Source organism: Eschrichtius robustus, chromosome 7 (genome assembly GCF_028021215.1).
Source record: "Eschrichtius robustus isolate mEscRob2 chromosome 7, mEscRob2.pri, whole genome shotgun sequence".
Classification (NCBI taxonomy): Eukaryota; Metazoa; Chordata; class Mammalia; order Artiodactyla; family Eschrichtiidae; genus Eschrichtius; species Eschrichtius robustus.
In genome coordinates this window covers 2005239-2293596 of record NC_090830.1, presented here as the reverse complement: position 1 = coordinate 2293596, position 288358 = coordinate 2005239, and the positions used below count along the sequence as shown (strand labels likewise).

Below are 288358 nucleotides of genomic sequence, written 5' to 3'. Positions count from 1 at the left end.
CCAGAAAACAATTAACAAAATTGCAATAAGTACATGCCTATCCATAGTGACTTTAAATGTAAATGGACTAAATACTCCAATCAAAACACAGAGTGGCTGAATGGATAAAAAAACAAGACCCACATATATGCTGCTTACAAGAGACTCACTTCAGATGTAAGAACACACACAGACCGAATGTGAAGGAATGGAAAAAGATGTTTCATGAAATGGAAACCAAAAGGAAGCTGATGTAGCTATACTTCTATCAGACAAAATGGGCATTAAAACAAAGACTGTATAAAAGACATAGACATTACATAATGATAAAGGAGTCAATCCAGCAAGAAGATATATGACACTTTTAAATATTTATGCACCCAACCTAGGAGCACCTAAATACATAAAGCAAATATTAATAGACCTAAAGGGGAAAACTGACAACAATACCATAATAGTAGTGGACCTTAACCCATATTTTTATTCAACATAGTACTGAAAGTGCTAGCAATTAGGCAGGAAAAAGAAATAAAAGGCATCCATATTGGAAAGGAAGAAGTAAAACTGTCACTATTTGAGGACAACATCATTTTATATATAGAAAACCGTAAAGACTCAAGAAAAAAAAACTGCTAGAACTAGTAAGTGAATTTAAACAAATTCAGTAAAGTTGCAAGGTACAAAAGCAATATACAAAAATAAGTTGCATTTTTAGAGACTAACAACAAACGATCAGAAAAAGAAATTAACAGTCCCCTTACAAAATACCTTTGATTGCATTAAAAGAATAAAATACCTGGGAAAGAACTTAACCAAGGAGGTGAAGGACCTATATACACTCAAAAATATATTAATGAAAGAAATTTTAAAAGACACAAATAAATGGGAAGATATTCTATGTTCATGAACTGGAAGAATTAATATTGTTAAAATGTCCATACTAAATCAAAATTCCAGTGGCATTTTTCACAGAAATAGAACAATCAATCCTGAAATTTGTATGGAAACACAAAAGGTCCCAAATAGCCAAAGCCATTGTGAGAAAGAAGAACAAAGCTGGAGGCATCACACTTCCTAATTTCTAATTATACTACAAAGCTATACTAACCAAAACAGTATGGAATTGGCAAAAAGACAGACATATAGGTCAATGGAACAGAATAGAGAGCCCAGAAATAAACCCATGCCATATGGTCAACTAACTTATGCCAAAGGAAGCAAAAACATACATGGGGAAAGGACAGTTTTTCAACAAATAGTGTGGGGAAAACTGGACAACCACATGCAAAAGAATAAAATTGGACTACCATCTTACACTATACCAAAAAATTATCTCAAAATGGATGAAAGATTTGAATGTGACACCAGAAACCATAAAACGCCTGGAAGAAAGCATAAGCAGTAAGCTCTTGACTGACCTTGGTCTTAACTATATGTATATTTGGATCTGACCCCAGAAGCAATGGAAACAAAAGCAAAAATAAACAAATGGGCTACATCAAACCAAAAATCTTTCTACACAGTGAAGGGAATCATCAACAAAATCAAAATGCAACCTACTGAATGGCAGAAGATATTTGCAAATGATATGTCCGATAAAGGGTTACTAACCAAAATATATAAAGAACTCACACGACTGAATAACAAACAAACAAACAATCTGACTAAAAATGGGCAGAGGATCTGATAAACATTTGTCCAAAGAAGACACACAGATGGCCGACAGGCACATGAAAAGATGCTCAACATTACTAATCATCAGGGAGATGCAAATCGTAACCACAATGAGATATCACCTCACACCTGTCAGAATGGCTGTTTATATTTAAAAAAAAAAAAAAACAAGAGATAACCAGTGTTGGTGAGGATGTGGAAAAAAGGGAACCCTTGTGGACTGTTGGTGGGAATGTAAACTGGTGCAGCCACTGTGGAAAACAGTATGGAGATTCCTCAAAAAATTCAAAATAGATCTACCATATGGACCCAGCAATTCCACTTCTGGCTATTTATCCAAAGAAAATGAAAACACTAACTCAAAAAGATATATTCACCCCTAAGTTCACTGCAGCAGTATTTACAACAGCCAAGAACTGGAAACAACCCAAGTGTCCATTGATGGATGATTGGATAAGGAATTGTATACACACACACATACATACACACACACACATACACACACAATGGAATACTACTCAGCCATAAAAAAGAAAGACATCTTGCCATTTGAGAGAACATGGATGGACCTAGAGAATATTATATTTAGTGAAATAAATCAGAGAAAGACAAATACTGTATGATTTCACTGATATGTGGAATCTAAAAAGTGAAACAAACAAAATGCATAAATAAACAGATTGGTGGTTGCCAGAGGTGAGAGGGTGGTTGGGAGAAATGGGTGAAGGGGATCAAGAGGTACAAACTTCCAGTTATATTAAAATAATTAAGTCATGGGGATATAATGTACAGCATGCTGACTATAGTCAATAATATTTTATTGCAAAATTGAAAACTGCTAAGAAAGTAAATCTTAACAATTCTCATTACAAGAAAAAATTTGTTTCTGAAACTTTGTGTGATGACAGAGGGTAAATAGACTTATTTTGGTGATCATCTCACAGTGTATACAAATGTCAAATTGTTATGTTGTACACTTAAATCTAATATAATGTTCTTTCTCAGTTATACTTAAGTAAAAAAAAAATTTTTTAATGTTCCTTGTAAAAATATGCAAGATATCATTTCCTTCAGAAACCTGTAATAGAAATATTTGCTGTGTGTGTGTGTGTGTGTGTGTGTGTGTGTATATATATATATATATATATAAAGAATACCTACAATTAAATAATAAAAAGACATGCAACACAATTTTTTAAAATTCGATGAAGGTATAGCCACATGCAAAAGAATGAAATTGAACTTCTATCTTACACCACTCACAACAATTAACTAGAAATGGATTAAGTACTTAAATGTAAGGCCTAAAACCATAAAACTCCTAAGAAAACATAAGGGAAAACTCCTTGACATTCGTCTTGGCAATGAAATTTTGGATACAATACCAAAAGCACAAGTAATAAAATAAAAAATCAAGTGTGACTACATCAAAGTTCAAAGCTTCTATACAGCAAAAGAAACAATCAACAAAATGAAAAGGCAACCTATAGAATGGGAGAAAATATTTGCAAGTCATATATCTGATAAGAGGTTAATATCCAAAAATATAAGGAGTGCATACAAATCAATAGCAAAAATCCGAAATAATCTCATTAAAAATCAGGCAAAGGACCTGAGTAGACATTTTTTCACAGAGAACATACAAAGGCCAACAAGTGCAAGAAAATGTACTCAACATCACTAATTATCAGGGAGATGTAATCAAACCCACAGTGAGATATCGCACCTGTTAAAATGGCTATTCTCAAAAAGACGAGATAACAAGTGCTGAGGAAAATTTGGAGAAAAGGGAACTGTTTGCACTGTCGGTGGCAATGTAAATTGGTATAACCACTGTGGAAAACAGTATGGAGGTTCCTCAAAAAGATTAAAAATAGAATTACCATATGATCTTACTTCCTGGTGTATATTCGAAGGACAAGCTATCACTACCTCAAAGAGAAACCTGCACTCCCATGCTCACTCACTGCAGCATTATTCACAATAGCCAAGAAGTGGCAATAACTTGTGTCCATCAAGGGATGAATGGCTGAAGAAAATGTTCCTTATATATATATATATATATGTATACATACATACATATACACATAACATATACCTATATATAATAGAATACATGTGTATTTTATAGTATATACTTACCTATATGTTACCTATATATAATGTATATGATTATCCAGCCATAAAAAATAACAAAATCTTGTCATTTGCAACAACATGGATGGAACTTGAGTGCATTATGCTAAGTGAAATAAGTCAGACAGAGAAAGGCAAATATACTATATGATCTCACTTACATGTGGAATCTAAAAGAGCTGAACGCACAGAAATAGAGAGTAGACTTTTGTTTCTAGGGGCTGGTGGGTGGGGGAAAGGGGGAGATGTGGGTCAAAGGGTACAGATTTGGAGTTAAAAGATGAATAAATTCTGGGGATCTAATGTACAGTACAGTGACTGCAGTTAACAGTACTATGTTGTATACTTGCAGGTTGCTAAGAAAGTAGATTTTAAATGTTCTCATCACCATAACAACAAAAGTTGGTAATTATGTGAGGTGATGGTGATGTGTTAACTAACTTTATTGTGGTAATCATTTTGCGATATATTTGTGTATGGAATCATGTTGTACCCTTTAAACTTACTTCCATGTTATATGTCAATTATATCTCAAAAAAACTAGAAAAATTTTTAACTCAGTGAAGGACTCAGACACTTTAAAAAGGGAGATAAATGTATGGCTAATAAGGATATGATGAAGTATTCAACATCATTAGTCATCAGGAAACTTCAGATTGAAACTTCATTGAGATACCATTTCACACCCACTAAAATGGCTGAAAATTAAAATGACTGGCATAGCAAAAGTTAATAAAAATGTGGAGAAGCAGAAATTTTCATACATGACTGCTGAGAGCATAAAATAGTAAGTATCTTTGGGAAAAGATTAGGTAGTGTCTAAGAGAGTTAAACATACCCTTATCCTATGGCCTAGCAATTCCACTCCCAGCTGTAATCATCAAAGAGAAATGAAAATACATGTTCCAGTGCATCAGCAAAAACTGTATTAGTGAAACCTGCCTTTAGTATGTCTGAGATTGAAACATGTTTTAAAACACTGCATTTTCAAAATAAACTTTAACTTCAAATAAGTATAAATAATTTCCTATCCATTGGGAGATTATTTCTGACTGAGTCATCAAAGTTTTAAAAGACGGAATTTTTCCAAATTTTTTGCAGCATTCATTCCATTCAACCAACATTATTTAATGTCTCCTATATATATCCTATTGTATCAGAGTTCAAGTGATAAAAAAAATTACCAACTTTCACTGCACCCATAACATAGTTGGGCAGATGAACACAAATATCTCATCTAAGGTAGACAGTGATAAATGCTACAATGGAACTAGAACAAATTTGCTATAATAGCTGTGGAAACAGACATTAATTTGTCTGAGAATATAGAGAAATTTTCTTAGACAATCTGGAATTTGAAAACTTCAACAGGCAGATATGGTGACAAAAATAAAAGACAATCACTCAAACCTTTCTCCAAAGTTGTCTTAATTTCTTAAAGCTTTGATCTAATTATGTTAGCAAATATTTAATGAATTCACTGACTAGATATTAAATCAGCAAATATTTACTAAGGACCTAGTATGTCAAATCTGACAACTGACATACTAGGTACTTAGTAAGTACTTATACATCATATTCTTTCCATTACCACTTCAACAACCCCTAGTCCAAGATACCGATGGTCTCCTACCTGGATTGGATGATTTCTTAAGTAACTTCCCCTTCTTTTCTTTTCCTCTGATACATTCTCTTCATAGCAGAATGATCTTTTAAAAACCTACTAGGAACATGTCATAAGGGCTTTAAATAAGATGATGCTTGCTCTTGGAATGTTCTTTCCCTGCTTTTATATGGCTGTATCCTTCTGACACTTCACATTTTACCTAACGTTTACGTCCTCAGTGCATCCTTCTCCTGACAACGCTATCAAATTTGGTCTTGCCAACTCAAAACACATCTTTACTTTAGCACCATTTCCATTTTTAATTTGCACTTAAATATTGGTCGCTTTCTGTATTTTAGGTCTCCCCAGCAAGACTGTCGGCCACTCAAGGACAGGGATTTTGCTTTTTCAGCCATCCAATGCACACCTAGCATCTAGTTTGGAGCCTGTACACAGTAGACATTGAATAAATATTTGCATAATGCTGTATTGTGGACAAAATCAGACATGATCCCTGACTTCAACTAACAGCCTAGTGAGAGAGGCATGTATTAATCAAATAATCACAGAGGTAAATGGAAAATTATAAATTGATAAGTGCTTAAAATAGAGCATGTGACTTTATGAGAACTTATAGTAGAAGGATGAGACTTACCTAGAGGACTCAGGAAAGACTTTCCCAAGAGGAGTGCCACTGAGCTGAGATCTGAAAAGTGAGGAAGAGTTACCAGGAGAGGAGGGGTGAGCAGCTCGTTTCAGTCAATGAGCACGGTTTGTCAAAAAGCTTTGTTGTGAGATTGAATATGATGGATTGGAGCAACAGTCCTCAGCTGGGGGACATATGGCAAAGTCTGGAGGTATATTGAGTTGTCATAACAGAGGAAGGTTGTGCTGCTCGTATCTAGTGGGTAGAGGCCAGAGATGCTGCTATACATCCTGTAAAGACCATGACAACTCTCCACCATAAAGAATTATACAACCAAAATGTCAGTAGTGCCAAAGTTGAGAAACCCTGGGTTAGAGAGTTGCTTCTCAAACATTTTCAATCCAGTAAGAAATATATTTCACCACATAATCCAGTAAACATATGTAAAATAAAAAGCATTTACATAAAATAACATTTACCCTTTTACTTGTGATCTTTATTTTCTGTTCTGTTCTATTTCATGTTTTTTAATGTTGGTCTCAATTCACTAAATTTGTTCCATGACACACTGTAAGTCTCAATCTGCAGGTAGAAAAATTCTGTGTTGAAGGACCTGATAGAAGGTCCAATTGGCTGGAACTCAGAAATCAAGGGGAAGATTGGGAACTAGTAGAAACGGTGAGGCAGGCAGCACTAAGACTCTTCAGGGGCTCACAGGCCACATTAAAGATTTTTGTCTTTTTCTAAAAGTAACAGGAAGACACTGACAGCTTATGAGCAGAGGTATGACATAAATAGGTTTTTACTACAGTATACAGCAGCACTGTCCAACAGAAATACAACGCATGCCACATGTCTAATACTACATTTTCTGGTATCCTCGTCTTCTTAAAAAAGGTAAAAAGAAATGGGTAAAATTAATTTTAATACTATGATTTATGTAACCCAATAGATCATTTCAACCTGCAATCATGATGTATATCACTTGATACTTGTTGTATCACAGAGTTTAACAGTTCCTTAGTTATTGGGTGCTAGTATTTATCAGTATGAAGGCATTAGTCTTTCCTCATCAGCTTTCCCAAGCTTCCTTGGCAAGCAATTTTTTCTTGTTTATATACATACATTTGTGCGTGTGTGTGTGTGTGTGTATGTATTCTGGACTGAAAAATCTATCCATGTTCCACCCATCAAATACAAAAAGGTATTACATTTCTTTTCTTTGTGACGCATTAAAATCAGATGTGAACTTATAGCATGCAGATTTCTTGATCACTCTGGGCTCTGCCTCTGGAGCTGTAGTTCATCTAGCAGTCATCCTACCTCAACAAGAAGGAGCATTAACATGTCCTGAATGATCTTATGATCTTTCCTATTGTTAAATGTTACAGTATAAATTCTTAACAGAAACTTTTGAAATACAATAGGAAACAAAACATCTTTTAAAATTTTGTTTATTGCAGAAATTATACGTTTCTTATATAGAATGCAGATACATTATAGATGTATATACACATATATATGTGTGTGTTTGTGTGTATATATATATATATATATATATGGGAGAGAAATAAAATGGGATGACAATATAAATTGCTCTGAACCCTTCTTTTCCCACTTAACAACAGCTATCACTATCTTGCTACATGAGTAAGGCATTCTTGGGCTTCCCTGGTGGCGCACTGGTTGAGAGTCTGCCTGCCAATTCAGGGGACACGGGTCTGAGCCCTGGTCCGGGAAGATCCCACATGCCACAGAGCAACTAAGCCCGTGTGCCACAACTACTGAGCCTGCGCTCTAGAGCCTGCGAGCCACAGCTACTGAGCCCGCGTGCCTAGAGGCCATGCTCTGCAACAAGAGAAGCCACCGCAATGAGAAGCCGGCGCACCGCAACAAAGAGTAGCCCCTACTCTCTGCAACTAGAGAAAGCCCGCGCACAGCAACGAAGACCCAAAGCAGCCAAAAATAAATAAATAAATAAATAATAAGGCATTCTTTGGCATCTGCAATGTACCTACCAAAGGGCTGAATAAATTCCTCATCCCTGGGATTTCAGATTGCTTACAGCTTTTTTGCTATTGTAAACAATGCTGCAATAAACATTTATGTTAGTGTTTCTGCACTTTTTTTTAGAGAGAGGAGAATTCCCATGTTAAAGGTTATGCAAATGCTAAGGGCCTTAATACGGACAAACTGCTTTTAGAGAGGTTGTGCCGACTTCTGCTGTCCCAGCAGTTTGCAGTGCTAGAGCGCCAAAAGCCACACACCTGTCCAATCAAACTCTTTGCCTTTGCCAGTGTGACAGATGAGAAAATGTCATCTCATCCTCATATTAATCTGCATTTATTTTATTACTAGCAAGTCAAGATGAACTTTTTTCCCATGTATATGTTGGTAATTTGTATTTCCATTCCTTTATTGGTGCATCATTTATTCACGTCCTTCGTCCATTTTCTCTCAGAAAGAGCACCTTTTTCTCATCTATTCATAAATGTTCTTAATTTATTAAGAATATTAACTCTGAATAACATGTATTTTAAATATCTACCAGTTGGTCATAAACTTGGATAAAGGGGTCTTTTGCAATATTGTGGTGTAACTTTCTATGTCTTCAATTCTATCAGTCTTTTTATGTAGGTTCTGAATTAATATCACATGAGCAAGTCATTCCTCATCATAGTTTATATAAACATTCATCAATATTTTCTATTATATTACTTTTATGGTTTCATTTTTTAATATATAATATTTATTCCATATAGGCTTAAGTTTGGTATAAAGTAAGGATACAATTTGATTGTTTATCCAAATGGTTAGTCAGTTAGAACAAAGGTATGATGATTTGTTCACTGACCCGATTTTCCAAATTTATTATATAAAAAAAGTTCCACTCAATGAAGTAACAGAGGATTGGATAAAAGGGGAAGATACTTTAACAGAGAGCTAAAAATAGTAGAAAGATCTCTAAGTATGATACATAGGGCTAGTTTTTCCAAAATTTTGTGTGTTAGGCAATGTATATGCAATTGCCAAAGTCTAGATTAAATATGAAATTAAACCATAAAATAAATTTCCAAAGTTATTTCTTATCTCTCAGTTATAATTTCTAGTTCCATCATCTTTCCTGAAACAACTTTTATGAAGCAGAGGAAATTGATTGGAAAGAAAATTTGCCAGTGTTAAGCTTGAGCAGGTAATTGAGTTTCTAACTTTAATGGTGTTATTAACTTCCTTGAAATATTAATCAAGAAAAGTCGAGCATCAAAATTCTTCTCTTGATAAAGAAGTTCTCATTGTTGCTATTAGTAACTACACAAACTTGAATTAATGGAAACATTTTTAACTTGTCATTATGGAAATTAAAAACAAACAGAGGAAGAGAAAATAATATGATAAGCCTGATACACCTGCCATCCATCTTCACCAATTTTTTAAACTTAGGGCTCTTGTGTTTACTTTAAAGACAACCATCATCACCTTAAAATAATGTAAAACATATTCTTAACACCTTCAAATATTCATCATTCTTCACAGGTCCTCAGTTATTTTCTTCTCCCTTTTAAAATTTTCCCTGCTTGATTTGTGATTCAAATAAAGTGCACACATCACAGTTCTTTCATTTATATCTTGTCTCTTCATGGATTCTCCTTCAACATCCTGGGTTTTTAATCTTCGCAGTATTTTTGTTGTTGTTGTTAAAGAAACAGGCTCTTTTGTCATATAGAATTCCCCCCGAATTTGAATTTTGTTGATTGCATCTCTTTGATGAGATATAGAAGAGAAAGATTCAGATTAAATTTTTTGTGTGTGGCATGGTTATTTTATACGGGGTTTTGTGTATTTCTGTGAGGAGACATAATATCTATTACCTCATTTTTTTTAAGGTTAATAGCCATTGATTATCATTACCAGTTTAATACTGGTAATATTCTAATTCTGCCATTTCTTCATTTATTAGCTGGAATACAGAAATAAAGAGAAATTTGGTTTCATGAAGTTACTGTAAGGTACAGGTCATCCTGGAAAGTCAGGGTAAATATCTGTATCTTAGTTTACTAGTTTTTAAAATAATGAGCTGTTCCCTAACATACGTAAACCATAATTAATTCTGATTTTTAACTATTTGATATTTCAGATGTTTCCATTCCAATGGATTGTCTCATCCTTGTCCAGTGAGAGCTAGTTCAGGTTAACGGTTGAGTCCTTTCAATAGGGCCTCTTTGGCAGGTTCCTTCCTACCTGGTACAAGGTGTGCCAATTTCCCTTGTACATTTCCCAAATCAGATCCAGCATTCAGTCATTTCCATGAAACTCTGGTTTCTTTAGGTGGAAAATGATACTTCAGGATTCCAGTCTGGGTGCTGATGGAACTTAACTAGGTGGACCCTTGTTTCTTGGCTTTTTCAGAGGACCAATCAAGGTAATCTAAGAAATACCTATTCTATTAGTCCTGGCTCAGCTCATTTGATAACCTTTACCAGATATTAAAATACATATTTACAATAACTAAAATATCATATCAGCATAGAGTGGATGGCATAATGGGACATAACAGAAAGTCTGAAAATAGATCCATGTATTTTTAAGAATTTAACACAGCTAAATAGTTTTCAACGTTCATGCAACACATTTTTCTGTACTTTGTGCACTGACACCCCCTAAGGTACTCTGCATCAGCCAAATTTGGGTTTATATACATATGCTACTCACTCTTTTGCTCTAGAGAATAGTCCTAACTCATAGTGTAATAGGAAGAACGAATCTGCCTCCATATTGGATCTGTTTCTATTACTTTAACCTTTGTATTCTGTTGCTTTTGCTACAAGAATGTTGCCTTTAGCCTGAAATGTACAGGATATCCCATTCTCAAGGCTCTGACCTTTAAAGATATAACACTTTTCCATTCATATACAGATAAAAAGTTGCAGAACAGAGAATAGGATTCTTGTTGGAGGTTTACAGGAACATTGAGACCTGACCTACCTGGACAGCTGCAAGAACGAAGGATTACAACACCAAGAAGTTTGCAGCAACGAACACCCTCGCCTCTTTTAATATAAGAGAAGCTGGAATTCTAACTCCGCTAAGATGGTCCTTTGGGACACCAGACCACCGTCTTCTTGGACTGCTGGCTTTCCAAGTGAAGTGCTGTTCCTTGCCCCAGTAACTTGTCTCTTGATTTATTGGCCTGTTGTGCAGCCAGCAGTATGAACTCAGACTCAGTAACAAGAGTATAGTTTGGGGAACATTTTCATCATATTTACCTGTGGAATTTTGGTGTTTGGAATTTTTGTTTGTTTGTTTAATTCCCCTTAGGTGAAAACAGAAACATGGAAGTGCTGATATTAGTGATAATATCGTTAAGATATAATTGTAAATGATCAGTTAAACCCAAAATGTTGCATCCTTATTTTCTACTGCATGTTTACTGGGATTAAGCTCATCAATTGTCTGTTTGGTTATCAAATTAATATAATAAATTAGAGGTAATATAAGGGTCCTTATAAGTAAAAGAGGAAGCAGGAGAATTAGTGTTCGAGTGATACAGCATGAAAAAGACTCAACTGGCCATTGCTGGCTTTGAAGATGGAAGGGGCCATGAGCCAAGGAATGTAAGTAGCCTCTCTAAAAGCTGGAAAAGGAAAGGGAAGGATTCTCCTCTTGGGCCTCCAAAGAGAAAAGAGCGCTGCCCACACCTTGATTGTAATTCAGTGAGACTGCATCAGATTTCTGACCTCTAGAACTGTTATATAATAAATTTTTGTTGTTTTAAGCCAATAAGTTTGTTACATCAGCCATAGAATACTAGTACACCATGGAAGTCTTTTTTTTAAGAATCCCACAAATAATATATTGGGAAACACTGTATTAAATTATGCTTTGAATTTGGATTGAGTTTTTTATTTATTAACAGTGGGTCCCAAAATCTAGCCAAGAATCTAGGTTGACACAAGCAAAACTGTATTACAGTTTTATCCTTAAAATCTTCCTATTGCACAACTATTGCCAGAGGGCCTACTACATGAAAAGCACATTTTATCTCATATGTGCACGTGTGTGAGTGCACACACACATGCACACACACAAAACTAAGTTTTCATATGTTCCCAGTATTCTCTCCTACACTCCACTCACAGAATTCTATGCTCTGAACTTATCTTCAAACTGCTTCTTGCTACCAAATTTACCTTTCTTGTGTTTAATTCATCCACGCACTCAAGAAATGTTTACTGAATACCTACAATGTCATAAAAATGTGCTTCTCATTCCAGAGGTTCAGATAGGTGCCCTATATATTCCCCCCTCCAGTTTGTATGCAATGAGATCATGAGATCAACTGCCTTAGATGCTGACACTATGGAATTGCATTGTATTTCTTGGGTATGTTTTAGTGGGGAAAACATTTGCAAACCCCTCTACGGGCAATTGGGCAACTTTGTAGAGTTTCAGCATAGTACTGACATGGTGAAAAGTTGATGGCTGCCATATTGCGAAAGGATTAAAGACAAGATTGAAAGCAGGAGACTAGTCAGAAGGCTGTAGGAGATATCCAGTGAGAGATGCCTAGGGTGGTGGTAGCAGTGATGAAGTGTGTGGATTCTAGAGAAACTTAGAAGTTAAAACTAACAGAAGTTGGTTGTGGGTGAGAGCAAGCAAAGAGCTGAGGATCACTATAGGCAATGGTATGGATAGTAGTGACAAATACAGATGTGGGGAATGTGGGAGGGGAAGGTATCTTTGTGGAGAAAGATGATGAAGTCAGATGTAGAAGAGGTTACCTGTTTAACTGGAATGGAGAGGTGATCACTAATCAACCCAACATTAATACCATAATGTGTGCCACTGTCTGAAAGAGCTTTTATCACTGGGGTTCAGAAATAATTCTTTGGTCTTTGTCGTTTAACTCAAAGGAATTATAAATAACAAAATTTCAACCAGGATGGAGAGTTTAAGACTAACCTGAAGACAAGGTCAGAGCAGGTATAGAGGTCCTTTTGGAGACAGAAGCAATTTTTGGAGCTCTTCGTGTCATACTCTAGAGCCAGAGACCCACCCCATGTGCTTTGTTGGATGACCCTAGTATATGCTTATCCCCACATATGGACCATAATGTATCCCTGGAAAAAGCAATGACCTGAATTGTGTTTAATGAGCCACATGATTCAGACAAATGCAAAGATTGTTTTCCCTGAGCTATTCTGATTGATCGCATTCTCAGTGCTTTAGTGACTGAAATCTCTCCTTTGATTTTGGTTGTACAGACACTGTCGAAAGGCATCAATGAAGCCTAACCTGGAACGTGTAAGAACGAGTGCTACCCAGGCAGCCCAGGAGAATTAAATACAATGGCAGTCTGGACAAAAGTAAAATTATAAATCTTTCTATCACCCTGATTTCTATTCTGAGAGACTCATCTCAGATTGATCAATGAGGACTTCATGTTGAAAAAGGATGATTTTTGAGCCTTAAATTTTGAAGATTTCTGGAAGGACCTAACACAGGGCTGCTGGGTTTTCCCAAACATAAACTCCCCCTGGGGAAACTGTGGAAGGAAAAGAACTATTGATCTGAGAAAATAACATAAAAACTAAGAGAAATCCCAGGAGAGTGAAGGCTGCTGTGAATTGGCCTGGGAGGAGCTGGGAATCCCCTTAGGAGGAAGGCAGCCTGAGAGCAGCAATGACGTACAGACTGGGGCAGATTTTTAAAGTTCTGCTCTAGTCTCACCTTTCATGGCCTTGGGATAATCACTGCTTCCTCATTTGCATCAGAAATCAACAGTAACCACCAAAGCCCATGGGTGTGGCTATTCTTAGAGCAGCCTTTTGAGGGTGAGGAGCTGATTTAGGTGTAAACTGACCAGTCACCCTTGGATATTCATTGTTCCAGCCTCTTCTCTACCAAACACCAGGGAAGGAAATGTACAGTATAAACCAAAGGGACTGCCACCTCATAGCACTGCTCCCACCTAAGAGTTTAGAAGTGAATGCTAACACAGAGCTATTGCCCAATGGAGTGGAGAAAACTAAATTAATCTGAGAGATCCTGTGGTGCCTGGGACTCTACGACTTACTCCTCTTATCCCTCCTTCTTAACCACTGCCTGACTTTCAGTCCTGCCCTCCCACATCACAGAGTTTTCAAACTGTAGGTGTTGACCTATTAGCGGATGATTAAATCAATATACTGACTAATAACTAGAATTTTTCAATAAAATCAAGTTGACCAGAAATATCAGAGTGCATTGCTCATCATGAAGTAAATATTATTGTAATACGTATAAAATATGTTTACTAATATCATTTTGTAAATATATATCAAATGGGTCATAGATATACAGAAAATATTTCTTACTGTAGAATAAGGTCAAACCCCTTCACGGCTGTTATCCTCAGGGAAGCATGACTTCAGAGAGCTGAGGGACGCAAATTATAAAATAAAGATAATAAACTGAACAATAACTTTATGAAGAAAAACTGTTGGAATAGATAATCCAAATAAGCATAACAAATATTCTTGAATAGAGAATGGAGGATATTGGTAGTGTTATGTAGTACCAAGGAGAAAGAAAAGTTAACAAGGTGAAATACAAGGTGTGAAAAATATGATAGGTGAATATAAAACACCAATTTGTAAAATTAATTAGTGAGCTGAACTATCAGGTTGAGGAACTTTCCCAAAAGGCAGCAGGAAAAGATAATGATGGGATACATAAAGAAAATAAAGATTTCTGGAGAGTAGAAATAGAAGCAAAGGGCTTCCCTGGTGGCACAGTGGTTGAGAGTCTGCCTGCCAATGCAGGGGACACGGGTTCGAGCCCTGGTCTGGGAAGATCCCACATGCCGCAGAGCAGCTAGGCCCGTGAGCCACAATTACTGAGCCTGAGCGTCTGGAGCCTGTGCTCCCAACAAGAGAGGCCACGACAGTGAGAGGCCCGCACACTGCGATGAAGAGTGGCCCCCGCTTGCCACAACTAGAGAAAGCCCTCGCACAGAGACAAAGACCCAACACAGCCATAAATAAATAAATAAATAAATAAAATTAAAAAAAAAAAAAAAGAAATAGAAGCAAAAATTTATAGATAAGAGAAGTACTCGATGGTATGTTTTAAAATACAGAGGAAGAAATATAAAATGATAAAATAAGGAAAATAAATTTGCCCAATTTAAGGAAAGATGAAAATTGAAAAGAGGTCTTTATAGAGCACAAAATAATAGATAAAATCCTATACCTAGGCATATTTTAGTAAAATTTAATAACATCCAAAAAAAATTCTAAAAGCTTCCAAAATGAAAGAGCAAATATATTTTAAAAGAAACAAGAATTACACTGAAGAGAAGCAAGAAGACAATACAGTATTACTTCTAAGCTGTAGAAAGAAAATGTGATTGTAAAATTTCATATTTGCCAATTTGTCATTTAAATCTGATGAGAAAAAAATCCTTGCACTTAACAGACCTCATGAGGTTTGCAAAAGTCTGATTTCAAACCCCTCTAAGGGAAAGTACTCAAACAAAAATAGAGCTAAACCCAGGGGGATAATTGAAGATATTGGGAAATAAATATAGTCAAATCATTTTTTAAATATATTGCTGTCTTAAAAAGTAAGGATAACATAAATAAATATACCTCTAAAACAAGCTGGAGCTAAAATTCCAAAGAAATCAACAAAAGAAGAAACAATACATGAGAGAGTATTTATCTCTTGAAGGGAAGATATAAATGTTCAAGAAATCATTATAAAATGAATAGTTTTTTTAGAAAACTGCAACTTACCAAAAATAACCCCAGCGGAGACAAAGAGTCTAAACAGATCATTTTCCACTGAAGAAATAAAAATAGTAGTTAATGAGATCCAAAAGCACTAGGCACAGAAGATTTCATAGGAGAATTCTACCAGTTCTGCTTTTATGAAACAATTATAACATGATACAAAAACCTGACAAAGATTTCGCCATAAAAAATACAGACTCATCTCATTTATAAATAATGCTGCAGAATTTTAATATAAATTATATATTATCAATCATTAGACTCCAACAGTACATTAAAGCATATGATTAGTATGAGTAAGTAGGGTTAACTCAAGGAATGCATGTGTGTTTCAACATTAGGAAACTGTTAATATAATTCATCATTATAATCAAGTAAAGGAGAAATATAAATCATATCCCCATCTTCATAGACCCAAGAAAGGCACTTGACAAAATTCAATATCCATTCATTTTTAAATCACTCAATAAAATAGGAATTGATGGAGATGTTTTTAACATGGTTTTATCTACCTACCTACCTATATATCTATCCTTCAAAAAGCTGGTATCTTACTTAATAAGGAAACACTAGAGACTGTCCTACAAAAGTCAGGAAAAGAAAAGCCTAGCCACTAATTCCCCTGCTGTTAAACACTGTACTGGAGTTACTGACGAATGCATTTAGACAGGAGTAAAGTATGTACTATGGACTGAATGTTTGTGTCCCCCCAGAATTCAAATGTTGAAACTTTAAACCTTGGTGTGATAAGTTGAAGATGGAGCCTTTGGGAGGTAATTAAATTATGAGGTAATTAAATCTCCTCATAATGGGATTAAAGCTTTTTTAAGAAGAACAAGAGAGATCTTGCTTCCTTGCTCTCTCTCCACCATGCTAGGTCGTAACTGGGAAGAGGGCCTTCACCAGGAACCAAACTGGCTGACACCTTGATCTTGGACTTCTCAGCTTCCAGAACTGTCAGAAATAAGTTTCTACTGTTAAGCCACCCAGTCTATTGCATCTTGTTCTAACAAAGTGAACTGACTAAAAGAGTATCTATAATATGCTACCTTTTATTTAAGAAAGTGGGTGGATACATAATTTTTTAAAGTAGTTAACTGCAAGGGAATGGAGGGAACAGAATGGAAGGTTAGAAATAAGAGCTAGACTCACATAAATATAGCCAAGTGATCTTTCACAAGAAAACAAATGCAATTCAATAGAGGAAGGATACTCTTTTCAATAAATGGTGCCAGAATAATTGGACACCCCTATGCAAAAAGATGAATCCGAACACAGTTCATACTTCCTTTCACATAAATTAACTAAACATAAGTTTTACCATCAGTCAAGCCATTGCTGTGTGTATGTGTGAACATATATATATATATATATATATATATATATATATATATCACATCGTCTTTATCAATTCACCTATCAAATGGACACTTAGGTCACTTCCATGTCTTGGCTACTGTAAATAATGTTGCCATGAATGTGGGAGTACAGATATATTTTGGGGATAGTGATTTTTTTTCCTTCAAATGTTTACCCAGAAGTAGAACTGCTGCATCACGTGGTAGTTCCTCATGTCAGACTTCTATTAATTATTTTTAAAAATCAAATAAAATGAAAGAATTATGTATATCCAGATAGTGGCATTACCACACATAGACACACTGCTTGAAGTGACTTTAAAACACAGTAATTTGACTATACAGTTCTAGTGAATAATTTATAAGGATAAAAGAACTGAAAAATAAAATCTTTCACTATTTTAATAATCATATTGCTGGTGGTAGTACAGGTATTGCTCTTCTGATACTGTTGTGTGTGTAAGGTAGGATCCAGCAAGTAGTCATTATTTGAAAGACTAATTCTATCAGGCCCAGTACTATTGGTAACTTGGATTCTCATAGTAGGAAAGAGAACATACAGATGTAATATAAAAAAGGCTTAGTAAAAAACACAAAACAAAATGCTGTGGTTCTGAATTCGAATAATGGGAATTCATTACATATTCCCAGATTTATCTATGGAAGATACTTAAAAATAATTATCAACCAAGTAGTAATTAATGTGCACACGGAGCACCCAGATTATGGCCTTGAAATAGCATTTTACTCTAAAGAGAAGCAGGGCTCCTTAGAGAAATGACTGATTCAAATTTAAAGCAAGAAATGTACATGATAAGTGTGAATATCACAACAAAAGGAGGGAAGCTGTCAAACACTACTATAATTGTGTCAAAATGATTTAGGAGCCAAATTAAAGAGTTCAAGAATGGAACAATTTGAGCATCAATAATGAAAATAATTTCAATGGGTAGAAACACATCAAATACATTTAAATCCATGAGTCCATGACTTTTTTAGAAAAAAAGAAAAAGGAATGGAAAAAAAATGATTGCTGTTTGAGGAGGCAAGATATTATGGTTAATTTTACGTGTCAACTTGAATGGGCTATGGGGTTCCTGGATATTTGGTCAAACATTTTTCTGGATATGTCTGCGAAGGTGTTTTAGGATGAGATTAACATTTGGATTCGTAGACTGTGTAAAGAGGATTGTCCTTTCTAATCCAATTAGTTGAAGGCCTGAAGAGAACAAAAAGACTGACCCTCCCATGAATAAAAATAAACTTCACCTGCCCGACTGCTGTAATGGGGTGTCAGACTTCTCCTGCCCTTGGAGTGTAACTCACACCGTCAGCTCTCCTGACTCTCAGGCTTCAGACTCAGACTGGAACTACACCTCTGGCTTTCCTGGGTCTCCAGTTTGTCGGCCTATAGATCTTGGGACTTAGCTTCCATATTCATGTGGGCCAATTCCTTAAAATAAATCTCTTATACACACATATACACCCTCAATTGGTTCTGTCTCTCTGAAGAACTTGGACACTGCAGAACCACCATATTTTTTTTTTGAAAGCTTGTACATAAAAATAAAACATTTATCCTGCATTTCTTTTTAATTTTATTTATTTTTATACAGCAGGTTCTTATTAGTTATCTATTTTATGCATATTAGTGTGTATATGTCAATCCCAATCTCCCAATTCATCACACCACCACCCTCCGCTTTCCCCCCTTGGCGTCCGTATGTTTGTTTGCTACATCTGTGTCTCTATTTCTGCCTTGCAAACTGGTTCATCTGTACCATTTTTCTAGATTCCACATATATGTGTTAATGATATTTGTTTTTCTTTCTGACTTACTTCACTCTGTATGACAGTCCCTAGGTACATCCACGTCTCTACAAATGACCCAATTTCATTCCTTTTTATGGCTGAGTAATATTCCACTGTATATATGTTCCACATCTTCTTTATCCATTCATCCGATAAGGGACACTTAGGTTGCTTCCATGTCCTGGCTATTGTAAATAGAGCTGCAATGAACATTTTGGTACATGACTCTTTTTGAACTATGGTTTTCTCAGGGTATATGCCCAGTAGAGGGATTGCTGGGTCGTATGGTAGTTCTATTTTTAGTTTTTTAAGGAACCTCCATACTGTTCTCCATAGTGGCTGTATCAGTTTACCTTCCCACCAACAGTGCAAGAGGGTTCCCTTTTCTCCACATCCTCTCCAGCATTTATTGTTTGTAGATTTTTTGATGATGGCCATTCTGACCAGTGTGACATGGTATCTCATTGTAGTTTTGATTTGCATTTCTCTACTGATTAGTGATGTTGAGCATCCTTTCATGTGTTTGTTGGCAATCTGTATATCTTCTTTGGAGAAATGTCTATTTAGGTCTTCTGCCCATTTTTGGATTGGGTTGTTTGTTTTTTTGATACTGAGCTGCATGAGCTGCTTGTAAATCTTGGAGATTAATCCTTTGTCAGTTGCTTCATTTGCAAATATTTTCTCCTATTCTGAGGGTTTTCTTTTCATCTTGTTTATAGTTTCCTTTGCTGTGCAAAAGCTTTTAAGTTTCATTAGGTCCCATTTATTTTTGTTTTTATTTCCATTACTCTAGGAGGTGGGTCAAAAAAGATCTTTGTGTGATTTATGTCAAAGAGTGTTCTTCCTATGTTTTCCTCTAAGAGTTTTATAGTGTCCAGTCTTACATTTAGGTCTTTAATCCATCTTGAGTTTTTTTGTGTGTATGGTGTTAGGGAGTGTTCTAATTTCATTCTTTTACATGTAGCTGTCCAGTTTTCCCAGCACAACTTATTGAAGAGACTGTCTTTTCTCCATAGTATATCCTTGCCTCCTTTGTCATAGATTAGTTGACCATAGGTATGTGGGTTTATCTCTGGGCTTTCTATCCTGTTCCATTGATCTGTATTTCTGTTTTTGTGCCAGTACCATATTGTCTTGATTACTGTAGCTGTGTAGTATAGTCTGAAGTCAGGGATCCTGATTCCTCCAGCTCCATTTTTTTCCCTCAAGATTGCTTTGGCTATTCGGGGTCTTCTGTGTCTCCATACAAATTTTAAGATTTTTTGTTCCACTTTTGTAAAATGTGCCGTTGGTAATTTGATAGGGATTGCACTGAGTCTGTAGATTGCTTTGGGTAGTATAATCATTTTCACAATATTGATTCTCCCAATCCAAGAACATGGTATATCTCTCCATCTGTTTGTGTCATCTTTGATTTCTTTCATCAGTGTCTTATCGTTTTCTGCAAAGAGGTCTTTTACCTCCTTAGGTAGGTTTAATCCTAGCTATTTTATTCTTTTTGTTGCAATGGTGAATGGGATTGTTTCCTTCATTTCTCTTTCTGATCTTTCGTTGTTAGCATATAGGAATGCAAGAGATTTCTGTGCATTAATTTTGTATCCTGCAACTTTACCAGATTCATTGATTAGCTCTAGTAGTTTTCTGGTGACATCTTTAGGATTATCTATGTATAGTAACATGTCATCTGCAAACAGTGACAGTTTTACTTCTTCTTTTCCAATTTGTATTCCTTTTATTTCTTTTTCTCCTCTGATTGCCGTGGCTAGGACTTCTAAAACTATGTTGAGCAATAGTGGCGAGAGTGGACATCCTCGTCTCGTTCCTGATCTTAGAGGAAATGCTTTCAGTTTTTCACCATTGAGAATGATGTTTGCTGTGGGTTTGTTGTATATGGCCTTTATTATGTTGAGGTAGGTTCCCTCTATGCCCACTTTCTGGAGAGTTTTTATCATAAATGGGTGTTGAATTTTGTCAAAAGCTTTTTCTGCATCTATGGAGATGATCATAAGGTTTTTATTCTTCAATTTGTTAATATGGTGTATCACACTGAGTGATTTGCATATATGAAGAATCCTTGCATCCCTGGGATAAATCCCACTTGATCATGGTGTATGATCCTTTTAATGTGTTGTTGGATTCTGTTTGCTAGTATTTTGTATCCTGCATTTCTACACAAATAGTGTCACTGTGTAACCAAATAGTAGACGAGAAGTTTGTTTTACTTTATGGAAGAACTCCAGCTAAATATGAAGAAAGTAATGATAGAATTAAGTATCATTTTGCAGCCCCTAAATGACTCAGTGGATCTAGGAGTTGATCACCGGAGACAGAGAAAGAAGAATCATGTAGTATATGCCTGCTGATTAAAGAACAAAATACTACCTCTGAAGAAGTCTTAGCAAGACCCTATATCCAAACACCCATTTGCAGGGAATAGATTCATCAGGGAAGCACATTAAATGGCATCACTGGGACACAATCTATAAAATGCCAACTATCAGAAAATCTACAGGACAACCAATATAGCTTTATCAACAAAAGAAAAAAAATGGCACCAAAAAAAAAAAAATAAATAAAACTATGAAAAAGGAACCTGTAGATTGATAATATTTTTAAAGAAAAAATTGCAGTAGGTGGACCTTATTTGTGTTCTAGTTCAAAAAAGAGAATTCTGAAAATAAATGATGACCTGTAAGTTTAAAGTCTTTATATTTGCTGATATAATAATTGTGTTTATTTTTTGAGATTCCTTATCTTTTACTTGCTAAAGTATTTATGGATACAACAATTTAGTATTTGTGATTTTGCTTCAAAATAATACAAGAGGAGGAAAAATGAGTCAGGGGTGGGTAGAGATGAAAAACATGAGCCATTAGCAGATAATTGTGAGGTTGGTGGTGAGTCCAGGGCACTTCGTAAATTTTTTTTTCTGTGTGAGTTTAGTATGTTTTAAAATTTCCATGATCACACATTTTTATTTATATTACTAATGCATGGTAAAGAATACATGTTCTCTGAGCTATTTTTAAAAATAAATCAATAACATTTGTCCAGTGATTTAAAAAAACATGTACTTATAAAAGTGAAAGAGAATAATGGGCAAAAACAGGGATAGAAGTCAAACTTCTTAGATTTGTAGATTTAATGTTGGAGCCATAAAAATATTTTACATGATTGTAAAATAAAATTCAATCAAAAAGAAATCATTAAAACTCTAAAAATGAAAAAAAATGAAGCTAACTCAGTCTCCTGTTGGTGGCATAATCATGAAGAGAAGAGCTATTCCAAATAACTTTAAGACACAGTAATTTCATTTTATACTCTCAGTGGGAAATAATCTGAGAATAAACCATTTTGGTAATTGTATTTTTGGTGGTAGTAATGGTATTATCATTCTACAACTGGTGTATTTGTTATCTGGGATAGAGTAAATGAGTAAGTTTTCTTTTTTTTTTTGTCACTGAGAACTGAAATTTTCAGCATGGGAGAAAATAAATACTGATGTAAATTTAATGAGGATAAGTCAATACCCAGTAGTTCTGAATTTGACTTGGAAGTAACAGTACAAACACATAATGTATTTTGTATTCTAAAAATACATATATTGTGAAGCAATTATACTCCAATAAAGATCTATTTAAAAAAAACAAACTCAAAAAAATAAAAATAAAATCATGGGCTTCCCTGGTGGCGCAGTGGTTAAGAAGCCACCTGCCAGTGCAGGGGACACGGGTTCGAGCCCTGGTCCGGGAAGACCCCACATGCCACGGAGCAACTAAGCCCGCATGCCACAACAACAACAACAAAATACCCATCTTTCTCTGCTCTAGCCATGAAAAGTCCTAGAAACAATGACCAGTATCAACAATGTATTAGATTCCTATTGCTGCTGTAACAAATAACCACAAACTTAGTAGCTTAAATAAGCACAAATTTATTCTCTTACAGTTGTAGAGGTCAGATGTCCAAAATCACTTTAACTGAGCTAAATTCAAAGTGTCAGCATGGTTACTTCCAGAGTCTCTAGGAGAGGAAACGTTTCCTTCTTTTCCCCCCACTTTTTTTCAGACTACCTGTGTAACTAGGTTTTGAGGTTCTTTTTTCCATCATTCCAACCTTTAGCTCTCTTGATCACAACTCCTACTGGTCATCTTGCCTTCTCTTATAAAGACCCTTGTGATTACATTGGATCCAGCGGCATAATTCAGGATAATTTCATCATCTCAAGATCCTTAATCACATCTGCAGAGTTCCTTTTACTACCTAAGAGACTATATTGCAGGTTCTAGGGATTAGGGTATGAATATTTTTGACGGGCTATTATTCAGCCTATTATAGTCTTCTCTCTAACCCCCAAAGATTCATATCCCTCCCATATGCAAAAATACATTCACCCCCATCCCAAGATCACCAAAAGTCTCAACCCATTACAGCATTTCCAAATCCAAAATTTCATCTAAGTCTCATAAGTTCAAGTCAAATATCTCATCATCTATATTAGGTATGGGTGAGACCCTAGGTATGATCCATTTTGTAGAAAAATTCCTCTCCCCTTGTGAACCTGTGAAACTCAAGGGACAAGTCATCCTCTCCCAAAATATAGTAGTGGTACAGGCATTAGATAACAGTCATAGATATTCCCATTTGAAAGGGGAGAAAATGAAAGACAGAAAGGGAGTCATCAGTCCCAAGCAATTTTGAAATCCAACTGGGCAAACTCCTTTAGCTTTCAAGTCCTGGAAATAATCCTCTGTGAGCCACAGCTCTACCCTCCAAACAGCTCTTCCCTAGTCATCATCCTTCCTTCCTTATGAAGGGTAGCATATGTTTGCAACCAAGTAATTTTATCAGCCTGTTTCCTGCTTGTAGAACTTTAGGAGTCCAATAGCTTTCTTTCATTTTGTCCTCTCTCTATCCCATTCAGTCCAAGTTTGTCTCTGGGGTATAACATGCTCAAAAAACATGTGGGTCTTTCCTGTATTTCACGGGGATTCACTAATGTTAGACAACAATGATAGTATCAGTGAGCCTCTCTAATACTCAGATTGTAGTCTTGAAACCATTTCACACCCAGAGACACCAGATTCATTGTAGAAATGGCTAGTGGTTTGGGATAGGAAAGTTTACGAGATTAACATACCAGAAAGCTTATCATACCAAGAAGCAGAGAAGTTACAAACGCCTACTAAATTTAAACCAAAAGGGTTGAGAAGCCAACCTGGTCTAAGATGGGAATATTTGAGCATCAATAAGGATAGTAATGGAAATGTGTTGAAATACATCAAATGTGTTTAAATCCATGAGTCTATAATGATGCCAAAATGAATAAATAAACGAATGAAAGAATAGCAAACAAAACAATACAAAATAAAAATGTCATTGGTCCTTTTTAAACAGATGCTGTTGATCAATTTCATATTTTGAAAACTGGTAAACAAAGTGAAAGAATCAATTTATTCTGCTTTTCCCATGTGATCTGTATCTCAGTTGACAGGCTTCACAAAAACAGACACAGTCAGACACTGTGTATCTCCAAATGAAAATACATACCATCACTTATGAAATTCTTTTTAAAAAACATGTACTTGAATGTAATCCAAACTCCAGATCTATCAATTTACATAAAATAGGAGGTTCAGAAAAACATATTAAGAATACCACAGGGAGTAATCATCAAAATCTAAACTAAAAAAGTCTATGGAAGAGGGACTTCCCTGGTGGTGCAGTGGTTAAAAATCCGCCTGCCAGTGCAGGCGACACAGGTTCAAGCCCTGGTCCGGGAAGATCCCACATGCCATGGAGCAACTAAGCCCATGCGCCACAACTCCTGAGCCTGTGCTCTAGAGCCTGTGAGCCACAACTACTGAAGCCCTCTTGCCTAGAGCCCATGCTCCACAACAAGAGAAGCCTGCACACCACAACAAAGAGTAGCCCCCACTCATCGCAACTAGAGAAAGCCCACGCTCAGCAAAGACGACACAATGCAACCAAAAATAAATAAATAAATAAATTGATTTAAAAAAAAAAGTCTGTGGAACAGATGACCCATTTACTTCAATTAAAAAATGAAGGAGGGAGAGAAACAGGAGGGGCTGATTGTACAGTGTTTGTTATGTTTTAATATGTATTTTTAACAACTGGAGTTCCTATGAAAATGCAGATTCAGATTTGGTAGTTCTCATGTGGAGCCTAAGAGTCTGCTTTTCTGCCTAACTTCCTTGTGATGCTGAATCTGCTACAACTCGGAGGAGCGTGGCCAAAAATATAAGAGACTTATAACCAGTCAAATGCGAGCACATGATTTAGACTCTGATTTAAACATACTGTGAAGAAGAAAATTATAGACAATTAGGAAAATGTGAACACTGAGTATTTGATTACATAAAATAATTATTGGATTCTTTTAGCTCTTGATAATTGCATTGTGGTTATGTTTTTTGAGTTCTTATCTTTTAGAGATAAGTTCTAAAATTTCATGGGTAAAATGACACGAAACCTTGGATTTGCTTCAAAATAATCTTGGGAGTTGCAGTGTGGTGGGCATGAGGATGTTAGAGATACAACAATATTGCCAGTGTGTTGCTAATAGATGAAAGAGGATGGTGGTACATTGGCTTTATTATATCATTTTCTGTTTTTAACTTGATGGAAATTAACATAATAAGAATCTTACAAAAATCATTAAGGATAAGTAAATGTAAGTATTATTTGTACGTTGAGGCAAGCACCATAGAAACAGATAACCAGGTTACTAAATACATTTTTTTAAAAAGAATACATAGGTAGGGGCTTCCCTGGTAGCACAGTGGTTGAGAATCTGCCTGCCAATGCAGGAGACACGGGTTCGAGCCCTGGTCTGGGAAGATCCCACATGCCGCAGAGCAACTAGGCCCGTGAGCCACAACTACTGAGCCTGCACGTCTGGAACCTGTGCTCTGCAACAAAAGAGGCTGTGATAGTGAGAGGCCCGTGCACCGCGACGAAGAGTGGCCCCCGCTAGCCGCAACTAGAGAAAGCCCTTGCACAGAAACGAAGACCCAACACAGCCAAAAATAAATAAATAAATAAATTTTTTTGAAAAAAAAGGTATTAAAACATGTTAGAAATTAGGAACCGAAAAAAAAAAAAAAAAGAATACATAGGTAAAATTTTAAACCAACAAAAGAAAGCCTGATCTGTCCAATGGAAAATAGGAAAGAAAAAAAGTAAAACAAATAGAAATTATTAAATAATAGTATGAAAAGAAATCCTAATATAACACCAATAAACAAGCTTACCAATTAAAGTCAGAGTCTCAATTTTAAAAAAATAACATATTTTCTGTAAGAGACACATTTAAAGCAAAAGGAATCAAAAAGAGTCTAAATAATTGAAAAGTTACACAGAAAATATTACGGACCAGAAGTTGTGATAGCAATCTTAAATCCTGTCAAAATAAAATCAAGTCAAAAATTATCACAGCACTCCCTCTTGCGAGAACACCAGAATCACAACTAGCTGCTGGACAATCATTGACAGGAAGACACTGGAACTCACCAAAAAAGATACCCCACATCCAAAGACAAAGGAGAAGCCACAATGAGACAGCAGGAGGGGTGCAATCAGAGTAAAATCAAATCCCATAACTGGTGGGTGGGTGACTCACAGACTGGCGAACACTTTTACCACAGAAGTCCGCCCACTGGAGTGAAGGTTCTGAGCCCCACGTAAGGCTTCCCAACCTGGGGGTCCGGCAAGGGGAGGAGGAATTCATAGAGAATCAGACTTTGAAGCCTAGTGGGAATTGCATGCAGGACTTCGACAGGGCTGGGGGAAACAGAGACCCCACTCTTGGAGGGCGCACACAAAACAGTGTGCGCATTGGGACCCAGGGGAAGGAGCAGTGACCCCCGGGGAGACTGAACCAGACCTACCTGCTAGTGTTGGAAGGTCTCCGGCAGAGGCGGGAGGGGGTGGCTCTGTTTCAACGTGGGGACAAGGACATTGGCAGCAGAAGTTCTGGGAAGTACTCCTTGGAGTGAGCCCTCCCAGAGTCTGCCATTAACCCCACCAAAGAGCCCAGGTAGGCTCCAGTGTTGGGTTGCCTCAGGCAAAACAACCAACAGGGAGGGAACCCAGCCTCACCCATCAACAGTCAAGTGGATTAAAGTTTTACTGAGCTCTGACCACCACAGCAACAGTCAGCTCTAACCACCACTAGAGCTTCCCATCAAGCCTCTTAGATAGCCTCAACCACCAGAGGGCAGACAGCAGAAGCAAGAAAAACTATAATCCTGCAGCCTGTGGAACAAAAACCACAGTCACAGAAAGATAGACAAGACGAAAAGGCAGAGGGCTATATACCAGATGAAGGAACAAGATAAAACCCCAGAAAAACAACTAAATGAAGTGGAGATAGGCAACCTTCCAGAAAAAGAATTCAGAATAATGATAGTGAAGATGATCCAGAACCTTGGAATAAGAAAGGAGGCAAAGATCGAGAAGATGCAAGAAATGTTTAACAAATACCTAGAAGAATGAAAGAACAAACAAACAGAGATGAACAATACAATAACTGAAATGAAAACTACACTAGAAGGAATCAATAGCAGAATAACTGAGGCAGAAGAACGGATAAGTGACCTGGAAGACAGAATGGTGGAATTCGCTGCTGCTGAACAGACTAAAGAAAAAAGAATGAAAAGAAATGAAGACAGCCTAAGAGACCCCTGGGACAACATCAAACGCAACAACATTCGTATTATAGGGGTTCCAGAAGGAGAAGAGAGAGAGAAAGGACCAGAGAAAATATTTGAAGGGATTATAATCGAAAACTTCCCTAACATGGAAAAGGAAATAGCCACCCAAGTCCAGGAAGCGCAGCGAGTCCCATACAGGATAAACCCAAGGAGAAACACACCGAGACACATAGTAATCAAATTGGCAAAAATTAAAGACAAAGAAAAATTACTGAAAGCAGCAAGGGAAAAACAACAAATAATATACAAGGGAACTCCCATAAGGTTAACAGCTGATTTCTCAGCAGAAACTCTACAAGCCAGAAGGGAGTGGCATGATATACTTAAAGTGATGAAAGGGAAGAACCTACAACCAAGATTACTCTACCCAGCAAGGATCTCATTCAGATGTGATGGAGAAATCAAAAGCTTTACAGACAAGCAAAAGCTAAGAGAATTCAGCACCACCAAACCAGCTCTACGACAAATGCTAAAGGAACTTCTCTAAGTGGGAAACACAAGAGGAGAAAAGGACCTACAAAAACAAACCCAAAACAATTAAGAAAATGGTCATAGGAACATACATATTGATAATTACCTTAAACGCGAATGGATTAAATGCTCCAACCAAAAGACACAGGCTTGCTGAATGGATACAAAGACAAGACCCATATATATGCTGTCTACAAGAGACCCACTTCAGACCTAGGGACACATACAGACTGAAAGTGAGGGGATGGAAAAAGATATTCCATGCAAATGGAAATCAAAAGAAAGCTGGAGTAGCTATACTCATATCAGATAAAACAGACTTTAAAATAAAGAATGTTACAAGAGACAAAGAAGGACACTACATAATGATCAAGGGATCAATCCAAGAAGAAGATATAACAATTATAAATATATATGCACCCAACATAGGAGCACCTCAATACATAAGGCAACTGCTAACAGCTATAAAAGAGGAAACTGACAGTAACACAATAATAGTGGGGGACTTTAACACCTCACTTACACCAATGGACAGATCATCCAAAATGAAAATAAATAAGGAAACAGAAGCTTTAAATGACACAATAGACCAGATAGATTTAATTGATATTTATAGGACATTCCATCCAAAAACAGCAGATTACACTTTCTTCTCAAGTGCACACGGAACATTCTCCAGGATAGATCACATCTTGGGTCACAAATCAAGCCTCAGTAAATTTAAGAAAATTGAAATCATACCAAGCATCTTTTCTGACCACAACGCTATGAGATTAGAAATCAATTACAGGGAAAAAAACACAAACAGATGGAGGCTAAACAATACGTTACTAAATAACCAAGAGATCACTGAAGAAATCAAAGAGGAAATCAAAAAATACCTAGAGACAAATGACAATGAAAACACGACAATCCAAAACCTATGGGATGCAGCAAAAGCAGTTCTAAGAGGGAAGTTTATAGCTATACAAGCCTACCTAAAGAAAGAAGAAAAATCTCAAGTAAACAATCTAACCTTACACCTAAAGGAACTAGAGAAAGAAGAACAAACAAAATCCAAAGTTAGCAGAAGGAAAGAAATCATAAAGATCAGAGCGGAACTAAATGAAATAGAAACTAAGAAAACAATAGCAAAGATCAATAAAACTAAAAGCTGGTTCTTTGAGAAGATAAACAAAATTGATAAGCCATTAGTCAGACTCATCAAGAAAAAGAGGGAGAGGACTCAAATCAATAAAATTAGAAATGAAAAAGGAGAAGTTACAACAGACACTGCAGAAATACAAAACATCCTAAGAGACTACTACAAGCAACTCTATGCCAATAAAATGGACAACCTGGAAGAAATGGACAAATTCTTAGAAAGGTATAACCTTCCAAGACTGAATGAGGAAGAAACAGAAAATATGAACAGACCAATCACAAGTAATGAAATTGAAACTGTGATTAAAAATCTTCCAACAAACAAAAGTCCAGGACCAGATGGCTTCACAGGTGAATTCTATCAAACATTTAGAGAAGAGCTAACACCCATCTTTCTCAAACACTTCCAAAGAATTGCAGAGGAAGGAACACTCCCAAACTCATTCTATGAGGCCACCATCACCCTGATACCAAAACCAGACAAAGATACTACAAAAAAAGAAAATTACAGACCAATATCACTGATGAATATACATGCAAAAATCCTCAACAAAATACTGGCAAACAGAATCCAACAACACATTAAAAGGATCATACACCACGATCAAGTGGGATTTATCCCAGGGATGCAAGGATTCTTCAATATACGCAAATCAATCAATGTGATACACCATATGAACAAATTGAAGAAGAAAAACCTTATGATCATCTCAATAGATGCAGAAAAAGCTTTTGACAAAATTCAACACCATTTATGATAAAAACTCTCCAGAAAGTGGGCATAGAGGGAACCTACCTCAACATAATAAAGGCCATATACGACAAACCCACAGCAAACATCATTCTCAATGGTGAAAAACTGGAAGCATTTCCTCTAAGATCAGGAACGAGACAAGGATGTCCACTCTCACCACTATTATTCAACATAGTTTTGGAAGTCCTAGCCACGGCAATCAGAGAAGAAAAAGAAATAAAAGGAATACAAATTGGAAAAGAAGAAGTAAAACTGTCACTGTTTGCAGATGACATGATACTATACATAGAGAATCCTAAAAATGCCACCAGAAAACTACTAGAGCTAATCAATGAATATGGTAAAGTTGCAGGATACAAAATTAATGCACAGAAATCTCTTGCATTCCTATACACCAATGATGAAAAATCTGAAAGAGAAATTATGGAAACACTCCCATTTACCATTGCAACAGAAAGAATAAAATATCTAGGAATAAACCTACCTAGGGAGACAAAAGACCTGTATGCAGAAAACTATAAGACACTGATGAAAGAAATTAAAGATGATACCAACAGGTGGAGAGATATACCATGTTCTTGGATTGGGAGAATCAATACTGTGAAAATGACTATACTACCCAAAGCAATCTACAGATTCAATGCAATCCCTATCAAATTACCAATGGCATTTTTTTACGGAACTAGAACAAATCATCTTAAAATTTGTATGGAGACACAAAAGACCCCGAATAGCCAAAGCAGTCTTGAGGGAAAAAAACGGAGCTGGAGGAATCAGACTCCCTGACTTCAGACTATACTACAAAGCTACAGTAATCAAGACAATATGGTACTGGCACAAAAACAGAAACATAGATCAATGGAACAAGATAGGAAGCCCAGAGATAAACCCACGCCCGTATGGTCAACTAATCTATGACAAAGGAGGCAAAGATATGCAATGGAGAAAAGACAGTCTCTTCAATAAGTGGTGCTGGGAAAACTGGACAGCTACATGGAAAAGAATGAAATTAGAACACTCCCTAACACCATACACAAAAATAAACTCAAAATGGATTCGAGACCTAAATGTAAGACCAGACGCTATACAACTCTTAGAGGAAAACATAGGAAGAACACTCTTTGACATCAATCACAGCAAGATTTTTTTTGATTCACCTTCTAGAGTAATGGAAATAAAAACAAAAATAAACAAATGGGACCTAATGAAACTTCAAAGCTTTTGCACAGCAAAGGAAACCATAAACAAGACGAAAAGACAACCCTCAGAATGGGAGAAAATATTTGCAAATGAATCAACGGACAAAGGATTAATCTCCAAAATATATAAACAGCTCATTCAGCTCAATATTAAAAAAACAAACAACCCAATCCAAAAATGGGCAGAAGACCTAAATAGACATTTCTCCAAAGAAGACATACAGATGGCCAGGAAGCACATGAAAAGCTGCTCAACATCACTAATTATTAGAGAAATGCAAATGAACACTACAGTGAGGTATCACCTCACACCAGTTAGAATGGGCATCATCAGAAAATCTACAAACAATAAATGCTGGAGAGGGTGTGGAGAAAAGGGAACCCTCTTGCACTGTTGGTGGGAATGTAAATTGATACAGCCACCATGGAGAACAGTATGGAGGTTCCTTAAAAAACTAAAAATAGAATTACCATATGATCCAGCAATCCCACTACTGGGCATATACCCAGAGAAAACCATAATTCAAAAAGACACATGCACCCCAATGTTCATTGCAGCACTATTTACAATAGCCAAGTCATGGAAGCAACCTAAATGCCCATCGACAGACGAATGGATAAAGAAGATGTGGTACATATATACAATGGAATATTACTCAGCCATAAAAAGGAACGAAATTGAGTCATTTCCTGAGACGTGGATAGATCTAGAGACTGTCATACAGAGTGAAGTAAGTCAGAAAGAGAAAAACAAATATCGTATATTAATGCATGTATGTGGAACCTAGAAAAATGGTCCAGATGAGCCGGTTTGCAGGGCAGAAGTTGAGACACAGATGTAGAGAACAGACATAATGACACCAAGGGGGGAAAACTGCGGTGGGGTGGGGATGGTGGTGTGCTGAATTGGGCGATTGGGATTGACATGTATACACTGATGGGTATAAAATTGATGACTAATAAGAACCTGCAGTATAAAAAAATCAAACAAAACAACTAATACTAAACTTTCATTGGGTTATTTGTATGGAAATATGTTAATATGTTTCAGACATTACATGAAATTTCTAAAAATCTTATATGTTCTGGTATAATGTTATAAGTAATAATCCTAGTTATTACTTTAAAATGTATATCTCAGAAATAACTAAATTTCCTTGTCAATTGCATTATTATGAACTTTCATCAAATCTTTAACCGTGGTCATTTTTAAGTCTTGTCATTTACAGACAGTTCTGGGTGTACTGTGATGCTTTTGCAAATATGTTCCTATAAAAGGGTTTCATCTTCAAGGAATTCATGGAAAAGACTCTGACAAGTACAGGTTTCTGGTAACTGACTGTACTGCTGAACTGAATGAATAAGCATTTTCAGAACTCTAATGAAAAACTGATGAACTCATAAAAGTGCTAACAAAAGATCAAGATAAAAAAAATTAATTACATGGGACTGAGTGAACTGATGAGGATGATTATAATTTTTGTGACTTTCTGTTTGAATTAAAAAAAAAAATCCCACAAGGACTCAGAGGCAAAGAATATACAAATCAATTTTCTCTGCAAAGTAAAGGAGCTGTTACAGTGGAGGATTACTGGACTGAATGTCAATATTATGACATAGCATGAGTGTGTTTCGTGTTTGGTAATTGCAATCATTGTTGCTTTTGTTGTGGTCATCCATTTACAATGCTTGGTGTCAGTCTATTTATCTCTTGTAAAAAAATACAGTGTGTGTGTGTGGAAAAAAAATTTATCACAATTCAGTATGATGTAGGTGAAAACAGTAAAGAATATAATCCTAAACATAGCCTCATTATATAAAGTGATAACTGATAGAAAATGAAGATTTTTAATACACCTCTTTTAGAAATTAATAGATAAAGCAGATAAAGAATAAGTAAATGTACAGATTTCTTGATATTCTCTTGATCCATTTAATTGAATAATACAATTTATATGCTTGAGTTGTTAGCTATACAGAAATACCTATACATGAGAGAGAGAATACTATCCTCTATGAAGGCACATGGAACATTTGCATTTATGTTTCTTCTGCAAAGTAAGTCTAACAAATCTAAACAGTCAACATCTTACAGATGTTTTCTGATCATAATGCAATAAAACTAGAAAATACTAAGAAAAACATTGCTAAAAATCAAATTTTAGAAAGCAATATATTACTTCATAACCCTTAGAATAATCAGCAATGAGAAGGGATACTGTAAGGTAAAAAATAAACAGTACATGTCAGCATTAACAATATTTAGAGCTAACACAATATTTAGAGGAAAAAACATAGCTTTAAATACATATATCAGAAAGCAAGAAAGGCTGGGAGCAAATGAGCTAAGTATTTATTTCAAGAGGTTTTGGGGAAAGGCAATAGAGCTAACTCACACACACACACACACAAAAAATAAAATAATAATGGTAAGGACAGAACACATCCCCCAATGGAAAACAGAGAGAGAAAGTAAAAGAGAGAGTGAAAACAGCAGTTACAAAAAAATACAAAGTGAAAAAAAGAAAAATTTTAAAGTGCTATTAAAAAAGCTGTATATGTGTAAATTAGAAAAAAATCTATATAAAAACTGATGAATTTTTGGATACCCTAAAAAAATAGGACATGGAGAGACAAACGAGCATTTTAAAAATTGACATTGTAATCAAAGATACTTCCCTGAACCCACACACGTACAGAGGTAAAGTCTACCAAGCTTTCAGCAACCAAGTAATTCTTACAAGTTGATCCAGACAATTGGAAAAAAAAAAAAAAAAAAAAGATAAATTTGTTTGGCTCACTTTATGAGGCTAGCATAACTTTTTCAAAACAGGAAAAGGAAAAGAGGGGTAAAAAGAGGAGAAAAAAGAAGAAAAGAAAACTTTCAGTGCATGCTACATAAAACATAGTTGTAAATATCCTCCATATAACGTTAGCTATCTCAATTTCACATTGTATTAAAAGAAGACATCATGATCCCAAGAATTCAAATATAATTTTCATCAGAAAATCCATGAATACATTTCTCCAGAAGGAAAAAAAAAAGAAAGAAAAATCATGTCATTACATCAATAGTTTGAGAAAAAGAATTTAGAAACTTCAATGCCTATTCATAATGTTAATACATTAACTCCACTGGAGAAACTTTAGATATGATCCTTTCAGGTTGGGAATATCACACAGATACCCAATTTTACTACTGTTACTTAACAAAGTACTAGAGAACGTGATGAATGTTTTAAAGAAAGAAAAATAAGTAGGAAGCATAAGGATCAGAAGAGTTCCCTCCTGTATTTACTTTCAGACTTTTTAATAATTTTAAAAATGAACAGATTCAAAAATTTTAAAAGTGAACATTCAAGAAAGTTAACTAGATAGAAGATCAACTTATGAAAATCTAAAGCATTATTCATGAATATTTATGTCCATCAAAAACATGTCTAAAAATGTTCATAGAAACTTTACTCTCAATGGACTCAAATCAACCAATCCAATCATCAATAGGAAGATGGAGAAACAAATTGTGGTATATACACTAATATATTACTCAAGAATCAAAAAGAATGAACCATCATAGATAAATCTCAAGGCATAATGTTGAACAAAAGAATGCAGACACAAAGGAGTACATAAGGTAAGGTTCCACTTGTATAAAACTCAGATAAATGGTACAAGACATGAAAGAGACTTTGGAATCCTACAAAGATTTCCTATGTTGACCTCAGCAGTAATTACATGGCGATATACAAAATAAAATTCATCAAGCTATAATATTAAGATTTATACAATTTACTATATGTAATTTATACCCCCATTAAAAAATAAAAAAAAATCAGTAACATTTCTTTAATAAGCAATAATACAAAGTAAAATATAATAAATGAAAGAGGGTATTCATAATACTGCAAAAAATACTATTAAATCTAGGAATTAACAAATAATACACAAGACTTTTAAGAATTTTTTTTTAAATCATAAAAGGACATATAGATTTGAATACATGGAGAGACAGTCCCTATCCCTGGTTGTAAATAATTTACTAATATGAAGATAACCATGTTCCCAGAATTTTTTGAAGAAGATAATAAATTTATTCTATAATTGATATGCAAAACCAAATGTAAGCAAATAGCCAAATAATCTAAAAATGAAAAGGAACGAAAGGGGTTCTTCATCTGTGGAGCTTAGAAGGCACCACTGTGTCCTAGCAAGTAAAAAGGTGAACATACTGAAAAATCAACAACTTTTCTTAGATCTGCAGGACAGGGGAGGACATAGGCAAATTACTGCCCTCAAGATTGGAGAGACAGATAGGCAAATACAGGGAGTCATGGCTTACCAGAGCAGAGACTCACAAGTGGAAACCACCTCAGAAACCAGTGCTGGTAAAGGAAACCTCAACTGTAATTGATGAGTTGCTGGAGGTTCTGTGTACACAACTCTGAAAATTAAAGTCTCCAGGGGGACCCAGTCATATGGAGACTCCCACAATATTTTGAGATTTACCCCCAGGTTCCACAGTAAATGTGGGAGAAAAAGCCCCTTCCCCTCATGCTTCTAGCAGGAAGAGAGGGGAAAAAATGTTTGAAATATGCCAGAGCACTCTGTTCTTCACAAGGCCTGTCCTCAGGGGAAACTAGTTAACTAGGGTCTAACCTGCTAATATCTGAGTATCACAGCCTGACTTGAATGAAGGGAAATACCCAACTCCAGTCTACTCTAGACATCCTGCCCTACCTGGGGGTGGTGGGTGGGGGAAGGGAGAGAAAACTGAGAAACACTTGTGAAATTCAGTCAGATGTGTAGGCTCACTAAAAGACTGAGACTTAATCAGAGAACTATAAAACACTTCCCTTCTCCCCACACTTTACTACCACATTACTAACGATCTATTTATAGCAGTTTCTTTTACCTGGTACACAATGTCCAGCTCTGAAGAAAATATAACAAGGCATACCAGAGGCAAAAACAAACAAACAAAAAACATGATTTAAAGTGACAGACCCGGCATCTGAACAAGACATGGCACAGATGTTGGAATTATCAGACAAGGAGTTTAAAACAACTATGATTAATAGGCTAACAGCCTAATGGATAAAGTACACAACATGCAAGAACAGATAGGAAATGTAAACAGAGAGACAGAAATCCTAAGCAAGAACCAAAATGAAATGCCAGAGATTTAAAACACTGTAACAGAAATGAAGGATACCTTTGATGGGCTTATTAGTAGACTGGACATGGTTGAGAAAATGATCTCAGATAGAATAGAATCCATGAAAACTGAAAAGCAAAAAGAATATGGGGGAAAAAAGAACAGAATATCCAAGGACTGTGAGACAACTACAAAAGGTGTAACATATATATAATGGGAATAACAGAAGGAGAAGGATGAGAAAACGGAACAGAAAAAATATTTGAAACAATAATTACTGAGAATTTCCCCAAATTAATGTCAGACACCAAACCATATATCCAGGAAGCAGAGAGAAAACCAAGCAGGATACATTCCAAAAAAAAAAAAAAAACTGCACCTAGGCATATCATTTTCAAACTAGAGGAAATCAAAGATAAAGAAAAAAAAATTCTGAAAGAAGCCAGAGGGGGAAAAATCTCTTAGTTATGGAGGAACAAAGATAAGAACTACGTTCAACTTTTCCTAAGAAACCATGCAAACAAGAAGAGAGTGGAGAGAGTGAAGTGAAATATTTAAAATATTGAGAGAAAGAAAACCAACCTACTATTATGTACCTTGTAAAATTATGCTTCAAAAATGGAGAAGAATAAAGACTTTCTCAGACCCGCAAAACTTGATGGAATCTGTTGTCAACAGACTGCCATGAAAGAAATGTTAAAGAAGTTCTTTAGTGAAAAGGAAAATAATATAAATCAGCAACTTAAATCTACATAAAGGAAGGAATACCATCAAGGAAGGAACAAATGAAGGCAAAATAAAAACTTTTGCTTTTGTTTTTTTCAATTGACCTAAAAGATAGCAGTTTGTTCAAAATAATGTTTCCAGTAATGTGTGTGTGTATATATATATTTAAATATGTATATTTATGTATGCTTATATATAAGTAAATGGAATGACAACACTGATATGAGAGAAGATGGAGGGATTATGACTATTTTGTTCTTATAAGATACACTACCCATGAAGCAGTATAGTGTTCTCTGAAAGTGGACTTGCATTAGCTGTAAATGTACATTGCAAACTCTAGGTAAGCAATTTTAAAAGTTTAAAAAGGAGTATAACCAATATACTAAGAAAAGAGAATATGAAATCATAAAATTCTCAGTTAAAACCATAAAAGGCTGAAATAAAGTGGAACACAAAAATAGGAGAAAAAAAAACTAAAGACAGCAAGTAGAAAGCAGTAACAAATATGGTAAATATTAATCCAACTATATAAAAAAATCAGTTTGAAAGTCAATGATCTAAATGTACCTTGAAACAGAAAGATTGTTAGAGTAGATCAAAACAAACAAACAAACAAACAAACAAGAACTATACTGTCTACAAGAAATCCACTTTAAGTTTCACTAGGTCCCATTTGTTTATTTTTGTTTTTATTTCCATTTCTCTAGGAGATAGGTCAAAAAGGACCTTGCTGTGATTTATGTCATAGAGTGTTCTGCCTATGCTTTCCTCTAAGAGTTTGATAGTGTCTGGCCTTACATTTAGGTCTTTAATCCATTTTGAGTTTATTTTTGTGTATGGTGTTAGGGAGTGTTCTAATTTCATTCTTTTACATGTAGCTGTCCAGTTTTCCCAGCACCACTTATTGAAGAGGCTGTCTTTTCTCCACTGTATATTCCTGCCTCCTTTATCAAAGATAAGGTGACCATATGTGCATGGGTTTACCTCTGGGCTTTCTAGCCTGTTCCATTGATCTATATTTCTGTTTTTGTGCCACTACCATACTGTCTTGATTACTGTAGCTTTGTAGTATAGTCTGAAGTCAGGGAGCCTGATTCCTCCAGCTCCGTTTTTCTTTCTCTAGGTTGGTTTGGCTATTCGGGGTCTTCTGTGTTTCCATACAAATTGCGAAATTTTTTGTTCTAGTTCTGTGAAAAATGCCAGTAGTTTGATAGAGATTGCATTGAATCTGTAGATTGCTTTGGGTAGTATAGTCATTTTCACAATGTTTATTCTTCCAATCCAAGAACATGGTATATCTCTCCACCTGTTGGTATCATCTTTAATTTCTTTCATCAGTGTCTTATAATTTTCTGCATACAGGTCTTTTGTCTCCTTAGGTTGGTTTATTCCTAGATATTTTATTCTTTTTGTTGCAATGGTAGATGGGAGTGTTTTCTTAATTTCACTTTCAGATTTTTCATCATTAGTGTATAGGAATGCAAGAGATTTCTGTGCATTAATTTTGTATCCTGCTACTTTACCAAATTCATTGATTAGCTCTAGTAGTTTTCTGATAGCATCTTTAGGATTCTCTATGTATAGTATCATGTCATCTGCAAACAATGACAGCTTTACTTCTTCTTTTCCAATTTGGATTCCTTTTATTTCTTTTTCTTCTCTGATTGCTGTGGCTAAAACTTCCAAAACTATGTTGAATAATAGTGGTGAGAGTGGGCAACCTTGTCTTGTTCCTGATCTTAGTGGAAATGGTTTCAGTTTTTCACCATTGAGGACGATGTTGGCTGTGGGTTTGTCATATATGGCCTTTATTATGTTGAGGAAAGTTCCCTCTATGCCTACTTTCTGTAGGGTTTTTATCATAAACGGGTGTTGAATTTTGTCGAAAGCTTTTTCTGCATCTATTGAGACGATCATATGGTTTTTCTCCTTCAATTTGTTAATATGGTGTATCACGTTGATTGATTTGCGTATACTGAAGAATCCTTGCATTCCTGGGATAAACCCCACTTGATCATAGTGTATGATCCTTTTAATGTGCTGTTGGATTCTAATGAAACTTAAAAGCTTTTGCACAGCAAAGGAAACCATAAACAAGACCAAAAGACAACCCTCAGAATGGGAGAAATATTTGCAAATGAAGCAACTGACAAAGGATTAATCTCCAAAACATACAAGCAACTCATGCAGCTCAATATCAAAAAAAGAAACAACCCAATCCAAAAATGGGCAGAAGACCTAAATAGACATTTCTCCAAAGAAGATATACAGATTGCCAACAAACACATGAAAGGATGCTCAACATCACTAATCATTAGAGAAATGCAAATCAAAACTACAATGAGATACCATGTCACACTGGTCAGAATGGCCATCATCAAAAAATCTACAAACAATAAATGTTGGAGAGGGTGTGGAGAAAAGGGAACCCTCTTGCACTGTTGGTGGGAATGTAAGTTGATAACAGCCGCTATGGAGAACAGTATGGAGGTTCCTTAAGAAACTAAAAATAGAACTACCATATGACCCAGCAATCCCACTACTGGGCATATACCCTGAGAAAACCATAATTCAAAAAGAGACATGTACCAAAATGTTCATTGTGGCTCTATTTACAATAGCCAGGACATGGAAGCAACCTAAGTGTCCATCAATAGATGAATGGATAAAGAAGATGTGGAACATATATACAATGGAATATTACTTAGCCATAAAAAGGAACGAAACTGAGTTATTTGTAGTGAGGTGGATGGACCTAGAGACTGTCATACAGAGTGAAGTAAGTCAGAAAGAGAAAAACAAATACCGTAATGCTAACACATATATATGGAATCTATAAAAAAAAAAAAAGAAAAAGAAAATGGTCAGAAGAACCTAGGGGCAAGACAGGAATAAAGGATACTTGAGGATACAGGGAGGGGGAAGGGTAAGCTGGGACAAAGTGAGAGAGTGGCATGGACATATATACACTACCAAACGTAAAATAGATAGCTAGTGGGAAGCAGCCGCATAGCACAGGGAGATAAGCTCGGTGCTTTGTGACCACCTAGAGGGGTGGGATAGGGAGGGTGGGAGGGAGGGAGATGCAAGAGGGAAGAGATATGGGGACATATGTATATGTATAACTGATTCACTTTGTTATAAAGCAGAAACTGACACCATTGTAAAGCAATTATACTCTAATAAAGATGTTTTAAAAAAAAGAAATGCACTTTAAACATAAAGATACATGTAAATTTAATGTATATGGATGGAGGAAAATATAACATACCAGGACTAATCTAAAGAAGCAGGAGTAGCTATGTTCATTTAAGACAGAGTGGACTTCAAAGCAAGAAAATTATCAGGGATAAAGGGAATAGCATAATAATAAAGGAATCAACTCACTAAGAAGACATTACAATCCTTAATGTGTATGCACCTAATAACAGAGCATGAAACTACATGAGGCAAAAATTAGTAGAATTGCAAAAGAAATAGATGAATCTTCTAGTATAATTGGAGACCTCAACACTCATCCCTCAGGAATGGACTGATTCAGCTGGCAGAATATCAGTGAAGTCATAGTTGAACTCAACAACACCGTCAATCAACTGGATATAACATATATAGACTACTTCATCCAACAGCAGCAGAATACATATGCTTCTTAAGCTCACATAGAACATTCGAGATAGACCGCATTCTGGCCCACAAAACACAACAAATTTAAAAGAATAGAAATCATACAATGTCTTCTCTCAGACCACAATGAAATTAAACTAGAAATTAATAATGGAAAGATAAATGGAAAGTCCCACAGTATGTATAGATTAAACAACACACTTCTAAATAACTCATGGGTCAAAGAAGAAATCTCAAGAGAAACTTAGTGATATTTTAAACTAAATGAAAATGGAAAAAAAAATCAAAATTTGTGAGATGCAGTGAAAGCAGTATAGTTAGAGGGAAATTTATAGCCTTGAATGTGTATATTAGAAAAGAAGAAAGCGCTAAAAGTAGTCCTCTAAGTTTTCATCTTAGGAAATTAGAAAAGGAAGAGCAAATTAAATCCAAAGTAAGCAGAAAAAAAAGAATTAGAGCAGAAATCAATGAAATTAAAAACAGGGAATCAATAGAGAAAATCAATAAAACCAAAAGCATGTTCTTTGTAAAGATCAATAAAACCAACAAACCTCTAGCTAACTGTGGTTAGCTAAGAAAGAAAGCGAGAAGACACAAACTACTAATATCAGAAATGAAAGAGGGGCCATCAATACTGATCCTATGGACATTAATGGGATAATAAAGGAATACTATGAACAACTCTGTGCCCACAAATTTGGATAACCTAGATGAAATGGACCAGTTCCTGCAAAGACCCCATTTGCCAAAATTCATACAGAAGAAATAGACAATATGAATAGACCTATATCACTTTAAAAATTAAATCAATAATTAATAACCATTCAAAACAGAAAAGACCAGGCCCAGGTGGATTCACTGGTGAATTCTAACAAACAGTTAAGCAAGAAACTGTACCATTTCTCTACAGTCTCTTTCAGAAGTTCAAAGCAGAGGGAATACTTCTTAACTGACTCTATGACCCTAATACCAAAATTAGACAAAGACATTACAGGAAAAGAAAACTACACACCAACATCTTCATGCATATATATGTGAAAATTTCCAACAAAGTATTAGCAAATTGAATCCAACAGTGTGTAAAAAAGAGTTACACTCTATGTTCAAGTGAGATTTATCCTGGGTATATAAGGCTTATTCAACATTTAAAAATCATTTGACGTCATCCATCACATCAACAGGCTAAAGGAGAAAAATCACAAGTTTATACCAATAGATGCAGAAAAAGCATGTGACAAAATCCAAACACCCGTTCCTAATTAAAAAAACAAAACAAAACACTCTCAGTTAACTAGGAACAGAGGAGAACTTCAACTTGATAAAGAATATCTACAAAAAAACTACAGATAACATTATACTTAATGATGAGATATTGGAAGTTTTCCCTTTCAGATCAGGTACAACTCAAGGATTTCCCCTTTCACCACTTCTTTTCAACATTGTACTGGAAGTTCTAGTTAATGTAGTAAGAAGAAGAAACTAAAGGTATACATATTGGGAAGGAAGAAATAAAATTGTCTTTGTTCACAGATGACATGATCATCTATGTAGAAAATCCAAAAGAATAAAAAAAAAAACTCACAGAACTAAAAAGTTATTAGAGCAAGTTTGTAGGATTCAAGGTTAGTATAAAAAAAAAAAAAAAAAAAAACAAGATAGGAAAGTGAATCACTTTCCAATGAACAGGTGCAATGTGTGCAGGTTGTGTGGACATAAGTTTCACTCCTTTGGGTAAATAACAAGGAGCATGATTGCTGGATCATACGGTAAATGTATGTTTAGTTTTTTTTTTAGAAACTGCCAAACTGTCTTCCGAAGTGGCAATACCGTTTTGCAGTCCCACCAGCAATCAATGAGAGTTCCTTCTACTCCACATCCTTGCCAGCATTTGGTGATTTCAATGTTCTGGTATTGGCCTTTCTAATAGGTGTAGGACGGTAACTCCTTGTTTTAAATTTTATTTCCCTAATGACATATGATGTGAAACATCTTTTCACATGCTTATTTGTGTATCTTCTTTGGAGAAGTGTCTGTTAAGGTATTTGGCCCATTTTAAAATCAGGTTTCTTGTTTTCTTATTGTTAAGTTTTAAGAATTCTTTGTATATTTTGGGTTGCAGTCTTTTATCAGATGTGCCTTTTGAAATACTTTCTGCCAGTCTGTGGCTTGTATATTTAATCTCTTAACAGTGTTTTTTGCAAAGCACAAGTTTTTAATTTTAATGAAGTCTAGCTTATCAGTTATTTCTTTCATGGATTGTGCCTTTGGCGTTATATCTAAAAAGTCATCACCATACACAAAGTTATCTTAGTTTTCTCCTATTTTATCTTCTAGGAGTTTAATAGTTTTGCATTTTATATTTAGCTCTGTGATCCATTTTCAATTAATTTTTGTGACAGGTATAAGGTCTGTGTCTAAATGTATTTTTTGTATGTGGTTGTACAATTGTTCTAACACTATTTTTTGGAAAGATTATCTTTGGTCCATTGTATTGCCTTTGCTCTTTTGTCAAAGATTACTTGACTATATCTATGTGGGTCTATTTCTGAGCTCTCGATTCTCTTCCACTGAACTATTTGTCTGTTCTTTCACCAGTACTACACTGTCTTGGTTACTGTAGCTTTATAGTAAGTCTTGAAGTCAGGTAGTGTCATTCACACAATTTTGTTCTTTTTCTTCAACATTGTTTTGGTTGTTCCGGGTCTTTTGCCTCTTCATATAAACTTTAGAATGAGTTTTTTCAAGATACATAAGATAATTTGCAGGGATTTTTATTGTGATTGCATTGAATGTATAAATCAAGTTGGGAGGAATTGACTCCTTGACAATAGTGAGTCTTTCTATCCATTAACATGAAATATCTCTCTTCTTTGGTGGAATATAACAGAACCCAGAGTCTCTACAACGTATCATTCCCAACTCCCAAGACACAGTTCAAAATTACTTTTAAAAACAAACAGATTAATGCTACCCATTCTCAATAGAAGAGATAATCAATGGAGACCAAACTGGAGCTAAGGTGCTGGAATTATCAAAGAAGGATTTAAGAATATCTATTTTAATTATGCTCAATGATGTAAAGAAAAATATACTCACAATAAATGGAAATGTAGAAATTCTCAGCATAGAAATAGAAACTATAGGAAGAAATTCATGGAAATTCTAGAACTGAAAAATATAGTATTTGAAATAGAATTTCACTAGCTGGCTTAACATCATAATGTAAATGACAGAGAAAGAGCTGATTGGTAAATAGAAATTATTCTATCTGAAAATGAGAAAAAATTAGGGAAAAAAGGAACAGAGCTGTAAGGACCAGCAGGACAAATGCTGCTGGCCTAATGGTCTAATAGATGTGTATTTGTAGTTCCAGAAGGAAAGAGAGAGTGGAACAGAAAAATTAGTTAGAGAAAGAGTTCATACGTAATGCTGGAAAACATCCTTGTGTGTTAAACTAAACCCCCAGAACACAAACCATATGTGGAAGTTGCATACAAACACTGCATTGAGAGTATCACATACAGAAGCATTCAAGGTAATACAATCAGTGAAATGGATGCACCTAGAGATTACTGAATCAAATGTGTCAACATCACAAATGGTCAAGTGAGCATTACAAATAAATGGGGGAAAATACAGTTTATCTAGTAGGTATTGTGGGGGAAACTATCTCACTCTAATTCTCAATCTCTTTATTTGCTGTTTTTATTTATACATAAATTTCAGGCAAAATCAATCACTGATTCATTACAGAGTTGCTTCCCTGAATTCCTTTACATATATATCACCCCTTTCCACCATCACCCTTGGCAAATGAGAGTAACTTTTCAAAACTTTCATCCAACTCATGTGGTACGTTAAGGAAAGAATTTGAGGATCCAGCAGAGATTGGGGCAAATTTAAGACATAAGGCATGCCTGCCTCTCTGCTTCTGAAGCATCCTCAGGAATAGAGAGCTAGGTCTAGAAAGGATTCAGACACCAGTTATCTAATTGCACTCCAGAATATTCCCAAGTGGACCTCCAAACCAAAGGTGCCCTGAAAGCCAAGATCTACATTGGGAAGTTTGAGCTCATTTTTCTTCCTTTCTGAAGCACTCTCTTGGTTTCCCAGGCCATTGCCTGGGTAAAATAAGCTCTTAGCGAGTCTTCCATTTTAATGAGGCCTCTGACCAAATGGAGCTAAAGCTGTACTAGGTTGGCAAGCTTAGGAAATGCCTAAAAGTAAAGGCAGGTACCAGTCTTATTTCATAACCTTCCTCTCTTTCCATGATACTTCCCTCCCTTTGGCCTACGTATGTTTTCCTACCAGACAACAAGTGTACTAAGATTGTTTCTCAACTGCTCAAGGTCCTCTTACTGTGTTAGCCTTTTCACGTTCTCTCTGACACAGCTTAATATGTTTTACTTTTCTCCTCAATCTCTCTCCAAATTAGAGCTCATTTCTCCTCTTGCAGCCACTCTGGGCTCTGCTAGTTACTGGCTAACAGAAGAGAATAAAGGCAGGAATGGCTGATTAGTGATGGCAGAATGTGAAAGCCCTCCCAGATGTTTACATTGTAGCTAAGGCCTTCAGAGTCTTAATCCAAATGAATGAATAATGAGCATATTTCCCGTCCTCTGCAAGAGTTCAGAGAGGAACTGATTTGCCTTGGATGGGAGAGAGCTTCAAGGGCCGAAGTTCAAGGCTCTTACCACCATTTCAAAAGCAGCTTATCTGCTTTTTCCTGCTTTCGTGTTGGGCTTATGAAGAAGATTTAAGAGGGAAAAGAGCATTCTACTGTTTAAATTTTAAAAAGAACAAATCTAAAGAAAACCATTGAGGTAGAGGCTATGGATAGAAACTTCCTGACTATCCCTATAGAATCTCTGTAGACATGAGCCCCACCAGTGCCTCATTCTATGTTAGAAGGTCTGCATTCCCAGCTGCCCCAGAATCAGCAATGGGGGGAGAAGCACTACTTTACACATTGGTCTCAATGTTTCTATTTTTGCAGGTCACTACTGCACAGCTTTTAAATGCCCTTGTAAATGTAAAGCATACACACATACACACACAGAGACCAAATAATCATCTCTATAGCCAGTGTTGATCATTAACATTGTTCCTCAGTAGTATTATAGAATTGTCATTATGACAGAATGGGTTTTTCTTCTTTATCATTTAAAAACATCCCCATCTGCTTACCTGTTTCAAACCCCTTTGCAAGAAAACCTTGCAAAGTTTTATAGACACAGGTTGGACTCCCTAAGCAAAGAATACCGCTGGATGCTTTTATATGTAATGAGAACTCCCAAAATCCACAGTCTTAGAGCAATCCAGGTATCTAAATTACTGATGCATTAAATTCACTCAGGTAATAGAGTAGTAAATAATGCAAACTTTAACACAAACATCATTGGCCAGTTTCTGGTTTTTATAAATTGAAATATATCTTCATAATCAAATTCCTTGGATTTTCCTTTGTACTGTTTCAACTTTATACATATAAATTAAGACCTAAAGCTTATACGTAATTTAATAAACACTTAACGCAGAATGCTTGTCATTAGAAGAAATGTTTGTCATTATATACCCAGCCCCTGTGTTAAGAACAGTAGCCAGAAATATTGTTTTCACCTCCTCAAATGTCGAAGTCAGAGCAGTCTGTGCATATAAGTAATGCTTAGTCTAGTTCAGCTGAAATATAGAAAGAACAAAGTAGAAAAGGAAGGAAGCAAGGAAGGGAGGATGGAAAGGAGAGAAGAAAAAGATTACCCACATTGGATTCCAGTTCTAATCAGCATTTTGGTTTACATTATTTTAAAATCCCCCACTGAGGGGTTTAGCTGAGGATAACTGCAATATTTGAGTCACTAAATCAATTTAAGTCACATTAATGATCTGTAAACTTTAAAACTGTTAGTTTTAGCATTTCTGTAGCATTCCTGATTTCAGTGAACACATTTGTAATCATGAGAACCACTGCCTTGATGCAGAGGCAAAGGGAGCTAGAGATCAGCAGCGGTCACACTACATTATTATCCAATTGTGCTTAATGAAGAGTTCATAGTGAATGGGAATGATAAGAATTCTTGTTTCAGCCTCAATCAATGTTTTGCTTTGCTTAAAAAGTTACTGTAATATTGAGTAAATGTTCTCCTTCAGTAGGAATTATGGAATATAAATATAATCTACTAAGTCAGTGAAGAAAAATCAGCTTGAAACAATTACATAACAATGCTCTTAACTTTTGTTTAATGCTTAGAGATTTTTTTCAGTAATAAAAAGTATGTTTAACTTTAACAGTTAATAAATTGTCATGATTTCATCTGCCCCTCAAATTCTTCTTTGCCTTTTTTTCCTTTTTTCAATTAGTGGCATGACCCCCTATCAATACGTAAATAGTCTCTAGAGACATTGACTATAATTAGTTCATAAATGTATGAATGAAAAAATATAAAAATTATGAGTAACAATAACTATATACATCCATAGGCCATGCTCTGCATTAAGTACCAAGGATTCCTCCATGAATAGGATGTGGCAACTCCCTGGTGGAGCTGAGAGTTTAGAATCCCCACTAAAGACATTCCTATTTCTACCAGTGTTCTTATTAGAGCAAGAGGATGGCAGCTCTTAATTCCTCATATAGCTATTCTGAAAGGATATTTCCCAGGTCCAGCAAACAACTAAATCAGTCCGTGGTCTCTAGTCTCCAGTAAAATGGCCACTGAATTCTGTAGCTTGGAAAGGATGGCTGCCATGTTAATAGTGGCCAGGTCACTTCCCAGGTGTCTTGCTCTTTATCAACATCTTAAATCTTAGCCATCCAAAGTGATACTTAGAAAGAACAAGGGCTAGTCCTTTAATTTTCCCCATTTTATGACCATTGGAAAAAAGTCAAAGATAGGGTTTAGCTGCAGTCAACTTTTAAAAATACATTTTGGTTTGAAGTATAGAAATATGCCATACTTCCAGACATAGCTGAGGAAGAGGTAGAGTTTATGATAAGATGCTTTAGAATGATGGCCAGGTCAAGGACCCAAAAAGTCTCCACACAAAAACTATTAGAACTAATAAATGAATTCAGCAAGGTAGCAGGATACAAGTTTAATATAGAGAAATCTGCTAGATTTCTATATGCTTATAATGAAATATAGAAAGAGAAAAGTAAAAAAAACCCAAAAAACAAAAAACAAAAACGAGAACAGTAAAAAAAAAACCAAAAAACAAAAAACCTGGGAATAACTTAACCAAAGAGGTGAAAGATCTATATGCTGAAAACTCTAAAACATTAATAAAGGAAATTGAAGATGGATCCCCCAAAATGGAAAGATATCCCATGCTCTTGGATTGGAATAAATAATACTGTTAAAATGGCCATACTACCCAAAGCAATCTACAGATTTAATGCAATCCCTATCAAAATACCCATGACATTTTTCACAGAACTAGAACAAATAAATCCCCCAAATTATATGGAACTAAAGATGCTAAAAAAAATAATAAATAAATAAATATAATAAAATTTTCATGCACCCCCCCCCAAAAAAAAATGGAACCACAAAGACCCAGAATTGCCAAAGCAATCCTGAGAAAAAAGAACAAAGCTGGAGGTACAACCCTCCCAGACTTCAGACTATACTATAAAGCAACAGTAATCAAAACAGCATGGTACTGGCACAAAAACAGACACATAGATCTGTGGAACAGAATAGAGATCCCAGAAATAAACCCATGTACCTACAGCCAATTAATCTTCAAAATGAGGCAAGAATACACAATGGAGAAAAGATAGTCTCTTCAACAAATGGTGCTGGGAAAGCTGGACAGCTACATGTAAAACAATGAAATTAGAACATCTGCTCACTGTATACAAAAATAAACTCAAAATGGTTTAAAGATCTAAATGTGAGACATGACACCATAAAACTCCTAGAAGAGAACATAGGCAAAACGTTCTGACATAAATTGTAGAAATATTTTCTTAGATCAGTATCCCAAGGCAAAATAAATAAATGGGACCTAATCAAACTTAAAAGCTTTTGCACAGAAAAAGAAGTGATCAATAAAATGAAAAGACAACCTATGGAATGGGAGAAAATATTCACAAAAGATGTGACCAACAAGGGGTTAATATCCAAATTATGTAAATAGCTCATACAGCTCAAAATCAAAAAACAAACAACCCAATCAAAACATGGGCAGAAGACCTGATTATACATTTTTCCGAAGAAAACATGCTGTAGCTAACAGGCACATGAAAAGATGCTCATTATTGCTAATAATTAGAGAAATGAAAATCAAAACCACAATGAGATGTCACCTCACACCAGTCAGAATGGCCATTATCAAAAATCTACAAATAATAAATGCTAGAGAGGATGCAGAGAAAAGGGAAGTCTCATACACTGTTGATGGGAATGTAAATTGGTGCAACCACTATGGAAAATAGTATGGAGTTTCCTTAGAAAACTAAAAATAGAACTACGATCTGATCCAGCAATCCTACTCCTGGTATATATATCCAGAAAATGAAAGCTCTAATTCAAAAAGATACTTGCACCCCAATGTTCACAGCAGCACTATTTACAATAGCTAAGACATGGAAGCAACCCAAGTGCCCATCAACAAATGATTGCCTTAAGAACCTGTCTTTTCATTTAAGAAGCAGGTATATGGCATTTTCAGGAGGTAGCATGGTCCTCAAGTGAGTTATTGGTATTTTACATCAGCAAAATAACTCAATTTTATAGGTTACAAACAAAAAAAACCTCTCTTTATTCATTTTATTCTTTTAGAATAAAATAAGTACATGCTGCTGTAATAAAATTGCCTTTAACCACTTAACAAGCCTAACCTTGACTCAAGCAGTGAATGCCTGTAAACATAATAAATGAAAAAAGCTAGTATTTTTAGAACATAAAACAGTATCATTTATAACTTGTCAATTGCATATTGTCATCCAGCAAAAATAAAAAGCCTGGTAGAGAATTAAGTTATCTTCATACCTGCAAATGATGGAGGCTATTTTTGTTAAGACTGTCGGAATTTACTAACCACAATTATGACATATAGTCCAAAGAATGCAGTAACCTCCTTATCATGTTAATTAATTGTCCTCTTTTGAAGATCTATTGTGTTGACTCATTGAACAATAATTCAAGTAGAGTGCCCCAGAAAAAAACCACTTGGGCTCCCTCTTTGGAGTCTGGCTGGCGGCTCTGAGCATTGCCAATGGCCCCGACTCTCCCTCACTTTTTGTCCTCATTTAGAGACCTCATCTTCTGCACACAGCTTCATTCCCAGTGGGCTGGAAACAACCTGGGGTTGTATTTTGTTTGGGAGTTGTTTGGCCAGGGCCTTTTGAACAGTAGTGTCCCAATGAAGTACTAGATATTATTTATGTAAGAATTAGCTTTTCTTTTTTTAACAATAATATCCTTTCAGAAATTTCTAACTACTTTGTAACTGCATGACTTAACCTGGTGACAAAAGCAGTTTTTAAAAAGACTACCTTTTCCAAAAAAAAAAAAAAAAAAAAAAGAACCTGTGTTTTATATATACACTGGAATATTACTAAGCCATAAAACAGAATGAAATATTGCCATTTGCAGCAACATGGATAGACCTAGAGAATACTATACTATATGGTATCACTTTTATGTGCAATCTAAAAAATAATACAAATAAATCTATATATAAAACAGGAACAGACTCACAGACATAGAAAACAAACTTACGGTTACCAAAGGGGGAGAGGACAAATTAGGAATATTGGATTAACAGATACAAACTACCATACATAAAATAGATAAGCAACAAGATTTACTGTATAACACAGGGAATTATACTCAATACCCTGTAATAACCTATAATGGAATATAATCTGCAAAACAAACAAACAAATCGTCATTCTGTACACCTGAAACAAACACAATACTGTAAATCAACTATAGTTCAATTTAAAAAAAAGAGTGATGGCCACATAGAATAAGCAATGGTCCCAAGTATGACACAAACCCAAGATTGGACCCAGATATAGAGGCAGTTTCAGTTCCAGCTCTCTTCTGTAATTCCCTATCTTTTCTCTCCTACTCCAGTAAAAGTACTGCATGCAAGTGAAGGTAATGGCATTTATAGAGATGCCGTAGCATCTGCTTTAGTTTACAGCTAAAAGAAAATCCTGTCCATTTCAGTACAATAAATCCTTCTCATTAGCAGATTGTTTGTGATATATTTCACAGGACACATCAGAGTGTGGTGGCACCAAGGTTTAAAACTCTTGGAGTCATACTGCCCAGTGGACATCTGGGTCATCAGTGGCTTTAGGCTGTGTTCAACTTGTAGTAAGTAGCCTGGGTGCCTCACGCAGAAGGCTCTCATTAGAAACGCACCCTAGAGCATGTAGCTCTGGTGACCAGAGGGGAGTGTGCTGCTGGGTCCAATAGGACGTCTCCTACAAAAGGCCAAGTCCCCAAGTTGGGAAATGTAACCAACCTACCAAATACATAGAAATAAATACAGCAAATAAGGCAAAATGAGAAGACAGAGGAATATGTTCCAAAGAAAGGAACAAGATAAATCCCCAGAAGAACAGCTAAGTAAAATAGAGACAAGCAATCTACCTGATAAAGAGTTCAAGGCAATGATCATAAAGATGTTCAAAGAACTTGGGAGAAGATTGGATGAACAGAGTGAGAAGTTAGAAGTATCCAACTGAGAGTTACAGAATACAAAGAAGAGCCAAACAGAGATGCAGAATACAATAACTGAAATTAAAAAATACACTAGAAGGGATGAGCAGTAGATTGCATGATACAAAGGAGCTAGGGAGTATAGTCAGTATTGATTGTGCATAGTTTTTCCCATATGGTTTTACATTCAACAGATAATTCTTTGACCCTCCAATTTGATTTTATCTAAATAAACAATTTCCTTTATGAGAAAAAAAAAAAGAAATGTCTGGAAGGCGATGGGGGCAAGCACCCTGTTAGGAACATGTTACTCTTTTACAGCATGAGTGCTAATAAACTCTTCTCTTCCCTCTTCATGGTTTGAAGCTGTGTTTTCCCTAAGTGATGTCTTCTACTAAATTTACAATTTTTACTCTATCTTTGTATGCACCAACACACAAATACCCCGGTTCACAATATGTACATCCTCAGCGATAATATCCGTGAATCAAGGTTTAGATATGCCCGCTGTATACTTTCTAATACATGCTAACATGTATTCTTACTAAAATCTAAAATGCCCATTGGTGCACCTCCCTAAAACATTTCATCCATCTTACCCCAGAAATGTGAGGATCATTCTTAGAAAAGCAGTTTTAGCGCAATATGGGATCTGTTCCAGTCGAGAAAATGGCATTATAAAAAATTTTGTGATATTTTTAAAATGCAGGTATAACTGATTTTTTTTAACACATGGAAAAACAATCTGTAAAGTGCTAATATGACTCAGTTTGAGCGTCCCAAGAGATTATGGAAAAGCAGCATCTGTCAGATACTTTGCTCAAACTATGATGTCAGGAACATTTTGTCTGAAAAAACTGGCCTTAAGAATTCTCACAATGTATTCACAATAAGTAAACAATCATTAACTTGTGACAACTTTCTTATGAATTTATTATAAGAGAAGCCTGTCGTTTCTTATAATCTATTTTTTTATATATATATAATTCTGGACCATTCTATATGCTGTAACTATTTGTGCATATTCTATTAAACCTTTTTTTTTTTTAATTTTTGTTTATTTATTTATTTATGGCTGCGCTGGGTCTTCGTTTCTGTGCGAGGGCTTTCTCTAGTTGCGGCAAGCGGGGGCCACTCTTCATCGCGGTCTTATAATCTGTTAACACTATGCTAAGTAATATCCTCAAGTAAATCCTTTGGGGGGCGGGGCTCTCTCTCAAGAAGGAGGATCTTCTCCTACTTCCTCAATCCCAACAAACCCACATGTGGAGATGTAGCACATAGTGCACTATCACATGTCCAGCATCATGCTTGCTTTTAGGAAGAGGCCTTCATGGGAGATGCGGTCTTTGGTCTCTCAAGCAACCCTTTAGTCTAGCTGATGAGATGAAGGCTAACATATGTCAGACAAGAGAGAGACAGAAATAGAAGACAGTCTATAACCACGGGCTAAATCATGAGTGAGTCACTGTCAATCAGCACTAAAGGAAAGGGAGATAAAAGGGACCAGAATCCTTCAGAAAGACTTCATGGAACAAATGGAACTCAGGCTGACCCTACGATTGGTCAGAGTCAGAGAAACAAAAAGAAGGAAAGGCACGCCGGAAAAGATAAAACATGAACAAGGATACAGACGCCAGTGGGAGTGAGCTGGTGTTTCCCATGCCCACATGGGGCAACTCTGAGACTGGACTAATTGTTGCTGGGACTGCCATCAGCCCTGTGTTCGTTAAAATACATCATTGCCTAGATAAAAGCAAAAGAGAGTTAGCTTTCACAAAATAAAAACTTGCAGAAAAACTGAATGCATTCCCTTACGGTAAGACAAAGCGTGGAGAATTTCAACTCCAAAAGCAGAATTTTTCCGAGTTGGAGATAATAGGGGAAACAGAATTGGAAGCCAGTCCGTAGCCCTAGGAAGGAGCTTGCCACTACGTGCGGCAGCTACACGTTTTTCCTTTTCTTTGTATTAAGCTACATCTGCACTCACATTTATTTCCTTGGGGATGAGGATCTGTTTCTCATTAGAACCCCCTACTTTATCTTCCTTTTTGGTATCGTTTCTCAATTATTAAATTTTATGCCAATTAATCTTATTAATAAAAGACTCCAGATTCAAATAACATCTTTTTCTTGGGTTTGGGATAGTTCAAGCCGACTAAGACTATAGTGAAATCAATTGCTCCCATGGGTATTAGTGAAGAAATCAGGAAAGGGTGTTATTGCCTGGGAACCCAGTTCATGTTACAGAGACCCTGAGACTGTGATTTTCCAAAGACTTTTTTCAGATGGGCCTTTGTCCTTCAATCTCTGTTGCTGATGAATTGGCTTGCTACAGAATTTTTAACTTCACAGCCAGATGCACTGCCCTGTTCACAAGATACCAAACATCTGGTTGAGAGGAGAAAATATCAGCCCCAAATGGACATTTCCAAACAATCAGGTAAAGTTTACATACGTGTAGAGAAAACATGTGGGATTTGGGGACCATGTTTATTCAAATGACAATCTTCACTGTTAAATTTGAATGGCCCTAGGAAAATGTGTATTCCTATTATTTGTCTATAATTTATCATTACTTTAGAATTACTACCTTGAAGGATGGGAGTTTAGTCTTCAAATTAATGTTAACACTGTACCACAATGCAAATTTTAAAAAGCTTTTCTCGAACAGGTTACCTAATTAGCCTTCTCCCCCCTGAGTGCTAGTGCTACTTTAATATCATTCATACATAAATAGTTCCTCATCCTGGGGGCATAGCCCATGAACAGGCTACATTGCCCAAGCATATACATAGGGGACACTATATCAACGTTTTCAGTTCTGTTAACGTTGGCAGACATCTTGATATCGACCTGAGACACACCCTCTCTCTCCATTAAAAACAGATGCACCCTGACCACTTCAACTTCAAAATAAAAGTGCAGAATCCCTCAGTGAGCTTGTGTGAGTAATACAGTTCAAGGGGAAAAGCTACATTTATGAAGACTTTGGACTAAATTGAGCATAGGCTTCTGGATTCAAACCAACAAGTAAGGCAAAGGAAATAAGGAAAACAGGCCCATTTATTATTACTACGTTTTAGAAAATACCCAACACTCTTTGCTTCAAGATATAAGAACACATTCGATGAGTGATCTTGTTTCATGATGTTGGCAAGGAGCGGGTCCAGCATCCTGATAGGGATCTCAGCAATTGTCTAGGGAACTGTTTTCCTCTTTGGGAAGCCATAAATCTTGCGACTGTTTATCGTGACCTAACAGGACCTCCGTCTGAAGGAATGACAGGCACATGGTGACTCGAATCTCTGAAAGCAGCCTGGGCTGGCTGGTAACGTGTGTTTACACAGAGCTGTCCCAGAGCTGTGGCATGCGACGAGTGTCACGGCCCTGCCGTCCTTGGGCAGCCTAATTGCCTCTCGCTACCTCATACAGTAGGGAAGGGGCCCCTTGCCGGGCCGGGAAAACCCAGAAGGAGGAAGGGAAGAGCTTCTAAGGCGAAGTCTGAAACCAAAGGAATGCAAACAAGAATTCAACCGATTTCCAACGCTTATCATCCATAAACTAGACAAAATCACAAAGCTTGTAGATTCTATTCCGAGAAGATCTTAAAGAAATAAGATGACAACAGGAGGTCGCTACGCTGACAATGACTAACAGATTGAAATAAAAACTGCACACGGTCTGGGATGCGGGCTGCGCGAGAAGCTGTGAGGAATCAGCCCAGAAGAGCTTCCTCCTCGGATGAAGAGCCCCCAGCAGACAGGAAGAGAGAAGGGGCTGGGAGGTGGATGAAAGCTTCCGGAACAAACCATAAAAGTGCGTAACTGGGCCCGCCAACGGCGGCATTAAGGAAAGTAGCTGGAAAATCAATATGGAAAGGAAAAAAATTTTTTAAAGAAGTCTTGAGAAAAATGAAAAACAGCCTCATTAAAACATTTGGAAGTGATTATAAAAACCACCTTGAAATAATCAGTGTTAAACACAGCTTCAGAAAAATGTACTGAGATTTAACTCAATTAACTCTTCCTGTCCTACACCTATGTCAGTTTTCATAGACAAACATTATGCTAAGTATAACCTCCTTCCCACTGTACCAGTTTTAAATAGGAACCATTAATGCAAAGGGGAAGTGACTCAAAATTGGGAGAGATATGAATTAAAGAATCCATGCAAATTAACTGATTTTTTTCTTTAAATCTTGGTTTAGAAACCAAAAGAGAAACCCAAACAACTCCATCATGGTTTTACATAAAGGGAGCTGCTTAAAATAAATGTTTGTAATGAGCTGATGAAGAAAGCATTATTGGATCAGACTCCTCTGATTTATTTGTTAAATGACCCCATTTCCTTGGCCAGAAAACAGATCACAATGGAAGTGAGGCTTGAGAAAACCAGCAACAGGACATGTAGACTTTCTGGCCCTTCCTCTAGCTCCACGGTCCCCTGACCAGGGGTCACTAATGCCCCAGGTCAGACTTCAGGGAGCCCTTGAACCTCAGGAATCCTGGACTAAATTCTGTATGTGTTTACTTATACATTTTTTTTCCTGGGCAAAAGGTCTGTTAACCTTTCATCAGCATCTCAAAAGGAGTTTGTGACTCACAGGTTAAGATAAAGTTCTACAATGAATAAGTGACTGCTTTCACAATGTGACACGGGAGGGCAGTTAGCCCAAGGACCACAACCTAAAAATTCTGCTACCTCTTCCATTAATGCTAAAGAGTACAAAGTTAGAATTTTATTCCTGTTAGCTTACTACTAAGTCTTATTAAAATAAAAATCATATACATCTACATATATGCATACTTATGTACATATACAATGTGTGTGGGTAATATATATATGTAATATGTACATAATGTAGTATTATGTATATTATATATATATATGTGATTTCAAGCATGCCTAGCACCCGGATCTTGGTTCTTAATACCACTCTCCAATAAAAGGAATCAGGGCTCTTTGTAAAAATAGCTGATTCTAGGACTGGTGCATGATGAGCCTAGAGCATTTTGTAGTAACAGGAAATAATGAAGTGCTTAAATAAATACACAAATGTTGGAAGCATGTCAAACTGAAAAGAGCCAGCTGAAAGAGCTCCCAATGACCAAAGCTGGAACAATCTGAGCAAAAAAATAAAATAGTATTGGGCTATAACTCAAAGTATAAAATAAATATCCATGAATCCATACTGACATAAATCAACGACTGAATAAATAAATAAATAAATAAATAAATAAATAGGGAGGAGAGACAAATCTCCTATGCAGAACTCCCATCTTCAAAAGGGGGAGCGTAATTCCCCACTCCTTAGGTGTGAGCTGTGCATTAGTGACTTCTTATCCTAAAAAGTACAGTATGAAAAGAGGAATAAAAAGAGGAACTTTCCAGTAGAGTTCCAGTAGAGAAATCTGACAAACACTTCCTCATCCAGGTGATTAAGGTCAATTTCAATAGTGATAAATCATGTATGTATTAGGTACCCTTGATATGATGTCAAGAAAATGGCACTTTGCCTCTGTGGTCTTCCTCCCCAAAACCTATAACCCCAGTCTAATCATGAGAAAATAACAGATAAATTCCAATAGAGGGGTAGTCTACAAAATACCTTACCCTATACTTATAACTGTCAAGGGCATCAAGAACAAGGAAAGCATGATAATGTCACATCCAAGAGGAGCCTAAGGAGACATAACTACTAAATGTCATGTGGTAGCCGGGATGGGGTCCTGGGACAGAACAAAAGTACATTAGGTAAAAACAAAAGAAATAAAGTGTGGATTTTTTTTTCAGGTGAATTAGAAGGATAAACACCAATATTATGAAACAGGTTGGGGAGGACAGAGTTGGACACAGAAATGGAGAAAGAGGAGAATGAGCCTGTGTGGTATTTTAAAGGAATTCTAACTAAATCTGAAATACTTTATTTCTTTAAAATAATACTAGGCCCACATGTGATGTGTGATGTGAGGTAGGTATACTACTATTGCCATACTATTCTTTTCATTTTTCTGTAAGTTTGAAATTTATAAGGAAAAATAAGTAAACTTTTTTGTCAAAAGCAGGAAGCAGGTAACCGTTTGAGTTGTGAGCTGTCATCTTTGTAGTATGGTTTTCAAACTGAGATTTGCAGTCCTATATTTTTCAGCATTGCCTCAAGAACCACAGCAAAGGTGTAGAAAGCTGAGTGTGCAGAACTCTAGAAAACCTCCTATGCTTCAAACAGAGCTATGTGCTCCTATCTGTTTTATAAAATGAGGTGACTATGTAATAAGTTAGGGTGTTTCCCTTAGAATGGGCACTATTGGTTTTGACAGCATCCCTCAATTTTAGCAGGACATGTGACCACCTGGAATACAAGTCACATTTCCCATGTTCCCTTGCAGATAAGTGAGGTCTTCTGGCCATCTAAGTTCTAGACAGGGGGATGTAAAGAAAGTAACCTTAAAAGGAGAGTCATTATCTTTCTTTCCTTTTGCCTTCCCTCTTGGCTGGAATATGAATTTGATGATTGCAGCTTCCAGCTTTAGTGAACACCCTGGTCTACGAGTTGTCTTTGGGAAAGTAGGAACCACATGATAGAGCAACAAGATAGAACATGAGAAAGAAAGAAATTTGTGTCTGGTTCATGCCATTACTATTTGGTGTTATTTTTTTGTTCCTTGCAACCTAATCTAATTCTAACACCTCTAAAGAAATATCACTTATTTGGATGCACCAAATGAGACATTTGGGACCAAGAGAGGACTTTCTCCAGTATCATGGGCTAGCATGCTGATGTTATAAGAGAAGCTGTTTCAGGATGTGAGCTGTTTCTAAGATAGGAAAACCTTCATCCACCAGCTCCCCAGACACTGGGGGAGGGTCAGCCTCAGGAAAATGGCAATTTCTTGGTAAAGCCGTAAAAACAGGAGCATGGGTGAGCATAGCTCTGCCTAACACTGCGTGAGAGGGGTTTCCTTTTACTCCTCACATCCAGAGCCCACCACCAGCCAAAGATGTCGGTGTGTGTACGTAGGTGTCTGCCTGCTTCCTGCAGTGGACACACACTGCTCCTGTCTCCAGCAGTGACATCTCGCGGCAACAACAGCAATAACAGCAGTGGAGATCTCAGCTCCTGGTAAACACGTTACACTATTTTGGATTTTTTCCCATTTTCCATGTTATGTCATGGACTGAATACACACTTCTACTGTTCTTGGGCTTGTAATGGGAAGGAGGGTCCAAAGCAGGAAAGAAAGACATTTCTATGAGAGCAAGACGGAGCTAGGAATAATTTAATTTGAATATTAAAAGAGAGATTACCTTGTTTTGAACCCCTGGATGGTGAAGTGGGACATATCGGTTACATGGGTAAGATTTCATTTAACATAAGGTTTTGCTGCTAAAGTGAGTTTGAAAAATCACTGCCTATTGTGAATGAAAGGTGAGGATTTTATAGTACACTGCTGAAAACCCGACTTCAAGTTAGACGCACAGGATTTGAATCCCAGCTCTCCACTTTTATGTTCATGGACAACTCATTTAATTTTTCTAAATCTCTACTTTCATCTCCAGAGAGGAACACTGCATCTAGCTTTCCTAGTTATGTGTCAGGATGACATTGTGCACAATGGGTACATGTGTGTAAAACAGTGAAGATGAATCAGCGATCAAATGACTAAAAGTGATTGGCTATGAGTCATGGGTAGAATACAGGTTCCTCAGAGGGACTTCCCTGGTGGTCCAGTGGCTGGGACTCCGTAATCCCAATGCAGGGGGCCCGGGTTCAGTCTTTGGTCAGGGAACTGGATCCCATATGCCACAACTAAGAGTTCACATGCTGCAACTAAAAGATCCCGCATGCCACAGCTGGGACCCGAAGCAGCTAAATAAATATTAAAAAAAAAAAAAAAAAAGATTCCCCAGAGATATCCACATCTTAATCCCAGGAACCTGTGAATATTTCACCTTATGTGGCGAACGGGACTTTATAGATGTGATTAAATTAAGAACCTTGAGAAGGAAAGATTATCTTGGATTATCTAGGTGGGCTCACTCTAATCACAAGGATCCTTATAGGAGTGCCAGCGTCAGAGAGAAATTTGAAGACACCCCATTGCTGGCTTTGAAGATGGAAGAAGGGGTCACAAGCCAAGGAATACAGGTGACCTCAGGTAGCAAGAAAAGGCAAGGAAACGGATTCTCCCCTGGAGCCTCCAGAAGGAAAGCAGCCCTGACAATACTTTGATTTTAGGACTTCTGACCTCCAGAACTCTAAGAAAATGCATTCTTTTTGTTTTAACCCACTATGTGTGTGGTTGTTTGTTATGGCAGCAATAGGAAACTATTATAGTAGTTACATATGAAGTAGCATTTTATGGGAATATTTTGTCAGTTTTCTCCTAATTTTAAAGGAAACACATTCCTATTTTATGAGACAGGAAACTCGAATGAGATTATCAGTTCACTACCAGTACTGAGGAGACTGCATGGATTATGGATCCAGGCAGGTTCAAGACCATAACTAGACACAAATTATTTTGTGAAGCCATCTCCCAGAAGAACGTTCCTCATGCCCTTGAAAGAGAAACTCAGACTTCCTGAAGACAAACGTGTATCTCTGGATACACAAGGCTTTAGCCCAGTCTGTGTCCAAGGAATTGTGTACCAAGCTTCATACCTATTCAATGGTTGGCAAATGACTTTCATCTTGAGTCTCAATTCAAATATTTTTGCTGCCACCCTTGGAGAATTATGTTGAAGAAGATCTTGAGGGAGCCTAATTTCAGTGGGAAAGTGCCCTGAGTCCCAGGGATGAACAACACGGGTACCTGTGTGGAAGGGGAGTCAGGGTGTCCAGTACCTGCCATGTATTTAGCATTCTTGTTCCAGACGCAGTCAATCATTTGCATGGAAATGCATGTATCTTGTAAAGTCAGATGAATACAAGAAAGAAACCAGAAAATTGGCCACGTAAAGCAGACATTTCCCAAAGAAGAAATTCAGGTAAAAATGAAGATTCTGGCAACAGAAGCTCAAACATGGAATTTAACCACTCATTTACACAGATTCTAAAAGGAAGTATGTAAATATATATTTGTGTTATCTAAATGAACATGGCTGATATCTAAATGAGTATACATAGTTGAATGCCACCTATAAATACGCAAATCCATAAACCATGTTGATTAACTTCATATCAACTCTCACCCACCTCTATCTTAGAAATTCCTTGATGGTCACCATTTTGGGGCACATAAGAGGGGAAGGACTAGGAAACCTTGAAAAGAGGATACAGTTTATCACAATTTTTCTCAAGTTCATTTTAACTATCAAGCTCACATGCGACTTCCCATGGGATTAAAAGTTAAGGCGTGGAACAAGACAAATTACCAAGAACAAAAAGGAGGTTTGGTTCTCTTCTCCCGATATTGCTCCTCTGTGGCTGTCCCTGCAGACTGTAATACATGAACGCAATTATGAGGTAGAGCAGGAAACAAGCTGATTTGGGAATCACGTGAAAACTGCAAGTTTAATTGCACTTCTAGTTCAAACCCGCTTTGTGATCTGCACCAGAACGAACTAAGACAGTTTAGAAACATTCTATACTGCTTTATGTATCTCTGATGAGCTGGTGAGACCAAACTAGAGAATCTCTGCAGTATCACTCAAGTTGTTCCTCTGCCCCAGGTGTCTTTCCAGTTTCCATTTGCCTGCAATGTCATACCCACCCTTACGAAGAAAAACAGAAAGCCTAATGAACCCTCAGATATCATCAGTCAGATTAATCTCTTCTTCCATATTCATGGAGTTCTTTAGAATCACACCTATCACTAGATAGAGATTAAATATATATACTATATATTATTTACATATACATTATATATACACATATGTGTGTGTGTGTGTGTGTATGTATGTGTGTGTGTGTGTGTATATATATATATATATCTCCCTCAGGAGACTTAGAAACTCTTAGAAGTCTTTCTATACACCCAGTAAGATTTAGTTCTTAGCACATAGTATACACTCATATCCCTGAAGATGTGTTCAGCCACAGTAATAGAAGCAATCCCCCCAAAATAGCTTAAACAAATTAGGAGTTCCATGTTCTTTACTGAATGAGAAGCCTGGAGGCAAGGAATCCACGGCTGGTGTGACGTCTCACAATGTCACGTGGAACCGAGGCTCGATCCAGCTCTCCACGCTGCCATACTTAGGATGTATTATTCACAGAACTACTTTGTGAATTCAACATGAATGTCCTACATCCAGCACTGCATCCACATCTCAGAAAAGGAGAAGGGTGCAAGCAAAGAGCATGGCCATTTGGGTCAGCCTCTTCCTTAACTTTAGTGAGCTTTACGGGAGTGCAGTCCTGTGATTTATCTTTCTATCGCATTGGATAGGATTATGTCACATGGCTGGCTACCTCTGGTGCAAGCGAAACTGGTAAATGTAATTTCTCAAAGCCATGTACATTGCCAGTCCAAGTGAAACTGGAGATCATTTAGTTATTTAAAAAAGTGGTGGGGGCAGTGGGCAAATAGATGACATACGTGACTAGCAGTGTTGCAGTGTCTACAATGTTATTCAGTAGTTACATATGATCTTAGCCAATCATTCTACCTGCTCTGTTTTAATTAGTATGTGGTTTGAGGACAGTGTTAGCATAGTCCAAAAAAAAAAAAAAAGCTAATATATAACATGTATTTCCTTACACATAATCATTGGAATTATTTCTTTCCCACAGCCTTCATCATTAGAGTCAAATGCCAAGAATTTTTTTTTTAATCTGAGAATTATCTCAAAGAATACAAGAGAGAATTATTCACTGCTGTATGAGTGAGCTCTGAATAGATTTGTTTAAACCATGATAACGAGTTTAAAGATCAGAAATCCTCAATATAGGAGAATTCAGTGGTTAAATAAAAACAGGCTACAAACTGTAATTATTCTCCAAATCACTCTTTTGTCATTTAATTAAATGTGCCCTCAATCACAATTCTCCTCTCTTCAACAGCACTATAAGCTCTCCTGAGGACCCCAACCAAACTCTGTGGTTTGAGTACCAAGAGTGCCTTGCACTCAGTTGGTGTTTAAGGATTGCTTGTTGAGGATTCTGGAAAGTATTTCCCAAAATTACTGTTCTAAGCACTGAACAAATAGGTTGTTAACACACATTAAACTGAAAAGCATTCAGATTTTTGTAAGGGACTAAAGTCCAATGGGAAACCATATAAATGAGGTTAATCTTAGCTGAGAGAAGTATTGCAATCAGGATCCAAAAAAATGATCAGTCTACATCATTTTATCAATTCTTCCCATGCTTCAAACATGCTAACAGTACTGTCTATGTTTTAAAGGAGCTTGCTAGAACACAAAGGGACTTAAGCAATAACCTAATCCAAACCATTTGTTTACAGATGAAGAAACTAAGACTTGGAGAAATCAAGGGGCTTGAAGTAATTTAACTCTTCAGTAGAACAGGTCTCCTGTCTTCTGGGGCTCTTGGTAAAATCAGTGCAGTGAACTGAATATTCCACCTCTACTCAAATGTTTGCTTTGTTCCACATGGCCTAATTGTTTTATGTCAACATGTTTCATCCGCAAGTGAGAAGTGCCTTTCATAAATGCAGCAGTGAGGTATGTATTACCATCTGCCGTTGCTAAACCTTGTCAGTGCCACTCCCCCAGCTTTGAGGAAGCACACTTCTGGGCTCAGTTACCATAATAAAGGAGCCAGATCTGCCTACAGAGGGATAAGGCTTTCAGAACCACTGTGGTAGTGAAAAGATCCTGAGCTACTATATTATCAGCACTTGTGGTTGGAATAATGATGCCACTATAATGTGTGGCAATGGCTAAGATCACTCAAAAGGGCAGAGGCACGTGCTGTAAACACCAAAATTAAATTCAAAGAAAGGGACTCAAGGGCAGTGACAACTACTTGACACATAAGTGCTCCTAAGAGGAAACTAGGAGACATAATGGCATGAGAAGAAAGGAAATACCTTTTCTAACTCAGCCAGTTAGAATGGCATGACAAACTCTGTGTCTGAGCTGTAGTCTCAACACCTTTGAAATGGAGTTGAACAATGCATGTGGCTCTAAGGTCCCCACCAGGTCTAACTTTAAAGTCCATAAGAGGTAAGAACTCCCTTTTACTGCCAAAGGGCTCACTCTATTAACATTTCTTTCTTTATGGGTAAACATGTAAAAAGGCTTATAATCAAGTCACTTTCCTCTTGATGGGCTTTTTTATGCGTTTTCTTACTTTCCAAGAAAAGTGCTGCATTTTACCAAATCTTACAGTTGTAATTCCAAACATGAGCCATGACTGTCTAGATCCATTTGGCCTATTGGACTACTCCCTAAGGTATCGTAAAAAAAAATCCTTGGTTCTTATTCTCGTCTGTTCTTTCATCCAACATTTTTTCTCCTCCAGCATTTTATTTGCTACAGCCAAGCCAGTTGGGCAGAAACTGATTCACAAACCCTCTAATCTGTGAGTCACTGAGGTTTCTGACCAACATACCAAAAACATGGTATTCTGGGTTGTGCTGAAATGAAAACAAGATAATTCCCCAAGCCTATTTAAACTTCTGAAATGATATCGCCATCGCAAAAACCAAATATTTAAATTCTAAAATATTGAGAGATAATAGAGTCATTATTATTAAAGTGAAATAATTTAAGCCTCCTCTTCTTTTGTTTGTTGATTCATTCTTTCTAGTCCATCACTCAGCCTGTGAATCAGACCTCCCAGAATAACCTGATTGGGGCAAATTCAACACATTTTAGTTTAATTTTCTCCAATTCAAACACAACTTGCACAATGAGGTGAGTGTCTAACAATTCAAAGGAGCACACCATTAAATTAAAATTCCTAACTTGATTGTTTGAATCACACTGAGCTAAATTTACATCCTCCATAACACTGTGGGAATTCACGCTGTGGGAGATTTTTCTAGCTACATTTTTTTTAAGCAAACCTTTTGTTTTCTTTTTTAAGGGTGAATTACTTGTCTCTGTACCTTTAACCATAAGAAGAAAGAAATAAAACTGGGCTTTAGGAGAAAACAATGAGGCAATAATTTTGAAATTAAAATACAGCACATGATATATCAATATAATTGTCTTGCGTATGTGAAGATAACTCCGCTTTGATGGTGTTATTTCCCAAGCACGCAAAACCTAATAAAATCCGGAGGGCTGAAGTGATGAGAAATTCAGCGTTAGAGATTATGAAAAACACACATTAAAATAGCCAAACAAAATTACTGAAAAACAATTTTAGTGGCAAATTATTTATCTAAGTAATGTAGGAAGATTTATAGAGATCTCCCAACATTAAACTAAATTACTTAAAACACTGAACTTCTTTGACAAAGGAAAATGTGTTTATATAACTATCTGTTTGACCTTGAGCAAGTCAGTCAACATATCTGTGCCTCAGGTTTCTCCATTCTTTATTATTCATCCTAAAGGAAACTTTTTCTAAAATTTCTATAATTATATTTTTGCGTGAGAAGTTTTTTTCCTTCTCCTTTATTTATCTCATTTCTTCAAACTAGAGTCATTAACTATAAAATAGAAAAGAAAGGTTTGGTAGTGACCAGCTCGCTAGCTGATGTTATAAATACCGAATTGCAACAGAATCAACCACGGAAGCATCTAGAATGATGCTTCAAAGCCTCCCAGCAAGCATGAAGCATCTAAGGACCAAAATCCTTATGATGCTAGCCTTCACTACACAAATAACAGTTTGACCACATATAGGCTTGATTTGACCTTGAGCATGTCATGTAACTGTTCTGTGTCTGTTTCCTTTTCTTCAGCTCTAAAAATGGAGATATGTAATAACACACTCTGTTGCAGAATTGCTGAGAGACTTATATGAGATAATGCTTACATAAAGCCAAGTGCCTGCCATACAATAAAACCTCAAGAAATATTTCCCATTGTTACCATCATCATCATAATTATTACAGATAAGCTATCACCTATGATCACCATTTGGGGAATAAATTTGAATGAACAGAATATTCACTTCAACATAAACATTATAATTTAACATTAATAAGAGACATTTGATAGGAGAAATTCTTCAGCTCTTTCCTTATAAATAGTAAAATGGTCACCCAAATTAGAACTAATTGTCTTATAAGAAAGCAATGCACCTTGATTGCATAGTCATAAAAAAGGAATTTGCAAGATATGGCTCTGTTATGAAGAAAAAGATGAAGGAGAAGGAGGAAGAATTTTCTTTCCACCTCTTGGCATCTGTCCCTAGGTTTTGAATTATCTTCCCAGCAAGTTAGTTCCTTCTATGTATAAACCCACAAATCAGACTTTATAAAAACTCCAAAGGTTTTTGTAAAAAATTTTTTTACAATTTTTGTAACTTCTCCTCTTTTTACTCACCCTCATACACACATACTAGGTTTTACCAGCTCACCTGGAAGTCAGGAAGGTATGGGTCTTCTTGCTGTTTCTGTCAGATGTTGATGTGTTAGACCAGAGAATTCCCCTAGCCTCAACATGCACTGCTAATTCCTAACCCCAAATTATTTTAGTAGATCAGATTTATTTACCTGACATTAATAAGAGAGATAGTTCATAGGTGATTCTAAGTATTAAATAAAATAACAAATTTTTGGCAGATAGTTCAGGCGAGGAAAGTGCTCAGGGTGGAGGAGAGAGAAGAAACCTAGCAAGATGGAGGTTTGTAGGCCATGGCAGCAGGAGGAACAGTGGCCAACAAGAACAGCTGAGAGACTTTTAATGGACCACAGATGCTGTATGTACATGTAAAGACATTTATCATGCAAAAATGCAAATGTAAAATGCTCCCTGCTCTATGTACTGGCTCCATTCTGCACCCACACCCAATTTTTGTACAAATCTTTTACATACTGCATTTTGTGTCGTTAGTCCTCTGATGAGAAACCAAAGTGGAATCTAGTGTAGGGGGTGACAAATCAGTAACAAAAAACTCAGATTTTTTTTAATCAATGGAAGAAAATGATCAGAGTCAGAGAAACCTAGGCCCCCAACACCAAGAACTTTTGGAGAAGTTAAGAAGAGTTCTTGAGTTTCACCCCCATACATGGAATGAGAAGTCAAGTGAATTTTAGGTAGCAAGTACTTACTCAGAATGCTTACGTGCTCAAACATCAGCTATACTATTAGTGATGGTTTTCTTTGCTTTGATTTCAGGTGATTTTAGTAATAACAACAACAATGAAGTCAGTCATAGACTAAGCATGTCACATGCCACTTCCTAAAAGTTGCTGACCTTTTGCATATCCCAAGCATGAAAGAATGAGACAATGCTCTGGTTATTTGCTCTAATATTTGCACTCTATCTTTTCCCCTCATACCGCTTACTAAAATTTGTAACCATATATTTAATTTCATAGCCTACTTGATTGTTTTTCTTTAATCTGGTTAAATTTTGTAGAATAAATATGCCAAACGTCACATATTGCCACATACACAGTAACAAACCTGTTTGTACTACTCAATTTTCCTCTTTGCCAGATACAAAAAGACACCATTTACCCACAATTGAATTAATCTACAGCTTTCTTTACCTTGTCATTTCTCCTGACTATACTCTGGTCACCTTAGGTAGATTCCAAAAATGCTCTAGTCCTAGAAAAGAGAATCACAGGCTTGTACCCAAAAGGGAAACTTCAGCAAATGCTGATAGAGTGGCATGAGACAACTATATTTGATGGAGGGATAAAGGCAAGATTTCATAATCATAAATCTGCATCAACCTCTAAGTAACTGAGTTGGTTACTGAGTTGTTAGGCTTCTTTACTTGCAAGCAACAGAAACCAACTCTGGCTAACTTAGTCACACACTAAAAAGAAAATGGGACAGGGAAATTGTAATTTGCTGGCACATAAAACTGAAAGTTCAGAGTAATGTCTTTGTACTGTTTGATCTAGAGGCTTACATGTTATCATTAGTGTCTGGTTTCTCTCCACCTTCTTGTTCTGCCCTGTTCCATGGTGGTTTCGATATCTGCTCCAAATAGTGACAAGAAGATTACCAGGAACTCTACCTAGGGCTATATCAACTCAGGTTCAGTTCTAATAGAAAAGAGAACATGAATCTCAAAAGCCCTAGAAAGGACTTTGATTGAACTTGATTGACTTGCTTTTGTCCTAACTTGACCAATCACCATGACTAAGAAAAATGAACTATGCTATTATATTAAGCTTAAGTCACAAGTGCACATGAAGGCCAAAACTTAGACTGAGAATGGAAAGGAGGTTGTTCCCTAAAGGAAAGTTAAGAATCTGATACCTGGAAAATAGTGCCTAATAATAACAACAATAATAATAAAGTTAACATTTTAATGGTCTATTTTACTGGTCCAAAGTAATTCCTATGTGCCAAGAATTATTCTATATACTCTATGTATACTAACCCATTTAATCTTCACATTACAGTGTATATGACTATGTCTTATATCACAGATGAAGACGTTTGGCTCATAGCAGTTAAAAGTAACTTGCCCAGAAATAACCAGATAGTACATGACAGATTTGAGATTTAAATGAAGGCAACGTGAAGCCAGAGTATCTTCATAACGATTCTAATACACCAACTGTGCTATGTCTAGGTGGTGGAAAAAAAAGTCAGTTATAATTGTAAATTTTCATAGATTCTAGCTATGTACTTCTGCTCATTGATTTACCCCCAGTCACTAAGGATAATATTTGGCATTAAGAAGCATTTGTTAAATAAACATGTTAATAAGTGAGCAAAAGAATGAATGAATGGTATATGAATCCTGTTGCAATATACCTGAGCAAACTCTAAACTTCAACTAAATAATAAACTCTTGAGGACAGTCATGTCTTATGAGTTTTCTGTGTCCTATCCAAAGGTAAGCACAAGTGTTAAAAACATAAGTTCTTAAAAATAATAATTTCTAATTATTGAAAGCCTACTTTGCACAGTAAATTCTACAGATTAATTAAGTCTTTACAATAGGTGTCCCATTTTACAGATGACAAAAACTGATGCTAAAAAAGTGTCAAGCCATTCTCAAGGTCATATAGCTAGTAATGAAAGAGCTGGTATTAAAACTCTTGTCTGTCTTACCATCATTGATGTTTTTCACAACGTCATTCTCCAATATACTTCTTTCCGAAGAGCTCCAACTTACAAGCGGTCATCTAGAGCAAACAAGCATTTTGTATTTACAAGCTCTCATGTAGGTGGAGCTGTCTGTGCATGTATGAAAGTCCAAAAAATTCATATTCAATATTTAAATTTAAAAAGCAAATTTTTGGAATCATACACTGGTGGGAGGAAGGTGTGTTTTCTTTCATTCCAGTGATAGAAAAAGAAAAGAGGAATTTTTAAGCAGAGAAGAAATAGTCAAACTAATGTGATACTGTGTTGGGAAGGTGAACAAAAGGTTTTGTCAAGTGAGGAGATTCAAAGACAAGCACCCTTTATTGAGAGTGATTTGACCGGCCTTAAGTCTCCTAAATTCAAATCTGGAATCTGCCAAGGGTACTCAAATGTATTCAGCCAGTCAACTGCAATAAAGACAATGAATGGGTTCCAGAACTTTCTGTTACTTAACTCATTGTGAAAAATTTTAGGGTTTTGTTTCTGTATTAGATTACTTGTCTGCTGAATCAAAAGTTCAGAACTAACAGTAAGGAATAAATCAGTAGAGAATGAATGCCTTTCTCCTCAAAAACTCCAGTAATATAAAATTACTAGAGCTAGCTAAGTTGGAATATACTGAATAACTGTATATATTTACACATTACAGATGGTGTGGAATGCTGCCAGTGATACCTTGGGGATAACTTAAACTCTGGCTTTCCTAGGGGCAGAGAGATAAAATAGCCAAAATAGAATCCCTTCAAACTTGAATCAAAGAGACGGAATGAAAATGTAAACTCATTTAAAAACTCGAAGGACTTATCTACCCTAATACAAACCAAGGGAATAACTCAATACCTTTGGAAAAAAAATATTGTTTCTTATCAAATAATCAGAGTAAAAGGTCTTTGGAAAAATAAATAGGCCCACAATGCCACCATACAGATGAAAAATCTGAAACTGTGCATTCAAAGGCAAAGTGGAAAGGAGAAGAGATGAATCAATTTTTTGTATAATTCACATAAACTATTCTCCATTTTAAAGGGGCTGGAGGCCCAGAATTAACCAGATTGGCAATGTTGGTTTAACTCACAGAGCAATTTAGAATTCTATTTTTATTAGAACCAAAAGGAGACTTTAAAAATCTAGTCCAACCAATTCACTGCATAGCTCACACGATCCAGGTTCAAAGGGATTAAACTGCCTGCCCAAGGTCACACCACTAGTCTAACTGTAGAAGAAGAATAAATATCTAGGATGATTAACTCCTAGTCAACTGTTTTTTCCAACACACTATACTTGGCTTGATTTCTGTGTCTTGATTTCTGTGTCTATTATATTTTCTCTGGGCAGCCGCATTTATGAAGATATATCTAAATATAAGCAGAAAACAGAATTTTAGGGAGTTGAATTTAGTTGCAAAAGAAAATGCTAAATCTGAATTTCCCTAAAATGTATTAAGGCAATATTTTATCGTCATTTTCATCAAGATATCTGTTGGACATCTGTGACGCTGATGGCATACTTAAATATTTTACCTTGTTTTCATTCAGGAGTAACTTGGAACTAAGGTTTCCTTAATATTTATCTTGTTTATATAATAATATAACAAATTAATTAATTTAATAGGGTAAAAAATTCTCAAAGTGTATGAATATATATATATATATATATCTCCTCTTTGCTGAGATCATGTTTTTCCTGACTTTTCCATTTATGACCTCATTGTTATTACAGGGTTTCTTGACATGTTTGGAGTGTAATCATTATACATGTTTAATTTCACAAAGATTATGCTCCGGTAAGAAATGTATTTTATTCTTCTTTTCATTGGTATAAAGCTTAAATATTCTTTTCATAAGTCTGACTCCTTGTCATCAGATAATCTATTTTAAATGAATTTTCCTTCTCTTGGTTCCAAAATGCAAATTGAGGCAGGCACTCAAGAAAGATTATTCCCTTGTTTTTAGACCGCCTTTTTCAAAGAAGATGTAGATTTGTCTTGCCACCCATAAGGGCTTTTGAGAACACTAGGTCACTTGTCCTATAAATATTCTGACTAAATGCTGATACTCCAGTTAAGGGAAAGTACCCTATGGTTTGAAATAGAAAGGATAGTCTTCATTTCCTGCTCTAATTTGTAGTTACATGTTCTCTCAGGACAGTGTTGTGTATCACAGAACCCCTGTGACTGGGTCAACAGCTTCATCCAGAAGCTGGACACCCTGGGCAGAATTGTTACTAGTCAAAGGTAAAGGGATTAAGGTTCAGATGCATTTTCAGTGTCAATGTGAAAAGTCCAGTTAATCCCCCAAGATGGCCAGTGTTAATCTTTTAATATTATCTATTGATATATTCTACTGCCTTTAATGGTATCACATTTTGGTTTTTAGGGCTAAAAATTCCTTTCCTCCTAATGAGTCAAGAGACCAGAATTAATAAAACATAGAGTTACACAAATAACAACAATCTCCAAGGAACTGCCAACCCCAGAATCTGACTCTATTCTGGGTTTCTCCAAATAACAGCTCATTAGATCACAAAATACTTTTCACTGGTAAGGGTTCATCTCTCTAAGAAGGTTAATGGAAAGTGGATGGATGGATCCAAGCTGTTTCCAGCATGCCAAACACATCTTTTTGTGTGAATTTAAATGATCTCCAGCATTTCCTCAGACACAGATACAGAGCCACACAACTGCATCCTTAAAAAGTAACTCTAAAAGCTATCATTTAAATTTTCTAATTTAGGCACTTCCACATTAGTGATGGTCTACAAGGATATGGGACTTCTGGACGTGTTGAGTCTCATATGGGACATACAGTCTTCTCCCTACATTTATGCCTCTTACTGAACAGTTAGGGTGCTAGTGGGGTCTTCAATGGAGCAATCAATGGAATAATCACTGTTTGGCCGAAGTCTCAAAAACTTGAGTAAAATAAGAGAAGCAGCTATTTGTTAACTTCATTCATTCATTCATTCATTCAAATATTGATCTGTGCCTGGCCTTTTAAAGTTTCTGATCAGATAAGAACACATGAGGGGAAAAAAACCATTATGTTCAAAGATCTTCACTGACTCTTCTTGTCAAACTCTCAAATCACTGATTTGTAACCTCTTAGAGGGGAAGGGTCACAGACTTCTCAGTGAAATTGTTGAAGCTATGAAACTTCAAAAAAATAAAAACCTAAGTTCAGGCAAACACACAAATTCTTTACATGCTACTTCAAAGGTTTCAGGTGTTCCTAAAATTTACCTAAGGACACATGCTTAAGAACCACTGCTCTAGACCAAAATCCTCCTAATTAATTAGCTGCTTCATGCCCAGTCAGTGCCATACTTCTCCCATCCTCAGCATTCACTTTAACACCGTACACACCAGTGACATAAAACTGTGGGATGAAGACACTAATTTGAGTAACACAGATACACACCAAACCACTTGCTAAATTCGCTACAAGTTCATTGCTCTATTCCTGGACAAAATACACACTCTCAAAAACCATAACCATTCAATAGAAAGAGTAGAAGAGCAGTTTCTCTCTTCATATAGGTTAAACACAAATTTCTAGGTGTCCAAGTAATTTTAAAGGCCTTTAAAGATCATTTTAAAGACAAAGTTACAATTTCAATGACAAATAGTACAATTTTTCTCCAAGAAAGTAAGAAAGAAAAAACATCAACATAAGTATAAGTTGATAAAATCAATGAGTTCTAGATATTTTGCCTAAGACAGCAGATTGTATCCTATTTGGAACCTTTGTTTTCACTCACTTCCCCCATCCAAGCCAGTGGTACAGCTTCTACCCTCATGGCTATGGCCTCGGCCCAGACTATACTCTATGACCCGGAAGTATGGAAAGGATCCCTGGCTGGCAGGTCACTGTTTCTACAGCAGATCAACATCACCTTGCCCCAATCCATGGAGTCGTGGCACAACTTGTCTCTGTCAGATCTCAGCATGCTGATCTCTGAGCTCTATGCTCATGACCTCTAAATCTGGGGAAGGGCATTTGGGGGATCCAGGAATAACAGATGGAGGCAGATTCTGCATGTGAATGATAGCTCTCACCATGCAAAGTCTTCATGTCGAACAATTTCAAAGAAGGAGGAGCATTTTCCTCTAACATATTAAATGTTCCTATATAAAAATCAATTGGCTTTGACAATTTCAATATCCACTAAGTAAATCAAATCTAACATAGGAAGACAAACATCTTGGTGAACATTAAGACATCAGTGAATCATATTTGATGGAAGTAAGGAATTGTGGTTTTTTTGTTTATTTTTTAGGTGTGGTAATAGTGATTTCTTTTTAAAGGAGTACTTACCATTTACAAACATATACTGAAATACTTATGGATGAAATGATGTCTTGGATTTGTTTCAAGTAACCTAGAGAGCAAGGGAATGCTGAACTATGGATGAAACTAGATGGGTCAGAAGTTGGCAAACTATGAGATTCTGCTTGGGGGTTTATTGTACTGTTCTCTAGATTTTTTTACAAAAAAGAAACCACCCAAATGAATAATATGTGGTATGTCCATACAGTGGAATGTTATTTGGCCATAAAAACAGTTAGGTACCAATAAATGTACCACATGGATGACACATGAAAATATTAGGCTAAGTGAAAGAAGCCAGGCACAAAGGACTACATATTGCCTGATTCTGTTTGTACGAAGTGTCCAAGATAGGCAAATCTCCAGAAACAGAAAGTGGCTTAGTGGTTGCCTAAAGCTGGGGAGGATGTGGAGATTTGGGGGTGATGGCTAAGGACTGCAGGATTTCTTTAGGGGGTAGTAAAAATGTTCTAAAATTGATTGCAGTGATGGATGCACAACTCTATGGATAGACGAAAAGCTATTAAATTGTACACTTAATAAAGGAGACATGTGGGGAACAATTTAGAAAATCTGAATATCAGTTATGTGTAAAGAAGTAGCGTTAATTTTGTTAGAGGGGATAATGGCATGATAGATATGTAAAGAAAATCTATTTGTTTATAATAGCATACTGAAATATATAAGGATAAAACATTATGTTGTCTTGGATTTGCTTTAAATCACCCCTCCCCCCAAATAAGTGAAGTAATACGGCAAAATCTACATAGTTGTTATATCAAAGCAATAGGTATATGGGATTCATTATTTTGCAGAAAAAAAGTAGAAAAAAAAGAAATTAATGGGATATGGGGAAAGTAGATATTTTGTACCAGAATGATTATTCCCATGTGAACCTTGCTGTTTTCCACAGAATACTAGTTCCGTGTTAATAATGGTTACTGAAAATGGTATTATATGGTCAAATAAGCTTGAGAAACACTGTTAAGAAAGACTGTAAAACTTTTCAGCATCCTTACTATGTGAAGGTACAAGGTGAGTCTCCAAAACTGAGGATATACTCTGTATCCCAAAAGTATTTTTCCGTGTACATGCTATTTACTAGATAATAAAAACGGCAAGGCGGCAGGATCATTCTGTAAAATATAGCCTATCACTGTTGATAACTGACCTGTCTTTTTGCAAGCATCCTGATCTCACACTAGCACCAGTCCTTCAATCCAGAGGCAGGAAACTAATAACAGGCTAGCTCAATTTTTTCAAATTTCTCAAACTTCCATTTATTTGAAAATTTATTTGTATGGCCCAGAACAAGCTATAGTTCAGACCAGCGGTGCCCCGTCTGAATCATATATTGGATATTGCAGAACTTTAACCCCACCCATTTCCTAAAGTTCTCACTCCATGTGTTCAATAGGAGGACTTGTGATGTTGGAGTACGTGCTTTTGGTTGACCAAGCCAGGGATCCAGGCTTCACAACTCCTGTGCTCCAAGTCACCCCAGTCCTTCAGAGTATAAAGCACATCCCTGGCACAAACAGGTGGACAAATTCAACGTCCATAACCCCCTAGAAATGACATCATCACCTCACGCTAGAAACTATGCTGTCAGTCATGGGGTGAGGACCTTGAAGTACTGTTCTATGAACCACACTTTTGCCTTCAGCTTCCCCGATCTTTTGGTGATGCCCTTAGCATTCAAGCCTGTTTTGAAGCAGCAGCACAGAACTTGAATTGGAAATGAGTTGTCACAATTCTAGATGCTGCTGCAATTCACTCAGCTATAATAAAATACACCTAAAAGATACTGAATCTTAGGTACATTAAAATTTGCTTCAAGGTGATTCCAAGAACGGATATAAATAATTCAACTTTCACATTAAAACCGAGAATCAACTAAACTGATCCTTCATGGGAAATAACTGTTGAGGCCCTCTAGACACACCATTGTGTTACAGGGTTAAAAGTGCCAGGTCTAAAATCAGATGGCATTCAAAGCTCAGCTTCACCATATGTTACCTACAGGACCTGGAACACCTTAATTCACCTTTTGAATCCTCAATGACCCTCCTGAAAAAGGGACTCTAATAGTACCTACTTCTAGAGCTTTTGTGAGGACTAAATGAAACGATAGGGAATGGATAATAGTATGAAGTGTTTAGTACACTGTTTGCACATGGTATGTCTCAATGTTAGCTGTCACTGTTGGTTTTTATATAGATTCCCACATTTATATTATTCAAAAATTACTGTTCTACTAAACACACTTGAGGATAACATTTATTTAAATAAAATCAACTTCTGTCCTCAGTGTCAAGCACAGTATCCCTTATATGGCAGGTGCTCAAAAGTTTATTACTGAAGATGATAATGAATGATTAAAACAGTCTTCTAAGCCTATAGAAAAGTCTTATAGGAGTTTTTGAGCTGGTGGCAGACAGGAAGTCTCTTCTCATCCCACTGAGGATTCGAAGTGCATCCCTCTAAACAGAATTGAACACATTTATCTAAATAAAGGTTAGTATGGGGAATTCCCTGGCGGTGCAGCGGTTAGGACTCGGCACTTTCACTACCCTGGGCCCGGGGGGTCGATCCCTGGTCAGGGAACTAAGATCCTGCAAGCCTCGCGGTGGCACGGCCAAAAAAAAAAAAAGGGGTTAGTATGTTACTGAAAAGAACATCATGACCAAATTCCATACTATACTGGCATCAGAATTTCTTTGAATCTGATTATTATATTAAGCCACATTCCAATGAGCCCAGAGTGTCTTATGGGGAAAATAATTACTCAATTACTAGTAGTTGGCAGATATCCCATTAAAAAAAAAAAGACTTTAAATTTGCCTTTGCATTCCTCATTTCAATACCAGTTAAATCAACAGTGGATTGTGATTAAAATGGAGGCATTTTATGCACTAGCATTTACAGTATCCATTTTCTAAATTACATTCTGTTTGGTCTTGTTTAACAGAAGGTTTAGTTGTTCTTGGTTTTTCCTTTCCACATGAATTACATTTTAAACCTTTTTTTTTCCAGTGAGAAAAGTATTAAAGTTCTACACATGCCCCTAAATGACATATGATCTATGGATGACTTCACTTCTCCTCATTTACAGACTTTACATTCGGAAACTACTTAAATGGAAAAGACTGCTTAAAAACAGACCTCTTTGCTTAAAATGTTCAAAGAACACAGAAGTTGAAGAAGTACAAGTTTGTTTCAAATTCAGAAGCACACAAATAATGATTTGATTTAAAAGTTATGTATTTCAAGAAAAGTCACAATAGAACAGCTTTAATTTGAAGTCATTCTTAGAATTTTGGAACTTCTTTCTGGGTTGGACTTAGACTATAGTGTATAAATAAGAGAAATGGTTTTTTTAAATAAGTTCAAAAATATTTTAGTGGTCAACCATGTAGTATTCAAGCTTGCAGTGGCCTGGGGGAATGAGATCCATGGTTTCTTCCTAGATTTGCCAAATATTGGCTGTATTACTAGCATTGGTCACAAAGTCTCCCAAGGGTTCAGCTTCCTCATCTCTAACACAGGGGATTGGACTAAATGGCCTCTGAAGTCCCCTTCAGTGCTATAACCCTGTGTTGGAACCAAATAGATTATGGGAAAATTAAATCACTGTGATCTGAAAGGAATGTGAAAGAAGTTTTGATAGTAAAATACTCTGAAATACCCAAACCTTATTGGATGAGAATTAGGCTATAATGCAAACAACATCTGGATGTGATTGTTAAAAATCAAATGCAAAAGGGGAATCCAAATTATGTTAGATGTTACACTGACTAACATCAGAACCTTGGGAAAAGAAACAATTTAAAAGAAAAAAACAGACAGAAATGGCCCATAAGAAGAGTGGTTACTATAAACTAGGGTATATTCAAAATAGGGGAAATGACACTGAAGTCAAGGAAACTGACAAAGCCAGGAAGGTACAATACTCCAGCAATATAACCCTTCATGTTGGGCCTAATTGACTTCATAATGTTTTATCCTAAATATAATACAAATTTATGTCTCCATGAAAGTCTAAATGATAGGCATCACCCAGACAAGAGTTCTGTCTTAAAAATGTTAAATTAGATTTACTGCATTTGTCAGCCTGTTAAGCATTTTTATCTACCCTTTCCAGTAAAAACAGTTTTAGTGGTTATGGCTACTAAATGTTCCCAAATTAGATGGGAACATATTCACTGATGGGGTTTAAATATTTGCTAAAATTTTCTTTGTTCTAAGTTGACAAAAATTGAAAATCTCCCTGGGACCATTTTTATCCATGCATCACTCAAAGTTCCCCAACAGCAGAATCTTTTGAGGCATACAGCAAGTCAGAACCCCAGGGCTGTGGAAAACAAAGGTAATAATAAAAATAGTGAAAACAACTACTACTCCTGCCATTTACTGGGAACCTAATATATAAGCCCACCATATACCGAGATGTATTAGGCGGGTGTTATCTCTGTATTAGAGTCGAAGAAACTTAACTGAAGTACAAAGATGTTAAGTAACTTACCTAAATTCATGGCCCTGGTAAGTAGCAGGGCTAGAACTTTAACCCAACTCGAACTTAACATTTAACATTAACATTTTTTAGTCCATGCTCACTCCACTATGCTGTGCGGGCATTGACAGAGGCGGACAGGACATGAAGTCATATACGTATGTAAAATGTGTGTGTTTGTGTGTGTGTGCACATGCCCATAGGCACAAGCCTGTCTCTCTGCAGTGAGAGCCCACTGCTTGAATCAACTTCTTGTAAAGTCCCATGACCCCCAAAGAATTAATTACTCCAGCAGTGAATCCAGCAGCAGATCCTGGCTGGATATTTCACTTGGGGAAAAAAACAAAAAAGAACTACCTGAGAAGTTCCCGTCTAAATTACTTCATGTATGTTACCATCTGCAAACTTCATATGTGCACAGTACTTGAAAATATACACAGCTCTTTTCTCATCCTCAGAGCCTTTCTAGAATCTCCGTTTTTTCACAGGAGGAAACAGGCTCAGAGCAAATACGTATCTCATGTAAGAGCTCCGCACGAGTGAAGGCTGAACTCCCTCCCAGACCACACTTCAGATCTGGTCCTCTTCTTCTGAGCGTGACATCCTGGTGCTGTGCCATCGGGCAAGGCATGCAGGCTCTCAGAGCCTCTGCTCTCTCTCCCTTGATGGGGTCTCCCAAGTTCCCTTTAACTCTAACCTTCTGAATTACTGAGGTCCCTGCCAAATGCTCTAGAAAATATTATAGAATCCAAGGAAGAATTTCCCAACCCTTTCTGCTGCCCACCAAGGAAAGGAAGAACTTGAGTTTCCACTGCAATAATATTTTAATGTGTGGTTTTAAAAAAAATAAAAATAAAAGTAAACTCAATCCCTTTCTCCCTGATTAGAAACAGAGTGATTCTAAAGTAATTGCAAACTACTGTCCCCACCCCAAAAAATACGATTTCCCTTTCCAGGCCACTAAAGGATCCAACTATTCAAGAAAACACTCTTGTTCCTACAATTGTCCACCAAAACGGAATTGCAATATTGGCAGATGCCTAATTTATGAATCTGCTTAGTCTCACATTTCTCTGACCCTTTCCAAAGTATTTGTTATATATCTATATATCCTTCAGGCCTTGTTCAATTTCCAAAAATAGTCAAATATTTCACTACAAAGCTTAAACATGCCAAATATACACAAATCTTATCACAGTTGCTAGCCCAAAAAGAGGGGGAGGGAGGCAATGGGGAGGAATGGAGGGAAGCATACAGAATATATACTGTAGGATTATGGAGTCTTCCTATGTCTTCTGGAGGGAGAGAATGAGAAAAAGAAAGAGAGAAAGGAAGAGACAGAAAGGGAAAATTATTTTCGATAACCTGGAATAGCTGGAGATCACAGCTAACAAGGAAATAAAGCAGGCAAATGATTCCATTGGAAAGATCTCCTTGGAGTTATTCTATTGCCTTTCCCCCACCTATCCTATGGTGCAGCGTGGTGGTACATGCCTTGGGGCAAACGTTCAGGTTTGTGGCCCTACAAAAGCTATGACCATCTGCCTACTTTCCAATTTGTTCTATAGTCAAATTAAACAATTAAATCTCTACGCCCTACTTGTCCCTTGCACATTCCAATAAATCAAACTCCTCCAAAAGCCATTCCAGATTTCCATCTTGGGAAGACAGAGATCAGCTCTTAAGTGGCAAGCCTGTGTCAGGGCTCCCTTGCTTCTCAGCATGTCAGAAACATGAGGAATATCTTTTGGCATAGCATCTACCAATGACCACTGAACATTTTCAATGGGAGGATTTTCAATGGGAGGATTTTGACTCTCAGATTCATGCCTTTTACAGGCTCCTAAATGACTCTCTTTAAGTGAAAAGCAAAGCAGACTAATTTCAATCTTAAACAAATTCTAATTATTATCTCTTAACAGCAGGACTCTCCCTTTAGGCTCTCCCTTGAGGTGATATCTCTAATCTAAGTCATGGTCCCTGCTTCAGCCCCTCACTCAAATACGTCATTCATTTTCCTATATAAACTTCCCTAGGTGCTGTCTCATGTTTCTGGGATGTTTATAAAAACAGATAAAGGAAATGACTCTTCACTTTGTTCTTTTACCCATATGGCATAGATGTGTCTAAGAATGGAAGTCACAGGTCCCATGGGCAGAGAACAGAGGAAGGGAGAGAGAGTGATTTATGATGGTCAAAGTGTGGGATTGTGTGGGAAGATAAGAGAATAAAGCAATCTCTTGCATGAGCCTTGTTCTCAAGGATGATTAAAATTAAACAGCTAATCTTTTCTTCTGCTTGAGTGAAAGACTTGTACTGACACGTGGGTGGAGAGGGAGGCCATTTCTTCTCATAAGCACCCTTGAAATCAAATTAGTCAAAACAAATGTTCATTGAATATTTACTGTGTACAAGACTATTATTAATTTCACCTTCTGGACTTGAACTAGTTCAGATTTACCTAATGTTTACCTAATTTGTGCCTCTCTTCTTATCACTCCTGGATCTTCTAACCTAGAATCTTGCTCAGCTCCTATTTTTCCACTTAATTCTGTGATAATGTAAGATTAAACATTTGCCGTAAGTCATCAAAGCTGTTTCCCCCCATATGTTCATTGGGTAGTTACCGCAGCACATATTTACCAAGCTACACACCACGGTTCCCTGCACACCCCTTTTAACTAGCAAGCTGACCTACTGTGTGGGTCCAGAGCTCTGTGCAAGCCTCAAGGGACATGGGACTCATCTGCTCAAAAGTTTTCTCTCAATGCCCAGGCCTCCACAACTTTCATAACTGTCAACTTCTTAATGGTGAGCCTGGGTCTTGAATTTCACTTCTGTTCTTCACAAGCACGGGGATATTAATAAACCAGCAACCCAGTAGATGTATATTAAATAGACTTGATTCATTCCTCTTCTAGATGTTTTGCTTTCTCAGAAGCTGAGTTCATTTTCTCCCTTTTTTAGCTGGTATATAAAAATGACTTTCGTCTAGCTTCATGGCTGGTATTATCTGAGATTTGTCCAACAAGAATAGCCCAGCTTCACAAGAGAAAAGATAAATCCCTCGGGTTGTGTGTGTGTGTGTGAGTGATATTATTATTAGATAAAAACAAACATATATAATAAACAAGCAAACAGTCAAGAATAAATAAATAACAGTTCTGCGCTGGACTTGGTGAAGAAGACACATTTAAATGGCAGGCAGAGCAACAGTCAGCTCTACCCACCACCAGAGCCTCCCATCAAGCCTCTTAGATAGCCTCAACCACCAGAGGGCAGACAGCAGAAGCAAGAAAAACTACAATCCTGCAGCCTGTGGACCAAAAACCACAGTTACAGAAAGATAGAGAAGATGAAAAGGCAGAGGGCTATGTACCAGATGAAGGAACAAGAAAAAACCCCAGAAAAACAACTAAATGAAGTGGAGATAGGCAACCTTCCAGAAAAAGAATTCAGAATAATGATAGTGAAGATGATCCAGGACCTCAGAATAAGAATGGAGGCAAAGATTGAGAAGATGCAAGAAATGATTAACAAAGACCTAGAAGAATTAAAGAACAAACAAACAGAGATGACCAATACAATAACTGAAATGAAAACTACACTAGAAGGAATCAATAGCAGAATAACTGAGGCAGAAGAACGGATAAGTGACCTGGAAGACAGAATGGTGGAATTCACTGCTGCGGAACAGACTAAAGAAAAAAGAATGATAAGAAATGAAGACAGCCTAAGAGACCTCTGGGACAACATTAAACGCAACAACATTCGCATTATAGGGGTCCCAGAAGGAGAAGAGAGAGAGAAAGGACCAGAGAAAATATTTGAAGAGATTATAGTCGAAAACTTCCCTAACATGGGAAAGGAAATAGCCACCCAAGTCCAGGAAGCGCAGAGAGTCCCATACAGAATAAACCCAAGGAGACACACGCCGAGACACATAGTAATCAAAGTGGCAAAAATTAAAGACAAAGAAAAATTATTGAAAGCAGCAAGGGAAAAACAACAAATAACATACAAGGGAACTCCCATAAGGTTAACAGCTGATTTCTCAGCAGAAACTCTGCAAGCCAGAAGGGAGTGGCATGATATACTTAAAGTGATGAAAGGGAAGAACCTACAACCAAGATTACTCTACCCGGCAAGGATCTCATTTAGATTTGATGGAGAAATCAAAAGCTTTACAGACAAGCAAAAGCTAAGAGAATTCAGCACCACCAAACCAGCTCTACGACAAATGCTAAAGGAACTTCTCTAAGTGGGAAACACAAGAGAAGAAAAGGACCTACAAAAACAAACCCAAAACAATTACGAAAATGGTCATAGGAACATACATATTGATAATTACCTTAAACGTGAATGGATTAAATGCCCCAACCAAAAGACACAGACTGGCTGAATGGATACAAAAACAAGACCCATATATATGCTGTCTACAAGAGACCCACTTCAGACCTAGGGACACATACAGACTGAAAGTGAGGGGCTGGAAAAAGATATTCCATGCAAATGGAAATCAAAAGAAAGCTGGAGTAGCTATACTCATATCAGATAAAATAGACTTTAAAATAAAGAATGTTACAAGAGACAAGGAAGGACACTACATAATGATCCAGGGATCAATCCAAGAAGAAGATATAACAATTATAAATATATATGCACCCAACATAGGAGCACCTCAATACATAAGGCAACTGCTAACAGCTATAAAAGAGGAAATCGACAGTAACACAATAATAGTGGGGGACTTTAACACCTCACTTACACCAATGGACAGATCATCCAAAATGAAAATAAATAAGGAAACAGAAGCTTTAAATGACACAATAGACCAGATAGATTTAATTGATATATATAGGACATTCCATCCAAAAACAGCAGATTACACGTTCTTCTCAAGTGCGCACGGAACATTCTCCAGGATAGATCACATCTTGGGTCACAAATCAAGCCTCAGTGAATTTAAGAAAATTGAAATCATATCAAGCATCTTTTCTGACCACAACGCTATGAGATTAGAAATGAATTACAGGGAAAAAAACGTAAAAAAGACAAACACATGGAGGCTAAACAATACGTTACTAAATAACCAAGAGATCACTGAAGAAATCAAAGAGGAAATAAAAAAATACCTAGAGACAAATGACAATGAAAACACGACGACCCAAAACCTATGGGATGCAGCAAAAGCGGTTCTAAGAGGGAAGTTTATAGCTATACAAGCCTACCTCAAGAAACAAGAAAAATCTCAAGTAAACAATCTAACCTTACACCTAAAGAAACTAGAGAAAGAAGAACAAACAAAACCCAAAGTTAGCAGAAGGAAAGAAATCATAAAGATCAGAGCAGAAATAAATGAAATAGAAACAAAGAAAACAATAGCAAAGATCAATAAAACTAAAAGTTGGTTCTTTGAGAAGATAAACAAAATTGATAAGCCATTAGCCAGACTCATCAAGAAAAAGAGGGAGAGGACTCAAGTCAATAAAATCAGAAATGAAAAAGGAGAAGTTACAACAGACACTGCAGAAATACAAAGCATCCTAAGAGACTACTACAAGCAACTTTATGCCAATAAAATGGACAACCTGGAAGAAATGGACAAATTCTTAGAAAGGTATAACCTTCCAAGACTGAATCAGGAAGAAATAGAAAATATGAACAGACCAATCACAAGTAATGAAATTGAAACTGTGATTAAAAATCTTCCAAAAAACAAAAGTCCAGGACCAGATGGCTTCACAGGTGAAATCTATCAAACATTTAGAGAAGAGCTAACACCCATCCTTCTCAAACTCTTCCAAAAAATTGCAGAGGAAGGAACACTCCCAAACTCATTCTATGAGGCCACCATCACCCTGATACCAAAACCAGACAAAGATACTACAAAAAAAGAAAATTACAGACCAATATCACTGATGAATATACATGCAAAAATCCTCAACAAAATACTAGCAAACAGAATCCAACAACACATTAAAAGGATCATACACCACGATCAAGTGGGATTTATCCCAGGGATGCAAGGATTCTTCAATATACGCAAATCAATCAATGTGACACACCATATTAACAAATTGAAGAATAAAAACCATATGATCATCTCAATAGATGCAGAAAAAGCTTTTGACAAAATTCAACACCCATTTCTGATAAAAACTCTCCAGAAAGTGGGCATAGAGGGAACCTACCTCAACATAATAAAGGCCATATATGACAAACCCACAGCAAACATCATTCTCAATGGTGAAAAACTGAAAGCATTTCCTCTAAGATCAGGAACGAGACAAGGATGTCCACTCTCACCACTATTATTCAACATAGTTCTGGAAGTCCTAGCCACGGCAATCAGAGAAGAAAAAGAAATAAAAGGAATACAAATTGGAAAAGAAGAAGTAAAACTGTCACTGTTTGCGGATGACATGATACTATACATAGAGAATCCTAAAACTGCCACCAGAAAACTGCTAGAGCTAATTAATGAATATGGTAAAGTTGCAGGATACAAAATTAATGCACAGAAATCTCTTGCATTCCTATACACTAATGATGAAAAATCTGAAAGAGAAATTATGGAAACACTCCCATTTACCATTGCAACAAAAAGAATAAAATACTTAGGAATAAACCTACCTAGGGAGACAAAAGACCTGTATGCAGAAAACTATAAGACACTGATGAAAGAAATTAAAGATGATACCAACAGATGGAGAGATATACCATGTTCTTGGATTGGAAGAATCAACATTGTGAAAACATTGTGGGTGGTAGTATACTACCCAAAGCAATCTACAGATTCAATGCAATCCCTATCAAATTACCAATGGCATTTTTTACGGAGCTAGAACAAATCATCCTAAAATTTGTATGGAGACACAAAAGACCCCGAATAGCCAAAGCAGTCTTGAGGCAAAAAAATGGAGCTAGAGGAATCAGACTCCCTGACTTCAGACTATACTACAAAGCTACAGTAATCAAGACAATATGGTACTGGCACAAAAACAGAAACATAGATCAATGGAACAAGATAGAAAGCCCAGAGATTAACCCACACACCTATGGTCAACTAATCTATGACAAAGGAGGCAAAGATATACAATGGAGAAAAGACAGTCTCTTCAATAAGTGGTGCTGGGAAAACTGGACAGCTACATGTAAAAGAATGAAATTAGAATACTCCCTAACACCATACACAAAAATAAACTCAAAATGGATTAGAGACCTAAATATAAGACTGGACACTATAAAACTCTTAGAGGAAAACATAGGAAGAACACTCTTTGACATAAATCACAGCAAGATCTTTTTTGATCCACCTCCTAGAGTAATGGAAATAAAAACAAAAATAAACAAGTGGGACCTAATGAAACTTCAAAGCTTTTGCACAGCAAAGGAAACCATAAACAAGACGAAAAGACAACCCTCAGAATGGGAGAAAATATTTGCAAATGAATCAACGGACAAAGGATTAATCTCCAAAATATATAAACAGCTCATTCAGCTCAATATTAAAAAAACAAACACCCCAATCCAAAAATGGGCAGAAGACCTAAATAGACATTTCTCCAAAGAAGACATACAGACGGCCACGAAGCACATGAAAAGATGCTCAACATCACTAATTATTAGAGAAATGCAAATCAAAACTACAATGAGGTATCACCTCACTCCTGTTAGAATGGGCATCATCAGAAAATCTACAAACAACAAATGCTGGAGAGGGTGTGGAGAAAAGGGAACCCTCTTGCACTGTTGGTGGGAATGTAAATTGATACAGCCACTATGGAGAACAATATGGAGGTTCCTTAAAAAACTAAAAATAGAATTACCATATGATCCAGCAATCCCACTACTGGGCATATACCCAGAGAAAACCGTAATTCAAAAAGACACATGCACCCGAATGTTCATTGCAGCACTATTTACAATAGCCAGGTCATGGAAGCAACCTAAATGCCCATCAGCAGACGAATGGATAAAGAAGAGGTGGTACATATATACAATGGAATATTACTCAGCCATAAAAAGGAACGAAATTGAGTCATTTCCTGAGACGTGGATAGATCTAGAGACTGTCATACAGAGTGAAGTAAGTCAGAAAGAGAAAAACAAATATCGTATATTAATGCATGTATGTGGAACCTAGAAAAATGGTACAGATGAGCCAGTCTGCAGGGCAGAAGTTGAGACACAGATGTAGAGAATGGACATATGGACACCAAGGGGGGAAAACTGCGGTGGGGTGGGGATGGTGGTGTGCTGAATTGGGCGATTGGGATTGACATGTATACACTGATGTGTATAAAATTGATGCCTAATAAGAACCTGCAGTATAAAAAAACAAACAAAACAACTAATACTAAACTTTCATTGGGTTATTTGTATGGAAATATGTTAATATAAATGTTTCCGACATTACATGAAATTTCTAAAAATCTTATATTTGTATTTGTATGGAAATATGTATGGAAATATGTTAATATAAATGTTTCCGACATTACATGACATTTCTAAAAATCTTATATTTGTATTTGTATGGAAATATGTATGGAAATATGTTAATATAAATGTTTCAGACATTACATGAAATTTCTAAAAATCTTATATGTTCTGGTATAATGTTATAAGTAATAATCCTAGTTATTACTTTAAAATGTATATCTCAGAAATAACTAATTTTCTTGTCAACTGCATTATTATGAACTTTCATCAAATCTTTAACCGTGGTCATTTTTAAGTCTTTTGTCATTTACAGACAGTTCTGGGTGTACTCTGATGATTTTGCAAATATGTTCCTATAAAAGGGTTACATCTTCAAGAAATTCATGGAAAAGACTCTGACAAGTACAGGTTTCTGGTAACTGACTGTACTGCCGAACTGAATGAATAAGCATTTTCAGAACTCTAATGAAAAACTGATGAACTCATAAAAGTGCTAACAAAAGATCAAGATGAAAAAAAAAATTAATTACATGGGACTGAGTGAACTGATGAGGATGAGTATAATTTTTGTGACTTTCTGTCTGAATTAAAAAAAAAAAAAATCCCACAAGGACTCAGAGGCAAAGAATATACAAATCAATTTTCACTGCAAAGTAAAGGAGCTGTTACAGTGGAGGATTACTGGACTGAATGTCAATATTATGACATAGTATGAGTGTGTTTCATGTTTGGTAATTGCAATCATTGTTGCTTTTGTTGTGGTCATCCATGTACAATGCTTGGTGTCAGTCTATTTATCTCTTGTAAAAATAAAATACAGTGTGTGTGTGTGAAAAAAAAAAAAAAAAAGAAAAGTGATAGAATATTTAGAAACAAGGAAAGGTTTGAGAATAACTGTAGTTAACTCAGAGAGGACATTATACTTCAAAAGATTCATTCATTTTTTCAAATAGATAATTCATTCACTTACTTTGTTATCTTCCAAGAAAATGTCATTCTTCATTCATCAATATATACTAAATACTTTTTCTTTGATTTATGTAAATTGAACTTTAAGTGTGTGATCACTGAATTAAACAATGTTTCTTATAAGGTTAAAAAATAATAATAATAAATGGCAGGCAGTGGAGCTGCAGGATGGAGAATGAAGAGAGCCAGCGATGGGTGAAAGAAGCTGTACAGGGCACAGCCACTTCCTCCCTCTGAGCCCAATGTGAGCAGAGAGTCGCGGGGAGGGTTCAATGAGATAATAAGTGTAAAGTGTTTGGAAGGGTGCCTAACCCCCAGCAAGTGCTCAGTCAAGGTTATTATTACTATCGGATTTTGTGCGCTCACTATGTGTCTGGCGCTGTGGGAGATGCTGGGGTGCACTGGGAATCAGGCTTCATGGAGTTCAGTGTAATGAGCAAAACAGACGTGGAACAAAATGTACGTAAATGAAAAATTTCAAAATTGGACAGGTCACGTGACAGGATCAACAGAATGCGGAGATTAAAAAGAACGTGCAGGTGCTCCTTTCCATAGAGCAGAAAAAGAAGGTCTGAGGAGGAGACATTTACACTGGTTTGCGGACCTTAGCTAGGAAAGTGCCTTCACCGTGACCTCTTGTGTTCCTTCTCCAAGAAAAGAAAAATGCTGTCTTCCCCTCTCCTTTAATTATACCATCCAAGTTACACATGAGCTCTATTTCCTTAGTTACAATTCCGTATAAACCAAGCAAAGTCCTCAGTTATCCCTGTATTTTTATCTAACTAGTGATTAAGTACTATGGGTTTTGGCATCAGACAGATCTGGGTTGAAATCCCACTTATGAGCTGTGTGCCTTTGGCCATTTTCTGTAAAAATGTGGGAAATAAAATCGCCTACTTCACAAAGATGGAGCTAGATTAAGTGAAATAATTTACGTAATGCCATTATCACAGTTATTGACATAGAGCAAGTGCTCAATAAATAGGGAGTATTTATAATAAAAATTAGACATTTTCGATTATTCAGAAATTTTAAGTGGGTTTATTATTGAACAACCTTGGTGATACCACCTTTTGCATTATTCCTGATTATACTTATTTCACCTTCATCAATCCAAGCTCCTTCAAAAAAAAAAGAAAGCAAGCAAGCTCGAAACTTATATGCATATATATTCCTCAAGTTGCTTAACTATGAACCTAATTTGTGGACATCCTGAGGAGCTACATAGATCTCAATTGTTTGTTTTCTTTATGTGGCTGTCAATCTCCCCAGTATCACCAAGTAGTTGTTGATCACTAGAAAAATCCATGCCATTGTCCACATAAATGCTAACCGTTTCCAAAAACAAAGATTGCAAAAAGCAAGGGAAAAGGGTCATTCTCTCTGCCAACTCCTTTCATGGGAGGACAGCTCAACTTCTTCCAGTTTTGTTAGGATGACAACATACTACTTCTTCTACATCTTTTCTTAAAAAACATGGATAACTATTTGCATAAGAAAGTGGCAGTTCTCACTGTGAGGCATTTGGATTCAAAGCCAACATCCACTCTTGCCGTATTTCCTCACGGTGTGCCTGAGGGTCTTCCCTCCGCTGTTACAGTGCATATAGATTCACCCTCCCACAGTTCCAGACTGTTCTACAATGACTATAATGAGCAAATATGAACTGTTGACAATACTGTCCTGTGCTATTTAATATTTAGAATCCTACTTTGCTGCATCCGCTCACCAAGCCCATGTATACACGTAGGGAGTGTGTATCATTACCTGACCCCAAACAATTTAAACAGTACCCTTCCCAACAAGAGTTGTTTAGCCCTCTGAACTTACCAAGGCTTTTGGGTGTCTACTTGTTTATTCAGCTTCTCAGTTCTGTGGAGTATGGCGGCTGTCACAGTCCCACTTCACAGTTGGAGAGAGACCAAATTCTAGAGAGTTTACAGAATTTCCGAAAGCCACTATCGATAATATTTATTATTTGCACCTCGCTCATTAACAAGCCACCTGAAAGAATTTAGACTAGAAAGGTCTCCTCATTTTGATGAAATATAAAGCAAGTATTTTCAAGAAATGTTCAGTTGGAATATGTGCATGCAAAGCAAAAAAAAAAGCTTATAGCACAACAGTTTAGTCCACAGAACCACTGATTTTTGTCTGGTGTGGACATCCCTTTAGCTTAAAATAGGGAGGTAAAGAAGCTTCGATCACAGGTGTGACCTTCTCCCAGGTGAGTTATATTCTCCAAGGACCAAATCTGTTTCCCTTCTGCAAATTCCCACCCCTGGAGCCCAGTGGGCTGTCCACGTTTCTGATCACAGGAACAACTAGGTGAGACAGTGTGAACACTTCAAAGCAAACTCATAACGACTTCTGGAAGTCTCTTCCAAGTATGTGCCCTTTTGCCTCTTGGCAGTTAAGGGGCAGAACTTTTTAAATACACCAGAAGAGAGAAAATAAAGTTTTTGTTCACAGAAGTCTTCCCTTAAAAATAGTAACTTGTAGTTCTTTTACATCACCATGAAGGAGAGGATATTTTAAAAAATACAATAGAACAGCAAACCACAGCCTGCCATCTGTTTTTTGTAAATAAAGTTTTGTTGGAACCCAACCATGCCCACTGATTTATGGTTTGTCTATGACTTTCATGCTGTAATGGCAGAGACTGTATGGCCCACAAAGCCTAAAATATTTACTATCCGGCCTTTCACAGAAAAAGTTTGCTGACCTCTGGTATATAATGTAGTCCCAAAGTTTGAGGCAGAACAACATCCTGGTTTAAAGCACAGGCTCTGAAGTCAATATTCTGTGTTTAAAGCCTGGTTCTGCTGGTGAGTAACTGAAACCTTGTGCAAAATAATTTAACTTCTCTGGGCCTCAATGTCCTCATCTGTAAAACAAGAAGATTTATAGCATCGACCTCAGAGAAGTGTGGAAAAGATTAATTGAGATAATACATCTAAAAGGTTTTGAATATTGTCTGGCATAAAACATCATTATTAGTATCACATTGGGAACAGCTGTATAAACTGAACTCAAACAGAAAAGCTTCAGCTGAGTTTCAAATGGCACTTAAACATGCTTGTAAGAATTTCTAAGATTCATTGCTCTGTTATACAGAGGGGATCCTCAGCTTATTTCCAGGGACAAGCAATAGGCTGACATAAATGACAGCTTAAGAACACAGCCATTTTATATTCTTCCCTCTCTATCCCCAATCCGTTGCTTTTGATTTCAATAGCTTGTGTCTACATATGTCATATGTTAGTCAGTACCCAGACGTTCAGACTTCAAATTATTTGATCTTCAGACTTGTCATTCTTCATGTTTTTCTTCCTCATCTCATCTCCCTTATGTTTTTCTTCCTGATCTCATCTCCCTTGGATGTCTTCTACTCCCAGCACTCACTCCTTAATACTGATTTCACAGCACCCACAAATTCTAGAGGCTATGGAGGATGCTGGAGAAGGGAACCCTCACACTTCCACTTAAGCCAACAATACTCGAAAGATAATGTGCTAAAATCCTAGTGAGATTATTTAAAATGCAGGACCAACCCCTACAGAGTCTTCTTTCACAGGACTGGGATGATTCTAGAAAACTGCTTTCATAGGAAGCAGAACAGCTGATTCTTACATAGGGTCATATTTTGAAATACACTGGCCTGCTCCTCCTCTTTCCCCTTCTTCATCGAGAGAGCAGCTTTTTGTAGTCAATATATGCATCACCATGTCCTCTTTCTCTCTGAAAAACTGGCTTATGTGTTTGAGGGGTTGGAAAGGGTAGAAGTGGGGTTAATATTTTTATGGGCCTCCATTGGTCCCAAATGGATAGCATGAATGGACTTACTGAAAAGAAAACAGATTTTTATGTCTGCGCGTAGGAACAGTATAGATTTTCTGAGATGCATAATGATGTGTGCCCTGTACCAGAGGGTAAAATTAAGCTCATAAGACTTTTCAGCTGTATTTGATACTTTGGAACATGAGGGTCCTTATAGATCAATTTAAACTATCTGGTTGAACTATCTGCTTTAGAAATTAGAGGACTTTTTTCTGACTTAGCCAGTTTCGATTTGTAACTCCAAGTTTGGGAAAACCATCTCAAGTTAAAGGCTGGTTTTTAAAATCATTCTGTTTACCAGTACAACTCCCCTCTCCCCCTTCTCAGCAATGGAATGAATTACTAGTAATATGCTGAGGGCATACAGCTCTGCCAAGATTTACTTCCTGTTTCTACTTGGGCTGGTTTAGTATTATTTTCCAATGTTCTGAAATTGCATGTCAGAATTTATTTGAAAACATGATGATTTGGAAATGGATATCTTGCTAATTGGAGCATCTGCCTCTAGCTACAGCTCTTTTCTTCTCTTTGTAACATCCAGATTTATAACGATCATCTCACCTTTGCAGGTATTGCAGTATTTAGAAACAATGTTCAACCCCGTTCTGTCTCTGGAATAACATAAAGTCATCTTGGGTTATGCTATTATTCTACTACCTAAGAATTATCTCTATGCTTCCTTCCCTATCGGGTTGGTTTGTTGCCAGAATGATGATTTACGTTTGCTTGCTTCTAGACTGTATTATGCAGTGCTTTCATATACAGACTGATTAGACTCCGCACAGAAAGAAAGGAACACAGTTCAGTTAATCAAGTATGTTACACATCATTCCCTGTTTCCTTAGGCTTCCTCGTGGCTTCCTTTCCTGAGGTGGGATACGGAATCCACACCACCAATGTCAAAACCCTGACAACTCCATTGATGGCTTTTAAGCTTACAGAGCTTCTGTTTCTAGAATTAAAATACCCCTTCTATCTGGCATAGCAAAAGAGCTGCTGATATTTTGATAATTGGAAGTTTTAACCAAACAGCTGTACAAACCACAAATGATTTTGTTTCTACTCTTAGCTTTTATTCAGATGTCATTTAAGTTTCTGCATGGTGTGTGCATACAACATTATCCATATAGAGTTGGGCCCTTCGGATTGCATGGAAAAAAGGAAATACGGTCCTGCAGAAGGAAGGGGCTTCTCACATAGTCTAACATTTCTCCCCATGCAGCCAACCCTTCTCTAGCATCCCTGACCAATAGCCAATTCAGTGTCCCCTTGGTCACCTCCAATGATGAGGGGTTCAGTACTGGAAACATAACTGATCCCACTGTTGAATATTTCTAGTTGCTGATTCCTTCTTCCTTTTCAATAGGCTTCCAAGCTTCCTGTGTGGTGATCTCCACCCTGTAGCCTAGTTTTCTTTTTCTTTTTTTCTAGAGCACTTGCTATCAACTGGATGTTTGTGTCCCTCAAAATTCACATGTTGAAACTCTAATCCCCAACGTGGTGCTATTTGGAGGTGGGGTCTTTGGGAGGTAATTAGGTCATGAGGGTGGAGCCTTCATGATGAGATTAGTGCCCTTATAAGAAGAGAGAGGGGCAATCTTGCTTCCTTTCTCTCTACCAGATGAGGATACAAGGAGATGGTCTTCTGTGAACCAGGAAGAGGGCCTTCACCAAGAACCGCACCATGCTTGCACTCTGGTCTCCGAATCCCAGATTCCAGAATTGTGAGAAATAGATGTCTGTTGTTTAAGCCGCACAGTCTCTGGTATTTGTTACAGCAGCCCAAACTAAGACAGCACTCATGAAGCATTTGATATGGCAACCATTCAAATAAAAAGACAGATATCAAATTTCTCTTAAGCCCTTTCTCCAACGAAGTTTCTTTTGCTATCCCCTTCACATCCATAGTTTTCAAATATTTCACCTTTGTGTTGAAATTTTTAGCAATCACTTCTTTGTCAGTTTCTCTTTCTGCCACTAAGCAGCCCATGTAATTCTGGTAATATTACTTAATCATTTCCTAACTTGTGTTGTAACAAACATGTATACTTTCCTACTCAAAAATGCTAGAATCTAATAAATCCACAGAAGAAACCAACTGCAGAAAAATACTTATCAAACAAAGCACTCTGTACAACTCTATGGGAGAAAAAAGTAAACATATGTATTTACTTCCTAAAAGAATGAACGTACTATTATTTTTTAAAGTTTGAAAAGATAGAATCCAAATGATAATAATTATTCTGACATGAAAATATTGTAGATATGTTTTGTTGCTTTTGCTTATTTGAAACTTCTGATTTTTTCTACAATGAGCCAGCATTATTTAGGCAAGTCTTTTTAAGACAGTCATAAGAAAGACCCTATATTCTTAAAACAATTTGTCAGTTAATAATTATGGCATAGACAACTTCCAAGTGTTTAAACTCTGGGCATTTAAAACCTGGAAATTACATTTCAAAACCATTTAGTGTAAAACAATTACAGTTTTATAATTGACGCAGAATCGTGAGAAATTATCCATGATCCAAAAGTAAAGCCAAGGATTCTGAACAAAGAATTCATTGGAAACATTTGAGCAAAAGCACTGCCTCTGGGTACATTGTTTTAAATTCATTTCTTTGAGAACCTTAATGTGGAAGATACACATACAGTGATGTTAGCCTACGGTAACACACAACAGAAAATGTATTGTTAAACTTGGAATACTTATAAGCATCCTTAGACAAAACTGCCCAAAGTAGCTGCCTAAATTGAGACATCTGGAAAATGAAGGCATTATGTGTTGACCTAGGATAATTTGCTATGATGCTGGTGATTTTCTATTCATTTTCTTCAGTACTTTTCAAAAGACTATTGTATTTAAAAACCAAATTGCTGGCACCATGCAATTTGAAAAAAAAAAAAATCAGGTACACAAATTACTGAAGAAAAATGCTGCCTGTAGTTTCAAGCCAAGTTAGATCCACAGAAAATGTCATGTCAAAATCCTGCAGGGTCATCCTTTAAACATTTGTGGATGAATTTACTACCTTATTACCCAGACCATCCCCACATTACAAAGCAAAGCTGCCTGTGTAATGGAAGCTTATGCAAACATTGATTTCTTGTGGTTAACTTCCAAACGTCTTCAGATTATTCTTGTGCACTTTGAGAGTTTATCTCTTCCCCCAGCAGCAGACAAGCGAGTTAATATAGAATGCTTGTGTGTCCATTTCTGTTGATAAAATGCCGAGACTATCAGTCACTATTAATTCCAAGAGAGTAGGGGCAGGGCAGAGGCCAGGCAAAGCCGAATCCCAACGAAACAGGAAAAAGGATAAGCACTGTTGGATCTCTTTTTGTCGAATAGTTCAGTGGGGCACCACTGATCCTTTAAAATCTGTGTTTGCACTACCTTCAATTACTTGCTGAAAGGAGCACAGATTGGCTTGTACGTGTCATTGTTTGTATAGCACAGAAACATGAATTAAATCTGTCAGTCTTTTGATCTGCATGCCAAGTCAACAGTGTAGTCATTGTAAGTACTTATCAAACAAAAACCAAAAAACTCCTATATTCTGCCATGAAGAAGAGAGAGAACAATTTTTGCCCTTTTGCCTAATTTTATCACTCTTCCTGTTACATTCCTTTTAAAAGTGACATTTATTTGTCAGTAAAAAAACAAATACAAAAAACAAAACCCTCTTGTCAGATACAGTCTTAATTATAGATTTTGAGGTCTGTGAAGGGTTGTGTTACCTCTTTCCATTCCGCACATAACCACACGAGTATTAGAGAGAGAAAGGTAAATAGTAACACAAGGAAAATACTGTTTTGCACTGGTCTTGGTAGGATGCTGTGCAATTTCTTCCCTTAGAACTTTTTATAAAATCAAATACTGTGGTAGCAGACAGAATATAAAACAATCTTTTAGGAGGAAAATGGAGGAGATACTAAGTTCCATGCAAGCTGAAGTTCAACATTAAAAAAAAAAATCATCTACTGGAAAAAATTAAGCTGGTACTCTCCATTTTGTTTAATCACCATATATATATATATATATATATATATATATATATATATATTCTTATTATGTAAAATGCTTCAAGAAAAAGGAAGTTTCTCTCCAAATCATGTCTTTGAAAACTCAAAATTTGAAGACAAAGATTAGAAGCTCCCTAATTTTTTACTTAGCCTGTATTATGGTAATATTAATAGAAAAGAAAATGAGCAAAAAATTTACATTTTAGTAGCCACAAATAATTAGGACATGGATAACATCAACAGTTGAACAATCTCTAAATCTCATTAACTGTTCCTTAGATAACTAATAAGTAGAGGATTCATATCATCCAGCCATTTGTTGTAGAAAGGGATGAGGAAAGCTACAAGGAAGACAAGAAAGGTAGACCAAAGGATCTCAATAATAATTTATATAATCAAACACTGGATACAGAGTAGGTACTTTATGATTGAAAATCATTTTGAATTCCTAACTAATCCTTATCCCCACAAAACAACTTGGAGGTAAACTCATCAGTGTTCAGGGTAGAACGTTAAGTCATTTATCTCTGGAGCTTTGGGGTTACCACCTTTAATGAAAACTACATTTATTTTATTTGATGAGCTTGAAAGAACTCCTCCATCTGACCAACAATTAATATTCAAACCAATGATGTGTTGAAAAATCACTATGACCATAATTGGAAGTCACTGAAAGTTACCTCCTTTAGACTGAGCTGAGAACAAAGATGCTACTGAATGCTATTGTCTTGGGTCTTTTTGTCTGGCTGACCTTACTGTAGATGAAAAATCGGTGACAGCTGTAGCTGTGCATGACACAGAGATCGCTCTCAGTATTCTGTGTAACACACACACTTCAGCTCTCTTTGCTTTGTTTCCAGAGGCGTTTTATTCTCAAGTTTCAAAGCTGAGAGGCAAGAAAAAGTGCCAATTGGAAGTCAAAAACAAAACAGCGAGGAGATATACTTTAATAGAATCATCTGCATTGCTTTGTTAGCAATCTGTGATTCAGACTTTTTTTCTCCATTACTTGAATGAAGTACATCTGAGTCACATAGAGATGTAGTCTCTGAATAGCAAATTGTCATAGAAGGGTGAATAATTTGGGGCCCCCTCATTTCCAGCAAATAAAGTTTCCAAGTAGCCACGGAAGAATTGCAGATTTTGTTTGGACTGGTTCTACTGCCAGCTTCCAGGGTTTAATTATCTATTTAAACCAAATATTTCATCCTTCAAAAGTAGGGCAGAAATGTGTGTATGTGTGTGCACGTGTGTGTGTAGTTGTTTCCTTTCACAAGTAGTTCTGGCCAGAACTTAAAGCAATGTGAATCTGAAAAATAGTCTTTTGTGCTTTTGTCAATCAGCAGTGCCTCAGTTTGAACTTACTTGCTGAACATCATGTACCTGACTTCCCTCATATAAAAACAATAAGTATTAAAAATTCAATCTGACAGATTTGGGCAATGTAAAATTTCAGGGTTCATAATGTATGGACAGTTTTTATTACTAAATTAATACCAATGCGTCAAAGGTGTACTTTTACAAAATGTACTAGTCAGCAGAAAATCAGGGAACTTTGAGTTTGAAAATAAAGGTGATCTTATTTTCTCTGCCTTGGTGGAAGGCCTAACACATAACAGATCCTTCTATATAAGTAACACAGAAAATCTGGCCATTAATTAAGACAGCAGCTGCCATATTTGTGAGACTGCTCTCTAAGCTTCTCCGTCAGCATTACAGTGGTTGATTTAGTAACCAGTCAAGATTCTGGGGAATCTTGCTGCAACATCCCATACTCAAATTTTAGATAGATTGAGGCCCTATAGCTTAGTAGTTATAAATTTGGAATCTGGAGCCAGACCTACCTGAGTTAAAGTTCCAATTCTGTCACTTCCTAGCTGTGTGGCCTTAGGCAAATGACTTTATTCTCTGAACCTGTGTACTCAACCATTAGAAGTGGAAAATAAAAGAGCTTTCCAAGTTTGTTCAAGAGAGCTTTTGAGCTTGCTGGAAGGATTAAGAGAGAGAACTGTTATAAAGCACTGGCAGGTAGTGTGTACTCAGCAGAGGGCAATATTGCATTAAAGGTTGTCAGGTGACCCCCCCCTAGGGAATGTGGTTCATTGACTGATCACAGATTAGTCCTTCACACACACTGAGTGAAACTTCCAGGAGTTCCTAGAAGAAGAAACACAAGCAAGAGTAGGGAGGCAGGGAGAAGAGCCAGAAAGGAAGGAAGTGAAGGTGGAAGAGAACACTCCACTAATCAACTAATGTGATGTTGACTCTGAACCTTTCCACCAAAGTTATCAAATGAAGCTTCAGCTTTTGAATTCTAAACTGTGAAAAGAAGCTATAAAAGTCTCCAGGACATTTTCCCACTTGCCACTCCAGAGATCCTGAGGAAGACTACCAGAATTCTAGTTGTTTTAGAAACACAAAACAGTAATGAGGGAACCACAGCTGGGCAAAGCCTTAGCTCCACAAGGCCTATACACAGTGTAGAATGGTGCAAGAGGCAGCTTCGAGACCGGCTCTGTCCTTGAATGTCACTCATGCCAGCAGGACTTGGCAGCCTCAAGAACACATTACACACGCACACACATTCACACACACAGGCACAAATGCCATTCTGATTTCAGAAATGATTCCAGCACAACCACTTAATTACCTTAAGATGTAAAGCCAAGAATTTGACCCCAAACTAGCACTTAGTACACAAACACTTTAATATCAGTAGTCACCCCAGAAACCCTTTATGCTATTAACACCTAACACCTCACCAAATGGCTTCTCAGAAAAAGTATTATAATTGTAACTAAATATCAGTAAATGTCAAGCCAGTAAGTAACACCTAGTTGTTGAAGCCAAAAACCGATTTCTCTGTCCCTTGCCACATCCAAACTGTTGGCAGTTCTGTTTTCTCTGCTGCAAAATAGATCCCACATCTGGCCATGTTTCATCATCTCTAATTCCTACCATCCTAGTCCAAGCACCACTATGTCTCACCTTGTGTCCCTGTAGCTTCTCTTGCCCCTTGAGAATCCAGACTTTACACAGAAGTCAAAGAAATTGTTTTAAATGTGAATCAGAACGCTTCATCCTGCACTTAATTTCCTCCAGGCTCTTCCCATAGGGAAGACAAGTTGCCCTGCTGTTGAGCTTTCCAAGGTCACATCTTAATCATCTCCCCCAGCCTTTGGTTCCTCCGACGGAACTCCTCTTCCACTTTGGGTCCTTTGCACATTCTGTCCTTTGTGCCTGGAACACTTGACTCCAAACCTTCCCAGGGCTATTTCCTTGACATTATCTAGGTGCCATTTAATTTTCTTATTATTTTTTTAAGTACTTATTAATTTATTTATTTGGTTGTGCTGGGTCTTAGTTGCAGTAGGTGGGCTCCTTAGTTGTGGCCCACCAGCTCCTTAGTTGTGGCACGTGGGCTTAGTTGTGGCATGCTAAATCTTAGTTGCGGCATGCTCTTAGTTGTGGCATGCGTGTGGGATCTAGTTCCCTGACCAGGGATCGAACCCGGGCCCCCTGCATTGGGAGTGTGGAATCTTAACCACTGCACCACAGGGAAGTCCCTAGGTGTCATTTTAAATGACACTTCCTCACAGCATTCTTTGTTGACCACTCAGGGAAAGGGTCGCCCTTCTCACAGTCATCACCACCTAGAAGAACACTGTCTGGCACATATTTTTTTGAATAAGCGTGTGTTGAGTGCTTACTCTGGACAAGTACAATGGTAAGCTCTTTGTATAGGTTATCTTATTTCATACTCCCCAACATTTTGGAGGTGGGTACAACTAGTATCTCCACTTTCACAGAAGGAACATGAGACTGAGATCAGTTAAGTAACTTGCCCAATCAGACAGCAGGTAGATGATGGTACCTGTATTTTAAAAAGTCAAATCTATTGAGACATACTTTATCTATAGTAAAATGTTCCCCTTTTAAGTGTAGAGAGTGAGTTTTGATAAATGCATGTACCTTGTAACCAGCTCCACAATTAACACAGAACATTGCTGTCACCACCAAGGTTCCCTTGCGCCTTTTCCAAGCTAACCCCCAACTAAGCCTGGACCCCAGCAATCAATGATCTGCTTTCTGTCATGACAGATTAGATACCACCTGCACTCCCTGTGACATCTATATTTAAACCCTCATTAAAAGCCATACTTGGCTCCTTTTTTGGCCCTAAAGCCATTTCTGAAATTAACATCTTCTTTGATGCATGACCAGGTGACATTCAGTAGTTTAGATCAAATTACTATGTATTCCAAAAATTTTATAACAAAAGCTAATTGTGAAAACATGAATATAGATGAGTAACAATGAATATAAATAAATGAATAGCCATCATTTTTTAAGGTAAAAAAATACTCAAGGACTCACAAACTAGGTTTTGTCTCTTATTACTTTGGTGACTATAAATTAGTTTCTCACATACCAAGTCTTAGTTTCCCGATGTACATGTAAAAATAGAGATAATTATACCCACACTGCATTAACAGTGAAAAGATTATGAGATCATGTAATTAACACAAAGCACAAGTGCCTGCACCTAGTAGGGCACTGATAACCACAGAGCTCATTACTATTTCTATTCCAGAAGCTAGGCCACACTGCCTTAAATTCTTAGTAGTGTTTGTCTTTTCAAAGTATCACAGTTGCCTTTTGAGACCCAGGCATCTCTGTGAAATAGGTAGAGGAAGAAAAGTATTACTCAGATTGTTCAGATGGAGAAACCAAAGCAAAGAACAGTCAAAGTGACTTGCACAGGCTGCAAATAGTGCTGTTGGCAGAGTCGGGTCAAGAACCCGGGTTTTTCCAAAGACTCTCAGAGTAATTCACGTGCATTATTCATTGCCACTACATTTTTGCTAAGCTGGTAGGAGGAAACTGCCTTCATTGCATTCGGTAAGTGAGGAATGGAAAGCATGAGTGTGCTAAGTGACTTACACAAATTGTAAATGTTAAATAATGACAGGGCAAGGACAAAAACTTCAGCCTGCGGATTTGCCATTTTCTTAGTTCTGAGCTTGCCTATCCCACCAACTTTAAAAGTGGAGCTTTACAAAAACGAATTACCACTAGTCAGCACGTGCAAGAAAAATGGAGAATAAAGAGACAGAAGGGAAATGGAGAAAAAAAAAAAAACTCTGAAGAAATTTGATGGAATAAAGATAAACACTGAAAATGGTTAGAAGTTGTGAATATGGCCCATATGTTCCTTTGGAGCCAGAAATTACCCAGACAAATAGGTGGGAATATATGCCTGCTAGACAGACAATGTACCAGAAATACCCATTTAGGGATATAGTAATCACTGTGTTATCAAGAAATGTGTCTTTGGGATCATGGAGAATATGCTATTTCCAGTCATGCCTCCGAAATTTCATAATTCTTGGTCTGTGGCTGCATAAAATGAGTCATTGGCTTGAACCAGAGCAGGAGACAGACTTGCAATGAAGAAAAAACTTTACTCCCTTTTAGCCAGCTCCTTGCAAAAGAATGTTGTGATAGTTAGTGAAGAAGCACTTTCTAAAATGCGATTATCTGTTTTGGGTATGGAACAATTCTTAATACGTCAATGTTTTAAAGCCGTAGTTTCCAGCAGTGTTTAAAAATTAATAGGGTATGATATTCCATAATTCTTGTGCCCCTTTTCTGAAAACACAGAGTGGGGAGGAGGGATTTGCTGATGTAAGTCATAAGCAATGTAAGCCTTACCTCTTGAATACTTGCTGGCACGGAATTAATTTCACTCCTTACATGCTAACCTACTTTTCTTACCCTTTCAGATAGAGCAGAGTGAAGGCTATACCTTCACCTTTTTGATGGAGATACAGAACTCCGTTCTTTTAGAGATAATTTCTGAGTATTTTAAAGGAGATCTTATTTCCAGGAGAGCTTAATGAATACCACAGGTGTTCATATGTCAAGAACACTTTAAGAACAGTCCTGCCTAGAGGCAGAATAAGAAATCTTAGTGGGAGGTGTTTGAATTATGCTGGAATTCAGAACATGCTTTGACGCACTGTAATATTTTACTTCAGTTCAATCCCATGCCCAACTCTCAAGTAATAAAAAGAGCAAAACAGTACTCCATGTTTCAGATGTGTGGAATGTATGTGTGTATGTGGTTAGGATTGGAGAGAGAATGTCTTCACTGCTTATTGGAGTGACCTCTCAGTGTTGGAGCTCCACAGTTCGATTTTAACAATTGATCTGAGAATAAATAGCTGGGAAAAGATAGACACTCAGCAAAACTTAGAAATCAGCAAGAGTTATCATCAATGGCTTTTTAGGGGACCACAGCCACCTTTCTTCTCCAGTGTGTGACTGTGATTCTCTGGACGCTCAGTTTCCCCTCCTAAGTATGGCACCCCGCCACCACACCCGCCACCGCACCCGCCACAGCACCCCGCCACCGCACCCGCCACCGCACCCGCCACAGCACCCCGCCACCGCACCCCGCCACCGCACCCCGCCACCGCACCCACACAGTGTTGCGTTCCACCCAAGAGCCATATGCCTGAACTCTCCCGAGCTCTTGTCAAAATACTGAACTAGACACTTTCCCCTTCAAGGCAAAATGACATGTGACTGCAAATGCATCTATTGTGACTTGCATAGCGTCTTTTCAGATGTGATTTCGTGCCAATCATTAAAAATAGTGTTCACATACAAATCTGAATTTCGCGGTTTTCTAGAAGAACTGGAAGATCTAAAAATACTGGGCTCACCATCCTGCAACACAACAGTCTCCAAAGCGGCTGCCCCCCTTTTAAGAGGGTGGGCACACTGCCCTTCCCCAAGCTCCCGGAGGTACCCTCCACTTTTTTTTTTTTTTTTTATCTCCCTCCAGTACCCAAGGTACCTATACAAACATATAACATCTATAACAATAGATATAAGAGCATTTTGTTAGGGAAAGTTGGGATTACGCTATGAACATTTCTCTGCAATGTGCTTCTCTCATTTAACAATATACCATAGATGTAGGGAAGATTTATGCTGCTTAAAAACTTGTGACAGTTTCAGAGCGTCCTAGGTAGCCTTTTGCCTCTACATAGAAATTCTGTCTCCACCTAGCATGGCTCACTGGAAAAGCCACGTTATCAAAAGCCTGGGCATTGGCATCAGACACACCTAAATTTGAATCTGTTCTCTGCCACTTACTGGCTCTGTCACCTTGGGCACAGTGCTGACCATATATTGCTAATTAAGGCACAGCAGAACAAGAGCCACTCAAATGTGATACAAGTCCACCTTCAAGTAACTTACCCAAGATTTAGCCATGAGAAAATCTGAAGATAACCTATTTTAACTCTAGCATATATATGAATATTGTGTGATGTTTTATTTTACTTTGAATTTTACCTAGGAAGGGATGACATAATCTTTTTGTTTAGTTATTCTTCAAATCTTAATCATGTCTCATGTATGTGTGTGTGTGTGTTATTATCTTTTCTAAATGAAGCTGATCGCATTTGGGCTCACAGAGGTAACATGAAGCTTGCAGGAGACAAATTTATGGCAAGTTTTCAGTTCCATTCAGGCACACGATAGGTGTTGTAACAGTTTTCCCTCACGCAGCCTCTATTCCTTTCCATTCTGCCCGTTTTCCCCATCCCAGCCCTCAGGGTCTGCCCCCTGACGGCCTCGCTGCATTAACTTTCCTAATCTCCCTCTTTCCTTCCTCCTCATCTCCCTTCTGTTCTCAGTCATTGTCTGCCTTTTTCGTTACCTCATATTCACTGCCAGTTGGAAAGCTCCTTGAAGGCAGGAACTGAGTCACTCCATCCCCAACAGGTAACTTCTACTCACTAACTGAAATACACAGCAAAGAGGACGGTGAGGAAAGAGAGAGACCTTCCAAGTGTAAATGCTGAAGGTGGCTACCATCTTCAGCTGTTGCTGCTCTGGCTCCCATTCCCTCTTTTTTCACCTTGGCTACCTCTGGCTATTTTCTCTTTTAGTCTCCTATATTTTTTAGCTCAGGGGTTGGAGTCCAAGTGTTAAATGCCTCATGAGCACCTTTCTTCTAGTGATTTGGAAGAGTAGATGTCCTCAAGTGTCTCTTAAGGTGACCGAGGGGCCTGGCTGTGGCAATGGGGCAGGAACCCGCCCGCTGGGCTCTGAAGTGTGTGGGGAAAACAAAGGTGTTGCAACTTTTGTTTCTGTCCTAACTCTTCCAACAGCTATCATCTGGCGCTTTTCCCAGTTACCAGTCGTACCATCTGGCGTTTTGGTTTTTGGGTTTTTTTTTTTAAGGGGCCAAAGAGTATTCTCTATGCACTGTTTAAAACAATATATAGCCTTAAACACTCAGTAGGGCACCTCTATAACTTTGTGGTTGCTCAAAATAAAATTAGGTAGATATGCAATGATAAAAGGGATTTTAATACATAAAAAGACTCATTGTCATAATTTGCCTCCTAAAGAGTAACAACCGATGAGCTCTAGCCTCTTTTACCTGAAGTTCTGGCTGTCTTCATTTATTCCATGACACAGGGCCCAAGACCTACGTTACTGCATTACGTTCGCAAAGCTCTCAAGATACCCTTGAGTAAGATTCATCATCTTGTCCTACATTCTCCACACACTCCACTAAAAGCCTAGTGGCAGACTGAAGGGATTGTCAGAAAGCATAAAAGGCAAAATAAAAATTTTATGCTCTTTTAGGCAAGTGAAGATTTTCCCTCTAGCAATTTCTGATATTAATTCGTTAATCCTCACAACCTATCTAGAGGATAGATTTCGGGAATGAACAGCCCTTGTCACCTCAATCGCCTTCAAAACTTGCACCAAACAGAGCGCTGGCTATTTTCCTGGGGGTCTGAGCATCGCCTCAGAACCCAGGAAGAGCTGGGACTCGGACAGACAGGATTCAGAAGAACCTCTACAACTCCCTTCTTGTCCCATCACCAGGGCTAGCAGCTGCACAGGACCCCGTGCTTGGTTTAATGCACTGCTGTTGCCATCTTGATTTTTTTTTTTTCCCAAATGAATATTGATCAAGAAGTCCTGCATTTTCATTCTGCACTGGGTCCCACCAATTATATAGCCAGTCTAGCCTGTCACACATCCTAGGAGAAAAGACATTAGTAGTATAACATTTAGGCCAGGACATGTTTCCTTCATCTCCACACTAATGCCCATAATGAAGGAGTAAAGTCCACATTCTCTGTTTCTCCATCAATACTCTAGTTTTGCTGTGCTTGGTCAAAATTAAATTGGACTATGTGCTTAGAATGTTACCTAAAACTTAAGACTAGATATTTTCCTTCTCAATTGTATTTATGCCACATTTACTTTATGCTTTCTCGATTTGAAATCCTGTTTAATTTACTTTATAGTGTTTTTAATTATTGCCATATAATACCATACCTTCTTAGCATGTGGCATGTCAACAATGTGCAATTTCTAATAGTCAGCATGAAATCATAACTTAGAAAAACATTGCTGAGCTAATTACAGGGACTATCAAAATACATCCACATCTTTTCTGGGCCACAGTCCATATCTGAATCATAATAAGTGTGAAAACGTATACAAATCATTACAAGTTTTCCACATAGTTTCGCTCAGTGTTAGGACCAATCGTGTTTTTTCAGTGATTTGAGTCGACATGCTGGATCATCTCCAGTGAGAATGCTGATTTTAGAAAACAGCTTATTAGAGATTATAAAAATCAAAAGACAGAATTCAATAGCCCTGAAAACGCAAAATGTAAGGAACATTCTTCATGGAACGACTGGAATACACCCATCAACACAATATTATTTTGAAAAACATTTCACCGAAGTCAGAAAGGCAAGAAATGGAAGTAGCCAGGTACCTTAATTTGTATATCTTAATGATACACAAGTTTTAAAAAATCCTACTTAGAAGCCTAAAAATTAGATAGTAAGGAAGTAATTTATGACAAAATAAAGGAGAATTATTTTAATAAGTGTTCACCTAATATTACCTTTATGACACTGGAATTGAGCTGCTACATCAGCGGAATTCTAAGACTGATTTTTCATTACTTTACACAAGACTCATTGTACCTACTATATGCAGGGCATTGGAAGAATCCATTCATGCTCCAAATTTCTTACTCCTTCACATGTTCTTAGGCCTGAATGACTGAGCTCCTAGAAATATATTTTGAAGAACAATGAACCCAGTTCTTTCAAATCTCTAAAGCTATGCCTCTATGAAACTAGATATTAAATTTTGAAATTCAAGGAAGTAGGGTTTAGTTTTTGTATTCTGATAAAAATGGTGTATATATATGCTTGAGTCTAAAAATGAGCTCTAGATATAACTGATTCACTTTGCTGTACACCTGAAACTAACACAACATTGTAAATCAACTATACGTCAATTAAAAAATTGTTTAATAAAAAAAAATAAAAATAAAAGTGAGCTTTAGGGAGTCCATGAACCCCCAAAATTGTACATGAAATTTTGGATGGAGGACCATTTTTCTGGTGTGAGCATTTGTAGTTTTCATCTGATTCTCAGAGAATTCATGATCCCAAGCCCTAACAGACTTCCCATAGTACTGCCTTCTTCTAAGCTACTCAGTCACTATCCTGAGACCTTGGTGCACTTAAAAACCATGAAGCTCAAAATAAGTCAAATTCCTTATTCTGAAAGTTCTCTGAGATTATCTGGTTGTAGCATTTTGTTGTACTTGGCATCATTTGGTTCTATGATTATTTTTCCTATGAGTGAGCTGTATTTTCTCCATGAGGATGCAAATGACTTTGGAGCCATAATTATTTTTAGTCTACTGCAGCTTAGATACATGTTGTATCCTCAGACATTCCTGCAGTGTGATCCACAGTGTTTAGAGGATGTCAGAATTGAGAGCATAAAATTCCTTGATACAGAAAAGAACTTAAACCGAATTTTTTCTATAGAAGAAATTCAGTTACATTTCAATACAAAATAATGCAAATTATTTGTCTTTGGCTTCAAAGTTTCAAACACCACCCTCCAGAGATTCTGCAATGCGCTGTATTTAATATAATTAACCTAAACCTCCTGTCCAACAAGTGATAGTAAACTCTTCCATAGGTCACTGCTTTGGGAGGAAATTGAGAAAATTTGAATAGAAATAAGTGTAATTCTTTAAATATCTCCATGCCGACGTGCTTATATCCGTAACTATTATTTATCTGTACAAAAGCAAAGAATTTGAAGATATATAAAGAACTGTGGTTACATCAACAGTCTATCTCAAACTTGGGACATACCACTAGCTTGGGGAGATGTAGTAAACATGTTGGCCTTCTTCCCATTATCCACTGTCTTTTTCTCTTAGTAACCAGACTCTAATTTCCTTTCGAATATCCTCGTCTCCTCAGCCCAGCAACATTTTCTAATGAGAAGCTGACTCACCCCCAACACCAGACATGGTGCCGACTGGCTAAAACCACTCAGCAAGTCCAATCTGACATAATAACCAGAGCCCAGCAAGTGTCAATGAAACACAAGATCTTTGCTGAGAATTTCTGAAGAATTAAGTTTCCACCCTCTTCTTTGAGAACTACCAGGGAGATCTCTCTTTTATTGCTTAATGTGAATTAGGAAGCTTTCGGTTCCCCAAAGCCGAGCCTTTCTTGGTTGAAGCAGACACTTTGGCAGGCAGAGTGGATAGTCAGAAAGAAAACGGAATCTTTGATAACACTGTTTAATTTCTGAATCAAACGTCACTTGAACTCTAACCTACTTCTGACGCACTAGCAAGTCAGTAAGATACCTTTTGAGTTGTTTTTTTCCTCCATGATACAGATGAGGTCATGAAGTCTATAAATCTAGAAAGCTACAAACAAGCAACATAGTTGAACAGGTTCACAAATTTTGTCTCTAAATACTATTGGTATCACTTTTTCAATAATATAGAGTAAGAAATCTTTTTAGAGGTGGTAATATAGCCTCAGATATCTTTCCTAGATTCAACTGACCAATAAGCATTTATTGAATGATAAATAATGGGATCAATATTTATTGACACCTCAATATGTTCAATAAATAAACAAAAGCTGTTTTTCTTATGAGGAAACAGGCTTAGGTTAAGGTACTTGTCAAACGTCACCAAGTCAGTGGCAGAGTCAGGACTTGAACACATGTCTGCCAGACAGCAAAGCTCATGCTCTGAATCCATCATGTACCCAAACTTCAGTAGCCTTCAGTAATTAACAGAATTACTGCTTACAGGTATTGGGTGGGCCAAAAAGTGCATTAGGTTTAAGTAAAAATAAAAGACACATTTTTCATTTTCACCAAGAACTTTATTGAACAATATATTCACCCTTTTGTTCCACTACCTTCTGCCATTTTTCAGGCAACTTCATAATTCCATCTTCCCAAAACTTTTTATCTTTTTGAGCAAAAAACTGTTCCAGGTGCCTTTTACAGTCTTCCAGGGAACTGAAATTTTTTCCACTAAGAGAATTTTGTAAAGACTGAAATAAATAGAAATCCGAAGGTGCAACGTCTGGTGAATACGGAAGATAAATCAGAACTTCCCAGCTAAGCTGTAACAGTTTTTGCCTTGTCATCAAAGAAACATGCAGTCTTACGTTATCCTGATGGAAGATTATACATTTTCTGTTGACTAATTCTGGACACTTCATCGAGTGCTGCTTTCAGTTGGTCTAATTGGGAGAAGTACTTGTTGGAATTACTTGTTTGGTTTTCTGGAAGGAGCTCATAATAGAGGACTCCCTTCCAATCCCACCATATACACAACACCATCTTCTTTGGAAGAAGACTGGCCTTTGGTGTGGTTGGTGGTGGTTCATTTCACTTGCCCCACGATCTCTTCTGTTCCACATTGTTGTACGTATCCACTTTTCATCACCTGTCACAGTTTGTTTTAAAAACGGAACGTTTTTCATTACATTTCAGTAGAGAATCGCATGCGGAAATACGGTCAAGAAGATTTTTTTTCGCTTAACTTACACGGAACCCAAACATCAAAGCAACTAACATAACCAAGCTGGTGCAAATGATTTTCAGCCCTTGATTTGCATATTTTAAGTATGTCAGCTACCTCTTTTGTGGTATAACGTTGATTGTTCTCAATTATTGTTTCGATTTGATTGCTATCAACTTCAACTGGTCTACCCAACCGTGGAGCATCGTCCAGTGAGAAATCTCCAGCATGAAACTACACAAACCACTTCTGACATGTTCGATCAGTCACAGCACCTTCTCCGTACACTGTACAAATCTTCTTTGTGTTTCAGTTGCGTTTTTACCTTTCTTGAAATAATAAACCATAATATGCCGAAATGTTGCTTTCTTTCTTCCATCTCCAATATTAAAATGGCTACACAAAAATTCACCAATTTTGATGTCTTTCTTAAAATGCATACTGATATGACAGCTGTCATGTACAATCTAACAAAATTGTTTCGAATCAAGTTAAAGACACCTAAGTGCTACTAGAGCCATCTTACAGAAAAAAACAAATGAAACTTTTGGCCCACCCAATAGTTTGCATCCCTATTAGAAATATATGCCTCACTCACAAGGAAAAAAAAAAAAAAAAAAATCAAAGAATCAAATGATACCATAGCACAATAATGGACCTGTAGAATCTCAGAGAATTTTCAGAATCCCATACCCTGAAACAAGTGGCAGCGTGGTACCAAGAAGAGATGTGGCCTAGTTGTAAGAAGTTGAGTAATTCAATTACCTCTGGGTTTCAGGTTCCTCAACTTGCAAATGGCCTGGTAAACTGAAAAATTCTTAAATTCCCTTCCAGCTCGTAAAATCTGGTAAGCCTCATCAGAGGAAGATTTCAGAGAAACTGCATTTTTAGTCTTTAAATATGGAAGTAAACTCATCTATTTTGAATTATAATTAAGTAGATATTCCTTGTATAACTTCATTATAAGGATTCTGAACCATGGTTAAACAATTTCAATCCCCAGAAAATTAGTCCGTGTTATAATAGAATCAAGAAAAATAAGACGGGCTTCCATGTATATAACACTGTTTGGTCTAGCTCTGATTTTTCTTATCAACTGCTGGCTCATTCCGTTATATTACATTATGTAGATCTTTAAAATATGTTACTTATAACACTGGGCATTTTCCTGCCAATAACTTCATGATTTTGAGTTTCCAATAGGAAAATCAGGAAGAAGATGAGTATTCTATGTTAAGTCTCATTATTTTTGTCTTAATACACTGTTTTCCAAATTGGCTCAAGAGCTCTAGGTCAAATTCAGATGTTAAATGGAAACTCTATCCTGATTGACTGCTTTCAAAGCATCAGAGTTGGATAAATATGTCACAGTGTCCCTTTGATGATGATGTTTTGGATGAAATGCTAATATCAAGTCACTAAATTAAGACCTGGTCTAAGGTTTTCAATAATAATACTCCATCTTCCCCAGACACCTACCAGTGTGCATTAAACCAGCAAACCTGTCTACATCTTCCACCCCCAGAGCTGTAGCCCCCCTCTTCCATCAACTCTCAAAATTACTAATGGATGGGTATTACACAGAAGCTCTTTAGAGGAACACAGGCTTTCAGAAGGTAAAAAAAAAATCAGAAATATTTTGCAGCATTACACAGAATGACCCAAACTGACAAATTGACATATAGTATATCAATAAAATATTGCCATAGAGCAATAAATAAGCACAGAAGTCAGTGCATGACTAGAATCCACATGAACAATTTCAAGTCTCTTGGGTCCTATCTAGTGCACAGAAGTCATTTATTAAACGAACCTCCAGCCATGTAAAATCTGATATGTAGCTTTGAAGAGTAAGTTACATCCTGGGAAAGTTAGGCTAATTGAACCCATTTATGGCTCTATTTTTATCAATATAATGAACTTTGCAGAATTTGAAAATGATGCAGGACCTGTGAGACCTCTCTAGTAATTTATAAATTTGGTGTAATTCCTCGCCAAATTTACCCCACAGAGTACCACATAACACAGATATTTATTGAAATAGTCCATAGTAAAAATTGGGTTGATGTGAATAGCATTCAAATATTAAAATAGCATTCAAGAGACCCAGAATTCTGCACCGAATGTAGCACTGCATATTCACTATTAGTACATTAAATGGCAAGTGCCAGTTAATTATTTACATAGCCACTGATAGATCACCTAAAGGCCCGAAAGAATTAAGGCAATTGCCTCGTTTACACTAAGGTCAGACTGGAACTATGAGAACGTGGTCCTCCAGAATTCATTCATTGATGAGAGAGCCACTTGTCACCACTTCTAAAAGAACTAGCTACATTAGTCCTTATTTCCTCCCACTTTCCAGGAACATATTTACTGAAGAAAGTGCATATTAACATTTTTGCATTGACTTGCACCACTCTCCCACAAGAATTTTCTTTCCTACACAGATTGTTCATCTCTGTCTACCAAACATATTTGACCTTTTCCCATCACTAACCATATTTACGTAGTATTTCCTCACCTGGAGCTGTATCTCCTCAACCTTCCCACGTTCGACCCACCCCTTAGATCCAGCTCTGGTCTTGCCATCACCTCCCCTCTTAACCAAGGGCCCTCCCTTTCATTCTGTTATCTTTCTATGTGTGTGGTCCTCTCCACAACTAGTTCGTAAGCAGCTTGTGGAAAGAAACCACCCGTTGCCTCTCTTGGCATCCCCACAGTATGTAAGACTATTTCTTACAACCTGTGCTCACAATTTAGATCCTGGGAGGCTGACTTTGCGGGACAGCATCTTCTTTTTCTGATTAACACTCGATGTGCGATTGGTCCCAGATTTGCTGGACACGCCACTCTATATTTGTTCTGCCACACCACTCGCTGCTTTTCAAATTATATAGGGAGTTGGGAGATGACATCAAGTAGATGCCTTTTTAAAGAAGTTTGGCTATGAAGGAAAGAATCAAACTAAGTCAACTGCTTAAAGAGGCGCTTAGATCAAGGAAAGTATTACGTTTTAGGGACAGGATTTGGAGGGGACTTTAGAGTGTTCACAGATTGCAGAAAAGAGGATGGTGGGGCAAGAGAGACCAAAGTGACACCTCATGGAGCAAAGTCTAGGAAACAGTGAGAGACGATGAGATCAAGGGGAAGAGTTTTATGTCCTTTTTTAAGGATACACATTTGCGTGCTGGAAAAAAAGAAAGGAGGGGCACAGCTAAGTTTTCAAAAACAGCCATTTAGGTGGATGCCCATTTGAAACTTCATGTGTGACGTGAACACGGTCAATAGCCAGCATCATCGCTGGATATTTAGCGTGTGCAGAGCCCTCACCATCTACCAGGCACTGTACCAAAGCACTCACATACATCATCCCGTTCAATTACCACCCGGGCACCTCAGCATGATAACACCATGAAGATATTAAATGCAGCATAAACAACTTCCACTAGGAAACCTTATCCAAAGGGTCATGTTTTTTAACTGAGTTGTAACAGGAATGTCTTGGTGCCACTTATAGGAATTGAAGGGAGGTGTTCACAACACGTCTGCCTCCAGAATACTCCCTCTGACAAAGTTCCCACGAGGCAGTTAGTGGAGTAACTGGCAGTACTTTTCTGGAGTCGTAATAAAGCAAATGATTCAGTCAGCTGATTCTTTCCACTGTGTGATGAACGGAGGCACAGAACATTACACAGATCACCAAATTGCAGCGTGATTAGAGCGAAGCCCGGAAGCCTTAGCCTGAGAGCCTAGAGGACCGTATGTATACCACTGTCCCGAGAAAAACCAGCCTCGCCAGTAAAAATAGTTCATTAGAACAGAGTCCAGAAACAGGGTTTTTTTTTTTTTTCTATTGTTGCTGTTTTGTTTTATTTACTATTTTTCCTTTATTGCACAGGTAAACCAAGCATCATTTTAAATCTTTTTCTTTTTTTTTAAACAAGGTATACATTACTCAGGTAACCCTTTTATATTTTTAAACAATATTATTGAGAAATACTTGTCACAAAGATATCAGTTACCTGGATATCTGTCACTGATGAGTCTCAGTCATATTAAGTATTTATGTTCTGAGATCATAAATTTAAAAAAAATTCCTAATCATTGGGTTAATATACAGAAATGCAGCAAAGCAGAAAGGGTTAATAATAATAATCATCATACCACCAACAATAATAAAAGCTATGGAAACTATGGAATATTTCATAATATACAGAAACAAGTAGAAACAAATTAAATGAAATTTTAAAAGACAGCCTAAAACCAAGAAAGTGTGTCCAACTAAGAAGCATGGCATCTCATCAAGATCACTTTACTCAGAACATCAGTGACCATTCAAACTGCCCTATATTATCCCAAAATGCCAGAGTTTTAAAAAAACAAACCCTAAACGCAAGAGGTTAGTCTCACCTCACACCTCAGACACAACTTCACTTATCAGTGCGCAGGGAATCTTAAAACAAAATCTAAACAAAGAGGGACTTCCCTGGTGGCGCAGTGGTTAAGAATCCGCCTGCCAATGCAGGGGACACGGGTTCGAGCCCTGATCTGGGAAGATCCCACATGCATCGGAGCAACTAAGCCCGTGCGCCACAACTACTGAAGCCCGCGTGCCTAGAGCCTGTGCGCCGCAACAAGAGAAGCCTGTGCACCGCAATAAAGAGTAGCCCCTTCTCACTGCAACTACAGAAAGCCTGCACACAGCAGCAAAGATCCAACGCAGCCAAAAAAAAAAAAAAATCTAATCTAAACAGAGACTGAGACATTAAAACACAGAGAATGAAATATGACTCCTGACAATATCTATAGCATTCCAAAATCCAAAAGAAACAAAGCTAAATTGTGATGAAACTGACTATATATGTATTTGTTGCTTTAACTCGTACAGTAGAAAGATTATGTTACAGCCAGATTTTATTATTCTATTGAATTCGCATAGATTGAGGTATTCTATCTACCTCCTATCAATAAATAACATTAAATGAAGTAGGACTGATTCACAGCTGGCATAAATTTTTTCTGTATTACTATCAATACTTTCCATGGACATTGCTGTCTGATACCAACACACACACCACAATCATAACCGTAAACTGAATGACTGCATACTCGGAATAGGTGGCTGTTAGAAAATGCTCACACTAATTGATAATGACATCATGCTGGTATGCACATTACAATGTAAATGAGGCTTCCAGACTCATTTATGGCTCTTTTATTCAAAGTTTAGTACTCATTACTTTTTTTCATGGTTTAGAAGTTTCTTCTTAAGGCTGTGGGATTACTTATTCCTGCTGATTTTGCCCCTTGGAATTGGACCAAGAGTACCAATTTTTAACTGTATTTTAAAACAGATGCTTACCAGCAATGAAACAGAATTGAAATGTCTAATGGAAACCACATTACTAAAAGAAAACAAGCAAAGAGAAAAACTGATTAACAGATTTACCCAGGCAGCCATTTGGCTTTATTAAAAATTTGAATTCCTCTTTGCGTCAAAAGAGAAGAATAGTTTCCATGCTTTTGTCTGAGTATGTGTGAAGAGAAACCACCCAAATGAACCCTTTTCTTTAATGATGTATGTTGAAAGGTGGCTTAAAATCCATCTCAAACACGTCTGTAAACTTTTAAGTGACTTCTCGGGGTCATATGAAAGATCTAGGAATATGATGCAGAACTCTGAACTTCCCCTGAAGTGTTTGTAAAACTTAGCCAGATTTAGTAAAACCTGGAAAGAAAACAATGCTTGATATAATGCCCAACTTTTCTTTGGCTCCTATTAGAGATGATTCACAGCAAGACCACATGGTTTCCTAATGTCTCAACTCCTTTTTCTAAAAGCTCATGTTTCTAGAGCCTCCATTATTCACCATTCTTTCTCACTAGAAAGTATAGAGGAAAATTAAAGAAATACAGAGTTGGGGCCCTGATGGAGATGTAGAAAATTTTTTCTTTTTCTTTAAGTTACAGAAAGCTGATCAATCACAATATATGGTAGTAACTTTTGAAGTGCAAGAAGGCTTACTTTTGCTGAGTTTTACCCTTAAGAACACTCCTCTATGTTTAAAATAATTACACATTACGTATATAAATCATAGCATGTAATTCACTGCCTAGATATTGTTTACCTATTACACTGTTCATGATGAAGGTGGGAGAAGACTTCATGTGTTTTCAATTTCAAAGAGCTGAATAGGTTTTTTTTTTTAAATTAATAGACCATCTACCAACAATTAATATAATGAAGGAGGAGAAAACACTTTACTACCACAAATAATTTACTGAGATGTAAAATCGGGATCAGGAATGATGGAAACATTAAGAGAAGCAGGCTGTGATGATCTCACCAACTGATATCACTGGAGTCATTTTTCAGTGTACTAGTAATTTGGCAGAGGGATGGTCTGACAGTAGCTCTACATGTTGCTTAGCTGAGAGCTTCCCTTGTAGCATAATACATCACGGAACGGAAAGCATTCAGCTTTGTTTTACAATTCACAATTCAGCCCAGGTGGGCCACTATTACACAATAACTGTGCAGCTGTCAGTATCATTGCCTAAATTGCCCTTCCTTTTTAAAATTTACAGTATAATCTGCTCAACCAATAGATACTAATGTCCAAAAACTCAGCTCTTATTTACCATTTACTCCCTATAAAGGCCCAAAATAACTAACAAATCATTCTCAAAGGAATTCCAATTATGCTGCTTGTTCCCTTAAAGAGTAGAAAGGAGTAAAATGTCAGCATTGTAAGAAATACAGTACTCACAACACCTGCTAACAATACATAGTGTATAAAGCACTTAGCCTGTAATGCGTTTCTGGAAATCACTTCAGAAATTTCCAAACATAATTTTTGGCCTATCTTTCCACCACTGTAAAGACTCTGCCGTATGCTACCGTTTTTATCTGAATTGCACGAGTCTCTGTTCCCGATGTTAACAGGGAGTGTCCTACAGACACATAGGTTATGTCAAATACATAGATTTTTGTCAGTTAATGCTTATAAAAATTAATAGCTTCTGCTGAAACTTTCGGATCCCAATGAAATTGTTCATTTATTTAACTGATCATGTTTGTCTCCATCCAGGAGCTCTTGAGCACATCCAAAGAACTTTGTTCAGTCTGACAAAATGATAAGTAGAACATGTGTTTACTCATTTGTTTTTTAAGACTTTTAAAACATTTTTTTTGGGGGGGGTGTTCTAAGTGCCTTCAGAGAGGACAATAAATTAAACAAATTAGTGAGTGAGAACTGAAATGTCAGACTCAAGTGTAGCCTATGACTTGTTAATAGATAGTAGCTAAAATAACACAGACTACGATTCTGTATATTATACAGGTGAGACTCACTACAAGCTAAAGAAGCTGTTACAGAACCAAAACCTGGGTCCGCTCACCTGCGTGCAGTAAAGTCAATCTACTGACCCCAGGTTGTGGTGAAGCAAAGTGCAGCGTTTATTGCAGGGCCCCAGACTAGGAGTCCGGGACAGCTAATGCTCAAAAAGCCCGAACTCCTGATGGGGTTTCAGCAAACCATTTTTAAAGGCAAGTTGACGGAGGAGAGTCCCAGAGTATGTGATCAGCTCATGCACAATTCTCTGATTCGTTGATGGTGAGGTAACAGGGTGTTGTCACAGGGGTTAACAATATCAATCCTTAGATTCTAGTAGGTCTGGGGGTTATGGTCATCAAGTAGTTAATTCCTTCCATTTGGTGGGGGTTTTAGCATCTGCAAAACAACTCAGGAAAGGTACATCAGGTACTATTGTCTAAGTACTTCAGAGAGAAGCTAAAGCAGAGGATATGGGGGAGGGGTCTGTCCCCGGAAGGCGCCAGAGGGTCCTGCTCAGTTACAATTCCCTCTTATTCTTTGCTACTTCTTAATCCTGAGGGGAAGAGAGGAAACGATCTCTCTAGATCCTTCCTACTGAACTGGGGCAAAGTCAATTTTTCAGGATTAGAGGAGTGAAAATCATTGACTTTCATTTCAAAGAAGTCTTGAGTCCCACGCTTAGCATCAATATTTCGTACTATGAAAATATTACTTCTGTTTTTGATGGCTTTGTCATAGCACCCAGACGGACATTTGAGAATTAGTAGACATATTACAATTAGGATCATGATGATCAAAATGCACCCTTGCAGTATTTCCCAAAGGAATCTTTCTATTCCAGACGGCAACCAGGACAATAAGTTATGATGCAGGTCTTCTCTACAAATATCTTATAACCAAGTAGCCTTTTGAATTATTCTATTTATTTGGTTTTCAATTTCTCCAGGGGTATTAACATATATCTAAAGAATCTAGTGCCTTCTGCTGGGAAACTATAGCTTGAGCTGTCTTGTTTATCACTACTATTCCTAAAGTAAGAGAAAGGTTTCGTGATTACAAAAGGAGACCTTCAGACAGTAAGGTTGCAGTTGGCAGCTGCTAGCATATATTGTTTTGAGAACAGCTAGTGATGTCCTTTAATCTGATACAGTTTGGAAAATTCAAGTTCTCAGCAATACACGAATGTGTATTGGTGGGAATGTAAATTGGTGCAATCACTGTGGAGAACAGTATGGAGGTTTCTCAAAAAACTAAAAATAGAACTACCAGATGACCCAGCAGTACGTATCCCAAAAAACCAAAGACATTAATTCGAAAAGATACATGCACTTATATTCACAGCAGCATTATTTACAATAGCCAAGATATGGAAGCAATCTAAGTGTCCATCAACAGATGAATGGATAAAGATGTGGTGTATATATATATATATATATATATATATATATATATATATATATATATATATATATATATATATATATATATATACACAATGGAGTATTAGCCATAAAAAAGAATGAAATTTTGCCATTTGCAGCAACATAGATGGACTTGGAGGGCATTATGCTAGGTGAAATGTCAGACAAAGACAAATACTATATGATATCACTTATATGTGGAATCTAAAAAATACAACAAACTAGTGAATATAACAAAAAAGAAGCAGACTCACAGATATATAAAACAAACTAGTGGTTACCAGTGGGTGGTGGGGGGGGGGAGGTACAACCAATGCTCCGGCAGTCAGAGATGCAGCCGTGGGACCATGCTTTATCTAAAAGGGAGAACCCCAACTAATGCCCCATCGGAGATGAAGCCAAAATGACTGTCCAAAACGGAAAATCCCAACCAATGCTCTGCCGTAGGCGAAGGCAATGCAACAGGGAAGGATACCGTGGTGTAATCACAAGCGCGACCCATTACTCACCAAAGACGTCTCAAGCGGCCAATGCGAGTGCCTTGTTTTCTTCACCACAGAAGCGCTGTGGGCCGAGGACGCCAGTGTGGCAGCAAGAGCTGGGGACCATCCCTGAGGAAAAGATGCTTAGGTAGCTGCTGGACAGGTCCTGGGAGCCACCACCAGTCAGGGTCAATGTGCCAAGGGGAGACATCCACTCGGGGCCGTGGCCCACTTCGGGTGCCAAAATTATTACCCAACCAAACTTGGGTCCGCTCGCCTGTGCGCAGTAAAACCAATCTACTGGTCCCGGGTTGTAGCGAAGGAAAGCGCAGCGTTTCTGCAGGACTGAGAGCCCGGGACAGCTAATGCTCGAAAAGCTCGAACTTTACCAGCAAGTCACTTTTAAAGGCAAGGTGGGGGAGGAACGCCCCAGGGTACGTGATCAGCTCGTGCGCATCTCTCTGATTGGTTGATGGTGAGGTAACGGGGCGGTGTCACAGGTGTTAACACTATCAGTCCTCAGGATCCCAGTAGGTCTGGGGCTATGGTGCTCCTGGTCATTAAGTAGTTAATTCCCTCCATTTGGTAGGGGTTTTAGTACCTGTAAAACAACTCAGGAGATGTGCATCAGATACTATTACCTAGGTGCTTCAGAGAGGAGCTAAAGCAGAGGGTATGGCCGAGGGGTCTACCCCAGGAAAGTCCCACAGGGTCCTGCTCAGTTACAAAGGCTTCAGCCAATATAGTCTCTCTTAACTAGTCTTTTTGGCAACTTTTGTGGGATTTATCAGAAGGGGAACATGTTTCTCATGAAATTTCTGCAATGTCATGTTTAAAATTAGTTCAGAAACGAATTTACTCCGCCTTGCGCCTTATATGCATCTTCCTTTATTGCTCTCACTGGCCAGCTGGGCTCAATATCTGTTTTCCTACTGAAGTAATGTTTCCCTCTAATATAAGTAGTTCTACTCCAGAGTATTTTACTAAAAAGCCTGTGAACATACCTGACACAGTTTGTGACTATAATCTCAACGAGCAGTTTCTCAGTTTGTGTTATTAGGAAGTTATCTGATCCTGATTCTGTTGTTTTCTGCTTCTCCAATGGTGAGAGGCCCGCGCACCGCGATGGAGAGTGGCCCCCGCTCGCCGCAGCTGGAGGGAGGCCTCGCACAGAAACGAGGACCCAACACAGCCATAAATAAATAATAAATAAATAAATAAATAGATACTCCAGCATCTACCTTAAAAAAAAAAATTAAAAAAACAAAAAAACAGGAGACTGGAAGAGAGGTTTTTAGTTATAAACATACTAGATGGTGTTTTTTGCACCTCTTTGTGGCGTTCATTCTTCAGTGGGGAAAATATTTAAACTCGTGGGAATCTGTTTTTTGCGTGGAAGCACATGATCCTTTGGGGCAGACATGGCTGGCTCTTAGCTCCTCCTAAAATCTGCTTATCAACATCTGCTTGCACAGCACATTCTGTATTTCAGATTCTGAATTCAAGAATGCAAGTGCTCCCCAAACTGATCGCAGAGTATATGGACCCTTTAACTTAAATATGCTTTACCAAATTCTGCCTAATCCCTAAACTAAATGAAGAAAGAGATGCAAGGACCTCACACAACTGGCCACGTCGCCTTTTGGATCTCATCTTTCATAAGCTTCTTGTTTATATATTCAGAGAAACAGTGATAAACTGCCAGAAACAGAGATGTGGCTTTTACTTGGGTAAAAAAATTTAAAATCACATTATTGATTATTTTCATTAACAACACTGAAATGCTTTGAGCTTTCTCTTACAAAAATTTTTGGTGACTAAGCCAATGTTTTAGAAACAGGATTTAGGCAGTGGAAACAAAATATTTTTCGAGGGAAGATACGAGAAATCCTCCATGAAGAATCACAGTAAGTAGTTCCAGGAGCTTTGGGTACAATGGTTTGTGGGTAATGGAACTTCAAAAAAAATTTTTTTTTTAAACTTTGGTTGATTGACAGTTGTTGAAATGGAGTGACAGCTACACGGAGGTTCATTATACTGTTCTCTGTACTGTTGTGTAAGTTTGAAATTTTCCATTAAAAAGTGAAAAATAATGCTGCCTGTTTGTTATGGAAAATTTGCGAAGTACAAATAAGCAAAAAAAAGACAAATCACACAAAGACACCACATATTTCAGTGAACATTCCTCCAGTTCTTTTACTAAATATGTATATAATACATACTATATATATTATACATATATATTAGTATATGTATACAGACAGATACATAAATGAGTATCATGCTGTGTATACCTTTGTGCTGTGCTTTCTTTTTATTAATCATGAACCATTTCTCAAACATGATACTTCATAACCATATAGAATTTCATTTTATGGATCTAACAATTTATGTTTGCCCCATTATTTGACATTATTTTATTTCTCTCCCCAACCCCACGGTTATAAACAATGTTATACCAAAAATTACAGATGAGTTTTTCAGATATTTATGATTATGTCCATAGGACACATTTCTAAAAATGTAATTTCCAGGTCAAGGAGTATGCGAATCTTTATATTTTTATGCATATTGTCATATGAACTTCCAGAAACTCTATTAATTCACAGGTCCACAAGAAGTACCTGAGAATTTGTGAATTTTGATTGGCAAGAGATACTAGGATTGTTTTAACTTGCATTTCTCTTATCTTTATTGAGGTTGAACCTTTTTCATGTGTTTCTTTTCATTCATGTTTTTTCTTTTAAGATGTGCCAGTACACAGCCTTGTCTGTTTTTCTAGTTGGGGCATTTTTGTTTTTCTTATTACCTCAGTCCATTTCAATAATTCCACTAATTCAATACAAATTTTGGGTTAATATTTTTTCTCAGTCTTTCCACATGAAGACATGGCTTCCATATAAATGAAGCTATTTTCAACATATTCATCAACCACTGAAGATAATTTTCTCTAGTGGCTAAAGTAATACTCATGGAAATAAATATTATGAATGCCCACTTCTCATATTCCTCGCAGAAAACAACTTACATTCTGCCTACATAAGAAGGTGAACTTTAGGTGTAAGTCCCCAAGTGAGTTGAGGGGTAAGGGGTAAAGTTTGGAGACCTGTAGGCACAGCAGTGGCAATCTCAAAGTCAAGTGAATTGTCCCTTTACCACCAACACCCCAGCAATCACCTCCTTCCAAGTTCAGTCACCGAAAGTCAACGACTGAGTAATGAAATCATGAAGGTTTTTGTACTATTCTGTTTCCTTGATGTCACGATTACATAGATTAAAATAAATGAGAGAAAACACATGATTTTGTTTATTGGACTATTTATATTCAAAAATGGAGCAGTATTTCCTAGTTTCATTTAGGGCAACTATGGGCACAATCTACGTTACTTCCTAATTCCCTAGGTAATTGTCATTATAGAAACTACTTCCATGTTTATATCGATAGATTTCGACCTATACCCCCTCCTACTGAATTTTTAAAAATTAAGCTTCAATATGTAAATAGATGAAAGTGTTATTTATATAAATGTATGGTATATAGTCTATTTTAACATGCATTTATCATAACTATAAACATATTTACTTAGTATAACATATATTTGTTTCTAAATATAAAAAGTAACATAATGAGACTATTCCAGCCATGTCAGTCTCAATATTGAATTTATTCCAATATTCTGACTTGGCTTCATAATATTAATAAAAAAACTTGACCTACATTAAGTAATTGCAAATGGTAGATTAAAATAAAGAAAAAGCTTCCCTGTAGTCTCAGGATACTCTTCAATTAAGTAATTCAGAGCTTAAAATAAAAGCAATTATATATATATATATCTCAATTATAAGTCAGGCAAAAAAGCATCTAAACCTAACCAATGGTGCTAGAATTACCATTCACATGACATTATATAAACATGTTGTTGGTTCTTTTTTTCAATGAGTTGTCAATGATTCCACTATGATGAGAACACACAATCAGCAGACATTCCCAATCCTACCTTGTGCTACACGAGCTGTTTTACAATTTTATGTTGAACAGGCCTGCTAACACCTGAATTTTCTTAATCATGCAAAATTTAAACATTCCTAGACAATGAAACATTTGTACAATGTTCAAATATATGCACAGAAGTGGAAAAAAATTTGCACATGTGCAAAAAGTACCTAACCCTTAGTTTAACAGGTTGAGACCCTCCAATATGTCAACATGTGAATTATTATATATTTGAGTACATGGTTTTAAACCGAGTTTTAAAGATATGGCTAATAATAGATGCTTTGAAAAGCAAATGTCAAATCAAATGTCACCGCGACCTCCAAATACAGTTAGGAAACCACTGCTTTGAGACACAGTACAGGATGCACAACGTGGTCCTTGATCAGATAGTCCTGAATTTAAATTCTATAGCCTCCACTAAATAGCTATGTTACACGGGGTAAATAATTAACTTCTTTAAGCTTCAGTGACAATATCTGTTATGAAATTTAAATAAGAAATGCACAGAAAGCAGTTAGCCAGAATGCTAGTTATGATAATGGTGATGATAAGCTTGCTCAATTGTCATCTCTTTCCAAGGCCTATCCTGACCATTCTACTTGAAATTTCAATATGCATAGACTCTCCCAACCCCACACTTCTGATTCCCCTTCAAGCTGCTCTGGTTTTCCCCATAGCACTTATCACTTTCTAATAAACTATTAACCATCAACCAGTAGGATAAGATTTCCAGTTAAAGAAACATCACATATAGTATTAGGCTCTTTGCAGATCTTAAGTTCTCAAATTTGCATAGACAAAAAGCCTTCCAATATACTAGTTAGTGGGTTCTTATGTCTTGAAATAGAATCTAGGTTTAGTACCTCATTAAAATGGAATTTTTGAGCGGACAGAGAGTTTTTGTCTTTTTGTTTTTTCTGTTTAGTCTTCTTGATATCCTGTAACTTGAAAACTGTGATGTAAAATTAATAATTCATAAGTACTGTGATATAAAGTCAATACACCTTATATTACATAAGGGAATAAGAGAGGAAAGAAAACACACACACGCACACACACACACACACACACACACACAAACACATTCATAACAAGGTAAGTAGAAAATACTCATGACAATTATAATCTTTGTTTCTGTAACTCATCAGTGGTGGTAGTATTTATAACTACCTTCTTCCACTACCTGTTACATATTCTTTTTGCCTTCAGCAAGCACTTCAGCTGGTCATGGTTTTTTATCTGGTGGGGTGACCTAAACCTTCATTCCTGAAGGGTCTGGGCCATTAGTAGTCCTACCTGGATTGGGTTTTGGTAGTTTTCCATTGACCTTAATCACAGGGCTGGTAATACTAACAGAGGCCCTAAGGGGTCTCCTGTATACAAGATTTACTCTTCTTTACCTCTGTTGTGGAGTAGTAGCCCAATTTCCCCTTGGTAGTCAGGGTCAATCACCCCAGCCAACACTGTAAGTCCCATCTTAGCCTGTCGATTCAGAAGTATGGGGTTCAAAGTGGCTCGGTGGCAGTCTTAACATCCAGTTCAATGGAATCATTGTTGTGTCTCCTTGTAGGAGCATTCCTCCCTCTGGAACTAAGATCTCTAGGCTAACAGAGCATAAGGACATGGGAACAGGAAGCAAAGTTTTGCCAGTGGGTCATTAAGGTAGTAATAGTTATGCCACTCCCATTTCCACTCCTTGATTCCTGGACGCATGAACCCTGCGGGAGAAACAATACCATATATTGGATGCTGATTCAGAGCATGTACAACCATCTGGATAACCTTGCCCCAGGCCTGCAAAGTAACTGAGTCTTCAAAAAGCCATTCCCCTGTTCCATCAAGCCAGCTACTTCAGGATGATAGGGGGAATATGGTAAGGCCAGTGAATTCCATGGGCGTGGCCCCAGTGCTGCACTTCTTTTGCTGTGAAGTAAGTTCCTCGATCAAAAGCAATGCTATGTGGAATACCATGACAGTGGATTCTGATGATTAAATGAGATAATGAATGTTATTTTCCTTCCCTACAATCATAAACATGCATATACATCAGAAATGTTTAATAATAGTAATACTGTGTGTTTGCCAAAGTGATCATTTCAGCCTGTGAATGCTTTGGGAAATTACACTGTACTAGAATTTTCAGAGATGAAGTTTCCTTAGAGATTACCTAATGGCTTTCAAACTTTTTAAAGCTCAAAATCCTAAATTCACAAGAAAGCTATTATGTAAAACAGGTAAAATTAGACTTGCTATATTTAAAAGTAGAGTGGGGCGGGAGGCAGCACAGAGAAGGGGGCAATACTTGCTCAGCCAAGGCCCTTCCCAGAACCCCCAGGATAAATTTTCTCAAAAATATATTCAAAGTGCAATGGAGCCCCCTGCCATTAATTAAATGGCACCCAGTCACTTTTAGGCAGTCTTAGGAGGAAAAAAATATCAGTGAAACTGTTTTGATCATACATATTTCACAAATGTAAAACGTAGGATAAATTTTGAGTTTCACAAAAATTGTTTATGACTAACTCAAATCATGTGTTTAAAGATTCTGCTTGCACCTCAGGAATTTGCATCCGTTTGCCTGGATGAACGTTCTGGAAACGGTGCAGTTTTTTTCAGTGGAAGCATTTTCACTTAAGGTGTGTCTCGTTGCTTAGGTTTGTTCACTTGTTTTTTGCATTAAACTACTAGTCTACAAATATGGATCAAGGACTCAAAAGTAGTTCCCTGAGGTGTAAAAGGAGTGGTAAAAATACTAATGTAAATGCTACAATAAAGAACAATTTTTAAATGAAAATACTTAATGTGCAAATTATAAATCTCCACATGCAGGGAGAAGTGAATCTGTGAATGACATGCATTCTCACAAGCATGCTCCCCTGCCAGGTGTGTCCCTCCCGGTTTCCAGGTGAATTCCCCAACACCGCAGGGCACAGGGGAGGTTTTATTGGGAAAGGTCAAACCTTGAAGGCCAGGATCAACAAGAAGAGAAGAGGAAGGCACTGCTCCTCCCTCCCACTCCCTCATCATCCATGGAGAGGGATGGCGGGGCCCAGGTGATCTGTTATTTTGCCTTTTTTATAGGGCAACTTTTAAAGAAGTCTTGTCAAGACTGGGACAGACAGCTGCCCAGGACATGGAGAGCGCAGGACCCATGGGGAGTTATAATCTCCCCTGTTGGCCGTGAGTCCTGAGGCAAACCATCAGTTCCTCCACATGCAGAATGGATGGGAGTGAGATACAGTCTTACCTGGGTAATTGTTCAAGGTCACTTAACAGACAGTACTGCTCATTGCACAACAACTAAGTGGAGGACGGCAAGGGTGTTGATCAAGCCAGGCTTAGTCTTCCACATTAAATGTTTTGGAGTTAATTTTTGCCGATGTCAGCCAAGGTACCAACAGGAAACAGACGGCACAAAGGTGGGAACTGAGGGAGTTTTGGTAAAGGAGCTACGTATAAACACGTGGGCAGACATCAGGGAAACCAACAAGGGATGGGGAAGCAGCCTGGGGCTCAGCAGCAGGAGGCAGCCATTACTACCCCTAGGCCTGAAGAGGAGATGGAGGGGCTGAGGGACAGCAGCAGCCATCAAGTCCTTTGGTGTAGGAACCCGGCCACTCCCAACTTGTAATCCTGCAGGAAGGAAACAGGGAGAATAAATGACCCTGACCTCACTTTCCTACCATGAATCTGATGGTGTTCCCACTGGCCAAACCCAATCACAAGTCTGAGGGTGAGGAACGTGGCAAATCCAGCTGATGGGTCAGCCTTCCAGGGTACAAGGTCAAGTGGAGAAGGCAGGAAGTGGACATTAGGGACAAACAGAGAATGTCCACACACCAAGGAAGACAGGACCCAGGGGCAGCCCTTGAGAGGTGAGCTTTAGGAGAGCAAAGGAGGTAAGAGACCAATTGTAGGGCGTGGAGTGTTTAATGAGAGGTGATGAGTAAGAGACCCCTTCTTTTTTTTTTTAAAGATTATCAGGAAGAAAAGGAACACATTACAAAACTGTCTTAAAGAGGTCTCTGGGTTAGGAAAAGAGAGTATTTTCTGATTTGGGAAAAAGACGAATTTTCATCTGAAGGGCCTAAGGATCCACTGTAAAGGGAATAACTGGAGAAAGAAAGAATAACAGATATGCCCACCATGGGAGAGTATAGAGTTTTGAAGACAGGACACAGTATTACATGAACAAGGTCAAAATCATACCAACTGTTAATTGAAAATCATTACACTCCCCTCCCCCCCACCAATAATAGTCAGTCATAGAATGCATTCTACTGCAGTAGGTTTACTATGCCATCTCCTAAAAGTGCTTTATTAAGGTGAGACTTCAAAATGTTCTCAAATATGACTTGAACAGATTAAGGCACTTGATTGAAATGAGAAGACCAGATTTGAGAATTATGTAAAGGTTAAGAAAATGAAATATATTTCAAAATTGATTAGCAATTGGAATACTTTCTTGGCTAAAAATTAAATATGTAACAAAGAGTGAAGGTGATTATTCACAAATTAAAATGCTTTTTATAGTTTTTCTTTCTACATCTAACAAATGTATCTGAAGGCTTGAATACAGAGTGTTATCTAAATTCCACCTCCACAATTTTGTGGTCTCTCAGTACTATTTCAAATTGGAATTGTTCCAGCCTGATCCTCTTAGACTATCACGGGTGTCACCTAATAGATTGAAGACCTCAGGAAACACAGTGTTAGAACTACTACTATGTCATTAATCTCATTAGTGACATTATTTCATTTATTGTTAAAGAACTTCACTTATACTTAAAATGAGCCAGTAACACATAAATCATGAGGAGTGGAGTAGAAACGTTTCCCTACCCTAAGAAGACAGCTGAAATCTCACCATCGGTTTTCATTGTCTTATGTTGCCACACCAGACCATCAATACCCATTATAAAATTATCTAGCCCTTTCCTAAATGTTTCTCTGGTATGGTTTACTTTAAACATCCAATACGTCAATTGGTAAAGTTATGAAAATATCCCTCTTCAAGAAAATCTGATTCCATTTGTAAAATCTGCTACTCATAGGTTTATAGGTGTGTAGATTGGAGTACTTTCATTAGAACAAGGGCCAATCCAAATGAGCAAATAATAGTATCAAGCTACCCCATATTTCACTGTGATGTGCTAAAAGTCAGAGGTCTTTTAAAGAAAATAATTGTAAACTACCAGTCCCATATGTTTCCTTTTCTCTGCTAGCCCTAAAACAATAAACTAAGATAATGAATGGAATTTCAGGCTTCGGTGAGAAGCCTTTATCTTCAAAAGAGACTTGAGAAGGAAGACTTAACTGACCTTTCCATGTAAGAAAGCATATCACCTAGTGAGATGTGTCTTTCTTGTTGGCACCTCGGTACAAAAGAAGTGAGAAGCTAAAATCAGCTTCAACTTGTGCAAATTAGAAGTAACCTTCAGGCTAATGGGTTTTCAACACCACTCCTTACTGGGCAAAAAAATTGTGCCCCGTAAAATTAAATCACCTCCTCAAAACTGACTTCTCCAATAAATTATGATATTAAATACAGTAAAATTGAAATTCCTACAAAACAATTCCCCCCTCCCTGGGGTAAGCCTCCTGTCACTGTTAGAATTGATTCCATCTTTAATGGAGTCCTCCATCTAGCTCTGGGGTCCAAAACCAAAAAGGGGTGAAGAAAACAAAAAAACTGTCAAAGAAATGGCAGAACAATTAAAAGCCAGGAAAATAAATCAGACATTTGAGAAAACTAGAACTACAGTTTAGAGAAATAAACGCTTTAACAATGTACCAAAGGCTAAATTTAAAGAATGTGAAGGGTTCTTACTTAGCAGAAGATGACCCGTTGTTTTCCATTTCTTTGAAGTAGTGATCAGAATGAAATAATCAAATAATTAAGCATTGTAATGAGTTTGTAAGGTGGTAGCACTTAAGTATTAACTCTGGCCATCACTAAAAATTGACTATACTTTCACTAACTGAGGAAGTCTAACATAGTCCTTTTTAAACAGTGTTAGAAATCATAAACTCATTGTTGAGTGAATATTTTGTACTAAGAGCTAAACCAGTTTCTTTAGGCATGAAAATATCAAGGAAAGGAGGACTCCACAGTCCACTTAAAAGACTAATCAAACATATACAAAAGTAGAGACAATTCATAAACACCAGTTAGTACAAATTGTGTGCAAAATCTTAACAGTAAGACAAGGAAAGGCACAATTATCATGAGGTTATATAAAGCTAAAGTGTTCAATTTGGTTTGAAAGGCAGTGGGCAAATGTAAGAAGAAGTCTATGATGGAAATATTATTTTGGCAGGTGTTGTACAGGATGGACTAAAGTCAAGAGAAACATACAAACTAATACTAATCCTAATAACATCTGACTATAAGTACCAGATACTATTCTAAACATTCCCATATATTAACATGTTAAATCCTCACAGTAATGCAATGAGGCCGACACTGTCATTATCTCATTTTACAGATGGCGAAAGTGAAGCATTTAAATAATGTCTGATTTTTTGCAGTAAGCTTCCTGCATAGCAACTCCCACGCAGGTTAATATAAGCAAAGCACATTTCATTATCAAAGCAGGTACTATCATCCAGAGAAGACTACTGATACTATTACTAAATGTATTGTTTTTCAATGTTTTTATTACGGAAAAATTCAAATATATATAAAGTAGAAATAATAGTATAATGACCACACCCCCTCCATTTACCCAATCTTGATTCTTCCACTGTACCTCCACTCATTATCTATCTACCCCTCATGATTTTGCAGTAAATCGCTGGCATTTTATCATTTCATCATCACTAAATCCTTCAGCATGTTGTCTCTAGAAGATAAAGACTGTTTTTCCTTGTAAACATGACAATAACCTCCTAACACTTTAAAATGACAATTCCTTAATATCAAATATCAATCAAGGGTCAATTCCAATAATATATCTCACTTTAATACTTATTGAGAACTTGCTATGTGTTCGCAGTGGTCACTTCCACGTACACTAGTTCGTTTAAATTGCTTTTTTTTTTTTTCTTTTTTTTCACTTACTAAAAGGAACGAGTCTGTCTCTACTCGGTGATTCAAGGCACCGCCGCGGGCCTTCCCGGCAGAGCGCCCCGCAGCGGCCGGGCCCGGGTCTCCCCGCTCCCACCGCCACCGGGTCCCAACCCTTTCCCAGCTGGGGACGCGGCTCCGGACCGGAAGCCGCTGTGCGTGGTGCTCACTTCCCCAGCCCAGCGACCCCGGCCCCGCCCCGGTTGCCCCGGCGACGAGGGGCCGCCGTGCGGCGGCTGGATCATGGCGGCGTCTGTGGGGACGACTCCCGGGGGGACGACCCCCGCGGGGATGACTCCGGCGGGAACCACGCCCGAGTCGGAGGTACGCCGTCCCTGCCCGGTACCCGCGACCCCCGAGCGCCCGCCCCCTGCCCGCGGCCGAGGCTGGTCCCGGGGAGGCGCCACCCGCCAGGGGTTGGGTGCGCGGACCCGAGTGGCGGAGGGTTTGGGAGCGGGTCCCGGGCGGCGCGGGCTCCGAGGGAGTGAGAGGGGTTCCCGGAGCCACCGCCCCGCGCTCCCCGAGCCCTGCCGCTCGACGCGCCTCGTGCTCTCGAGTGTAAACTAGAAATCCTTCCGTTGGACGGTTCCTTCGTTGCCCCGAAGGCCTCACAAGGACGCGCTTTTTCCCGGATTCTCAGCACTTGAAAGGGAATAATGGCAATTTTAAATGGGCCCGACTCTTTTGGAAATTACTACTAATTCACTTCAGATAATCGCAGTTCCCGTTGCTCAAAAGCTGTCGTGGAATAATTACTTTTCATTGGTAGTGGATAGATTAATATTTGAAGGCCAGTGTTTCCCTTATTATTTTGGTATTTCTCTAAATAATAAATACATAATAGGAGATGGGACAAAGGAGGAACGCCTGGAAAATCGACCTTCCGGTTATGGCTTAGTTGCTCATCAGCCCATTGTTTTTAGGAAAACTATTTAACGTCCTTGAGCCTCCAGTGGTTTCCTGTGTAAAATAAAGATTTTTCCTCAGGCCCCTCCGAACACCAGTTCTTAGTAATAAATGGGTTCTAGGTAACTTGAGTTACTCATAAGCTTTGTATCCTGAGATTTTAATTAAGAATATATGCCAGATATTACTAAAAAATGTTTAAAGCTTCACATACTTGAGTCAATCATGTTGTCCTAAGAAGTTTTTTCTTCTGTTTTTTTAAGACTCTGAAGGTGAATAATTAACATTGCTAGACTCAACTTCCTTTTTTGTGTAAATAACATTTTTTTTTTTTTGTACAGAAGATACGTATTAGCTGCAGTTTTATAAATGAGGAAACGCAGAGCCAGTGAATTCAGTGCATTGCCCAGAGATACGCAAGTCATTCCCAAGCCATTCTTCCCAAAACTGTGTGCAGACCACTAAAGCATGCGGATTCTCCTATGAGCCTTTTGAAATTAGCATACATTAAAAATACATTTTAATGTGATAAACTGGTTACTAACCCCATTACTCCCTTGTGATCGCTAATGTAAGTAATATAGTTTCAAAAGTGGCATAGGAAATTTCCCAATTAAATCGTGTTATTTAAGTATGTACAAAAACTTACTTATGAGAATGTACAGTTGTCAGTGTACACCTACGTATATAGTTTTCCATGTAGATAATGTCCTTTGTAAGAAGGACTGATAATTTGGGGTTAATGAGCCTGCACTTCGAGAAAAAATACCCCATAATTTTTTTTTTTTTAAAGATGCAAAGAAGTGCCATGTTCCAGGAAAAAAATAATCACTTTTTATAATGGGCGAGTCAAATGAATACATATAGACGTTAGGTGATTATCTGCCATCTTAGCCCTGTCAGTGGGCACTTTTGTAAACTTCTTGGAGAAGCAGGTATTCCCCATGACAATCAATAGTCTTTTAGTTAGTAACAAACCGAACAAATCAAGTTGGAATTTGGACTCGCTTAACTGTGCTCATTTACTAAGATTAACACACTGCATGGTCAGAACTCCATTTTCCATTCTAATGAAAGCAGAGTTCCTATAATTCATGGAGTAGACAGTTGATCCTTAGTGTTAAGTCATTCATTAGAATAAGTCCTGCCTGCCACCCATTTGTGCCCACTGTGGGTTTCAGGGGTTAGATAGAAAAGATGGCAAAAATCTCTCTCGGTGTGTCTGTTCCCAAGGCTACATCTTTTCAGTTAGGTATTGAAAGGTTCTTCTCAGGTCAGATTCTTTCCTGAGTTGATCCCCCAAGACCTAGTCCCTTATAATATTATTTCTTAATAATTCTGTATCCAAATTGACTTAGCCAGTGCACCATCCAGTCATCTGAGCCAAGCAGTAGTGAAATATTTCTTTTCTTGCCAAGTCTATTGGAAATAAAGCATAAGCTTCCAATAGTCTGAGGTTTCCCATTTGTTGTTTGTTCTCAGTACCTAAAATAAAAACAACAAATTATCCCAGTCGTATAGTAGGCACTCAATAAAAATATAGCTTAACTGATTGAAATTATAGAGGGTCTGACATATGCCAGAAATGTAGTTATCATAGCTCAAAATCTGCTCTATAAGATACCTTGAACAAGCAGACATGAGATGCAGGTCCAGGAAAATATTTCTTACGTAATATTGCTTAAACTTTTTTTTGCCAACTTTCTGAATTCAACAATCCAGTTTCTTTAGTAACATGGGAGTAAATGCCTCCTTCTAAAAGATAAGACTAAACATTTGGGAGATATCTATTTAAATGTACAAGACCAGAGAAATGACAACAGTCTGAAAATAAGTATTTCCTACGTATAGATCTGTAACTGAAAGGAGTTTATAAATACTCCTAAGTTAATTTATAAGTGAGTTTGTGAATGAATACTGAGAATTCAATCATCGGTCTCTTATCAATAGTTTGTTCATAAGCTGACTTTCTTAGTATTTTCAAAAATACTATTTGGGACATGTAATCATTTAAGTATTATATGTAAAAGGACTATACTTCAACTCATATCAAAGACCTAAAAGAAAATGTAAATGATTATTTCCCAATTGCTTCTTTTGAATAATTTCCCTTAGTGTTAACAAATCCCCTAACAGATGACATTTATTCAATGCCTTTGGGACTTTCTCAGGACAAGGGGACACTTACATAGTCCTGAGTGGAAAGATGATGTCACTTGTGGTAAAAGCCTCAGTGTGTTTGGGGGAGGCCATAGACAATTCTCTCGGCATTAGGCGGTCCCTACGGACCTTGAAAATAGCCCCCGCCCCGTCATTGGCAGGTTAGAGAGAAACACTTGGGGCTCAACTTGGGCACCAAGATGACCAGGTTCCTGCAGTTGCAATGTCATTCATGAGGTATTTATTGAAGCCATTTACAGCACATGGTGTAGATCAACCTGTGCAGGGCTATGAGATGGGGAGGATGCCAAAAAGTTGCTCAAAATATTGTTGAAAAAACAGTGCTAATATTCCTTAAATGTGAATATACAGTAGCATTATTTATCAGTCACTTAGAACCTCTGGAAATATTGGCCTTGGGCGCGGAGGTATTGACAAACATTTGGGCTTGTCTTTCATCTTACTATTAGTCTTTGGGTTTCCTATCTTATTCTTATTCCCTGCTGCTTCTCCCCACTCCATCCTCCCTTTCAGGTTGCACAAATCATCTTCAATTTTTTTCTAATATTTAAAGTTTTATTTTACTAAAGTTAGGTCTTTAACACAGCTAACATTTTTGATGAATGTACTGTATATTTGAAATGAGGATCTAATTTTGTTTTCTTCTAGACATGAACCATCAATTATGCCAGTTTCATTTACTATAAATAAGCCATACTCTCTTCCCATGGAGAATGGACTGACTGCCGCTATCACATTACATATGTACATGAATGGGCATGAGAATGGCTGAAGAGTCAGTGGAATAGAATAGAGAATCCAACATTTATATATGTATATGTATAAATTTATATATGTATGTATATTTTTGAATTTCCATTCTCTATTTTTTTACACTGACTAGTTTGTCCATTCTTGTGTTACTGCCAAACTGTTTTATATTTAACTTTAATGTCTAATTTGGAAAGGTCCCTCTCACTATTTTTCTTTTTCAAAATGTATGTATTCTTCCATAAGAACTTGAAAAAATGATTTCGATAGTTACAAAATGATACAGAATGATACAGTTGCGATTTGAGATTGTCATTGCATTATACTTGTAATATGGGAAGGATTTAATTTTTTTTAATTTTATTTATTTTATTTTTGGCTGCATTGGGTCTTCGTTGTGGTTCGCGGGCTTCTCATTGCGGTCGCTTCTCTTGTTGCGGAGCATGGGCTCTAGGCTCAGGGGCTTCAGTAGTTGTGGCTCGTGGGCTCTAGAGCACAGGCTCAGTAGTTGTGGCACACGGGCTTAGTTGCTCCGTGGCATGTGGGATCTTCCCGGACCAGGGCTCGAACCCATGTCCCTTGCATTGGCAGGTGGATTCCTAACCACTGTGCCACCAGGGAAGCATAATTTTTTTTAATTTGAAGGTTTCCAATAAATCTCTTTTATCAAATCTTGTTATTAAACTTTGATAAAGTTTATAATTTCTTTAGGTACTATACCTTTCTTATTATATTTTTAATCAAGTTTAATCAATTTTAATGCCATTTCCATTTATAATTTCTAATACAGAGGAAAGCAGTTAGCCTTTGTATGTTTATGTTATATGTAACCATCTTACAAGTTTCTTATTAGCTCAAACCATGTTAGTACAATGTCATGTTTCTTAGGTGCACAACCATGTAATCTTCAAATAAGATTTTTTAATTTCCTCATTTCTAATATTTAAGCCACATATTTCATTTTCTTATTATATTATTAAACCCTCTATAGTGAGTTTAATTACAATAATGTTACTAGCCAGAATCCCTTTTTAGTTCCTGGTTTTCATAAGAATACATCAGTGTTTCTTCATTCAATATAATGTTTTGGCATATAATCTTTTTTATGTTTAGCTATTCTTTTTTTTTTAATATTCTTTTTATTTTTTGGCTGCGTCGGGTCTTAGTTGTGGGCGCAGGATCTTTTGTTGTGGCATGCGGGCTTCTCTCTAGCTGTGGCATGCGGGCTTAGTTGCCCCGTGGCATGTGGGATCTTAGTTCCCCAACTAGAGGTTGAACCAGCATCCCCTGCATTGTAAAGAGTATTCTTAACCACTGGACCACCAGGGAAGTCCCTAGCTTTTCTTTTTTTAATTCATATTTTACTGAGAGTTTTGCTGCTGAATTCTTACAAATGCCTGTTTATTATTTATTTTTATAATCATATTATTTTATCATTTAATTTGACTTAAGTATATGAGATTTGTTAATGATACTCTGTCCTTGCATTTCTGAAATTAACCTTATTTGGTCATAATGATAGCTTATTATTCTTTTAGTACAATGCTGGATTCAGTGTTCTAAGATATTATTTTAACTAGAATTTTTGCATCTGAATTCATTAATGATTTTGACTTATAATTTCCTTTCTGTGCTAATTCAGGTTTTTGTGTATAGACTGTGCTGGCTTCTAAAAAATGAATTATCTACAGTCTATAATTATTAGACTAACAGAATTTATGTGTTCTTGATTGTTCAGTAGAACTTCAAGTGTAAACTATCTGGACATGGTGACCTTTTAAAAAGTAGACTTCCAGTTTAGTTCATGTTTGGTCAGGTCCATTTCTTCCCTTACCCTTGGTCAAATTTGATAACATATATATTCCTAGGAAATCACCCATTTCCTTGTAATTTTCAAATGTATTTCCATTTAATGTGGCATGTATTTATTTTTTCTTTAATCGCATTTGCCCAAGATTTGCCTATTTTATTCATTATTTTAAAGAACTAGCTCTTGCTTTTATTTATCTTTCTTTCATCTACTTTTTTTCTTAAATTGGCTCCTTATGGTGTCCAGGACTATAGTGAGGTGAGTGAGGGGTACCAAAAAATTCAGTAGTCAAGAGAAACTATATTTTAATGCAATATTTTAAAAACTAAAATTAATGCAAAAAATCCATAATGGATCTAAATTCTAAATAAAAACAGCATCACTATTACTGATTTTTCCTTTTTGCCTCAGGCTCCAACATGGCTCAACGCAGCGCTGCTTCTTAGTTCATTTATTTTCAGGCTTGAAGAAAGCCTTTCAAAGTGTGGAAGTTGTAGACCACTCTCTGTTCTCTAAGACTGTGAAACACCTCTTAGACATCTTTGGTGAACTGTGCTATCTTTCTTTAGTGAACATTTATTAAGAGTCTTGTAAGACATACCACTGATGGATACAACGATGCCCCCAAAAGCTTAAATTCTAGAAGAAAGACATGTGTACAAATGTGGAAAGTTTAGGTGACATTAGAGAAAAAAATTCAGAGAAAAAGTTATCTGACAATATCAGGCTTACAATTTTAATGCTTCTGGAATAACAGCTAAAATCCAGCAGGTGGTGGAATAAAATGAGTCCCAGTGCAGTTTAGCTTACGGATTTTCCTAGTCAGAGGTGTAATTTTACAGAGAAAGTGATCATTACATATTTACATTTTTATTAACCTATTCATGAATTTTCATTGTATCTTTAATTTTTACAAATCAGAACGTATGCATCAAAAGATTAAAGATTTTTAACCACCTTATATCCTTTCTAGGTACATGGCAGTATATAAACAAACAAAAGAAAACCTCTCGTTTAAAATAGGTCCAGGAATTCAATTTAAGACAAAAGAAAACAAAAAACCAGAGGCAAACCCTCCTACAAGATGATTATCTTAAGCCATCAAGTTTTAATAAAAAACGAGGCACTAATATTAGGCACCTTAGCTAGAATTATTATTGTACAAAAGATTAAGATTATTGTATTCTCTTGCAGTGCTTGTGTGACCTATTTTCTCCTGTTCAGAAAAATTTCAAATCTAATACAATTGATCTGAATGTCTATATAATGTACCTTTCATATATATCTTTATTCATTATGAATAATGATAGCAATCTTGTATGTAGTAAAACATATCAGAATGATTTTTTAACATGAATCCAAATTTAGGTTCAAATGCCTTGCTATAAGTCACAGAATTCATCAATATTCAAACCATCATGAGATCTCCAAATCCAGGCCCTGCTTTTTATCATGCTCCGTCATCTAACAGTGTCATCACAGGATGGAGATGAATTCAGACAGTTGATTAACAACCTATGTTGACCTAACTAGGACCTGCAGAATTCTAAAAAGCAGTAAAAGATTGAATGACTGTCCCTGAGGAATTTACAATCTAATGGGATTAACAGTAGTAATAATTATACTTTACTGCTAATAATAAAAAAAAATACATGTAACTAACAAATATTTAAACAAATATATAGCCATACATTATGGACTAAAATACTATTCTGTCTAAAAACTGAGTGCATTTAATTCGATTTACAAGTGTCTGAGTGCCTACTAGGTGCAAGGTATTATATTAGATACTAAAATATTTTTTCTTACTAAATTTATAATCTAATAGTATGACCTACTTTAGGTTAATTTGCTAACTCTAAGATTATGGAAAGATAGCTAATAAAATAGCATATTTTATTTCTAAGTTGGATTTTTAAAAATAAAAATATAATAACCTAATATTAAATTACAAACGTTAAACTGAAATAAGGCAAGTTCTTGAAATAAGGCAAGTTTAGGATGTGATCTTGTTAACTATAGCAAAACATTTCCTACTCTTACTTATTGGAGCTTATTCACATGGAAAGCTAAATAATTGTTGAATTAAAAACATTTGCCCCATCTCTCCCCCAAATCTCACAATCCTTTTTAAAATTTATTTATTTTTTTTAAATTTCGTTGAAGTATAGTTGATTTACAATGTTGTGTTAATTTCTTTTGTACAGCAAAGAGACTCAGTTATACACACATATATTCTTTTTCATATTCTTTTCCATTATGGTTTGTCACAAGATATTGAATATAGTTCCCTGTGCTGTACAATAGGACCTTGCTGTTTATCCATCCTGTGTATAATAGTTTGCCTCTAGTAATCCCAAACTCCCAGTTCTTTTCTCACTACCCCTCTTCCCCCTTGGCAACCACAAGTCTGTTCTCTATATCTGTGAGTCTCTTTTTGTTTCATAGATATGTTGATTTGTGTCATATTTTAGATTCCACATATAAGTGTAATCATATGGTATTTGTCTTTCTCTTTCTGACTTCACTTAATATGATAATCTTTAGGTCTATCCATGTTGCTACAAATGATATTATTTCATTCTTTTTTATGGCTGAGTAATAGTCCATCACACACACACACACACACACACACACACACCACATCTTCTTTATCCATTCATCTGTCAATGGACATTAGATTGTTTCCATGTCTTGGCTATTGTGAATAGTGCTGCTGTGAACATAGGGGTGCATGTATCTTTTTGAATTATATTTTTTTCTGAGTATATGCCCAGGAGTGGGGTTGCTGGGTCATATGGCAACTCTGTTTTTAGTTTTTTGAGGATGCTTCATACTGTTTTCCATAGTGGCTGCACCAATTTACATTCCCACCAACAGTGGAGGAGGGTTCCCTTTTCTCCACACCCTCTCCAGCATTTGTTATTTGTAGACTTTTTAATGATGGCCATTCTGGCTGGCGTAAATCTCACAATCCTTTATTTTCATGGAGCTACTGGTGTCTTATCTCTTTTTCAGTCTTCTTTTCCATCCCCCATTTACAGCTCTTCTCTTCATGCTCTGGCTTTGGGCAGTTTCATCCATTCTCATACTTGTAGTGACTCCTAACCAACATCCGTAAACTTGACCTTTCTTGACTCTAGCATTTCTAATTAACCTCTAAACATTTCTTTCTTCTATGTATATTCCACCTAAAATTCAACCACTGAAACCAAATTCATCATCTTGCCTTCTTAACACTAGCATCATCTTCCAACACTCTTATTTCTGTTGGTGTAATAAGAGTGTCACAATCTGTCATATGCTTTTACAGATTGTACTCTGAACAAAAGGACTCAGCTGAGGGTTGAGCAGGAGCTGAAACTATACTCTGTTCACAAGTGGTGCACTTGGGTGCTGGGCTGCGTCAGCCTTAAGCCTTTTAGTACTTCCTCCACCCAGAGAGGATGCCATTGTCTAGTTCACACAAAGGTGGCATATGTGCTGTTGGAGGCCCTGAGTATCAACACCGTTTTCTTCTAGTCACCTATTTCAGAAACTCAGACTCTCCATTCATTCTTCCCTCTTTTAGTCCCCCAAATGTAATATGTTGTGTTTATCCCTTTCTGTTCTGCACACTGCTAGGAGCCCAGTGCAGCCCAATGCCTCATTCCTGAACTGTTCTAACAACCTTTTCATTTAACTCTTCCTTTTTGTCCTTCACCCTGCTACAGAGTACCCTTCATTAAAGCATAGTTTTGTCATTTCATTGCTCAAAAACTTCACAGTCCCTTATTGCCTGTAAAGAACAAACTCTTCAGCCTGTCATTCTTCAACCAGCCATGGTCTAAAATATGTATGGTGCCTTGTGCAGTATCTTGTGTATTGTAATCACTCAGTAAATCTTTATTAAATTATTTAAGATCTCCTGTGATATTTTTCCAATGCCCACCTTCCACTTAGGTCCAACTAGTCCCCTGTGTGTGCCCTAGGCACCACTGTGAACTACTTTATATTTATAGAACCGGTACCCAGCTGTCCTGTCTTTATCACCTTGGTGTTGCTGAGTCACTCACCTGGGGCATTATCCATGCTCAGTCTCACAAAGGCTATTTCTCTCTGTAGACTCTCCTTGTCCTGTTGCTGTCCTTTTCCCTTCCTTCCTTTAGACTGAATGACATCTTTATTATGGCTCACTTATCATTCTGTTTTCTTGTTTTAAAGTCACTTTTAGTTTGTTCCTTCCACAAGATGTTAAGCTTCTTGAGGGTAACAAGTCTTTCTTACTTGTTTTTGCCTCCTCTTGTGCCCCAAGTTCAATGAGGAATATATAGATATTCAAAAATGTTTGTTAATTGAAAACCATCACCCCACCCAGTTTTAAATATGCACAAAAGACAGGCTGACTAACCATTCAGCTTTTCAGAAGAGAGGTACCATTACTGAAAGACAGAAAGGAAAAGAGATTATCTAGGAGACTGTTGTTTTTAAATTTTTTCCTGATAGCAGTGAGACAAAAGTAAGAACAAATTTTGATATCATTGGGATTAATATGTGAAACGTGATTGAAATAACTTATTCCACATTTTTTTTTGGTAGAAAGATACTGAATTCCAGGAGCGTGAAAAGATTCTGTGTCCAGATTTTCTTTCAGTTGCCCAGATCACCGAAATGCTAGCAGAGGATGTAGATGGAGTTCAACAGTAAGTACTTCAATATTACAACCAAATACGGAACAGTTCTAGTTCTGCATCTATAAATGGTCATGATATGTTATTACACATTTTAAACCTTTTTCCAAAATATTTGTTATTATATTTTGCACAGATATATATATCCAGACTGTGGAACACAAAAATTCTCAAACAACTGACTTTTTCCACTGCTCAGCAGTCTTCTTTATGGGAGAAATGGATTTCAACCAACTTGCTAATCTTAATAGAGAATAGGGATTTATTGTTAAAAGCAGCCATTAGCATATGCCATCTTCTTTTCTCTTTCATTTGTAAAACTGTCAGTATGCACAAGAACCTTTAGGTCTTCTTTCTCATCATGACAAGAGTAAGATATATTTTCTGTAATATTAATAGTGAATACATTTTATAATTTTGGAAATCCTGAATATTAGCCATCCACCTGTGATTTTTATTGGATATGAAGCTATGCTAAGTATTCTAATCTCATACATTTTGCTTAAATATGTGAACATAACTGAATTTATAGGCATCAGTTCTAATATACGTACATCCTATTCTTAAGGCCATTGATTTCTACAGTAGATCATTTACTTAGAACTCTAATATATACTCAGATATATCCACCACACAAATTCTGAAAAGGTGTTTTTAGTAATCATTCATTTTAAAAATTATCTCACTCTAATAATGGAAGCCTGATCGGTTATAATGTGTGGAGTGTGGGGATGATGTGATGATGTTCTGGACTGTAATGTTCCAGGGTAAGATTTCTGTAGGCCAGTCATCTGGATGTAAGCAGGGCATTGTCGACCATAATGGGCACATGGAAAATGACTTTAGTCAGTGGTTATCATTTGCAAATCTTACAAATATTATGGAATAGAGGTGATTTACTGCTGAGAAGGAAATATGACAGATGTACTTGCTGGAAGAGAGATTTGAGAAGGGAAGGCATATTAAGAGCAGGCAAATGACACTGACAGGCCTTTTCCTGAAATGCTCTTCACCTCCACTGCCTTCAAATCCTGCTAGAAATCCTGGTGATCTGTGATTTGGTCATACTACTTACTATCTGCATTTTTAGAAGTATTAGTCAATTAAAAATTTCCAGGTTTAAGAATTTCATGGTGATGTTACCATATTTATAGAAATGAATGCTCATTGGGAATTCTTATTTTTTAGTGTCAGAATTGATTAGAAAAATGCATCTATTAATATCACTGATTAAGCTTCAAGTAACTATTATCTTCGATTTCTAGGTAACCCCAAATGTTGTTGGTCATTGAAATGCAAAAAATAGGTATTTAAAACTAGGCAGATAGTAGATTAATATGATGTAAATGACATATATTTAATATAGTTTATAATTTATTTGTATTAAATAGTAAATACAAGATGTTATATTAAATGCAGTTAATATTAAATAAAATTTATTGCAAACAAACGCTTTTTAGACTTGTGTATTTCTCGTCACATCTTAAGTTGTACTGTGTTTGACCATCTTTTGTGACAATCTTTTTCTCTTTTTCAATTACTGGCTCTCTTTTTTGTTAAATATCTAAATTCTAAAAGTATTTTTAATCTCTAAGAGGTGAGGTCTAGAAGAAAGTAGATGATACAGAGGGTGGTACAGAAGTTAGCTGTATAGAAACAACCAGGTTTAACAGCAGGTTGACCTAAAAGGTCATTCTTTTAGGATGTGCCTATGGCCATCTCATTAATAGAATTCACCTGAAGTAATCTCAAATTTTAGGGCATCGATTTTGGATAAATGACACCAGTGTTATGTCAGGAGCCATTTCTTTGAAAAGTAATTCTCTTGAGGTTTTTTACATGATTTTTTGTAACAGTAATCCTGAATTATTTGTAGTCAGTCATTCATTTTCCATTTAAAATAGCATTATTATAAATGGGGAGTATATACCTTTCAAAATGACAGAAATATAATTGAGGTATCCTGTCACCAAGTGGCAAAAGTATGCCAAAATCATACAGTCTACGAAGTTATAAACCTACTAAAATAAATTATGGGACATTAGCACATTTCCCTACCTTTAAAAATTTTGTTGCATAAAAGCAACCAACCAAATGAAACATTAAAGTATCATTAAAGTATATTTCTGGAATACACTTCAAGCAAAGTTAAATGTCTGGGTACATTTCTCATCATTTCCTAACTACTATCTATGATTCATGTTTTAATGTAACCCTGATTTTATTTACAGATCCACCCAAATCCCTTTTGAAAAAAGGATAGGGACTAAATTGAAAATAACTATTTAAACACAGAAGTAAGGTGGAGAGATCTTTTAATAACCTTTCTATAATTGGTTTCCATGAGCTGTTCAGCTCTTGCCTTAAGGCTTATTTCTGCATGTCATCATATTTAAAAAATAAAAGGCACTCCAATTTCAAGAGCAGGCAAGAATAATGTAATATTTTTACTGAAATTCTTGGTGAGACAAAGTAGGTAGTTACATCACCTATCACTATAGCAAAACTTCCTAAATCACTATTAAGCATCTTTCTCTTTCCTTACGTTCTCTCATGCTACATCTGTGGCCACCTCTCCCCTCTCCCCTGTTCCATCTCCCTTTATTCCCAGAGGAAAAGCTTACAAATTTACCAGTAAAATGCATGGAAACTTTGCATTCAAATCACAGCAGTATCTTGCTCCTAATGCCTCCCTGCATAGTTTCCTTTGGAATGAAATAACTGACTGAAGAATAGAAATGTTAAATATTTAGCCTGCAGTTCAAGTTGAAGGTTAAGATTCAAATGGTACTAGGGAAAGTGATGGAGGGGACATTAGGGAAAGAGAGCAAAGGTGGAGGAAACTTAAAGAGACTTCACCAAAATAATCTTAGGCAATTGTCTATTAATATATAGTTAAAACATTGAAAAAATAAAAATGTAAAGCAAAGAACACATGCCACTATTCAGGTCAGATATTTAATTAAAACAATAACATGCAGATGAAGAATACACTTAGAAGGAAGACTAACTTTTGGAAACAGAAGAAAATGTTAGGCAAAAGCTGATGATTAAAGAGGGCATTGATTTCGTAAAACGAGATAAAAGAAGAGATTATAAAATACGTAAATAAGAAGCTTTTAGCACTAAGGCAAGAAACTAAGGTAAAGAAGAAATCCAATATAGAACTTATCTTGCTGAAAATCAAGGCAGTAATGGAAAACAAATTTAAGAAAACATTCAAAATGCATATTAAAGCAAGTAGAAGATGCTAGAATATACATCTAACGTAGTGTATCAGAAAAAAAACTTGAAACTTCATAAAATAAAAGTTTGATAGAAGATAAAATAAGAAAAGTTGCTGTTCAAGACTATCAAACAAATATACTCTTATTGTAAATTGCCAAAAAAAAGCTTTGATTTAGGGCTTCTCTGGTGGCGCAGTGGTTGAGAGTCTGCCTGCCAATGCAGGGGACACGGGTTCGGGCCCTGGTCTGGGAGGATCCCACATGCCGCGGAGCAACTAGGCCCATGAGCCACAACTACTGAACCTGCACATCTGGAACTTGTGCTCCACAACAAGAGGGGCCGCGTCAGTGAGAGGCCTGCGCACTGCGATGAAGAGTGGCCCCCGCTCGCTGCAACTAGAGAAAGCCCTTGCACAGAAATGAAGACCCAACACAGTCAAAAATAAATAAATAAATAAAATTTAAAAAAAAAAAGCTTTGATTTAAATATTTTAATAGAATAAAACTTCATGTATTACCTCATCTCTGGGATAAAGAAAGTCACCTAGAGAGGAAAATTAACAGGCAGGCCTCAGACTTTTCCTTAGCAACATTAGGTAGCAGAAATCAGTAGAGTGAAAAGTAGGTAAATTTAGGGAGTCAAAAGAATATAATTCAGAATAAAATACTAATGGGGTTGTTTTAGTTAATCCATGTATTGGGTGAGGTAGTATTTTATTTTCTATGTGGATAGTCAATGCTGCCAGCATCATTTTTGAAGAATTCATACTTCCCTCACTGATTTGAAATACTACCTCTGTCATATACCAATTCCCATATATATTGGGTCTGTTTCTGGGCTTTCTATCTGTTCCATTGGCCTATTTGTTGATTCCATTAAAATACCACAAGTTTTTATTACTATAGACATTTTCTTACTGACTTTTACTTAAGACTAAATGGTATTATACATTAAACATGGAAAATAAATCTTGCTGACTGATATCCAGTGCAAATGGAAGATGCCTGGCTAGTGAGGTAACCTTCTTCCCCAGATTGCCTCCCCATTCATTTCTGCATCTACCATTTGATTTGTGTGCTTGACAAAATGTATCAGTTGGGATACTTTTAATTGCATGTAACATAAAAAACTGATCATATTGACCTAAAAATAAAGTATACACACATTTACACACACACACACACATACACGCGCGTATGTAAAATATCACATTCAGAGATAGATTGACTCCAGGGTTGGTTGACTCAAGTCCTCAATAGTATCAAGAAGTAAGGCTTAGTCTTAGGACTAATTTTTCTTATGGTTATAAAATAACTGCCAGCAGCAGCCAAAGCTACTTACTTACTCTTCTGATTTTTGTTCCACAGAAGAAAATGAACCTTACCATTAGTTATGAATTAACTAGAACAATTTAGGAGAGTGCTCACTGTAGATCAATAATTATTATAGAGAATGCCATATACTGAAAGGCATTATATGGCATTATGAGAAGGGAGATGAGAACCACGACTGGCTGAAAAGACTCAGATCTCTTTTGGGGTGTTGGGGTCTACGCAGATACTACTGTAAATGAAATGTGTGTTAGAGAGTGAGTTAAATGCAACATCAGCTTTATTTGTTCCCAGACTTGTTTAATCTTGCTGTATTCATTATTCTGATTGTGTGATTTATTTCAGTATTGTAAATAATAAGGACTCTTTTTTTGTAAATGGCAGTATAAAGTTGTCACACACACACACACCCACAAACACACATATACACACACACACACACACACACAGACATTCCCTCAGAAATCACATATAGGCATCAAGGAAATACCAATTCCATTTCTACTAACAGGGAGATGCTGAAAGCACAGACCGCAAAATGTGAGGATGCCCACCAGAAACACTGTAGATCAAGCAGAAGTGCAGGGGAAATTACAAGGAGGATGTACATAGTGGAAGATCTGAGAATAAGCTTAAAAATATACTTATTCTCCCAGGTGAGGAGAAGACCCTGAAGTGCCATTTCAAGAACCCTTGTTTGCAATAGCAAGACCAGAATACACAGGCTTAGAGCAGATACTTTCCATGTTTACAAGAAATAGATTGTTTATGTGATAGTAAAGAGAACCTATTCTACTTTTTTCCTTTTTCCCACTAACTGAAAAAAGAATAAAAACTAGAATAATTGACATAAAATTATATCATATAGAAAACATCTTGTAATATGGCCAGGTTTGAGCATTAAGCAAGGAGGTTACATACAAAGACACTGCAAGAAAAAAATTGAAGAATAGAAAAAAGAAATGGCAGGCAAAGAAAATACACCAGAAGAATATGGCCATGAACAAACAAAAATGGTCAAATATTTACCATGAGTTAAGAACACTTACGAAGCAATCACAAGAGCATAAGACAGATACAAAAATTCAAGGTAGCGATAAGAAAAGGTGATGAAACATTTTTTAAAGAAGTAGAAAAGGAGAGATCTCGCAGAGGTGAAAGTTATAAGCAGCCCAAAGGAGAATTAACACTGCTGAAAACACAAGGGACATAGAAGACAGTAACAAGGAAAGCATATAAAATGAAAAGGAAATTGACTTAAAATTTTTTTGAAGTTCAAAGAGAAAATTACAGTTATAGAAAAAAATGAGTAAAACATACATAATTGGAATTATTTAAAAAAGAAAACAGAATGAATATTTAACAATCTAGTTCCAGAACATTGTCAGAAATAAAAGAAACTTGATTGTATACATGGAAAAAGACATTGAATTTGAGGGAAAAGGAAAACATGAAAAGTTACTATACTTCAAAGATGAAATGAAGAGGGGAGGAGAAAGAGATTTAGAAGAAGAAGTGGAGAAAGAAGACCAATAAGAGTTTGCATGCATGCTCGCTCTCTTGCTGTCTCTCTCTCTTTCTCTTTTGAACGCCATTTTTGACTTAGGCTTTTGATATAACCATGGATATTTTTAGATTATGAGCATTAGAGAATTTTCATTCAAGAAAAATACCTGTTTTCAAAACTTAGAAAAGGAACTGTTCATTGTTTAATCAATTTTAATATCTGGATTTTTCTGTTACAGGAAACTGGAAAAGCTTTTGAATTTCAGAAATCTTCAAACCTGTTTAAAGGAAGCCAGTCTACTAGATTATTATGTATCTGGATTTTTGTGGGCAAGAGGAATGGACTTTTCTATTATTCAATACTCAAAATTTATGACTTTACTGGATATGTTACTTCATAATCTTAGAAGTAAGTACATTATTTTTTCTTTTTTTAAGAAAAGAAAATTTAGTCCACTGTCTAAATTAATCTTCTTCTGTCTAAATTAATGTTCTTCAGCAAAAGTTCCTAATTTTATTGTTTTTTAGCAAAAATATAGTTCATATCTTCATTAAGTTGTAAAGCTTCAAATAATACTTAACAAGGCTAAAGTTCTCATAGTAATTAATTTGCCAGATATGTTACTTTCATTTTGAAATCTTATTAGTGCCATCCATCCCCAAAATGTCAAGTAGCTCAGATTTATCTAGATATTTTTTCATTTTTTGAGGTGTTTTCATCTCATCTTACCTGTAATTATTATTGGGATATCTCAGGATTACTGTTAAGAGGAGGTTCTTTGGTCAATATCAAAACCCCATGAAATAGACATTATTCACATACACTTATATTTTGTGACTTTTTTTCTTACATAAAATTGAAATGAGTTACTACAGGAAATTTGGAAATTCTTCCTTGGAGCAATTTTAAATGTGATGACTTTTGTTTGAGAATAAACAGAATTGCTACTTTGAAGGAGGAAAAGAAAGAAATCTATCGTTTATTTATTGCCAAGTCTGTGCTAGGCAATATGTTTGGTTCTAATCTTTAACATACATTATGGAATGCAGAGCAACTCCTGCAGGGGAGGTATCGTAATCACTATTTCAGAGTTGAGCAAGCAGTCCAGAGAACAAAGTTGCATAGCTGGGAAGTGGAAGAACTAGAACTTCAATCTTAGAGTATATAATCAAAAGACCTTGAGCACAATAAACGTAAAGGTGTTTCTGACTCAGTTGAAAGACATGCTTGTGTCTATGGGAGACATCTTCCTTCCTTCTTCCCTCCCTCCCTCCTTCCCTCCCTTCCTCCCTCCCTCCCTCCCTCCCTTCCTTCCTTCCTTCCTTCCTTCCTTCCTTCCTTTCTTCCTTCCTCCTTCCTTCCTTTTTGTCTCTTCTTTTCTTTTTGGTTGTTTGCTTGTTTTTAGTTTCTTTTTTTTAAATTTGGGCAGATAGAAGACCTTGTCACCCCTAAAGAATTGTCACCATCATCCTAGTAAAATTTATGAATGGCTTTTGGTCATAAAAAGCTTATTCTGTTCTATGTATCAATTTCTAACTATACAGATGCAGGGGAAATATTAAGTGAGTTAGCAGAATTAGTAGAGAAGCCACTTCTGCCCTACGTGTTCTTCCTGCTCCTCATCACCCTTAACAAGGGAAGAACTGGTAGTTCTTGTATGTGAGGAGAAGAAATCATTATTTTCCTTCTCTACAAATAGGAGAATTTCATCTTTACTTTTACTTAGGTATGGGTGCCATGTTAAACATAAATAACTGTACCAATAGAAGAAAAAAATAATTGGTAATGAAAAAAATTATGTATGATATTAACTGACTGATCTCAAATTATCCTGCACATAAGCACATAGTATAAAACTAACACAAAAACTGAAGTCTCAGGTAGTTAGTCCTGAGACTAGTATTACAATTAAAAATACGTATTTTATTAAGAGACCTGATAAATAATATAACATTGTTTCAGTTTCAGTTGTTGAACTACAACCTTCCAAAAAAGAATTCTTAGTAAATCATCAAAAAGACAGACTTTGGCTGTTTTTTTCCTCATGACACAAATATTTGTAGAATCTTTGAGTACTACATGTCTCGAAACATATTCTTTCAACACTGTTGCCAAAATTACTGGGCAAAGAACAATGTCAATATCAACCTGCATGGAAAATAATAATATTATTATTGCCAACAATAAGATGAAATAGATATGGAGATTATATGGCAAAGACTTCAAAATAGCTATTATAAAAGAACTTAAATGAAAAGTTGTGCACATTGTTGAAACAAATGTTAAAATATAAAGAATCATGAAAGAAATGGAAGGTATAAAGAAGAAACAGATTAAAGTTTTAGAACCAAATTATACAGTGACCAAAATTAAAATCTCACTGGATGGAATCAATAGCAGAATGGAGAAATCAGTGAACTTGAAGATAGAGCAATAGAAATTATCCAATCTGCACAATACAGAGAAAAAAAGACTGGCAAGCAAATGAACAAAACCTCAGGGACCTGTGGGACAATGGAAGTTCTAATATACATATCATCAGAGTCCCAAAAGGAGAAAGACTACAGTGCTAAACAAACATTTGAAGAAGCAATGGATGAAAACTTCCCAAATTTAGCAAAAGACATAAGCCTATAAATTCAAGATGCTGACTAGGCCACAAACAGGGTAAACCAAAAGAAAAACAACATTAACTAACTGGATCTAATTGACATTCAGAGAACAGTACACCCCAAAACAACAGAATAGTCATTCTTTTCAAGTGTGTATGGAACATTCACCAAGGTAGACTGTATCCTGGGTCATAAAACAACCTTAAATTTAAAGTAATTGACTTAACTTCACTCTGTATGACAGTCCCTAGGTACATCCACGTCTCTACAAATGACCCAATTTCATTCCTTTTTATGGCTGAGTAATATTCCATTGTATATATGTTCCACATCTTCTTTATCCATTCATCCGATAAGGGACACTTAGGTTGCTTCCGTGTCCTGGCTATTGTAAATAGAGCTGCAGTGAACATTTTGGTACATGACTCTTTTTGAACTATGGTTTTCTCAGGGTATATGCCCAGTAGAGGGATTGCTGGGTCGTATGGTAGTTCTGTTTTTAGTTTTTTAAGGAACCTCCATACTGTTCTCCATAGTGGCTGTATCAGTTTACCTTCCCACCAACAGTGCAAGAGGGTTCCCTTTTCTCCACATCCTCTCCAGCATTTATTGTTTGTAGATTTTTTGATGATGGCCATTCTGACCAGTGTGACATGGTATCTCATTGTAGTTTTGATTTGCATTTCTCTACTGATTAGTGATGTTGAGCATCCTTTCATGTGTTTGTTGGCAATCTGTATATCTTCTTTGGAGAAATGTCTATTTAGGTCTTCTGCCCATTTTTGGATTGGGTTGTTTGGTTTTTTGATACTGAGCTGCATGAGCTGCTTGTAAATCTTGGAGATTAATCCTTTGTCAGTTGCTTCATTTGCAAATATTTTCTCCCATTCTGAAGGTTGTCTTTTCGTCTTGTTTATGGTTTCCTTTGCTGTGCAAAAGCTTTGAAGTTTCATTAGGTCCCATTTGTTTATTTTTGTTTTTATTTCCATTTCTCTAGGAGGTGGGTCAAAAAGGATCTTGCTGTGATTTATGTCATAGAGTGTTCTGCCTATGTTTTCCTCTAAGAGTTTGATAGTGTCTGGCCTTACATTTAGGTCTTTAATCCATTTTGAGTTTATTTTTGTGTATGGTGTTAGGGAGTGTTCTAATTTCATTCTTTTACATGTAACTGTCCAGTTTTCCCAGCACCACTTATTGAAGAGGCTGTCTTTTTTCCATTGTATATTCTTGCCTCCTTTATCAAAGATAAGGTGACTGTATGTGCATGGGTTTATCTCTGGGCTTTCTATCCTGTTTCATTGATCTCTATTTCTGTTTTTGTGCCAGTACCATACTGTCTTGATTACTGTAGCTTTGTAGTGTAGTCTGAAGTCAGGGATCCTGATTCCTCCAGCTCCATTTTTCTTTCTCAAGATTGCTTTGGCTATTTGGGGTCTTTTGTGTTTCCATACAAATTGTGAAATTTTTTGTTCTAGTTCTGTGAAAAAATGCCAGTGGTAGTTTGATAGGGATTGCATTGAATCTGTAGATTGCTTTGGGTAGTAGAGTCATTTTCACAATGTTGATTCTTCCAATCCAAGAACATGGTATATCTCTCCATCTATTTGTATCATCTTTAATTTCTTTCATCAGTGTCTTATAATTTTCTGCATACAGTCTTTTGTCTCCTTAGGTAGGAGTGAAGTAAGTCAGAAAGAGAAAAACAAATACCGTATGCTAACACACATATATATGGAATCTTATAAAAATAAAAATGGTCATGAAGAACCTAGGGGCAAGAAGGGAATAAAGACACAGACCTACTAGAGAATGGACTTGAGGATATGGGGAGAGGGAAGGGTAAGCTGGGACAAAGTGAGAGAGTGGCATGGACATATATACACTACCAAATGTAAAATAGGTAGCTAGTGGGAAGCAGCCGCATAGCACAGGGAGATCAGCTCAGTGCTTTGTAACCACCTAGAGGGGTGGGATAGGGAGGGTGGGAGGGAGGGAGATGCAAGAGGAAAGAGATATGGGGACATAAGTATATGTATAACTGATTCACTTTGTTATAAAGCAGAAACTAACACACCATTGTAAAGCAATTATACTCCAATAAAGATGTTTAAAAATAAATAAATAAATAAAGTAATTGAAATTATACAAATATGTTTTCTGACCATAATGGAATTAAACAAGAAATTAATAATAGAAATATGTCAGGAAAATCTCTGAACACTTGGATATTAAACAGCACAGTTCTTAACAGTCCGTGAGTCAAAGAGAAAGTCTCAACAGATATTAGAAAAGATTTTTAAGTAAATGGTAATAAAACATGAAAATTTGTGTGATACAGTTGAGCTGATGATAAGAGGGAAGTTTCTATCAGTAAATGCTTATATTAGAAGAGAATACAGTCTAAAATGAATAAGCTTAAACTTTAGGAAGCCAGAAAAAAAGAGCATGGATCAAGCAGAAAGAAAGAAATAAACAGAAATCAATGAAATTGAAAATGGAAAACCAATGGAGAAAAATCAATGAAACAAAAATCAGGATCTTTGAAAAGGTCAATAAAATTGAGAAACATGAAGCAAAACTAAGAAAAAAGATAGAAGGCACAGGTTATCATTATCAGATATAAAAAAGGGGTATCACTAAAGATCCTGCAGACATTAACAGAATATTAAGAGAATGCTAATTATATACATACATTAGAAAACAAAAAGGAACTGACCAATTCTCAAAAACCACAAACTAACAAAACTCACCCAAGATGAAATAGACAACCTGATATTGCCATAATGATTTAAGAAATTGAGTTTGTTGCTAAAAACTTCTGGAAAAACTTCTTCAGTCCGAGATGTTTTCACTGGAAAATTCTATTAAACATTTAATGAAGAAACACCACCAATTATACATAACCTCTTCGAGAAACAGTGGAGGAAAGAACTCTTCCTAACTCATTTTATGGGGCTAAAATTATCTTCATACCAAAAGGTGACAAAGAGAAAGAGAGAAGAAGGAGAGGTGAGGGGAGAAGGAGAAGAAAAAGTAGAGGAAAGGTGGGGGAGTAGGGATAGGAGAAGGAGAAGAAATTACAGAGCAATATCCCTAATGAACATAAAAAACATTCCCAACAAAATGTCATCAAAATGAATCAGCCAATTTATAAAAAGAATAATACGCATGACCAGTTGGGCTTTATCCCAGAAATTCAGTGCTGGTTCAGTATTGAAAATCTGATCAATGTAAATAGTTGAAAGAAGAAAAAACAAATGATCATGTAAATACATGCAGAGAAAGCATTTGACTAAATACAACATCCATTCATTATGTTTTTAAAGTCAGAAAATTAAGAAAAGAAGTGATATTGGTCAACCTCATAAAAGACATCTACAAAAAAGCCACCATCATACTTAGTGGTAGAAAGACCAGATTCTTTCCCTATAAGATCAGGGTCAAGGTAAGAATGTCTTCTCTCACCACTCCTATTCAACATAAGAATAGGAGTCTTAGCAATAAGTGCAATATGGTGAGAAAAAGAAAGAAAACACATGCAGATTGGAAAGGAAGGAATCAAGCAGTCCCTGTTCTTAGATGAAATGATGCTCTATATACAAAATTACACAGAATCAAAACAATTCCTAGAACTAATGAGTTTAGTAAGGTTGCAGGAATAAGGTCAAAACACAGAAGTCAGTTGTATGTCAGTACGCTAGCAATGTACATTGGTTACCAAAATTTTAACAGATAATATCATTTACAATAACTCAAAAAATAATAGAAGTACTTAAGTATAAATCTAACAAAATGTACACAACTATATGCTAAAATGATGATAAAAGAAGTAAAACCTAAACAAATGAAAAAACATACTGTGTCCTTGGATTAGAAGTCTCCACATGGTAAAGATGTCTTCTAAATTGATCTGTAGATTTAATGCAGTATCAATCCAAATCCCAGCAGGATTTTTTCTAGACATACTCATTGATTTTTTTAAATTTATATGGAAAGGCTAAGGACCTAAAACAGCTAAAATTTTTTTGAAAAATAAGAGTAAAGCTGCATCCGTCTTACCACTCAATTTAAGAATTACTATAAAGTTACAGTAATGAAGTCAGTGTGGAATTAGTGAAGAGATGAACACATAAATTGATGGAACAGAAGACAGAATTCAGAAATAGACTCACACAAAAATGGTCATCTGATTTTTTTAATATAAATATGCAAAAGCAATTCAGTGGAACCAGGTAGCCTTTTCAATAAATGTTGTTGGACAACAACTGCTCATCTATTTTGAAAAAAATACACTTCAACCTGAACTTTTCACTTGACACAATTAAATCTAAATGGTTCAGATATAAATTTAAAATGTAAAACTATAAATCTTTTAGAAGAAAACATAGGAGAAAATCTTCATGACCTTGGGTTATCAAGAAGTTGTTAGACGTGAACCCCAAAACATGACCCATAAAAAAAATTGGATTTCATCAAATTTTAAAACTTTTGTTTTATGAACGTCATTGTTAAAAGAATGAAAAGACAAACTACAGACAGGGGAAAATATATCTGCAAATCACATATCTGAAAAAGGACTTGTAATATATAAAGAACTCTCAAAACTCAACACTAAGAAAACAAACAGCCCTATTAAAAATGGGCAAAACCATGAAAACGCATAACTTATGTTTAACCATCAGACAAACCCAAACTGAGGAACATTGTACAAAATATTTGACCAGTCCTTTTCAAACTGATAAGGTTATCAAAAACAAGAAAAGTCAGAGAAACTATCAATCTAGGGGGACCTCAGGAGACATGACTACCAAGTGTGATGTGGTATCCTGGATGTGATCCTGGAACAGAAAAAGGACATTAAGTAAAAATTAAGGAAATCTAATAAAATATGGGCTTTAGTTAATTGTAATGTATAAAATTGGTTTATTAGTAGTAAATAAAGGTACCATGACAATGTTAGATGTTAAAAATAAGAGAAACTGTGTGGAGTATGCAGGAATTCTCAATACTATTTCTGTAATTTTTCTATAAATATAAATCTTTTCCAAAATAAAGTTTATCTTATTTTAAAAATGGGCAAAGAATTTGAACAAACCCTTCACCAAAGAAGATATAAGGATAGCAAATAAACTCCTGAAAAGTTGTTCAACATCATTTGTCATTAGGGAAGTATAAAATAAAACCACTATGACTAATATGTATAAAATAGATAACTAATAAGAACTTGCTGTATAAAAAATAAATAAATAAAATAAAGATGTTCAAAGAAAAGAAAAACACCACTATGAAACCACTGCACAACTATTAGAATGGCTAAACTAAAAAATACTGACAATACCAAATGCTGACAAAGATACAGAGCACCTAGAACTCTTATGCTTTGCTTGTGGAAATGCAAAATGGCACAGCCACTCTGGACAGTAGTTGGCAGCATCTTATAAAATTATATCCCATCCATCCCACTCCTAGGCATTACTCTAAAGAAAGAAAAACATATGTTCACCCAAAAACCTGTGCACGAATGTTGTCTAGCAGCTCTATTCATAAGTGCTCAAAACTGAAAACAAATCTGAATGTCTGTCAATAGATGAACAGGTAAACAAACTATGGTACATCCATACAATGGAACACTACTCAGCAATAAAAGTGATTGAACCATGATACGACAATTTGGATGCATCTCAGTAGCATCATACTGAGTTGAAGTCAGTCTCAAAAGATTGTATACTGTATCATAACATTGCTGGGAAATTCTCAACAAGACACAACTATAGCAGTGCAGAACAAATCAGTGTTTGCCAGAGGCTGGGGTGAGGAGAGGACATAAAAGGATAGCATGAGGGAGTTTTTTGAGGTGATGTAACTTGTTCTGTATCACAATTGTAGTGGTGGTTACATGATCTTTACAAGTGTGTAAGTTCATAGAACTGTACACCAAAATGAAAAGTCAATTTCACTGTATAATTTTTAATAATATTTATGTATAAAAACAAAGATAAAAGATTTAGTGAAAGAAAATATATACGCTCTAACAAGAAATAGAAACTATGCAGAATAAACTTTAAAAAAAGTAATGCACAAGCCCTATATGAAGAAAACTTCAAAGAATTTTAAAATCACAAAGGAAGTTTTTAACATTTGGAAAAAACAATGTTCTTTGAAAGACCTAATGTCATAAAAATGCTAAATCTCACCAAGTTAATTTATAATATTAATAAGCCAATAAAAATGCCAACAGTTTTTTGTTAATGTTTTTGCCTAGGGGTGGGTTACTAGGCAAGGTGATTCTAACAAAAAAATGTGGAAAATAAAAAAATAGAAATAGCCAGAAAAACTGTCTTTTAAAAGTGTAACAAGCTTTAGCGTATCTTAGTAGTAGTAGTACTAGTAGTAGTGTTATAAAATCTCAAGTATTTGAACACAGTGGTGAATCACTAAATAGACCAAAGGAACACAACAGAAACTTAAGCAGTTGACCCAATCACTAGAATTCAGTATTTGGTAAAATGGCATTTCAAATCTGCGGTGAAAAGATAATTATTCAATAAATAATACTGGGACGACTGGGTATCCATCAAGAAAAAGATAAAATGAAATTGGATTCAAACATGTCTTTGTTTATAAACCAGAATACATCCAAATGGATCAAACTCTTAAATGTAAAATAAGTGGAGCCATAAAAATGTCAGAGAAAGACATGGGTTAATTTATTTATAGCCTTGGATGGGGAAGACCTTTATAATTATGCTTCAAAATTCTGAAGCCGTAAAGACAAAGATAGTTAAATTTGATATATGAAAGCCAGAAGTCTGCAATGAAAAAATACCAGAATCAAAATAAAATAAGAATTAGAAACTGGGAAAAACATTGCATCTCTGACATCAACAAACAATTAGGTTCTGTAATATAAAAAGAGCATGCAGAAGCAAGAAGAAAAAGACCAATAGTGCAATAGAAGAGTATGCCAAGGATACAACTAAAGAAATACAAATGATTCTTAAACAAATGAAAAGTTCAGCCTTAAAGATAATAAGAAAAATGTTAATTAAAACTACACAGAAATGTCATTTGTCATATATCAAATTGACAAAACTGTAAAATTTTGGTAGCATTCTCAGCTGTTAAAGCTGTAAGAAAACAAGTATTCTCTATTTGTCTAATGGAAGTAAAAACCCCCTTGTGGAATGTAGGTTAGCAGCTGTCTATCACATTTACAAATGTATTGTCTCTTTGACAAATGTATTGTCTCTTCCTAGCAATCCAACTTTTGGGAATTTATCCTACATATCCACTGGCACACGTGTAACCTGACATGTATGTAAAGCCATTAGTTGCAGTAATGTTTGAAAAAGCAAAAGATTAGACACATCAACTGAAAACATCAGTGTGAATTCTTGTTTAACTTAATAGATATACAGATGAATAGTTGTATAGTTAAGTGTAAACACATATATACACATACTTCTTAGCTCTGTTCACAAAGAGGGCCAAAAAGCAGTGACATCCAGTGGCAGTGAGCATACCACCCAGGACCCAGTTCTTGGATTATAATTTCATTCTCCAAGAAAAGGAACCAGGACTCCTTAGAAAAATGGCTGATTATAGACCTAGAGCAGGGAACATAAAAGGTGAGCCTGGGGGTATCTTGTAGTGGCCAAAAGAAAGTGCCAAAAAAACAGAATGATGGGGGTATGTCAAAGAAATAGAGAAGCCAACTGAAAAAGCTCCCAGTGCCCAAAGTTAGAACAATTTGAACGAAATAACATAGTATTGAATTATAATCCAAAGTATAAAATTAACATCCATGAATCCATACTGATGGAAATTAATGATTGAATAAGTAATTAACTGGGGTAAAATAGACAAATCTCCCATGTAAAATTCCCAATAATTTATGTAGATACTTCACCCTCAACAAGTTAACACCATTCCCCACCCCTTTAAGTGAGGGCTGCAAACCTCCTTCCAAAGAGGTCAGTATGGAAAGAGGGAAAAATAGTAACTTTATAGTAGAGAAGCCTGACAGATACAACCTCAGCCAGGTGACTAAGGCTAACACCACTAGTGATGAGCCAGGTTAAATAGCAGTACCCTAGATATAATGTGATGAGAATGGCACTGTAGTCTTCCTCTCCAAAACCTTTAACCCCTGTCTAATTATGACAGAAGTATCAGATAAACCCAAATTTAAGGACATACTACAAAATATCTGACCAGTACTTCTCAAAACTGTCAAAGCCTTTAAAAACAAGGAAAATCTGAGAAACTGTGCTGTCTAAGGAGATTTGACAACTAAATGTAATGTGTCCTGGAGGGGATCCTGGGACAGAAAAAAGGCTTTAATAAAAACTAAAGAAATCCAAAGGGTGAACTTAAATAATAATCATATATCAGTATTTGCTCATTAGTTGTGTCAAATGTACCATAGCTATATTAACAATGGGGGAAACTGTGTATGAGGTATATGGGGACTCTCTGTGATATTCTTGCAACTTTTCTGTAAATCTAAAACTACTCCAAAATTAAAAATTTACCTGTAGGGATTAGCCTATCCCTAAATTGGAATACTGTGCAGCGGTAAAAAAGGAAAGAATGAGGAAGGTTTTCTAGGTATCATATGTTGTTACTGAGTAGAGTGAGGTGCAGAATTGTATTCTTTTGTTTATAAAACAGACAGAATTAGTATTTATCTATGTCTTTATTTGTGATATATACAAAGAAATGCTGGAAGAATACAGAAAAAACTAATAAAATTTTCTGTGTGAAGGGTGTAGGAACTGGGCACATGGACAACAGGATTGGAGGAAGTCTTCTCACAATACACCTTCACATATATTTTTTGAACCATGTGAATATGTCACCTATGAATTAAATTGTAAAAAGAAATACATGACATGAACAGTCTTAAGCTTTGCAACCTCTGAGCTGAGAATTCACAAACTAGAAACAGAATAAAGGAAAGTAGAAAAATTTCATGGATCTCACATTCCAAATTTGACAAGAGATTTCCATTTTAAACGTTTTCCATAACATAACTTATGAATATTTCTTTTATGTGAAACTTTATATTGTTGATATCAGTTCAAAAATGAATTTTTAAAACTTGAGCAGGATCCATCCAAGTACTCATAAACTATGAGAGAGTGAAAGTACGTATGTAAAACCTAACCGGGAAAAAGCAAGGGATCTAGTTTTCCTTCTGGCAGAAAAAAAAAAATCCTCTCAAATCTTTTGACCTAACAAGGTTATAGTTACCATCAGGAAAGAATGTAATCTTAGCCAAGTGTGCCAGGGAAGGAGGGTAAAGTATGTTTATACTTAAACTAAGAGGTGGTGGAGTCCTGAGCACATAATGAGCGCTCCCATCCTATCGGCAACATCTTCATAGAAAAAGCACCAAAGAGCACAGTTTGTGCTGTGAGCTGTGGTGTGGCCGACGGTTATTAATAGAATTCTAGTGTGGGGACTGTCACTTTATACTGATTCGTTTTCCAATCTATCCCTTGTCTCAGATTGTGCTACATTATCCACAAGATATTCTACAGACAACCCACCTGGAATCAAAGTAGATCAAACTAAAAGATTATGGAAAGTAGAATTTGTACAGTTATCTTAACAGTATATATATATATATTTTTTAAAGATTTTTTGTTTTGGATGTGGACCATTTTTAAAGTCTTTATTGAGTTTGTTACAATATTGCTTTCTGTTTTATGTTTTGATTTTTTGGCCTCTAAGCGTGTGGGATCTTAGCTCCCTGATCAGGGATCGAACCTGCACCCCCTGCATTGGAAGGCGAAGTCTTAACCACTGGACCGCCAGAGAAGTCCCTTAACAGTATACATTTTGAGTTTTAGTTTTTCCAGGGCCTGACCAAGGACAGGATGTAGAGTATTAGACTGGGTATTTGGCGTCTATCTAGGCCGATGGGCCAAGATTGATTCTCCTCTATATAACATGACTTTGGTAAATAACCATAGAATGCTTTTTAGTTCTATGAAGTTGAATTGTTTTTCCTCCAAACAGTAATGATGATGATGATAATGATAATAATAATAATTAACATTTATATAGAATTAACTTGTGTCACTCACAGTGCCATTTGCTTTCCAAATACTTTTGCACTTAATTCATGCACAGTCTTATGAGATAGTTCCATTATTCTCCTCATTTTAAAAATGAGAAGAATATATGAGATTCAGAGAGGTTAAATCTGAACCCCAGAGAGCGAGAGCCCATCCTCCTGACTACGTGAGATGTGCCTGGCTTTGGGCTGAGTTCTAGAAAGCACTATATACATGTAATGTATATGTATCTTTTCAGTTTACCAAGAGTTTCCCATGCATTCCTTATTTGATCTTCACAACAGCACTATTATTTTGAGAACTGGTATTATTCTCATTCACAGATAAGGAAAATGAAACTCAGATCACCTAGCTAGTAAATGGCAGTTATGAGGTACCAATCTAAATCTTCCAGCTAATTATAAGTATAATATGTTCTTTCATTACCCTAAATTTTCAAGGATAAATTTTATTTCTAACAGCCCTTAGTATTTAATTGGTTTAGTCTTTCATATTTTAATCACATCACTAAATGTGATTTTTAAAAGAGCAAACATTTCAGTTAGATAAGTGAAATGATAACTTTCCTAATTTTTAAAGCCATTATCTGTAGAAAGACATTAGACATAGAAAAACAGTTTTAAAGAGTCAGTTATATTTTAACATAAGGAGATAGTAATATAAATTAATTTTTGTGCTTCATAAGTATAATCACATCTAGAATTAGAATCATCTAAATTTTTTCTCTGCATTTCTAATTAATACCATTTTATTAATAAAATGATTCAGATTTTAATCCATTCATTTCTTAATTGCTTTTATCCAACAGATTTTTCATTTCTGAAATTAATCTTACTATTTTCAAAAGAAGTTTATCATAGAAAAAGAAATAGGGACTTCCCTGGTGGCGCAGTGGTTAAGAATCCGCCTGGCAATTCAGGGGACACAGGTTCAGTCCCTGGTCTGGGAAGATCCCACATGCCACAGAGCAACTAAGTCCGTGCACCACAACTACTGAGCCTGAGCTCTAGAGCCTGAGAGCCACAACTGCTGAAGCCCATGCGCCTATAGCCCGTGCTCTGCAACAAGAGAAGCCACCACAATGAGAAGCCCGTGCACCGCAACCAAGAGTAGCCCCCGCTCACCACAACTAGAGAAAGCCTGCGCGCAGCAACGAAGACCCCAATGCAGCCAAAAATTAATTAATTAATTAATTAATTTTTTTTAAAAAAGAAAAAATGTTCAGTAATAATTGAACTCCACTTAGAATGATACAGGAAAGCCTAGTTATCCAGTAATAATTCTATGTATCTGACAGACATAAAACAGGATCTGGAAGGAGGCCGTGAGAATTGGACTAATTGTCATTCATTAAACCAGATTTTAATTGTTATATAGTTTTATGCTTCTTTTCTAATTCCTACACATAGAAAAGAATCTAGACTAAACAAATTACAAGTTGGTGTTTATAGTGTCTTCCAAAATTTTAAATTACTTCATTGTCATTTTATTAGTAATTTGGGGACCTAGCACTTATATCCCAGAAAGAGAAGCTATGTAACCCAGAAATAATTGGATCTAACAATCAGCCTGTGTTCTCATAACTCCTCTGCACTCTCCCCTTCTACCTCCCTGAAAAAGCCACCCCATTAACAAGACGTGGAAAGTTTACTAATGGTCTCCTAAGAGAGACAGAAGTTTGGTTGGGATTGGGAAGGTGGGATTCACATTGTTCAGCACAGTTCTCCCCCAGGCCCTCATCCTGGCCACCAGCTGACAATCACCTCCTCCAAGCAACCAATCCAGCCTTGTTTTTCCTAGAGCCTTTCAACTCTCCACCTCCATGCTGTTCGGTCTCGTGTCCCGACACCCCTCACTTGTCAGCAAAGGACAATTTGGACACTCCAGTTACCTGGATTCTCCTCAGGATGCAGGGAGCTGTGTGTGTGTGTTGTAAATAATATTTGTCTGCCACAAGTGAAAATATGAAAAGAAGATGGAGGTTAATATTTGTATTATACACGTTATAAAATTTAAGTCCAAGGCTTTTGACACTTATCTACTTCTTTTTCAACTAGACAGATGCCTTAGAAGATAGTTTTGCTTTGTTGTTTGTTTGCTTTTAATTGCGAGAGAATAGACCACAATCATTCACTTGTTTATTTTTGGTAATGGTGGCAAAGTGGTGTCAGTGTCACTCTTTTTGCACTGTCATCTGGCTCTCACCACCACCATCAGGCATACATTTGAGAAACAGCTTACATAAGTTATGTCTGTAGCTTGGAAAAGAAAAAAAAAATCTTGATTTTTACATAAAAATCCATATTTCTGGCATCCACTGAAAATCTTCAGACCCAAATTCCCACATGGTAACAATCAACTAAGGCCGAGTGTTAGTTGACTCTGTTCATTTACATTTTCGGCTCTGGGTTTGGTTCTGCTGTCTACAGTGGCTGAGTCTACCTTGTGGGCCTTCCTTACCAGCTAATCCAACCAACCTTGTGTCGTTTCTATCTATTAATCTAAGATCATAAAAAAATTTTTCATTTCCATTCTAAAGTAATCTTTAGATAGATTGAGGGTTCTTTTTTTTTTTGCATCTTAAAATGGAAACAAACTCTTTAGACAATTGTATAGCATTAAGGTAATTTACAATTGTTGGGTGTGTAAGCTCCTGTTCTTTTACATAAAATGTAATTATTAGCATAAACAAACAACAATAGTTTTACCATTTGTCCTCACAAATACTGAAAAAATGGAATTGTTACACATTAAGGACATCTTGGGTTATTTTGTTGCCAAAACATCTATAAAAATAATGCTTTAGACTTCTTTGGATTTTATTTCAGCACTGCATATGTCCTTAGAAGACAGCATAAAATGGCTCAGAGAAGTTATGGCTGAAATAGGACCATCCCATTCACAAAAAAATGAGGAATGGAATATCTTTGATGTAAAACAAGCCAATGCTGTTGTTGATTACTTGAAAATCAGGTATGGACTTTTTTCAGTAGCATTTAGTTTTCACTTTATATTTTCTAGAAAATGTCTATTAAATAGAAGCTAATCCAATTTTTAATGAAGTTAGACATTTACAAAATTTTTGCAGTAATTAACCAACCAATAATTAGATAATATTCAAATCATCCATCCAATAAATAAAAACCAGGACATTGAACATTTTGGCTTTCATTGCATTCTTAAAAAAAAGTTTGTGTTTGATAAGCATAATTTCATTTAGATCTATAATTCTTGTCTAAGAATTTTTTTCTCTGTATCTCTAAATAATACTGTTCTTATTAATCAAATGATTCTTTCAGATTATTCAGATTTGATTACAATAGACTATACTATAGGTAGTTGACCTTGACCTTAAAATTTTACATTTTAAAGAGTAACATTTATTTCCATTTAAACGTTTATTTTAAATGCTTTGTATTAGAAATTGAAGAGATTTATGTACATACTTCCTCAAATTTATTATATACCCTGAAATATTTGTAGTATTGACCAATTAAACTCATTAAGTCTTTGTGCTTCGAAAATGATGGTGGATGGAGGGAAAGTATTTTTCTTACAATGATTCTTCATTGTTGAACTAAGAAATCTCTCTTTTTATATGATCTGTCACAAGGTCTGCATTAGAGTTTTGCATCTCTCCCAAGGGACATTTTTAAAGTTAGCAAATATTTAAACAAGAGTTGGTAAAAATCTTTCTTTTGCCTAACTAAAAGTTTCTGCAGAATTTCTTTGTTCCTCTATTACTATATACTGCAGTACTCTCCAACTTTAAGTTTTACAATTCTAAAATAAATGGTGCTGTATGATGGTCTAGACATGCTCATGATTTGCTTGGCAAGGATCCTGGTTGTAGCCTGGAAGTTTTTAAAAAACTAATGTGTTTAATATGATAAGGTTTATATACTGGTTTCTGGCATGAATTAATAATGGTGTATGATATATTTTTATGTAATAGTATTTGATATAATATGACTTAATGGTACAGTATACCTCCTAATGTGTGTCTCTCACTAAAAGCCACAGTAGTCTTCATATCAATTAAAGGGAGATCCTTATTTGGGGGGGGAGGGAAGGGAGAGGAAATCCAGAGCTGGAGGAGAACTTGTTCCCCAGGGTATTTCTTCTGCCCATCAGAGTTTGGAAATCACTGGGCAGGGGGAATTCTCTGCACATTTGTAGAGCATCCTTCTTTCCCTTCTCTCTGCATTTGAGCCTTCCAGGTCTCTCCTGCAGAATACATTTTTCAGCTGAGCTCTCAGCCCAAGAGTTTTATAATGGGCACCAGGACTGATAGTTAACCACAGCAGCAAAACCCATGCACCTTCTAGATGGTGAAAGATGGCGGCTCTTTTCTCTTTCATACCATCTTTCTGGACAAATGTTCATCAGCGTATTTCTTGACATTTTATTGACATTCAGAAAACGGTTAAGTGAAGAGGGGATGTCAGTGTCAGTCACCTTTTGACCCTAACCAGGGTAACTTCACACACCAAAAATACCTAGCCTTCTGCAAAAAAAAAAAAAAGTAATATTTGAAAGTTTAGTCAAATAAAGTAAATCAGAACTAGCTTTTATGCTGTTTAATCTTTATATTGTGATTTCAAAGAAATTACATGTTTTAAGTGTCTCTGTCACAGAAATTAAAATATCAGTTGGTAAGTAGGATATCTGGAATTGATTCTGAAGTTGTGTAAAGAGAAATGTGCTTTTCTGCAACACCTGTTCAGAATGTCTCATGTGTCCACAAATGCAAGTTTAATGTCAATTAAATCGTATAATACTTTTCATTTTAATGACTGCAAAGAAGTTTTCTAAATATGAAACTAGCTCAATTATCAAAAACAAGTATAACTATTTTTCAATTTAACCTGATAATTAAGCTTAATCAACCAGTGAAAGCCCTAGTCAGTTTTGGGAGTGTGCGTTTTGGAACATGACCTGTAGCACATGAAACTTAACTGACAATAAAATTGAAATTTCGGGGACTTCCCTGGCAGTCCAGTGGTTAAGACTCCATGCTTCCAATGCAGGGGGCATGGGTTAGATCCCTGGTCAAGGAACTAAGATCCCACATGCTGCGTGGCCCAAAAAAATTTTTTTTAAATAAATAAAGCTTAAAAAAATTGAAATTTCATTTGATTCTTTTAATAGAGTCTACACTGTATATTCCATGATGTGTCTGTGAATTGAAAAAACGAATACCAAAATTCCCCCCCAGCATTGCTATGAGTACTGAGTAATCTACGCAACATATACATAGCTATTTATTTATTTATTTATTTATTTATGCATGCATGCATGCATGCATGCATGCATGCACGGTGCGCGGGCCTCTCACTATCGCGGCCTCTCTTGTGGAGCACAGGCTCCAGACGCGCAGGCTCAGTAATTGTGGTTCACGGGCCTAGTTGCTCCGCGGCACGTGGGATCTTCCCAGACCAGGGCTCGAACCCGTGTGCCCTGCACTGGCAGGCAGACTCTCAACCACTGCGCCACCAGGGAAGCCCTATACATAGCTTTTTATTATAAGACGTCATTTAGACATGTATCTGGTTCAAGGACATTTCTGTCATTGTGTATTCTATGTATTCCCTGGAAATCAGGTGAAGGTAAAGTGCACAGGCATATGCTCAATATAAGAAAACACTGCCCCTCTTCACACAAGTGCACGTCCTGGCGTGGAGCCAGATTTCTTGACCATTTTCATTCTGAGTAGTCTCCCTTTGATTTAGGACCAAGACAAGATGTTTGACAAAAATAGCCTAGGGGCTTGAGTCAGCTGGGAGTCCAAAGGAAGAGGGAAAAAATACATTCCCATAACAGAAGTGTCACTTTGTTCCCATGTGAGGCCATTTAATAGCTCCCTGGTGAAGTGAGAGAACCCCAGCTGTTGGTGGGGACCAGAGCAAGGCAATGGTGGGATGACTTGACCTGCCCCTGAATAAGTGCCTCCCTTTGGTGGCCCCCCCTCCCCTTCTATGTCTCACTGTAGTCCTGGCCTTGCCCAACCCTGTATCTTTGGCCACTGCATCCAAGTCAAGCATTTTATTTTCATTGTAAGAAGTGAATTTCTTTTTTGCTATGGGATAATCTAATAACTGTATGCAATGAGGAGAATAACGTGGAAAGATTATGAAATTGCTGGAAGGAAGATTTATGAATTGACTTCGCTGTGTGACACTAGTTAACTGAGAAGAAGCCAAGCTATTTCCAAAATATTCTACAGTCTTTAGTTTTTCTACTCAAAGTCAGTTATTGATAATGTAATAGTTTTAACCTTGAAGCTTTCTCTAGGTAACCAATGTAAGGGAAGGAGAGTTTGAATTTATTTTGCTTCATTGGATCATCAAACTTCACTAATCTTGTTGTATTTTCTAGCCAACAAATCAAAGTAATGTCAAAAGCTAAGTTAGTTTTCTGTATGTTGATGACTAATTTGAATGTAGTCAAAAATAAAACAAAACAAAACAAACCATGACTGAGTCTGTACACCCATCACTTTTTAATGGATTGTGTTAGTAGTGAGATCAACTGTTAATATAACTCAGAGAGACCCAGCTGCCTGAGGATTTCTTCGTTGATTTCAAATGAATTGAGACTTTGATCCATTACAGCATTCAGGAGAAGCCATTATTATACATGCTCTGTAGCTACATTTTGCAAATGTTAATTTCTCAGTTATATTAAAATCAATTTTCTTAAATAGCAAAAGGCACCAGAGTGAAAGAGAAACCACTAAGACAGTTCTTTGTTCTTCGGCACTTTGCTGTATTATGAGTCTATTAATTTTCCCAACCAGCAGGAAGAGAATTAGAAAAATTCAAATATTATCACAAACAGGATATTAGAAGTCAACCCTTCAGTAAATTTTTAACTCTCAGTAACACATTGCTGATATCTTTAATCTTACTTGAACTATATATTTTTAAGCTCTTTTAGCTCTTTATAGTCTTTATACACTGACCATTTAGTCTTTCAGGTAGGAGCTAAAGAAATTATCTTGCTCAAATTCCTCTCTTTGATGTGTAATGGAATATTCTTCAAGAAAATCATTCATCTAAAAAGTATTTCAGTTAATGTTGCATCATTCTTCAGGTGTTATCAGAAATTACCTTAATCTTGAAACAGTTTGAGAACGTGAGAAGTAATTGATATGGAAGTAGCCTATAGAATTCAGTGCTATTCATATGAGAGGAAATTAACTCCAGTTTGGAGCAAAACATGAAAAAGAATGTGAAGTTTGGTGTTGTTTAGAGGCAGTGCAATATTTGGTTGTGAGCCAGGAAAAGTCAAGATGAAATCTACCCCACACCTATCCACTCATCACAGATTAGTTTACTGATATTAATTTAGGTACTGTGTTATATTGTCAGTGTCTCAAAAAAGTAAACCTTTAACTTTTTAGCATTTCTGGGCAACTTATTTTGGAGTAAAGGAGGTGGCTAACTTCATATTAGTGTTTAATGTCTTTAGCTTGGTCAATTCAAGCAACTTTCCTGTAATAAATATTCTTACATATTTGCTTTTTTTTCCTGAAATAAACTTATCAGCTTTCCACATTTATTTTGTATTTCAGCTTATTTCAACACTACAAGCTATATGAGTTTCTGTTCTTCTCTGCCAGGGAAGAAATTGTGATAGGAACTGAGGTAAGTGATTTATCTAGATGGAACCAATTAAGCTGAATCACTTAATGCATGCTGATCAGCATCTGGATCTTTAACAGCTTAAAGCAACTTCTTGTCAAGATTACTCGTGTTAATATAACCAACTAGTAGTTTGCAAAAAGAATAATTACATAGAGTGAGCTTTGGATTAAGAAAATAAGCTGTCTTTTGGCATTAAAAACATTGTTAATCATGTATACTTTATGTATTTACGGATTATTTGACAAAGCTCAGTTGGATAGAGTATGTACGTCTTCGTACAAATAAAATCAGGAAAAGTGAGATAAATTAACTTGGTTAAATCTCTTCTAATTTCACATTTATTTTCAGTGTACTCATTGTTTAAGGTCTAATTCAAATCCCACTTCCTCAATGAAGCAGACCTTCCTTAATTGCATCGCATCTCAAAGGAAGGGCTTAGACAAACTCTTTAATCACGTTCTATTATTTTATTCCAATTGATATCTTTCTGCTGAATACTGGCTACTCTTAGCACACCAATAAGCATGTAAATCTGTACCATGTTATATGGTTTTCTAATTGTTTCCTGTGGATTGATATAGTTAACATAATCCAACTGTAATTTCCTTGAAGGCAAGGATCACGTGCTATATTTCTACACAGCATATAGTATAATGCAGGACATAGTAACCCCTCTTAATACTACATAAGTGATTCAGTGACAGTGCATGTAATAGCAGTTCTACAAGAAATGGTCTACTTAAAGATACTTTTGAACAGCCTTACATATAATCACATATATGTATTTACTAGAAATGAATCCTGGGTAAGAGAACATCTTAAGGAGGCTAAAGATGCCATCAGAAGTGCTCCTTAGATTCTCAACTGCTTGAGGAGGCTGTATTGCCTAGAAATATAGGAGATGGGAATGGCCATGGTCAGACATAAAGTGAATAAGGGATGGGACTTCCGTGGTGGCGCAGTGGTTAAGAATCTGCCTGCCAATGCAGGGGACACGGGTTCAAGCCCTGGTCCGGGAAGATCCCTCATGCCGCGGAGCAACTAAGCCCGTTTGCCACAACTACTGAGACTGCACTCTAGAGCCCGCAAGCCACAACTACTGAAGCACGTGGGCCACAGCTACTGAAATCCACACACCTAGAGCCCATGCTCCACAACAAGAGAAGCCACCGCAATGAGAAGCCCGCACACTGCAACGAAGAGTACCCCCCACTCGCCGCAACGAGAGAAAGCCCGTGTGCAGCAACGAAGACCCAATGCAGCCAAAAATAAATAAATAAAAAATAAAATAAATTTATTTAAAAATAAATAAATAAATAAAGTGAATAAGGGGATATTTCCATTATCTTTATAATTTCCCTGATATTAAGAACCAGGTGGAATGTGCCAACTGTTCTGTCTTCCCTAGTATTGTTATTCTGCAGTTTATAAATTGCTTACTTCATTAAACACCTCAGTCACTGTGTCTCAGTCTCCACTTGGGTACTTATTCTAATGCTGGCCTTTTAAATGAGCTGAAGGAAAACAAGGAACCCTTTTTGCTTTTGACTTTCCTTAAAGTTGCTTCTTTGCAGTCTCCTCATACTATAGCTTAAATTAGGTGTCACTTGACAAACTTTCACTGACAACGTTTCCATTTCAGAATTACATCATACAGTGTAACAGCATTGCAGTAATTATCTGTTAGGAATACAATACTATCTCATCTATTCAGCAAAACTTTGGGAAAATGATAGTGGCTTCAATAGCAGCATATGCAGACATTTAGAATCATCAAGAAAAAAATTTCATAAAGAACTCCCTTTTCTCTTTGTTAATTACACAATCGTGCCTTTCTTCTCCATTGTAAGGTTATATTTAGGTGACATTTATGCTTATGGAAAGATAAAATGGAGAAAGCAGACAAGGATTGGCTCATTTATTTTCTATTGTCTTTTGTATTTTCCCCAAGCTGACCAGAACTATAAAAAAAAAGTCCTTAAGGAAGGATATTGGGTCTTAAAGAATTAGACCGTTCATAGAATTTTAAAGGATTAACCAAAGCAAGTGTTATACTACAACATTTTGTGGCATTTTAGAAGTGCCTGATAACCTTTGGTGCAAATACCGTTTTTTAAATTAACAACCTTTCATAGAGGAAGCAGAGGCCTGCCCCACTAATGTAATTATTCATACTGACCTCAGGGCTCTTGAACCAAACAAGGGCCATACAAAAGCCATATAAATGTTCCAAATTTAAATCTCAGGCAAGCATTCAAGGTAGATAACACTGACAAAATTTAGTGTCTTTCTTAGTTGTGGATAGATGATTATAAGAAAACATGTAAATTGCCTCTAAGAATAATGGCTAAATATTCTAATTACTAATAGAGAACATAAATAAATCATATTCATATTTTTCTTGGGTTTTAGTTTAAAGAAAATTGAATTTGTATTTTTGAATTTGACAATTGTTTCTAGCAATTTCTACTCACCTTTTTCAAGAAATTTCACGTTACACCTTAGAGGCATATTTTCGGTAAGTCATTATTCTTGACCTGAGATTTTTCATAATCTAGAAATCTAATAGGTATAGTTCTATAAGCAGCATGTGTTGTAGTTCATTCAGTGGTTCGCATATAATAGTGTTGTTGTTTGCAATATACATTGAAAAAGGCAGTAAACAACTAGAATGAGCTAGAATAATGACAGAATGGAGCAGAAAACGAAGGCAGCAGATACCTGTAGTTGTAGCCATCTTAGTGGATGAAGTACTATGTGACACTTATTTTATTTATAGAGATGAGGATTCCCTTTTAAGCACCCAAGCCAGGAGCTCTCCAAATCTATTGTTTTGACAATGCAATTAGACCACAGATCCACAGACTTAAGAACTGTAAGGGAACCAGAATCTCCTTAAGGAATATATTTTTTCTTTGGCCTTAAGGACCCACGCAGAAACCTGGAAACTGCTATGTCCTTCACTTTTGTTACCTGAAAACTAGAAGAAACAGTGAATACTTGCACACAAAGAACGCTATTGGATATTAGCAATGATGATGGCCAAAAAACTCATAGCAGATACCCTAAGTCATGGTTCTAACCAGGTATCTACTGCCAGGCATCTACTAAAATGAGATGATGCAGCTATAACAATTATATATTCATTATTCCACATGTTATCCAGTTCCTATTGTGCTCTAGGCCTGTGCTAAGTTCTAGGGGTACACAGTGACAAGCAATGATTCTTGTCCTCAAGGAGTTTATTGTCAAATGAGAGGAGAGAGATGATTACATAAATAATTACAATATAGGGTGGCTTCCAGTAATGAGTGAAATCTAAGAGGAAATCTAAAGGTTGTGAATGAGTTAGCCAGAAAGTGCATTTTATATTTTTGGTGCAAGTGAAAGGAATTCCACTCAAAATAATTAATAAAAAAGTGGGGGGGTATATTATTAGATCACTAATTGGTAAATGCAGGGGATGAAAGCTGGACTAAAGCCAACTGGATCTAAGTAGTCAACAGTGTTATTGAGTGTGTATGTAAATTCATGTGGGTGGGTGTATACATGCACGTGGTTCAGTCTCTCATCTCTCCTAGACTTTTTTCATTTCTTTTTTCTGAAGGGCCTTGTTCCCTTCTACTGCAGACAGGCTTCCTCCAGCTGGTGGTAGACATGAAAGAGGCAGCTCCAGTTTAGCAACTCCAAAAGAAAGAGACATTCTTCCTCCCAGTCTTATTGTCTGTGCTTGTGTCATGCATCCACTCTCAATTAGTCACTATGGCCAGAGGAGTGATGTTATTAGAAGACCCAAGTTGACTGTATTAAATGGGTGACAGAGGATGAATAGGTCCCCAGAAGCAGCAGGAAGAACTTTTGCAAAAGGGAATAGTGATTTTTTCAAAAGAGTGAACTAAGCACACATGTACAACTCCTCTTCCATCTAAAATCCCATAAAAGACCAAAATTTTCAAAATTCATAATGCTGTAGATAAGAGCTTTTATGACATCTAAAATTATAGATTACTGGTTAGATGAAACTACAGCCCCATATGTACTGAGAAGATGCTACAGAGTTAATGCTGCATTTATTTAGGCATCCTCAATTGATACAGAAATGGGAGAAAGCTTTAGGGGGAAAATAAAGCAAGTAGAGCAACTACACCATCTAGCCCGTTTACCTTCTGCTGCTTATGTAGAGCACTGGGACTCCATGGCATTTGCTCCAAAGCTAAAGAAACTATTGTGGACATTGATACCAAAGAGAAGGGCAGTTCTGAAGTGGCCACTGATGTTCAGAAGGGACCATGAATACACACTGAATATAAGCTACTGGCACACCTACGTACCATCATTCTTTACCCCTCCCCTACAGTCTCTAGAGGCAAGCTGTGGCAAACAAACATCAACAGACAAATGAACCAGGATCATCTAATGTAAAGATAAATCAACAAGCAGTTGAGGAAAATAAAATCATAAGAGAGGGCTTCCTTGGTGGCGCAGTGGTTGAGAATCCGCCAATGCAGGGGACACGGGTTCGATCCCTGGTCTGGGAAGATCCCACACCCCACAGAGCAACTAAGCCCATGCGCCACAACTACTGAGCCTGTGCTCTAGAGCCTGTGTGCCACAACTACTGAGCCCACATGCTGCAACTACTGAAACCACATGCCTAGAGCCTGTGCTCCACAACAAGGTAAGCCACCACAATGAGAAGCCTGCGCACCCCAACGAAGAGTAGCCCCCGCTCACCGCAGCTAGAGTAAAGCCAATGAGCAGCAATGAAGACCCAACACAGCCAAAAATAAATAAGTAAGTTTTTTAAAAAATAAATAAGTTTTAGGGGGATTGGAACCAAGATGGCAGAGTAGAAGGACGTGCTCTCACTCCCTCTTACGAGAGCACCAGGATTGCAACTAGCTGCTGGACAGTCATTGACAGGAGGACACTGGAACTCACCAAAAAAGATACCCCACGTCCAAGGACAAAGGAGAAGCCACAGTGAGACGGTAGGAGGGGTGCAATCACAGTAAAATCTAGTCCCATAACTGCTGGGTGGGTGACTCACAGACTGGAGAACACTTATACCACAGAAGTTCACCCACTGGAGGGAAGGTTCTGAGCCCCACATCAGACTTCCCAACCTGGGGGTCTAGCAATGGGAGGAGGAATTCCTAGAGAATCAGACTTTGAAGGCTATTGGGATTTAATTGCAGGACTTCGACAGAACTGGGGGAAAGAGACTCCACTCTTCGAGGGCACACATAAAGTGGTGTGCGCATCAGGACCCAGGGGAAGGAGCAGTGACCCCAGGGGAAACTGAACCAGACCTACCTGCTAGTGTTGGAGGGTCTCCTGCAGAGGCGGTGGGGCAGCTGTGGCTCACCATGGGGACAAGGACACTGGCAACAGAAGTTCTGGGAAGTACTCCTTGGTGTGAGCCCTCCCAGAGTCTGCCGTTAGCCCCACCAAAGAGCCCAGGTAGGCTCCAGTGTTGGGTTGCCTCAGGCCAAACAACCAACAGGGAGGGAACCCAGCCCCACCCATCAGCAGTCAAGCAGATTAAAGTTTTACTGAGCTCCGTTCACCAGAGCAACAGTCAGCTCTACACACCACCAGTCGCTCCCATCAGGAAACTAGCATAAGCCTTTTAGATAGCCTCATCCACCAGAGGGCAGACAGCAGAAGCAAGAAGAACTACAATCTTGCAGCCTGTGGAACAAAAACCACAGTCACAGAAAGATAGACAAGATGAAAAGGCAGAGGGCTATGTACCAGATGAAGGAACAAGATAAAACCCCAGAAAAACAGCTAAATGAAGTGGAGATAGGCAACCTTCAAGAAAAAGAATTCAAAGTAATGATAATGAAGATGATCCAGGACCTTGGGAAAAGAATGGAGGCAAAGATCGAGAAGATGCAAGAAATGTTTAACAAACACCTAGAAGAATGAAAGAACAAACAAACAGAGATGACCAATACAATAACTGAAATGAAAACTACACTAGAAGGAATCAATAGCAGAATAACTGAGGCAGAAGAACGGATAAGTGAACTGGAAGACAGAATGGTGGAATTCACTGCTGCGGAACAGACTAAAGAAAAAAGAATGAAAAGAAATGAAGACAGCCTAAGAGACCTCTGGGACAACATTAAATGCAACAACATTCACATTATAGGGGTCCCAGAAGGAGAGGAGAGAGAGAAAGGACCAGAGAAAATATTTGAAGAGATTATAGTTGAAAACTTCCCTAACATGCGAAAGGAAATAGCCACCCAAGTCCAGGAAGCGCAGAGAGTCCCATACAGAGTAAACCCAAGGAGAAACACGCCGAGACACATAGTAATCAAATTGGCAAAAATTAAAGACAAAGAAAAATTATTAAAAGCAACAAGGGAAAAATGACAAATAACATACAAGGGAACTCCCATAAGGTTAACAGCTGATTTCTCAGCAGAAACTCTACAAGCCAGAAGGGAGTGGCATGATATACTTAAAGTGATGAAAGGGAAGAACCTACAACCAAGATTACTCTACCCAGCAAGGATCTCATTCAGATTAGATGGAGAAATCAAAAGCTTTACAGACAAGCAAAAGCTAAGAGAATTCAGCACCACCAAACCAGCTCTACAACAAATGCTAAAGGAATTTCTCTAAGTGGGAAACACAAGGGAAGAAAATGACCTAGAAAAACAAACCCAAAACAATTAAGAGAATGGTAATAGGAACATACATATCAATAATTACCTTAAACGTGAATGGATTAAATGCTCCAACCAAAAGACACAGGCTTGCTGAATGGATACAAAAACAAGACCCATATATATGCTGTCTACAAGAGACCCACTTCAGACCTAGGGACACATTCAGACTGAAAGTGAGGGGATGGAAAAAGATATTCCATGCAAATGGAAATCAAATGAAAGCTGGAGTAGCAATCCACATATAAGATAAAATAGACTTTAAAATAAAGAATGTTACAAGAGACAAGGAAGGACACTACATAATGATCAGGGGATCAATCCAAGAAGAAGATATAACAATTATAAATATATATGCACCCAACATAGGAGCACCTCAATATATAAGGCAACTGCTAACAGCTATAAAAGAGGAAATCGACAGTAACACAATAATAGTGGAGAACTTTAACACCTCATTTACACCAATGGACAGATCATCCAAAATGAAAATAAGGAAACAGAAGCTTTAAATGACACAATAGACCAGATAGATTTATTGATATTTATAGGACATTCCATCCAAAAACAGCAGATTACACTTTCTTCTCAAGTGCGCACGGAACATTCTCCAGGATAGATCACATCTTGGGTCACAAATCAAGCCTCAGTAAATTTAAGAAAATTGAAATCATATCAAGCATCTTTTCTGACCACAACGCTATGAGATTAGAAATGAATTACAGGGAAAAAAACGTAAAAAACACAAACACATGGAGGCTAAACAATACGTTACTAAATAACCAAGAGATCACTGAAGAAACCAAAGAAGAAATCAAAATATACCTAGAGACAAATGACAATGAAAACACGACGATCCAAAACCTATGGGATGCAGCAAAAGCAGTTCTAAGAGGGAAGTTTGTAGCTATACAACCCTACCTCAAGAAACAAGAAAAATCTCAAATAAACAATCTAACCTTACACCTAAAGGAACTAGAGAAAGAAGAACAAACAAAACCCAAAGTTAGCAGAAGAAATCATAAAGATCAGAGCAGAACTAAATGAAATAGAAACTAAGAAAACAATAGCAAAGATCAATAAAACTAAAAGTTGGTTCTTTCAGAAGATAAACAAAATTGATCATTAGCCAGACTCATCAAGAAAAGAGAGAGAGGACTCAAATCAATAAAATTAGAAATGAAAAAGGAGAAGTTACAACAGACAACACAGAAATACAAAGCATCATAAGAGACTACTAGAAGTAACTGTATGCCAATAAAATGGACAACCTGGAAGAAATGGATAAATTCTTAGAAAGGTATAAGCTCCCAAGACTGAACCAGGAAGAAATAGAAAATATGAACAGACCAATCACAAGCAATGAAATTGAAACTGTGATTAAAAATCTTCCAACAAACAAAAGTCCAGGACCAGATGGCTTCACAGGTGAATTCTACCAAACATTTAGAGAAGAGCTAACACCCATCCTTCTCAAACTCTTCCAAAAAATTGCAGAGGAAGGAACACTCCCAAACTCATTTTATGAGGCCACCATCACCCTGATACCAAAACCAGACAAAGATACTACAAAAAAAGAAAATTACAGACGAATATCAGTGATGAATATAGATGCAAAAATCCTCAACAAAATACTAGCAAACAGAATCCAACAACACATTAAAAGGATCATACACCATGACCAAGTGGGATTTATCCCAGGGATGCAAGGATTCTTCAATGTACGCAAATCAATCAATGTGATACACCATATTAACAAATTGAAGAATAAAAACCATATGATCATCTCAATAGATGCAGAAAAACCTTCTGACAAAATTCAACACCCATTTCTGATAAAAACTCTCCAGAAAGTGGGCATAGAGGGAACCTACCTCAACATAATAAAGGCCATATACGACAAACCCACAGCAAACATCATTCTCAACAGTGAAAAATTGAAAGCATTTCCTCTAAGATCGGGAACAAGACAAGGATGTCCACTCTCGCCACTGTTATTCAACATAGTTTTGGAAGTCCTAGCCACAGCAATCAGAGAAGAAAAAGAAATAAAAGGACTACAAATTGGAAAAGAAGAAGTAAAACTGTCACTGTTTGCAGATGACATGATACTATACATAGAGAATCCTACAGATGCCACCAGAAAACTGCTAGAGCTAATCAATGAATTTGGTAAAGTTGCAGGATACAAAATTAATGCACAGAAATCTCTTGAATTCCTATACACTAATGATGAAAAATCTGAAAGAGAAATTAAGGAAACACTCCCATTTACCATTGCAACAAAAAGAATAAAATACCTAGGAATAAAGCTACCTAGGGAGACAAAAGACCTGTATGCAGAAAAGTATAAGACACTGATGAAAGAAATTAAAGATGATACCAACAGATGGAGAGATATACCATGTTCTTGGATTGGAAGAATCAATATTGTGAAAATGACTATACTGCCCAAAGCAATCTACAGATTCAATGCAATCCCTATCAAATTACCAATGGCCTTTTTTACGGGACTAGAACAAAATATCTTAAAATTTGTGTGGAAACACAGAAGACCCTGAATAGCCAAAGCAGTCTTGAGGGAAAAAAACGGAGCTGGAGCAATCAGACTCCCTGACTTCAGACTATACTATAAAACTACGGTAATCAAGACAATATGGTACTGGCACAAAAACAGAAACATAGATCAATGGAACAAGATAGAAAGCCCAGAGATAAACCCACGCACCTATGGTCAACTAATCTATGACAAAGGAGGCAAGGATATCCAATGGAGAAAAGACAGTCTCTTCAATAAGTGGTGCTGGGAAAACTGGACAGCTACATGTAAAAGAATGAAATTAGAGCACTCCCTAACACCATACACAAAAATAAACTCAAAATGGATTAGAGACCTAAATGCAAGACCGGACACTATAAAACTCTTAGAGGAAAACATAGGAAGAACACTCTTTGACATCAATCACAGCAAGATCTTTTTTGATCCACCTCCTAGAGTAATGGAAATAAAAACAAAAATAAACAAATGGGACCTAATGAAACTTCAAAGCTTTTGCACAGCAAAGGAAACCATAAACAAGACGAAAAGACAACCCTCAGAATGGGAGAAAATATTTGCAAACGAATCAACAGACAAAGAATTAATCTCCAGAATATATAAACAGCTCATGCAGCTCAATATTAAAAAAACAAACACCCCAATCCAAAAATGGGCAGAAGACCTAAATAGACATTTCTCCAAAGAAGACATACAGATGGCCACGAAGCACATGAAAAGCTGCTCAACATCACTAATTATTAGAGAAATGCAAATGAACACTACAATGAGGTATCACCTCACACCAGTTAGAATGGGCATCATCAGAAAATCTACAAACAACAAATGCTGGAGAGGGTGTGGAGAAAAGGGAACCCTCTTGCACTGTTGGTGGGAATGTAAGTTGATACAGCCACCATGGAGAACAGTATGGAGGTTCCTTAAAAAACTAAAAATAGAATTACCATATGATCCAGCAATCCCACTACTGGGCATATACCCAGAGAAAACCAAATTCAGAAAGACACATGCACCCCAATGTTCATTGCAGCACTATTTACAATAGCCAAGTCATGGAAGCAACCTAAATGCCCATCGACAAACGAATGGGTAAAGAAGAGGTGGCACATATATACAATGGAATATTACTCAGCCATAAAAAGGAACGAAATTGGGTCATTTGTAGAGACGTGGATGGATCTAGAGACTGTCATACAGAGTGAAGTAAGTCAGAAAGAGAAAAACAAATATCATATATTAACGCACATATGTGGAACCTAGAAAAATGGTACAGATGAACTGGTTTGCAGGGCAGAAGTTGAGACAGATGTAGAGAACAAACGTGTGGACACCAAGGTGGGGAAGCAGCGGGGTGGTGGGCGTGGTGGTGTGATGAATTGGGCGATTGGGATTGACATGTATACAGTGATGTGTATAAAATTGATGACTAATAAGAAACTGGTGTATAAAAAAATAAATATTATTCAAGTCATCCAATGAAAAATAAATAAATAAATTTTAAAACTTTGAAAAAAAATCATAAGAAAGGCATGAAACTCTATGAACAGATCGAACAATGGCTAAGGAACCGAGTTGACAGAGCAAATGGTAGAAGACATAAACTCTGATTAATATTCTCAGAAAAATTTGAAAGTTTATTGTTTTCTTGATAAATGAACTGATAGAGATCTTGTTTATTAAAAATGAGATTTGAAAACTTTTACTAAAGTATCAATTTTATGTTGATAGGCTTGAAAATCTAGAAAAAACAGTACTCAGGGAAGTGTAAATTTTACTTGAGAAGCTGTAAATTTACTTGAGAGAGTATACAAAACCTTAATAGAATGATAACCATATAAGATATTGAAAAATCTACATGTAAAAATGGCATCAGATGTGGAAGGTTTTACAGGCTAGTTCTACCAAAATTTCGAATAGTAGATAATTCCCTTTTATATGAATTATTATAAAGCATAGAGATGGAAAGCTTTCAACTCCTCCTCTGAAGTTAGTATAATCCTGAGAAAGTTTTAAATCTACTCTGTGAATTGATAATGAATTATAAGCAAAAATGGAAAAGAATAATACAAAGTCATAGGCAACCTCAGTTCTGAAAATAGATGCAATAATCTTAAATAAAATATTAGGAAGTGAAATATAACAAAGGATCAGATGTTCAAATAGTGTTTATTCCAGATATGGAAGGATGGTTTAACACTGGGATATCTATTAATATAATTCAGTACATTATCAGATTAGGGGAAGAAAAAACCAAGTGATCATCTCAATAAATATGGTCAAGCATTTGATAAACATCCACTTCTCATTTTAAAAAGACTCTAGTTAGTCAGTAATACAGAATTACACTCTTAACTCATAGAATATACCAAAAATTAAAGTCTCACTAAAATATCTTAATGAAAACATTAAACTACCCACAAGGAACAAGACAAGCCTGATTACTTTTACCCAACATTGGATTTTTGGTTCCTAGCCAATGTGATAAAACAAAACAGAAGTCAAAAGTAGAAGAAAAAGAAAGGTATTGAAAAACAAGATACAAATCTGCCATTGTTTGCAGGTGGTATGATAAGAAACCAACATTAAGAAAATATTGTCCTGTATTTTAGTAATAACCTATTAGAAAAGGATTACATTGGTAATAATGAAAATCATAAAATGTTTAGGAATGAATCTAACAAAATGTGCAAGAATAATGCAAAGAAAATTAAGCAGTTTTAGTAAAAATAAAAAATTTTAAATCCTGAATAAATGGAGAGCAAATTTGTTCTCAGTTGAGGAGACTCAATTTTATGAAGATGTCATGTCACTCTAATCTGTAAACTCAGTATAATCACAATCAAAATGCCATGATTTTTATAGCATTTTACCAAGTAATTCTTTAAAACGAAATTTTTTATTGCAGGATGTTTCAATCATATACAAAGTAGAAGGGATAATATTAACTCTCATATATCCATTACCTAGCTTCAACAATTATGAACTTATGTCCATAATTGTTAAGTATTTTAATGTATGACTCTAAAATGTATTGAATTAAAGTAACTCTGTAAGATCATCAAATACACAGTCAGCGTTCAAAAGCCCCTGATTAAAACTGGTTTGTGTCTGTGTTTTGGGTTATTTATATATTTGTTTGTTTGTTTGTATGTTTTAGTAGCATCCAAATAAGATACCTACATTGCAATTAGATTAAGTTATTTTTAACTTATAGGTTCATTATTTGTATTTTTTTCTATTTCCTTGCACTTTATTTGCTGAAGACTCCAGATCTTCTATGCTATAGAATTTCCCACAGTCTGGTTTGCTAATTACATTTCTGTGGTATCCTTAAGATGTCCCTCTATCTTCCATATTTCCAGTACATGGGTACTTAATGTTGGAAGACTGACTAGATTTCAGTTCAAATGTTTAGCAAGAATAATATTTAGGTGGTTTTGTACAATTTTATTAGGAGGTAATGGCTGGTTTTCTCTCTCTCTTTTTATATTTTATCATTCTTTTTTCATTTATGAGCTGGATATTTCTATAAACAGAAACACTCTTCAATTATTTGAGTAAAGTGAGATACATTTTATATAGAAAAGACAGGATACGTTCTTGATTGTCCTCCTTTCTCTAATAGTTTTCAAAATAATAAGTTGGGTTTTTAGTATCCTCCAAAAGTGATCCTGGTAGACTGAATAATGTTCCTTCTAAGAGGAGAAGGGAGGAAGGAGAGTCAGAGTCAGTTAAAAGGAGAGAGATTTGAAGATGGAGGAAGAGGCAAGGAGCCAAGGAACTCAGGTGCCCTCTAGGAGCTGGATAAGGCAAGGAAACAGATTATCTAAAGATTCTTCAGTAGAGCCTCTAGAATGAATGCAGCCCTGTCAACACATTAAGTTGAGGACTTCTGACTCCCAGAACTATAAAATAAATTTGTACTGATTTAAGCCACTGTTTGTGGTAATTTGCTATAGCAGGAATAGGAAACTAAAGTAGATTTTATTGTGTTTTGTTTTGTTGTGTTTTGATCCATTTTAATTACTATTCTTAATGCTCAATTTGACTCATTTTGACCAGTGATACCATTGGTTTATTTGCCAATCCCTGTCAGAATATCACCCTGCTTTAATTACCATACCGTTATAGAATTTCTTGATATCTGCTATGGCAATGCCTTCTTACTGATCTCCTTCTTCAATGTTTGGCTGATTATATAGTTCATACTAAAATGCTGTAAAAGAAATGAAGAATACCTTTGATGGGCTTATTAGTAGGCTGGAAACAGCTGAGGAAAGAGTCTCTGAGCTAGAGGATATTATCAAAAGAATACTCAAACCAAAAACCAAAGAGAACAAACACTGAAAAAGAAAAGAACAGAACAGACTATCCAAGGTCTGTGGGACAACTACAAAAGGTATAACATACATACAGTGGGAATACCAGAGTAGAAGGAGAGAAAGGAACAGAGGAAATATTTGAAATAATAGTGAATGAAAATTTTCCCAAATTAATTTTCTTACATCCTGGGAGCCCAGAGAACACCAGAGATGATAAATGCCAAAAAAAATTACAACTAGGCATATCATTTTTAAATTATATAAAATCAAAGATAAAGAAAAATCCTGAAAGAAGTTAGGAGGGCAAAACAAACTCAACCCAAAGAGGAAACAATATAAGAATTATTTCCAACTTCTTCCCTAAAACCATACAAGCAAAAAATATGTGGAGTGAAATGTTAAGTGTTGAGAGAAAAAAAACTACCAACCTAGAATTCCATACCCTGTGAAATTATCCTTCAAAGGTGAAAGAGAAATAAAGACTTTCTCAAACAAACAAAACTTGAGGGAATTTATTGCCAGTAGACCTCCCTTATAAGAAATGTTAAAAGAAGTTATTTAGAGAGAGGTAAAATAATACAGGTCAGAAACTTGGGTCTGCATAAAGTAAGGAAGTGCATCAAAGAGGGAATAAGTGAAGGTAAAATAAAAACTTTTGTTTCTCTTATTATTAATTTATCTAACAGAGAAGTTTGTTTAAATAATAATGACAATAATGTATTTGATTTTATATATATATGCTTATCTGCAATTGACATAAATTTCATCACTGATACAAGGGACAACAGGGAGAAAATAGGTTTATTTTGTTATTATAAGGTCCTCACGCTACCCATGAAGCAGTATAGTGTTATTTGAAATTGGACTTGGATTAGCTATAAATGGATATTGCTCTAGAGAAGGCACTGAAAGAGTAACTATATATGTGATATGGTAAGAAATGGAAAGAAAAATTACAACCAGAAAGGCAGGAAAAGAGTGGAAGACAAAAATAGGAACAAAGAACAAAGGCAACAAATGGAAAACAGAAACAAATATGGTACATATTAATCCAACTATATCAATAATCACTTTTAATGTCAGTGGTTTAAATGCATCAATAAAAGAGATTGTCTTAAAAACCATATGATCACCTCAATAGATGTAGAAAATACTTTTGACAAAGTTCAACACCATTTATGATAAAAACTCTTGAAACTGAGCATAGAGGGAACATACCTCAACATAATAAAGGCCATATATGATAAACCTACAGCTAACATCATATTGAATGGTAAAGAGTTGAAAGCATTTCCTCTAAGATCAGGAACAAGACAAGGATGTCCACTCTTGCCACTTTTATTCAACATAGTTTTGGACGTCCTAGCCATGGCAATCAGAGAAGAAAAAGAAATAAAAGGAATCCAGATTGGAAAAGAAGAAGTAAAACTGTCACTGTTTGCAGATGACATGATACTATACATAGAAAATCCTAAAGATGCTACCAGAAAACTACTAAAGCTCATCAATGAATTCAGTAAAGTTGCAGGATACAAAATTAATACACAGAAGTCTGTTGCATTTCTATACACTAACAACAAAATATCAGAAAGAGAAATTAAAGAAACAATCCCATTTACCATCACATCAAAAAGAATAAAATACCTAGGAATAAACCTGTGTAAGGAGACAAAAGACCTGTACTCTGAAAACTATAAGACGCTGATGAAAGAAATCGAAGATAACACAAGCAGATGGAAAGATATACCATGTTCTTGGATTGGAAGAATCAATATTGTCAAAATGACTATACTACCCAAGGCAATCTACAGATTCAGTCCAATCCCTATCAAGTTACCTATGGCATTTTTCACAGAATTAGAACAAAAAATACTAAAATTTATATAGAAACACAAACGATCCCAAGTAGCCAAAGCAATCCTGAGAAAGAAAAACAGAGCTGGAGGAATCAGACTCCCTGACTTCAGACTATACTACAAAGCTAGAGACATCAAAACAGTACAGTACTGGCACAAAGACAGAAATATAGATCAATGGAACAGTATAGAAAGTGCAGAAATAAACTCATGTACCTATGGTCAATTAGTCTATGACAAAGGAGGCAAGATTATACAATGGAGGAAAGACAGTCTCTTCAATAAATGGTGCTGGGAAAACTGGACAGCTACATGTAAAAAAGGAAATTAGAACATTCTTTAACACCATACACAAAAATAAACTCAAAATGGATTAAAGATTGAACTGTAAGACCCGATACTATAAAACTCTTAGAGGAAAACATAGGCAGAACATCTTTTTTTTTTTTTTTTTTTTTTTTTTTAAATAATAGCTTTATTGCTTTGCCAGGCAAGGGGGGACACAGTGGGCTCGTGCCCTGAAAACCTGTTGTCCCAACCCCGGGGGAATTTGGTGAGGAGTTTTTTTGTTTTTGTTTTTTAATTAATTAATTTATTTATTTATTTATTTATTTTTGGTTGTGTTGGGTCTTCGTTTCTGTGCGAGGGCTTTCTCCAGTTTCGGCAAGTGGGGGTCACTCTTCATCGCGGTGCGCGGGCCTCTCACTATCGCGGCCTCTCTTGTTGCGGAGCACAGGCTCCAGACACGCAGGCTCAGTAGTTGTGGCCCACGGGCTTAGTCGCTCCGTGGCATGTGGGATCTTCCCAGACCAGGGCTCGAACCCGTGTCCCCTGCATTAGCAGGCAGATTCTCAACCACTGCACCACCAGGGAAGCCCGGCAGAACATCTTTGACATAAATCACAGCAATATCTTTTTCAATCCATCTCCTAGAGTAATGGAAATGAAAAGAAAAATAAACAAATGGGACCTAATTAAGCTCAAAAGCTTTTACACAGCAAAGGAAACCATAAACAAAACGAAAAGACAACCATCAGAATGGGAGAAATATTTACAAACAATGCACCTGACAAGGGATTAGTCTCCAAAACTTACAAACAGCTCATGTGGCTCAATATCAGAAAAACCAACAATGCAATCAAAAACTGGGCAGAAGACCTAAAAAGACATTTCTCCAAAGAAGACATACAGATGGCCAAGAGGCAAATGAAAAGATGCTCAACATTGCGATTATTAGAGAAATGCAAATCTAAACTACAGTGAGATATCATCCCACACCAGTCAGAATGGTCATCATCAAAAATGTACAAACAGTAAGTGCTGGATAGGGTGTGGAGAAAAGGGAATCCGCATACACTGTTGGTGGGAATGTAAATTGGTATAGCCACCAAGGAGAACAGTATGGAGGTTCCTTAAGAAACTAAAAAATAGAGCTACCACATGATCCAGCAATCCCACTCCTGGGCATATATCCAGAGAAAAACATGGTTCAAAAGGATAGATGCACCTCAGTGTTCATTGCGGCACTGTTTACAATAGCCAAGACATGGAAGCAGCCTACGTGTCCATTGACAGATGAATGGATAAAGATGTGGTACACATATACAATGGCCTATTACTCAGCCATTAAAAAGAATGAAATAATGCCGTTTGCAGCAACATGGATGGACCTGGAGATTATCATGCTAAGAGAAGTAAGTCAGAAAGAGAAAGACAAATAACATATCATATCACTTACGTGTGGAATCTAAAATATGACACAAATGAACTTATCTACAGAACAGAAACACACAGACATAAAGAATAGACTTGTGGTTGCCAAAGGGGAATGGGATGTGGGAGGGAAGGATTGGGAGTTTGGGATTAGCAGATCCAAACTATTGGGTTGGCCAAAAAGTTCATTCAGGTTTTTCTGTAAAAGGTTATGGAAAAACCCAAACGAACTTTTTGGCCAACCCAGTATTATATAGAAAATGGATAAATGACAAGGTCCTACTGTATATCACAGAGAACTATATTCAATATCCTGTGATAAACCATAATGGAAAAGAATATGAAAAAGAATGTATATGTATATTTATAACTAAATCACTTTGCTGTACAGTAGAAATTAGCACAAGATTGTAAATCATCTATACTTCAGTAAAATGAATTAAAAAACAATTTTATGTGGTTTAAAGTACATAGAGAATTAAAATAAACAATGATAATACCTTATACATTGAAAGGAAGGTAAGGTAAATGGGTTAATGTATTTTGTTTCTGACATTTTTTTGAGAAAAGTAAAAGTACTGATTTATAAACATTTAATAAGTTAAGGATGTATATTGTAATCTCTACGGTAAGCATTGCATAAATAATAAATGCTAAGCTAGTAGAGGAGAAAAATGGAATAATAAAATCCATTGGTTTAAAGTGCTAAATTTAAAATTTCTCATGTAAAAACATGAGAAATATATGGAGGAAAATTTTTTTAATTTTGAGATTAAATTTAGTTGTATGATTGGCTGCCTAAATTTTTCTAATGGCTTAATAAAGATACTATGAAGAAAAATGTTTTTTTTGGTTTTTTTGTTTTTTAAAATTATTTATTTATTTATTTATGGCTGTGTTGGGTCTTCGTTTCTGTGCGAGGGCCTTCTCCAGTTGCGGCAAGCAGGGGACACTCTTCATCGCGGTGCGTGGGCCTCTCACTGTCGCGGCCTCTCTTGTTGCGGAGCACAGGCTCCAGACGCGCAGGCTCAGCAATTGTGGCTCACAGGCCTAGTCGCTCCGCGGCATGTGGGATCCTCCCAGACCAGGGCTCGAACCCATGTTCCCTGCATGGCAGGCAGACTCTCAACCACTGCGCCACCAGGGAAGCCCCAAGAAAAGTGTTTTTAAAAAGAAACTTGGAGGGACTTCCCTGGTGGTCCAGTGGTTAACAATCTGCCTCCCAACGCAGGGGGACTCAGGTTCGATCCCTGGTCAGGGAACTAAGGTCCCATATGCTGTGGGGCAACTAAGCCCATGTGCCACAACTAGAGAGAAGCCCACGTGCCGCAGTGAAGAGCCCGCGCGTCGCAATGAAAGATCCCACATGCCGCAGCTAAGACCCGACACAGCCAAATAAATAAATAAATATTAAAAAAAAAAAAGGATCTTGGGGGACACCCGTGGTGGTGCAGTGGTTAAGAATCCGCCTGCCAGTGCTGGGGACACAGGTTCAAGCCCTGGTCTGGGAAGATCCCACATGCCGCGGAGCAACTAAGCCGGTGCACCACAACTACTGAGCCTGCACTCTAGAGCCCACGAGCCACACTACTGAGCCTGTGTGCCACAACTACTGAAGCCCGTGAGCCTAGAGCCCGTGCTTCGCAACAAGGGAAGGACCTGCAATGAGAAGCCAGCGCACCACAACGAAGAGTAGCCCATACTCTCCGCAGCTAGAGAAAGCCCGCACACAGCAACAAAGCCCCAATGCAGCCATAAATAAATAAATAAATTTATTTTAAAAAAACAGAACTTGGAGAAAATTTTTGCAAACTAATGTATAAAGGTCAAAATTATTTTATGCACAAATAGTTCTTAGAGAATAAGTAAAAGACAAACAAGACAACAGAAACATGGCAAAGAATTTGAACAGACCGTAAATATTACTGATGAACAGATATAAAGATACTTTACAGAAAAGAAAAGCTATTTTTCAACTATAATATTGGCTAATAACAAAAAGATTGATTAACCGCCAGTATTAATGAAGATGCAAGAAAACACAACTCTGTGGTGAGAGGTTGGTGAGAAGTTAAATTTGTAAAGCCATTTTGGAGAGCAGATTAGCAAAATCAAATGGGAATATCCTTTGTCTCCCCCAATCTATTTACATGAATCATCTGTTTGGACATACTCATATTATATAAGGCTTTTTATTCATGGATATTCATCAAAGCATGGTTTATAACAGCTAATAATTTCAGAAAGTAAATAAGAAGGGGAATGGTTAGATAAAATGAAGTATAATCACACTATAGAAAACTATCCAGTCTTTAGAAGGAATCCAACAGATCCTGATGTATGGTTAAGATCTCAAACACACGTTTAGTGAAAAAAGTATAGAAGTTGAACAATATGAATAGTGTTTCCATTTATTTTTAAATGCAGATAAACATGAAAATATATAGACATGTATATGCATTTAAATGATAGGAAAGGGCTTCCCTGGTGGCGCAGTGGTTAAGAATCCGCCTGCCAATGCAGGGGACATGGGTTCGAGCTCTGGGCTGGGAAGATCCCACATGCCGCAAAGCAACTAAGCCCGTGCACCACAACTACTGAGCCTGCACTATAGAGCCCGCGAGCCACAACTACTGAGCCCGCATGCTACAACTACTGAAGCCTGCCTAGACCCCGTTCTCCACAACAAAAGAAGCCACCCCAATGAGAAGCCCACACACCGCAACGAAGAGTAGCCCCTGCTAACCGCAACTAGAGAAAACCCGTGTGCAGCAACAAAAGACCCAATGCAGCCAAAAATAAATAAATTAATTTTTTTAAAAAAGTAAATGATAGTAAAGACTCAAAGGGCTAGAAGGATTTGAACTAATCTTTAACGTCACATACCTTTGGGCAAGTGAGTGAAAAAGTAGGAGTTGGATAGGATATGAAGATGGACATTTTATTCTGTATATTTCAGATTTATGTTAATCTTCTACAATGTGGATGTCTTCATCCACATTGTATTACTTGTACAATAATAAAATTGTTCCCTAGTTCATTCCTGAGAAGTAGTGAGGCACATTTTGTAAATTAAGTGCAGGCATATAAACATGCTTCCATACTAATATATTGACAGATAGAGAGTTATCATCTGGGTGTTTACAAAATTAAAGACTGAATAGAAAAAAAATAGGTGAACTCTCGATCCATAAAATTACTTTACGAGTGTGTTGCTGCCATATTTTAATTTTAAGTATAAACTTGGTTTAGCTGAAAAGTCATTTATAGATTAAAAATCTGGTATTGTGCTGTAACATCCCAAATTTTCCCTAAGAAAATAAAATTGATATCATGAATTATGTATAAATAGCACATTTAAAAAATATTTATTCAGTTTAATTTCACCAAAGTGACAACACATCAAATCTTGGATCATTTGTACTTTCAAAGGTTATATTATATATACGTATTTAAACACACACACACATATTCATATTTGTGTTTGAATATAAAAAACTTCATAAGATTAAGACTGCTTTAATAGTTTTCCTAATTTACAAATGTAATAGACGTAATTTTATCTCTAACTGTTTAGGCCAAAATACTTAATGTTTCAGACTTTTACCTTATAACATGGACATTTTCACACAATCCCCCTTTGCACAACTCCAGGGGGCACCGTTCACATCGTGGTCTGTGTGATTAATGGAGTTGTGCATTACACAGCTGGCACAGCTGTTGGTGGAGTCCCTGTTTTCAAAAGTGGTACTGTAGCAGAATCCGATTATTATAAATATGGCATACTTAGAAAGATATTTAAAGAGAATGATAAATATACCTAAGTGGTTACCTTGCCTAGAGTCATATTTTGGCAGCCTTTCATAACCCAAAATAATACCACTTAACGTCAGCAAATATAGAAAATTCAAACGTCTCTAAAAATCAGTGAATGTCAATTGTATATCATTTTATGTTCTGATCACTTATTCCTAAAGCAAAAACGAACTAAAGAAAATACTTTTTTCTTCATTATTTCAAAACCCACACAGATTACGGGTGTTAATGACACTGTACTTTAAAAATGTTAGCTTTTGGGGGGAAAGATAACCAGATAGAAATATAAATTTTATTTTCTTTCTTTAAACTATAAAATTATGGTGTCCTGAATAAACAAAATATGAGGCTTATATAAACACTCACCCTTTAAAGGAAAAAAAAAAAGCAAAAACAACATTTGAGCGTCTGATCGTATTTTGGAACGGAGTAAGTCAACTGAAGCGTAGCTATAAAGGTATCTTTTTTCTCTTTAGTTTACCCTTGAGATGTACCTATCAAAATAATCTAAACTTATCCAGATGATGTTTTTAATCTTGAAAAAGGCTTTTTTTGTTGTTGTTGGATGATCCTATTAGCAAACTGCTGGAAGGGAAAATCACATAGGATGTAATTTGTAGTTTGACCTACTCACATTGGGTGTTGCTAAAGAAAATCAATCAGAAATTGTTGTGTTAAAATAACTCTATCTGCTCTGCCTGGCATGTGTGCCTGACTTTAGAATCTATCATTTAAAGCAAATGGTTGTTGCTTGAGTATACAATTTATCAGACTTCTAGTCCTCTTTCTCCAAAGCACAGAAAAATAATCATCCCTCCCTAAATATAAATCTTTTAAGAGAAATTCAGGGAATTTGTCTCTAGTAAAATAATTGATAAATGGCAGGAGCATAATTTAAAGATGGTTTCCATCACAGATCACATGGCACCTAAACTCTTAAACCTGTCACTCAAGTCTTTCCATCTGTTGGCCCACTAACATTAATCTCAGTTCCTCTGTGACCAGTTCTCTGATTGAGCTAGGTTGGTCTTTTCATACTTACAGGTTTTCTACTTACTTTTGCCTTGAAGTAAGCTTTTCCTGCTGCCTAAAATCCTCAACATTTTTTCTGCCAACCCAAATCCATTATTCCCTCATAGCTGTTTGAGGGACACGTCTTTTAAAGAATGAAGAAAAAAGAAGGAAGGGAGGGAAACACCATAGACAAAAATCAAACACACTCTAAAAATAAAATTTACAGCATGGGTGGAAGAAAGGCGTAAGAGTGTTAATATTGTATGTAATGATTTCTTACAAAGCAATGAGAAAAAGGTAACCATACTAATGGAAAAAATAACAAAGCATATTTAGAAGAGAAAATATATATATAGCCAATAAACTTATACAGATTTCACCCTTTGTAGAGCTCAAAGAAATACAAATTAAACAAAAATTATCGGATTCTCAAAAATTAAAATGATAACACCTTGTCTTAAGAGTGTGGTAAACTGGCACTCACATAAGCTGATGGTAGGAGTGTAAATTTGTAAACTTTCCAGAGAGCACTTTGACAAGGTATATCAAATTTTAAAATATGTTTACCTTTTGAGCCAACAGTTATACTTCTTTGAGTTTATTCTTATTCCAAGAAGATAATCAGGCGATGGGCAGCACTATCAGTGCAGGGTTTTTTAATGATAGAAAACAAAAACAAAAACCCTCAAACTGTGAAATACCTAAAGGTCTATTAGAAGGAAGTGTTCAAAATGTGTGGTGTCTCTATGTAATATACCTCTGTAATCATTAAAAGTACTCATATAGTATTATACTCATGATGGAAAGTTATTCACACTATGTTAAGGAAGTGAAAAAAACAGGCTACTAAATGTGTCTATTGTGATTGCAATTTATAATTTTATATCCATATCTATGTAGGTATATATAGACAATAGATCCTGAAGGACATACATCAAATTGTTAGCAGTAGTCATTTGATGTTGATAGTATACCAGATAATCTTCGTTTGCCCTTTACACTTGTCTATATGTCCTGAATTTATTTTTTACAATCAGCATGTATTATAACACGCAGCTGTTTTCTAACAGTAAAGACTTAAATTAGCAAAGTTTTATTCCATTTCCCTTTATTTTCCTTATTCAGCATTATTTCTTTTTTCTTGCTTATTTAACTTTAAAAGATTGCATAACATTATGAAAATGTCTGTTCTATTTTGAAGAGATGCATTTCATGTTTATGTAATTAGGCAGTGTTCTTTTTCCCTAAAGCAAAAGGTTCTACTGCAAATGAAGATTTAATTGTTACATAGGATGAGCATCTTATTATTCGTGAGTTATATAAATCACCAAAATGTCCAAGGTGATCACAATAAGACCTAGAAAACAAAGACTCTAGCTATAGGGATTTACTCTATAATTTAAGATACTTACCTAGCCAATAGATGGCAAGAAGTGAGGGGATGAATGGAGTCTAAGAAAAATCAATATGTCTCTATTCTGTGATTACATACTTAGCAGAACCCATTAAAAATCCAAGCTTCTGGTTTAAAGAAAAAGCCATCTTTTCAATCTTCTCTAAGATGTGCAGACATGTCTAAAATAGACTACATAAGGTTCAGTAATGCACATTTGAAAAGGGACATACTCAAATCAAAATGCGTTCAGAGGAAAATAACCTGGATTTTCTAGGACCAGAGGTCTCTGAAGAAGAAAAAACTCAGAGAAGATATAATAGCTGTCTTCAAATCTAACAGTCTGACAGGATAAAAAAAAAAAAAGAGATGTGTCTTGTCTGCATAACTTCCAGATGCAGACAAAAAACCATTGGCTAGCTCTTCTGGGGGAAGGTCTTGTGTAGGTATATGCAGTCACTTTCTCAATAATGAATGACATACCCAGAAATGGAAGGGTTAAGGTGTGGGAGCGCAGGGCCCATGTCTTCCTCACTTTTATACTACCAACTTTAGCGCAGGTCCTGGCAAACAAAAGGCACTTAATAAATTTTATTGAATGAATTGAGAGGTAATAAATTATATATTCATTGAATATATTCTAAATTTAACTATATGATTTTTGAAAGATATTTTGTAAAGTTTATAGTATTAAATGTGAGATTGAGCCAGATCATCTATGGGTATGTGACCATCTATCCCAGATTTTTCTAGAATTTCCTAGGACAATTCGAATTTAAACTATTTTGTCCTATTCTTCCCTTAAGTATACTTCTAAATATTCTTCTTGGTGGTAAAGTCCCAAATTTATTATAAGCCTGTCTTATTCTGGGTAGCATATCTAATAGAATGACAAAATAGATTCCCTTCTACAGACTGAAAATCATGTTGGACTGCTACAGTTGGTGTGGATAGAAAACTGCAGTTGTTTATAACTAGGAAGTCATTTACTATAAATATAGAGCTAGCTCTATCTTGGTGAATGCAGACTTAACTGTTAATAAATTTATGTAATCAAATGTAAGTCAACCAAGACTGTAGGATGATATATTTTTATTGATTATTTTCTTATAAAGAAGATTTTGGTCACAGTTCTACAATATTGGGCCACATGGCAACGTTTCCTGAGTGTTCAAGTTTGATTACAAGGCCAGCCTTAAGGCTTGGTGAGTGTTTGACAGATGGCTGAGAATATGCAAGTAAGTATGCATTGTGCAGAAAAGCATGCAAGTGAAGAGTCAATCAAGAGAGAATAAACATGCTTAGAAAGAGGCCACCTTATTGGTATTCTGACTACAGAATCGAGCAACTTTCTATGCAAATTATGCAGCTGCATCAGCACCATTGACACTATAGAAGTGAAGAGGGGAAAAAAACCCAAAGTTTTCTGTGGCAAACTAGCTCTGTGCTTGATCAAGGAAATAATATAAGGGTAGATGAGGTAGAGTGGGCTTTTTGTTTTTTGTGTTTTTTTAGTTGCTTATTTCTTCTCTTTGCTTGAAGCACTAATGACCACAGCAAACATGGCAAGTTTCAGTGATGAATATGGAGTTTCGTACCTCCCAGAGCTTGGCTTTTGGACTAATAAGAATTTAGATGGGGGCAGCAACCTACTTTCCTTTACTTCAGGATTTGCATGCCCAGTACACACAGGATCATATAAATGTGCCAATGCTTGTGGGAAGATACACACACACACACACACACACACACTTTAAAAAGAGGAAGAACCAATAGAGTAGACTCTCCATTATTCAGAGAATGTTTTTCTGCCCTTATTCAATACACAGTAGCTTAAATAATTAGGCTTTCAGCTAAAGAGATCAAGTATTTTAAATGGGAAAAAAATGACACATGCAGCTAGCAAATGAATACAGATAATTTTGCTCCACTTAAACAATGGAAATCTGACTTAAATTATCTTTTGCTTAACAAAAAGCAAAATATATTAAATAAATGTCACATATTAATATTTATAATCTGGAACAACTCATGTTTCTTCTGTGAAGCCATCCCTGACTTCCATAGGCCATGCTGAATTCTCCCTCCTGTAAACCACTGTTGGGATTTGACACTGAGGCATTGTGCCTTGAAATGTTAGTATACACGTCATCTGACTATAGCTGGGTTGCCTTGAGGCCTGCCCGTGCCTTTTGACACACACTCATACCCACGCATACAAACACATAAACTCGCAGTTGATTCCTAGGAGCTTGAGGGAAATGGTGACTCTTTATATCTTTAGCTTTCTTTAAAAGGTCAGCCCCGACATTATCCATAAGACGTCACAAAGAGATCAGTATATTCCTGTATCCCTCCGAGTTTCCGCTGTTGCTTTTAAAAATATGTGCACAGGGAATTCACTGGCGGTCCAGTGGTTAGGACTCTGCGCTTCCAGTGCAAGGGGCACGGGTTCGATCCCTGGTCGGGGAATTAAGATTCCCGCATGCCGCACGGTGAGGGCACAAATTCTTTAAATCTTTTCCTCTCAAGAGGTGGAGCTTAATTCCCCTCCCCCTGAATGTTGGCTGGACTTAGTGACTCACTTACAGAGAGTGGAATATGGCAGAAGTGATGGGATGTCACTTCCAAGATTAGGCTGTTAGAAAACTGTGGCTTCTGTCTTGTCTCCATGAGGCTTGTTTGGGGGAAGCCAGCGGCTGTGTCGTGAGGACACTCGAGTGGCTCATGGGCAAAGACCCAGGGCCTGCTACCAGCCACAGAATGAGCCAGGAAGAGGATCCTCCCCCAGGTGGCCTTGATATGGCTGCAGCCGGACTGCATCGTGGCGAGCAACCCTGGGCCAGAACCGCTCAGCCAGGCCACTCCAAGGCTCCTGACTCACAGAATGATGTTATTCTAACTGTTTTCTTGAGCCCCCAGATTTGGGGTAATTTGTTACCTAGCAACAGATAACTAATACATTTCCCACTCACCACAGTAGCTGAACACTCTCTCTTTTGCCCCTTTTTTCAGTCACCCTCCAAGTGCCCACTTCTTCATCTTTCATTTTCCCTCCCCTGTGTCAGGCTGCTCCTGTTCATAATAGGTGCTTAATCGATATCTGTTCATAGTATAACCAAATTTTAATTTGTTTTGATGTGTGCAAACAAAAATTATTTGAAAAACAGTATTTTTTTAACAGTTCAGACTAGCATTATAGAGAGACGTGTTTAAGTGTGTGAAGCTAAGCCTTTTATAAGCAAGGCTTACTACTGATAACTATATAACTTCACCAGGAGATATTGGACTCAATGTGCCCTTTGGCTTCAGGAACAGGACTAGTTATGCATTTCAGCTCCAGTGGGCAAAGCTGCTGTGCAGTTTAAGCTTATCAAGTACTTTGCCTTAAGGAACAAATTATAGACTCAAGATCACTGTCTTCTGAATGCATTTCCAGTTGTAGATGTTGCCTGTAATCTTCAGGTTGTTGTCTATTGTCGCCTTTAATAATCAAGATGTTTATTAAATAAGTGCAGTGCACCTACCACATTAAGTACTCTGGGAACTTACTGTTTGTTTGTTTGTTTACAAATATTACTTTTACTACCAATATGTGGCATTGGTTAGCAAAATAAACACAATCACTCATAATGCTAAACAGTCTAGCAAGAAAAATGGACATTAATTTAATAAACTCACAGGCATATAATTACAAGCCAAGTACTGTAAAGGAAAAATACAGATTATTGTAAAAAAGGAGATTAGAGCGTGCTCTCTAATCTGAGGATTAGTGGATCACAGAAGACTCCTCTAAGCTAGTTATCTTTTTGGGTGGAGACCTGGGGATAGCAGGAGTTATCTAGGCAAAAGGGTAGAGGGAAGGGAAGTTAAGTTAGTCGAGCATTTACTATACGCCAGGAACTGTCTGAGAACTTTAAGTCAACAATCTTCGCAACAACTATAGGATGGAGGCAACATTTTAACCATGTCTTAGAGATATGAAACCTGAGGACTAAGGTCCACATGCTTAAAGAGTGTCCCAAACTTCTGCAAAGGCTTTGATTTAATCCCTGGGGGCACCAAAGAAAGCCTTGAATGGACAAGACAGTTTAGACCACTTTTAAGTTAAGCAGCATGTCATTATATTGATTACCCACAAAAGTTCAAGCAATTAAAACACAAACAAAATAGGACACAGTTTAACTTTATTACCTTCCAAACACACACACACACAAAAGATAATAGAAATAATATTACAACAAAGTTATTTTAAATTAGTCATCACTTTTACAATCCTTTCAAATTCTTTATGCTTTCTATCCAGCAACCCCATGATGTTCTTTTTTATATGATAAATACTGCTAACCAAATATGTATCTTCAGCTTATATAGCTTATGAAAATGGATGCTGTACTGTATATTAAGTTACAACCAATACTGAGAAAAGAGCAGTGAAAGTACTTCATTATTCTTTGTTAAATAATGAATGTTTTGAAGTAATGTGATCATTAAATGAACATAACTCGGATATAAATGTAAATTTTTCAAACCTTGAAATGTTCCTTAAGGTAAACTCTGGCTGAAGTTCTGAATATTTAATTGTTCTGTTTTCACAAAATGAGTGCAGTCACCTATTCAACATAATCAGTTATCTAGTTATCTAAATAATCCTGCATTAAATATTTGGCCTAGTGCTTAGATGTTTTCTGTTTGCCCCCCCAGATCCACTTTCTGCCCTTTTCTACCCCACTCTGTGCCTCAGAAAACCAACATTTTTGGAAATCATCAATAGGCTCCTTACCCTCTGACTTCTAGCTGGGCCAGTGCAGGGACATGGGTGGGAGAAGAGAGAGGCTGAGGTGGTTGTACTCCCAGCTCCCTCCCTGTTGGGTCACTGCATGTTGGGTGTGGCCTTTACAGAAGGTTAGAGTTCCTGGCCTGTCTGTACAGCTCTTCTCTCTGTATTCTGGAAACTGCTCCCTCCCTTCCCCACTTGGCCCCAGGATGAGAACAGTTAGAGTGCCAAACCATCCTTGTCACTTTCCCCCAAGCCAGTCTGCTTTTTTGTAAATAGCCCCCTTTTAAAGCCCTCCTCAATTACCAAGCATGCCATTTTCTCATAGAACCCTGACTGTATAGTAATTGGTAACAAGAGTGGCCTCAGGAAACAGACCCTCAAAATGGGATTCTGAACTGACTGCCCACATATGTGTGTGATAACTTACTGTCCAGATAACTTATTGGGCAGGAGCTGGGGGAAATAGGGATGCAACACGGAGGAACACGGCTGAGTTGACTTTAAGGGTATCAGACAAAAGAGAATGGAACAAATGATGAAACAGTAGAGGCTGAACAGGATGAATGTATTGATATATTCACTCAGGATTCAGGACTCGAAAGTATGACTTGAATGCCGAGGAGTGGCTTTATTAGTCTGCTGGGCTGGCTAACCGATGGATGAATTCAGTGGTGGCCTACAGTCAATTAGAATGATGTGCTAGAACTTCCATGCTATAATGTAGGGGAAGAATTCAGATAGTTCAGGGTGATGAAATAATGTACAACCTATTTAGCCACTTGCTATCCATTACCCCTGGGAGTGTCCAGAGGACATACACTCTTCATCAAGGCATTAAGAAATGCATTGGTGAGGGGTCACTACTATCACTGGTCACCCGATGGTGGTGGTTCTCTGTAGGCTGACTTCTGAGCAGGGGAGTAAGAGGCTGGGAACCATGTTTGGTATGTAGATCACACATGCGGTTCCTATGACACGTTTATACTTTCTTAACCACTAAATGAATTTTTAATAATAGTAGGGAGAAAAGAATGCTGCAATGGAACCCCCTTTTTAAAGAAATCTCTAGTAAAATCTATACTGGTTACTAACGCTTTAATGAATGTTCTCTGTTTAATTGATACAAAAAAGTACTGGGTCTTATTTCAAGTTTGGCACAAGGTAGAAACAGAAGCTGATACATAAGCTTGGTTCAAAGGTAGGCCCTCCCCACTTACTGGTTGGGTTATCACTGACAGTTCTCTTAATCTCTATGCAGCTCAATTTCTTCATCTACAAAATGAGGGAAATAATATCTGCCTCCCTTAGTTGTGAGGATTAGCAAAATAGAGGACAATGACTCAACTAACAAGCTAACTCAGTTTACCTTCCCCTGGGTTCAAGCACTTTGGGCTTTCCTCTCTCATAGCTGTTATAACTTCATATCTCATACTGTATTGCAGGCCACTTGAGTTTAGGATGCATGTCTACTTGTCTCGTTATATAAATCCCCAGTGCTCAACATATAGACAGACACACACCAGACACCAGCCATGTGAGCAATTGAATGAATAAGTGTGTTCTTTTGAAAATGAAATGGAAGTGGTCAGTTTATTATTTACCTTCCTTTCCACTCCTCTACCTATGTTTAAATTCAGTCTCCATCTGCTGCCTTTAGAACCATGGACAAACTACTTAGCTCTACTGAGCTGTGGGTTCCTCATCTGTAAAATTAGATAACACCTCTTATTCTCGTAGGAGTGCTGTAAGAAATAAATTAGATAACAATTAAAATATCCGGAAAATAGGAGGTACTACATACATTTTATTTCCCTTTCTCTTTCCCTCTTTGTATCTCAAGTGTCTGGCATATTATAAGCACTGAAATAATGTTTTCTATGGTGGATCACACATGAAGTTCTAATTTTGAAAGCTTATACCCCATTCGTTTCTTTAAAAAACCTGAATATCAGATTACTGCCCATGAGTTTGCAAAATATTTTTAAGCCTTTTATGGTTAAAATGCTCTAAGAATTTGGAAGAGGCCCCACTTCTGAACCTTATTTTAATAAATCCAAAATGGATAGATGTGGAAAATATTTAACATTCAACAGTTACTTTTGAATAGAAGAGATAGTTAATTTTATCCCTTTTATTTCTACAAATCATAAGGAGAGACAGTTTAGATAGGTTATTCAAAAGAGACTCCCCAAATCATTTCTAATGGGATACATCAACTCTAGTGTGGCCCAAAGATTATTCTTAACAAATGCACATATTGTTTGACTTTACTTGGAATAAACAAAAAGCTTAAAATTAGATTATTGCTTAGACATAGAGCCATTAAGTTAAAATAAGGCCAGACATTTGGAATTAAGTCAGTCTAAGATAGTCACCTTTAATTAAAACATGGCTAAAATATATGGATTGCTTTATTAGCTTTATGCCATACCCATAAAAACTTACTTAAATTTTCACAGTAAGTGCATAGTGCCTTTACACACATTCACAAATCCACTAATCAATGCCTTTACACAAATTCTTTTTACATACCTAGAGGGACTCTGACAACCAGTAAACCACTAAAAACAAAAGACGAAAAAAGGAAAAATTTGTTTTAAAGTCATTTAAATCACTATTGGCCTGACTTCGTTTCTTCCCTTCAAAAAGAGAAAAGATATATATAATTAACAAACTCAATGCTATTTCTCTCATTTTTCTTAGGGCTTCAGCACTGTATCACTATCTAAAATGTAGCTAATGTAAACTGATTTAGAAAAAGAAGCTTTACTTAGAGCCTTGTTTGCGTCGAGTGGCTTTTCAAAAAACACATTTTTCAGATTAGAGGAAATGTTTGTGGTAACATAAGCTCCACTTGCCATTTCAAAATGATAAAATGAATTAAAGGGTGAAGGACGTGAATTAAAGCATGAGTGACTTCATAAAATAAGCATTTTACATAATTTGTACATTTAAATTTTTGTTACCTCAAAATGAAGACAGAATGATTTAAGAATGTAATGCATTTATTCACCAAAAACAAGAAGAAACTCACTTAATTACTATTTTAAATAAATTTTCCAGTGAGTTTTTTGTGTATATAGTCAATGGAAACCTTTTGTTCTGTGCCACAGATTTCCAGTTCCTAATACAGCATTGTGCCTGGAGGCTTGAGATGCTGAATGTGTGTGTGTGTGTGTGGGTGAGTGTGTGTGTGTGTGTGTGTGTGAGTAGAGACATAGATATAGAGAAAGAGATGATAGAGACTTTATTACAATAGCTTCTTTAAGGAGCTCTTACAGTTAACTAGAGAAACCCTAAGTTTCTGTTGAACACAATTTGGATCCTAAAAGCAGTTGTGATGCTTTTGATATTCCCTGAATATAAAGTAAACTCAAAAATATTCTCACTTTTCAAAACAGTGGAAATATGTTCTTTGGGGGCATTAAACAATAAAGCATAAATTTTACAAATAATTATGTATCTTTCCAATGTAAAAAATACTTCATCAAAAAATAATCATTTTGGCACATCTGCTTCTAGCTCTGATGGAGTATCTTGTAACAGATCATGCTGTAATCAGGAACAAATAAAAAAGTGGATAAATTTTTTAAAATCCATTTGAAGGTTTTGGAGATCTTCCAAGGCAGTCAAGACTTAAGAGGCCATGATCCCAGAGAGAAGTAAGCCCAGTATTTTTGAAGTAAGCCCAAGTATGTGCGCTGCTTGTCTCCTGGGGCATTTGTTTTAGGAAGTACGAGGCAAGAAGTTGAGAAGCAGGCAGAGAGCAGTCCCTAAGAAGCAAAGAAGCCAATAGAACTTTTGGCAAGTTCATAAGACTAAGAAAACAAAAATTAGAGTATGGGCATGCCACGGGTACCAGGATTAGGAGATAAAGATCAAAGGAAGAAGGTAGGTGTATAGAAATGAGCCTAACATTCTATGACAGCCATCCACTCCAGGTATATGCTAATTCTTGAGCTGTGGCAGGAAAAATGACTCAAGTGCTGTGCAGAGAGCATCCATAGAGCAGAGCAGAGTTTTTAGAGTCTTATGTTGCTGAGAGCATAACTAATTAAAGTTCAGAAACCAAGAGAGGGAAGGGTCCTGGTCAGTTGGGATCCTGGAGTGGAGTGTGAATTAAAGGTACACCTACCCTTATATCCTAGGAGTGAGGATGAATTAAAGGTACACTTAGCCTTACAATGTTTGAAAACCAGACCCATGATTTTCTAGTCCATAAGTGGATTGAGGTGTTCTGCTCCCACTCTCTGCTTGTCTGGAGGAAGATAAAACAAGTCAGTGAGCTGTGGGATAACTTCAGGAGGCCGAGTATATGTGTAATTGGATTCCTAGAAAGAGAAAGGGAGGAGGGGGAAAAGTATTTGAAGAAATAGTTGCAAATTTTTATCCAAATTTCCTGAAAACTATAAACTCACAGATCCAAGAAAATCAGCAAACTTCAAACACAAGACACATAAAGAAAACTAATCTATGATACATCAAATTGCTAAAAACTAGTGATAAAGAGAAATCTTTTTAAAAGCAGCCAGAGAATAAAAACATATTACCTTTGTTTCTCACAGAGGAACAAAGGTAAGAATGAGAACAGAGTTCTCCTTGGAAACACTGCAAACCAGAAAGCAGTGGAGCACTAAAAGAAAATAAACTATCAACCTAAAATTCTATATCCAGTGAAGATATCTTTCAAAACTGCTGGTGAAATAAATATTTTCCAGATATACAAAAGCTTAAAAATCCATCATGAGCAGACCTTCATTACAAGAAATGTTAAGGGGAGTCTTTCAGGCAGAGGAAAATGATACCAAATGGAAATCTGGATTTATGCAAAGGAATGAAAGCACTGGAAGGGTAAATATGTGAGCCAATATACAATAATTTTTAAAAATTTTAAACATTTGACTGTTTTGAGAAAAAATAAAAACAATGTATTGTTGGACTTATAGCATATAAAGAAACTAGAATGTATGACATCAATAGCACAAAGGCCAAGAAGGGAGAGATGGAAGTATATATTGCTATAAGTTTCTGTACATGAAGTGGTACAGTATCACTTAGGGTAGACTGGATTAAGGGTGTGTACTGTTAAACACTAAATCAACTGCCAAAAACACACCAAAAAATTATAGCTAATAAGCAAGCAGAGGAGATGAAATGAAATAAAAATATACTCAATTAATCCAAAAGAAGATAGAAAAAGGAGAAAAAGAGAACAAAGGACTTATGGGACAAATAGAAACAAATAGCAAGATGGTAGATCTAAACTATATCAGTTTTCACATTAAATGGAAATAAACCTAACTATATGAATTATCACACTAAATGTAACAACCCAAATAAAAGGCAAAGATCATAAAATTGCCAACTATATGATGCCTACAAGGAACACACCTTGAATATAAAGACACGTATAGGTTAAAAGTAAAAAGATGGAAAATATATATACCATGCTTAAAATAATGAAAAGCAAGGAGGAATGGCTTTGTAAATATCAGATAAAACAGAGGTCAGAGCAAGGAATTGACCAGTGAGAAAGAAGATCATTTCATAATGATACAGAGGTCAATTCAAGAGGACAGACAATCCTAAATATTTATGTGCCTAATAGGGATTCAAAATACATGAAACAGGGACTTCCCTGGTGGTGCAGTTGGTTAAGAATCCACCTGCCAATGCAGGGGACTTGGGTTCGATCCCTGGTCCAGGAAGATCCCGGAAGATCCCACATGCTGCGGAGCAACTAAGCCCATGCACCACAACTACTGAGCCTGCGAGCCACAACTACTAAAGCCTGCGCACCTAGAGCCCATGCTCCACAACAAGAGAAGCCACCGCAATGAGAAGCATTCTCACTGCATGTAGCCTCCGTTCTCCTCAACTAGAGAAAGCCTACGCGCAGCAACGAAGACCCAACACAGCCAAAAATAAATAAATTTTTTAAAATTTTAATTTAAAATTTATTAACAAAAGATACATGAAACAAAAACGAGTAGACCTATAAGGAGAAATAGATGAATTCACAATTATAGTGGGCGATTTCAACACCAAGAAAACTAAGTTGGTAAAAATATAGAAGACTTGAACAATATTATGAAATATCTTGACATAATTGAACAACAGAAAACATTTATTTTAAAAGTACACAAAGAATATTTACAAGGTTGTCCATTTCTGGACTATAAACAAGTCTAACTAATTTCAAAGAATTCAAATTATACAAAATATGCCTTCTGATTATAATTGAATTAAATTAGAAATCAGTAAGAGAAATACCCAAATATGTATAAACTCAGTAACACAGTTTTCAGTATAACCCATGGATCAAGGAAAAATCAAAAAGGAATTTTAAAAGTATTTTGAATGAAATGAAAATGAAAACAAAATCAAAATTTGTAGGATAGAGCTAAAGCAGTATTTACAGGGAGATTTACAGCATTAAACAAAAAGTCCTACATCTCTGACCTCAACTTCCACCTTAAGAAACTAGCAAAGAAGAGAAGATTAAGCATAAAAGAAACAGAAGAAAACCAGTAATCAGGAACAGAAACCAATAAAACAAAACAAAACAAAACAAAAAAGGCTGAGCTGTTATTTAAAAGGTCAATAAAAATTGATAAATCTCTATCAAGACTGAGCAGAGAAAAAAGAGAGAAGACAAAATTACCAATATCAGCAATAATAGAGGTTACATCACTAAAATTTCTACAAATATTGAAAGCATAATAAGGGAATAGTATTGTCAAGATCTGTGAAGGGACTGAAATTTTACATACTTTGCAAGTTAGCTGTCACAGTTTTATGGATGCTTGCAGAAGGCTCCCAGGCAGCTGAGCCAGAGACCAAGTTAAAGAAATAAAAATTTAAAATACCAAATTACACTCAAAGGATGGATAAGCAAGGAAATAATAAAACTAAGAGCAGAAATTAGTGAAATAGAAAATATACAACCAGTAGAGAAAATTAAGAAATCTATGAGGTAATTCTTTAGAAAAACTAATAAAATTGATAATCTCCTAGCAATACTAAGAAAAATAGAGAGAGATGGCACAAAATACAATGTCAGTAATAAATTGGGCATCTCTGAAGATCATATAGGCATTAAAAAGATAATAAGAAGACAATATAAGCAACATTAAACCTAAATTTTCATACCAGATAAAATGACAAAATTTGGAAAATTCTAATAGCTCTATATCAAAGAAATTGAATTTAATTAATTTTTTTTTAAATTAACTTAAAATATTTTCCACAAGGACATTTCCAAGGCCAGGTATCTTCATGTTTAAGAAAGAAATAAAACTAATCTTATATGAGCTTTCTGAGTTCAGAAAAAGATCAACATACTTAAACCTAACAAGGACATTAGAAGAAAGGAAAATTCTTGACATATCTCCCTTATGAACATACATGCAAAAATTCTAAATAAGTTGTTAACAAATCAAATCCAATGATATATGAAAAGATAGTACACAATGAGCAAGTTGTTTATTTCAAGAATGCAAGGTTTGTTTAATATTTGAGAATCAGTGAAATTTACCACATTGAAATAGAGGAGGGCAATCATATGATCTTCTCATTAGAAGCAGAACAATCATTTCATAAATCTGACACCCAGTCATTATAAAATCTGTTAGCAAATCTGGAATAGAAGAATTAATGGTCATAATCATCATAATTAATGGTCAAATATTGAAACCTTTCCTCCTGAGAATGGGAATAAGGATGTCTCCTCTCATTACTTCTATTCAGGATATGCTGCCAATCCTAGCCAGTGCAATAAGGCAGGAAAAAATTGAGGGTATAGAAATAGGAAAGTAAGATTTAAAGCTCTTATTTTTCACATTTGATGACCCAGTTGTATATGTAGAATCTACAGAAGAATTATTATTGCAACTTATAAAAGAATTTTGTAAATCAATGGACATGTGACCAATATACAAAATATGTTTTTCTGTATATCATCAAGAAATAATTAGGAAATAAAACTGAATAGAATGACAACATTTATAATAGGATCAAAAAGAATGAGATATCAAACTGGAAGTTTGTAAAGCATATGTACATAGAAGACTGCAAAACATTATTGAATGAAATTAAAAGAATATATAAACAAATGGAGGAATATACAATGGCCATGGACTGGAGGACTCAATATAATAAAGATATCAGTTCTCTCCAAATTTATCTACATATTCAAGGTGATCTCATTAAAAGTTCCAGCAGGTTTTGTACATATAATTGATAATCTGATTCTAAAATGTATAAAGAATCTCAAAAGGAAAAAAGAACTGAAACAATCTTGAAGAACAAAATTGAAGGGTTTATACTACCATGTTTCAATGTTTCAAGATTTATAAATCTACAGTAATCAAAACAACTTGTGTTTGACTTAATGATGGACAAATAGACCACTAGAAGAGAATTAAAAAGTACAAGAAGGGAACCATACTTACACGGTCATTTGGTTTTTGACAAAGATGGCAATAAAGTGCAGAGGGGGAAACATGGTCTTTTCAATAAGTGATGCTGGGTGAAGTGTATATTCCCTAAGAAAAATAGGACTTCCCTGGTGGTGCAGTGGTTAAGAATCCGCCTGCCAATGCAGGGGACATGGGTTTGAGCCCTGGTCCGGGAAGATCCCACATGCCACGGAGCAACTACTGAGCGCAAGCTCACAGCTTAGCTCAACAACTGAGTAGCTCACAACTACTGAGTGCACCACAACTACTGAGCCTGCGCTCTAGAGCCCGCACACCACAACTACTGAGCCCACACGCCACAATTACTGAAGCCCGCGTGCCTAGAGCCCATGCTCTGCAACAAGAGAAGCCGCCGCAATGAAAAGTGCGCACACCGCAACAAAGAGTAGCCCCCGCTCACCACAACTAGAGAAAGCCTGCACGCAGCAACGAAGACCTAACGCAGCCAAAAATAATTTTAAAAAAAAGAAAAATAATGAATCTGGACCCTTAGCTCACAATATAAACAAAGGTCAATTCCAAGTGAATTGTAGATCTGAACATGAAGGTAAAGCATTTAAGCTTATAGAAGAAAACAAAAATATATCATCATGGCCTTAAACAGGTCACAAAAAATAATAACATAAAAGAAAATGTTGATAAACTGTACTACATTAATATTAAGGACATTTTTTCAACAAAAGACACAATTTAAAGGATAGAACTTTAGATTGGGAGAGAATATTTGCCGTAAAATATATGTGATAAAAGACATATTCACAAATAGATAAAGAACTACAAATCAGTAAGATATGAGACAGAGAAACCAATAGGAAAAAATGGGCAAAAATTAGAACATACACTTCACAAAAAAAGATATCCAAATGAAAAAATATGTCCATCTTTATTAGTCATCAAGAAAATGCAAACTGCTGGAAGCTGACCTCTCTCCACATGGTCTCTACACATAGTCTCTCATGTAGCTAGCTGGGCTCTCTGAAGGGTCCTTGGATCCCAAAAGTGAGGGTTGCAAGAAGAAGGAAGCGGAAGCTCCCAGTCCTCTTGGAGGTTAGGCTCAGAACTGGCATTGTCACTTCGACAATGTTGCATTAGGGAAAGCAGTCACAGAACCAGCTAGGATTCCAAAGGGAGGGGAAATAAACTCCCCCTCTCAATGCGGGGAGTGACAGGATTTGCAGCCATCCATAACCCATCACATCTTCCCACCTCCCTCAAATGTATGCTTGTCCAAAACTAGCTCTGTCATCAAAGTTCATTTCAAATCCTCTCTCTTTTATGAATTATTAACCCCCTAAACTGAAAATAGTTCTTCCATTTCCCCCAGATAAAACAGATGAACTCTCGTTTTATCTGTACCTTTCTTGGGGCACTTTTAACTTTAAACCTTGAATTATTTATGTAAGTCTTATCTCCTCTACATTTTAAATAACATTATTTCTAGTTGCTTAAAGAAGAAATTCATATTGTAGAAAATAACCAGCATCTATTTCTGAATAATATGTGCCTCCCCCACATTGCTTTACACATGTGATATAATCAGTAATCATTTATTGAGGAAGATTAGAATAAAATTTAAACTTTCTAATAGGCCGATATTAGGTACTTCTGAGGGCATTTGGCTTGCCTCTTTCTTCCTTATCCTTAATTATATTTTTAAAATACAAATAGGCAAAATGACACTAAGTAATGTTTGTGTATATTTTACCAGGCTCATGTTGGTGACGGGTTGGGGGGCAGGGGATGTCATAATAAAAGAAACAAAAGAAAATAACACATAACGCAATGGCTAAAGCTTACGCGGCTCTTAACTATATGCCAGGCACAGCTCTGAGAACTTTATCCTCCTAACTGCCCTACAAGGTTTTGAAGAAAAGGAAGAAATAACCAAGGAATGAAGAACAAAGGAAACCAAAGAGGCAGAAAAAGAAAATGTAACCTGTATAACCCCGAACATTTCCAAGACTTCTGAAATTCTGACATAAGTTGGCTACATGATGAGGAAAGCCAGACTTTAAGAACATACTCAGGAAATGACTTTAGAAAAACAAAAAAAGGGCATCTTTCCTCCCAGATTAGAATCTACATTTCCCATTTTCGTATGGAGTATGGTCTATCTCATTAATTCTGATTTTTTAAAACAAAATCATCCGTTTTCTGACTTATTGGAACTTCCAGGGTTTCAAATTACCTTAGAATAGTTTTTAATATAATGTTAAACCCTTTAACCACCCATACAGGAGAAGCAAAGCCTGACAATAATTTAGTTTTTGGGTTTTTTTTTAATAAATTTATTTATTTATTTATTTATTTTTGGCTGCGCTGGGTCTTTGTTGCTGCGCACGGGCTTTCTCTAGTTGCAGCGAGCGAGGGCTACTCTTCGTTGTGGTGTGTGGGCTTCTCATCGTGGTGGCTTCTCTTGTTGCGGAGCACAGGCTCTAGGTGCACAGGCTTCAGTAGTTGTGGCATGTGGGCTCAGTAATTGTGGCTCACAGGCTCTAGAGCACAGGCTCAGTAATTGTGGCACACGGGCTTAGTTGCTCCGTGGCATGTAGGATCTTCCCGGACCAGGGCTCAAACCCGTGTCCCCTGCATTGGCAGGCAGATTCTTACCCTCTGCGCCACCAGGGAAGTCCCAATAATTTAGTTTTAAAAAATTGTGTTCTACCTAGAGGTAATAGTCTACTATTATAATTAGAAAAAAGTAAACACATTACTGATACCTTTGTTTGACAGCCAAAAAGTATTGTGTTCAGTGCTATGCTCTTTATGACTGTTGAAAAATAAAAAAGTGTAATATGGTACCTGACATCAGAGAATATACAGTCTATTTGAAAAGGTAAAATTAAATATTTAGGGAATTAACAGGAAGGCTTTAGTTTAAAAAATAAAATAAAGGTCAGGAAAGAGAGGAATCACTGTGAAATATAACAGCAAAATAAAATTTTGTTTGAGGAGTTGGGAATTGAGGTGGACCTACAAGAAGGGCAGAATTTAGAAAGGTTAGCAAAGAACATTCCAGATTTGAGAAAGTGGAAATTAGTAACAGTATGAGCAAGGTCATGGAAGCAAGATAAGTGTTACCTTTTTAACCAGATAACAGGGAAGAGACCATTCATCTTGAGCAAGGCTACATATTGGAGAGTGTTGGGAAATACAATTTAATGGGTAAGGTAGACTAGATTATGACAATCTCTAGATGGATGCTAGTCTGTGTGGTTCAAGCTTGGTGCAATAAGCAACCTGAAGCCATTTTCAAACTTGACTGTGAGAGTATTTAATGAACTGAAAGGAACTTTACTGAGTTTTAACGTAGGAAAATTCTTCCCGAAGCACAGTTGGAATGAAATCTTCTTACTTGTTTGCCATAAATTCAGCATGATTTTTCCATAAAGAGATTATTATTTTTGACATAAAGCAACGTCAGAGTTTGGGTGTATATTTGTGTCCATGAACACGATGATGTGTGTAGGTGTTTTAGTTTCCGAAGTCAGGATCATGAGGCAGGTTAGGGCTACACAGTGTCACAGCAACTAAGCCTGCTGTTCATTTCAGTCCAAAAAGTAGCCAATTCACTGGAAAACAATCAACAAAGTTTAAATTAAAACAGTTACAAATTATTTGTGAAAGTAACCTCGGTTTGTTTAAAGAAAGTTATAAAAATAGCATGGTTTTCCATAAAGAGATTATTATTTAAGCATGAAGCAAAGGTCAGAATTTGCGTGTGTATGTGTGTGCATACGTGTGTGTGTGTGTTTTAATTTCCGAAGTGGGGAATCAAGTTGGTCATGTCAGTTCATGAAGTAGACAGTTTACTGGAAAAAGTTCAAAAAACTAAGTTTAAAACAAAATATTTACCAATTCATTGTGAAAAGCTCCTGTAAGTTCATCTAATGAAAAGTATTAAATACAGGTGTTATTTCATGAGACCTAACAGCTTGTCACTCTGTCATGGAAATAAATTTGATTACTCTGATGGGGTACATTTCTCACAAAAAATATTAATCTCTACCCAATGCCTATATCTTCTGGGTGCTGAGAAATTGATTTCCAATTCAGAATTAAAAGCCCAGCAAAACTGCCAATGAAAAACTTTCAGCAGTTACTTTTCATTTCATAAATATGCTTTGAAAACACTTTGTTAATTTTACAGAAAGTCATTAGGTTAAATAAATTACCTTTTGGATACACTTACTAATGGAGCAAAATAATTCCAATATATAATTTACTTCTAAGTGCCTCAGAGTTTCAGGAAGTATTAATAAAGCCATGACTTCCTGTATCTTAAACCAAACATTAAGTCTGATCTTTGCTTTCCTGGGTCTTAATAAAACAAATTACAAAAGTTATAATGGACTTCTTGGAAAGGTAATGACATATAGGCATGTTTACAGAATTCTTTTCTTTGATTTCCAGCTTAAATTTAAAAAGGTTAGGCCTAAACAGAAAACTATAATTCCACCAAGCAACTATTAGGTACAATTCTATTTAGACCACATTGAGAAAGGATACTGAGAGCCAAGCCTAAAATCTCTAGTTTATGAACACAGAACAGAGTTGTAGGTGACATATGACAGAATATCTAAAGATTCCCACTTTTTTGTTGTTGTTGGCTTTGAAAAGCCAGAAAATACTCAGCATAGGTTCTAGTCTTCTACTGCTGATAAGCAAGATTGTCAGTAGCTGGGAAATGGCTTCTCCAAGCAGCAGGCTGTTATCTCTGACTTGTCCTTTTAATCAAAAGCGGTGCTATCTTGGGGCAAACATTAAGCTGTAGAGTATGAGACCCTTCCTCCCGTGTTTTTCTCTAGCTTTTTCTTAAACTCCTGAACTGGAGGATGCTTCTCTGTGTTAGGAGTTTATCCTGTTTTGTGATTTGCTCCTTAGTTTCCAGTTACTGATTTGAGGGGACATTAATGGGCATCAGACAGAAATTCCCTCAATAGAAAATAAGTAAGCAGTTTTTAAAAAATGGATCTATAATTAACAATAACAACCAAAAAAAAAATCAGAATAAAGGAAGAGAAGGAGGAGGTGGAGGGAAGGAGGAGAGGTAGATAAGAAAGAAAGAAGACAGGGAAGAGAGGGAGGGAAAAAGGAATGAAAAAAAATAGACCCCCTAAAGATAGATGAAGAAGATTTACCCTAAAGAAAAAAGTTTAAACTTAATGCTTTGTTCTCCCCTCCCCCCAAATTAAGGAAACACGTGTCATTTAAAGATATAAAACAGAATGAAAAGGAAACTGATATTCTAAAGAGGGAGAAAAATGATGACACTGAAAAACTGGAAAATATTTAGAAATAGTGAGGAGTAGAAATGACACTGTAGAAAAACCAATCCATGACATCAAAAGCCAGCTTTAGAAAATCACACTAGAAATGTGAGGGAAAGGACACAGAGACAAGACTTACAAGAGATGCAATGGAGATCTGATGTACATAGGACTGCTACATCTGAAGAAAATAGCAGAATGAATGGAATAAAAAAAATTATTTAAAGATAAGTTGAAATAACATTTCTGGAGTGAAGGAAGACAGGAAATTAGTCCAGATCATTTGGCGTGGACCAAATATGCTCATGGATGTTTGGATAAGATCAAATTTCAAGGACCTTTAGGCATGGACCAAATGTCTTATGGATGTTTTAGACAGGACCAAATGTCCTGCAAGGTGAAGAACAAAAGGTGTCAATGTCCTAGAAGGAAAAGGTAAAGAATGACAAACCCCAAGACATCTCCATGTGAAGTTTTTGAACTTCAAGGTTAAAACATTCAAGCAGTAAAAATAAGTCACCAATAAAGGAAGAGGTAGAAACCAACAAACGCAGACTTAATAATTCTCCTTAGCAGTTTTAGATGCCAAGGAATGTAGAATAATGTCGATGGAGTTTTGGGAGAAAAGAGATTTGACTCTAGAATTGCACACTCAGTCAAATTGGTATTCAAACTTCCAGACAATACGAAATCAGCTCAAACATACAAAGTTTGAGGAAGCGTATGTCCCAGGTATCCAGGTAACATTTTTGAAAAATCCATTTGTCAACACAATCCAGCTGATATAGAGGATCATCCAAATAAAAAATACAGAAATGGCAAATGGCAAAGTCACAGGATGAAAGATGGTTGGTGAGTATTGAATTCAGTTGAGCATAAAATTAAGGCCAAATTACTAATTAATGAAGTATAAAACAATGTAATTTTTTATTATTCCTGAAAGAAAAACTACCTTATGTTGAAGTTTCAGAAATAGTGGTAAAAGACTCAGTGAACACCGCAGTATTTATCAGAATTCTGGGCATGAAACAGACAACATCTTCAAAAAACTTAAAGATCTATTTACATAGGGATGAGAATCTCCACAGCCTGGTGAGCACCTATTAACAATCAACAGCAGGGAAGGCTTTATTAATACCTTTGGCAGATTGTAATACCGTTCACCCATTTCTATTTCTACCTGGGGAGGCTTATACTTCCCGGTTTCATTGAAATTAGACTTGGCCATTACCTGTCTGAGCCAATAAAATATGAGCTGAAATGTCACGAAACAGATGGGAAGAAGCTCTTAAAGCCAGCTTGTGCTTCTCCATCACCTGAATCCCAGAGTGAACATCAGGAAGCAGCACCACAACCAATAATTAACAATAATTAACCATTGGAGTTGTAAGTCGCTGAGGTTTGGGAGTAAGTTTTTGACAGCAGCAAATTCATCCTTTCTCACTAGTATACTAGCCCTAAGGCTGACAAGGAAAGGTAAGGGCAAGGTGTCACTAGAAATGAGAAGTGAAATCATGGAAGGGCAGCCACAAAGTTGGAGCTGAAGTCTTAAAGAAGCACAGTGCAGTCCAGAACCATAACAAAGCAATAGGGAATGGGGCAGTAAATACCCTGACTTCTCTTTCCTCCTTGCCCTCTCTCTTACATCCTGCTTGTGGCTCCATTTGCCCAAATCCAACTGGAAGCAGAAAATTAAGGAATTAAGAATTCATGGTCACAATATGGGTATCCCATAATTGTTCTGAGATAGAGTTTGGGTGCAAAATCTTTACTAGGGAATCAACACCTGTGAAGGGAAAGAGGAGGAAGCAGGATTGGACCGAGAAAGGCACTGAACAACAAGGTAGACAGTGAGCTCCAAAACTTCAGCCAACCCATCGGAGAGCTCTAGAGTGAGAATTATCCATCAGAGCCTTTGCACATAGGTCAAAATGGCCAGCCATGTGCCCATCATGCCAGCACTGAGAAGATCGATGGTAAAAGCTAGTTGATGTCAACTGGCTGGGTCATTTTGTCTACTTGGTTGTTTAGTTCTTAAATGGCGGAGAGCCTCTGGTGGGCATTAACATGTGATACATACACACAGACACAAATTATATTTATATTTCATCTTCATTTCTTTATATTTCTTGTCTACAGAAAAGATATTAATTTAAGAAATCACGAAAAATTTTAAAGGTAATATTTTAGTCCCAAAGAAAACCTCAACAAATTTCTATATTAGAAATAGTACATAATACACTGTCTGACAATAATGCATTAAAATTAGGAATGAAAAACAAATGTACAAAGAAACAATACAATAGCTGCTTGCAAATGTTAAAATTCTCTGGAATGATTCTAGCCAAAGATTAAATGTAAACCAAAATTGCTAGAAAAATAACAATCCAAATACTAATTGCCAAACTTGTGGGACATGACCAAAGCTCTACACAGGATCTTAAAGTTGTTTTAATATGAAACAATTAAAAAATCAAAAGAGATTAATAAAGCATTCTACTCAAGGGTTTAGGAAATAAACAACAGTAACAGCAAAACAATCAGAAGAAAATCATTAATTAAGATAAAAGCAGGGCTTCCCTGGTGGAGCAGTGGTTAAGAATCCGCCTACTAGTGCAGGGCACACGGGTTCAAGCCCAGGTCCAGGAAGATCCCACATGCTGCAGAGCAACTAAGCCCGTGAGCCACAACTATTTAGCCCGCGTGTCACAACTAGTGAAGCCCACACGCCTAGAGCCCATGCTCCACGAGAAGAGAAGCACTGCAATGAGAAGCCTGCGCACCGCAACAAAGAGTTGCCCCCACTCCCCACAACTTAGAGAAAGCCTGTGTGCAGCAATGAAGACCCAACACAGCCAAAAATAAATAAATTTATTTATTTAAAAAAAAATAAAAGCAGAAATTAATGAATCTTCAAAGGAAAAGCAGTAGAATTAATAATTGCTCTTTACTAGGTAAAATACTGGGTAGCCTAAATTTTAAAAACATAAAGGACTAAAGCACCAATACAAAAATAAATATGAATTCGAAAGCAGGAATAACCGTAGATCACTACAGAGAAATGTGGTTGAAAGGGAAGAAAAAATTATCAAATTAGACAAAAGATGATATTGAAAGCCTAAACCAACTAATAACTATAAGGTGAAAACTAAAAACATAGAAGTCTTCAGAGATGAAATATTTTTAACCTTCAAGGGATAGAGGCTGACATGTATTTAAACTCTTCTAGGGGTAGAAAAAGAAGAAAGTCTGCTCATATTTTTTATGAAGGCAAATAATGATTCTAAACCTTGTCAAAATTAATCTAAAAGAGAAAACTACAAATCAATTCACTCTTGACTGTTGGTGCAAGTTGCCTAAGTAAAATTTGATCAAGTAGAATTCAGTGATACTTTAAAAGAATAACGCACTGTGATCAAATAGAGTTATTACAGGAATGCAAGGATGGTCCTTTGACATGTCATCCCTTAATAGACAAGAAGAAAAAATATGTTATCTTCTTGATAAATATTAAAAAGCATTTGATAAAATTTAATATTCACACATATTATTGATAGGACCTGTTATTAAAATAGGAGTAGAAGGATACCTAATATTTTTAAAACACACATTTCCCAAACCAAAAGCTAAGATACAAAATACTACAAGCATTCCCATTAAAAATAGTGACAAGATGAGGGTTCCTGGGTGGGGGGGGGGGATAAATTAGGAGTATGAAATTAAAATATACATACTACTATATATAAAATAGATAACCAACAAGGACTTACTATATAGCACAGGGAACTATACTCAATATCTTGTAATAACCTATAATGGAAAAGAATCTCAAAAAGAATGTATATATGAATCACTTTGCTGTACACTGGAAACTAACACAACACTGTAAATCAACTATATTTCAATAAAAAAAATTTTTTAAATGAGGGCTCCTGCTATTATTTACCATTTTTATGGCTTATAGCCAATCTAATAAGGGAATGAAATAAGTATATTATTCTGCTTGGGCTGCCATAACAAAATTCCACATGGCTTAAACAATAGAAATTTATTTTCTCTCAGTTCTGGAGGCTAGAAGTCCAAGATCAGGTGCCAGGATGCTCACTTTCTGTTAAGAGCTCTCTTCCTGGCCTGCAGACAGCCACCTTCTCTCTGTGTCCTCACATGGCAGAGAAGGAGAGGGAGTGCTCTGGTGTCTCTTCTGATATGGACACTAATGCTATAGGAACAGGGCCCCATGCTTATTACCTCATTTAACCTTAATTTCTTACTCCAAACTCAGTCACATTGGGGTTTAGACCTTCAACATATGAATTTGGCAGGGGGAGGCATAATTCAGTCCAAGAAGTATTAATGTTGGAAATCAGAAGGCAAAAGTATGATTGGCTTCAAATTGTATAACTATTTATCTGAAAAATCCAAGAGAATCAATTGAAAATGAGAAAAATATAGCATTCTGTATGGTGACAAGTAAAAATTAAAATATAAAAGTCAATAGCATTTTTACGTTTAAACAATATAATTAGAAAATGTATTGGAATAAAAACTCCATCACAAAAATAAGACAAGTTTTAGATAGCCATGAAAAAAGTCAAAAGAATATGATAAACCCAAATGAATAAACTATAAATTATTGAAGAACATAAAGCAAGGCTTGAACAAAAGAAGAAACATACTTTCTTCTTTCATGGAAATACTCAATATTGTGAAAATTCAAGCTCTTAACGTTTAGATGCAATGCAATGCCACTCAAAACCCTATTAAAATTTGTGGCTGGGTGCCCTTATGGTGAGCTATGTAGACTGACAAGAGAGAATATAACAAAATTATTCTTCCAGTTGGAAGAATAAAAATATGATGTTAATGAGGAGAAACATATCCTACAGATACAATGATGGAGGATCTGAAAAAGGCCAACAGATCAGTGTAGCACAACCAAGAGTTTAGAAAGAGCTGTGAGCATATATAGGATTTTAATATATGATAAAGATGGCATTCAAGTGAATGATTGAAATATAGAAAATGGAAAAATACTCATCACCAGCTTACTCCTTCCATCAAAGAAAATGCCAGATAAATAAAATATAAAGTTAAAAAATTAAACCATACTAGAACTAGATGCAAATATGAGCAAACTCATTTCTAATTTTGTTTATAATTTTGGATGGGGAGGCCCTTCTGAGCATGTCACATAAATCATAAAGAAAAATATTGATAATTATAAAACATCAAAATTACATTTTAACAGAAAGGTAACACCAAAAACAAGTTTGAAATTTTTTTTCAAAAAGAAATGTTATTTTTAACAAATGTTAAACAAAGGATTAACATTCGTAGCATCCCATAAATCAATAAGAAACCATCCCAACAGTAAAATAAATGACACAAACAGCATTTTATAAAAGAGGAAACAAAATGGCCACTAAATATATGAAAAATATATTGAGGTTCACTAATAATGAAAGAAATACAGACAAGATAATGTGGTACCATCCTCTCTTTATTGGATTGGCAATGCTGAGAGTTAGCCTATCTATGTGTGAGAAACTGTTTGTGGAAATCTAAACTGCTACTCTGGGAGAGTGCAATTTGTTAAAATGTATCAAAAGTTTAGAATGCATACCCTTTGACCTGGTAATTCTAGTTTCATGGCTTTATCCCAAGAAGATAATTCAGTGTGGGCAGAGATATATCTATGAGGATTTTCCTCCTAGTGTTGCTTTTTATAATCATGAAAATTGGAAAATCATGTCCCTACATAAGAATTGATTAAGCACATACTGGTACATCCATCCAATTTTTTTAAAAATAAATTTATTTATTTATTTATTTTTGGCTGCATTTGGTCTTCATTGCTGCGTGCAGGCTTTCTCTAGTTGCGGCAAGCGGGGGCCACTCTTTGTTGTGGTGCGCAGGCGTCTCACTGCGGTGGCTTCTCTTGTTGCGGTGTGAGGGCTCTAGGCACGCGGGCTTCAGTAGTTGTGGCAGGCAAGCTCAGTAGTTGTGGCTCACGGGCTGTAGAGCGCAGGCTCAGTAGTTGTGGCGCATGGGCTTAGTTGCTCCTCAGCATGTGGGATCTTCCCAGACCAGGGCTGGAACCCGTGTCCCCTGCATTGGCAGGCGGATTCTCAACCACTGCACCACCAGGGAAGCCACATCCATCCAATTTAAGGCTACATACCCATTAAAAATGATGAGCTCATGAATTTTCACATGAGATTGACAAGGAAAGATTACAAAATATCTATATCATATCATCCTATTTCTTAAAATATAATACACATGTATAATATTAAATGTAGCAATATAAAAGATATGACTTTATTTTATGTACATATTTGACTACATAGAAAAATATCTGGGAAAATGTTTATCTAAATGTTAATAGTTTATGGGATTTTGTGATTTTAGTTTTTTAAAAATATTTTTACTATTTCATATTGCTGATCTCTTGTAAGATGATTCTGTTTATTTTTATGATCAAAAAGCAGTAAAATCATTTTCATTGGGGAGGAAATTACTATGACAGGGAACATGTTACTTACAATATTTAGAAAATACTATTATTCACGAAATCATATATGATTGCCCAGAATTGGATGACTTCCTTTAAACTCTCACATCACATTATGACACTTGTATAAATTAAAATTAGATTTTTAAGTTATTACCTTCTGTTAGATTATACACTCCATGAAGTTAGGACATTTACTTATTTAACTGACTTTCCTACAGTTCTTAACATAGGGAAGTACTCAGCAAACATTTATTCAGTTGAACCAGTTGGACTTATGCAACCGTTTTTTAAAAATCATAATATTTATACAAATACTAATAAACTGGAATTTTCAAAGATCCTAAATTTTCAAATCATTCTGGTTTCAAAAACCAAACTGCATGCTGAATAAAACAAAGCAGAAAGATGAGTTTATTGCAGGGTTTTCAACCTGCAAGCCAGGAAACTCAAGGCCACAGGAACAATGAGTTCTGAGTTGCTCACAGACTAAGGAATTTTTATGGGAAAAATACATAAGTTATTCGGCTTTTTCAGCTGATTTGTTGCCTGTGGTCTTCTTATTTGGATCAGGGTAGCTGAGTTAGGAAACAAGAGAATCCAGAGATGGCATGAACAGACTTGGTATTTGGGTATTGGCTAGTGTCCTCTGCTAATTTCTAAGAAGAGCTGTGAGGTTAGGTTAAGATTCATTTTTGCGCCTGTGTTGACTGACTTCATTTTGTCCTTGACATAAGTGACTCCATTTTGGTTTGTTTCTACACTAGTTAAAAAGGGAAAGACGTATAAATTGGCCATTGCATAAATCTCAAGAATAATTTTTACAATAGTTATGATTTTCATTGGTGTTCTCAGAATATTGAAGAAAGAGATTTAAACTGTTTCAAGTTAATTAAAATGCACCTAAAAGAGCTCTAGAGTTCAAAGAATGTACAATCAAACCCCTTATACACAGCATTTCTCTCCAGCAAAAAAAAAAAAAACTAGAAATGTCTGTTTTCATCCATAACTCTCTTCAAATAGCACAAGCTCAGTTTTTTAAAAAAATGATTTTTGAGTATATCTGGGATGAAAGAAAAGCAGAAATGTTTTCCTGATAATTGTGTGTCATTCTGTTCCTTTTCTGTATTTTCTCTAATGTGCATCTATGATGATCAAGAACATTTTCTAATTTTGTAAATGATCAGCATGACTCAATAAAAAATAAACCAAAATAATTTTGAACACCTAACTGGTAATATTTTAAAATATTCCTTGAGCTGGAACAATTAGATGTTTGAATTACTTACTCTGAATGCTAATGTATGAATACTTTTCTCCTGTTCCACATTCATCTCTCTATATATAAACTATTTAAATCACAGTATAATTATGGAATATGTTAGTAGAAGGAAGGCAGAGTGTTTTATCAATGCCTGTAAGCATCATTTACATTAGCATCTGTTACGGAATTGGTCTTCAATTTTATTTCTAGAGCCTTAAAATCTGTGGGTCACACACATTCAGTGTTTTTAGACTGTAATGTCATAGGACTAAAACCATTTTTCAACCTTCCTTTGTTTCAACATGCTTTTGAATGCATCTGAAGATATGGGTATTGTGTTTTTCTGGTTTCTTTAGATCCTTTCAGCTCTGGAAGTCTTGTAATGTGTTGTTGAAATTTTTCTTTCTATTTTTGTTGTTTTAAACACACAAAGTTAGCTCTTATTCATGTTTATATTACAAGACCTTTAACAATTGGCATATCAGTTCTCAAATGTTTGGTAATAAAAATATCTTTCTTGAAATATGGAAGTAGGAGATAGATCTGCCAGTGTAGCAATTGGCCTGTCAGTATTTACAAAGCAGCACTTAATGTCACCAGGTGATTGCAGATTTCTGGGCAAAAACATATCAGTAGGGGGCTACCCTCATAAGTGAATTTATTAGATATCCCCTTGTCAATTAAAAAGAAAGAATATAATGTTTCTATTCATTTTATAGAATATAAAGGGAACACAACAATATTAGTTTCTTCTGTATGCTTATATAGCTAACCTGATTGTTTCAATTAATATAGAATAGATTTCAAAAGATTACTTCAGAATTTGAATTTTCAAAAGTTTTTGACAAAGCTAACCTTCTGCCAGCACACCCAGCAGGGGACTGGAGAGATACAGTGTGTCTATCCAGGGTCTAGGTTTCAGTTCAGTATAGAGGACTGTGATGGCCAGAGCCAAGATTGTTAATTTCCTCCTTCCTTCTCCTTCTTCATCTACTTCCCATTCCCCTTCTTAGGGCCTGGCTGGGAGCAAGAGGAGAGAGGGAGGGCAGCATATATCTAGGGTTGAATTTTTGACTGGCACAGCTTTGAAAATTGGTTACATGTGGGGGAAGACATGGAGAATATAAGTAAATATATCAAGAACAATGGGCTTTGTCACTATAGGAGAGGAAGGTATATAAGTAGAAAGGGGGAAGACTACAATAAGCCACATAGTGTTGGAGTTATCAGTGTGAACTCATGGGTTTTAAGATAGGTGGATGGATGGATAGCTAGCTAGCTAGCTAGATAGACAGATATAGAATAATATAGTGTAATGTAATGTTATATTTTTTTCTAATTTTGTCTGCTGAGGGGACCCAGAGCAGTGATACCTTAGTAACAATGAGCACAATAAGCAATCAGCTCTTGGTTTCTAAATACCATCGCCCAACAAAAGAAACGAAGGCTCCATAGAGAAACGTCTGACTTGGGTATGGGGAAGGAAAGAATTCGGTGGTTCTGGAATGTGTTAACTGTGCTAGAAAGCAAAGAAGTATACAATGAGTGATGGGACCTTGTCCAAAGGACACAGGATCAAGCTTGAAGGGTCACCTGCTAGCCAAATGGAACATAAAAATAAATGATGATAGTAATGAATGGTCTGCTAGCTAATTTGAACATCAGAATAACCATGATAGTTATGGACTGTAACTATTTGAGTAAAATACATATCCATGAAGCATTACTGTCATAAATGCACAAATTTTAAAAATAGATATATGAGGGGAAATAGGACATATCAGTGGAATGACAGCTCATAAATCAGAAAGAATAATGAAATTAGAATATTACTATTTGGTAGCTATCATCACAATAACAATAATTGATTTAGGTGTGAGTGAACAAAGAGTGCTGAAACTGAAGATGTAAGTTTGATAAGGAACTGAATCTTTATATAGTCTCAGTGTATCTTCCCACAAAAATTGTTACTAATTGTTTATTAAATAAGCACAACATGCTGAATAATTAACTTCAAAGCAGAGAAATTTAACTGATACTATCTCATCCAAATAATAAACATTAATATTAAAAGAATGCAAATTAACATTGTTGCCTCCTGATATGCTGTAATGAGAAGGATATAACATCAGTTCTGGTGCACTCCTGTCAAAAATGCATAAATCATAAGGAACATCAGAAAAATATTCTTGGGGCTTTCCTGGTGGCACAGTGGTTAAGAATCCGCCTGCCAATGCAGGAGACACGGGTTCAAGCCCTGGTCCGGGAGGACCCCACATGCCGCAGAGCAACTAAGCCCCTGTGCCACAACTACTGAGCCTGCACTCTAGAGCCTGCGAGCCACAACTACTGAGCCCACATGCTACAACTACTGAAGCCTGTGTGCCTAGAGCCCGTGCTCCCCAACAAGAGAAGCCACCACAATGAGAAGACCGCACCCCGCAACAAAGAGCAGCCCCTGCTCGCCGCAACTAGAGAAAGCCCACGCGCAGCACCGAAGACCCAACGCAGCCAAAAATAAATAAATAAAATTTTAAAAAAAAGAAAATATTCTTAAAAGTTACTGTTCTAGGCTCTTCAAAAATTTCAAGTTCAAGGAAAATAAGGAAAGACTGAGGAACTCTATTATAAACTGCAAGAAACTAAAGAAACACTTAAATACAAAACATGCTTCTGGATTGGATCCTGGACCTACAAATGACATTATTAGGATAACTGGCAAAACTCTATTGCAGTCTGGGGATTATATGGCAATATTAGATCAAAGTTAATTTTAATAGCTGTTCTTTGGCTGTATAGGAAAGTGTCATTGTGCCTAAAAGCATATTGAAGTCTGATGAGAAATGCAGCATTGGTCTGCAGCTTTATCTGATGGTTCTATCAGTGGTTCTACAGGAACTCTATGGATTATTTTTATAACTTACGTGAAAATTAGAAGTTATTTCAAAAAAAAGTAAAACAAAAAGCAATTTTGATCAAAATTCTATGTAATATTTTAAAAATCTTAATGTCTGAATCATGGAAACCCTGAGAATGTTGATGTGGGCCATTAGGGGAATCTGCTTCCACATGTTCTGGCTCCCTTTTCTTTGGATTTTGTTACATAATTCTGCCCAAGGCAGCACAGTGTGTCATTTCATTCACTTAAGGATGAAACCCATATAAAATCCAGGGTTATAAATTTCTCATTATCTTCCTCTTTTCCCTGTTGTATTGTGGAGGTTTCTAGTACTCACCTAATGTCTTATTTCCCCTTCTGATTATTCTTGTTTTAAGATAGAAACATCAGTCACCCTCAAAATACTGATTTTTATTGGAGTCAAAGCTGGAACTTAAATTGATTTTTGCAGGAAAATTTTGATTAGTACTTAAGAAATGAAGCATTCTGGTTAACCAAAATTTGCTTTTTTTTTTTTTTTTTGACGTTAGATTTTGTGAAAAATCTTATTAGTACCTCTTCCTGACTTTGGTAAAAAATAAAAAATGAAAAAGAAAGTGAGGAAAGATGAAAAGGAGGGAGGCAGGAGAAAGAGAAAGAAGTGGAAGAGTCAATAGAAACTTGGCCCATCCCTAACATAGATCCCAGAAGTTGCATTTTTTAAAGTTACTAACGTAAAGTCATTTGACTACAACTGAAACAATCCCACACATTTATGGGCAACCGATCTTCAACAAGGGTGCCAAGAATACACAATTGAGAATGGATAGTCTCAACAAATGGTGTTGGAAAAACTGGATATTTACAAGCAAATGGGTGAAATTGGACCCCTATCTTACACCATACACAAAAATCAACTCAAAGTGGATTAAAGACTAAATGTAATACCTGAAACTGTAAAAGTCTTAGAAGAAAACATTGGGGAAATGATATTGATCCTGGCAGTGACTTCATGGCTATGATGCCAAAAGCACAGACAAAAAAGCAAAAATAGACAAGTGGGACTACATCAAACTGAAAAGCTTCTGCACAGCAAAGGAAACAAAACAGAGTGGAAAGGCAAACTATGGAATGGGAGGAAATATTTACAAATCATATATCTGATAAAGCATTAATTACAATATAAGAAACTCCTATAAATAGAAAAAAAAAAAGCAACCTGATTTAAAAGTGGGCAAGGAACTCGAACAGGTATTTCTCCAAAGAAGACATACAAATGGACAGCAGGTATATGAAAGATGCTCAGCATCACTAATCATCAGAGAAATGCAAACCAAAACCACGTTGAGCTGTCACCTCACACCTGTTAGGAAGGTTATTATTAAAAATTTAATAACAAGATTTATTTATGTGAAGAAATTGAAACTTTTGTATACCGCTGGTGGGAATGTTAAACAGCGCAGCCACTTTAGCAGATAATAAGGACGTTCCTCCAAAAAATTTTAAATACAACTACCATATAACCCAGCAATCCCACTTCTGATTATATAGCCAAAAAAATTGAAATCAGGATTTCAAAGAGATATCTGCACTCACATACTTATTGTAGCATTATTCACAATAGCCAATGTATGGAAACCACCCAAATGTACATCAACAAATGAATGGGTAAAGGGAATGTGGTATAGACATATAATGGAATATTATTCAGCCTTTAAAAAGAAGGAAATCTTACCATTTGCAACAACATATGGATGGACCTGGAGGACATTATGCTAAGTGAAATAAGCCAGTCACGGAAGGACAAATACTGAATGATTCCACTTATATAAGGTATCTAAAATAGTCAGACTCATAGAGAGAGCAGAATGGTAGTTGCCAGGGATGAAGGGAGAGGTAGGTGGGGAGTTGTTCAATGGGTATGTTTCAGGTGTGCAAGACAAGTAAGCTCTGGAGATCTGCTGTGCAACATAGTGCCTGTAGTTAGCGATATGGTATTGTACACTTAAAACTTGTTAAGAGGATAGAGCTCATGCTAAACGTTGCTACCACAGAAATAAATAAATAAATAAAAGAAGCAAGAGAGACACAAGAAATCTTTTGGAGGTGATGGATATGTTTATTACCTCGATTGCAGTGATGGTATAACAAGTGTTTGCGTATGTCCAAATTCATCAAAATGTATTCATTAAATATATGCAATTTTTGGTATTTAAAAGTATACCTCAGTAAAGCTGGAAAAAAATTTTAAATGGAAGTTTCAAAAAAAACAAAAAATCCAGTAAGTTGTGTTCTCGTTAGCTAGATTCCAGATTTAAAAAGCAAAGGAAGACCTTGATCTTGTATGATTCTATTTTTTAAGTATCTGACTATATAATTTGCCAATTTTACTTAAGAGTGATATATAAAAGTAATTTTTATTATGTGCAAACCGATTATCCAAGCCTTACTTTCTGATTTTTTTATTACTTTTAAATCTACTGTCTGAATTCTTTATTGGCTAAAGAATCTGTAAGTATGAGCTAGAAGAAAAGATATTTAAATTAAAACAGTCTGCCTTGAGTCCCCAGGGGAGTGATGAACTAGCATTTTAATTACCAACAAATTTAATTATTCAACCCAGGTGTGAACCATCAAAAGTTTAGTGAACTCCTCTGTTTTAAGTAAGTGCTTTGCATTTGTATGAAAATATGATGCCATCCATCCATTTCTAATATAGAATGCAGATTCAGAAAACTGTCAAGACTCGTACTGTGGTTACATCACTTCAACAATTTATAAATTCCCAGAACATTGCAGCTATCAGTATTAGACTATAAAGAGGAACATGTACCACCCAAAAGTTAAGCCCATTGATAAGGGGATTTTCATCACTGCAACTTTCTACCAGTCTTTCCCTTCATTATTAGGATTAATCTAAATGCCATTTTTTGGCAGAACTATAATGAAACAAGTAATTTCTTTAATGGAAACAGATTTGTTATATAAAGTTATAGAACTACATCTATAACCACTGCTCTGGTTGCTCTTTAAATTTAATGAAACTTTCTATTCAATAAAGCTTTCTTGGACTTGTACAGCATTCTGTTAGTCCTCAGAATAATAAGGCAAGGCCCACAAAGACACTTGGCAATTGTCAAGGTTACAATTACTTTTATATTGATTTAACTCTAGTAAAATATCAGGGTATTGTTATCTCCTGGAGAACAACTTGAAAAATACACTAGTGAAATTGAAATTTAGGACCAGAGGCATTTTAAAAATCTTAATTTGGACCAAATCTCCATCTTTATCATTACAGTGAATGTTTTCAGATCCTTACTGGGATGAGGTGAACCAGTTTGGAAATTTATGTTTTTATATTGGTATTTATGTTTTGCTTTATTTATGCTTTGGTATTTATGTTTTGATTCTATTTCTACATTCGCTAAGATTGATTTACCTATCTACTGTCTAGTTAGCTAGACATACCATTATAAGCAATGTATACCATTTTTAAGTAACACCAATTTTATATATCATTTACATATACTATTTATAAATACATACCACTAATAAGTAGTAAGTGCATTTATCTGTTGTAATGTCTTTTGGTTTTGATTGCTTAGCCTGATAGTTCTAAAATATTCCTGTTGTTACAATATAATATAATTTTAACCTCTCTAGATTTTGGTTCATCCAGACCATGCATCTTACCAATTTTGCTTTATTTTATGATAAGATTTTATGTTGAATGTATGCCACAAAAGAAAGATTAAATTACCTATACTCTTTTTTTCTTTAACCAAGAAAAAAATTTGCCACATGTGAAATCTACCTATCTTGAGTTTTGAAAACTAGAATTTTCTAATTCAGGAGAAGGACTCACTCTTTTAGATGTTTAATCAAGGGTCAGATAATGATAGAATGGGTTGCTGTAGTTACAATTTATACCAGAGTCACACTATAGTGCCCTCCTGTGGAGGTTTCATTAAAACTTTATTTTTGTGCTGATGAGAATGATTTTCAAAATAAGTGACAAAATCGTTGCATTCAAATTACTGAAGTTTGATATAGTTTGGTCATTTATTTTCATTTGTAACTAGATGTTAAATTACTTTTAAAATATAAACGCATCCACAGTTCAGAAGATTTGCAGTTCAAAATACAAATTGAGGAATGGCATCTTTTTATCTATATTTCTTCATTATTTTATTGAAATGGATTTCTTTCCTTGATTTTTCCTTAAATAATTAAATAATAAAGAGGAAAGAGAATAATCATATCCTTAACTAGAAAGATAAATTTTTCAGCTAAGACATTCTCAGATTTATGACATGAAAAAGTTTCATTGTTAGAAGCATAAAGACTATAATATTTTAAAATTACAACAGAAAAATTGACAATAAAAGTTTAGAATGTACACTCATTTATATATACAAAAAAACTGTGCAAGAGGTGACTTTTTTTTTAACTCAAGCTTTTTTTTCCCAGTTTAAGATTTAAACTTTTTCTGAGGGTAAATTAATGTCACATATTAGGTATTTATTTCAAAATAATTTGGTTTGTTTTTCCTCTCAGCTCTAAACTTTCTTTTACTCTTAATTTCAGGAGGACAGTAACGTAATTTAATTATCATATGTGGCATGCATATGCATATATATGTGTGTGTGTAAAAAAAATAAAATAAAATAAATATATATACATATATATCCCAAGACCATTTTACTCTTGGTCCACATTTATAATCAAGTTCAAGTACAAGAGTCTCAGATCAGTGGATTTAGGTGTCCTGTAGTCCCTTTTGTATTGATATTTAGTCTTTCCCTCTGGTGGCCTACTGCTTTACTACCCAACCTTTTTCATTTGCTAATGCCTGCTAACTACTCAAAACACACCTTACTTCTTTAATGGGAAATTAAACAGGTGTTAAGAACCACTAGAACCTAATTAAAACTTTTCTGAAGAAGTAAGAGAGAAAAAAAAAAAAAAAACACTAAGAAGAGTTGAGACAAAAGCCAGAAAGCTATCTGCAGCATTTTATGTCAACAACAAATACAATGGATTTTTGTCTCCTTACATAAATCTCTTTAAATCTGTTTCCTGCAAATGGAAAGGGGAAAACACTGATTTTTCAAAGTTTAAACATCTGTAATTACAGACTGTCAGGCAACTGGCAACATTCATAACTAGAGAAGTAAGGGGAGCTCTTTCTGAAGCAATAGCCATGATCAAAGAGATTATGAGTAAGCTCATCCAAACTAGAAGTGTTGGACAAAATCTTAAAATAAAAACAAAAATAAGATGAGATAATGTGGATCAGAGTGGAGGATGGCATTTGTTTCCTTTAGTAAAAATAGTTTCATTAGTGAGACCAGGTGAGATTCGAACCATACTTAAGAAACTCAACCTAACCTAAAAGTAACCTTAAATTTTTAGCTGAAGCATGTTAGTACTGAGCGTCCTTCTGTGGTGAGCATTCTTCTATGTCCTAAAGAGAATCCAGGAGAAGAATGGGATTTTCCAAGGTCAGAAATATAGGGAGTTCCACTAACAAGCAACAACATTTCTCGAGCTTCCACCATGGCATAGGCCCTGGAAGTCCTCCTGAAAAAGATGAAGGCCTTGCCTTCAAGTAATTCATTTCATAGCTGTGAATGTTGTCATTGTCTGTCACCTAAGTTCCTTGCAGGAAACTTTTTATTTTAAGTCATAAATTCCTATTCCCCTCTCTACCATGTGAGCTGTGGCAAAACTGCTCTGAAGGCTTGGTGAAAGTCAAGGAAGACAAGAATAGGTAACCAAGTCAGATAAATGATGGATGAAAGGAATATGTGAGGAGATGCTAACAGTTCTGAGTCAATCTTTCCTATAGTCCCTCCTCTTAGTTCTGAAATAATGTGGTTCAGATATCCCACCAAGGGAACCCTATCCAAAGCTGACCGTGTCCCTGAATCACCTATAGTGCTTTTAAAAATTAACTTTTGATCCACCCCCGCCCCCCGCCATAATTCTAGTTCAAGTAAGTCTAGATCGGACTTGGCATCTCTAGTTCTTAAAAGTTCCATGGTGATTTTGATGTACAAGCATGGTTGAAAACCAGCTGATTAAACTTTGTCTGCCCAGCTGGGTGTAATTTGCTGGCGTAGATTCTACCCTCTCCTCCCCCAAAGAGATAAGAATTTAGTATATATGGTAGAGTCTCTGAATTGTCTCCCAGCATCCATTCTTCCCTTTTCCCCTTAACAGAAGATTTTTAGCTGGCACATAGTTGACTAGGATAGACTTCATTTCCCAGCCTCCTTTCCAGTAAATGCGTAAGTAAACTTGGCCACGAGAGTTTTGGCTGATGAGATGTAAGCAGAAGTAAAGAGTGAATCTTAACGGAATTGTCCTTAAAAGGAAGGAGTGTACCCTTCTTTTTTGCCCTTCTCCTATTTTTCTGGGTAGAATATGAAAGGGATGGCTTCACATGGAGCAACCATTTTGGACCATGAGGTAATCTCGGGAATGGAGGCTAGCATAGAGGAGCAACAAGCTAGAAAGGGCCCAGGCCCCAAAAGACTTCATACAAAGCAGAGTCAAAGTAGCAGCTTTCTTTTGCTTACTTCTGGACTTTTATAAGAAGACAAGATAAAATACTATCTTGTTAAAGCTGCTGAATTTTGGGTTTTCTGTCACGTTAACAGCTAAATGCTATCCCAGTACACCAATGTCACTACTTTACAGTGTTAACAAACAAATATTATCCACTTCTCATTTTGAAAATTAAATTAAATTAAATTAGATTTAAAACATTTTTAATGATAGCTCCAGAATCAAAATGTTTTTTATAGTTTCTCTTCTCAAAATATTTGTATTTTTCATATAATTCTAACGTGAAAATTTTTGGAGTGTACATTATATTACCTAACAATTATATTGGACAGTATATGTTGTAGCAGTTTGAAACTTCTTGCAGATTATATTCAGTTAAAAGCCTCATTAATTCAAAGCCAAATAATTTAGAATTTCAGACACATCAACCTGGTCTGCACTAATAGTAAAACTTCAGTCTATAAAAGAACAAAGACACATAATGTAGACAATATTACATGGAGGCTGTTTATAAACAGCCTGTGTTCTCTTAAGTAGGACAGGGTTTGAATTTGGCAGCATTTACTGTTTATATGCAAATGGACATTGCTAATTATAAATGAAGTGGTTTTTTTCCTAAGTCATTAAGGTAGATCCAGAATCTCTACTTGTAACATTTTATTAACAGTTTATTTCAGTTAATGTAACAGTCTTTTTAACAGGGGTTCTGCCAGAGAACAAAGTCCTACAGAAAATGATTTAAATGATTATTAATTTTCTCAAGGATGGTACATAGCTAGTAAGAGTCTAGATACACAGGAGAGAAGTTAATTCATTATAAACAGTAGATGCCTTGGGCATGAGGGCTAAATTCTCTGGAAATCCTGGTTGAGAGGCTGAGAACTGCTATGACTTGGAAGTAAAGTTCTATTTAGAAAATATGCTATAAATCAGACAGCTGTCAAATTCAGAATGGCTTTCCACTCAATTCATCCAAATTAATATTTGATAGATATAAAAGTAATTTTAATTTTTCAGAAATTTGAACTCTTTTTTTATTCCATCTTTGGTAAGAACTATGATCTAAATGTTATAAAAAGCAATTGATAAAAGCAGTATTTTGAGCAAAGTAACTTGGCAATGTTATACACAACATTGTGAAATGAAAAGTGATTGGGGAACAGAAAGCTAAAGTAGGAAATTGAGAAATGTTAAAAAAAAAATAGGACTAGGATATAGCAATGGAAGTGGAAAGGAATGGACATCTGTAAGAAATACTATAAAGAAAATTTAACATAGAAGTTGATGAAAATTTGGATATGAAAAACTAAGAAGTTAAGAGGAATCAAAACTTGTACAGATTTGAACAAAAGAATATAAAAGTAATTGTGCCGATATGGAGGGCCAACTGTAAATTATATGTGAATTTTTGACTGCATGAGGTGTCAGTGCCAATTACCCCTGTCTTGTTCAAAGGTCAACTGTACATTCCTACCAGCATTGCATGAGGGTTCCATTTTCTCCACATCCTAACCAACACTTGTTATTGTCTGTATTTTTTATTATAGCCGTCTTGGTAGGTATGAAGTGTATCTCATTGTGGTTTTGATCTGCATTTGCTTGATGGCTAATGATGTTGAGCATCTTTTCTTCATGTGCTTATTAGCCAGTTGTATATTCTTTTTGGAAGAGAGCTTTTCTACTTTATTACAAAGAGAAGAAGCCTTTATGTGGTCAGAAAAATACAAGGTTGATCTTTTTTCCCTTCCTGTGAAACACTACTGTTCAAACTGCAAAGTGAATCATCTCAGTTCACCTCATTATGTTCTATCACATTCACTTTGGAATGGCTGCCTTTGGCTGCTGAAAATCTAACCCTTTAGTGAAAAGGGTGACAAAGTTCCCTGACCAGCAGTTCTAGAATATCCCATTTTTACTTTGTGCTTCGATGTATACCTCCTATATGTATCTCTTCTTTGGAGAAATTATTCACATCTTTTGCCCATTAGAAAAATTGGGCTATTTGTCTTTTTATTGTTGAATTGTAAAAGTTCTTTACATAGTCTAGATACAGGGTTTTTTTTTTTTTTAATTTATCTATTTATTTATTTATTTGGCTGCACCGGATCTTAGTTGCGGCACGTGGGATTTTCGTTGCCCCGTTCAGGATCTTTAGTTGCGGCGTGCAGGCTCTTAGTGGCGGCATGTGGGATCTAGTTCCCTGACCAGGGATCAAACCCAGGCCTCCTGCATTGGGAGCGCGGAGTCTTAACCACTGGACCACCAAGGAGGTCCCTAGATACGGGTTTTTTATCAGATGTATGATTTGCAAATCATTTCTCGCATTCTGTGGGTTGTCTTTTCACTTCATTGATAGTGTCCTTTGAGGCACAAAAGTTTTTAATTTTGATGAAGTTCAGTTTATCTATTTTTTTTCTTTTGGTTGCTTGTCCTTTTGATGTCATATCTAAGAAATCATTGCCTAAACCAAGATCATGAAGTTTTATACCTATGTTTTCTTCTAAGAATTCTGTAGTTTTATAAAACTCTTCCATTTGGGTCTTTGATCCATTTGGGTTAATTTTTGTGTGTGGCGTGAGGTGTTAGAGGTCTAACTTAATTCTTTTGCATGTGGATGTCCATGTGTCCCAGCTCCATTTGTTGAGCAGCTTCCTTTTTGAAAGCAGTGGACACTATATCCCAACCTTACCCACCTTGGTTCCACCAGGCTGCTATGAAAGAAAACATAGCTCTTGAATCACCAAGAAATCCCAGTTCCATCTTTTTAAATCCCCTTTCACAAGTCTACCAAGGTGACTTTTCAAAAGTTTTTCCTACTTTGAACTGAGATGCTAATTTCTCTACTTTATGCTTCACTCTGTCCAAGTATGTTACTTTTTCCCAGTATATGGGAAAATACCATATATGTTCCTTTTTTATTGTAAAAATTTTACAACTTTTTATGTTAGTGTTTCTTTTTTATGTCTTTGTTGGGGTTTTTTTTACAGATTACAAATTTCCTAGAAGTTAAGGAGGTGCCTGATAAAAGTTTGGTTATTTACACTATTGAAAGAATACTTAGTTTTTGAAATTAAAAGATGTAGCTTTATTCTCAAAAGCCACAAATAAAAGTATTTTCTTCTGACATAACTGCCAAATCTAAACAAATGTAAATTTTCATAACAAACCCTTGTAATGATTGCTTTTAGATTTAAAACTAATATCTTTAATGATTGTGTATTACCTTCATATAAAAATAAATGTTCACTAATAATTATTCAATTGTAAAAATTTTTCCTGCCTTCCAAATTTAAAAAATTGTCAGTGTGCATTAAAAGCATGATGAAATTAAAAAAAAAAAAAAAAGTAATTGTGCCATTGACATAATTAGAAAAGACAATTTTCATAATGATACTAAGGGTTGTGGTGACGAGTTTAGTGTTAAATACATTACATTTAATGTGATACTAGAATAACAAAATATGAACTTCCTACAGACAGTTGAAGATTTATGGCTAGATAAGTACATTAGAAAGTAGATTGAATTGGGAGAGAGAACTCTTATATAATAGTCTTTATCTAGCCATCTTAGTGCAAGTGTGGCTTCTACCACCCACTGTGACATCATGATACAAGGTTGCGTCATGATACAAGGTCATATTGTGATGTGAGTGTGTCCTTTAGGGCCAGGTCCTGGACATGTGTGAGTAGTGGTGGAGAAACCAGGTTTGAAATGTATGGAGGAAGAAGCTAGTCTATGGAAACTTCTAATAGTCATCAGCTATGTAAAAAGTTATTTAAGTCTTGTAATAGGAGTTAAATGACATTTTAAGAATGCAGATATATTTTTGAAGACTTGGAATAAAAACCCAAGTGCAAATGAAATGCAAACATTTTATTCAACAAATTTTGAATATATCATTTTAACTGTAATTTGGGCAGACTTTTGGAACGTTTTAGTTCAACAATTGAGAAATTACAACTTCTGATTCGGACTTATATTCAGAGAACCTTCTTTTGTCATTTTTAAATTGATTTATTAAAGAACTGAGAAGAATTCAAAATACAGTAGAATATGAAATAAGAGCAATGCAGAGGAGAAATTAAATCAATAGAAATTATTCTGACACCAGTGAGTAAATTGTAACCCCCCCCCCAAATTCAGATCATAGCAAAAGTAGTAATTCAATAAGACGAAAAGATACATTTTAAATAGAAGCAATGAATAGGCTAGATTGCTTGATAGTCCAGTTAGTGAAGAGGAGTGAATCACATCAACACGTTGTAAAAAGATTTTAATTTCTTGCCTTTTTACAAAAATATACTAATATCATTGAAGGTAACATCAAATGTATAATATTCCTCTACAGTGGAGACATTGACACAAATTGGTTAATGAGTGCCATCTTTATAAGGAGTAAGATTATTTTAAATTGTTCACTGCCTAAGAGAACCTGAAAAGAACCTTAAGTCTTACAGTTCATATATGGAGGAAACTTGCCACAGGTTTTTTGAAATTTGACATCAATCCTAAAATGCACATGATATTACCAATAATGAGTTGTGAAGCTGAAATTTTTCTAAACTATATCAATAATAATAACAATTTCTATTAACCCAGCTAGAGGAAAGATTAAATAATCTTTCTAGTCTTTCTGTGGAAAATAATATTACAAAATGTTTGTCATATGAAGAGCTGGTTGGAGTATGAAGCCCAAGAAATAAAGTGAACTGTATTATGGATATAGGTCAAGCAGTTGACAATTTTTAACTTATTTTAAAATTTTGTGATACTTGTGGAATTTGTCAGCTTTTTAATATATCTAATTTGTTGTTAATTCCTTAATCATTCTATGTATTCACTTGTGTGATTTCTGTACATTCACTTGTATACACGATTTTTTTCATAATTTAGCTTCAGGCTCCACAAAGCCTGCTCTGGCTGTTCCTTGTACCTGGTTCTGACTGGGCAGGCAGAGAAGGGAGACGAGTGAGAAGGTGACGGCTCTGGTCTGGGTGGCTTGGAAAGGGTGGTGGCAGGAAAGGTAGGGAGAAGTAGATTCCAAATATGTTTCAGAGCAGATCTGGCAGGAGTGGCTGAAGCGTTGGATGTAAAGGGTGAGGGAAAGGGAGGACCAAGGATGCTGTGCACCCGGCCATCCGCCCCCCTGATTCTGATTTGAACAGTTGGGTGGATATTAGCACCGTTACCTGGAAGCCTGGAGAAGGAACAGGTTTAAGGGAAGAAATATAGAGCTCTTTCAGACATGCTGAGTTTGTCCTGATTTCCTCATTGTACTACACTGCCTTTCCATGATGCTTCTACCTTATACTGTAGTCACGCCCACATTAGACTATAAATTCAAAGAGGGCAACAACTGACTCTTCTTTGCCCTCGTGAGCATAAAATTTTCACTCAACTGAATTTATCGTGTGTTGCACCAACTATATGCAAGATGCTTTACCAGAGCTATTTTTAAATCTTTTAAATCAAACTCTACCTACAAAAAAAAATGCAAATCGATAAGAACCCAGGTGTAGAATGAAACAGAACAGGGTTAGCACCTTAGTTCTGTCACCTGCTAATTGTGGGCTCTTTGAACAACAGCATAACCTCTCAGAGCCTCTTGTTCCTCATCTGAAAATGAGAATGATTATCCTTACCTCGTAGGATTACCACAAGTAAAAATAGAACAGTGTATACAAAATGCTTATCACAGTGCCTAGCATACATGAGCACTCAATAAATGCTAGGATGCACTTGCATTTGGTTTTCTTGCCAATACAGATAATATCTACAGCACAGCCATCACAAAGTCAGTGTACTAGACAACGTTAAGAGAGAGAAGTTACATTTTCAGCCTAAGAACATATCTTAAATAATTTCAGGAGGAGATAATAGGTTTCTGAACTCTTCCAGTCCCAAAAAGGGGGAGGGGGACTAAAAGGCGCTGTGAGCAAAAATAGAATGAATTTACCCAGTTCTTTGCTGCACTATTTAACCTCTGCTTTCTTAATCATATGCACAGCAGGGGAAAGGATGTGCTAAAACAATTCATGTGTCATGAACAAGCAGCCACAGATTTTAGCTCAAAAATCACACTAGAAAAACCACCAGTTGGAAGTAAAGTAATAAGGCCAAATTTATTTTTTTAATTGAGTCTTGAGTTACAAGCAACCCTTTAATTACATTAATCAAGCAGCCTTTCTCTCAGCAAGTGATGAGGGAAATACATTGTTCTAACTTTTGCTAAACTTGTTTTAAAAATTGCTGGATATTATTTGGGCATATGGAAAATAAATCCCTTGATTTCTTTTTTATTTTTTTCTGCATCATTTCAGTGTAGCTATAGCAAAAGACAAATATACACTTGCTTCTAGACATGATTTACTCTAAAAGACTATAAACCACATTTTAAATTTAAAACCTTTACAACATTTAAATATTTAAAACATTAGCACCCCTCAAACAAAATTTCATTTTGTCATTGTTAGACTTTAACATGATAACTCTTATTTCCATTGTTCTCATTTTTGACTCTTTGATATATGTTCCCACAAAATCCCCAAGAAAATGGGCTCTACCAATTGGATGATTGTCAGTCAGAAGGTTACTTGCCCCATGTGACAGATGGAAAACCTGAGGCTTACAGGAAATTAAATGACTTAAATGTGCAAGCTGGAACTAAACCTAGGCCTACTTGACCCTAACTTTCGCCAACACCACGTGCATCTCCTGTCCTGTAATGCTCTCCTACTCTCTATGCTTTTGGACATGCACTTTCCCTGTCTGTATGTCTGTCTGTCTTTCTGTATGGGATTCTCTCTCTCTGTCAACCGCATCTGCATGCTGACTCCTATTTATCCTTCAAAACTTAATACAGGTACCATCTCCCCTTTACAGTTTCCCTGAATCTCTTCCTCTCTTGCCTCCCACCAGAATGAAGTAGCTGTCTTTCCTCTCTACTTCTAGAACACCCTACATATACTTCTAGCAGTTATTTCACTCTGCAAATTATCTTGTATGTCATCCCTACCAAGAACCCCATGCACACTCTAGATTGTGACCTCCTTGAAAGTAGAGGAATATTTGATGATCATCCCTGAATACCCAGGGCTTAGACAGTGCTGGTTTATAGTGCATACTCAGTAAAGGCACACTGAAAATGATTGTATAATTGAGAACTTTAAAAACATAGAGTGCCTTACTTGCTGAAAAAATTATGAAAGTTTCAAGGAGGACCTGGGAGTTTAGCTGAACTTTTGAAGATACATAGGATTTATAGAGGAGAAAGGAATGTTAAAATTTAAAGCAAGTGATTTGTAATAATCCCTGAATCGAAAATTTCCAAAATATAACATCGTTAAAGGAAACGTCAAGAAATTTAAATTATATTTCTGTCATTGCCAGAATGCGATGAAATTGAGAATGTAATAAAATAATATTTTACAGTAAGAGCCCTAAGAGTATACATTAAATGTTTTCTTTTCTGGTCTTTAAAAATGATTATTGCTGTGTAATTTACATTTTGTTCAAGTAAGTAACAACAAACATGGCATCTTTTCAATCAGTGTCACCAAGCAGCCCAGCACCAGTTCATTTAATCTAATATTTCATAAATGAAACTTGTTTGAGCCAGATAGTTCTTCTCAGATAACTAATAACAATCTTGGTTTGTGGTGAAACAAAACTAGCCCTTCCGTAGGAGGCACTCCTGTGTTGCCTATCAGCCCTCCTCACGGTAGGAGGCACTGAAGAGTCAGAGCTGATGTCCTCAGAAAGGAGGCGCCATTAGCCCTGGTATTCACTGCCATACAACAATCATAAACCAGCATCTAAGAATAAATACAAAACCTTAAGTGTCTTACTAAGAGAATGGAGCTTGAAAAGCCCAGTAATTCAATAAAGTTGAAATAAAATATGGTAAACATTTTGGAAGGGAGGTGCTGTGGTCTGAGTTTTTATTTCTAAATGCACACCTATATTCTGCAGACCTATATTTAAGTAGATCAGCCATTTGCTACTTTTGTCTTGGATTAGTATCCAGGCATTTGCAAGAGTAGCAGTATTTCAGTGCTATTCTTGTGTATATATATAGTCAGTAATGTTTGTCCAGGGCTTTGGGAGGAAAGGGCTACATAAATGTCAGTAGTTATTAATATTTGGATTTTTTTATATTTAGCTATCAAATGTGTTTTTCATAATCTGTGACCAGAGGTCTATTTGTGTCCCTCCAACTGTAAACATTTTAAGCAAAAATAACCATCAACCAACAATAGTATTTGTTCTGTTCTTCTATATTATTAAAGTAGTCTTTATCAGTAATTGGCAATTATGCTCAATTTCTTCAAGAGCCAAGTTTATTTTAACATGTTTTCATATGCAGGTGGTTTAATGCCACTTACTCCTCTGCCTTTGGGTGATTATTATGAAGAGTAGCTAGCTGACACGGTGTCCACCTACATACTCCACCATGCCCTTCCCTCCTCTGCTCTGGTCTTTGGCTTATTCCCTAACCGGCACATCATTCAGTCATTCTGTCGTCAGCTAAATAAAGTGTGACTAACCCAATAGTCTTCTCTTCTAACTTAATTGTAGTCATTTTCACATATCATTATAGTTGATTGTACAGGTGTTTGTATCCCCTGCCTTCCAACTCCACCTTCAGACTGACTCCTGTGAGAGCAGAAATCCTGCCTGTGATGGGGCTGCCTGGATGGAATGTGCCCAGATCAATTGAATTGAACTGAAATCTAAATCTTACACAAGGAGCAAAACTTCTTTTAAATGTGATCTGGTACAGCATGAAGCTTACTAGCGGAAAATCAGAGCAAAGCCAGCAAAATGGCTTTTTACTTTTCTCTTAAACGGTATTTCCACTCTATTTCTTTGAAAAATCCAATGTATTTTTTTTTTAAAGGGGTCGGGAGTATGAAATAGTTGGGTTGACCTACAACTGGTTCTCGAGACTAGAGTTCAACTTCCAGTTTAGGTTAAAAAAAATAGATTTGGGGTCCTCTTACCACATGCCTATCCGCTAATACATTTTTTTAAGAATCATACAAATTCCCATGTTCGGCATTGACTCATAAGAACAAGAATGGTCGAAATTTACTGGCAGGGCTACATAAAGCAGTCTACAAATACAGGCCTATACTCTTTCTGGCTCAAGCTAGCAACATTAGCCCTTCACTTTTATGAGCACTAAATTCCACTCTAGTTTTAATAATAATAATAATAAATATAATAATAAAATCTTGCTTATATAAGAGGTTCATCTTGTTAAAAATACATTGAGACTCATGGTACTTTATAGGACCCAATTTATACTCTGATGATTTAAAGGTGATAACTTCATGTGATTCATTGCCAACTAGTTCTGAATTTTAATAATATAATGACTCATCATGATTTTTTCGTTTCCTAGAGAACCAGCTTGGTTAAAACCATTATAGTTGTTTTTACTGGGGTCATCTGAACTACGGTTCCCAGAATGCTCATGAAAGGGACATGCTTGTGTGTTCTGAACAGCCGTAATCTATCATGGCTGCTGCCAGGTCGACACATTATAAGTTTACAGTGTCAGCCCAGTGAATTAAAGCTTTGTTGTAGACCAGCTTGCTATGCAGTTATTTCCAGTTCATATCCTATAAATCATCACTCTTCACATGACAATCGGCAGTTTCCATTTAGCATTCGAAGCATCCATGTTTTGTCTTAATTGTGCTGTCTGATTCTGCACCTAGAACAGTGTGACATGACTGGTACCAATAGCTTAGAAAATAAATTTCACTGTCACCAGAACCTATTTAAGGAATATTCTATGTTCTCACATTTTTTGTTGTTGAGCTGTTTGGTATTTATGTTAAAATAATAGGAAATGAATTTAAATAGAAACACTTCTCCTGTCTTATCTCTGCAAACAAAAAAACATAATTTACAATAAATTAGCACAGCAGTTGTTAGTGTAGCTCAGCTTTATTTTGCAATTCTCACACCTAAGCTCACAAGATGACACTTTTTCTGATAAGGTAATCTTTATAAGGTAGTCCTGTAGTTGATTAAATCTGACAGATGCTAGTGACATGGTGAAGTTCAGAGATATAACAGCAAACACTTTTTAAAAATTCTCGTTAAAATAATAAAATGTCTTATGACATACCAATAGAAAAATTGATCTGACAAAGGAATAAGTTAGTTACAATGCTATATTTCTGTATCCAATTATTTACCAATAAGCAAGTAAACAAACGAATAAACTGTAAGGAAAATGGTATTTTTTGGAATAAAGAATTACTGTAAAAGATAATCTTCTTAGTATTTACCATTTCTTAGTATTTACCATTACTGCTGAGCTGAACGAGAATAAAATTTTCAAATACAAACAGAAGCTACAGGGACTTCTCTGGTGGCACAGTGGTTAACAATCTGCCTGCCAGTGCACGGAACACGGGTTCAAGCCCTGGTACGGGGAGATCCCACATGCCGTGGAGCAACTAGGCCCGTGCGCCACAACTACTGAGCCTGTGCTCTAGAACCCGCGAGCCACAACTACTGAGCCCCCGTGCCACAACTACTGAGCTCACGTGCCACAACTACTGAAGCCCGTGCGCCTAGAGCCCGTGCTCTGCAACAAGAGAAGCCACCTCGATGAGAAGCCCGCTCACCGCAACTAGAGAAAGCCCGCGCGCAGCAACAAAGACCCAATGCAGCCAAAAAATAAATAAATAAAATTTAAAAGAAAAAACAAAACAGAAGCTACAGAAATAGAATATGTCTTTGCATAACATTTTGATACTCTATGTGTTCTTCAGAACATGCCTTGAACTCCAAATCCTTCAGAGGTAAAACCTTCATCTTCTCCTAGGGCAATGATGATAATCAATGGGCTGATGTTTCCAATGATACTCCAGTCGTGAATCTGTTAAGGCCTAGTTGTAGATTGAATAATTAGACTAACCTAATTAATACTATGACTTAGTTTTGCAATGCACCTTTATTATGTGAAAGGGTTTAGTTCTGGTTTCTTATATCTAGCAGAATTTTGAAACAGTAGCTCACTGTCCTTGCTAGTTTTTGATTACTTAAATGATGTTAGCTTTGTTAAAATCGATTTATATTACAACCTATTGAAGCACTGTATTACAGCACGTGCTGTTTTCTGATTTTCTCATCTAAATATCAGTTGCCTAATGTACAGAGTTCATTTATAAATACCAGGAAGTTCCCTGGATCGAGTAAATTAACATGCTGGGCCAGATTCTCTGGCTTCATTAGCAACCCCTCATACCAAGGCTGTGTTCATACAAGTGTGAAAACCAGAACGATCCTTCAAGGGTTTTCCTGGCCTGAATAATTTCCTCATCAGGGAACAGGCTACACTCATCCTAGTATTCTGGTCTTTCCGCCGCAATCTATTCATTTTGCATAATTCCATGGACACCCCCTGGAAGAATCTAACCATTAGCATTGCAGGAAAATGTAAAGTCAAGGAGGCAGGCTGGACACCCAGATGAGGAGCAGCCTGAGTTATAGGTCATAGTGGGAGGGCGGGGGAGAGATACAGAAAAAAAATTTCATAAAATTTGGCACCCTCTATGTCAATAGACTATATAACAGGGGGAAATAGTAATAGAATGATTTACTGACCATATGAGACCACAGTGATTTCCTACATTCAATTATTCAATAAATATTTATTACTTTCCCACTGTTTATCAGTTACCTGCCAGGCAGTCAAGTAGGGAACAAAACAACAAAACAGACCAAGTCCCTACCCTCAAAGAGTTTTGTTTAGGCTTTGTTTATTGTAGACTTAAATACGTGACATGAAAATCTAAAAATAAAAACAACCTTCACACTTTTAAGTTCTTCCGACATGCCAGGCACTGTGTAAGTGCTTCACACACATTGATTTAATCCTCACAAAAACCCATGCAGTGGGTAACTATTGTTATCCCCATGTTCTAGATGAGGACAGCGGCCCTTGCTGGGGGACCATGGATGAATAAGCATCCTCAGAGAGCTGCAGTTATGCCTTTTGCTTGTGACAATGACAGTGTTTCAATGTAGCAGATGACATAGGTTTTTTTGGTGCAAAGAATTTTAAAGTAATATTTGTGCATTTTCTGTTTCTCACTCAAAGAAATGAAAGATTCAAACTATGAAAATAGGGGCTTAAAATCCGCAGGACAGAAGCAGCACTATATAGTCCCTATAGGACAGCTGTTGAGATAAAGCCAAAGCACCATGGGTTTGTGCTAGAAAAGTAACTCGGCACAGCTGTCCAATTCTTTTTATGAAATGGTTGGAACTGATCAGAAACTAGAGCTGCAGGACGGACAATGAAAGTCGTCCACAGCAGACCTAATATCTTATTCACCCAGGTTGACTTTAAAATTATATCAGTCATGAAAATTATTTCACTGTCTTCTGTCGTGAGTCACTGGGCTATATTTAATTTTAATCATTAAAATGTAAAAATAATAAAAGCCACCAAAATAGTCTATAGTCAATTTTCTGATAAAGCAAATTTGTTTTTTCCCCCATTTGTGATGTAAATGGCCTCCAGAAAGTTTTTCGGAGCTAAGTGTTAATTAGAAATATGGAAATGGATTTAAAGTACATTACAGCACACAGTGGAAGAATAATCACAAGAGATTTGTTCACACAGTCATACCCATTTCTCAATGTGTTTTTTAACTCTCTAGGTTATGGGTTGTTTTTCTGCGTGCCTGTTCCTAGAAGAAAAAAAACAACAACTGTGATTCCAATGAAAACAGTAATTACAATTACAACAAATAGGACAAATTGCTATTTGATCAGGAACATACAGTTTTAGTCACCAAAAGCAAACTGATGCTCCTAGACTTTCCTATTTACACAGATGAATTAAGCATGTTCTCAGATTTGTTTATACACCAAATGCTTTTTATATCTTGCCATCTTTAAAAAAAAAGTTCAATCCTCCATGCCTTACTTTTGTTAACTTATTTTGGAACAATGCACTGTGGTGCTGTGAGGAACCAGTGAACAAATTCTCTTTCTGAAATTCCCTGAGAACTTGTGCTTTCAGATATCTAGTATGCATATATCATTTTACTTTTCTGAACTTCTATTTCCTCACTTATAAACTGGAGAGAAACATTTTGGGGGAATCCATAAAGAACCAGTGGGGTTTCACTTGCCCCTAAGGATTGGGTACATGGACTTTGGAGTCAAATAGATCTGGGTTCAAGTTCTGAGGGAATTCCACATTCTCTAACTATGTGACCTTGACCAAGTTACTTAACCTCTTTGAACTTTAGGTTCTTCACCAAAAAATGAGATCAATAAAACCTCTCCTCACAACGTAGTATGAATTGAAGGACCTAATATTTGTAATGTGCTTTCTAATTAGCCCAATGCCAAGCTCAGAGCAAGTTCCCTATGAATGAGAGCTGCTTTTTTCCCTCATCAATGTGCATCTTCCTGGTGGTGGCCAGCACTGCCACAAGTCCAATGGGTACCATTCACATTGTTTTGGGGGTCGAGGGTGCCGGCAGACAACCCATGGAGAGCAATGTGAATCATGGCCCCTAGAGTCAGGCAACTCAGAAAGTCTAACAATTGTCTGATGTTACCCCCATCAGGAACTACATGGGGGGAGCGGTATCTCTGAGGAATTCTTTAGAATGTTAAACTGCTCTGTGTCTATAAGGCAACTATTAGTCAGTTTAAGCAATACAGTCAAGTCTGTGAAAAGTCGTTTAGTTGTTTGGCATTGTGCTAATCAAACAAATACTCTAGGGCTCCATTCATCAACTGAGAAATACAAGCATTGCCCTGATGCAACAGTAAACCATTAGGTTTGCTTCTCCAAGTGGTGTCATTGTTCAGGACAAACTTTTTAAACTGAATCAGAGCTGATCAGACTGGCAGCCCTGAAAATTTTTAAATGAATGGTTACCCTAACGGAAGACTCAACACCTAATGAATGCCTCCTGCCTACAGAGACCTGATCTGGGGTGTCATGATCAGTAAGACATGGTCCCTGCCCTCAGGAAGTTTCCACGAAGTGGTGGGAGATCACTCATCCCTGGCTGTAATTCAGGGCACAATGTAACAAGTACCATAAGAAGAACAAGCAAATACTCTGAAGCACAAGGAAAAGGTCACTGTGGTGAATGAGCTGTACTGGGAGCCCAGATGGAATATCAGCTGACGAGGGTGAGGGGGAAATGCCCTCCCAGCAGAGGCGGTAACACAGGTGAGACCCTGGCTGGGAAAGCACCTCCATCTATGCTTTTTTTTTTTTCTTATAATAAATATTTATTGAGCACCCACTGTATGCCAGGCACTGTGCATATTGGGCACAAGCCAAGTAGTCCAGTATGGCTGGAGCTCAAGATCTCTAAGGCAAGAACTTGGACCCAAAGCCTACCCAATGGGCACTGTCATGAAAAAGAAGGGAGCACGTCTGGCAGACATCACGGAGGTGCCCCCAACACGTTTTGTGACGGATTTAATGTTAGGGACAAGGGAGACTTAACAACTGAAGACAACCTCGAGATTTTGAGTCTGGTAACCAAGAAGCTGGTGACGCCATTGAGAGATAAAGCAAATGGAGGAGCAGCGGGTCTGGAGAAGATAATTAAGTAGAAATAAATGGACAAGCTGCAGCCTTTCCAAGATTCCAGTAAGTACTGAGTGTGTAATCCAAATATTCTTCTACATCATGACATAAAAATACTGAATCTGAGGTTCTGTATAGGCTGGCGACTGTGAGTCTTGTATAAATAGAGAAAAAACCACTTGAAATGTAGTAACATAGGATAGAACATCTGTAACTAGACTAGAGATGACCTAGTCCAACCCCCTAATTTTACAAATAAAGAAACCACATCTCAGACATACTCTCTGCTGAGTGGCAGAGCCAATCTAGGACTCTGACTACACATTTAAGGGGAAAAAAAAAATCCAGATTTCTAAAACATTCAAATCTGGAATACAGATACCACCTAAATTTTTCAGAGTTGCTGTTATTTCAGTTTGTTTGTTTTTAACTAAACTAGCATGATTTACAGCTTATAGGTGAAAGATCTTTTTTGATAAAATTCTATTGCCATATATGCCATTGTCCACAAAGTCAGTTTCGTAGTTAATTTCCAAGAATTCAGATTCCATGAAAAGCCTCAGAACTTTAGGGTACCTAGAGCTGTTCCTTGCAGGGGAAGACATGCCTCTTCTTAGGTCACTGAAACAATGACACCCCTGTGTACATAACAAGGGCTGCCCTGCATGGAAGGAAGGGCTTGGGTGCTTCCTGAAAAGAGCCCTGTTTGTAGAATGCCGGGCACATAAGTGTAATCAACAGCAGTTTCCTCTGAAGCAAGAAAATCCTGCCCTGCTGACCAAAGAGTGCCTAATACAGTTACAGAATCAGTTAGTGTAGATTTTAAAAAGGAGGGGGGAGGGAGGTGGCGGGAGCTAAGCAGAGAGGGAAATATTTATAACTGTGACAACATGTTTCCTTATAATAATTTATGAGCCCACTGGAGAAAAAGGAAACATACAAACTATGAATAAAATATCCAAAATATAAACATTATGCCTTCTGCAAATTTTCTTTAGTTAAAAATTAAGGTTGAGGTTGACTAAAGTAAATGAGTATATTTTCGTGGTCTCCTATTTCCTTGATGCTAAGGCTTACCAACTGATTTACAACTTCCTGTGTTGTTTTTTAATCTATATTTGTCAGCACATTTTTAATGTCAGATTACTTAAAATAGACATCTTGGGTCTAAGAGGTCAGGAATAATAATATTATGTTGACTTCTCTAAATATTTCATAGCACTTACAAACATTCTAGTTTAGGCCAAAAAAGCTTTATATTTCTAAATGAAATAAGTTTCAATATAGTTTTAAGATTTCTTTTTCTTTCAACTGATGTCTTCAGGGCTGAAGTGCAGTTCAATCCATATACTTTGAAGTTAAGTAAATTACATGTATAGCTTTATCCAAATAGTTTCAACCTCCTTTTACTCAGATAACTTAAATTGGGAAAATAACAGGAAGTCCATGAAAAGAGAAAGACAAGAACCAAGGACTTAGGGTTCTTCCACTGTAGTTTCTCTTCTAACCATTATGATTTATAGTCTCTTATAATTTCTGCAAATTACAGGTACTTGTTCAAAAAGAGTATTACCATGTATAAAAGCCATGAAATAGCTTAATCTTCATATAAGCTACCATAAGATGTAATTAAAATGCCACATTTATAAAATCAAAATTTTAAATTTATATTTCGTAATTCAAAATAGGCTCTCCACAAAGATAATTGCATAACTCATTATTCTAACTGATACCTAATTTCCCAATTCTTAAAACAAGAGATAATTTAGAGTATTTCCTCAATTTTAAATACTAAAAACCTCAAATTTAAATAGAACACCCTAGATGAAACCAAACAAAAATTCACCCATTATCAGAACTGTTTGAAATACTTTATTCTGAGTTCAAGGATATGCCTTTTAGAGTATAACTTAGTAAGCTTAGTAAACAAATATACCGAGTGGCTTCTAGAAGATATTTTTGAAAAGAATTAGTTATTTTCTAACTGTTTTTAATGGAACCAACCATATTTTCAGTCTCTCACCCTGAGGAAGTTGCAAGATAAGGTCAATCCAAGAATCGAAACTAAGTACAATTTTGAACTTAGTAGTTGTAAGAGCTCTGGTATTTCAATTTTCACAAGAAAGACATGTTGAAAGTTTGCCCTAACTCTGCTTTTGACGAAATTTGTTAAAGGAAATCTTTTTTAAATTGAACTCCATCTGGGAAACCACAGGCCACACTGGATGCTGAAAAACAAAAGATAAAAAGAGTGATAAATTGTGGGGGAGGGGAGAAGCAGGTTTTCTAATTTCGGAAGTTGGGCGTAAACACTCTCCTTTTCTAAATGAGGTGGTTTGCAGGAGTCCTGACCAGGCCGCCTAACTACCTAATTATGTCATGCTAGGTCCCAAAAGAGAAGTTGTTTGGATCCAGGGAATTTGGCAAATCAAAGGGCATTGGATGTATGTTTGAGAGTTTAAAAATTGAGACTATATGGAAACAGGGTGATGACATGTCCTCATTGACAAATTCTTCTGAGTTAATTGGATTGCTTGGGCAATGTTAACAATTAAATATAGGAAGAGCATGAACCAGTATCCCCAACATGGCTACTCTAATCTGTCTTCCAGTTCTGGCATTAGAAAGATGATCCTTTCAATAATAACAGTAATTATAAATGATAATAATAATACACCTTTGGGTTTAATAATACTTTCCCTTTGAAGAACTCCCAACATTTTTACCCACAATATCTAATTTGTACCCTGAAACAATTCGATGAAGTAGCCAGGTAGCGATTATCATTACCTTCCTTTTACAGATAAATAAACTGAGGCCTAGGGATTTCTTAGCATCACACAATTAGGAATAGAGCCAAGTCTAAAGCCTATCATTCAGTGGTCTATCTTCCACATTATTGCCGTCTTTAGAAACTCTGGGTATCTGAAGTACTGTTCTAGCCCTCACGAAGTGTTTGCACCAGAGCCAGATCAAAACATCTTTTCCTGTTAAATTGCATTTACATTACAAGAAGGTACCCTTTTTCAAATTCATTAGATTTTGTTGCCTGAGGTCATTAAGATAGGAGTGCTCGATTTCTTTTCAAATTATAGTGTTTCTTTTCAAATGATAGTGTTTTCTTATGCAGAAGTACACTTAGAAATACCAAAGATGTCTTAAATACTCTGGAATCAGTTTCTTTAACTATCTAACTTTTTTAGAAAGACTTTCAAGCCCATGTTAAACAAGATCAAATCAAGAGATATAAATAAAATGGGCACAAGGTGTTAACTGGAGTGCCCTAGCCAGATTGCAAATTGGTTTACTGGGGCCCGCCAACTTAAATTCCTCTTTGCAGCTTCAGCTGGACGGAGTAGTCTTTATTTCCTGTCCTCACTTGTTGTACTGTGTTACCGTTCACTGTCTAGGTGATTAGCTTGTGAATCTGAGGGTCTCAGAGCTCTATTAAGTTATAAATGTTCAAACTACCAGTATGCTGTGAATAAAAATAGAAGTTGCTATTAGATGTCTATTCATACCCTGCAGAAGCCTGGCAACATTTTGAACCTTTTCAAAACGTAAATACTGCATATTAAGCATAGGAAAGAAAATTAATGTGCTGCATTTGCGAATTTATTTCCAAGTCAAAAATGCAAAGGGGGAGGAGGACTCTTGTAGCAGAATTGATCTTCTACATTTATAGGGTATGTTAAGAAGTTTGTAATGGCCTGAACACAAAAGAAAAACACTTGAGAAATGGATTAATTTTAGTTTCTCTGATAATCTCAGCTTTTGAATTTCCTCTTTTGATTTTAAATTTATGGCTTCAGTATGACATTACCATAGTTGATTGCATTTTGCAGGTGGCATTCATGTGTTGTTACTTTATGTGTAGTATATTGTGGGCAATGGGTTACAATTTGTGTTAAAATTTTCCAAAATGACACAGTGCTTCTTAATTAGACTTGCAAATGAGTAGTGCCTTTTTTTTCAAGGAGAGGAAATAGTTAAAACATCACAGGAAGTTTTGTGCTTTTTTTCCCTTAGTTAGTATTGGGAGAAGTTTGCCATAAAGTTTTCTTCCTGAAACTTTGACAGTTTGTAGTAAGTTTTGATTTACATATGAAGTCATCATCTGACAATTCCAAATAAGTGTCTTTTTGAAGCATACCAGTTTTTTATGTGTCTATAGCTCAAAAAGAGTTTAACAGATTTATCTTGTTTTTTGCCATTCAAAACAGTAGAAAGTTGTCATCTCAATGGCATTTTTAATATTTTGAATAACCTAATAACTAAATTTAGTAAGTTAATAATTGCCATCTTAATCATAGGTTTCAGTGATACAAACAGTACCCACAAATCACCTACACTTTTTTCAAAGAAAAACAATAATAACAATAAACAAAAAGCAAAAAAATAAGAAAACAACAAACAAAAATAATAAACTACAGTTAATGCTACCAATGTTAACACATAAAGTAGAAAAAGAAAACATGCAGTAACACAATTTTCAGATAAAATCTTTATACTTCTTCTCAGGCACAGTAAGATCAAGAAGCAGATTCTAATTCTTACAAGTATTTTTCAGACCTAAACTGACCCTGTCCTTAGTTCCAGGAGGTTCAAAATTCCTATCATTTATTCCCATGGTAAACGTCCATCTCATACTGAATATGTAAATTCTTAAAAGAGCTCTAGTGATTTCATTTGGCTTGTAAGTAAAGATCTTGGATGTTTTTAAAGCTACATAATGTTTGGTGATGAAATTTTGTACTTATGAGTATTAAATTATGCCAAAAAGCCATTTACTTGATATTCTTTAAATACCATGGCACAATGCAACTAAACTCAGATTATAAACCATCTTAAATAACACTAATGCAATGTGCACTTAATGAACACTATAACTAACTTAATTTTCATGTAACAGATAACATCTGGGGGAAATGTATATTGGTAAGTTATGCAAAACTAATTTCTAGCGACCACATCTATAGATGTTATTTATTGTACGTTCACTTAACAGTTCATTATTCTGTTTAGAAATCTATTGTCTTCTTTATTAGAGCTTTTAATGTACTCACCTTAGTTCAAATGGTCTGCTCATTATCAGAAAAAATATAAATGGCATTCACATGGAACAACATGATTGTTTTTATTATATCCATTTGTGTGCAAGCACTCAAAAATGGCAAGAGAAACACATTTATTGCTTTACATTCAAAGTAATATTTAGGAGGTATTTGAAAGTCAAGCAAAACCAATCATTTGGCCAAATGATGTACGTGTATAATCAGAAACTCCTGATTTTTAATCTCAGCATTAGGCCTCAGGCAAGTCACTTAAAGTCTTTCTCTTTGTTTTCTGATCTGAAGATTATGGGTGCTATTCTCTTATAGACTAAAAGAGGGGGTTGCTAAATCAGAGTCCCAAATAGGAGTGTTTTTTTAATAAACATACTTGATCCTTTTTCTGTTTTTATTTTAAAGATTTAAGAGGTAACATATTATACTTTTGAGGAGAAAATATGAGACAATTACAGTTCTACAGGAATGTATAAAATAGTTATAAAACTAGCTTTATTTAATTTGCTTCAACTATTCATAGACTTGAGGAAATTATAACGTTCTTTCAGAAAATCTAACTTAATAAAGCTGACCATGTCTTTCTGTTTTAAATAGATTTTATTACAGAACCAGTGATGTTGTAAAACATGAGGTTTTGTTAAAAAAAAAAAATACAAAGGCCTAATTGTATTTTTTAAAGAAAGTATTGCATCAGACGGTTTCGTTTAAACATATTTGCTGGCTCTGTGCTCTCACCACAATTATTGATTCTAATTTTCCTTCAAGTTGTTTTTTAAAAAGGCTACTTAATGGGGGAAAAAATCACTATGATGCTTCTGGGCACTATGTTTATTTCAAACTATGTATTTGACAGTGTACCTTCTTACTACTAATGAAATGACTTTATATTTACCCTTATCTGAAATTGGGACATTCCTTTCCCTTACGGTATCTTACTAACGTAGCCAAATGTAACTCTTTGTGAAAGAGAAAAATGTAGCTGTGGTTTTGTTCATTGATAGTATGCAAAACACCCTGAAGTAAAGAAATTCTCACTGCCAGTTTTTGTGCATGAATTAAATCAAATGAATAGCTGTATGAGCTACACTCATAAAAATCAAGGAAAAGAAAAGCCCAACTCTCAGTCAGAGCTTCAGGTTCTTGGGATAAATAGGAGCTTCACTCCACCAAAGAAATGATGATGTGGAGCTGAGGAGTACACACATACACACACACACACACACACACATACACACACATATACACACACACACATACACACACATACACACACATATACACACACACATACACACACATACACACACACATATACACACACATACACATACACACACATATACACACATACACACATACACACACACATACACACACATACACACACACACATACACACACATACACACACACATATACACACACACACACACACATATACACACACACACACACACCAGTGCCAAAGACTAGGAAAACAGGGTAGTTGGCAAGTAGTTCAGATGAGCCTTATAAAGAAATCCAGACCACAGCGGGTGTGAGGGATAAAATGAGATACTTGAGCACAAATATCTGCTTGTCTTTAAGTATTTAAGTGTACAATTTGTTGGAAGAAAGGGCACAGGTGGGCAGATGGTAGAATTCTCTGCTACCAGGATGGAGAGGTGATCTATTGATGACTTCCACCAAGGAGAAAGAAAATTAGCAGAAAGTCTTAGCCTGTGTATGGGAAACCACAGCGGTAAGACAAATATGGCAAAAGAAACAAGATAAAATTCTCCTTCATTAAAAGAAAACACTTTTATCTTGCAGATTCGCTCATGCTTACTTTCTCAATGCCTGCAGTAAATTCAATAAACTCCATTCAATTCCTTCTCTCTTCTTTTTTCAATGTCTAACTCACCACCACTCCCCTCAAATTTCTATTTTCACCCTATATTAAAGTCTACTTTAGTAAATTTAGTCTACTTTAGTCCACCAACTAAATACCTCATTATCTTCCCTTGTCTCTAGATTCCTATGTACAGCTTATTTATTTTACCTATAATATTTCAGAGGATTTAAAATATATTTAGCTGTTTCATTTTTCTAGCTTGGTAAAATAAAGAGCAATATAAGGTGCGGGAGGGTAAAAAAGAAGTGTGGTGAAAAATTGGTACAAATAATTTTGTGGGAAGATGAAAATGCTTGTATGTCCCATTTCGGAAAAAAACCAGCATCTTATGAAAGTGAAGAGAGAAAAGGATTGTTCTCATATGTTTTTTTGATCTTCTATTTCGATTAACAACATTTAGTCAACTTAAGATAGACAATCTGGAATGATGTCATCTAACAGAATAAAGATTAAGTGCTTAATAATATCAGTAATTTCCAAATGTGGCAACATGATGACATATTACAGTTTACCGAAAACTGCATCAGCCACAAAGTCAGCACACCAGGGTTTAACTTCATTCCCTGTCATCAAGGCAGTACAAAATGAAGGTCTAAACTACATGGTACAGAAAAATTAGACAGTGGGGGAAAGTAAAACGCTAATGATCAGGTGCAGAGCACAAAAAGCACTAGAGAACTAAGAGGTTGGCGGCGTCAAGAATTCAGAGGCGCTGGCACTTAGAAAATAATAGACTTGGAACTTTATAAATATTGTCTGAAATTGTGGTCACTCACCAAAGACTTTGTCATAATACAGCTCTTCTCTTCCCCACTAGCAAGTGATAGAGGTTGTGAAGCCTGCAGGTCACCCTTGCCCTGATCCTCTAGAAGAAGGAATCTCATTTGATATTTACTCAACATTCATAGAGCCACCTCCAATACTGGATATGGAAATGAAGGTATATTTCCTTTTGTCTCTTAATTCACCCTATCTAAGCATTATATTCTCTAGAGGATAGGAGAAAAAGAACAAAATGCTCTTCTATCTTCTTTCCCTCTGATTTTTCCTAGCTAAATATAAATATTTCTTTTGGCGTTGATTCACAAGTGGGCCAGCTGAGGGGGGTTCAGCAATTTTAATTACTTCTACTCCATCTTCCCCAGTCTCCACCTTCATTTTCACCAGAGTAGGTAAAAGCACCATTACTTGATTTGTCATGATGCTCATGAATAATGAAGATGCAGGAAAACGTCAAATCAAAATCCTTCCAGATTGACATCATTTCTGATAGAAAACTATCCAAGAGAAGCCTTTACTATCAGTAAAGGCTCCAGAAATCACTTGAGTGTTGTTTACTTTTAATATTCTAGGGGTTGAATCAAGAACAAGGCCCTGAAGAGTCCCAGCCAGAAGCTGACACTTCAGAGATTGATCCATTAGTTGGTTTCACCATTGAAGATATAAAATTGGTGCTGGGTCAAGTCACAGATGACATTTTAATCAGCATTCAGGTACTCAGCCTTGATGGTGTACTCACTTACTTTATTACTGGTTAATTAGCCAACCTCAACCTTAATGTCTATAAACACTACCCACGCTCTGCCAGCAAGAGTGATGCTGATGATGGAGGAGTTCAATTTAACATCTCCACATAACTCTCAGTTGAGTCATCTGACACTCAGTAAGATCACAAAATAAATTCACCAACAGCACATAGTGTGGTGCGTTATCAGTTTACAGAATCATTCAGCATCGAGACCCAAAAAATCACATGATAAAGACTTCATGCTCAGTCACACTGTAAGCAATTGCTCATGCAAGAGTAATGGGAGAAGATTTCTAAATAGTAAACACTAAAGCTCAGACCATAATTCTTAGCTAAGACCTTTCACCGAATTCCTACAGAGAGGCTTTCATATCTTTGAACTCCTTCTCAGACGGTTTGCTCCTTTTCACATACCACTAATAGCTAATGGCTATGTATATTAATGGTGTTATCACTGACACCAATGGCTGCATGAAAATGGAGATGGCAACAGCCATCTCAGTAGCAACTGCCAATGATAAATCAGTTGGCTTAGTTTTATGCTTAATATATTTTCCCCATCCAAAAACAAACAAACAAACACACAAAAAAACATTTCTACCTCAACACAAAGGCTTGCATCATTTCCTAGGCAAAATGATTAAATGAGTGATTTCCATATTTTGAGAGGATTTATAATTTCTTGTGGCAATAACAATGAATCAGTAGGACAATATACTGCATGTTTAAAATATGAATGCATCTCAGGGAAAGATTTAGTTGTTTTCTGGACATGAGACTATATATAAAAAGCACACTGTATTAACAACTAATTTAGAAGGAGCAAAAGATTAGCTTGGCAATAGCATACCTTGTTAGTTGTTTAATCATCAAATGTTAATGTACTATTTACATGAATATTTAATGATTCAATGCCAACAGAATCAGCCAAAGTCCTCGGCTTAATAAGGGGTGTTTAGTGTTTACCAGAAATAGTGAAAGGACATATTTTACACGAAGCTTTATTGTTAACAACCCCATGAATGTAATAACTGGTTACTGTGTAGAAGGGCAGAATGCAGTTGAACTAAGCTAAGTTCAGAACATATCTCCTTTTTAGATTTGATAACATTTCATCTAAATATAGTTTATGTATAATCATGGCCCTGGGCTCCTTTGTGATCCTGCGGCTCTGAAATTATCACCGAAGGACTACTAGACAGTAATAGAATTGTTTGCAGGCCCCCAAAATTGAAAACATCCTTACCAAGGCCATGTTCCATGTAGTGAGCAGTATGTTTTTAACTATTCATTGAAAAAAACTTTTTAAATTAAAGCCTGCAGCATTTAAATCACTACTGTCTATAGCAGAAAGAATATGATTGCTATATGTGTGTGTTATTGTCCCACTGGCCTGCAGCCATCCTTATTGAGCTTGGAAGTCCATTAGCTGGCTCATCTAAATGTAATTAGGCATAGAAAGAACTTGGACCAGAGGTGAGGGATACAGATCTTTCAGGTGCCTTGATCATTTCCATGTTAAGTAGATTCATGGACATTAGCCTGGGCCAAATTATTGCCAATTTTTCAATAAAATTGCGTGGTGATGTGGATTGATACAGTGTTTCAAGATAGCAAACCCCTTTATATACTTTCTCTCAAAAATCCTAGTAAACTCCATGCGAATTAGGCAGGCACTTACCCGATAAATAAATTGAAAATTTAGAGACACAGAAAGATTGTCATTTGTCCAGGGTTTCCAGGGTCAGAAACTGATGAAAGGCCCTGATTGGGAGCTGTGAACTGGGTTCTAGTTCTAATTCCAGTGTTATCCACAGAAACCACATAATGTCTAATATCATGACCAGACTACTTTGGTTTTTAATACTCCAGTGGTGTGGCACTTTTTCAGTGTTTACTCTTGTGTCTTGGTCAAATTCCAAGTCGGGTAATTGCTCTCTGCTTACCTAAATTTCTCCCCCTGTTTTAGATGGGTAAGTTATTTTCCACTTCTAAAACCTCCTTCCAGTGTTCTTGGCTCTTAAAACTGTCTCATAGCTGTTCAAAGGTAGCCACTTGTCAGTGGTCAGTGTATACAAACCTTTTGAAGACACTGACTTGCTGTAGGAACATTTAATGAATTATTATTTGTAAAATGTTTTAAATTTTCCAATAGTTGTTTCTCCTTCTTTATTTAAAAATCATACTCTTATTATAATTTTTGTAGGAAAAGGCAGTAGAGAATTCATGTTTTAAGTACAGTTTTTTCAGAGCTTCTCCTCCAGCATGGTTACAGGCATATTTCACTTTCTGTAATTCAGAAATTTCTGAAAATAGTGTGAATCCTTAAATTTTTTATGCTAATCTACTTACTTTCCCATTGACTCACTTTATAATTTTAGAAATTTATTAAGAATGAAGTTATCTTGGCCCTGAGATGTTAATTAAAATTATACTGAATAGAGCAAACATTTTAAGCTTATATAGTTTAGGTATTTTAATTTTAAAGATACATTCAGAATGAACTTAGTTTGGCCCTGAGTTGTGTAATAAAAATTATACCCAATGGAGCAAATCTTAATATATTTAAAGAATTATATGTCAGAGAAATATGAATGCTAGCACTAAATTCTTACATTAAATGTTGGCTGTTGGCCCTGTCTAAGCAATAGGGCAAAATAATGTGAAAACCTTGAGGGAAGTTTGCCATCTTGGGACCATAGGTATTTTTAGGTCAACTTGAATTTCCAGGTTAGAAAAGCTGAGTGGGAAGTCACCTCAAGGAGTGATCACTGAAAGGGTATTGAACTCAGGTCATGGATTTTCCATTCTTTCCTAACAGGAAGTGGAACCATACCCTATCCTGGGGGTTGTAGGATAGCATGTCTGGTCAGCAATATTCTGAGGATTAACACGGAGACACCATAGACCAATGACAACCTGCTCTTGACCAGACGGGGAGTCTTGTCATCTAGCGCCCTATCACCACGGTCTAGAGATCTGAGACATGTCCCTCTGTCAGCTCTAGCAGGTGTGCACCTGACCTTCAGGAGCCTTTTCCCCAGAGCACACACTTGTGTCAGTGAATTCTGTCTCAGTGAAATACCAGAAAGACCTCCAGGTTAACATGAAAACCTTGATGAGACAGAAGCTGGAAGATGAGAATACATCTGTTCTTAGTTGAAAAGAAATGAGATTATTGGTGGATATAGAATACATTAATTGAAAGCGGGGAGAGTCAATTGTCTAGTTAGAGCAGTGCTTCCCGATCCTTTTGGAATTGTAACGAGATCATTTCTTCAAACCATTTCATTCCCTGTATGGTCTAATATATAGCATGCCGTAAAGAAGCAGAAGTAATCTATGTTTAAAACATATCACAACATCCTATTAATGAAATAGTATAACGTCGGTGAATATATCACAAAATCAGGAGTTGGAATTATGAATTTAAAAGCTAACATACGTGAAATTTAACATAATTAATTTTAAACTGCTTAACTTTTCAGATAAGAACTAAAGGTGGTTGAGTGGCTTGCCCAAGGCCACAGAGCTAAACTAATCCCTAGGTCACCACACTCCTAGACCCTGGCTTCTTTCAGCTCTTCTAGAATTATGCCTGCGGGGATTAGTGGCCCCTGAAATATGACAGTTCTTTTGTAACCCGGAGGACCACGTTCATCCCTCATTGCCTCCTTCACCCAGCCACCAAGAAAGGAAAAGATGAGAAGCTAGAGGCCAGACTTGACCCCAGGGCTTGATAATCAAACTTGAGCCAAAAAAGATCGATATTCACACGAGAACCCAGAATTATTGACACCAATGTGATCTTTTCAGAAATAGCAACTCTGAATTGAAAATCTCATCAGATAAGGCAACCAGGTGGACCTTTGAAAACTACCTATTATGATTACATTTATAAATAAAGAAATAAGAATGAAGTTATATCTGGACCAAAAACAGTGTTTGATTTTTAAAATTTCTTCTATATAAACGAAAATAATACATTTCTCAAAATACAGTTACCCTGATTTCCTCAAATTAGGTTATAGACATTAATATTTTAAACTTCAAATTACTTATTAACATTTATGTGTATGAACTACTCCTCATACACTTGTCAACTATTTTAAATCACCTAAACAAAAACACCAGTTTTACCATGCCCCACCACTGGTTTCTCTATACATAGTTTTATAACCCATCATGACAAAAGGAAGACATTTCCAGGGCTACAGATGTTCAGATAATGTGAAAATATTTTTGGAATTATGCAGGTAGCAATGTTAGTCCACAGAATATCTCTGCCAGAAGCTAAATGCTATCACCGCCACTGCAAACACTAAAACCTGTCAGCAACTGCTTACTTTTTTCTACCAAAACTGTACCACAAAGTGGCATAATTCCAAGAGTTATATGTGTGAAGAATACTCTTTAATTATGAGAATCATTCTAATTGTGAAATTATTTGTGTTGTTATTTCACAACAGAAGGTTTCTGGGATCTCATTTAGAATGTATTACGCAGGAGACAAAAACATCCATTGCGAAGGAGTGGCAGTACAAACAACACTGCAATAACTGAGCCTAGAGCAGTTATTCTGATTCGGTGCTTATTGGTAAAGTCTGTCTGAAAATGCAGATAAATTAGCCTATCTTCTAACACAAGGCTATGTGAAAAATGGCTGTCCAAATACCACTTCCTGTTCATAGCAGACATGCTATACATTGGGAATGTGCAGAGAAATATGATAAAGTGTTATCACATCACTACAGGCTGAAACACAGCTATGTCTGCAAAACAGGAAGGTGTGTGAGGGATAATGTCTGTCTTTAGGCACTATAGTATGTCAAAACCACAAAGACAATGTGCAGCAAAAGATAGCTCCATCATAACCACTTTTTTATGATTGTCTTCACAGACCAAGATAAACGAAAAGCTGCAAATACAGGAAGAGGCCTTTAATGCACGAATAGAAAAATTGAAAAAGGCCTGAGTGCTCCAAACAAGGAGAGTGATGCTAAACTTCACAGAAACAAACAAAACCAGCCAGAATAATAGACTCTCTAGAGCACCAGATCGCTTTCATTTAGCTGGGACAGGAAAACCAAGCCCCACTTTTTATTATCCTAACTAATTAGAAAAGTTTTGGCCCCAATTTTGCTACCTCCTGTCCCATAACAGCCTCTGAATTTATTACACTGTGTGTAATAAGAACATTTTGTATATAAGAGTTTGGAGAATTATACATAAAGATACAATTACTTTTACAATACTCCTTTGACATTTTGATTAGTAAATGTTAATCATCTTCAAGGAGAAGGAAGTCAACCTTTTAAAATAAAGAAAAATAATAATAATTTTATCCGTATTGACCCAAATGAACTGCCACATTGCTGAAGCTTTGTGAACATAGACCAACACCACACTGCTGAAGATAAAACTTGCTAAACAATAGCAATTCAAATGCATATACTAGGGGTTTTTTCCTCCTTAAATCAGTTGGTTTTCTTATTTAAATGTTTCAGTGTGAAACCAATTTTCTGAAATTATATAATGCAGTTTGAAGCACTTTAATTTATTCTGTACTGTATTTGTTATTTCTAATCTTGTTACTCTCCCAGGAGAATACATGACCTATATAAAAAGAAGCAATGTATAAATGGTTATTAAAGACCAACCTATATATAGATTGTAAAAATCTTAAATACCAATCAAACTCACAGAGCTCTTAAAATTAACCATTATATTGCAGTAGAATGATTGAAAACATCTCAAGCCTTTAAATACCTTTATTAAAATATAATTTCAAAAGAAAATATCCATTTGCTGACTGATTGTCCCTAGTTGGACAAACTAAATTAACTACTACCTCGGTCCTTTCCCAATTTCTGAGACTTCTGAGTATTCTAGAGGGTAGAGCCTTGCTAGGAGGGGACCATTCCTCCAAGAAGTTTCCAGTTTATACTGGAACCAGATGTACTTGCATCTGGGTGGCACTTGGTCGAATATGTTCTGTCGGTGCTCTGGCCTTGTGCTATAACCTTACCTACTTACTCTATCTGTACCAAAGGGATTTGCCCAAAACGTATTCATCTGGGGCCAAGACAGATCCGGCAGCATTTGATATTTTTTTAACTACACTGATCATCAAAATAAGAGAAGTCCTTAAGATGAAACCGTGTTTACTGTTCGTGCAGTTCCGAGTCTGGAAGGCCGGGAGATGTGCCGAGGTGTCTCTTCCTTGAGCTGCCCTTCCTAACTGAAAATGCCGATGGCCATAGGAGATCGCTAGGAGGGCTCACAAGCCTCAATTTCGCCAAGCAGTCTTTTTCCAGAGAAAATAGAGGTGAAACTAGAGAAAACACAAATAGGGAATAAAGGAGCTTCTCGAAATCACCAAACACAGCTTCAAATGCAATCGTTGGCACAGAGTGGACCTCCATTTCTAATAAAGAGTTCTTATTTTGAGCAAGGGTACCAAGAGTTTAAAACTGAATAAAAAATAGCAGTAAGATCCCTAAAAACTACACAAAGACAATATCCTACAAGCATGCGGAAAGCCTGCCTCTGGAGTAAGACTCCCAGGGTCTGATGGTAGGGTAGCTTCACCTGACTTGTGTGTGACCTTGGACAGCGTGTTCACCCTCTAATTGCTCATCTATTAAATGAGGATAATACTTATTTTTGAGGTAGTTATGAGAACTCAATAAATTCGTTATAAAGGATGTTTGTTCTAAGGTTTGGTTTCTGTTTACCTCCTAGGATAACCCAAAAACCACTGCCCATCCCTAATACCCACTGTCCAGCCTCTTTGCCAGAATTCCCAGCCATCTCTGTCTCTCCACTGGAACTTGTGGATCGATACATCCTCCCGTGGTAACTACTTTGCCACCCTGTTTTCTTACATCTTTCATGTTGGAGCAGCCCAGGGATCCCTCAGGCAGCCTGGCTGTAACATCTAATAATGATAGGAGAAAGAGCAATTGTAGTGGCAGTAGCTAATTCACAGTCTCTGCTCTTTAAATTAATTTTGTTGATAAAGGAATATATGCACTCCGTTACCAAAAAAAGTGTAGACGATGAAAAATAAATTTCTGGGCTTCCCTGGTGGCGCAGTGGTTAAGAATCCGCCTGCCAATGCAGGGGACACGGGTTCAAGCCCTGGGACGGGAAGATCCCACATGCCGCAGAGCAACTAAGCCTGTGCGCCACAACTACTGAGCCTGTGCTCTAGAGCCCGTGAGCCACAACTACGGAGTCCACGTGCCATAACTACTGAAGCCTGTGCACCCTAGAGTCCATGCTCTGCAACAGGAGAAGCCACCGCAATGAGAAGCCCGTGCACCGCAAGGAGGAGTAGCCCCAGCTCGCTGCAACTAGAGCAGCAATGAAGACCCAACACAGCCAAAAAATAAAAAAATAAAAATAAATTTCACCCTAGCTAGGGACCTTCATTTCTCTTCCCATGAGGCAACCACAGCTTCCAGTAAGTCCGTAGGAAAATGTTTGCCCATTTAAACAATTTTTTGCCCATTTAAACAATTGGATGCTTGTATAGAGGGGTCTTTTTTTTTTTAAACACAATTTGAATTGTTCTTTACATTGCTTTTTTCGTCAAACAATATATCTTAAGATAATTCTCTATCAGTACTTTTTACGACCATACAGTATTTTATTTTAGCAATTCCATAACTTTTTTTTTGTTGTTGTTGTTGTTTTGTTTTATTTTTTAGTTTTTATTTTTTTGACTTTTTTTTTTTAAACATCTTTATTGAAGTATAATTGCTTCACAATGGTGTGTTAGTTTCTGCTTTATAACAAAGTGAATCAGCTACAGATATACACACGTTCCCATATCTCCTCCCTCCCGCATCTCCCTCCCTCCCACCCTCCCCATCCCACCCCCCCCAGGCGGTCACAAAGCACCGTGCTGATCTCCCTGTGCTATGCGGCTGCTTCCCACTAGCTATCTATTTTACATTTGGTAGTGTATATATGTCCATGACACTCTCTCATCCTGTCACATCTCACCCCTCCCCCTCCCCATATCCTCAAGTCCATTCTTTAGTAGGTCTGTGTCTTTATTCCCATCTTGCCACTAGGTTCTTCATGGCCTTTTTTTTTTTTTCTTTTTTCCTTAGATTCCATATATATGTGTTAGCATACTGTATTTGTTTTTCTCTTTCTGACTTACTTCACTCTGTATGACAGACTCTAACTCCATCCCCATAACTTTTTAAGTAGTTCTATCTATGAACTTTTTATTGTTTTCAGTACTTTGCTATCACAATCTGTGTGAACATGTATGATTAAACGTAAAGGATGAATTCCTAGAGAGGGAAATTTCTAGGTCAAATTTAGTTGCGTTTCCAGTTTTGATAGATATGTCAAAGTGCCTTCCAAGGATATTTTACCAACAGCATATGATAACTCTTTCTCTACATCATTACTAACAGATGCATTGGCCAATTTTTTATCTTTAGTATCCTGATAGATAGAAAATACTGTCAAACTATTGTTTTAATTTGCTTTTATTGTTTTACTCCACAAGGACTGAGCACCTTCCATATGTTTATAAGCAGATTTAAATATATACATATATATGTGTGTATGTGTATTAATCCCCCTAATAACCCTAAGAGATAAACAGATAGATATTATTGGCCTCATTTTATAGTTAAGGAGCCTGAAGCTTAGAGAGATTTTTTTTTTTAATTTTTGGCTGCATTGGGTCTTCATTGCTGCACGCGGGCTTTTCTCTAGTTGCGGTGAGTGGGGGTTACTCTTCATTGCAATGCACGGGCTTCTCATTGCAGTGGCTTCTCTTGTTGCGGAGCATGGGCTCTTGGCACGTGGGCTTCAGTAGTTGTGGCACGAGGGCTCAGTAGTTGTGGCTCGCAGGCTCTAGAGCACAGGCTCAGTACTTGTGGCGCACGGGCTTGGTTGCTCCACGGCATGTGGGATCTTCCCAGACCAGGGGTCGAACCCGTGTCCCCTGCATTGGCAGGCGGATTGTTAACCACTGCACCACCAGGGAAGTCACTTTTTTTTTTTTTAATTTATTTATTGAGAGATTATTAACTTGAACCAAATTGCACAATTGATAATTGATAGATGGATCAGGGCTTGAAATCCAGGTCTGACCTATTTTACAGATGAGGAAACTGGAACCTAGAAAAAATTTAAGTAACTTTCCCATGATTACACAGCAAGTAAAGTGGTAGAACCAGGTTTTGAACTTAGGCCTGTGTGATGACAAAACCCATATACTTAACCTTTACCTTCATCTAGCTATCTCATAGTTGATATGAAACAAAATGAAAACTGACCTTTCTTTTTGTTTTTAGTTATAATAAGGTAACAAACTTGCTTGTATTGTAAGCATATTAAATATTTAGAAAATTTATGCAGGGATGGAATGTATAACCCAGATCCATTCGTTCATTCATTTGTGTGCTGTATATTCATTGAGTACCTACCACGTGCCAGGGCATTTAGTAGTGAGCCAAACAGACATGGTCTCTGCCCTAGTAATCTAGGAGAGGGAGACAGCTAATACTAACTGTGATAAAGACAAGCTTCAGGGAATTATAAGAGTATTGAACAAAGGAGCTTGATCTAGTCTGGGAAGTCAGGTAAGCTTCCTGTGAGTTTTGCCACTTGGCCTGTGATCTCAGGGATAGGTAGAATTTAACTAGACAGAAGAAGGTGGCAGAAGATGGATTTCAGGCAGAGAAAGAAGCACGTGCAAAGTCCCTGGGACACAGGGTGAGGCTGAACGATGCGTCACAGCCAGAGCTCTCTCGGGGACCTGTAGCCCACATTACGGATTTTTACTTTTAACCTAAAAGCAGTGGGAACGTGTTGATAAGTTTTAAGTAGCAAGTGATGTCAGATCAGTATTTTTAAAAAGGTCATCTCCCTGGTGCCAGGACTTCTATACATTGGAGACGTGGAAGAGAGTATTCTCATAAAAGCTATAGCTCCACTTCTTAGCAATTTCTAAGAGTGGGAGAAATAAAGACAATTTTTGACTTTTTTAAAGTCACAGGGTCCACCTACTCGAAGCACTCTTTGGCACAAAGGCAGCGCTCTGGGGAGCCAGCTGAAAACCGTACCAACCTCGCACTCAGACAACCTCGCACCTAACCTTTCTCTTAGCATCCACAGTAAGATAGCTTCTTTCCATTTGCAGGAATAATTTGGGGTGATTTTTTACTCACCCCCATGAAAAGTCTCAAAGAGAAAATATATTCACTATGTTACAGACAAGCCACAGACTGCCACTATTTCAGGTATTTGCAGGCACCTTTGTGCCTAAATATAGCTGTGGAGTCATTTTTCCAAAATCCAAATATAAAGCCCCTCTTTCCCTCCTCCATTTGATTGGAACCATTCAACCGTCCTGCTAGATAATAAGTTTGCATGTTCTTAGATTGCATTTCATTATGCTTCAGTTCCCCTAGAGAAGAAACGTGCTCCTTTTCCCAACAGTTGTAGAGGAGAAATACTTGTGACATCTCAAGTTTCAGAGTCTCAGGAAGCCGGCCCTCTTCTGGACATCAAAGTATTTTTTTTTCCCCTGGACATTGATTTGTTAAATAAGAGAAGTCAGGACCTCTTTGTAGCAGCCAAAATACCTATTAATTTAGGTTTCCTAAGCAAAAAGGAATCTAAATCAAAATAATACCATCTTGTTGGAATTCAAATTTCAAAACGAAGAGAGAATACTAAAAATTTATTTTGCTTTTAGGGTCCCTCTCTCGTTCATGGAAGTACCCTCAGTGGAGATCAGTTCATCACTTTTTTGTCAGAGCTGCCAGAGTTTTGTGTGATTTAATTTTTAGCTTCAGGGAATGTTGAGTGCAGAAGTCTCCAATGGTCATTTTGGTGTTTGTTTCTTTTTTTTTTTTTATAATTTAACCTGTTATTTATTCAGGGCACCTTCTAGGTACTGGGATGAAATAAGACAGATAAGGTCCTTGACTTCATGGAGTTCATGGAATTGAGGCTATCCAGCAACTTGAAATCAAGCTTGGTAATGGTCACCTGTCATCCTATCATCTAGAAAGGGTTAAATAGCCTAGGTATTAATATTTTCATTGAATACCCATCTCAAAATCAAAAGGAGGAAAAACCAGCCCTTGTTCTTATACCAGTGAACATTTATGTTCAGTCACCGTCAAAACATGACCTTCATAAAACCAAGGCCCAAATTCAAACAGAATAAAAGTAACATAGTACCCATCTTCCAGTCCCATACGGGAGTTAATCCCACAATGACTAACAACATATTTATGGATTTTATTTCCTTATCTTTTTCTGTATAACCATTGATTCTCTTATTTTTTATTAACGTTATCCAATCCCCTTTCAGCTGTGATTGGACTTCAAGGATTAGGATAAAGTTAAAGTTTGCACTGAATTTGTAATAATTAAAAATTCAGGACGAAAGAATAAAATATGTTTCTATTCTACTTGCCAGATCCAGAACTTAGGAACTTAGGAAACATAGCTGAGTGATTGAACAACCATAGTGACCCACAGGATTCAATTTTAAAATACTCGGACCATAGGACCATGGTGACGAAAGTCTTAAACATCATCTAGTTCAATCCTCTCCAGATGAAGAAACTAAGGCCCCAAATAGTAAAAACCTCTTTGATGACATGGCTAATTTGTGGCAGGGCCCAAACTATCAGTTCTTCATTCATTCAAGTATGCTTATATTCAACAAATATTTACTGAGTATCTTTTGTGGGTAAGAAACTAGGCTAAGCATTCACAAACAGAAACAGACATAACCGCTGACCTCATGGAGTTTATAATCTAGTGGAAGAGGTAGATTTTAATCAATCACACAAACAATTATAAAAGAATAACTGTAATGGGTGCTGTCGGGCAGGGAGTTCTACTCCACAATGAGAGCTGATTTAGAGGAATTTGAACAAATCAAGGAAAGTTCCCCTGGGAGAGTCACATTTAAAGGGTGAGTAGGCACTAATTAGGCAAAGAAGGGAGAAAAGAGTTTTTAGGCAAAGGGAACAGCAAGTGCAAAATCCCTATGAAAAGAGAACATGGGAAACAGAGGATGTGAAAGGGGGCCTGTGTGGCTAGAGCCTTGAAAGGGAAAAGGGGCATTTTCCAAAGTTGAAAACGAATAGGTTAAGGATATTAGATTATGCAGCGCCTGTATGTCGGGATAAAGAGTTTTGTCTCTATCCTGAATACAGTAAGTTATTGAAGGGTTTTCAGCAGAGACTTGCAGGTGGCTGGTGACGGACAAGCACCTTTGAACTATGCAAAGAGGACTCTTAACTGCAGTGGGGAGAAGGGACCAGGCAGGACGAGGTCCCTGGTCCTCTTTCTATGACACCCCACATGTCAGAAGCGGTCCAGCAAACCCATTCTCCTATTATTGCTAAGCACATGGCTGATCTCCATTTTCCAGATCCCTTTGCAGTGAGGTGTGACTATGGGACCAAGTTCCAGCCAGCAGAATGTGAGTACAAGTGAAATGTGCTGCTTGAAGGGTATGGCTCAGGACCAGACCATACCTCTTCCACGTTCTCTCCCCTCCCTCTCTGCTGGCCGGATGGCAGCAAGGAGAGTGACGACTCAAAGGTGATAGAGCAGCTGTCTGCCTGGGTTCCTGAAGGGCCACATGACAGGTGACACTTACCAACTCAGATCACATGCCCAGACTGTCATATGAGGGGGCAAGAAACTTCCATTTCTGAGAGTGACTTCACTCTTGGGTCTGTCTGTTGCTGCAGTTAAGCCTGCCCTAATTAACTCAATGAATATGTCTCTCTGTGTTTATGCATATGTAGCATGTGTCATATGGGTCAATGTCTGTAAACTGGGAGAACAACCAGCAAATTCATTACCTAGGGACCTGCTTATAGTTTTATTGCATAAAGTAATTACTTCTTAGCTTATATAAGCCCACAGTCCCTCCTAAACTGACATTCTATGAAATAATTGACTGAGCCTCATAAGTATGATGAACTACACACTCAGGAAACTCCCACGAGAGGCCACACCTTCAATACTTCCTACTTTAAGTGAGGCTAGTAATTTTTTAAATGTCCATGGATGGCTTGGGATTTCTCTAATATAATAAGTATAAACAAGACTCTAGATTATTAATTTGCTAATAGTTTTTCCCTTAGGCCAAGGTAATTTCCTCAGCTGAAATACTCCTTGATTCACTAAAAATTATTTACTAGATGCCTACTCTAGAACCTGGCTAAGACCCCTACTAGAGCAAATATTGATATGTTGGCTACTTGATGTTAACTATATCCAGTTCTAAAGACTAATATTTATTTCAGAAGTATTATTTCTGATTTGGGTAGTTCGCAGTCCATAGGTTAAAATAAACAGCACAGTCAGATCATAGACAGAGTTGGAAATAGAAAGAGCTTATTTTTTCCCTCCCTTAAACATGCTCAGTCACCAGTTGTTTACTTGCTATTGGTGACCACCTGTGTCAGTTAGGATGCTCTCGGCTACAAGTCAATAAAATCCTAAACTCAAAATGGCTCAAAAAATTATAAAAATACACTACATAATCTTACAAAAAAGAAGTTCAGCGGTAGGGAGCCTCAGTGACATCATCAAGGACCCAGATCATTTCTGTCTGTGGTATCCTCTTCAGCACCTTGGCTTTTGTCCTGAGTTGTCCCATCCTAATCCCAAGATGACAATTACGTCCTCACAAATGTTTTCTTCTCTTACATTTCGTTTTAACAAGAAGAAAAACTTTTCCCAAAGCCTGCCAGTAGAGTTTCTCCTGTGTCCGATTGGCCAGAGTTGTGTCACATGATCAACCCTAAACCAGATGCTGGTAAGGGAAGTAGAATGGTCAGGATTGACTTAGGTGAGTCAGGATGCACCAGCTGGGGCGGGGGGCGTGGCCCTGAAACACTGGTCAGCCACAGCTGAACAAAACTGGGATTCCCTTCCAGAGGGAAAAAAATGTAGATGGCTTTTGGGCAGGTCACTGCCATTTCTACTCCACCAAATGATCTTTCCTCTGTAACTTTTTTTTGGGGGGTTTTTTAAAAAATATTTTTAAAAATTTGTTTATTTTATTTTTATTTATTTTGGGCTGCGTTGGGTCTTTGTTGCTGTGCATGGACTTTCCCTAGTTGCGGTGAATCGGGGCTACTCTTTGCTGCGGTGCACGGGCTTCTCATTGCGGGGGCTTCTCCCGTTGCAGAGCACGGGCTCTAGGTGCGCGGGCCCAGTAGTTGCGGCACGCGGGCTCTAGAGCGCAGGCTCCACGGCATGTGGGATCTTCCCAGACCGGGGCTCGAAGCCATGTCCCCAGCATTGGCAGGCGGATTCTCAACCACTGCACCACCAGGGAAGCCCCCATAACGTTTTATACCTTGGAATGTCCTAGCATTCTCAGCATTCTTCAATTCCAAATTTAGGTGGATGGATAGGTAGGTAGATAGACAAAAGGTATTTTTTTCTTCTTTTTCAAGGATTGTGCTACTGGTGCTGATTATTATCTCTATGTGTGGGTGTGGTTTTTTAAATGTTTGCCACAGAAGGAGCTACTGCATTCCAACATGTCTATGAAAATTAGCTAGAAATTTTTGAAACCAAATCTCTTCATCTGTTAAGGTGCTAGACTCATATTGAATTATTAGTACCATTTCCTTTCTGCTGAAATTTTGATGACAAGGTCATCATTCATTCAACCGAGTGTGACCATTTTAGATTCAGTTAAGTGTCTTTATTCAAGGTGTCCTCATAGGCTCCTTTATTTGTTAGAACCATTTCAAAATGAATAGACAGATGAATCACCAGAGCACTGCAAAGCAAAACTCAAGGGCCAGGGCTAAACTGAGGAGACAAAACAAACAAAAAGATGATGCAATTACAGACTTGGGAAATTGTTCATGATTCAGAGGGAAAATCTATCATTAAATATGATATGTGTTTTGTGGGGAAAAATGATATGCAAAGATAAAGCATCTGAATAAAATGGGAGTTATCTGTTGATGGTAAGGTTGCAGGTGATTTTTAAATTTTTTCTGTACTTTCCATAAATTCTCTATTAACTTTTTTAACTAGCAAGAAGTACACATCACTTCTGAGAGGTTGAGGTTGATGCTGCACCCTAGCCTTTCAGTGTCATTGCCCTTTTGCCAGCTTCTGGACCAACCCACTGGAAGCCGGGTTACCCATTTTCCCTGCCCTCTCTGGTAGAGAGTCTTTACAGCAGCAACCGTTAGAAGGCATCGGGTACCGTTTGGACCCAGGGAAGCACAGAACGCTTCCCAGAAACGGCTCCTATTCTGAAAAAGCTCCCAATCTGAGTTGGATACACCAGTGCATAGCTTTGGGTGAATAGACACATTGCGCTGATGGTACTGAGATGACTTCTAGAAGGTGGATTCCACGGAAGATTCTGTCACAAAAAACTGCAGGATGTTGGGCGTGCTGCATTACCCATCTGAGCCTTGGGTTTATTGCTTATAAAATGGATGGATTGACAATAGGTTAAAAAAAAAAAAAAAGGCAACGTTGAGAAGCCTTTTCTTAAAATTCCAGGGACATCCCCGACTTTAAAAAACTACAAACTAGCCTTAGAAGAACACAGCAGGTTAAAGAAGATCTCAAATTGGCTTAGATCGAAACACCAGATGCATTTCCATTAAAGTCAAAAGTGAGATAAGGGTTGGAATTAATGAATTAGTCGTATAATTTATCTGTTTAATGTTTGTCTCCCTGCCCAGGCTGTACCTCGAGGAGGGCAGGAGCTGTTTCTATCTTGTTCTGTGCTCTATCTGCAAGATCTAGCACAGTGCCTGGCACAGAGTAGGAACTTCATGAATGTTTTGTAGAAGGAAGAGAAGGCAAGTAGACAACACAGGCTGGCTGTTTTCACCACTGGTATTTTGCTTTTCCTACCCCTGCAATAAGACAACATAAGGAAGTTAAAAGTATAATTAACACAAAGCTAAAATAATTATTATTTGTAGATTATAAGATTGTATACATTGAAAACTCATGAGAAAATCTATTCTAAAAAAATAAGAAGTCTTGGGCTTCCCTGGTGGCGCAGTGGTTGAGAATCTGCCTGCTAATGCAGGGGACGCGGGTTCGAGCCCTGGTCTGGGAAGATCCCACGTGCCGCGGAGCAACTAAGCCCGTGAGCCACAACTACTGAGCCTGCGCATCTGGAGCCTGTGCTCCGCAACAAGAAAGGCCACGATAGTGAGAGGCCCGCGCACCGCGATGAAGAGTGGCCCCCGCTCGCCGCAACTAGAGAAAACCCTCACACAGAAACGAAGACCCAACACAGCCATAAATTAATTAATTAATTAAAAAAATAAGAAGTCAGATAAAAAATAAAGACTAAAAATAGATTTTTTACAAATTAATAATGGTTAGAAAATATAATGGGGAAAAAAATCTATTACAGTAGTAACAAACATACAAAATATTTAAGGTGAAAATAGGAAATGTAAAGGACCCATGTGAAGAAAAATATAAAACTGTCCTAATGGGCATTTTGCTTGATACAAAATTTAAATACTGTAAAGATGTCATTTTAAGTGTAATTCCATTGAAAAATCTTAGGATTTGTATTTACTAATGCTAGTCTGAGGTCAACATGAATACTGCAACAGTAACAAGGGGAGATGGCTTTCTGATTTAAAAATGTTACAAAGCTGAAATACTTTAAAGTATGATATTAGTGCAAAAATAGCAGCCAAATTAGTAAAACAGAATAAAGAACCCCCAAAGAGCCATAATACTCAGTATCTGTCTTATGGTGAAATTTACTTGGGCGGCTGAGTCTATGAATTTGGAGGCACTTAAATCCTGAGATTCCCCTCTCAGATCTGCCTTTTGTAGACAAGCATTATTAGCTATCTAAGTCTCAGTTCACTCATCTGTAAAACGGGAATAAAAATAACTATACAAGATTTTTATTGTAAGGATCAAATGAAGTCTACATTCATTAAAATTTAAAATTCATTAAAAATATTTAGCACAGTATCTCAGTGTACAATAAAGGGTACTTATGATATACTTGATAAACCAATGGGAAAGTAAAGGAATCTATAAGAAATGATGCTGGGACAATTAATTATTTGAGGAAAAATGTTTATATGTTATATGTGTGTGTTTTATATGTTACATTTCACAGAGTATACCAACGAGTTAAAGCATTAAATGCAAATATTAAAACTACAAAATAACTAGAAGAAATTATGAATGACTCTTTTCCTGATCTCGTGATACAGAGGGCTTAACAAATAAAAGAAATGAAATAACATTACAAAGACAAGAACAGGCAAGAAGAATAATTTTAACTACAGAAGAATTCTGAACTTCATGTAAAAGAAAATTTACCATAAATAAAAATAAAACAAAAAACTGAGAAAAATACTTTCAGCAAGATGTGTGACAGATGTGAAGTTAATAACTTTAATATATAAACAGCTCTTAAAAATCAATACAAAAAATGCTAACAATGCAATAGGAAGTTAGAAGGAATCTGAAAAAATAATTCACAAATTTAAAAAATTAAAGAATAAGTACAAATGGTCAGCAATAATAAAAAAGTTTTTAATTTCATCAATTCTGGAATTTCCAAATGCTATATATTTGTAGGGTATTTGAAGCCAAAGAAATCCATAAAGAGAAATGCAGAAATGAAAGTATTTTATACATGACTATATCAGGAACTGCCTAAAATTGATTCAAATATATGAAGAAGCATTGCACAGCTCCCATTTAACACCTCAGGAGTACCTTAAATTTTTAGATATCAAAATTCATTTTTGGTAAATGGCAAGCAATATGCCACTCACTCATTCACTCACTCTCTCTCTGCCATTCCATATTTTTCTCTACTTTTTCTAACACGGTACATGTGGCTTTCAAACCTGACAATTTCCACGTCATAAATATCGATCTTGATGAGCGTGAACTAAGTAGCTGGTAAAAGATCCCTAAAGCAAATGTAAAGAGATCTAGTTCTGGGTCTTGCTCTCTAACCAATATCTGCAATCCAGGCCATAGGTGAGCCACATCACTTCTCCAGATGTAAGAGGATTAAGTCAGTTTCTCCCAAGGAGGTCCATAATTCCTGCACCCCACTCCAGCCCTTCAGAATCAGAAGGCAGGACTTGGAAATTGGGATTTTTTAACAAGAACCCCAGTTAATGCTTAGGTACTTTAAAGTTTGAAAAACAGCCTAATGGCAGACCACCAAGTCCCTTCTAATGTCAAAAATCGAGTATTCTGAAGGAAAAAATGTGCATGCTGAATAGCGCTCCACTCTGCATATCTGAGAGTAAGTGTCTGCCTCAACTCTCAAATTTGGGTTGTTAGATCCTTGTTATATTTGAGCTGATATCCTTTCAGGTTTTGTTCTCCTAATCCCATGCCTCAGATTACACTCACTGAAGCTGCCCATCTTGTAAAGTGCTTTCAGAAGGCACATAAGTTCAACCCAGAGTCCGTATGATTCAGACATTTAATCACACCATAAAGTTAATGGAATCCAGTTTGAATGTAGACACCTCAACAGCTACATTGCATTGAATTCACAGCATTCATAAAATGTAGGTCTCAAAATGAATCACCAGTCTGGCAGAAAGTTCAGAGGAGAACTCCACACTCTCATTGGTCACTGTCCTAATCTTCAGCTGCCAGGAAAAGGACCAGAGCTGTCAACACAACACTGTAGCCCAGGCAACCAGCCATGCCACTAGAAACTTTTCAGCACTTAAAAAAATAAAAGTTACCATAGAAACTCTCAGATACTCTTTAGATTGTTTGGACAGCCCATGGTTTGGACAGCCCAAGGTAATGATGCCTTGGGGTCAGACACTGCCTGTCAACCTAGGACCTCCCATCATTCACAGCCCAGAAATGGGTTGCTTTTTGGATGCACCAGACTTTTCCTCCGTTAAAGTATGTTCCTCCGGTGGCACATGTACTCTGGGGTAAGAGAAAATAGATGCTATGTTTCCAAGATCCCAATGATCCATTACTTAACAAAATAATAATTGCAGTAGCCCTCCAAACATCCAGAAGTGCTGTCAATGATGTTTGACTTCCACTAGGTGAAGACATCTGGATGATTGATTCTGAGCTTTCCATCCAGTTGTTCAACCATAGTGGCAAGTCCATTTTGTACAAAATCTGGGAGCATTTTCAGTCATTGCAGAGGTAACTGTATGAGCTCCTTTTATTGGGAACGTCGCTTCACCTTAGTTTTTCCACCTTGGATAGGATGGCTTTGCCTGAAAGAACCTCAGGAACTGCAGAACTGCTTACATCAACCTTCTCAATTATGCTTTATGTTCTTCAAGATTCTGTAGCCATTGCTAAGCTAAGTGGAAGGAAGACCCAATCCTTTCTTAATTTTTTTTTCAAGACAGCAGCTGGAATCCACCTGTTCTTAAAAAGTTATTTACCTGAAGTAGGAACTTTGCACATAAGGAAAGAGGCAGGGCTCAAAATGTCTTGTATACTTTTCGAGTCTAATATGCTGAACTATAAATTTAATCCACTGAAGTGGTTTCATGCAAACGCTCCTCTCAAATCCCTTTTGTACAAAATCTTGATGCATAATGTATAGAGTCTGAAAATGGATTAAGCTACATTTGGAGGATGGTTTAAGTTGTTTTTTTTTTAAGCTAGCAAAAACGAGCAGATTTTTTGTTGTTGCCTTTTTTAACCCTTCTTGCTCAAGCAACCACATGGATTGTGTCTTCTCAAAGCTGCCTTCTACACAATGTTTCTTGTCTTTTTTTTTCTGTCAAAAAGCTTGAAATGTAACAAGTTTTAATTAGAAATGTAAAGAGTGAATTGGACTCATTTCCCTCAGATTTCCCAACTAAAGTAAGCAAATAGAATGGTAAAACCTTCTGATTTACTCCTGGAAAATAATTCAGCAATCGAATAAGCAAATGAGTGAAATCTTACTGAATAAATGTTTCCTGGTACTCCACGATCGTAATTACCCATAGGACTGAGGCTGTAGATAGAATGCCAGTCTGTACGTTGAGGGGAGCAGACGTAGTGAATGCTCAGTGACACATTTCCTCCCGTGCCAATCAACTCCAGAAAGATGAAAAAGGAGACGGCGGCCAGGGGGATTGCCAAAGTCTCCAAAGGAATCACAGAGACTTGGCTTAACAACCGCAGGTTTCAGGGGGTCAATACGTTTATAATGCTGTGCTTCATTATTGCTTATTTTTACATAGCATTTGAATACTATGTAAATTGTACTGGAAAGAGAATTGCAGCTAAAATGAGGAGCTCTGGACTCAAGCTCTCAGTCTGACCCTACACAGTCATGTGACGTTAAACTCACTCGCTCTCGCTGGTTTCACTTTCATCATCCATCAAGTGAGAAGAGCCATCCTCCCTCCAGCCACCCGTCTGCATCCGGGGCCGTCGGGAGGAACAGGTGAGATGGGTGGGAAAGTACTTTGTAAAGTGTCAGCTTTAGGGATGCTGCTGAACTCCTTGTTTTGGGTTGACCACTGTTTTCTCCTGAGAAGTTGGTGGCAGCCTTGGCTCTTCTCCCACATCCTCTTCATCCAGGTTTCCCCCAAGCCACGGGAGAAGTCAACAGGCTGCTCTGAGGCCAGCCTTCCCGCTGCGGCACAGCTCGCCACTTCTGGTGAGCTCTGTGTGCGTGGCCCCAACAAGGGCTTCTAAGCTGACAAGGCCTTACCCGTGACACTTGACAACATGGCTTCACATAAATAGAATAACAATATCCTGCAGCCCAGCATGTCTCACAGCCTCCATTCCGAGCCCTCACCTTGACCTACTTGTTCCTGACCTTGTGACTAGCACTTGTTGCCGTTGTCTGCCTCACCTCTCCAGATAGTTCCAGTTACCTAGTTCTTGCCTTTTGAGTCTCTTCTCCATCATGATTTAAATGATTCACTTAATCACAGTCCCTTTACGCACTCCCCCTTGGACCCAGCGCCTTGCACCCCAGCCCTGATAGCGGGACACAGAGAAGATTTTATATACACTGTAGTAGCGAAGATGTGTCTCCCCACACAGGCAGTGCAAGGATTTCTGCCGGCACATTTTCTCTTTTGGAGCTACAGACTTAGAACAGTTGGACACTGTCAAATTCTATGGAACAGGTACCTTGGGAGAAGGTGACAAGAGGAAAAGTAGTAGTTTCCCCCCCACCCCCGCACTCACCTCATCTTCCAACTTTAAATGTTACCACACACCAACAGAACGCAGAGGAACCATAACCTGTTTGTGTCTCTCCATTTGACCTTGATTTTTATTGAATGGGAAAGGAAGACTAATTCAAATTCAAATTCATTCCTCCTGATTTCACAACAATATAGACTTTACCAAACTTTTTATTTAAATTTCTACACTGTAGTGAGAGCAAGACCTTGCCCGTCTTGTTCATTGGAGTATTTCTAGAACTTAGCACACAGAAGGTGTTTAAAAAATACTTGTTGCCTGAATGAATGCGTAAGAAGAAAAAAAAAAGTGACATTTGAAAGATTTCTTATTATCCGAGGCTGATAGTGAAGTTAATGATTTAGAGAACAAGTAGCCAGCAGTAGAGCCCACTAACACCCTTTAAAATGTGTTGATGCTCATAAATCCAAAATAAGCAACCTGTAAAATCACTTAAGAAGAAATAATACGCGTTTAATCAGGCTTCCAGAGGAATGTCTGAGGGAAAAGCTGAGAATTTCAAGAAGAATTATTAAATCCCTTCAAATTCAATCACATGTGGCCGATCACAGACACGCCACATGTTCTTCTCCCCACAGGGCTGTCACTTTAGGAAGTCTCGCTCAGCCCTTCGTTATGAAACTCCTAAATTACAGCCACCTCCTGCAGCCAGAGGGAAAAGCTTTGGATCAGCTGAAAAGCGTAAGTCCTCTTACAGGTCTACCCAGCACGTTGTGCCACATTCCACAGAAAGATCTTAAGTACAGAGGGAGAACTGAACACATCACCCACATCCTAAAGCCAGCATCTTCAAAGTCTTATGCACGGCTTTAGCTTCAAGTCAAAGGGCTCTTCCTCTGGCCAATAAAATTCAAAACACTGTGAAATGCCAGTCTGTGCCTCTGCTTTATAATCCTGTTGAAGTTTTTGGGCTCTTACTGTGTTCTGGAACCTTCTATCCCATCCTGGATTTTAGCTCTTAGTCTGCTAATGAGAGTCACTTTACCTTTCCCAGAGTGTGATTAAGGTCCTGAGGGTGGTAGTAAAATGGATCCATCTTTTTTGTTACAAACTCAGTTAGCAGAAGTTGGAATTGCTCTCTTCAACAAAGTTACATAAATTGTTAATGAGAAATTTATGTTCACTTGATGTGCTAGTTGCCTTATTAGCTTGGAGTCAGTGCTATTAAAAGAGAAGATGTTTATTAAAGCTTAAGGTGTTTGCTGGATTGAATGTTCAAAAGAAGATGGCAGGATAGCGCCACTGACTGCCTGCTTCCAAAACCCAGAGGGGTTTCCATGATCCATCCAAAAGTGAACAACTTTGAGCCCTCATTTGGAGTCTCCTCATCAGAGAAATAGCGATTTACCTGGAAGGTAGAAGTGCCACCTATTCCTGGGGTGCATATAAAGCTTCTCTTTTCAACAACTGTAGTGAGAGTGTTTTCTCAGTCCAGTGGACACCAGCCTGAAGAAAGGCCACCCAGTTGCAGATGAGTCTGAACACCTTTCCTCTTCTGGTAAGGAAGGAACTAAAACACCCCCCATAAATGTCAGGGGCATAGAAGAAGGAGGCTATTTATTTACTCAAGAAAATAAATAGGTCAACATGCAGACCTCAAAACCACCGCCCAGAGAAAACTCCAATGTCTCCCTGATGTGGCATTCCTAAAATGCCTCCTCTGAATAACCAGGACCAGCTCTAAGCAAAGTGGTGAGGTCAGTCGAGGTTGTTTTCGGCCCCTTCTCCCTTTCTCTCCGAAATGCTCTCCTGCACCCCCACCATGTAGCCTGTAGGCTGGCTCACCCTCATGCATTCCAACCCCTTACGAGCCACTGTTTGGCCCTGCAGAGGCTGACAAGCTAAATGGTCCCATTTCCCAGGGTGCTCTGCAGCTTAGGTTTGACATGAAACCTGACTTCAGCCAAGCAGACACTCCCCCAGGACATTCTGAAGCTGAAAGTAAATGTCGAGGTGGAGGCTGCACCTACCCTTTCTGCTAGCCAGCACAAGGAGGAGACATGTGGGTCCACACCCTAGCGCTGTGACTACTGAGAGGCAAGTCAAGGGTTGCTTTGCTGGTGCAGGTTGGGGTAGATGTGGTGAGGTGCAAGAGCCAGCAGTTGTCGAGGTGACTTCCTTCTTCACCAGCTTGATCGTGGCAGAGGCAGCAGCTATACCTCAGTGGGTCAGTTCTGAGGTGTTGTTCTAGGGTGTGACTCGTGGAAATTCTGCTGAAAGCCTCCTCCTCCAGCCTTTCTAGGGATTTTTGTAAGCTCCTCATTTCTTGCACGAAATCCATTTTTGCTTTAAAAAGAATAGCTAGACTGAATTCTATTATCTACAACTAAACTCTGGCAGAGACACTTCCTGCCTACATAAGCAACCAAGTCCCTTAATGCTTGCTCCTCCACCACCATCTTCACAGACTAAATGAGTTGATAAACTAATTTACAATAAGTAGTTAATAACTAATAAAATAACTTCTTATGGGTATTTGCCTTAACCCAAGGAAAAAGATCCTAATGGTGAATTTCCAACCATAAATGGCTTATAGTGTTGATGGGAATTTTTTTTTTTTTCCTGGAGAAGGAGGCAACGGTTTTTTTATACTGTAGAGAAAGTTTTAGCTCTTAATGATGATGGAGATGATAATGGTGGTGGTGATGTTTAAAAGTTAAAAGCTTTTAAACATATATATACATATATATATATACATATATATATATATATATATATATATATATATATATATATATATATATATATATATATATATATATATATATATGATATAACTTGTAAGCCTCACTGGGCTGATTTCTCCAGCTCCTCCCAACCCCCACTCAACACTTTAACCAGTGCTGGACACACCAGGGTCATCGCCCAGTTTCTTGCCTCTCACTGCAGACCTCTCCTAGGGAGCTCTCTGTGAAATCAGAAGAATCATCCCAGGAAAGAGAAAACCTGCATCATAAGGGGATGAACAAGGGTTCCAATAACACGCTCTCCGAGAGACAACAAAGAAACAGGCAGGTGAGGTACGCAGTTGGCTGGAGCGATGATTGATGATGTCTGTCTGCACATCCACAGACGTTCCCGGATCAGCTACTCTGTCAAGGCTCCACCTCAACACTGTTGAGAGGCAAGGCTCACCCGGGCCCCCAGGAGCTCACAGTACAGGGGAATAGTAGGAATTGCCATTTCTTGATCACGTTATCTCCATTAATTTCATTCACTCGACAAACGTTTTGTTTGTGTTTGTGTTTTAGTTGTAGACATGGGTGAATAAGCTAGCTTCCCTACCCCTTATAGAGGGAGCCAGATATATGACACCAGTACTCACACAGAATGTTCTCCGTTACAGTTAAGGCAACTGCAACAAAGGAAAACCATAGCACACTGTCTGATAGGAGAAAAAGAGGTGGTATAACTTGGTCTGGGAGTTCATGGAATGCTTCCCAGAAGAAAAGCCATTCCTGCTGAATCCTGGAGGCTGAGCACAAGTTAGGTGGAAGAAATAGCATGAGCAAAGGCCCCAAGGTAGGAAGGAGCTTAAGTCAATGAAGTGCATATTATTATCCCCACTTAATACATGAAGCAATAGAGACGTGGGGAGATTAGACAACTTCCTAAGGTTTTGCAGAACTGAGGGTAGTGTGAACCCAAAGATAACTTCCTGATATATAATCCAATATAATCCAGCCTCTCTGAGAAACAGAGACAAAGATACTCACACGCTTTAAAAACGATTATCAAGAGACCCTCTCATGTCCTTCAAGTCTACCCCTCCTCCTGAAGGAACTGAGGACAGATTTTCATTTTCTCTCTCTACTGGGCTCGAGACTAAATTAAATGAAAAACCTGCTATTCCAGACACAAACGTCCTGGGTGCTTTTGGGGGACTGAAACCATCTTCCCTCCTCCCCAGGGCCTCTCATACCAATATGGTGCAGTCCCAAGCTATCAATGATAGTGAAAAAACGGGGCTTTGTGGTGGAGGAAAGAGGCTATTCAAACCACTCCTGATTTCTATAAAAGAGAGATCTTTTGATCTTTGAAACAGCCAAAAGGGCATTTTGATCTTCCTCAAGCTCATTTATTTTAGATTCTTGCAAATTTCTTTTCTGTAGGTTTACTTCCTTAGAAAATTCAATATTCAATTGAACAGTGACTTTTATATATTGAAATGCAATATTGAATAGCTGAAGCCTAATAAATGCCATCCCGGCTATATAGGGTATTTTAAAAATCATAAAAGGGCCGATTGAGCCCGATCCAGGCAAATATGACAAAGCGAATTCAATGCTTCTTTTGAAAATGAGTCATGGTCAGAAATACTCTCTTTGACCAAAAGCATTTCTTTGAATGCCAGAGGTAAATTTGCTCACTTTCATTTTCTGCCTGGGTTTCAAGTGAGAGCTGCCGAACTGAACAAAATCAACTCCGAGAGGCCCTGGCAGCTGTTCCAGAGGTATATGTGAGCAAGATAGTGAGGTTGGTCCTATTCCCTTCAGTGTGTTATTTTCAAATTATGCAGATGATATTCAGATAGGGATTGATCAGGCTTTGTATGTTTTTTCAGGCAGGAGTCAATCATTGCTCTTCTCTGCTGCCTTAACATTCCCCAGGACCACCCTTTCCTTTGCATAGAAAAAGGATGTTTTATTATCATAAGCCTCCAAATTACTGGCAAAGGGAGAATCTGACATATGTTCCCAGTCTTGGGGGGCTCGGGGGAGGACAGGCACAGCATACTCAATCGATTAGCCAAAAGGAACAGCCTTTGATGTCAGGGAACCTTTCCAAATTTCATTTAAGACTCAAACAATCTGTGGGAAATCAAAGTTCTCAATCAGAACCTCTGCCCCACTCCTCTAGGTGCAGTTGTGGCTGAAGGAACTTTTGTTTTAACTATTTGTAGATGATTACTCAGTTTGAGAATGTGTTCCTCTTGTGGCCTTTTCAACATGAGGCCCTTTAAGAAGATGGATAATTTTGTTCTGCATCTTCTTCTTGTCACATGCACTTTTTCCCTCTTGCATATATGTCTTAAGAACATGCAGATTAGCACTGCCAAAGAGCCAGTTGTTTTGTCGCAACATGAAGAAGGTCTGATGGTATAAACTAGTACAGGAATGCCCTATGTTTTGCACACTCCTAGTATCGGCTGGAAGGTGGATTGCACTTGGGAAAGGAACTGGGGCCAGGAAGAAGAGGATGCGCTATGGGGAAGAAATAACTATTTGGAGGAAGATGGTGGAGAAAAGGAAGTCAGAGATGCATGGAAGAATTTGGCTCCCACTCTCAGAAACAGCAAAGTCAAGAGGAGGAGCCAAAGGTGATGTCAGTTTAGAAATCACGGTTTGGATTTTGAATAAATTTGATTTTACATGGTTCTTTGTATATCCCAGCAAATATCAAATCTTAGGTACTGCCTGTGAGCCGGGATTACTTTGGCATTTACAGGCAGATGTTTCTTCTATAAACAAGAACATGAAAAGCTTCCAGAAGGGGATTCCTTAGCCCCAGCCCACTCTGCACTGGTTAGACCACATCTAGGATACCATATCCCTGTCAGCGTGGATACGCAATTCTATCACCTGAACACCCTCAGTTCTTCACGTTGTTTTCTAATATAGACCCTGACTAGTTGGAGTTTCTACAGACGAGAGTGGTCAAGATGATAAAATGTCTGGACAACAGTTAACACCATAGAGATGTTTAGCCCCCAAAAGAATGACTTAAAGAAGATAGGACAGCACTGAGGAACTGTAATGTGAAGAGAGATTTGATGGGTCCCTTTTGCTCTTAAGAGAGGCTCCATGGGAGTTCCAGGGAGTGGGGAGATAACCTTCACAATTACAGAAACCCCAAAGAATGCTTTGCTCAGGGAGTGAGCTCTCTACTGTGGTAGACACTCAGGCAAAAGCTAGATGTCTTCCACCTGGAAGGGAGGTTGTAGAAAAAGGAACTCCCACATTCCTGGATAATATCAGAACTGGAAGTGACCCTCTGTGTCACATAGTTCAAGTGTCTTTGGTGTGTAAGGAAACCCTGACAATCCCCCTTAAGGCTTGTTCCCCTACCAGCAAGTACACACTTTCCCTATGGGGTTAGCATTTCAAGAACATTCTCTGGGAGCCAGTTACAAAAGTGGCTTCAGTATCTCAGAGCCTTTTGATTTGAGTAGTTTTCCATCCTGAGACCATCAAAAACAATTCCTAGAATAAAGTCTTTCTTAATCAAGCAATCCCATTCTGGGTATATATCAAAAAGAAATAAAATCAGTATCTCAGAGAGAGATCTGCACTCCCATGTTCATTGCAACAATATTCACAATAGCTGAGATATGGAAACAGCCTGAGTGTCCATCAATGGACGAGTGGATAAAGAAAATGTGACATAGATAGACAGATAATGAAATATTATTCAACCATAAAAAGGAAGGAAATTCTGCCATTTGTGACAACATGGATGAAACTGGAGAACATCATGTTAAGTGAAATCAGACACAAAGACAAATATGATCTCACTTACATGTGGAATCTAAAAAAGTCGAACTCATAGAATCAATAGAATGGTGGTTACCAGGGATCGGGGAAATAGGGAAATGTTGGTCAGTTATGAGTAAGTTCTGGGGATCTAAGACACAGCATGGTGACTATAGTTAACAATACTGTATTGGATACTTGAAGTTTGCTAAGAGAGTAGATCTTAAGCGTTCTCACCACACACAGACACACACACACACACGGTAACTTATGTGTGATGATGGATGTGCTAATTAACTTGACTTTGGTAATCATTTCACAATGTATACACATTCAAACCATCACATTGTACATCTTAGATATTTACAGTTTTATCTGTCAGTTATATCTCAATAAAGCTGAGAAAAAAAAAGAAAGCATCTCTTAGGGTTGGGTAAACTATCTACAACTTAAAAAAGAATGGTTGATAATTAATGTCCAAGAAAGAGCTCGAAATAGAGGATATCGAACAACTCAAAGACAAAATTCTGAGCTGAAATAACTGAATATCCATAGAGTACCCACACCGGTTTCTAGGGCTATTAGCTCTCCAACAGGCATTTGGGAAAATGGGCTATTTTCTTCTTCTTAGAAGCAAATGGAAGGTTCTTTTCCTTTCTTTAAAGGACATTTTAAAACAAACAAAAAACAATACCTGGATTTCCAGACACTCGCAAGTAGGTTTCTTACACTCCAAGGCCTAGAACATAGGTTAACATGTTCCAAGAGGAGCACAAGATATCCAACTGGTAATCGCATGCAAGGCATGGTAATAAAAATCAAAGACAACACAGCACCAGGCACATCTCAGCACAAGCATGTGATCTGCATCCAGGCTCACAGCGGTTAGGATAACACCACTGAGACAAGATTGCCTTTGTCACTAAGTTAGCACCTCTTCCCTCCTTTTATTCACTTTGCTGTTTTTCCGTTTGTAATTTTATCAGGAGATTGAATCAAGCTGTAGGCTTCTTATGGAATAGGACCCCCAGACACTCACCCAAGAGTAGTTTGGGCAAAGTTTCCAGTGCCAAGAAATAAAAATGTTGGAATTGAAAGAGAAGTGGAACCAGGTGGAAAGATATACATGGCAAAGAGAGGCCGCCCACCTAATTTAGAGTGGAGAAAAAAATTAGGAAGCAAGACGCTAAATACGAGGAGAAAAATGAAGGAACCTGGCTTCAAATAAGAAGGACCCACTCCTAACAGCATTTTTCCCTTTCCGCTGGAATCCTCTGCAACACAGACCATCTGCCAGTTGCTCTGGCAAGAGTGTGTCACCAAGCAGAATGGGTTTATCGGCACAGCTGTTTGTTGTCCTCATTAATTCTGGGATAAAGTTATAGAAAATCCCTCCAATGCAGAAATCAACACTCATCTCAGTGGCTGCAACCCTTAAATATCCTAAGAGCTTCTAGGTAAGCAAGAGAGAAAGCAGTGATGAAGTTCCAAAGCAAAAATATATTACGGTTTGTAAATAAAGCAACAAGGTAAGAATTGGGGAAAATAATGTTCAGTGATAATAAACCAAAAACTAGGTATTTGTTTGCCCCCTTAAACCCTTCTCCCCAAACGTCCTATCAGTAAAATGGTATCAAAACAACCAAGTAAAAATACATTCCTATTTCAGTTTCTATTTCAATGCAAAATACTCTTCTCAAAATGTCAGGTTCCTCTAGTTTGGCCTTTCCAAGAGCGTGCATAGTTAGACTTCAATGAACTGTACTGTTTGGAAGAGGCCATTTAATTGAATTTTCAGGTTAACTGGGTGTATGGTCAGGCCACTCAAGATGACTCTTCTCTTGCTCTCTGTACATCCTCTGCTCCACCAGTGCCTGCTTCACCTACACCTGCTCCCATGACTGACCTTCCTATGTACCTGCCCCACCCCCAGCTGGAGACTGTTCTCATCTGTAGAGCAAAACATCTCCACCTGTAACTTATCGAAGGGGTGACGAGGGGCGTGCACGCCCCCCCCGCCAGTTTCCCTGGTAACCAATGAGCCAATCTGATGTCAGTTCCCCCTGTAACCGGTGTTCCCCCCTCCCACCCCGCACCGGGAGCAAAGATGGCGGCCACGTCCTGCCTGCTGTCTGCGCCGCACGAGGTGGCGTCGCTCCAGGACCTTGCTTCAGACGGGTGAGCTCCCCCCACGCACCCATGAAACCACGGCTGTCTCTGTCGCTGACTGCGGGCTCTCCCTTCGGTCTCAAGGCTGGTCAAGTACAGGGCTTGCAGGCCTGCGGGGTGCAGCCCAGCAATTGGCGGAGCAGCCCGGAGACGGAGGCAAGTCCCGCGAGCGCCGAGATGCCGGGAAGTAAGAGCGGGAGTGGGAAGGTGCGGGGCCTCCGCTAACACGTGGGGCCTGAGAGTTGCAGGGCAGATCCCGGGGTGGCCGCCCCTCATATGTGGTGCCCCGTGGTGGCTGTCCCTGAGGAGTGGGGACCACCAGGAGAGTGCGGAGAACTCACGGAAGGCCCTGAGGCTGTGGTGGAGATGTTGGCCGCCATTACCGTGGGAAAATGACGTGAGACCTTGAGGCGGTGGCCGCAGCTGTGGGCTGGCCGTTGCTTTTCGTATTAAGAAAGGCCACAGACGCTGAGCTAACAGCCGAGGTGGGGGTTAACTTGAATGCTGATTCTTGTTCCTCTGAAAGTGAGGCATGTGAATGTGAGTGAATGATTTGTATTATTACCTATTACTGTTATTCTTTTAAACTGAAAAAAAAAAAAAAAAAAAAAAAAAAATCCCCGAAAATGGCCAAGATGGGAATCTTTTAACATTCTAAAACTAGTTTTTGCACATGCAGTTAGAGGAAGCTAGATTTCTAGAAGGAATTGGTATTTCTCTTCTTGTGCGTTTGAGATGTAAATGATGTACCTGGGCTCTCAGGAACTATAATCATCTGATCACTGAGAGTGAAGAAAAAAAAAAAAAGGCATTTTGAAATTCTATAGGAATAATAATGTTTGGGGAATGGCTATCTGTAATAGTCTCTCCAGATTTTGGTAACTTGAAACTAAACTAAATTAAATGAAGAGAATTCATTGACGATCTGGGTCATTTCAAATAGGGTAAAATATTGGAACATTAATTGCTAGGTGGGTCTAAGTTTACCTGCCTTTGCCTTCTTAGAAGAGGAAGAATAAAGCATAAATTTTCCAGTCAGGAAATGCTGATATGACAGTCAGTTCACAATTACTTGCTTCTTGGTTTTTACCAGAGATTTAAGGTTTTTAAGGGTCAAGATGATAATCGGTCATAATTCTAGTTATTGTAACCAAGTTTCTTTATCAATTACATTGTAATTAGGTGTTTAACTGTGCCTTTTTAAGTCGTTTGTCATTTACAGACAGTTGTTGTACTCTGATGCTTTTGCAAAAGTGCTTCATCTTCGAGAAGATTCATAGGAAGGACCTTCTGACAAGTACAGATCTCTGATAAATTTCATATATCACTGAACTGGGTGCAAAATTAAAGAATCTTAGGGGAAAACCTGATGGCTTCATAAAAAGTTAACAGAAGGATTGATTACTGAGTAAACTGGTGAATATGGTTATAATTTTTATGGTTTTTGTCTAGAATATTACTGGTTTTGATCTGTGTTTACCAGATATAGAAAAGCCCTTCCCCTCAAGTTAGTTATGACTTACAGCATTGAAACATTTTTCTTTTCTCTCTGCCTGATCCCTCCAGAAATTGGAGACTCTTGGGTTCTGAGCAGCCTTATCAGGTGAATAGGAAAGACTGTTTCCTGCAAGTGCAGGAATCTCGATATTTGGGGGATCTCTAGAAGAGAGAAGTCCACATAGACAGAATCTGATGGCAGGCCTTTGGCATGGCTTTCCTGGCCTTGAGAGGCTTTTTGGGAATTCAGTCTGAGACTCCTTTTGAGGAATGTGACCACAGCCAGTTTGGAGGAGCCTATGTGGTCACTTGACCAGACTTATTTTGCAAACAAATTAGTCTTGATTTGGCTATGTTTGATGGAGATGAGGGTAATTTAGAGGGAAAAAATATTATGTTTCAACAGATATTAAATTCTAGTCCTATTAATTGAGAGGTCTACATTTATAAAAGTTATTGTGTTAGCCAGACTTTTGCCCTGAATGTTCAAGAGGAAGAGAAAATTTTCTAGTGAAGTTGTCACAGAGTATAACTACTCATGATGTGTAACACTGCTTGCTTTAAGTCTGCTGCCAAAAGCACACATACAATGCTTGTGTAACAATTCAGCATAATTGATAAAATGTATAGCCTCTAAAGTGTTTCCCCATCAACATACCTCTGAGCTTGTTCACAATATCTGATCAGTTTTCCCCAAACATGAATAACTAGACAAATATAAAGGAGGCCTAGCACCGAGGGACATGATCTGGATGAGGGCAGGCAGGCAGTATTTACCCTGGCTTTGAGGGACATATACTTTGGTCTGTTGAAAGATTTGCAATCAAAAGGGGAAATGATGGAAAAATCTTCACATATGGAGGTATGGGAAAGTCATTACGGCTTGTACAAGGTTTAACTTAAGGTAAACTGATCAGAGTGGCCTGTTGTTTGACCTGTTGAACATGCATTGTATATCTGCTTTGACCATCGTGGAGGGGAATGGATTTGAAAGTCAAAATGGAGTAGCTGTGGTTCAGACATTCAAGGTAAAACTAGGTGGCCATTGTAGATGTGATTTTGGACACGTTCGTGTATTACTGAAAACTTGAGTTTTCTGAAATGTATTGTAGACCAGGACAAAAACCACAGGCAGATGTGGTATTATCTCAGAATGCAGGTACTGCTTGCATTTTGCGTAATTGTCATGACCTCCCCTGTGTTGTGCCTGTTAGATGTGTTACATTTCATCCCTGGTCTGAGTGGTCTGAGTGGAGAAAATCTCTTCAAGGACTGGGAAGCAAACATGGCCTCGTTGCAAAATGAGTCTAATTGCTGGGTCTACAGTGAGATGCCGTTGTCATCCTTCTCTGGACTTCCATGAAAAATAGACCCAGCTAATGTGACTATGTGGCGATGACTGAGAAAGGGGGAAAAAGACTCTCACCATCTTTTTGTCCCACTTGCCAATACGTCAGAAGGGCTCCTGTCGGTAAATGTTACTGTACAACTGACTGCCCATGAGGCCCCCTGGGCTATGCTCTGTGGAATAGAATAGGCTGGTTTCTGGACACGCAAGTCTGACTAGTGGGATTAACTGTTTTCTGTTTGAAAAGACCTAATGGGTCCACCCCTGATGTTACTCAACATAACATGGGGAGGCAGACCTGTACTCTGACTGCTGACTCCTGGCTTGGCCATCAGAATGTTTCTTTTAGAGCCAGGGCCTTCCCCGCCCCATAGGGGTGGCTCTGGGTTTGTGAAAACTAGGGGTGGCCTTACTTTCCTTATAACTGGACAGGACGCTTCTGCCATTGACTCCCTCTCCATTGACCCCCATAAGTGCTTAGCTCCAAAATTTGCCCACATTCTGGTGAATGACTGTTCTTAGCATACTAGGTATCTTACTCTTGGTACACTTTAGCTGCTGGTGTCTGTACTGTATTCGTGGTATCTGGTTGCAGTGCCCCTTTACGTACCTGACCCCAGGGATATTGAGGAAGAGGAGGGGAACAAGATTGTAAGGGTCGTGCAGGGTATGTAGGGGTGGAGTATATGATCAGGCCACCCATGATGGCTGTTCTCTTGCTCTCTGTACATCCCGTGCTAGACCAGTGCCTGCTTCACCTACACCTACTCACGTCACTGACCTTCGTACATCCTTACCCCTACCACAGCTAGTGCTTGTTCTAACCTTTAGATCAGAACATCTCCACCTGATAACTTAACAAAGAGGTGGTAACGGGCGTGCCCCTCTGCTAGTTTCCCTGGTAACCCATGAGCCAACCTGATGTCAATTCCTCCTATAACTGGTATCCTCTCCCTGGAAGTGAAGACTGCCACTGTGTCCTGTCCACTCGCTGCTGCAAATAGTGGGAAGTCACTCCAGGACCTTGCTTCAGACGGGTAAGATCCCCCATCCAGTAAACCACTGATGTCTCTGCTGCTGCCTCTGGGCTCTCTCTTCAGTCTTGAAGCTCGGCAAGTATAGGGCTTGTAGGCCTGTGGGGTGCAGCCCAACACTGAGGACCAGGCAGAAGACTGGTTTTCTCTTTTAAAGAGTGAAGTGAAAGCATAAGGCCAAGCCACAAAGGAACAAAAAGCACTAATGTCAGTAATTAAAGTACCGTGGTGTTTTGTTTTCCGTTGAATTAGTCAGAACTCTGTCAGTTGTTCATGACTGACCAAAATGTAACTCATACTAGTTGCAGCCAAAAGGGAAATCTGTAGTTCATAAATTTGGAAATTCACTGGATCAGATACTGCTGAATCCAGGTATTCATTGATGTCTTCATCAGCCTTCACTCTCTCTATCACCATCTCTTGACTCTGGTTGTTCTGTGATGGCTTCTTTGATCTCTCCACAAGCTCCCAAAGAATCAGAAGTTCTATGCTTGTTTCTATTGCTTGCAACCATCAAAGGAAAACAAGACCTTCTCTTAATTAAGAGTTTCAGCAAAAGTCACAGTTACCAACCTAGGTTGAGTCATTGGACCCTGGGGATAGACTGTGTTTATTAGGCCTACTCCTGGTCCCAAGATGTGAGCAGCCCCACCTGAATAACACTAATCAAAACTGGGAAAAGGGAAAGTTCCCCAAAAGGAAAAGGTAAAGACAAAGTAAAGGAAAAGGACTTTTTGTAGGACAAACAACAGATAGCCACATTAGCTATCAACATTCAGATGGTGTTACAAGGAATGAACTTGGAAATACCTCAAATTCCCTGGACTTTCTTGGAGCCCTTTCTGTTCTTGAACTCAAGGATCCAAAGCTGTACCAACCAGAAAACACAATGAGCATCATTCGTTTATTTAACCACTATTTATAGAGCACCATCCCAGAACTAGGTAGTGGGGATACAATGGCAAGCAGGAGAGGCACAGTACAGTAAGAGATAGGAAGGGGAATGACAGTAACAAGTGAATGCTAGTCAAGTATTCATTAGGTGACAGACAGTATAATAAACTTATTTATGTATATTTATGTATTTTTATGATAAACTTATTTATGTATTTTTAAGGGTGTTACGGGCACACAAAGGAAGAAATCCTAGCCCAGACTTGGGGGACCAGGGAATGCTTCTAGAGGAAGTAAAACTTGAGGCTGACGTTTGAAAAATGGGTAGGAGTTTAGCTGGTCAAAGGGAGAAGTTGCATAGTTCAAGCAAAAGAAACAGCACATGCAATGTCCCCAAATCAAGAAAAAATACAGTGTTTCACAGGAACAGAAAGACTTACATAAAAGCAAATCATTTATTAATATAAATATCCTTGAAGGCAAAAACTGTGGTTTACTCAAATCACTTTGTGATCTCAGGAAGGTCACTTCTGGGTCTTTCTCACAAAATTGTTACGAGGATCAAATGTAATAATGAATGTGAAATACTGTGTAAATTTTAAATCCTCTATGACTGTAAGCCACGTGTAGAGTACTGAAGGAAACACACAGAATCACAAAATGCTGAGCAATTAAGGAAAGAGGACTGGCTCTATATAAGTGGGTTTCTCAAGAAAAATGTGCTGTAGCTTTATGGTGTCGTATTGACCAGTGAGGCTTCCTTTTAGTAATTGAGGGGTTTAAATGAAAGTCTTTAGACAACAAAGATGGGGTCATGTGTTCTCTGTATCGGCAACCAGAAATTCAACAAGTGGAAGAGTGTGGTCTTTGGGGAAACAATGGGCGTGTTCAAGGAAGGTGAGTACAATGCCATGTTCTAAAAGCATCCTTGGCAGGATGGAGGGATCCGGGGACCATAAAAGGAAGGGAATAAAAAGTTCACTCGCTCATGTTCCAAGAGTATACTCAACAAAACAGAAGTTCTTGGAAGATCCCCGAAAGGAAAAGAAAGTACAAGGCGTGACATGAGTATGGAAGGTTGCAAGTTCTGAATCTACGAGAAGTAGAGGAAATAGTTTGGGGGACTCAAGCTCTTAAAACTTCAACATAAGGTATGTTTAAATTGTAAAGCAGGCCAGAGAGTCATGAATAATCAGTTTGTCTTGGAGAATTCTGGAATTATAAACAAAAGGATACAAAGCATTGTCCAAGGTAAATATTGACATGACTGAAGAGGAACTAGAAAAACTTTTAATGAAGCCAAAAATACTGCATCTGGGGAAGATGTTTCACATTCTTATAACAAACACTCGGTACAAGAAGCTGAAGGACAACGGGTAAGAATGATTGTCCAGTAGGTTGGAAAATTGAGTTAGAACAAAGGCTTTCTCCAATTTAGAACAGTAATACTATAAAAACATAAATATTAATTTTTAAGACCATGTTATTTCTTAAAGACAATTCTCTCTGCAAACAACGATTTGCCCACAAATATGAGGGGTTTAGTGCTCTTATCCTGAAGCATCCATCCAGTTTATATTGTAGCAAATGTACAGAGGTTTCTTTCCCCAACTCCCAGGTGCCCACGGGAGAGGGGTCAGGGAAGTCCCTCCCCACCAGCTGGGTCTCTCCTAGGCCCTCCCACCCCTGCAATGACAAATCTCCTTGTCCGCTGAGATGCACCCCCATCAAGGAGAATGAGGGAAGGACTTCACTAATTCCTTCCAGTTCCTACCTTGCTTCCTTGGAGATGTTCAGGTGGGGTCACCTGAAACTTAGAATAAACAGAAGCCCATTGCTGTTGCTTAGTGAGAGCGAGTGAAGGATCTTGTCAGCAGAACAGCACCATGGCAACCAGTTCTTAAAAGCATTTTTTAAAAAATACAAGTCGAATTTCATCTGGAAACATCCCAATTACACAATTAGCCTAAGCTGCAAAGTCTTTTTAGAATAATCTCAGATCATAAGTGAGCGGATAGCTCAAACCCCAACCAGTGCTTTCCGATACTCAGAAGATGCAGGTTTGTTGGTACGTCTCCTGGTTGGAAGACAGTTTTTTATTAGCAGGAGGAGTGAAACAAGTCTGCGTTTCCACAGGATTCTCGATGGTAACATAACATATGATTGTATCCCATTGGGAGCCATGAGATTCTGGCTTTATTTTTCCCACTTAACAGATGGGAAAACTAAGGAACTATAAGTAGACTCATCCCTTGAGGACACAGCAAGAGGCCGGGATGGGGCGAATCTGGATTTCTCTTGTGTGTACCTCCAAGGAGTTGGTGAAATCAGGCTTGAAGCCCTGTAGATTCCACCTCTGCTCTGTCTCTATCCCTCACCTCCCCTGTCCACCCTTTCCTGTGCTGGGTCACCCGGACCATGGTACTCTTCTCGTCGTGTGGCTGCTGGGCACGTCTGTGAAAGCACAGGTCAGATCACAGGCTCCCAGTGCTCAAAGGATCAAAGCTTCCCAGGGCTTCTTAAAAAAAAAAAGAAGTTCTTTGTGCTTAGGATGGCCGTCAAGGTCTCCTCAATGTCACAGATTAACAGAATTAAAAGAACTGTCCACTACACTCTCACCCACCATCCATCCACCCATACCATGAACTTTCAACACTGTTTAATTTCCTGAGAGGTTCTCTGTCAACCTAAAATTAACGTATCTACCTTTGCTTCCTGTCACTCAGCCCTCAAGGCCCAGGCCCAGGGCGGCCAGTTCATGACACATTTTCCTAACCTCTGTGGGTGTATCGCTAAGACTTGAGAGATTTGTCAAGTGCCAGGCTCTGTGCAAAAGCATTTCCCATACACTGTTCTCCTCAGGACTATCCTATGGGAGGGATACCCCTCCTGACCCCATTTCAGGGATGAGGAAACAGAAGCACAAGGAGGAGAGGCAGTGTGGCCACCATCACAGAGAGTAGGTGGCAGCGTCCCTCCAGAGCGAATCCTGTGGCTGCATTCTCCTGGTTTGGCATAATGTTTGCTCTGCATGCCCTCTGCACTTCGAACCTCAAAGGGAGCACATTTATTTCACTCTCCTTTTTTTCAGAGGTGAGAGGTGGTAAGCTGTGCCCCCAGCTTCCTCATCTGCAAAATGGGGATAATAACTGATTATACACTTTTGTAAGGACTACATGAGCTACTGCATTAAAAGAAAACACTTGTAAATATGCCTGGCACATAGCAAGTACATGATGAATATTAGGTATTAATTGATTAGACTGCTGTTTCTCTAACAAGAATTTGAACCCATTTGTGCAGCTTATCTTTGTATTGCCAAAACCTGGGAGGCTAATGTAGTGCTGGACACATGTTACTAGGTAACATGGACTAGTAACTAGGTAACCAGATTTACTAGGTCAGTCAGTATTCAAATATTAATTGAACTGGTCATTATGAATATATACAATGTACTGATCACTCCTCATCCCGTCACAGTTACAATAAAACCCAAGGTGTTTACTGTACCCTACTAGGCACTCTCTACCCCAGCATCTGACTTCCTGTTCCAATCATTTCCTCCTTTTTCCCTCTCCCTCCATCCACTTCCACCACACAGTGACCGCCTTGCTTTTCTTCAGACACACCTGACACATTCGTGTCTCAGAAGTTTTGCTATAACCTCTCCCTTATCGGCTGTATTTTTCTTAGCATTTGAGTTTCTTCCATATAGATCTATGCATTTGGTGCCTGGGTCCACCCCCCAGTAGAATGGGAGCTCCATGAAGTCAGAGACTTCGGTTCACTGCTGTATTCCCTGTGCCCAGACAGTGAGTGGCACTTAGCCAACACTTAATAGATATTTAATGACTGAATAAAGACATGAATGAACAAATGAATCTCTAAACCCCACAACAATGCTGAAAGGTGGTTTTACATGCCCGTTTCACAGATAAAAAAACAGGTGCAGAGATATTAAGTAATTTTCCCACTGGCACATGTTTACAAAGAGTTAGAGCTTGAATTTTATCCGTGTCGCTCTGATCCCCAAATTCATTCCAGTGTCTCCTAATATTAAGGCATTCAGGCGCCGCCTTCAAGAGATTTGCCAACTTCCACGTAACAGCTGAACCAATATTTACCTATCATTCTTAAGTCACTTATATGTTATGCAAATAACTTTATTTTAAAAGAAAGGCAATCATTTCCATGAAATAAATCACACTGAAATAGACGTGTGTCCATTAAAATTCAAAATATCCATCAATGTATTTTGGAGCAGAAATATACCTCCTGCTTTTGAGAACACTGATTCTAAAAACCCTTGGGGCTGGTCCTAAATCCAGGAATCAGAAACCCCTACAACCATCCGTACATCTTCTCGGTTCTTCCTGTTCAGTCAGCTTTCTGCTCTTTCATGGGACATTACTCATTGAGAGAAGGCCAGAAAGAGGCTTCAGATGACTTTAAAACACACACACAACTGCACAGGAAGTTCGTGTGAGCCTATGAACACTACAGCTCCCCAACTGAAAGCAAAAGCAAGATGCAGAAAGTGGGGAGAGAGAAATTAATTGAAAACTTGAGGCTGTCAAGCCATACTGAAGAAAATCTCTCCCTGAGTTAAAGATCGCGGACATAATCAAGGAAAGTGGCTTCTATAAAAGCTTGATTGGTTGATCGAAATCTCCAGTCATCCCGAAAATAATTGCCTGGAAGAAAGCACTGAGTGACCTGTCTGCTTGGAAAGGAGCAGCCGATGCTGACAATGGAAGGAGCCCCCCAACGGGCCCTCCCTTCTGCTGGGGCCCCAGCAGTGATGGGCTGAATCTGTTTAAGGACGTCCACTGCCTCATTATTTTCTGCTCTGACATACGTGCATATTTCTTGTGGATGTTAACTCTCAACAGCACAGAGGAAGTGTTTGTGACCTTTGTTTCTGCAGCTTTTTCGTTTCCATGTCAGTGTTTATACTCGCTCTGTCCTCCTGTTGGCAAGGCATGAAGAATGACAGATAGGGCCACGGTCCCCCCTGTGGGCAAAGCTACTGGAATCAAGACTGTGCTGGGGTCCCCAAAAATCCTCCCAAGCGGGTCTTCCACTGCCCTCACCCCCTTCCATCCCACCTACTGCCTGGCACCACAGTGCTATCAAAAAGGAAAACGTGACCACATCTCTTTTTAAGCTCAAACTCTTCAACAACTCTGTTGCCTACATAAGAAAAGCAGTCTTCCTTAGTGTGATGTACGAGCCCCTTTCATGATCTAGGCCCTGCCTGCCTCTTCTCAGCTCATCTCCCACATCTTTCCTGCATCAACTAAAAGCCCTTCATGTTCTCTCACATCTCCGGACCTGCCTATATTCTTCCCACTGCCTAAAAGACCCACTTACTTCCTCTCCTCACAGCCCTTGTCTGCCTTGGAAATTCCTTTCATCCTTTAAGACCCTGCTCTGTGAAACCTTCTCTCACCTTGTCACCGCCCAAGACTTACAGAAGATCGATGCCCAGAGCCTTAGAGAAACTCTCCCCTTCTCAGGCTCCGGCCTCTCATTGTCCAAGGCTGGCTCGTACTCCACCCACCTCCTTAAGGAAGTCTTCCCTGATTGTTTTTGTTTTTGTTTTTGCTCAGCCCACACAGATCTCTAACTTTCCTGAGTTTTTGTTATTTAAATATGTGCCACACATCTGAACATCTTCTTTAATAACCACCATAGGTTTGAAGAAATGCCAAAAATTCTGACCAAGTCATTCTCTTCCAGGAATCTGTCCTGAGGAAATAATCAGAAAGCCGATCAAAGGTTTATGTATACAGACATTCACTGCGTCACTTCTTTATAATTACAAAAAAGATGGAAACAACTTAAGTGTGTAACAGTGGGAGGTGGTTATATAAAATATATCCATACGGCCGTTAAAAATATTTTGAAGAACATGTAAGGATGTGGAAAAATGCCCATGAAATAATGTTCACTTAAAAAGCAGAATCTAAAATTGTATGTAAAATGTGATCCCAGGTTTATAAAAGAATATATTCATCTCTTTTTATAGCAAGAGGGAATGGCAGGATGATGGGTAGTGTGGACTCCAGAACCAGGCTGCCTGGGTTGGTTTGATTTTGTGGTCTTAAGAATGTTACTTAACCATTTTTTACCTCACTTTCCTTGTCTATAATATAGTGATAATAATAGTACCTTCCATGTAGGGTTACTGTGGTGATTAAATCAGTTAATACAATGTAAGTTATGTGGAAATACACCTGGCACATCATAAGTGCTATGTAAGTGTCAGTTACCTTTGTTATTATATATTGAAAAAATACTGCACTTTCTGGGTGATAGAACTATAAGTGATTTTTATTCTTGTCTTTACATTTCTCTATCCTTTTTTTTTTCCAAATTGCCTATAATGAGCACAAATCACTTTTTAAATCTGAAAGACATGTGATATTTTTAAAGAAGTAAAGCACCATTCAAAATCCCTGTTATTCTTGACTCCCAGGGTCCAGTCATGGATGTTATATCCTTCTCCTCCTCCTTTTTCAGAGATAGAGAAAGACAGAATGTCCCATCAGCCCATCCACATTACCTAAGCCTCTGTTCCCAAGGAGAGCACAACCCCTCAGGCTCTGAGAAGAAAGATCAGCTATAAAATCTAGCTGCTAGGGACATGCACATTGGGGGCTGAAGAGAAACTGTACTGTGTCACCTTGGGCAAGTCTCAAACTTCTCTTGTGTCTCAGATTCCTCATCTGCAAAATGGGGGAAAAACGATTCCTACTTCATGAGGTAGCTAAAGAAACACATAAAATTGAATAGGGCCTGGCACATAGTAGGGACTC

The 288358-nt window shown here is 37.0% G+C and overlaps 1 protein-coding gene across 2 annotated transcripts; it reads left to right on the top strand.

Moving 5' to 3' along the window:
- The first annotated feature begins 128030 nt into the window (after nt 1-128030).
- CABCOCO1 (ciliary associated calcium binding coiled-coil 1) lies at nt 128031-253613 on the top strand. 2 transcript variants are annotated; one of them, XM_068547482.1, is made up of 8 exons: nt 128031-128300; nt 138202-138305; nt 144598-144767; nt 159885-160029; nt 164633-164705; nt 246196-246318; nt 246731-246871; nt 251807-253613. In XM_068547482.1, exons 1-8 carry the CDS (start codon nt 128220-128222, stop codon nt 251879-251881), a joined length of 912 nt encoding a protein of 303 aa, XP_068403583.1. In that variant the 5' UTR covers nt 128031-128219; the 3' UTR covers nt 251882-253613. The 2 variants fall into 2 exon arrangements, with proteins under 2 accessions (XP_068403583.1, XP_068403582.1); XM_068547481.1 differs by lacking the exons at nt 246196-246318; nt 246731-246871; nt 251807-253613 and adding an exon at nt 165695-166170 and having other exon boundaries at nt 128149-128300.
- The last annotated feature ends 34745 nt before the right edge of the window (nt 253614-288358 follow it).

Coding starts and splice junctions, on each gene's coding strand:
- CABCOCO1 (XM_068547482.1), top strand. CDS start 128,220: ATGGCGGCGTCTGTGGGGACGACTCCCGGGGGGACGACCCCCGCGGGG. Junction 138,306..144,597: donor GATGTAGATGGAGTTCAACA/GTAAGTACTTCA, acceptor TTTCTGTTACAG/GAAACTGGAAAAGCTTTTGA. Junction 246,872..251,806: donor ACATTTTAATCAGCATTCAG/GTACTCAGCCTT, acceptor TTGTCTTCACAG/ACCAAGATAAACGAAAAGCT.